The sequence below is a fragment of the Haliotis cracherodii genome, unplaced genomic scaffold, assembly GCF_022045235.1.
Source record: "Haliotis cracherodii isolate W230 unplaced genomic scaffold, xgHalCrac1.p SCAF_3, whole genome shotgun sequence".
Lineage (NCBI taxonomy): Eukaryota > Metazoa > Mollusca > Gastropoda > Lepetellida > Haliotidae > Haliotis > Haliotis cracherodii.
Genome location: NW_027266286.1, coordinates 73,355,229 through 73,616,812, shown reverse-complemented (window position 1 = coordinate 73,616,812; position 261,584 = coordinate 73,355,229). Strand labels below are relative to the sequence as shown.

The following is a 261,584-nucleotide window of genomic DNA, read 5'->3' as shown; positions in this document are numbered from 1 at the left end:
TGAAATTCACAAGAACGGGCCGGGTGCTGACAAGCCTAGAAACATAATCACAGCAAATCTGGGATTCGGGCCCACGAGCATAGGTTCCTGTCACATCTAAGGGACGCAACTCTACACATCTAGTTTAGCCTCTTATTCACTTATGTAAATGACCTCACGTCTGATTATTTCTCTTATGTACGAACATCCACGCGCACAGATGTCTCAATAAAACACCTTTACCGTTTTGTTTAACACCTGTCAGCGTTGTCTTCCCTCAAAGAAAGTATTATTTGCTAATTCTCGGAAAGTGAGTCCAGCTTCTTTCACATAAACTACATTTGTTATGGCACTGGTAGTTGAACTGTTAAGAATATCCGCGACCAACGTTCACTTGCTTAACGGTGTGTTTCATGATTTATTACACTTCCAGGTAACAACCTTTGCAGCTTGGGCAAATTGTGTTTGTCGAGTGTACACTGTAACTGTAAAATATGATATAATATATTCTGACGAAAAAGATAAGGGTGCTTCATATAAAGTTCAATAAAAATAAATTCATTCTAAAATTAAATAATGCATCTTTCAATACATATTCATGAAGACATCTCCTCGACTTGACGGTCTTGATTCACAGTTTGCCCGTGCATGTTCAATCACAGCGTGTTTGTTGAATACCTGTTTTGTGAATGTGAACAGCATACAGTGACTGTTCAGCTATAATGTTAGCTCAGTTTCAGTTTTCAGTTTCAGTTTATTCTCAGAAACCACAAAAGGTGGTACAAGAGCATATTACAATAAATAATTATGCATATGTACAAAAAGCAGACAAGATGGCAATTAATAACAACATGTGATTACCTAGAATTTTTAATACTAATGGACATTTTTACAATAAATCTCGATAAATCTTTTAGATCCTGTGTGTTTGTTGTTGATAAGAGTTTAACAAATGTTATAATATTAGGGCATTCAGTATAATATGATGAGAGAAATGTTCGCCTCTTTCTTTTAAAATAATTACATCTGTATAAGAAGTGAAATTCATCAGCAATAGATGGGGAATTACATAATTTACATGTTCTATTTTCCTTTGGAATATTTTTCTATCGGCCAGTCTCATTAGGTAAATTATGATTAGAGGTTCGAAATCGTAGTATTGGAATTGCTATTCGTTTTGGCAATAGAAGATATTTATCGAGAACTGGAGTGTCCTTTAAATGTTTATAGTATAAGCCTTTAGAACTAGAATTAACGTCACTTCTCCATTTCTGGAAAAAATGATCTTTAAGTATTTGCTCTACTTCTGACACTAGCCACTTTGTTGTGCAAATTGACGGATTGCTAAATACATAAGATAATCCAACACTGTCTCACATATCCATAACACATCTAACCCAGGGATTTGTTGATGCAATAGTCTTGTTCCCATTAAATGAAAGATATTGATATACCAGCTGTGAAAGTTTATACACACCAGTTTGATATGTTAATTTGTGCCAGAAAGATATCATTCGTTTACAAATTATTATTCTTAATGGTAGCCTACCTAGTTCGCCATATATCATATAACGAGGAGTTGAATTTCTTAATCCTGTGATAAGTCTGAGGAATTTGAGGTGTATTCTTTCTATAGTTTCTAATTTTTCAAAGCCCCAGATTTCTGAACCATAAGTTAATATTGGTAATACCATCGTATCAAAAGCTGATAATACACAGTCCAAATGTAAATTTAAACTTCTTGATTTTTTAATCAGGCAAAACATTGCTTTCAAAGCATTATCACTGAGGGACTTAAGACTTGATACTAGTTTTCTATTCCTGTGAAGTTGAATTCCTAAATACGTATAAGTGTCGACAATATCTAGAGTTTTAGCAGAATAGTGAAATTTATGTTTCGAATTTTTCGATGGGCCACCCCCGGAAATCACAATTTTTGTTTTATTTATATTTACATGTAATATCCACTCTTCACAATATTCATTAAAAGTGTCCAAGGCTTTCTGTAAACCTTCTGGTGATTCATCAAATAATACAGCATCATCTGCATACAACAGAATTATGAATTGGATCCATACAATTAAGTCTTTATCTTCATCATAGTTGAGATTAACTCCTCCACACCCAGATGAAAGCAAAAAGATTTCCACGTCATTTATGAAAATTGAGAATAATAGAGGGGATAGGTTTTCTCCCTGTCTGACACCTATATTACAAGGAAAGTAACCTGACATTTTATCATCATACTGTATCAACGATTTAATATTTTTATACATATTTTGAATTAACGTAAGAAATCTACCTTTGATGCCAATAGTCTGCATTTTCCTCCACAATCCCACTCGCCAAACAGTGTCAAAAGCTTTAGTAAAGTCTATGAAAGCGCAGTATAATTTTTGTTTATTATTTCTTAAAATTTGCATAAGCATATAAATTACAAATATATTGTCAGCAGTTGAGAAAGATTTCCTGAATCCTGCTTGAGCAGGTGTTAGAATATTATTTTTATCTAGGAATTTAGTTAAACGGTTGTTCAAAATTCTGGTGAATAGTTTTCCAAAGCAACTAAGGATAGTGATTGGCCTATACGAGTTAGGGTCAAGTGGGTCACCTTTTTTCTTGTAAATCGGTTTAATTATACCCACTAACCAAGATTCTGGAAGTATACCCTTTTCAAATATCAGGTTAAATAGTTCAACTAACAAAGGGGTTAATAAATCAATACTATCAATAAAATAATCATTTTCTATCAAATCAATACCGGATGCTTTATTTCTCTTAAGTTCTCTTACTGCTCTCATAACTTCATCAGGTGTGATATCTCCATTTAAAGTTTCACAGTCATATTGAGTATCCATAGTACATTCCTTCATTTCCGGGTCTTCTGAAGTTGTCTAATTGAGTGACTTAAAAAACTGGTAAAATTCTTCAATTTCAGGACCAATATTGTCATCTTTTTTATCTCCTTTTAACATTTTCCAAAACTCTTTTGGAGAGTGTTTGTGTTTTTCTCTTAACATTTTACCTAAGTTATCTTTATATTGTTTTATATGCGTATCCATACATTTCTTATAAGCCTTAGATTCATATTTAACAGGCGTTTGTTATAAATAAAATTAAATCTTTTCAAGCGGCGTTTTGCTTTGTAAAAACTTTTTCTAGCATTTATACATTCCTTTCCAAACGATGGTTTGTTCTTCTTATATTTCTTACCGACACCCTGCCTCCGGGTCCCGAAGGCAGCGCGTGTAGCATCTATCAGCACGTGCCCGGCCTCTTCAATTATGTCATTGATCAGATGTGGGTCAGCTTGGCCTTGTCTAGCCACATGTGCTTTCCGAGTGAGAATGTTTACCTTTTCAGCATTTACATGTTGTAGAAACCTGTTAGTTCTATCTATATTATAACGTTTTGGTCTGGGATGAGTATTGCGTACTGTATTTACTTCGGACTGGATACCTACAGTTTGTTCTTGGAGTACAGTGGTGGCTAAAGAAAAAGACTAAAGACTAAGTCTAAAATGGCTAAGTCAGTAAACAGAGGTAAGCACAAGGGGGAGGCTATAACATAGTGAACTACACTAACATCATTACATGTTGTTTTACACATATTTTTATCCTGTCCCAGGCTACCATTACAGATGAATAAGTTAAGATTTTTACATATCTCTATTATTTTATTACCTGAATTATTAACCCTTGCATTATCTTGATTAGCCCTGAACTGTGGTATATTAAGTTTATCTAATAATTTATCAGGCTCAAGTTCATTACCCATATCATTTATATCAATATCAAATTCTTTGAGTACTTGCTTATTGAATATGGTATAATCACACAGCTGTTTAGTTCTTGCATTGAAGTAACCCATCAAGATAACATACTCACTCAAAGAGAGAAAATAAAGTAAATTCTTTTCAATTTCATTGAATGTCTCACTTGTAAAGTAATTTGAATTTTCCGGAGGTATATATACTGTTCCTAAAAACAGATCTTGTTTGGTGTTACATAGTGTCTTTGATATTTTTATCCACAGTACATATTCACATTCGTCTTCTGTTATAACTGATATGTAATTTTCCAAATCACATCTTATTGCTACCCCCAAGCCACCTGAACGTCTAATTGCTCCATTCCTATGCTGAAAGTACAGTTTATAACCTGGTAATTGAAGATCATCTAGAGAATCAGTTTTGGTTTCCTGAAATCCTATGATATCCTTGTTTTTAATCAAATTGGTAAATTCTTGGTATTCTAACCGCTTTCTAAGGCCACATACATTTAATGAAAGAAGTCTTAGATGATTGTGGTTACTTGCATCATAAACATTATATTATCACTTTCATCGTCATCGTCATCATCACCATCACCATCATCTTCATCAACAATTTCACTGTTATCATCTATACATTCATTTAAAACATCAACATTATCAGCATCGACAGTCATGCCCTCATTTCCTTGAACATTATCAGCATCAACAGTCATGCCCTCATATATATTTTCTTGTACATTATCAGCATCGACAGTCATGCCCTCATTTTCTTGTACATTATCAGCATCGACAGTCATGCCCTCATTTTCTAATACATTATCAGCATCGACAGTCATGCCCTCATTTTCTTGTACATTATCAGCATCGACAGTCATGCCCTCATTTTCTTGTACAATATCAGCATCAACAGTCATGGACTCATTTTCTTGTACATTATCAGCATCAACAGTCATGCCCTCATTTTCTTGTACACTGGTGACAGTATGAACATTGTCACCAGTGGAGTGGATATCACTTAATTTACAAGCAAACTTATGTTTACTATCACTGATTGGGTAATAATTATAAGCGCGGTTATCAGGGCTGACATGGCTATCATGATCAGTGGCCACAACCTCAATGTTATTATTTGTAAGAGTATTGAGGTCATCCTTTTGGAATATAAAACTATTGTCATATATACAGACATAATCGCTAACTAAACAATGACTATTGTCTGATGAAGTATTAAATGAATTGTTTACACGGTCTTCCATGCTGGCACTATAAGAAATATTACATGCTTCATCTGTGGTAGTGTTCTTAGAAGAGAAATTACAGTTAGTATCACATTTCTCATGTATTACATCAGTCATTTAGCAATGCTGACAGTCGACGTCTACGCGTCGTTGGTATGCTTCAAACAGGGATGGCGCAAAGCAAAGTTGTCAGACATTTTAATGTTCACCGAAAGTCAATATCACCTCTTAAAAGGGCGACACCCGTGATCATGATTTGCCACGGGCCCGTCATCCACGTGTGACGTCACGTCAACAAGACAACCAAACTAGCATGTCCAAAGCTAGGGCAATTCCTAGGTTGAGAGCAATTAGTAGCAGAGCCGTACGCAACAGGTTGAGGGGTCACAACATCCGGCCCCGACGTCCAGTGATACGCCCAGGTTTTCTCCCAAGCGTGAGCCTAGCTGGGTGTACACGGCATCTGAGGCTTAGACACCAAGACTGGGACTGTATTGTATTATTGCTGCCAGGTTTCATCTGGACTGCTCTGATGGTTGTGCAAGAGTATACAGGCATACCGGAGAATGTTGTAGCGACGCTTCCTTACTCAAAGTGATCAGTTTGGGGGTGGAAGTGTAATGGCATGGGGTTACATCACAACACAACACAACACAACACAACAATACACAACAATACACAACACAACAATACACAACACAACACAACAATACACGACACAACACAACTCAACACAACACAACACAGCTCACATCAGCTCAGCTCAGCTCAGCTCAGCTCAACACAACACAACACAACACAACACAACTCAACTCAACTCAACTCAGCACAACACAACCTTGTTAATGACAATTTGAAAGGCTCACGCTGTGTGTCCGTTTCTATTATCGGACGAAGTTAGAGTCGATACTTGGCTCAGCAAATTACAGATGTTTCATCCTTCACCTTCCACTTACAAATAGTGGTCTGAACAGCGACACTGTACCCGACTCGTTAACATAGGAGGAGAAATAGAAAAGACCCAGGTCCAGTTTACCGTCTGGTGCTGCCTGCAATGATATTGCTGTAATATAGCTAAAACGGCGTACATCATACTCACTCACACACTCTGCAGCGTGAAGATACAGAGAAGGAGTAGTGAGGGGAGGTGAGGTGAGGTGAGGTGAGGTGAGGTGAGATTGGGTTCAACGTTGCAGTCAAAATTATTGCACTTCTTAACCCTCATGGTGCCTGGACGTCAGTCAGCCTGCAAACCGCTCAGTGCCGCACTGTGCTGACGTCGCGGTTACAAAAACGTATACATTGTATCAAAAGTGTTGCAACGTCTTTATTTCTTCACACAATGTAACCAAATTGTATAACATGCAACTCGAGTTGATTGTCTTTCCAACAGTATCTAAAGTCACCAAATCCAAAAGATCTATGCACTGCCCAGCCATCGTTAAAAGTGCTGGTATTATAAGTTTCCTACTTTTTCACATTAATCGTAATATGGACGCACCCGAATATGGCAAGCAAAGTCAAGTAAGCGCCCTTGTTTGAAATCTAAATGACCAATAATTCATAACATTGGCAAGTACATGTCCTAACAGTGATAGACATATGATATTTATGTTGAAGTACACATTCACTGCAAATTTTCCGTGAGTTATATTTACCGATAAAAAATCCCGATGAAATTGTGCGTGTTTTTTGACGTCACAACAAAATTGACGGAAGTAATCGTGATTAATTCATACGCAGACTGTTTCAAAGATTATGTCACAAAACGAATGACAGTTTGGAATGTATATCTTGAAGAAATCCCGGTTACGTCAATGTATGTTTCAATGACCGTGCTCTTTTATTAGTGATAAAAACAACTTCGGGGTAATTGACATCGTACATTTTCAAAGGACAAAATGTGAAAGATCGCTAAACAGCCCTAACAATACTCAAATTGACATCGCTCTATATCGGGCATCATTATTATTTCTTAATACTTAACAAGATTATACTAACGTAATACCACCCAAAAGTAAGTACACTGTCATGTAGATTCAATCAAAATTGTTGAAACGTTTTCATGGGCAGCAAATCTATTCAACAAACCTATTTTCGATCACTCGCAACTCGGGCGCCGTATGTCATTGTTTCACTATGACCACCAAAAAACATACATCCTCATATCAGCTCGTATTTCGCACTTGGCTGCCTAACTTTGACCTTTGCTCAAAATATACTTGTATGGCCAGTCCATGAAATACCACTTTTTCTTTCATTTATTCATTTGATTTAAAAATACGACTTTAGAAGTGTATTTACACCTAGCTAGGTATATACATGTGCATTTAAGGACAGACGTGATAGTTTATTTCCACTAGTTTCCCATTCCATCCCATTCTACTAAAAGAAAAGTTTGAAATAGATAATGATTGTAGGCCAATGAAAGTAATGGAATTATTTGTCATAAAAGGAAAAATATATTCTTGGTATTGAACTTCGAAAATTTAACCAGCAAAATCTTTAATAAAAATGGTTTATTATGTCTTTCCTTTTTTCTTAATTTTGGCCTAGCTAAACAACAGCTTGGAGGGAAGATATACAAATTAAAATGGTGAAAAAAAACCCACAAGAATGCATTGATTTTGCTCTTAGACAAATGTTTATTTAAAAAGAAAATCTATTTCATACCTAGGATACAAAACAAAGTAAAATCTAATTACTACTATGTCACTGGTCGAAGTATTTGGTAATTTAGATAATGCAGAGTGAAAAAAGACAAGAAAAAAGATAAATATAACTATATAAAACATCAAAACGAAGTCACATTTACACTAAAAACTTTTTGTCTTTCAGAAATTCATTATCTATAAATTGTGAGAAGATCTAATTACTTTTACTGTTTTATTTTATAAATTGAACCATTCGAGATTCCAATAGATGAAGCTAAAATATTATAAATCTAGGTGGTTTAATATCAGATCGATTTTGACAGCTTTCTCACTGTACTCAACTAAATGCATATTATTTTTTTTGAATATCAAGCCTTCAAACAGATATGAAAAGCACATGTCAACATACCAAAATTAGAAAACTGCGCCAAATATTCTAACACTGTTAGTCAAATGATAAGCGGTCTCATTCACTCGTAGGTCGCCGTAGACATTTTCCAATCGTGATGTACTAGATATGCTTTCTAGTTTAGTCAAAGAGAATATTGTTATTTGGAAAATGAAACCACGTGTATCCATTACACTACCACAACATTAAGTCAGCTGTTTCATGTGACGTCATCCAGGTCACAACACGCGAGGTCAAATCACGCGCACCTGTCCAGACGACAAATTCACAGCGGCGGGAAATCACCGACCGTCTATTAGCCTATTTGAATAAAATTGCAGATTGTAACGAAATAAAATTAATTGTTCTCATTGCTGTCATATCAAATAAGAGTTGAAGACCTGCAATAGAGTATCATACGTTAATCGAGAGTACAGTGTACATAAATAATTTGTAAATCTAATATTAATTTTTGATCTAATACATGGCAGAATGTTTGAAAACGAGCTATAATATATTCCATTTTCTGAAGAGATTAGTCATGTGTATTTGATGATATAAATGCATACACAATTGGTTATCAATTATCACAGCATGTACCATGTACATTAGACTCATGGAAAATACTATTTCAGCAAACCAATCACAGCGCCATTATCACAGTTTCAATGAAAGGAAAAACAAATCCAAATCGAACTTAACAGCACAGCGTATCCATAAGCGGTTAATCCAAATACAAAAAGGTATTGATGTCATCATTGTAGAAATATGTTGATGTTTTCAGTAGTTGCATTATGTTTGTATCGCGTGTACCATCGATAGAAACGTGGGCCGAGCTACCACATGTGGAATCGACCTTGACACAATTTGTTTACAATATGGCGTCAACTCACGTTAGATGTCGTGGCCACACTTTTGAAATCTCCATTTGCGACAAAATGTGAAACAGTTAGGGCAAGTCACTCACACGGTCAGGTAGTTTGAGCAATCACACATGACTCTTAGTCATTTCATATTAAAAAAAGTAGCAGTTACTTGTCTGAACGGGCGAGTATGTAGGACAACCGGTAAACAAGAAATCGCGGCACAGATATGATGCGAACGTGCCCTGTCGATCACTTCGGGCTTGGCCATTAAATGTTTAGGTTTTGATCATGAACCTCCTGCCCATAAATATACACTATACCAACTTAATAATAACGATTATAGCTATCTTTCCATATCTTTGATTTGAATATTTTCTGTTAATCAGCATCATAAACAAAAAGACAATCTGCACTGTCGGTTGGTATGTAGCGCCGTGATAAATCGCCATGACACAGTCGATTAACATATGCAATACTTGAACAAAAAACTTCCGTGGCCGACTAAACGTTAGTACTCTTACGCCAATAACGGTACAGTGGGGACTAGTAAATCTTTCTGACCAGTTCGATCAGATTTCTTTTTCAAATTGGCTGTCTGATATAATAATAGTTACGTGTATGTGACATGGGTGCATAATAAAAAAATGCCTTCATTCAACATGGCAGAAAAAGATCGAGAAGCGCGGTAACCACATTACTAATCTCGCCATATTTCGCAATCCGTAGCACTGCATAAAATATGAGTTACACGATATTAATGTTGCAATGATTAGGGTGATGATGGTCATAAATTCATTCAATGAACGTCATAAATGTAATGGAAATATACACTGTCGTTTTCTCATGTGTACCGACCATTCCGCCATTACCGATAGTCGATAAAAATATACAAAACGTGTAAATAAACTTGTTCATAAAGGAGTGAACAGAATTGTATGTACGTGAATAAGTATACAGTTGCGAAAAATATGTCTTTCTGACCACTCAGGTCATATTTTTTCTTATGAACAAGGATTTTGTCTGAAAATATTTACGTGTTTGTGACATGGGTGCATGATCAAAATTCGCCGCCATTCGCTTGGTGTTCAAACATGGCTGAAAAAGGCCGAGAAGACCGGTAGCCACTTTACTAATCTCGCCATATTTCGCAATCCGTAGCATTGTATAAAGTATGAGTTACACGATGTTAAAGCTAAGATGATTGGGGTGATGATGGTTATAGTTTTCACAGTTTAAAAAGGGCATTTTCTCGGGACCATATATGGTCCCCTGGCACTATGCGGGTGTGAAAAGTGAGGGACCATATATGGTCCCGTGGCACCAAGAGGGTTAAGCAACCGTTCATGCATGCGTGCGTGCGTGCGTGCGTGCTTGCGTTCGTGCGTGCGTGCGTGCGTTTGTTGCTGCTTGTTATTGTCCAGACTCATGCTGGTTTTATAGTACCATACCATAGTATAGATACCATACCTACCATACCACCTCTCTCTCTCTCTCTCTCTCTCTCTCTCTCTCTCTCTCTCTCTCTCTCTCTCTCTCTCTCTCTCTCACACACACACACACACATCTATCTTCCATCTTTTACATGTTTTAATGGGTCATACGTGTAGATACATGATGGGCAATTGAGAAAATATTTTACTGAAATAAGCAACACCAGTTCACCAGGATAAATCTATCACTTTGATAAGAGACCGCCATGCTTGAAGTTGACGGACAGAATGTCGGAATCCGTATCACATCGGACTTGCTGTTTAGTTGGTCACGTGAATTGATTTGCAGGTGGGCAAAGGTTAATTATCTCAATTCGGGGCCACACTATATATTATAATAAATATGATGGTGAAAAAAACAAAAACGAAAAGAGGTGTTTAATGTTGGATATCATAACTTAAACTATGGGCCTAGATAAAAACAAAATAAAAAATATAATTTGTTTCCATATAATCCTATCCAACAAAATCTACGTAGTTGTGAGACTAATATATATATCTTAACAAACCAATGTTCTCAACATGTGCGCAAGTTGGTGGGAAGGCAAGGTCACCGACCCATCACCGTTTTCACCAGTTCACTTTCCAAATAGGAATTATACATAGTACATGTATTTGAGGTAAATATCTCATCGAAAGACAAAGGACGTTACGACAAAGGTGTGGTATGTTGATGGCATAGATTGGGATAGATTCATACAATAAGTGCTTGTACTTTGATACATGCAGATAGCGCCATCACGAAATCACGTTGTCGAAGCAACGTCACGTGACACACACGAGGAAAGCAACCAGACGCGGGCAGAAAGACGATTCACAGCGGAGCAGGTATTGAGGTATGTGACGCATTTTATACAGCAGTGTACAGATGACTTTTTGTAATAGTACCTTGTTGTGGTGTAGCATATATTTCGTTTGTTTATGTAAAGGGGTTTGTTTCTTTTATTTACTAACAAATGTATGTGAGGTGAGGTGAAATGGGGTTTAACGTCGCGTCCAAGATTATTGCACTTATATAGCGACGTGCATGTACGTGTGTGTGTTTGTGTGGCTGATTGTACTAGTCCGGACCGATACCGATTTATAGTGCTAGCACACTGAGATACCATGCCGCAGTTTAACATGAATACCCCACTCAGACACAGTATACTGACTCCGAGCCGACCAGTCCTTGTTTTAGCCCCTTAATGCCGCGCGCCAGACAGGGTAACAACAAGTACCATCTTTTAAGGTCTTTTGGTATGACACGGCCGGGGATCGAACCCCAGACCTTCCGCTCTCCGGGCGGACGCTCCACCACGAGACCACGGAGGCGGTCTCATATGTATGTATAATGTGTACATGTAGTTATACAACGACTGCCGTTTCACTTTAATATTAATACAGAAAATAGAGTTGGTATTCCCTGTCTGATTCAAATGGGATGGCATCTGGATATTTCTGTGTAAGGCGGTTAGCAGCTGAAATCTCATCGCTAGGAAAAGACTACCCACTCTCGGTGTGATGCTACTAAGTATTAGTGTTATCAACATTAATTAACATGGAGCTAGACAGACTGGGACGGTCGATCAAGGCTTCGTGACGATAAACAGAGATTTTCCCCTTTGAACTACGAGCGATATCGGCTTGTGTCGCCCACTTGACCTGGGGGCGTGGGGAGCGTGGTGGTGGTGTCTGTGTGTGTGTGATTGCATGAGTGTGGGTGCGCGTGTGCGTGTGTGTGATTTAGTAGGAAGTTAGCTAGCGTGAATTTCCCTTTATGAATATATTATATATCACATACATGTACTTGTATACACACGTTTGGCGCTTAATATTCAATACTTGCATTTACCACCATTCAAGAGGTAACACTAAAGGTGGGAATGATATACTATATTACCATCATGAACCTGTATGTAACAATAGTCCATATGCATATGGAGGCTAAACAGAAGCGACGCGATTAACAGAATTAAGTTAAAAGTGAATATAGCAGAACTGTTTCCACACAGCTCCGATGCTGCAGGCTGTTTTCAAGTAGAACAGGCCTTTTGTTAAAATGTATATCATGAAAAGTGAACCAAATACCGCAAAACAGACCAGTGTGTTCATATATACATTTCAGCATTAACCTGAGTATAGTATGTCGAATCAGTGAGAGAGTGAGTGAGTGAGTGAGTGAGTGAGTGAGCTGTGGTACGGCACTGTTAGCAACATTCAAGTATATACAAAACTTCCCAAGGAACTGCCTTAGTCTCGTGGTGTATTCGCCAATTCAGCTTGTAAAATCCAATAGACCTCGCTAGAAACATATGTTATTCAGAGTACTATAAGAAACCCAAACAGGCTTTTAAATGGCTTATTTTACACAAGAACATTATGCAAACTGAAAAATACCCACAACGGAAACGACACTCCGTCACACGTATGTTCTATGAACGCGCTTTATGATTAACATGATTGTTTTTAAAGCAATATCTATGTACATATTCTGGTAGCAGCATCAACAACAGCATGTATTTCATTTATAATTATATGCAGTCATTACGTTTTATTATATGTACATTTACATTGTATGTCAGATAAATGCAGGAAACTACTGATGCAAGAGTTATCTCCCTTCCCACTGACCCTCACAGAAGACTTTGCCCTAGTCCTGAGTGTGGCGAGGTGTCTTCTGTTGTCTGTAATATTAATTCTAAATACGCATGTCCTATTAAGATGTTACGTAATTGGATATCGGGGTGGATACATGCTCTTACATGTTCTATGAAGGCAAATCAGTGTTGTTTGTTTCAGACCCTATCCTTTCTTCAGATACAATATACGCATCTATATTTCTTTAAGCCAGATGTTATACTTCAGATGGCGACCGCCAAGAAACTAACAGACAATCACCTGACCTGTGTCATCTGTACTGAGGTGTTCACAGACCCAGCCACACTTCAGTGCCATCACACATTCTGTAAGTCCTGTCTGCTGAAGTACACCAAGACACAGCCTGAAGCAGTACAAGCTAAGTCCATCCCATGTCCCTCCTGTAGACAACTAACGAAGGTGACCACCCCTGACAGTCCAGTAGAGGAGTGGGTCAGTCAGCTGAAACCAAGCCACGTCATACAGGGACTGATGGACGACTTTAAACCAGGGGCAGAAGGTAACTTAGTGAAAGTATATGTTCAATAAGTATAACCACATATTTAACGAGAGATTACGAGGTTTAATCCAATTGCAAAACTGAATTTCATTCCGTTGCATATTTAAGAAATAAACGACTCGTGGTCCTTGTTAATCTTACAATAAAATACTGAAGGGAGAATAAACCATGAGTCGCTTATTTTTTATTTCGTATATGAGATACCATTTTGTACATCCTTTGATGTCAATAAATTGTTCAAGTTTTAAAAACATTTACCCGTATGTAAAGAATCATGACTCCCTGAATTCAATCCGACCTCTTAAATGTCGGACAACTACAGTTTATGTCGAGGGAAGTTAAGTTTGGTATTCCCACAATACTGACGTCGATTTTCTGCTCCTTCCCTCCAAGTACTGATTGTCATATCTCGCCTACTTTTGGGTGCGATCGGTCGGCCATTGCGTTCATCTGCGCTCTCCAGCTACATCTATGGGGAACGACTTCCATCTAAAAAATAATGTTGTCCAAGTTACGACGTGATCAAGTTTCGAGCGCCTGTTTAATGTTTGATCATCGTTCTCTACGATTTATCGCGTAGCTATCTTATATTTAACACTAATGAATTGATAAATAGAGGTTATCACGCGAGTGTGTTTGGGGATGGTAAATATCCTGCATTAGGAATAAACATTGTATTCAGCGAGCCTTGGCGAGCTAAATACATAGTGTTTATTCCTAATACAGGATATTTACCATCCCCAAACACACAAGCGTGATAACCTATTTATCATATAATGTCATTCTTTAATTCTGTGCTTCAAAATCGCTGTCCCTCTCTCATAAACATTACCGAAACATTGCGAGTTTTCCTGGAATGCGCGCATTAATATTTATTACGTCACAGGGTAAGTGATGTGTCAGTCGGACAGTGACAGTAGCCAATATAGTTCCAACTGAAATCCGTTTCTTATACAGTGGCGAAGCAACATAGCGACAAAACGAAACAAGGTAACAATTCAAACATATTTCGGCCAAATCCAACTATTTTAATTTGTGGAGAAGGTTTCAAGCACAGATATGGGTACTGGTCCCGCTTGGCTAGGCCTCTTGCCCTCGCAAAATTGTTTCTCCAAAGTTGCCAAAACTTATAAAATGCCTTCGCTACGTCACAGTTAGACACTGATTTTCAGTATATTAGACTGTTCTTTTGATAATGATAGCAATTATCTCTGTAGTTTATCCAGATTCCCGATGGTTAATTCTGACTCGATCGCCGAATGACAAGGGCGACGCCATATTTGTTTATATACAATGAAAGTAGTCCTTACTTGACCTTTGATATTTGCATCTCTATCCGCATATGACCCCAACGGATATCGATTTTATCCGTTGGCTTTATCCTGCCGAAAAAACCTACCCATTATATGATAAACATGAATATTTAATAATTAGATGTGATATTTTTATTCGGATAACCTTATAGTTTTCCTTTGAATATAATGATATATATGTACCTTTATCCAGAAAACACAGGTTGATATTTGTCATTACAGCTGCCGATGCAAATGTCTGCAGTGTTTGCAAAACACAAGGGAAGACAACTCCTGCAACATCATGGTGCTCCGTCTGTGACGAGGTCTTCTGTGATGGATGTCTGAAGATGCACAACATCATGCCAATGTCACGTGACCATAAAGTTGTGGATGTGTCTGATGCTACCAAGAGAAAAACTAGGCATCGCTTTATGTGTAAAACACACAAAGACAAACAGATAGAGTTGTTCTGTAAAGATTGTAGGATGGCCATTTGTCATACATGCTGCAGTATTGAACACAGAAAATGTGACGATGTTGATATCTTAGATAATATGACTCCTCTTGTTAGAGAACACCTGTCAAATCAAAACCAAGAACTGAAAATCAAAATGACAACTTCAGAAAATATAACCATCTTAAGGAAATCTCAAATCAAAGAAATACAGACAAATGCGCAAAATATTAAAGATGAAATCAGAAATATACGTCAGAAAGTAGTAGAAGTGATTTTAAGCAAGGAAAAACAACTCCTTGATAAAGTCGACCGATCATCCGATGAACAATTACATGAATTACACGCAGAAATAAAATCCCAGGAGATTGAGCTACAGATGTACCAGCAGCAGTATGAGTTCACAGCCAATGCTGTGACGTCCAACTGCGAGAGGGACATGTATGCTGTCTACAAGTCGGTGGGTGAGGCGTCTACAGACAACAGAGACACGGGCAACAGACCAGCGCCAGGAAGGGTTGTATTCACACACGACATGGACAAGCTGAGTAAAGCAGTGGATGACTTACAGCTGGGGGAGGTTGCAGCTGTCCGTTGTGTGAGTGACCGCCAGTCTACCCCTGTTTTACATCACAATATTGACTGTAAGGGGGACGGGGATAAGAAGGATACTCATTTGAATGACGTCACAGTGTTGACTGTTGATGGTTTAACTGTAACAGTAGTTGCAGATTACTATAACAAGAACCTCAAAACATATCACACATCAGACCCAAACACGCTTGGTAATCTACTGCTTTCTGGTTGGCCTTGGCAAATAGCAAAGTTAAGTGAGAGTCAGATAGCTGTCAGTGTTCCAAACAATAAGGAAATAGTTACAGTGAATGTTACCCCAGATCCTGTATTACTGTCAACTATCAAAACAAGCAAGGAGTACTACGCTCTGTCCTCTCTGAGTCCTTCACAGCTGGCGGCGGGTACATGTAGACAGTCTCACTCTGTGGACATACTGGACATGACAGGGAGGATACTGAAGTCTATCAACACAGGTATCATAAGGAGTCCAGACTATATCCATGTCACCAGTAATGGTGACTTGAAAGTCAGTGGAGTTAACTCCCTTGTATGTGTGACCAGTGAAGGAGTCGCTGTTTTCACCTACACTCCCGCGGGAGTCAGAGCTTTGACATTTCCTCGGGGTATCACAACAACCAGCACAGGAGATATCCTGCTTGCAGACAAAGACTCCCACAAGGTGATTCAGCTGACAGAGTCGGGGCAGTTTGTCAGAGATGTCCTCACACATCAGGATGGTCTGGAATATCCACGTGGTATCTGTCTTGATGGGGACAGGTTTCTGTATGTTACATGTGGCCGATTTGTCCGCATATTCAAATTTAAAAAAACCCTGTGAAGTGAGACATGTCTACATATGTACATAGTTAAGAACGTGAGACAATTCCTCCTTTACGGCAATTTCCGATCTTGTTCATTGCTTTCAACATTAATTCACATAGTTAAGATATTACATCCTCACAGAGAGAAGGCCTATCTCATGGCAGTACCTGAGATCACGTGACCTGAGTCCGCTCACCTTGAACAGTGATGTCATTTTCTGTTGTATAATATATGTTTGAGGAGTGGAGTTGGTGAATCCCCATGCCTCTTAAAAATATTTAATTTTGATTGAATCATGTGTTAGTCGTTGCTCGAAAGTTTTATTTGACCTTCCCGACAGACATGTCCAGCAATTCATAACTTAATCGTAGTACCAAGAAATAGTAATATGAAAGAATCGGGTGATCCTTAACTTCTTTTGAGTAGTATAATATGACGGACGCGCTAGTGATTGAAGTTGCCGTAAAAGATCACAATACCAACACTGATCAACCATTAAAAAAACTCCAGCAGGGAAAACATATTGTATTACTTTTCTAAAAGTTTCAGCACCGTTTCAGTTTGATTTATGTTCAAGGTAGACGGAGCTTTAACACACATTTAGAAACCCCCTCACCAGTTCTGAGCATTATAGGCAATACACGTAGTGAAACCATATCTTGATAAGGGGTTGCCGAGGTATGTATTGCCGATATAATCAAACAATTCATTTGCAAAATTAGTGATTAGAATACATCACTGAACATCAGTTAATAGCTTATTATTGCACTTTTGTGTCAAGGAACGTTACTGAGGAATTTCACATTGTGACACTTGGTCTGTGAGTTCTCTATCGCAGTCATTAAAGTCGACTTCTTGTCCCACTTTGGGCTTTCTTCCCATAAAGCTGACACATGGTGACAACCGAAATACTCTTCAAAGTAGCGTTAATACTCAACCTAGTATGCAATTTATTAACATTGCTAAGTGTTTACATTGTTTCGACAGAATTTTATCCAGAAAATGAGTTAAATGGTGATCATTTAAAGTTTTCTAATTTTGTAATTGTAATCACGTGTAGTTTTGTCCCGCGTGTGCATGCCCATGTGTATTGTAGGATGTATTGTAGTATATATTGTAGTATATATTGTAGTATTTATTGTGGGGTTTGTATCATGACTGTTAGGATGCATAAAAATAAAAGTTTCTCAACATATTTGTTTCTAAAGTGAGGAGGGAGATAGGATTTTTTTCATATTGAAAAATGTCATCATGAAGGCTTCTTAGTTCCTGCGCATCAAGCATACCACATGGGCAAAAGAAATTGATTTGAGCTTGGCTCTTTAATGCAACGTCAAATGCCAATATGCAGAACATGATCTGCTTCATATCACGAGACATTTGACAAAAATATGTTTTCTGGCAAACTAAACACAAGGCCAAAATCGTTTCTCTCTCTTTTTACCTCCCAGGGGTGGCCCAGTGGGATAACTGCGTCTCTTCGCAATTGCCTGTCGTGGGACGTTGCTCATGTTATCAACCATGGGTTTCTATTATCCTTAATCTTTTATTTACGATCGGTCGTTATGCAACTGACATATTGCTGATTGGGTATTAAACAGTCAATCGTTCTTTGCAATTGAGGCGTTTTCATTACTTTCCCATACCCATAAAAACTGATGCCACTTTGCAGAATGAAGCGATTGAACGACAATTATTAAAAGTTGTAAAAGTCTTTATCGTTACCTTGATGTTTTCTGCGAAGCAAGACTTGTCAGTATTTAACCCACGGGTTACGTTATTGCCGGTAATAGGGCACTGATGGCCGAGTCGTGAAGAGAATGTCATGGTTCCTCACATTGGAGAAACAGACAGGATATTGCTGAACAATTGCTGAAATTGCCCTAAACCCCAACTCACTCACCCACTAACTCGTCATAAAGTGTACATGGTACATGCTTATTTGATCATATAATGAATGTACCGTCGGGATTCATTTCGTAAGGAGTATGTTGGTTTTGGTTTTCAATTCGAAATAATTCAGCTATGTCAGCAAGACCAAGAATCTTGTTGTCATATCACAACATTGAATACATGTTGGGATTCGAACCCGGGTCTTCTGTGTGACTAGAGACGCTTTGGCCATTATAATCTTCCAAATAGGCTTTGACTTTTTAGCTGTGGATAAGAGGAAATGTTTCATAGTGGAACAAGACTATTTAATACAGTTTTTAAATGCATTTAAACAAGCAACAAGTTGCATAGCAACACACGCAAGGAATGGATGGTATGTCTCTGGTATATGAAATATTCCACACAAAACCCTCCTTAGTAAGTATCACTTCATTTAAACCTTGTAAAGAGGAATATTGGAAATGATTCAGAACGTTTCATCTCGAGTGAGAGAGGTCTGTTTGAGGGCGCTTTTAACAGAATGTGAGTTATATCACGGCGTGTCAGCTGCATGTGGGTGGTTTCGATGTTTAACACATGAGGTGAAACTCATAAGAACGGGCCGGGTGCTGACAAGCCTAGAAATGTAATCACAGCAAATCTGGGATTCGAGCCCATGACCATAGGTTCCTGTCACACCTAAGGGACGCAACTCTACACATCGAGATGCAACCTCTCATTCACTTATGTCTACGAACATCAACGCTGCACAGATGACTCAATAAACCATCATTACCCTTTTGTGTTTAACACCTGTCAGCGTTGTCTTCCCTCAAAGAACGTATTATTTGCTAATTCTCGGAAAGAGTCCAGCTTCTCTCATATAAACTACATTTGTTATGGCACTGGTTGTTGAACTGTTAAGAATATCCCACTCTCGTATATGGATCTCACAACACACTCAAAACCAATCTGCCCTATGAGCTGCACAGCCACATACCCCTGCAGGTAGCTCGACATACTGCATAATATAGATACAACCAATCCATGGGCTCCCCAAACCTCCACACCTATCTGGACTTAATCTCTAATATAGAAATAATCCATGGATTGCACAATCCCTTACCACTGGGTTGCACAATCCCTTACCACTACACCTGTCTCCACACTCTCAAATATGAGGATCACCCACACGATACAGAACACTATACCACTTGACCTGTGTTGAAATACTATCCAGTATGAACATATTCCATAAGTAGCACAACCCTATACACTTACACGTATCTCAAAATACATGGGTCTTCCTTCAGTCGCATACCTCTACGCCCACCTCGAAATACTATCTGGTGTAAAACAATCCAAAGGTTGCGCAACCCTTTCCCTCTACATGTATTTCAAAATACTCTCCGACCCAAGCTGCCATGTAGCCCACGGTCAACCACACACCTGTCCGTGTATCTCTCTGTCCAATACTCTCTAACCAACAGCGGCCTAGAAGTTGGTTGTGCAGCCTTATGTAGCTTACAATTGGTTACAAGTTTAGATAAATGATTGGCAGTAGGGAACATATATTACTTAAAGGAACACCTACAATGCCCCGAAGTTGACCTAGAAAGTATCTATCACTTTGATTAGAGACGATCATGTTTGATGTCGTACAAATTGTCAGTATCCGTATTCGATGGCATTGTTTGTTTAGTTATGTGAACTTATTGACCAGTGGGGAGAGGTTTATTTGTTTGTTACTGGACGCACGAAGCAATATCCAGCTACGTGATACCTGCCTTTAAGTAAGGTGTCTAGACAAGACTGATATTGTGAACAACGATTCAGCCGTCGTGGTAAGCTGACACTATCAACCCATTATTGAGTCTGACGACACGATCCATCTGGTCGCCTCTTACGACCAACCGTTAGATCGCTGGGACCTGTTCTACTCCGCAATCCCCATGGGACAGAGGTTAATTAGCTCAATGCGGGGTAACATAGTTCAGGAGAATAAACACGATGTTGAACCAAAGCTTTAATCGTGATCAATGTAACAGACGTATTCCCGTAACGATGGCCAACGATGGGAAACAACTGACTGTCATTTATGGACCTACTCTTTAACCGGACTAATACATCACATGAATTCATCCGGGGTAGAATAGGTCCTCAGCAACCCTTTCGCTTGCCGTAAAAAGCGACTATGCGTGTCGTAAGAGGCGGTTGATGCATGCCATTGATCCAATTTGCGTGGATCGATGCTCATGATATTAATCACTGGATCGTCTGGTCCAGCCTCGATTATTTACAGATCGCCGTCATATAGCTGGAATATTGCTGAATGCGGCGTTAAACATCAAACCAACCAAGGAACTAGAGGAATTCAGCTTACGAAATACACACTATTCCTATTTTTCTTCAAGACGGTTGCAGAAGAATACAAAACAAGTTTGCAATGTGACGCTGATGAAAGATATGACACAGCAGGGCTCCTGCACACAGGGTGTACATGTAGACTATAAGCTGATACAGATGCATGTCTATGCGCGTCACTCTGTACCTGTTACAATATGTTTTAGTTTCAGAAACTATTCTCCTTTTCGGTCCTGTGGAATATTATTTATAATAGTGATCTAGTCCAGGCGAGGGGTTACATTCTCATATATGTTACAAGGTGACCCTTAAGGACATACGTAAGTGTGTTTTACTCACTGCCCGTATCTTTTCAGATTATAACAAGTTTTCAGCTACATGTTTCAGCCAAAACACTATTATGATGATGATATATAACATGTATAATTCCCAACTATATAGAATAACTGCAAATCACATTTCTCCAAATCTATCTGATATCCTACGTGGTCTCGTAGATAGAGCGTCTGTCCAACGTTTGTATAACGTGATGTTTTTAGCTGTGTATAACAGGAAATGTTTCCTATTGCAACAAGACTAATACATTTTTTTAAATGCGTTTAAAAAAAGCAACAAGTTCAATAGCCACACACGTAAGGAATGGATGGTATGTCTTTGGTATATGAAATATTCCACACAAAACCCTTCTTAGTAAGTATCACTTCATTTAAACCTTGTAAAGAGGAAAATAGGAAATGATTCAGAACGTTTCATTTCGAGTGAGTGAGTGAAGTTTGAGGGCGCTCAGAACAGACTGTGAGTTATATCACGGCGTGTCAGCTGCATGTGGGTGGTTTTCGATGTTTAACACATGAGGTGAAATTCACAAGAACGGACCGGGTGCTGACAAACCTAGAAACGTAATCACAGCAAATCTGTGATTCGAGCCCACGATCATAGGTTCCTGTCACACCTAAGGGACGCAACTCTACACATCTAGTTTAGCCTCTTATTCACTTATGTAAATGACCTCACGTCTGATTATTTCTCTTATGTACGAACATCCACGCGCACAGATGACTCAGTAAACCACCATTACCGTTTTGTGTTTAATACCTGTCAGCGTTGTCTTCCCTCAAAGAACGTATTATGTGCTAATTCTCGGAAAGTGAGTCCAGCTTCTTTCACATTAACTACATTTGTTATGGCACTGGTAGTTGAACTGTTCAGAATGTCCGCGACCAACGTTCACTCGCTTAATGGTGTGTTTCATGATTTATTACACTTCCAGGTAACAACCTTTGCAGCTTTGGCGAATTGTGTTTGTCGAGTGTACACTGTAACTGTAAAATATGATATAATATATCCTGCCGAAAAAGATAAAGGTGCTTGTTTAAAGTTCAAAAAAATTAAATTCATTCTGAAATTAAATAACGCATCTTTCAATACATATTTATGGAGACATCTCCTCGACTTTACGGTCTTGATTCACAATTTGCACGTGCATGTTCAATCACAGCACACATGTTTGAGTGTTTGTTGAACACGTGGTTTGTGAATGTGAACAGCATACAATGACTTTCAGCTATCAGATTCCCTTAAAACACTGTAGTTTAACCCCCAAAACGGTTAGCAATGCTGAAAGTCGACGTCTATGCGACGTTGGTATGCTTCAAACAGGGATGGCGCAAAGCAAAGTTGTCAGACATTTTAATGTTCACCAAAAGACAATATTATCTCTTAAAAGGGTGACACTCGTGATCATGATTTGCCACGGGCCGGTCATCCACGTTTGACGTCACGTCAACAAGACAACCAAACTAGCATGTCCAAAGCTTGAGCAATTCCTAGGTTGAGAGCAATTAGTAACAGAGACGTACGCAACAGGTTGAGGGATCACAGTTTTCTCCCAAGCTTGAGCCTAGCTGGGTGTACACGGCATCTGAGGCTTCGACACCAAGACTGGGACTATATAGTATTATTGTTACCAGGTTTCATCTGGACTGCTCTGATGGTCGTGCAAGAGTATACAGGCATACAGGAGAATGTTGTATCGACGCTTGCTTTACTCAAAGTCGTCAGTTTTGGGGTGGAAGTGTAAGGGTATTGGGTTCCATGAGAACACAACACAACACAACACAACACAACACAACACAACACAACTCAACACAACACAGCACAACTCAGCACAACACAACCTTGTTAATGACACTTTGAAGGGCTCACGCTGTGTGTCCGTTTCTATTATCGGACGAAGTTAGAGTCGATACTTGGCCCAGCAAATTACAAATGTTTCATTCTTCACCTTCCACTTACAAATAGTGGGCTGAACAGCGACACTGTACCCGACTCGTTAACATAGGGGCAGAAAGAGAAAAGACCCAGGTCCAGTTTACAGTCTGGTGCTGCCTGCAATGATATTGCTGTAATATAGCTGAACCGGCGTACATCATACTCACTCACACACTCTGTAGCGTGAAGAGTTAATGCTTGTAATAACCATCCGATACAGACAAGGAGTAGTGAAGTGAGGTGAGGTGAGGTGTGTGTGTGTGTTTTGCTCCTTGTCGAAGCAGCGTCACGTGACACACACAGGGAAAGCAACCAGGAAGTGAGACGCGTGCAGACAGACGATTCACAGAGGAGCAGTTATTGAGGTATGTGACGCATTTTATACAGCAGTGTACATACATACAGATGACTTTTTGTAATAGTACCTTGTTGTGGTGTAGCAGATATGTCGTTTGTTTATGTAAAGGGGTTTGTTTCTTTTATTTACCAACATATGTATGTATAGTGTGTGCATGTAGTCAAACAACGACTGCCGTTTTACTTTAATACAGAAAGTAGACTAGGTATTCCCTGTCTGATTCAAATAGGATTGCATCTGGATATTTCTGTATAAGGCAGCTAGCAGCTGAAATCTCATCGCCGGAAAAGGCTACCCACTCTCGGTACCTTGCTACTAAGTATTAGTGGAATCAGCATTAATTAACATGGAGCTTGGCAGACAAGGACACTCGATCAAGTCTTCATGAAGATAAACAGAGATTTCACCAGGGTTATGTCCCTTTGAACAACGAGCGTGATCGGCTTGTGTCGCCGACTTGACCTGGGCTCGTGGCGAGCGTGGTGGTGGTGTCTGTGTGTGTGTGATTGCATGAGTGTTGGTTTGCGTGTGCGTGTGCGTGTGCGTGATTTAGCAGGAAGATAGCTATCGTGAATTTCACTTTCTGAATAAGTTATATATCACATACTTGTAAGCACACGTTTGGCGCTCAATATTCACTACTTGCATTGTAAACGCCAGGAACTTTTCTGTTATGGTTTTAGGAGCAGCTGCCACCATTTAAGAGGTAACAATAAAGGTGCGAATGATACACTATATAGCCATCAGGAAACTGTATGTAATAATAGTCCATATACATATGGAGGCTGAACGGAAGTGACACGATTAACAGAATTAAGTTCAAAGTAAATATAGCAGATATGTTTCCATACAGCCCCGATGATGCTGGCTGTTTTCAAGTAGAACAGGCCTTTTGTTACAATGTATATGATGAAAAGGTGAACCGAATACCGCAAAACAGACCAGTGTGTTCATATATACATTTCATTAACCTGTGTATAGTTTGCCGAATCAAAATTCTAGAACATCCCAGTGAGTGAGTGAGTGAGTGAGTGAGTGAATGAGTGAGTGAGTGAGTGGGTGGGTGGGTGGGTGGGTGAGTGAGTGAGTGAGTGAGTGAGTGAGTGAGTGAGTGAGTGAGTGCGTTGTGGTACGGCACTTTTAGCAACATTCAAGTACAATACAAAACTTCACAAGGAACCAGCTATTTTCAAATCGTACAAAACTAAACACACACACTGAATGCTTTAGTCTCATGATGTATTCCAGTACCATTTTGTACAGTCTTTGATAATTATATGCAGTCATTACGTTTTTATTATATGGGCATTTACATTGTATCTCAGCTAAATGCAGGAAACTACAGATACAAGAGTGATCTCCCTTCCCACTGACCTTCACTGAAGACTTTGCCCCAGTCCTGAGTGTGGCGAGGTGTCTTCTGTTGTCTGTAATATTAATTCTAAATACGCATGTCGTATTAAGATGTTACGTCATTGGATGTCGGTGTGGATACATTCTCTCACATGTTCTATGAAGGCAAATCAGTGTTTGTTTCAGACCCTATCTTTTCTTCAGATACAATATATGCATCTATATTTCTTTCAGCCATTTGTTATTCTTCAGATGGCGACCGCCAAGAAACTAACAGACAATCACCTCACCTGTGCCATCTGTACTGAGGTGTTCACAGACCCAGCCACACTTCAGTGTAATCATACATTCTGTAAGTCCTGTCTGCTGAACTACACCAAGACACAGCCGGAAGCAGTCCAAGCTAAGTCCATCCCATGTCCCTCCTGTAGACAACTGACGAAGGTGAGTCGTGGTCCTTGTTAATCGTACAATAAAAAACTGAAGGGAGAATAAACCATGAGTCGCTTATTTTTTATTTCGTATATGAAATACCATTTTGTACATCCTTTGATGTCAATAAATTGTTCAAGTTTAAAAAACATTTACCCGTATTTAAATAATCATGACTCCCTGAATTCAATCCGACCTCTTAAATGTCGGACAACTACAGTTTATGTCGAGGGAAGTTAAGTTTGGTATTCCCACAATACTGACGTCGATTATCTGCTCCTTTCCTCCAAGTACTGATTGTCATATCTCGCCTACTTTTGGGTGCGATCGGTCGGCCATTGCGTTCATCTGCGCTCTCCAGCTACATCTATGGGGAACAACTTCCATCTAAAAAATATCGTTGTCCAAGTGACGACGTCATCAAGTTTCGAGCGCCTGTTTCATGTTTTATCATTGTTCTCTACGATTTATCGCGTAGCTATCTTATATTTAACACTAATGAATTGATTAACATGAATATTTAATAATTAGATGTGATATTTTTATTCGGATAACCTTATAGTTTTCCTTTGAATATAATGATATATATGTACCTTTATCCAGAAAACACAGGTTGATATTTGTCATTACAGCTGCCGATGCAAATGTCTGCAGTGTTTGCAAAACACAAGGGAAGACAACTCCTGCCACATCATGGTGCTCCGTCTGTGACGAGGTCTTCTGTGATGGATGTCTGAAGATGCACAACATCATGCCAATGTCACGTGACCATGAAGTTGTGGATGTGTCTGATGCTACCAAGAAAAGAGCTAGGCATCGTTTTATGTGTAAAACACACAAAGACAAACAGATAGAGTTGTTCTGTAAAGATTGTAGGATGGCCATTTGTCATACATGCTGCAGTATAAAACACAGAAAATGTGACGATGTTGATACCTTAGATAATATGACTCCTCTTGTTAGAGAACACCTGTCAAATCAAAACCAAGAACTGAAAACCAAAATGACAACTTCAGAAAATATAACCATCTTAAGGAAATCTCAAATCAAAGATATTCAGACAAATGCGCAAAATATTAAAGATGAAATCAGAAATATACGTCAGAGAGTAGTAGAAGTGATTTTAAGCAAGGAAAAACAACTCCTTGATAAAGTCGACCGATCATCCGATGAACAAGTACATGAATTACAAGCAGAAATAAAATCCCAGGAGATTGAGCTACAGATGTACCAGCAGCAGTATGAGTTCACAGCCAATGCTGTGACGTCCAACTGCGAGAGGGACATGTATGCTGTCTACAAGTCGGTGGGTGAGGCGTCTACATACAACAGAGACACGGGCAAAAGACCAGCGCAAGAAAGGGTTGTATTCACACACGACATGGACAAGCTGAGTAAAGCAGTGGATGACTTACAGCTAGGGGAGGTAGCAGCTGTCCGTTGTGTGAGTGACCGCCAGTCTACCCCTGTTTTACATCACAATATTGACTGTGTGGCGGACGGGGATAAGAAGGATATTCATTTGTATGACGTCACAGTGTTGACTGTTGATGGTTTAACTGTAACAGTAGTTGCAGATTACTATAACAAGAGCCTCAAAACATATCACACATCAGACCCAAACACTCTTGGCAATCTACTGCTTTCTAATGGGCCTTGTCAAATAGCAAAGTTAAGTGAGAGTCAGATAGCTGTCAGTGTTCCATGGAGTAAGGAAATAGTTACAGTGAATGTTACCCCAGATCCCGTATTGCTGTCAACAATCAAGACAAGCAAGGAGTACTACGCTCTGTCCTCTCTGAGTCCTTCACAGCTTGCGGCGGGTGCATGGAAACAGCCTCACTCTGTGGACATACTGGACATGGCAGGGGGGATACTGAAGTCTATCAACACCGGTGTCATAAGGAGTCCAGACTATATCCATGTCACCAGTAATAACAACTTGATAGTCAGTAAAGGACGAGTTAATTCCCTTGTATGTGTGACCAGTGAAGGAGAAGCTGTTTTCACCTACACTCCCACAGCAGACAGAGCTTTGACATGGCCTTGGGGTATCACAACAACCAGCACTGGAGATATCCTGCTAGTAGACGGAGACTCCCACAAGGTGATTCAGCTGACAGAGTCGGGGCAGTTTGTCAGAGATGTCCTCACACAACAGGATGGTCTGAAATATCACTATGGTATCTCTCTTGATGGGGACGGGTTTCTGTATGTTACATGTGGCCGATTTGTCCGCGTATTCAAATTTAAAAAAACTGTGAAGTGAGACATGTTTACATATGTACATAGTTAAGAACATGAGATAATTCCTAATTTTCGGCAATTTCCGATCTTGTTGATTGCTTTCAACAGTAATTCACATAGTTAAGACGTTACATCAACTATTGGAACGGAATGTCACAGAGAGAAGGCCTATCTCATGGCAGTACCTGAGATCACGTGACATGAGTCCGCTCACCTAGAACAGGTGATGTTATTTCTTGTTGTATAATATATGTTTGAGGTGTGTAGTTGGTCAGTCCCCAGGCCTCTTAAAATATTTAATCTTGATTTAATCCCTTCGTGTGTGCTGATACATGAGTTAGTCGTTGCTCTAATGTTTTATTTGACCCTCTTGCAAAAATGTTTTGCAATTCATAACGTAAGCGTAATACCAGGAAACTGTGATGTTTATGTTTGATCACATGAAATATATAATACTATGTCTACTACAACAACTTGTCACGGTTCCTTGAGAGTTTGACATTATTTTCTTACCGCTTTCGGTTCGTCATAGGGTGGATAATAGGTAGCGGATGCCTTCAGAACTGTTGAAGTGCTATAAAGTACGATCACTATTATCGACAGATTCTAAATAATATGACGCTAGTGATTGAAGATGCCGTAAAAGATCACAATACCAACACTGATCAACCATTAAAAAACTCCAGCAGGGTAAACATATTGTATTACTTTTCTAAATGTTTCAGCACCGTTTCAGTTTGATTTATGTTCAAGGTAGACGGAGCTTTAACACCTTTTCAGAAACCTACTCACCAGTTATAAGCACTATAGGCAATACACGTAGTGAAACCATATCTTGATAAGGGGTTGCCGAGATATGTATTGCCGATATATTCAAACAATTCAGTTGCAAAATTAGTTAATAGAATACATCACTGAACATCAGTAAATAACTTATTATTGCACTTTTGAGTTAAGGAACGTTACTGAGGAATTTCACATTGTGACACTTGGTCTGTGAGTTCTCTATCGCAGTCATTAAAGTCCACGTCGTGTCCCACTTTGGGCTTTCTTCCAATAAAGATGACACATGGTGACATAACCGAAGTACTCTTCAAAGTAGCGTTCTACTCTTCAAAGTAGCGTTAACACTCAACCTAGTATGCAATTTATTAACACTGCAAAGTTTTTACAATGTTTCGACATGTTGGTAAACAGTTGTCAGGATTCCTATTTGTCTAGATCCTTGTCTCAAACAGGTACAACTCCTAATACTACAGCAACTAAACATATATCTTCTTAACTTGTTCGTTCTCCTCCATTTAGTACTAAGACCCCATTGGGATTCAGGTTACAGAGGTCCCAAGCAATCTGTGTATGTAGTAAGAGACGATTTAATGGATCGTGTGGTCGGGCTCGATGACTTGGATCATTGTGTATCACCGTGCTCGTCGATAGTTGTGATCATTGAAGTTTTCTAATGTTGTAATTAGTTACACTCACATCTAGTTTTGTCATGCGTCTGCATGTTCTTGTGTATTGTAGGATGTATTGTTGGATGTATTGTAGGGTGTATTGGAGGGTTTGTATCATGACTGTTAGGATGCATAAAAATAAACGTTTCCCGTCCTATTTGCTTCTAAAGTGAGGAGGGAGAGTGTACTGACTTCGAGCCGACCAGTCCTTGTTTAGCCCCATTATTCCGAGCGCTTGGCAGGGTAACAAGTACAGTCTTTTCACGTCTGTCAGTAAGATGCGGCCGGTATCTCTCTCTCTCTCTCTCTCTCTCTTATTTATCTTCCATCTTTTGTTCTAATGGGTCATACGTTTAGATAAATGATGGGCAATTGAGGATATATTTTACTGAAATAAGCAACACCAGTTCACCAGGATATATCTATCACTTTGATGAGAGACCGCCATGCTTGAAGTTGACGGACACAATGTCACATCGAACTCTCTCTCTCTCTCTCATATGAGTTGAGTTGAGTTGGGTTTAGTTGAGTTGAGTTGAGTTGAGTTGAGTTGAGTTGAATTGAGTTGAATTGAGTTGAGTTGAGTTGAGTTGAGTTGAGTTGAGTTGAGTTGAGTTGAGGCGAGGCGAGGCGAGGCGAGGCGAGGCGAGGTGAGGTGAGGTGAGGTGAGGTGAAATTGGGTTTTGCAGCTTGTTCTTGTCCACTCATGCTGGTTTTATAGTGCTAGCCCAATGACATACCATACCACCGACCTTCCGCTCTCTCTCTCTCTCTCTCTCTCTCTCTCTCTCTCTCTCTCTCTCTCTCTCTCTCTCTCTCTCTCTTATTTATCTTCCATCTTTTGTTCTAATGGGTCATACGTTTAGATAAATGATGGGCAATTGAGGATATATTTTACTGAAATAAGCAACACCAGTTCACCAGGATATATCTATCACTTTGATGAGAGACCGCCATGCTTGAAGTTGACGGACACAATGTCACATCGAACTCTCTCTCTCTCTCATATGTATTTTCCATCGTTCACATGTCCTTTTTGGTCACAATTTTAGATAATTGATGGGCAACTGAGAACATGTATTACTTAAACAATATTAAACAACAGCAATGTCCGGAAGTTGACCTTCATAAGAGACCATGATTTGGAAAGATGTCGGATTCCGTATCATGTCGGACATTCTAGTCAGTTAGTCATTGATTGGCAGGTGGCGAAAGTCTGATTATCTCAATTCGGTGAAAAATAATATCTGAAAATACACATGATGTTGAGGGCTGGTCGGGTAGCCAAGTGGTTATAGCGTTCGCTCGTCACGCCAAAGACCAGGGTTCGAATCCCGACATGGGTACAATGTGTGAAGCCCATTTCTGGTGTCCCCCTCCGTGATATTGCTGGAATATTCCTAAAAGCGGAGTAAAACCAAACTTACTCACATGATGTTGAAAACAAAATGAAAGTTTGGATTTAATGTCAAATTGTCGGTCCTCAACCAAAGTTAGTGTCATTGCAGTATTATCTTCAATTAAGCATGAACTTACTGACTTTCAACAAATAGCTGTCATTTCTTGACCTCAACAGGTACGTTTGTTCTAACTGCCGTCAACATAAATCCTCAATACACTGCCACCTGGGTCCTTTCAGTGCAGTACTGTTACAGTAGTATCTACCCATATATGTCCGTAAATGACTCCAACAGATGCCGTTTTTATTCATTTGCTTTCTCTGCCCAGAAACCTACCCATTTTACAATTATTGCAAAATCCCGTTTATAACATGAACTACAGAAACTGCCAAAAAAAACATGTCATGTGCAACATCTACGATAGTTGTGGTAATATAGATCCACACAAACAAATGTTTACAACATTAACTTACCTAACAAATGTTATATTTGGGATAACACTTTCTAGATAAAGTACAGATTCTTGTACTTGTTGGGTTGAGTCCCGTCCGGGATTCGAACCCACACCTGCCGGGGTGAGGCACCTAATCGCCAGCACGCAAAGTCAGCGATCTAACCCACTCAGCCACCGAGGCTTCCACAAAAACGACTACCCCCCTGACAAGTGTCAATTGACAATTGTGTATTCATAACATTAACTTCAGTGGGTGATACTAGATTGATCATTATAATCCCTTGCAAAGGCTTGGTGACCGACCCATTAACAATGACATCGCCTACCTACTACAAATTCAATTTTGATAAAACCATTAATGGGAATTACATAAATTAGTTGTATGTCAGATATAAATACCTAATCGAGAGACTGATGGCATGTTTAAAAAAGTGTGATATGGTGAATGTATAGATTGGAATAAATTCCTTCAATATTTTCATATACTTTGATGCATGTACACGCGACTGTCAAGAAATCAGGTGAGCGAGGCAACGTCACGTGACACACCCGAACACAACAACCAGGAAGTGAGACGCGGGCAGACAGCCGATTCACAGTGGTCTGGTTATTGAGGTATGTGACGCATTTATGCAGCGTTGTACAAACATGTGTAGATTACATTTTGTAATAGTACCTTTTTGTGGTTCAGAAGAGATTTTATTTTTATCATGGGAAGGGGTTTGTCGCTTTCATTTTCCTACATATCTATGTTAGTATGTGTATATGAAAGGACAGGGGTTTCACTTTTGTACTGAATGCAGACTTGGTATCGACATCTCCTAGCCTAACAAGTCAAATAGGATTGCACCTGTATATTTCTGTATCATGTCAGTTAGCAGCTGAAGTCTCATCGCTGGAAAAGGCTTCCCAGTCTCTGCGTGTTGCTGTATTAGTGTGATCAACATTATTAAACGTGGAGCTAGGCAGACTGGGACAGTCGATCAAGGCTTCGTGACGATATGCAAAGTTTGTACCGGGGTTATGTCCCTTTGAACAACGAGCCACAAATATAGTTATTCGCTTGTGTCGGTTATGGGCGAGGGTTGTGAGCTGTTTGTAGCATGCTTGTTTGTGCATGCGTGTGCCTGTGTGCGTGTGTGCCAGTGTGCGTGCGTGATTAAGTAAGTTAGCTATAGTGAATTTCACTTTGTGATTATGTTATATTTAACATTCATGTATGCACATGTTTCGCGCTCAGTATTCACTACTTGCATTGAATACACCCGGAACTTGTCTATGATTACTTTATGAGTAGCTGCCACCAGAGGTAACAATATGGGTGGGAATGATATACTATATATCCATAATGAAACTGTATGTGCTATATTATATATACATATATACGTTAAACGGAAGTGACACGATCAACGATCAAGTGAAAGGTGAATAAAACATAAATATTTTCAAACTACCCTGATGCTGGTTGATGTTTTCAAGTAGAAGTTTTTACAATAAAAAGGTGACATGGTAAACACATTTTTATGGATAACAACTTTAATACTGTAAAAAGCGACGTTTTGGTATAGATCCTTATACCGTTGTCAAGCAAGACTGAATGAGGACTGACTGACTGATATAGAAGATTTAACGTGCGCTTTCGGACTGTAGCGTATTTCGCACACGGGCCTGGCCAGACCATTTAGTGTATTCCGAAAAGGGTGAAAGTGGTGTGTGCAACCCAAGAGGGGGTTGCTTATATTGAATTTTTGGAATTTTTAAATTTGGAATAATGGCCAAGGTGGGTGGAGGAGGGAACTAAGGGAGCCGGGTGAGGTGGGTGTTTGTATGATTATTGGATTTGGGATTGGTAGATTAATTAGTTTTTAGATGCGCTTAATTAGGTCTGAATGAGGGACATAGTACAGAATATATATAGTAGGTGGAGGATTAACAGTAGAGGATTAACAGTAACAACAATTGCATACATGAGTGGGATAACATAGGTAGGCGTTGACAACGAAGGGATAATACTGTCACAACACGATGGACAGAGAACACATAGGTGGAAGCCAATAGGGACACGAAGCTAATAAACAGGATAGGTGATTATTGCTTGATGAGTTCATAGTGGGCGGATGGGATGAAATAGCCTTGATCTCTCTTGATTGAGGGCCTGTGGCGGCGAATTTGGACCCCTTCTGAATTTCATATACATGTATATACCTTATTTACCTTCACTGAAGGCTTGACCCCATGATATCAATCACTGGATTGTCTTTTCCAGACTCGCTTATTCACAAACCGCCGTCATATAGATGGAATATTATTGAGTGTGGCGTTTAAAAACACACAGACAAACAAACAGAGAGCGGTATGTCATTTGAATGCATGAATCTAAACTTACAAGAGTTATCTCCCTTTCAACTTATATACCTTCACTGAAAGACTTTACCCCTAGTCCTTCGTGTGACGAGGTGTCTTAGTTGTCAGTGATATTAACTCTAACTGTTCATGTCGTATTAAGGTGTTACATCATTGGATGTCGGGGTGGATACATTCATTTACATGTTCTATGAAGGAAAAGCAGTGTTTGTTTCAGACCCTTTCCTTTCTTCAGATACAATATACGCATCTATATTTCTTTAAGCCATATGTTATACTTCAGATGGCGACCGCCAAGAAACTGACAGACCACCACCTGACCTGTGTCATCTGTACTGAGGTGTTCACAGACCCAGCCACACTTCAGTGTCATCATACATTCTGTAAGTCCTGTCTGCTGAAATACACCAAGACACAGCCGGAAGCAGTACAAGCCAAGTCCATCCCATGTCCCTCCTGTAGACAACTGACGAAGGTGACCACCCCTGACAGTCGAGTAGAGGAGTGGGTCAGTCAGTCTGGCGTTGTGTGGCCACAGTCGTTGACGAGATAGAGCCACGTTATTGATCACGCGATGGACTACGGCCAGAAACAGTCCAACCTATAATAGTGGCAGATGGTTCAGGCACCAGCAGTTCCGACGACGAGATCTATGGCATGAGCGAATCAGATTGCGACTGAAATTATCATGAGACGGCCCCTCTAACGCTCTGTCATTTCCCCTACCACAGAACGTGCAGTGCATGCGTGCTTGCGCTGTTCCTTCCACGGTTTGTCCCCCTACGTGTCATGTACACATTTCTATACAAAATTGCATGATAGTTTCTTAAAGAACTTCATCTGTCATAGGTCTTAAAACAAACAAAATTCAGATTTCGTTGGGTACAGGGTATTCATGGTCAAGTACCGTATTGATGTTTCATACACTTTTCTGGATTTCGAGTTATTTGGCAATTCATCGTTCTCATTTGGAGTCAAACAGATTGTAAGTGAAAGTATATGTTCAATAAGTATAACCAAATAGAGATAAATAGATCCAATTGCAAAACTGAATTTCATTCCGTTGCATATTTAAGAAATAAACGACTCGTGGTCCTTGTTAATTGTATAATAAAACAGTGCAGGGAGAATAAACCATGAGTTGCTTATTTCTTATTTCGTATATGAGATACCATTTTGTACATCCTTTGATGACAAAGAATTTTTCAAGTTTTAAAAACATTTACCCGTATTCAAATAATCATGACTCCCTGAATTAAATCCGACCTCTTAAATGTCGGACAACTACATTTTATGTCGAGGGAAGTTAAGTTTGGTATTCCCACAATACTGGGGTCGATTTTCTGCTCCTTTCCTCCAAGTACTGATTGTCATATCTCGCCTACTTTTGGGTGCGATCGGTCGGCCATTGCGTTCATCTGCGCTCTCCAGCTACATCTATCCTTTGAATATAATGATATATATGTACCTTTATCCAGAAAACACAGGTTGATATGTGTCATTACAGCTGCCGATGCACATGTCTGCAGTGTTTGCAAAACACAAGGGAAGACAACTCCTGCCACATCATGGTGCTTCGTCTGTGACGAGGTCTTCTGTGATGGATGTCTGAAGATGCAAAACATCATGCCAATGTCACGTGACCATGAAGTTGTGGATGTGTCTGATGCTACCAAGAAAAGAGCTAGGCATCGTTTTATGTGTAAAACACACAAAGACAAACAGATAGAGTTGTTCTGTAAAGATTGTAGGATGGCCATTTGTCATACATGCTGCAGTATAAAACACAGGAAATGTGACGATGTTGATACCTTAGATAATATGACTCCTCTTGTTAGAGAACACCTGTCAAATTAAAACCAAGAACTGAAAACCAAAATGACAACTTCAGAAAATATAACCATCTTAAGAAAATCTCAAATCAAAGATATTCAGACAAATGCGCAAAATATTAAAGATGAAATCAGAAATATACGTCAGAGAGTAGTAGAAGTGATTTTAAGCAAGGAAAAACAACTCCTTGATAAAGTCGACCGATCATCCGATGAACAATTACGTGAATTACATGCAGAAATAAAATCCCAGGAGATTGAGCTACAGATGTACCAGCAGCAGTATGAGTTCACAGCCAATGCTGTGACGTCCAACTGCGAGAGGGACATGTATGCTGTCTACGAGCCGTGGGGTGATGCGTCTACATACAACAGAGACACGGGCAACAGACCAGCGCAAGGAAGGGTTGTATTCACACACGACATGGACAAGCTGAGTAAAGCAGTGGATGACTTACAGCTGGGGGAGGTAGCAGTTGTCCGTTGTGTGAGTGACCGCCAGTCTACCCCTGTTTTACATCACAATATTGACTGTAAGGGGGACGGGGATAAGAAGGATACTCATTTGAATGACGTCACAGTGTTGACTGTTGATGGTTTAACTGTAACAGTAGTTGCAGATTACTATAACAAGAGCCTCAAAACATATCACACATCAGACCCAAACAAGCTTGGTAATCTACTGCTTTCTGGTTGGCCTTGGCAAATAGCAAAGTTAAGTGAGAGTCAGATAGCTGTCAGTGTTCCATGGAGTAAGGAAATAGTTACAGTGAATGTTACCCCAGATCCCGTATTGCTGTCAACAATCAAGACAAGCAAGGAGTACTACGCTCTGTCCTCTCTGAGTCCTTCACAGCTTGCGGCGGGTACATGGAACACAGCCTCACTCTGTGGACATACTGGACATGACAGGGAAGATACTGAAGTCTATCAACACCGGTGTCATAAGGAGTCCAGACTATATCCATGTCACCAGTAATAACAACTTGATAGTCAGTAAAGGACGAGTTAATTCCCTTGTATGTGTGACCAGTGAAGGAGAAGCTGTTTTCACCTACACTCCCACATCAGACAGAGCTTTGACATGGCCTTGGGGTATCACAACAACCAGCACAGGAGATATCCTGCTTGCAGACAATAGCTCCCACAATGTGATCCAGCTGACAGAGTCGGGGCAGTTTGTCAGAGATGTCCTCACACAACAGGATGGTGTGGAATATCCCCGTGGTATCTGTCTTGATGGAGACGGGTTTCTGTATGTTACATGTGGCCGATTTGTCCGCGTATTCAAATTTTAAAAAACTGTGAAGTGAGACCTGTCTACATATGTACATAGTTAAGAACATGAGACAATTCCTCCTTTACGGCAATTTCCGTCTTGTTCATTGCATTCAAAAGTTATTCACATAGTTAAGATATTACATCCACTATTGGAACGGAATGTCACAGAGAGAAGGCCTATCTCATGGCAGTACCTGAGTCCGCTCACCTAAAACAGGTGATGTTATTTACTGTTGTATGATATATGTTTGAGGTGTGTAGCTGGTCAGTCCCCAGGCCTCTTAAAATATTTAATCTTGATTGAATCCCTTCGTGTGTGCTGATACATGAGTTAGTCGTTGCTCTAATGTTTTATTTGACCTTCTCGTCAGAAATGTCCAGCAATTCATAACGTAAGCGTAATACCAGGAAACTGTGATGTTTATGTTTGATCACATGAAATATATAATACTTAACACTACTATGTCTACTACAGAAACTTGTCTAGGTTCCTTGAGAGTTTGACATTAATTTCTAACCGCGTTCGGTTCGTAACAGGGGAGATAATAAGTAGCGGATGCCTTCAGAACTGTTGAAGTTCTATTAAGAACGATCACTATCATCGACAGATTCTAAATAGTATGACGGACGCGCTAGCGGTTGAAGTTGCCGTAAATGATCACAATACCAACACTGATCAACCATAAAACAAACTCCAGCAGGGAAAACATATTACATTACTTTTCTAAAAGTTTCAGCACCGTTTCAGTTTGATTTATGTTCAAGGCAGACGGAGCTTTCACACACATTTAGAAACATTCTCGTATAATCCCTTTACCTCCTCACTATTTCTGAGCATTATAGGCAACACACGTAGTGAAACCATGTATTGATGAGGGTTGCCGAGATATGTATTGCTGATATATTCAAACAATTCAGTTGCAAAATTAGTGATTAGAATACGTCACTGAACATCAGTAAATAACTTATTACTGCACTTTTGAATTAAGGAACGTTACTGAGGAATTTCCTATTACGACACTTTGTCAGTTTTCTATCGCAGTCATTAAAGTCGACGCTTTGTTCCACTTTGGGCTTTCTTCCCATTAAGCTGACACATGGTGACATAACCGAAGTACTCTTCAAAGTAGCGTTAACACTCAACCCAGTATGCAATTTATTAACATTGCAAAGTGTTTACAATGCTTCCACATTTGGTGGGTAAACAGTTGTCAGGATTCCTATTTGTCTAGATCCTTGCCTCAGTAACAGGTACAACTCCTAATACTACAGCAACTAAACATATATCTTCTTAACTTGTTTGTTCTCCTCCATTTAGTACTAAGACCCCATTGGGATTCAGGTTACAGAGGTCCCCAGCAATCTGTGTATGTAGTAAGAGACGATTTAATGGATCGTGTGGTCGGGCTCGTTGACTTGGATCATTGTGTATCACCGTGCTCGTCGATAGTTGTTATAATATCAATCACCAGATAGTCTGGTTCCGACTCGTACAGTTCGACTCTATATAGCCGGAATATTGCTTGATATGGCGTTGAACGGAATAAAACAAGCATAGAGGTATTTTATCTAGAAAATGAGTCAAATGGTGATCATTTGAAGTTTCCTAATGCTGTAATTAGTTACACTCACGTGTAGTTGTGTGCATGTCCATGTTTATTGTAGGATGTATTGTAGTATTCATTGTGGGGTTTGTATCATGACTGTTAGGATGCATGAAAATAAACGTTTCTCATCATATTTGTTTCTAAAGTGAGGAGGGAGATAGGACTATTTTTAATATGTCATCGTGAAGGATTCTTAGTTCCTGCGCATCAAGCCTACCACATGTGCATAGGACTTGATTTGAGCTTGGCTCTTTAATGCAACGTCAAATGCCAATATGCAGAACATGATCTGCTTCATATCAAGAGACATTTGACAAAAATATGTTTTCTAGCAAACCAGGCAAAAAGCGTTTCTCTCTTACCTCCCAGGGGTGGCCCAGTGGGATAACTGCGTCTCTTCGCAATTGCCTGTCGTGGGACGTTGCTCATGTTATCAACCATGGGTTTCTATTATCCTTAATCTATTATTTACGAGCGGTCGTTATGCAACTGACATATTGCTGATTGGGTATTAAACAGTCAATCGTTCTTTGCAATCGCGGCGATTTCATGACTTTCCCATACCCATAAAAATGACAGATTAAACTGATGGCTCTTTGCGGAATAAAGCTGAGGGACTTAACGACAATTATTAAAAGTTGTAAAAGTCTTTATCGTTACCTTGATGTTTTCTGCGAAGCAAGACTTGTCAGTATTTAACCCACGGGTTACGTTATTGCCGGTATTAGGGCACTGATGGCCGAGTCGTGAAGAGAATGTCACGGTTCCTCACATGGGAGAAACAGACAGGACATTGCTGAACAATTGCTGAAACTGCCCTAAACCCCAACTCACTCACCCACTAACTCGTCATAAAGTGTACATGGTACATGCTTATTTGATCATATAATGAATGTACCGTCGGTATTCATGTTGTTAAGGAGTATGTGGGTTTTGGTTTTCATTTCGAAATAACCACACCATGTCAGCACTGAGACCAAGAATATTGCTGTCATATCACGACATTGAATACATGTTGGGATTCGAAACCAGGTCTTCTGTGTGACTTAAGACGCTTTGGCCATTATACTCTTCCTCGGCTTTGAATTTTTAGCTGTGGATAAGAGGAAATGTTTCATATTGGAACAAGACTATTTAATACATTTTTAAATGCGTTTAAACAAGCAACAAGTTGCATGGCCACACACGCAAGGAATGGATGGTATGTCTCTGGTAAGTGAAATATTCCACACAAAACCCTCCTTAGTAGGTATCACTTCATTTAAACCTTGTAAAGAGGAATATTGGAAATGATTCAGAACGTTTCATCTCGAGTGAGTGAGTGAAGTTTGTTTGAGGGCGCTTTGAACAGAATGTGAGTTATATCACGGCGTGTCAGCTGCATGTGGGTGGTTTCGATGTTTAACACATGAGGTGAAATTCACAAATCGGGCCGGGTGCTGACAAACCTAGAAACATAATCACAGCAAATCTGGGATTCCAGCTTATGAGCATAGGTTCCTGTCACACCTAAGGGACGCAACTCTACACATCGAGATGCAGCCTCATATTCACTTATGTAAATGACCTCACGTCTGATTATTTCTCTTATGTACGAACATCCACGCGCACAGATGACTCAATAAACCACCATTACCGTTTTGTGTTTAATACCTGTCAGCGTTGTCTTCCCTCAAAGAACGAATTATTTGCTAATTCTCGGAAAGTGAGTCCAGCTTCTTTCACATAAACTACATTTGTTATGGCACTGGTAGTTGAGCTGTTACGAATATCCGCGACCAACGTTCACTTGCTTAACAGTGTGTTTCATGATTTATTACACTTCCAGGTAACAACCTTTGCTGCTTTGGCGAATTGTGTTTGTCGAGTGTGACACTGTAACTGTAAAATATGATATAATATATTCTGACGAAAAAGATAACTGTGCTTCATATAAAGTCCAATAAAAATAAATTCATTCTGAAATTAAATAATGCATCTTTCAATACATATTCATGAAGACATTTCCTCGTTTTTACGGTCTTGATTCACAATTTGCACGTGCATGTTCAATCACAGCACACATGCTTGCGTGTTTGTTCAACACTTGGTTTGTGAATGTGAACAGCATACAGTGACTGTTCAGCTATCAGGTTAGCAATGCTGACAGTCGACGTCTACGCGTCGATGGTATGCTTCAAACAGGGATAACGCAAAACAAAGTTGCCAGACATTTTAATGTTCACCAAAAGACAATATTATCTCTTAAAAGAACGACACTCGTGATCATGATTTGCCACGGGCCCGTCATCCACGTGTGACGTCACGTCAACAAGACAACCAAACTAGCATGTCCAAAGCTTGAGCAATTCCTAGGTTGAGAGCAATTAGTAACAGAGCCGTACGCAACAGGTTGAGGGATCACAACATCCGGCCCCGACGTCCAGTGATACGCCCAGGTTTTCTCCCAAGCGTGAGCTTAGCTGGGGATGTACACGGTATCTGAGGCTTAGACACCAAGACTGGGACTATATAGTATTATTGTTACCAGGTTTCATCTGGACTGCTCTGATGGTCGTGCAAGAGTATACAGGCATACAGGAGCATGTTGTAGCGACGCTTGCTTTACTCAAAGTGATCAGTTTGGGGGTGGAAGTGTAATGGCATGTGGTTAAATCACAACACAACTCAACACAACACAACACAACACAACACAACACAACTCAAGACATCACAACAAAACACAACACAACTCAAGACAACACAACACAACACAACTCAGCACAACACAGCCTTGTTAATGACAATTTGAAAGGCTCACGCTGTGTGTTCGTTTCTATTATCGGACGAAGTTAGATTGGTTCTTGGCTCAGCAAATTACAGATGTTTCATCCTTCACCTTCCACTTACAAATAGTGGTCTGAACAGCGACACTGTACCCGACTCGTTAACATAGGGAGAGAAATAGAAAAGATTCAGGTCCAGTTTACAGTCTGGTGCTGCCTGCAATGATATTGCTGTAATATAGCTGAACCGGCGTACATCATACTCACTCACTACACTCTGTAGCGTGAAGAGTTAATGCTTGTAATAACCATATCCGATACAGACAAGGAGTAGTGAGTAGTGAGTTCAATTACTCCTTGAATTCAATCCGACCTCTTAAATGTCGGACAACTACATTTTATGTCGAGGAAAGTTAAGTTTGGTATTCTAGAAATACTGAGGTCGATTATCTGCTCCTTTCCTCGAAGTACTGATTGTCATATCTCGACTACTGTTGTGTGTGATCTGTTGGCCATTGCGTTCATCTGCGCTGTCCAGCTACATCTATAGGGAACAACTTCCATCTAAAAATAACGTCATCCAAGTTATGACGTCATCAAGTTTCCAGAGCCTCTTCAATGTTTTATCATTGTTCTTTCCGATTTATCGCGTAGCTATCTTATATTTAACAATAATTAATTGAGTAACATAAATATTTAATAATTAGGTTGTGATATTTTTGTTTGAAAAACGAGAGTATTGTATTTCTTTGATAACCTGATAGTTTTCCTTTGAATATAATGATATATATGTACCTTTATCCAGAAAACACAGATTGATGTTTGTCATTACAGCTGCCGATGCAAATGTCTGCAGTGTTTGCAAAACACAAGGGAAGACAACTCCTGCCACATCATGGTGCTCCGTCTGCGACGAGGTCTTCTGTGATGGATGTCTGAAGATGCACAACATCATGCCAATGTCACGTGACCATGAAGTTGTGGATGTGTCTGATGCTACCAAGAGAAAAGCTAGGCATCACTTTATGTGTAAAACACACAAAGACAAACAAATAGAGTTGTTCTGTAAAGATTGTAGGATGGCCATTTGTCATACATGCTGCAGTATAAAACACAGGAAATGTGACGATGTTGATACCTTAGATAATATGACTCCTCTTGTTAGAGAACACCTGTCAAATTAAAACCAAGAACTGAAAATCAAAATGACAACTTCAGAAAATATAACCATCTTAAGGAAATCTCAAATAAAAAAAATACAGACAAATGCGCAAAATATTAAAGATGAAATCAGAAATATACGTCAGAGAGTAGTAGAAGTGATTTTAAGCAAGGAAAAACAACTCTTTGATAAAGTCGACCGATCATCCGAGGAACAATTACGTGAATTACAAGCAGAAATGAAATCCCAGGAGATCGATCTACAGATGTACCAGCAGCAGTATGAGTTCACAGCCAATGCTGTGACGTCCAACTGCGAGAGGGACATGTATGCTGTCTATGAGTCGGTGGGTGAGACGTCTCCAGACAACAGAGACACGGGCAACAGGCCAGCAGCAGGAAGGGTTGTATTCACACACGACACGGACAACAGACCAGCGCGAGGAAGGGTTGTATTCACACACGACATGGACAAGCTGAGTAAAGCAGTGGATGACCTACAGCTGAATGACGTCACATTGTTGACTGTTGTTGATATTACAGTAAAAGTAGTTGCAGATTACCATAACAAGAGTCTCAAAACTTATCACACATCAGACCCAAACACGCTAGGTAATCTACTGCTTTCTAACGGGCCTTGTCAAATAGCAAAGTTAAGTGAGAGTCAGATAGCTGTCAGTGTTCCATGAAGTAAGGAAATAGTTACAGTGAATGTTACCCCAGATCCCGTATTGCTGTGAACAATCAAGACAAGCAAGATGTACTTCGCTCTGTCCTCTCTGAGTCCTTCACAGCTGGCGGCGGGTACATTTAACCAGCCTTACTCTGTGGACATACTGGACATGACAGGGAAGATACTGAAGTCTATCAACACGGGTGTCATAAGGAATCCAGACTATATCCTTGTCACCAGTAATAGCAACTTAATAGTCAGTAAAGGACGAGTTAACTCCCTTGTGTGTGTGACCAGTGAAGGAGAAGCTGTTTTCACCTACACTCCCACAGGAGTCAGAGATCTGACATGGCCTTGGGGTATCACAACAACCAGCACGGGAGTTATCCTGCTTGCAGACAAAAACTCCCACAAGGTGATTCAGCTGACAGAGTCGGGGCAGTTTGTCAGAGATGTCCTCACACAACAGGATGGTGTGGAATATCCACGTGGTATCTGTCTTGATGGAGACGGGTTTCTGTATGTTACATGTGGCCGATGTGTCAGCGTATTCAAATTTAATAACACTGTGAAGTGAGACATGTCTACATATGTACATAGTTAAGAACATGAGACAATTTCTCCTTTACGGCAATTTCCGATCTTGATCATTGCTTTCAACAGTAATTCACATAGTTAAGATATTATCTCCACTATTGGAACGGAATGTCACAGAGAGAAGGTCTATCTCATGGCAGTACCTGAGATCACGTGACCTGAGTCCGCTCACCTAGAACAGTGATATCATTTACTGTTGTATAATATTTGTTTGAGGTGTCCAGTTGGTGAGTCCCCGGACCTGTAAACATATCTAAATTCGATTGAATCCCTTCTGAAATTTCGTGTATGCTCAAAAGTTTTATTTGACCTTCCCGACAGAAATGTCAAGCAATTCATAACTTAATGGTACTACCAGGATGTTTATGTTTGATCACATGAAATATATAATACTTAACACTACCATGTATACTACAGCAACTTGTCATGATTCCCTGAGAGTTTGAAATTAATTTCTTACCGCTTTCGATTCGTAATAGGGGGGGGGGGGGGGGGATAACAAGTAGCGGATGCCTTCAGAACTGTTGAAGTTCTATTAAGTTCGATCACTATCATTGACAGATTCTAAATAATATGACGGACGCGCTAGTGATTGAAGATGCCGTAAAAGATCACAATACCAACACTGATCAACCATAAAAAAAACTCTAGCAGGGAAAACATATTACATTACTTTTCTAAAAGTTTCCGCACCGTTTCAGTTGAATTTATGTTCAAGGTAGATGGAGCTTTAACACACATTTAGAAACCTCCTCACCAGTTCTGAGCATTATAGGCAATACCCGTAGTGAAACCATGTATTGATAAGGGGCTGCCGAGATATGAATTGCCGATATATTCAAACAATTCCGTTGCAAAATTATGATTAGAATTCATCACTGAACATCAGTTAATAACTGATTATTGCACTTATTATCTTGTCCCACTTTGGGCTTTCTTCCCATAAAGCTGACACATGGTGACATAACCGACAATACTCTTCAAAGTAGCGTTAACACTCAACCTAGTATGCAATTTATTAGCATTGCAAAGTTTTTTTCGACATTTTGGTTAACAGTTGTCAGGATTTCTATTTGTCTAGATCCTTGCCTCAGTAACAGGTACAACTCCCGATCCTTGCCTCAGTAACAGGTACAACTTCTAATACTTTAGCAACTAAACATATATCTTCTTAACTTGTTTGTTCTCCTTCATTTAGCACTAAGACCCCATTGGGATTCAGGTTACAGAGGTCCCCAGCAATCTGTGTATGTAATAAGAGACGATTTAATGGATCGTGTGGTCAGGCTCGATGACTTGGATCATTGTGTATCACCGTGCTCGTCGATAGTTGTGATCATTGAAGTTTTCTAATGTTGTAATGAGTTACACTCAAATGTAGTTTTGTCCCGCGTGTGCATGTTCTTGTGTATTGTAGGATGTATTGTTGGATGTATTGTAGGGTGTATTGGAGGGTTTGTATCATGACTGTTAGGATGCATAATGATAAACGTTTCTCGTCCTATTTGTTTCTAAAGTGAGGAGGGAGAGTGTACTGACTTCGAGCCGACCAGTCCTTGTTTAGCCCCCTTATTCCGAGCGCTTGGCAGGGTAACAAGTACAGTCTTTTCACGTCTTTTAGTAAGATGCGGCCGGTATCGACAACCCCCCCCCCCCCCCCCCCCCTCTCTCTCTCTCTCTCTCTCTCTGTCTCTCTCTCTCTCTCACTCTCTCTTAAGGTGACGGACACAATGTCGGAATCCGTATCACATCGGACTCTCTCTCTCTCATATCGTTCCATCGTTCACATGTCCTTTTTGGTCACAATTTTAGATAATTGATGGGCAACTGAGAACATGTATTACTTAAACAATATTAAACAACAGCAATGTCCGGAAGTTGACCTTGATAAGAGACCGTCATTTGGAAAGATGTTGGATTCCGTATCATGTCGGACATTCTAGTCAGTTAGTCATTGATTGGCAGGTGGCGAAAGTCTGATTATCTCAATTCGGTGAAAAATAATATCTGAAAATACACATGGTGTTGAGGGGCGGTCGGGTAGCCAAGTGGTTAAAGCGTTCGCTCGTCACGCCAAAGACCAGGGTTCGAATCCCGACATGGGTACAATGTGTGAAGCCCATTTCTGGTGTCCCCCTCCGTGATATTGCTGGAATATTCCTAAAAGCGGAGTAAAACCAAACTTACTCACATGATGTTGAAAACAAAATGAAAGTTTGGGTTTAATGTCAAATTGACGGTCCTAAACCAAAGTTAGTGTCATTGCAGTATTATCTTCAATTAAGCATGAACTTACTGACTGTCAGCAAATAGCTGTCATTTCTTGACCTCAACAGGGACGTTTGTTCTAACTGCCGTCAACATAAATCCTCAATACACTGCCACCTGGGTCCTTTCAGTGCAGTACTGTTACAGTAGTATCTACCCATATATGTCCGTAAATGACTCCAACAGATGCCGTTTTTATTCATTGGCTTTCTCTGCCCAGAAACCTACCCATTATACAATTATTGCAAAATTCCGTTTATAACATGAACTACAGAAACTGCCAAAAAAAACATGTCATGTGCAACATCTACGATAGTTGTGGTAATATAGATCCACACAAACAAATGTTTACAACATTAACTTACCTAACAAATATTATATTTGGGATAACACTTTCTAGATAAAGTACAGATTCTTGTACTTGTTGGGTTGAGTCCCGTCCGGGATTCGAACCCACACCTGCCAGGGTGAGGCACCTAATCGCCAGCACGCAAAGTCAGCGATCTAACCCACTCAGCCACCGAGTCTTCCAGAAAAATGAAAGTCCTTAACTGGTAGTCTAGATCACGTACTTTGAGTACCCCCCTGACAAGTGTCAATTGACAATTGTGTATTCATAACATTAACTTCAGTGGGTGATACTAGATTGATCATTATGATCCCTTGCAAAGGCTTGGTGACCGACCCATTAACAATGACATCGCCTACCTACTACAAATTCAATTTTGATAAAACTATTAATGGGAATTACATACATTAGTTGTATGTCAGATATAAATACCTAATCGAGAGACTGATGGCATGTTTAAAAATGTGTGATATGGTGAATGTATAGATTGGAATAAATTCGTTCAATATTTTCATATACTTTGATGCATGTACACGCGACTGTCAAGAAATCAGGTGAGCGAGGCAACGTCACGTGACACACCCGAACACAACAACCAGGAAGTGAGACGCGGGCAGACAGCCGATTCACAGCGGTCTGGTTATTGAGGTATGTGACGCATTTATGCAGCGTTGTACTAACATGTGTAGATTACATTTTGTAATAGTACCTTTTTGTGGTTCAGAAGAGATTTTATTTTTATCATGGAAAGGGGTTTGTCGCTTTCATTTTGCTACATATCTATGTTAGTATGTGTATATGAAAGGACAGGGGTTTCACTTTTGTACTGAATGCAGACTTGGTATCGACATCTCCTAACCTAACACATTCAAGTAGGATTGCACCTGTATATTTCTGTATCATGTCAATTAGCAGCTGAAGTCTCATCGCTGGAAAAGGCTACCCACTCTCTGCGTGTTGCTGTATTAGTGTTATCAACATTATTAAACGTGGAGCTAGGCAGACTGGGACAGTCGATCAAGGCTTCGTGACGATATGCAAAGTTTGTAAAGGGGTTATGTCACATTGAACAACGAGCCACAGATATGGTTATTCGCTTGTGTCGGTTAGGGGCGAGGGTTGTGAGCTGCGTGTAGCATGCTTGTTTGTGCATGCGTGTGCCTTTGTGCCTGTGTGCCGGTGTGCGTGCGTGATTAAGTAAGTTAGCTATCGTGAATTTCACTTTGTGATTATGTTATATTTAACATACATGTATGCGCATTTTTCGCGCTCAGTATTCACTACTTGCATTGAAACACCCGGAACTTGTCTATGATTACTTTACACCAGAGGTAACAATATGGGTGGGAATGATATACTATATATCCATAATGAAACTGTATGTGCTATATTATACATACATATATACGTTAAACGGAAGTGACACGATCAACGATCAAGTGAAAAGTGAATAAAACATAAATATTTTCAAACTACCCTGATGCTGGTTGATGTTTTCAAGTAGAAGTTTTTACAATAAAAAGGTGACAAGGTAAACAAATTTTTATGGATAACAACTTCTTTAATACTGTAAAAAGCGACGTTTTGGTATAGATCCTTATACCGTTGTCAAGCAAGACTGAATTAGGGACTGACTGACTGATATAGACGATTTAACGTGCGCTTACCGACTGTAGCGTATTTCGCACACGGGCCTGGCCAGACCATTTAGTGTATTCCGAAAAGGGTGAAAGTTGTGTGTGCAACCCAAGAGGGGGCTTTTAGGGGTTGCTTATATTGAATTTTTGGAATTTTTAAATTTGGAATAAATGCTGAGGTGGGTGTTTGTATGTTTATTGGAATTTGGATTGGTAGATTAATTAGTTTTTAGATGCGCTTAATTAGGTCTGTTTTGATTAGGAATACGCCTAGGGCCTTGAAGTTTTCTAGTTTATTTTGAGGGTTTAGTATTTCATCTAGAGTAGGAACCTTATTTAGTCTGAGGGTGGTTTGTAGTGTGGTTCTGTGTGTTTGGTAGTGGGTGCAGTGGATGAGTGCGTGTTCTGTGGTTTCGGGTTGTTTGCAGTGGGGGCAGTTGTCTGTGGTGTGCCTTTTAAGTTTTTTTAGGTGGTTATTTAGGTTAGTGTGTCCTGTTTGGAGTTTTGTAATTAATCTGTCAATTCGTTTTGAGGGGTGTAGGATTTTAGGTTTGGCCAGTGGTTTTCTGAGCACTTTTTTGATTTGGCTATTTGAGTTTTGATATTGATTATGCCATTTTTTGGTTATTTTTTGTTTGTTTACACTTTTAATTTCTGATTTTGAGATGGGTAGGTTTAGGCTTATTTCTGGTATTTTGAGAGATAATTTAGCTGCTTTATCGGCGCTTTCGTTGCCGTAAATTCCAACGTGGGCGAGGATCCACAAAAAGGTTATTTGTTTGCCTGCTTTTGTTAGGTCGTTGGAGCTTTTAAGTATTTGGTTTATTAATTTAGGTCGTTTTTTGGTATTTTTGTTTTGGAGTGCTTGTAGTCCACTAAGGGAGTCGGTGAGAATTAGGATTGTATTGTTGTTTTTAGATTGTTGGTTATGCAGGGCTGAGGCCATGCCCATAAGTTCGGCCGTGAATATAGATTGGTTGATAGGGAGTCGGTAAGATTGTGTGGATATAACTGGTTGTGTGGTAAGGACTCCGAAACCTGTGTGGTTGGAGATCGGGTCTGAAGATCCGTCAGTGTATAGTGTATATGTGACACCAATTTGGCCAATTTTCGTGTATGTATGCAAGTGTGGTTGTTTTAGCTATGTTTGGGTCGGTTTGGTTATTTTTTTTTTGTTTGCTAGCGTTGTGTCTATTTTGGGTATTTTGAGTTTAGGGGTGAAGATATTTGATTTTTTGCAGTTTTGTTTAAGATTTTGAGTTTGGTGTTCATTGAGGTAGTTAGTTATTCTTTTGGATATTGGGGTGAGTAAGGGTGTGTTTGCGAGCTAGAGCTTGGTTTCTTGGGCTAATGTTTTGGTTAATTAAGTTTTGGATGAAAGGGTTTGTTTGGGACGCGGCCCAGAAATTAAGACTTAGATGTTCCCTGCGTAGATTTAGTGGCATTTCCCCTGTAAGTGCCTGAAGTGAGGTGTAGGAGGTGCCATGTTGGGTGCGTGTAATTAGTTTAAGGGCTTGGTATTGTATTGAGTCAAGTTTTTTTAGATAGAGAGTTGTTTAGGGTATTGTATATGGCGCAGCCGTAGTCTAGTTTTGATCTAATTAGTGCTGTATAAAGTGAGAGGAGGGTATCTTTGGAGGCTCCCCAGTTAGAGCCGGTGAGACATCTTAGTGTGTTGAGGTCTTTGCAGCATCTAGTTTTTAGGTTTTGGACGTGAGCCTCCCAGGTGAGGTGTTGATCGAATATGAGTCCTAAGAATTTGGTTTGTTTTGGAATTTGATTGTTTGGTTGTTTAGCTGGAGGATTGGGAAGGCAGGTTTCATGTTTTTATGTTTGAATACTACTCCTGTTGTTTTATCTGAGTTCAGAGAGAAGCCCCATTTGTCTGCCCATGGTTGTATTTTATTTAGAGATTTTTTAATTAAGTTTTCTGCCATTTTAATGCTTTTAGTGCGGATCCATAGGGCTCCGTCATCCGCAAATTTTAGTTTAGGGGATAAGCCCTCGAATAGATCGTTTATCATTATATTGAAGAGGGTTGGGCTGAGGATGCTGCCCTGGGGAGTGCCATTTTCTATGGGACACTGGTCCGATAGCATATAGTCTATACCCACGGTTATTTTGCGATTGTTTAGGAAATCTTGGATGAAGTTTTTATTATTTGGCCTTTTAGTCCTATTTTTTTTAGTTTTCGTATTCGCCCGTGGTGCCATACCATATCGAAAGCTTTAGAGAAGTCGAGGAATATGCCTATGGTATATTGCTTGTTTAGCTGGCCTGTTTTTATATCCTGTTCTAGTCGGGCGAGGTTATCGAGAGTTGATCGGCCAGGAGTGAAGCCGCTTTGGTCGGGGTTTGTGATGTTGTTTTGGTCTAGATAGTGCTGTAGCCTATTTTTAGTAATAAGTTCCATTATTTTGCAGAGATTTGAGGTTAGGGAGATGGGCCTATAGGAGTTAGCCTGATCTGCTGGTTTATTTGGTTTAGGTATTGGGATTACTAAGCTTCCTTCCATGAGGATGGGACCTGTCCGTTTAGGTAGACTAGGTTGTATAGTTTAAGTAAAGTTTGGAGTAGTTTGGTAGGTAAGTGTTTGATTATTTGGTAAGAGGTGAGGTCTAGACCAGGGTCTGTTCCTTTTTTTCTATTGTTTAGTACGTGATTTAGTTCTTCTATGGTGTAAGGTTGATTTATTTCTAGGTTGTCTTGTCTGTTTTCTTTGGAGAATTTGGTTTCTTTTTTAGTTTATCTTGGAATTTCTTACTGAAGTTACTGTTGCTACTAACTTTAGAGAAGTGATTGGCTAGGTTGTTGGCCTTTTGAGTGGGGTGAGTTGAGTGGTTTATATTGGGGCTTTTTTTGTGCCGTTTGATGCCTCTGATGGCATGAATTTTGCGCCACACCTTCCTAGCGTTAGGGACATAGTAATGAGAATATATAGTAGGTGGAGGATTAACAGTAGAGGATTAACAGTAACAACAATTGCATACATGAGTGGGATAACATAGGTAAGTGTAGACAACAAAGGAATGACACTGTCACAACACGATGGACAGAAAACACATAGGTGGAAGCCAACGGGACACGAAGCCAATAAACAGGAGAAGTGATTGTTGCTTGTGGGCGGATGGGATGAAATAGCCTTGATCTTTCTTGATTGATGGCTTGTGGCGGCGAATGTGGATCGGACTAGTACTGCTTCTGAATTTCATTTACATGTAGATACCTTATTTACCCCATGATATCAATCACTGAATTGTCTGTTCCAGACTCGCTTATTCACAGACCGCCGTCATATAGATGGAATATTATTGAGTGTGGCGTTTAAAAACACACAGACAAACAAACAGAGAGCGGTATTTGAATGCATGAATCTAAACTTACAAGAGTTATCTCCCTTTCAACTTATATACCTTCACTGAAGACTTTACCCCAGTCCTTCGTGTGACGAGGTGTCTTAGTTGTCAGAAATATAAACTCTTAACTGTTCATGTCGTATTAAGAAGTTACATCATTGGATGTCGGGGTGGATACATTCTCTTACATGTTCTATTAAGGAAAATCAGTGTTTGTTTCAGGCCCTATCCTTTCTTCAGATACAATATACGCATCTATATTTCTTTAAGCCATATGTTATACTTCAGATGGCGACCGCCAAGAAACTGACAGACAATCACCTGACCTGTGTCATCTGTACTGAGGAGTTCACAGGACCTGCCACACTTCAGTGTCATCATACATTCTGTAAGTCCTGTCTGCTGAAATACACCAAGACACAGCCGGAAGCAGTACAAGCTAAGTCCATCCCATGTCCCTCCTGTAGACAATTGACGAAGGTGACCACCCCTGACAGTCCAGTAGAGGAGTGGGTCAGTCAGCTGAAACCAAGCCACGTCATACAGGGGCAGATGGACGACTTTGGACCAGGGGCAGAAGGTAACTACAGTCCGTTTGACTCAAAATGAGAACGATGAATTGCAAAATAACTCGAAATCCAGAAAAGTGTATGAAACATCAATACGGTACTTGACCATGAATACCCTGTACCCAACAAAATCTGAATTTTGTTTATTTTATGACCCATGACGAATGAAGTTCTTTAAGAAACTATCATGTAATTTTGTATAGAAATGTGTACATGACACGTAGGGGGGACAGCACGTATGCAGTGCACGCTCTTTGGTAAGGGAAATGACAGAGCGTTAGAGGGGCCGGCTCATGATAATTTCAGTCGCAATCTGACTCGCTCATGCCATAGATATCGTCATCGGAACTGCTGGTGCCTGAACCGACTGCCACTATTATAGGTTGGACTGTTGCTGGCCGTAGTCCATCTCGTGACCAATAACGTGGCTCTATCTTACCAACGGCTGTGGCCACACAACGTCTCCATGTTTCTACTGTTACTCGACCAAGGGATTCCTTTACGAGTTGTTCCACTTCCCGTAATTTGAACATTGTGTTCGATCGTCCAACGTCACCCTTGACGATGCCCCATACCAACTCGATTGTATTCAGGTCGCAGTGATAAGGTGGCAGTCGTAAGACAGCGTGACCCTGACCCTTGATGAAACTGTCAACTTTATACACGGGGACCGGTTTCATAGTTTTGATGATTTCATAGAGCTGTGGTTTCGTCGCTCGAGAAGGAAAGGTAATGTTCCTCCGTTGCAGCCAGTAACCATGTCTCCTTTACGGTTATTAGAGGTTGGAGTCTTGCTTTCTGGATCCTGCACACTATGATACGGTGCATTGTCCATGACAATGAGAGACTTGGTAGGCAAAGCAGGGACTAATGTATCTTTCACCCACTCCAGAAATACATTGCAGTTCATTTCTGTGTGGTAGTCTCTGTTGTCTTTGGCCTTGGCTCTAAAGACGAGGTCACAGTCTGGGAGAAAACCCTGACTAGCAGAACCAGCATGGAGAACTATGAGTCTTTCACCCTTTCCCATTGGTAACTTTCTACCAGACCCCTTACAGTCACCACTGGGTACCCACTGACTGCTGGCTGTATGTGACGCATTTACCCATGTCTCATCTAAGAAGACGGGCTCATATCCTTCTTCACGTTTCTGCTTGATGGTACGAAGGTAATGATTTCGGAGACGAACAATGTCAGAGTTATTTTGCAATTCATCGTTCTGATTTGGAGTCAAACGGACTGTAAGTGAAAATATGTTCAATAAGTATAATAGAGATAATGAGGTTTAATCCAATTGCAAAATTGAATTGCATTCCGTTGCATATTTAAGAAATAAACGACTCGTGGTCCTTGTTAATCGTATAATAACACACTGCAGGGAGAATGATAAACCATGAGTCGCTTATTTCTTATTTCGTATATGAGATACCATTTTGTGCATCCTTTGATGTCAATGAATTGTTCAAGCTTTAAAAACATTTACCCGTATTCAAATAATCATGACTCCCTGAATTCAATCCGACCTTTTAAATGTCGGACAACTACATTTTATGTCGAGGGAAGTTAAGTTTGGTATTCTCACAATACTGAGGTCCATTATCTGCTCCTCTCCTCATTGTCATATCTCGCCTACTTTTGGGTGCGATCGATCGGCCATTGCGTTCATCTGCGCTCTCCAGCTACATCTATCCTTTGAATATAATGATATATATGTACCTTTATCCAGAAAACACAGGTTGATATTTGTCATTACAGCTGCCGATGCAAATGTCTGCAATGTTTGCAAAATACAAGGGAAGACAACTCCTGCCACATCATGGTGCTCCGTCTGTGACGAGGTCTTCTGTGATGGATGTCTGAAGATGCACAACATCATGCCAATGTCACGTGACCATAAGGTTGTGGATGTGTCTGATGCTACCAAGAGAAAAGCTAGGCATCGCTTTATGTGTAAAACACACAAAGACAAACAGATAGAGTTGTTCTGTAAAGATTGTAGGATGGCCATTTGCCATACATGCTGCAGTATAAAACACAGAAAATGTGACGATGTTGATACCTTAGATAATATGACTCCTCTTGTTAGAGAACACCTGTCAAATCAAAACCAAGAACTGAAAATCAAAATGACAACTTCAGAAAATATAACCATCTTAAGGAAATCTCAAATCAAAGAAATACAGACAAATGCGCAAAATATTAAAGATGAAATCAGAAATATACGTCAGAGAGTGGTAGAAGTCATTATAAGCAAGGAAAAACAACTCTTTGATAAAGTCGACCGATCATCCGAGGAACAATTACGTGAATTACAAGCAGAAATAAAATCCCAGGAGATTGATCAACAGATGTACCAGCAGCAGTATGAGTTCACAGCCAGTGCTGTGACATCCAACTGTGAGAGGGACATGTATGCTGTCTACGAGTCGGTGGGTGAGACGTCTACAGACAACAGAGACACGGGCAACAGACTAGCAGCAGGAAGGGTTGTATTCACACACGACATGGACAACAGACCAGCGCCAGGAAGGGTTGTATTCACACACGACATGGACAAGCTGAGTAAAGCAGTCGATGACCTACAGCTGGGGGAGGTTGCAGTTGTCCGTGGTGTGAGTGACCGCCAGTCTACCCCTGTTCTACATCACACTATTGACTGTAAGGCGGACGGGGATAAGGAGGGTACTCATTTGAATGACGTCACAGTGTTGACTGTTGATGGTTTAACTGTAACAGTAGTTGCAGATTACTATAATAAGAGCCTCAAAACTTATCACACATCAGACCCAAACACGCTAGGTAATCTACTGCTTTCTGGTTGTCCTTGGCAAATAGCAAAGTTAATTGAGAGTCAGATAGCTGTCAGTGTTCCAAACAATAAGGAAATAGTTACAGTGAATGTTACCCCAGATCCTGTATTGCTGTCAACTATCAAAACAAGCAAGATGTACTTCGCTCTGTCCTCTCTGAGTCCTTCACAGCTGGCGGCGGGTACATTTAACCAGCCTCACTCTGTGGACATACTTGACATGACAGGGAAGATACTGAAGTCTATCAACACGGGTGTCATAAGGAATCCAGACCATATCCTTGTCACCAGTAATAACAACTTGATAGTCAGTGAAGGACAAGTTCTCTCCCTTGTATGTGTGACCAGTGAAGGAGAAGCTGTTTTCACCTACACTCCCGCGGGAGTCAGAGCTCTAAGATGGCCTTGGCGTATCACAACAACCAGCACTGGAGATATCCTGCTTGTAGACTATAAGTCCCACAAGGTGATTCAGCTGACAGAGTCGGGGCAATATGTCAGAGATGTCCTCACACAACAGGATGGTCTGAAATATCCCCGTGGTATCTGTCTTGATGGGGACGGGTTTCTGTATGTTACATGTGGCCGATGTGTCAGCGTATTCAAATTTCAAAAAACTGTGAAGTGAGACATGTTTACATATGTACATAGTTAAGAACACGAGACAATTCCTCCTTTACGGCAATTTCCGATCTTGTTCATTGCTTTCAACAGTAATTCACATAGTTAAGATGTTACATCCACTATTGGAACGGAATGTCACAGAGAGAAGGCCTATCTCATGGCAGTACCTGAAATCACGTGACCTGAGTCCGCTCAGCTAAAACAGGTGATGTTATTTACTGTTGTATAATATGTTTGAGGTGTGTAGTCCCCAGGCCTCTTAAAATATTTAATCTTGATTTAATCCCTTCGTGTGTGCTGATACATGTGTTAGTCGTTGCTCTAATGTTTTATTTGACCTTCTCGTCAGAAATGTTTAGCAATTCATAACGTAAGCGTAGTACCAGGAAACTGTGATGTTTATGTTTGATCACATGAAATATATAATACTTAACAATACTATGTCTACTACAGCAACTTGTCACGGTTCCTTGAGAGTTTGAAATTAATTTCTTGCCGCTTTCGATTCGTTATAGGGGGGATAATAAGTAGCGGATGCCTTCAGAACTGTTGAAGTACTATTAAGGTCGATCACTATCATCGACAGATTCTGAATAATGTGACGGACGCGCTAGTGATTGAAGATGCCGTAAAAGATCACAATACCAACACTGATCAACCATAAAAAACTCCAGCAGGGAAAACATATTACATTACTTTTCTAAAAGTTTCAGCACCGTTTCAGTTTGATTTATGTTCAACGTAGACGGAGCTTTAACACACATTTAGAAACATTCTCATATAATCCCTTTACCGCCTCACCAGCTCTGAGCATTATAGACAATACACGTAGTGAAACGATATCTTGATAAGGGGTTGCCGATATATGTATTGCCGATATATTCAAACAATTCCGTTGCAAAATTAGTGATTAGAATACATCACAGAACATCAGTAAAAAACTGATTATTTTGAGTTAAGGAACGTTACAGAGGAATTTCACATTGTGACACTTGGTCTGTGAGTTTTCTATCGTGGTGACAACCGAAATACTCTTCAAAGTAGCGTTAATACTCAACCTACTAAGCAATTTATTAACATTGCAAAGTGTTTACAATGTTTCGACATTTTGGTAAACAGTTGTCAGGATTCCTATTTGTCTAGATCCTTGTCTCAAACAGGTACAACTCCTAATACTACAGCAACTAAACATATATCTTCTCAACTTGTTTGTTCTCCTTCATTTAGCACTAAGACCCCATTGGGATTCAGGTTACAGAGGCCCCCAGCAATCTGTGTATGTAGTAAGAGACGAATTAATGGATCGTGTGGTCGGGCTCGATGACTTGGATCATTGTCTATCACCGTGCTCGTCGATAGTTGTATCCAAGGTACTTTTAACACCTTAATTACAGGTGTTAATTGGTGTTAATTAACCGGATTGTAACGGTCGTTACCTCCTCACCTGAACCACGGCAATCCCCTCGTTTTTGGTGCTGACTGTCTGGGATGAGCGAGAGGTACAATGTCAGTACCCGAGGGCCTTGGATGAATTACCGTGGTTCTCCCAATGAGCACAAAGAGTTTTCTTTCGTCGATGACTGTTTATTCAATCACATAAACGATGGTTTATGGACTTTAGCCCCGAAGCTCCAGCCCTGGCCGAAATACTGGAGGTGTAAACTGGTGTTTTTTTCAGAGTAAGGTCGAGATCGTGGTGCTCAAATGGGATCCTCCAGTCTCCCCGAACCTTGGGTCTCCCCGTCTTTTTACCCCCCAGCTTACGTCAAGGTTTTACCCATTTTTTCCTATTCCATTGGACAAACACCTTTCCCCCCTTATCCTAGGTCGTTCTTCCCCACTCTTCTCTAATAACCAGAACCTTATTCGGACTTGCCATAATGTAGCTCCTCACCCTTCAGAATTCGGACTTTTACCCCCCCCCCCCCCCCCCCCCATACCGTATACGTCCCAAGTCCCTGACGTTCCCGTACCTCTCAACTCTATTCTACCCCTTTATCTATTTCCTCATCTGGCTAATCATTTTTCGTTAATGTATAGCCCTCGACCTACTGCCCTCACCCTTGGATGCTCGTGGCCAGGCATGTTCCTGTAGTCTTCAACTAACCAGAGCTGCCTGTATTATACATATATATATTCCCGACTTACCGACCCCAACTCTCCCTCTTGATCTTTTATATAATCAGTATGTATCTTAATGCTTTATTAATTACTTTAATTATTTGTTAATTATCTAAATATATATTACACTTTTATGCCTATGATAGTTGTTATAATATCAATCAGCAGATAGTCTGGTTCCGACTCGTACATGTCGACTCTATATAACCGGAATATTGCGTGATACAGCATAGAACGGAATAAAACAAGCATAGAGGAATTTTATCCAGAAAAAGAGTTAAATGCTGATCATTTGAAGTTTCCGTTTTGTTGTAATTAGTTACACTCATGTGGAGTTTTGTCACGCGTGTGCATGTCCATGTGTACTGTTGGATGCACTGTAGGATGTATTGTAGGGTTTTTTGTGTGATGTATTGTAGGATGTACTGTAGGATGTACTGTAGGATGTACTGTAGGATGTACTGTAGGATGTATTGTAGGGTTTATTGTGGGATGTATTGAAGGATGTATTGTAGGATGTATTGTAGGATGTATTGTAGGGTTTATTGTGGGATGTATTGTGGGATGTATTGTAGGATGTATTGTAGGATGTTTTGCAGGATGTATTGTAGGATGTATTGTAGGGTTTATTGTAGCATGTATTGTAGAATGTATTTTAGGGTTAATAGTGGGGTTTGTATCATGACTGTTAGGATGCATAAAAATAAACGTTTCTCGTCATATTTGTTTCTAAAGTGAGGAGGGATATAGGACTTTTTTCATACTGAAAAATGTCATCATGAAGGCTTCTTAGTTCCTGCGCATCAATCATACCACATTGGCAAAGGAATTGATTTGAGCTTGGCTCTTTAATGCAACGTCAAATGCCAATATGCAGAACATGATCTGCTTCATATCACGAGACATTTGACAAAAATATGTTTTCTGGCAAACTCAACACCAGGCCAAAAGCGTTTCTCTTTAACCTCCTAGGGGTGGCCCAGTGGGATAACTGCGTCTCTTCGCAATTGGCTGTCGTGGGACGTTGTTCATGTTATCAACCATGGGTTTCTATTATCCTTAATCTATTATTTACGAGAGGTCGTTATGCAACTGACATATTACTGATTGGGTATGAAACAGTCAATCGTACTTGCAATTGAGGCGTTTTCTTGACTTTCCCATACCCATAGAAATGACATTAAACTGATGCCTCTTTGCGGAATAAAGCTGAGGGACTTTAACGACAATTATTAAAAGTTGTAAAAGTCTTTATCGTTACCTTGAAGCAGGACTTGTCAGTATTTAACCCACGGGTTACGTTATTGCCGGTATTAGGGCACTGATGGCCGAGTCGTGAAGAGAATGTCATGGTTCCTCACATGGGAGAAACAGACAGGATATTGCTGAACAATTACTAAAATTGCCCTAAACCCCAACTCACTCACCCACTAACTCGTCATAAAGTGTACCTGGTACATGCTTATTTGATCATATAATGAATGTACCGTCGGTATTCATGTTGTTAAGGAGTGTGTGGGTTTCGGTTTTCATTTCGAAATAACCCAGCCACGTCAGCACAGAGACAAAGAATATTGCTTCTTACATTGTGTCATATCACGACATTGAATACATGTTGGGATTCGAACCCGGGTCTTCTGTAAGACTAAAGATGCTTTGGCCATTATACTTTTCCTCGGCTTTGAATTTTTAGCAGTGGATAAGAGAAAATGTTTCATAGTGGAACAAGGCTATTTAATACTGTTTTTAAATGCGTTTAAACAAGCAGCAAGTTGCATGGTCACACACGTAAGGATTGGATGGTATGTCTCTGGTATGTGAAATATTCCACACAAAACCCTCCTTAGTAAGTATCACTTCATTTAAAAACATTGTAAAGAGGAATATTGGAAACAATTCAGAACGTTTCATCTCGAGTGAGTGAGGTTTGTTTGAGGGCGCTTTGAACAGAATGTGAGTTATACCACGGCGTGTCAGCTGCATGTGGGTGGTTTCGATGTTTAACACATGAGGTGAAATTCACAAGAACGGGCTTACTAAACTAGAAACGTAATCACATCAAATTAGGGATTCGAGCCCACGATCATTGGTTCCTGTCACACCTAAGGGACGCAACTCTACACATCGAGATGCAGCCTCTTAATCACTTATGTAAATGACCTCACGTCTGATTATTTTTGTTATGTACGAACATCCACGCGCACAGATGACTCAATAAAACACCATTACCGTTTTGTGTTTAATACCTGTCAGCGTTGTCTTCCCCCAAAGAACGAATTATTTGCTAATTCTCGGAAAGTGAGTCCAGCTTCTTTCACATAAACTACATTTGTTATGGCAGTATTAGTTGAGCTGTTCAGAATATCCGCGACCAACGTTCACTTGCTTAACGGTGTGTTTCATGATTTATTACACTTCCAGGTAACAACCTTTGCAGCTTTGGCGAATTGTGTTTGTCGAGTGTAACTGTAAAATATGATATAATATATTTTGACGAAAAAGATAACTGTGCGTCATATCAAGTTCAATAAAAATAAATTCATTCTGAAATTAAATAATGCATCGTTCAATACATATTCATGAAGACATCTCCTCGACTTGACGGTCTTGATTCACAATTTGCCCGTGCATGTTCAATCACTGCGCACATGTTTGCGTGTTTGTTGAACACGTGGTTTGTGAATGTGAACAGCATACAATGACTGTTCAGCTATCAGGTTCTCATAAAACACTTTAGTTTAACCCCCAAAACGGTTAGCAGTGCTGAAAGTCGACGTCTACGCGTCGTTGGTATGCTTCAAACAGGGATGGCACAAAGCAAAGTTGTCATCTCTTAAAAGGGCAACACACGTGATCATGATATGCCACGGGCCGGTCATCCACGTGTGAAGTCACGTCAACAGGACAGCCAAACTAGCATGTCCGAAGTTTGGCAATTCCTAGGTTGAGAGCCATTAGTAGCAGAGCCGTACGCAACAGGTTGAGGGATCACAACTTCCGGCCCCGACGTCCAGTGATACGCCCAGGTTTTCTCCCAAGCGTGAGCTTAGATGGGTGTACACGGCATCTGAGGCTTAGACACCAAGACTGGGACTATATAGTATTATTGTTACCAGGTTTCATCTGGACTGCTCTGCATGGCCGTGCAAGAGTATACAGGCATACAGGAGCATGTTGTAGCGACGCTTGCTTTACTCAAAGTGATCAGTTTGGGGGTGGAAGTGTAATGGCATGTGGTTAAATCACAACACAACTCAACACAACACAACACAAGTCTACACAACACAACACAACCTTGTTAATGACACTTTGAAAGGCCCACGCTGTGTGTTCCTTTCTATTATTGGACGAAGTTAGAGTCGCTACTTGGCTCAACAAATTACAGATGTTTCATTAATTCTCTACCTTCCACTTACAAATAGTGGGCTGAACAGCGACATTGTTCCCGACTCGTTAACAGAGGGAGAGAAATAGAAACGTGAAAGGTCCAGTTTACAGTCTGGCGCTGCCTGCTGTAATATAGCTGAAACGGCGTACATCATAATGTGTGTGTGAATGTGTGTGTGTGTGTGTGTGTGTGTGTGTGTGTGTGTGTGTGTGTGTGTGTGTGTGTGTGTGTGTGTGTGTGTGTGTGTGTGTGTTTTGTTGGTTGTTCTTGTACAGAATCATATTGGTTTTATAGTGCTAGCCAAATGAGATAGCATACCACCTCTCTCTCTCTCTCTCTCTCTCTCTCTCTCTCTCTCTCTCTCTCTCTCTCTCTCTCTCTCTCTCTAATTGAAATAAGCAGCACCAGTTCACCAGGATATATCTATCACTTTGATAAGAGACTGCCATGCTTGACTGCAATGTCGGAATCCGTATCACATCGGACTTGCTGTTTAGTTGGTCACGTGAATTGATTGGCAGGTGGCCAAAGGTTAATTATCTCAATTCGGGGCCACACCATTTATTATAATACATATGATGGTGGAAAAAACAAGACGAAAAGAGGTGTTTAATGTTGGATATCATAACTTAAACTATGGACCTTGATAAAAACATTAAAAAAATATAATTTGTTTCCATAAAATCCTACCAAAATCTACGTAGTTGTGAGACTAATATATATATCTTAACAAACCAATGTTCTCAACATGTGCGCAAGTTGGTGGGAAGGCAAGGTCACCGACCCATCACCGTTTTCACCAGTTCACTTTCCAAATAGGAATTATACATAGTACATGAAGTGAGACGCGGGCAGACAGACGATTCACAGCGGAGCAGTTATTGAGGTATATGACGCATTTTATACAGCAGTGTACAGATGACTTTTTGTAATAGTACCTTGTTGTGGTGTAGCATATATTTCGTTTGTTTATGTAAAGGGGTCTGTTTCTTTTATTTACCAACAAAGGTGAGGTGAAATGGGGTTTAACGTCGCGTCCAAGATTATTGCACTTATATAGCGACGTGCATGTACGTGTGTGTGTTTGTGTGGCTGCTTGTACTAGTCCGGAGCGATGCCGATTTATAGTGCTAGCACACTGAGATACCATGCCGCAGTTTTACATGAATACCCCACTCAGACACAGTATACTGACTCCGAGCCGACCAGTCCTTGTTTTAGCCCCTTAATGCTCAATACTTGCATTTAACACCATTCAAGAGGTAACACTAAAGGTGGGAATGATATACTCTATTACCATCATGAACCTGTATGTAACAATAGTCCATATGCATATGGAGGCTAAACAGAAGCGACGCGATTAACAGAATTAAGTTCAAAGTGAATATAGCAGAACTGTTTCCATACAGCCCCGATGCTGCTGGCTGTTTTCAAGTAGAACAGGCCTTTTGTTAAATGTATATCATGAAAAGGAGAACCAAATACCGCGAAACAGACCAGTGTGTTCATATATACATCTCATTAACCTGTGTACAGTTTGCCGAGATCTGGGACATCCGAGTGAGTGAGTGAGTGAGTGAGTGAGTGAGTGAGTGAGTGAGCTGTGGTACGGAACTCTCAGCAACATTCAAGTAATACAAAACTTTCCAAGGAAATGGTTATTTTGAAACAGTACAAAACTATACACACAATGCCTTAGTCTGGTGGTGTATTCGCCAATTCAGCTTGTAAAGTCCCATAGACCCCGCTAGTAACACATGTTATTCAGAGTACTATAAGAAACCCAAACAGGCTTTTAAATGGCTTATTTTACACAAGAACATTATGCAAATTGAAAAATACTCACAACGGAAACGACTTTGATGTTCTAGTTTTGGTTTGAACTCCGTCACACGTATTTTCTATGCACACGCTTTATGATTAACATGATTGTTTTTAAAGCAATATCTATGTACATATTCTTTTGGCAGCTTCAACAACAGTATGTATTTCATTTATAATTATATGCAGTCATTACTTTTTATTATGCATACATTTACATTGTATGTCAGATAAATGCAGGAAACTCAAGGTACAAGAGTTAACTCCCTTCCCACTGACCTTCACCGAAGACTTTGTCCCAGTCCTGAGTGTGGCGAGGTGTCTTCTGTTGTCTGTAATATTAATTCTAAATATGCATGTCGTATTAAGATGTTACGTCATTGGATGTCGGTGTGGATACATTCTCTTACATGTTCTATGAAGGCAAATCAGGGTTGTTTGTTTCAGACCCTATCCTTTCTTCAGATACAATATACGCATCTATATTTCGTTAAGTCATATGTTATACTTCAGATGGCGACCGCCAAGAAACTGACAGACAATCACCTCACCTATGTCATCTGTACTGAGGTGTTCACAGGACCTGCCACACTTCAGTGTCATCATACATTCTGTAAGTCCTGTCTGCTGAAATACACCAAGACACAGCCGGAAGCAGTACAAGCTAAGTCCATCCCATGTCCCTCCTGTAGACAATTGACGAAGGTGACCACCCCTGACAGTCCAGTAGAGGTGTGGGTCAGTCAGCTGAAACCAAGCCACGTCATACAGGGGCTGATGGACGACTTTGGACCAGGGGCAGAAGGTAACTGATTGAAAGTATCTGTTCAATAAGTATAACCACATATTAAACGAGAGATTTTGAGGTTTAATCCAATTGCAAAACTGAATTGTATTCTGTTGCATATTTCAGAAATAAACGACTCGTGGTACTTGTTAATCTTACAGTAAAATACTTCAGGGAGAATAAACCATGAGTCGCTTATTTCTTATTTTGTATATGAGATACCATTTTGTACATCCTTTGATGTCAATGAATTGTTCAAGTTTTAAAAACATTTACCCGTATTTAAATAATCATGACTCCCTGAATTCAACCCGACCTCTTAAATGTCGGACAACTACATTTTATGTCGAGGGAAGTTAAGTTTGGTATTCTCAAAATACTGAGGTCTATTATCTGCTCCTCTCCTCCAAGTACTCATTGTCATATCTGACCTACTTTTGGGTGCGATCGATCGGCCATTGCGTTCATCTGCGCTCTCCAGTTACATCTATGGGGAACAAATTCCATCTAAATAAAACGTTGTCCAAGTTACGACGTCATCAAGTTTAATGATTAATGTTTTGTCCTTGTTCTCTACGATTTATTGCGTAGCTATCTTATATTTAACACTAATGAATTGATTAACATGAATATTTAATAATTAGATGTGATATTTTTATTCCGATAACCTTATAGTTTCCCTTTGAATATAATGATATATATGTACCTTTATCCAGAAAACACAGGTTGATATTTGTCATTACAGCTGCCGATGTAAATGTCTGCAATGTTTGCAAAACACAAGGGAAGACAACTCTTGCCACATCATGGTGCTCCGTCTGCGACGAGGTCTTCTGTGATGGATGTCTGAAGATGCACAACATCATGCCAATGTCACGTGACCATAAAGTTGTGGATGTGTCTGATGCTACCAAGAGAAAAGCTAGGCATCGCTTTATGTGTAAAACACACAAAGACAGAGTTGTTCTGTAAAGATTGTAGGATGGCCATTTGCCATACATGCTGCAGTATAAAACACAGGAAATGTAACGATGTCGATACCTTAGATAATATGACTCCTCTTGTTAGAGAACACCTGTCAAATCAAAACCAAGAACTGAAAATCAAAATGACAACTTCAGAAAATATAACCATCTTAAGGAAATCTCAAATCAAAGAATTTCAGACAAGTGCGCAAAATATTAATGATGAAATCAGAAATATACGTCAGAGAGTAGTAGAAGTGATTTTAAGCAAGGAAAAACAACTCCTTGGTAAAGTCGACCGATCATCCGATGAACAATTACATGAATTACACGCAGAAATAAAATCCCAGGAGATTGAGCTACAGATGTACCAGCAACAGTATGAGTTCACAGCCAATGCTGTGACGTCCAACTGTGAGAGGGACATGTATGCTGTCTACGAATCGGTGGGTGAGGCGTCTCCAGACAACAGAGACACGGGCAACAGACCAGCGCAAGGAAGGGTTGTATTCACACACGACACGGACAAGCTGAGTAAAGCAGTGGATGACCTACAGCTAGGGGAGGTTGCAGTTGTCTGTTGTGTGAGTGACCGCCAGTCTACCCCTGTTCTACATCACACTATTGACTGTAAGGCGGACGGGGATAAGGAGGATACTCATTTGTGTGACTGTTGATGGTATAACAGTAACAGTAGTTGCAGATTACCATAACAAGAGCCTCAAAACATATCACACATCAGACCCAAACACGCTTGGTAATCTACTGCTTTCTGGTAGGCTTTTGCAAATAGCAAAGTTAAGTGAGAGTCAGATAGCTGTCAGTGTTCCAAACAATAAGGAAATAGTTACAGTGAATATTACCCCAGATCCTGTATTACTGTCAACTATCAAAACAAGCAAGAAGTACTACGCTCTGTCCTCTGTGAGTCCTTCACAGCTAGCGGCGGGTACATATAAACAGCCTCACTCTGTGGACATACTTGACATGACAGAGAAGATACTGAAGTCTATCAACACAGGTGTCATAAGGAGTTCAGACCATATCCATGTCACCAGTAATAACAACTTGATAGTCAGTGAAGGACAAGTTCTCTCCCTTGTATGTGTGACCAGTGAAGGGGAAGCTGTTTTCACCTACACTCCCGCGGGAGTCAGAGCTCTGACATGGCCTCGGGGTATCACAACAACCAGCACAGGAGATATCCTGCTTGTAGACTGTAAGTCCCACAAGGTGATTCAGCTGACAGAGTCGGGGCAGTTTGTCAGAGATGTCCTCACACAACAGGATGGTCTGAAATATCCTCGGGGTATCTGTCTTGATGGGGAAGGGTTTCTGTATGTTACATGTGGCCGATTTGTCCGCGTATTCAAATTTTTAAAAACTGTTAAGTGAGACATGTTTACATATGTACATAGTTAAGAACATGAGACAATTCCTCCTGTACGGCGATTTCCTTCTTGTTCATTGCTTTCAACAGTAATTCACATAGTTAAGATGTTACATCCACTATTGGAACGGAATGTCACAGAGAGAAGGCCTATCTCATGGCAGTACCTGAGATCACGTGACCTGAGTCCGCTCAGCTAAAACAGGTGATGTTATTTACTGTTGTATAATATATGTTTGAGGTGTGTAGTTGGTCAGTCCCCAGGCCTCTTAAAATATTTAATCTTGATTTAATCCCTTCGTGTGTGCTGATACATGTGTTAGTCGTTGCTCTAATGTTTTATTTGACCTTCTCGTCAGAAATGTTTTGCAATTCATAACGTAAGCGTAGTACCAGGAAACTGTGATGTTTATGTTTGATCACATGAAATATATAATACTATGTCTACTACAGCAACTTGTCACGGTTCCTTGAGAGTTTGACATTATTTTTTTACCGTTTTCGGTTCGTCATAGGGTGGATAATAGGTAGCGGATGCCTTCAGAACTGTTGAAGTGCTGTAAAGTACGATCACTATTATCGATTCTAAATTATATGACGCTAGTGATTGAAGTTGTCGTAAAAGATCACAATACCAAAACTGATCAACCATAAAAAACTCCAGCAGGGAAAACGTATTGTATTACTTTTCTAAAAGTTTCAGCACCGTTTCAGTTTGATTTATGTTCAACGTAGACGGAGCTTTAACACACATTTAGAAACATTCTCGTATAATCCCTTTACCTCCTCACCAGTTCTGAGCATTGTAGGCAATACACGTAGTAAAACCATATATTATTAAGGGGTTGCCGAGATATGTATTGCCGATATATTCAAACAATTCCGTTGCAAAATTAGTTATTAGAATTCATTAGAACATCAGTAAATAACTTATTATTGCACTTTTGAGTTAAGGAACGTTACAGAGGAATTTCACATTGTGACACTTGGTCTGTGAGTTCTCTGCCGCAGTTATTTAAGTCCACGTCGTTTCCCACTTTGGGCTTTCTTCCCATTAAGCTGACACATGGTGACATAACTGAAATACTCTTCAAAGTAGCGTTAACACTCAACCTACTATGCAATGTATTAACATTGCAAAGCGTTTACAATGTTTTCACATTTGGGTAAACAGTTGTCAGGATTCCTATTTGTCTAGGTCCTTGCCTCAGTAACAGGTACAACTCCTAATACTACAGCAACTAAACATATATCTTCTCAACTTGTTTGTTCTCCTTCATTTAGCACTAAGACCCCATTGGGATTCAGATTACTGAGGCCCCCAGCAATCTGTGTATGTAATAAGAGACGATTTAATGGATCGTGTGGTCGGGCTCGATGACTTGGATCATTGTGTATCACCGTGCTCGTCGATAGTTGTTAAAATATCAATCACCTGATAGTCTGGTTCCGACTCGTAAAGGACGACCTTATGTAGCCGGAATATTGCTTGATACGGCGTTGAACAGCAAAAAACAAACATGGAAGAAGTTTATCCAGAAAATGAGTTAAATGGTGATCATTTGAAGTTTTCTGATGTTGTAATTAGTTACACTCAAATGTAGTTTTGTGCCGCGTGTGCATGTTCATGTGTACTTTTGGATGTATTGTAGGGTTTATGGTGGGGTTTGTATGATGACTGTTAGGATACATAAAAATAAGCGTTTCTCGTCATATTTGTTTCTAAAGTGAGGAGGGAGATAGGACTTTTTTAATATTGAAAAATGTCATCATGAAGGATTCTTAGTTCCTGCGAATCAAGCCTACCACGTGGGCAAAGGAAGCAGGACTTGTCAGTATTTAACCCACGGGTTACGTTATTGCCGGTATTAGGGCAATGATGACCGAGTCGTCAAGAGAATGTCATGGTTCCTCACATGGGAGAAACAGACAGGATATTGCTGAACAATTACTAAAATTACCCAAAACCCCAACTCACTCACCCACTAACTCGTCATAAAGTGTACCTGGTACATGCTTATTTGATCATATAATGAATGTACCGTCGGGGTTCATGTTGTTAAGGAGTGTGTGGGCTTCCGTTTTCATTTCGAAATAACCCAGCCACGTCAGCACAGAGACAAAGAATATTGCTTCTCACATTCTGTCATATCACGACATTGACAACATGTTTGGATTGGAACCCGTGTCTTCTGTGTGACTAGAGACGGTTTGGACATTATAGTCTTCCAAATCGGCTTTGAAGTTTTTAGTGTGTATAAGAGGAAATGTTTCATAGTGGAACAAGACTATTTAATACTGTTTTTAAATGCGTTTAAACAAGCAGCAAGTTGCATGACCACACACGTAATGATTGGATGGTATGTCTCTGGTATGTGAAATATTCCACACAAAACCCTCCTTAGTAAGTATCACTTCATTTAAACATTGTAAAGAGGAATATTGGAAATGATTCAGAACGTTTCATCTCGAGTGAGTGAGGTTTGTTTGAGGGCGCTTTGAACAGAATGTGAGTTATATCATGGCGTGTCAGCTGCATGTGGGTGGTTTCGATGTGTAACACATGAGGTGAAATTCACAAGAACGGGCTTACTAAACTAGAAACGTAATCACATCAAATTAGGGATTCGAGCCCACGATCATTGGTTCCTGTCACAACTAAGGGACGCAACTCTACACATCGAGATGCAGCCTCTTATTCACGTATGTAAATGACCTCACGTCTGATTATTTTTGTTATGCGCACAGATGACTCAATAAAACACCATTACCGTTTTGTGTTTAATACCTGTCAGCGTTGTCTTCCCTCAAAGAACAAATTATGTGCTAATTCTCGGAAAGTGAGTCCAGCTTCTTTCACATAAACTACATTTGTTATGGCAGTATTAGTTGAGCTGTTAAGAATATCCGCGACCAACGTTCACTTGCTTAACGGTGTGTTTCATGATTTATTACACTTCCAGGTAACAACCTTTGCAGCTTTGGCGAATTGTGTTTGTCGAGTGTACAATGTAACTGTAAAATATGATATAATATATTCTGACGAAAAAGATAACTGTGCGTCATATCAAGTTCAATAAAAATAAATTCATTCTGAAATTAAATAATGCATCGTTCAATACATATTCATGAAGACATCTCCTCGACTTGACGGTCTTGATTCACAATTTGCCCGTGCATGTTCAATCACTGCGCACATGTTTGCGTGTTTGTTGAACACGTGGTTTGTGAATGTGAACAGCATACAATGACTGTTCAGCTATCAGGTTCTCATAAAACACTTTAGTTTAACCCCCAAAACGGTTAGCAATGCTGAAAGTCGACGTCTACGCGTCGTTGGTATGCTTCAAACAGGGATGGCATAAAGCAAAGTTGTCATCTCTTAAAAGGGCAACACACGTGATCATGATATGCCACGGGCCGGTCATCCACGTGTGAAGTCACGTCAACAGGACAGCCAAACTAGCATGTCCGAAGTTTGGCAATTCCTAGGTTGAGAGCCATTAGTAGCAGAGCCGTACGCAACAGGTTGAGGGATCACAACTTCCGGCCCCGACGTCCAGTGATACGCCCAGGTTTTCTCCCAAGCGTGAGCTTAGCTGGGTGTACACGGCATCTGAGGTTTAGACACCAAGACTGGGACTATATAGTATTATTGTTACCAGGTTTCATCTGGACTGCTCTGCATGGCCGTGCAAGAGTATACAGGCATACAGGAGCATGTTGTAGCGACGCTTGCTTTACTCAAAGTGATCAGTTTGGGGGTGGAAGTGTAATGGCATGTGGTTAAATCACAACACAACTCAACACAACACAACACAAGTCAACACAACACAACACAACCTTGTTAATGACACTTTGAAAGGCCAACGCTGTGTGTTCCTTTCTATTATTGGACGAAGTTAGAGTCGCTACTTGGCTCAACAAATTACAGATGTTTCATTAATTCTCTACCTTCCACTTACAAATAGTGGGCTGAACAGCGACATTGTACCCGACTCGTTAACAGAGGGAGAGAAATAGAAACGTGAAAGGTCCAGTTTACAGTCTGGTGCTGCCTGCTGTAATATAGCTGAAACGGCGTACATCATACTCACTCACACACACTGTAGCTTGAAGAGTTAATGCTTGTAATAACCATCCGTGTGTGTGTGAATGTGTGTGTGTGTGTGTGTGTGTGTGTGTGTGTTTTGTTGGTTGTTCTTGTACAGAATCATATTGGTTTTATAGTGCTAGCCAAATGAGATAGCATACCACTTCTCTCTCTCTCTAATTGAAATAAGCAACACCAGTTCACCAGGATATATCTATCACTTTGATAAGAGTCCGCCACGCTTGAAGTTGACGGACACAATGTCGGAATCCGTATCACATCGGACTTGCTGTTTAGTTGGTCACGTGAATTGATTGGCAGGTGGCCAAAGGTTAATTATCTCAATTCGGGGCCACACCATTTATTATAATACATATGATGGTGAAAAAAACAAGACGAAAAGAGGTGTTTAATGTTGGACATCATAACTTAAACTATGGACCTTGATAAAAACATTAAAAAAATATAATTTGTTTCCATAAAATCCTACCAAAATCTACGTAGTTGTGAGACTAATATATATATCTTAACAAACCAATGTTCTCAACATGTGCGCAAGTTGGTGGGAAGGCAAGGTCACCGACCCATCACCGTTTTCACCAGTTCACTTTCCAAATAGGAATTATACATAGTACATGTATTTGAGGTAAATATCTCATCGAAAGACAAAGGACGTTCCGACAAAGGTGTGATATTTTGATCGCATAGATTGGGATAGATTCATACAATAAGTGCTTGTACTTTGATACATGCAGATAGCGCCATCACGAAATCACGTTGTCGAAGCAACGTCACGTGACACACACGAGGAAAGCAACCAGGAAGTGAGACGCGTGCAGACAGACGATTCACAGAGGAGCAGTTATTGAGGTATGTGACGCATTTTATACAGCAGTGTACATACATACAGATGACTTTTTGTAATAGTACCTTGTTGTGGTGTAGCATATATTTCGTTTGTTTATGTAAAGGGGTTTGTTTCTTTTATTTACCAACAAATGTATGTGAGGTGAGGTGAGGTGAGGTGAAATGGGGTTTAACGTCGCGTCCAAGATTATTGCACTTATATAGCGACGTGCATGTACGTGTGTGTGTTTGTGTGGCTGATTGTACTAGTCCGGACCGATACCGATTTATAGTGCTAGCACACTGAGATACCATGCCGCAGTTTTACATGAATACCCCACTCAGACACAGTATACTGACTCCGAGCCGACCAGTCCTTGTTTTAGCCCCTTAATGCTCAATACTTGCATTTAACACCATTCAAGAGGTAACACTAAAGGTGGGAATGATATACTCTATTACCATCATGAACCTGTATGTAACAATAGTCCATATGCATATGGAGGCTAAACAGAAGCGACACGATTAACAGAATTAAGTTCAAAGTGATTATAGCAGAACTGTTTCCATACAGCCCCGATGCTGCTGGCTGTTTTCAAGTAGAACAGGCCTTTTGTTAAATGTATATCATGAAAAGGAGAACCGAATACCGCAAAACAGACCAGTGTGTTCATATACATCTCATTAACCTGTGTACAGTTTGCCGAGATCTGCGACATCCGAGTGAGTGAGTGAGTGAGTGAGTGAGTGAGTGAGTGAGTGAGTGAGTGAGCTGTGGTACGGCACTCTCAGCAACATTCAAGTTTATACAAAACTTCCCAAGGAACTGGTTATTTTGAAACAGTACAAAACTATACACACAATGCCTTAGTCTGGTGGTGTATTCGCCAATTCAGCTTGTAAAGTCCCATAGACCCCGCTAGTAACACATGTTATTCAGAGTACTATAAGAAACCCAAACAGGCTTTTAAATGGCTTATTTTACACAAGAACATTATTCAAATTGAAAAATACCCACAACGGAAACGACACTCTGTCACACGTATTTTCTATGCACGCGCTTTATGATTAACATGATTGTTTTTAAAGCAATATCTATGTACATATTCTGGTAGCAGCTTTAACAACAGCATGTATTTCATTTATAATTATATGCAGTCATTACTTTTTATTATGCATACATTTACATTGTATGTCAGATAAATGCAGGAAACTCAAGGTACAAGAGTTATCTCCCTTCCCACTAACCTTCACCGAAGACTTTGTCCCAGTCCTGAGTGTGGCGAGGTGTCTTCTGTTGTCTGTAATATTAATTCTAAATATGCATGTTGTATTAAGATGTTACGTTATTGGATGTCGGTGTGGATACATTCTCTCACATGTTCTATGAAGGCAAATCAGTGTTTGTTTCAGACCCTATCCTTTCTTCAGATACAATATACGCATCTATATTTCTTTAAGCCATATGTTATACTTCAGATGGCGACCGCCAAGAAACTGACAGACAATCACCTCACCTGTGTCATCTGTACTGAGGTGTTCACAGGACCTGCCACACTTCAGTGTCATCATACATTCTGTAAGTCCTGTCTGCTGAAATACACCAAGACACAGCCGGAAGCAGTACAAGCCAAGTCCATCCGATGTCCCTCCTGTAGACAACTGACGAAGGTGACCACCCCTGACAGTCCAGTAGAGGAGTGGGTCAGTCAGCTGAAACCAAGCCACGTCATACAGGGGCTGATGGACGACTTTAGACCAGGCGCAGAAGGTAACTAAGTGAAAGTATATGTTCAATAAGTATAACCAAATAGAGATAATGATGTTTAATCCAACTGCAAAACTGAATTGCATTCCGTTGCATATTTAAGAAATAAACGACTCATGGTCCTTGTTTTTCGTACAATAAAACATTGCAGGGAGAATAAACCACGAGTCGTTGATTTCGTAAATGAGATATCAACATTTTGTACATCCTCTGATGTCAATAATTCAATCCGACCCTTCAATTTCGGACAAGTCCATTTTATGTAGAAGGGAGTTAAGTTTGGAATTATCACATTTTTGACGTTGATTATCTGCACCTTTCCAGCAAGTACTGATTGTCATATCTCTCCTTCTTTTGGGTACGATCGGTCGGTCATTGTGTTCATCTGCGCAGTCCAGCTTGATCTATGGGGAACAACTTCCATCTAGTTACGACGTCATCAAATTTCGAGCGCCTGTTCAATGTTTTATTATCGTTCTTTACGATTTATCGCGTAGCTATCTGACATTTAACAATAATGAATTGAGTAACATGAATATTTAATAGTTAGATGTGATATTTTTGTTAGAAAAACAAGGGTGTTGTCTTTTTTCGATAACCTTATAGTTGTCCTGTAAACATGATGATGAATGTGTATCTTTATCCAAAACACACAGGTTGATATTTCTCATTATAGCTGCCGATGCAAATGTCTGCAATGTTTGCAAAACACAAGGGAAGACAACTCCTGCCACATCATGGTGCTCCGTCTGCGACGAGGTCTTCTGTGATGGATGTCTGAAGATGCACAACATCATGCCAAAGTCACGTGACCATGAAGTTGTGGATGTGTCTGATGCTACCAAGAGAAAAGCTAAGCATCGCTTTATGTGTAAAACACACAAAGACAAACAGATAGAGTTGTTCTGTAAAGACTGTAAGATGGCCATTTGCCATACATGCTGCAGTATAAAACACAGGAAATGTGACGATGTTGATACCTTAGATAATATGACTCCTCTTGTTAGAGAACACCTGTCGAATCAAAACCAAGAACTGAAAATCAAAATGACAACTTCAGAAAATATAACCATCTTAAGAAAATCTCAAATCAAAGAAATTCAGACAAATGCGCAAAATATTAAAGATGAAATCAGAAATATACGTCAGAGAGTAGTAGAAGTGATTTTAAGCAAGGAAAAACAACTCTTTGATAAAGTCGACCGATCATCCGATGAACAATTACATGAATTACAAGCAGAAATAAAATCCCAGGAGATTGAGCTACAGATGTACCAGCAGCAGTATGAGTTCACAGCCAATGCTGTGACGTCCAACTGTGAGAGGGATATGTATGCTGTCTACGAGTTGGTGGGTGGGGCGTCTACAGACAACAGAGACACGGGCAACAGACCAGCAGCAGGAAGGGTTGTATTCACACACGACACGGACAACAGACCAGCACAAGGAAGGGTCGTATTCACACACGACATGGACAAGCTGAGTAAAGCAGTGGATGACCTACAGCTGGGGGAGGTTGCAGTTGTCCGCGGTGTGAGTGACCGCCAGTCTACCCTTGTTCTACATGACACCATTGACTGTAAGGCGGACGGGGATGAGGAGGATATTCATTTGGTTGACGTCACAGTGTTGACTGTTGATGGTATAACAGTAACAGTAGTTGCAGATTACTATAACAATAGCCTCAAAACATATCACACATCAGACCCAAACACGCTTGGTTATCTACTGCTTTCTCATGGGCCTCGGCAAATAGCAAAGTTAAGTGAGAGTCAGATAGCTGTCAGTGTTCCAGGCAGGAATGAAATAGTTACAGTGAATGTTACCCCAGATCCTGTATTGCTGTCGACAATCAAGACAAGCAAGACGTACTACGCTCTGTCCTCTCTGAGTCCTTCACAGCTGGCGGCGGGTACATATAACCAGCCTCACTCAGTGGACATACTGGACATGACTGGGAAGATACTGAAGTCTGTCAACACGGATGTCATAAGGAGTTCAGACCATATCCATGTCACCAGTAATAACAACTTGATAGTCAGTGAAGGACAAGTTCTCTCCCTTGTATGTGTGACCAGTGAAGGGGAAGCTGTTTTCACCTACACTCCCGCGGGAGTCAGAGCTCTGACATGGCCTCGGGGTATCACAACAACCAGCACAGGAGATATCCTGCTTGTAGACTATAAATCCCACAAGGTGATTCAGCTGACAGAGTCGGGGCAGTTTGTCAGAGAGGTCCTCACACAACAGGATGGTCTGAAATATCCACGTGGTATCTGTCTTGATGGGGACGGGTTTCTGTATGTTACATGTGGTCGATTTCTCAGCGTATACAAATTTTAAAACACTGTTAAGTGAGACATGTCTACATATGTACATAGTTAAGAACAATTGCAAAGTGTTTACAATGTTTCGACATTTTGGTAAACAGTTGTCAGGATTCCTATTTGTCTAGATCCTTGTCTCAGTAACAGGTACAACTCCGAATACTACAGCAATTAAACATATATCTTCTCAACTTGTTTGTTCTCCTTCATTTAGCACTAAGACCCCATTTGGATCCAGGTTAGTGAGGCCCCCAGCAATCTGTGTATGTAGTAAGAGACGATTTAATGGATCGCGTGGTCGGGCTCGATGACTTGGATCATTGTGTATAACCGTGCTTGTCAATAGTTGTTATAATATCAATCACCAGAAAGTCTGGTTCCGACTCGTACAGGTCGACTCTATATAACTGGAATACTGCTTGATACGGCGTTGAACAGCAAAAAACAACCATGGAGAAATTTTATCCAGAAAATGAGTTAAATGGTGATGATTTGAAGTTTTCTGATGTTGTAATTAGTTACACTCACATGTAGTTTTGTTCCGCGTGTGCATGTCCATGTGTCTTGTAGGGTTTATTGTAGGATGTATTGTAGGGTTTATTGTGGGATTTGTATCATGACTGTTGGGTTACATAAAAATAAGCGTTTCTCGTCCCATTTGTTTCTAAAGTGAGGAGGGAGCTTGGACTTTTTTAACATTGAAAAATGTCATCATGAAGGATTCTTATTTTCTGTCCATCAAGCATACCCACGTGGGTGTATAAATTGATTTGAGCTTGGCACAGAGACCAGGAATGTGCTTCCTCCATTGTGTCACATCACGACAATGAATCCATGTCGGGATTCGAACCCGGGTCTTCTGTGAGACTTGTGATGCTTTGGCCATTATAATCCTCCAAATCGGGGTAGAGATTTTAGCTGTGGATAAGAGGAAATGTTTCCTATTGCAACAAGACCAATAAAAAAAATTAAATGCGTTTAAAAAAAGCAACAAGTTACATAGCCACACACGTAAGGAATGGGTGGTGTGTCTCTGGTATATGAAATATTCCACACAAAATCACCTTAGTAAGTATCACTTCCTTTACACCTTGTAAAGAGGAAAATTGGAAATGATTCAGAACGTTTCATCTCGAGTGAGCGAGGTTTGTTTGAGGGCGCTTTGAACAGAATGTGAGTTATATCATGGCGTGTCAGCTGCATGTGGGTGGTTTCGATGTGTAACACATGAGGTGAAATTCACAAGAACGGGCCGGGTGCTGACAAACCTTAAAACATAATCACAGCAAATCTGGGATTCGAGCCCACGATCATAGGTTCCTGTCACGCCTAAGGGACGCAACTCTACACATCGAGATGCAGCCTCTTATTCACTTATGTAAATGACCTCACGTCTGATCATTTCTCTTATGTACGAAAATCCATGCGCACAGATGACTCAATAAACCACCATTACCGTTTTGTGGTTAACACCTGTCAGCGTTGTCCTCCTTCAAAGAACGTATTATTTGCTAATTCTCAGAAAGTGAGTCCAAAGTACATTTGTAATGGCACTGGTAGTTGAGCTGTTGAGAATATCCTACTCTCGTATATGGATCTCACAACACTCTCGGAACCAATCTGCCCTATGAGCTGCACAGCCACATAACACCGCAGCTAGCTCGACATACTGTATAATATCGACAAAACCAATTTTCACATCCCAAAACCTCTACACCTATCAGGACTTGATCACTAATATAGAAATAATCCATGGATTGCACAATCTCTTACCACTAGGTTGCACGATCCCTTACCCACTAGGTTGCACAGTCCCTTACCACTGGGTTGCACAATCCCTTACCACTAGGTTGCACAATCCCTTACCACTAGGTTGCACAATCCCTTACCACTGTGTTGCACAATCCCTTACCACTGGGTTGCACAATCCCTTACCACTGGGTTGCACAATCCCTTACCACTAGGTTGCACAATCCCTTACCACTGGGTTGCACAATCCCTTACCACTGGGTTGCACAATCCCTTACCACTGGGTTGCACAATCCCTTACTACTAGGTTGCACAATCCCTTCCCACTGGGTTGCACAATCCCTTACCACTGGGTTGCACAATCCCTTACTACTAGGTTGCACGATCCCTTACCACTGGGTTGCACAATCCCTTACCACTGTGTTGCACAATCCCTTACCACTGGGTTGCACAATCCCTTACCACTGGGTTGCACAATCCCTTACCACTGGGTTGCACAATCCCTTACCACTAGGTTGCACGATCCCTTACCACTGGGTTGCACAATCCCTTACCACTGTGTTGCACGATCCCTTACCACTGGGTTGCACAATCCCTTACCACTGGGTTGCACAATCCCTTACTACTAAGTTGCACGATCCCTTACCACTGGGTTGCACAATCCCTTACTACTAGGTTGCACGATCCCTTACCACTGGGTTGCACAATCCCTTACTACTAGGTTGCACGATCCCTTACCACTGGGTTGCACAATCCCTTACCACTGGGTTGCACAATCCCTAACCACTGGGTTGCACAATCTCTTACCACTGGGTTGCACAATCCCTTAAAACTGTGTTGCACAATCCCTTACCACTGGGTTGCACAATCCCTTAAAACTGTGTTGCACAATCCTTTACCACTGGGTTGCACAATCCCTTACCACTGGGTTGCACAATCCCTAACCACTGGGTTGCACAATCTCTTACCACTGGGTTGCACAATCCCTTAAAACTGGGTTGCACAATCCCTTACCACTGGGTTGCACAATCCCTAACCACTGGGTTGCACAGTCCCTTACCACTGGGTTGCACAATCCCTTAAAACTGGGTTGCACGATCCCTTACCACTGGGTTGCACGATCCCTTACCACTGGGTTGCACAACCCCTGGCTGGGGACCTGTTCTACTCCGGAATCCCAATGGGACAAAGGTTAATTAACTCAATGCGGGGTAACATAGTTCAGGAGAATAAACACGATGTTGAACCAAAGCTTTAACCGTGATCAGTGTAACAGACGTATTCCCGTAAGCATAAAATGACCAACGATGGGAAACAATTGACTGTCATTTATGGACCTACTCTTTAACCGGACTAATACATCAGATAAATTCATCCGGGGCAGAATAGGTCTTCAGCAACCCATGCTTGCCGTAAAAGGCGTCTATGCTTGTGACACTAAATCAATAAATTTTAAAGTCACCGAGAGTAACAACCCGAACCATTAAATTTGCACGTACGACTACCATAGGTGCTTCGGGTGTATTTGAACCTGGTATCCCAAAGAGGATGGCATGGGATGAGTGTGGAAATGCAATTAACGTCACCTATCCTTGATGAAGTCAACTGTCAAAGTGTACTTTTCCGGATCTGTAAGGGCACAATATGTTTTAACTTGTGTATTGCATTGGTCGTCTGTGTTAAACCTGGGTCTGGACTGGAGGTTCCAGTGATGTTACTCATTACACATCAGCAAATATGAGATAGCTACACGACAAATCGCAAAGAACAATGTATTTTGAAAATAACATTCAAGGATCCTATATACACACAACCACATCCATTCCCACATCCAGTCAAACACTCACAGCAGCTTACTCAAACCATTAAAACACACCCGCTCATTCAAACACATCCAAACCCTCGTTGCCAACCGCTCAATCACATGCGAACCCTCACCCACACCGCCACATAGTACCCTCACCCACACCCTATTTCTCAAACATACCCTCACCTGTACCCATTCCCACACCCATACAAACTACAGTATCTACATTATCAACCACGCCCTCATTCGCAACCGGATCCTTTCCCACTTCCACAAAAAGAAGCATCAACCACGAATAAAGATACTAACAAACTAAAATGCCACTGTCACAAATACACATTCCTAACTAAACAACACAGACCCGTGAGGATCCGGGGTAGAATAGGTCTTCAGCAACCCATGCTTGCCATAAAAGGCGACTCTGCTTGTCGGAAGTGGCGACTAACGGGTTTGGGTAGTCAGGCTCGCTGACTTGGGTGATGCATGTTATCGTATCCCAATTGGATCGATGCTCATGATATGAATCACTGGATTGTCTGGTCCAGACTCGATTATTTACAGATCGCCATCATATAGCTGAAATATTGCTGAATGCGGCGTTAAACAACAAACCAACCAACGAACTAGAGGAATTCAGCTTACGAAATACACACTATTTCTAATTTTCTTCAAGACGGTTGCGGTAGAATACAAAACAAGTTTGCAATGTAACGCTGATGAATGATATGACACAGCAGGGCACCGTGCACACAGGATGTTCATGTAGACTATAAGCTGATACACATGCATGGCTATGTGCGTCACTCTGTACCTGTTACAAATGTTTTAGTTTCAGAAACTATACTCCTTTTCGGTCCTGTGAAATATTATTTATAATAGTGATCTAGTCCAGGCGAGGGGTTACATTCTTATATATGTTACAAGGTGACCCTTAAGGACATACGTAAGTGTGTTTTACTCGCTGCCCGTATCTTTAGACGTATTTCAGATTACATGTTTTAGCCAAAAAACGATGATAATGATGATGATATATAACATGTATTATTCTATATCGAATAAATGCAAATAACATTTCTCAAAATCTATCTGATCTCCTACGTGGTCTAGTAGATAGAGCGTCTGTACAACGTAAAGTCGGTGGTTCGATCCCGGACGCGTTATTTGTTGTTTCCTTGCCTGGCAGTGGTTCTGGGTAACTTAATGATACAAATGACAATGCCGCCATCTTTGGACTAGTTGCGTCAGAACAATTCCTTGACTTGAACGGTCTTTAAGTTATCTTTTCATGATCCAGATTTTCAATGACGGACTTGTACTTCCGGTACGACAGGACAGGCTCTCTCGAACAGTGTGTAGTTTATGAAACTCAGGTTCTGTCGCTTAAAGTTTAATTGAATCTTGCATGACCATCATTTGTAACCCCGAAGTACACGTTACTTTCTCCACGATTCTTTGTCATACCGCGATGAGGCTGACGTATTGCCCAAAGCGGCTTGAGACCGATCCACGGCTGTAGGGGCGGGCGGGTAGCCTAGTGGTTAAAGCATTCGCTCGTCACGCCGAAGACCCGGGTTCGATTCCCGACATGGGTGCAATGTGTGAAGCCCATTTCTGGTGTCCCACGCCTTGATATTGCTGGAATATTGCTAAAAGCGGCGTAAAATCCAACTCACTCATTCCACGGCTGTGTCAAACCAAAAGAAATTAAGAGAAGGTGCTTGCCTGGCGTTCGCCAGTAAGAGTATAAAACAATGACCGTTCGATTCGGAGTCAGTACACTCAGGAAACTGAGTAGTATGTCCATGGTAAACTGTGGTATGGTATCTCAGTGGACAAGCACTATTCAACCGGCATTAGTCATTACAAATGCATTTATTAACATTCGAAATATGCTGACAGACAACTGTTCTGTAACTGATACTGACTAGCTTTCATCTAATCCACCTTTTCCTCACACCTGTAAACATGACGAAATGAGAGTATCTTATTCGGCAGCAGGTGACCTGTTGGCTCATGTGAGTGGTATTATGCGGGTATTGTGAAACCAGTAGCGGGCGTTTATGATGAAGTGTCACAGCAACCAATGTCCTATTCAGTAGTATAGTAGACTTGACAGGGGACGTACAGAACGCTCCAACCGCCAGCATGACTGAACAAAGCCGAATGAACATTATCAATGGAGTTGCATCCCTTCTGGTCGTGACGTGTGGTAAGTAGTATTAAAATCAATTTGAAAAGGAGATTATCAGATTTGGGCCGATTTGTCACTATGTTCAACTTTCTGTCTTGGTCATACTTTCAGTGACCTATGACAAGTGTGATGAAGTTGGCGTGAGCATATTTGACAGATCCATATTGGAATATACAGAGCTGCAAGAGTGAAGATGTGCTCATATAATATCTAAACATTTTAACAGGTTCAAAGTTAGTTATGGGGCGTCACCTGTTGCATCGTCCTCTGTGTAGCGTGTATGTCTCATGTGAGCAGAATTCCAAGTTAAAGTCATATCGGGATTATATTATATTATTGTTATGGTTATAATGATGATTTATTGCCCGAGCTTTGACTAAATAAGAAACATACACAATTTTTACGTTATTTACATTGTACATGTATGTACAGCTTACGACAACTATATTCAAACATGTCTTTGAAGGGCATTTAGAAGTGATGCACATAAGGAAGAGAATTTATGGAGTATATTCTTACTCACCTGACGAAGGAGGAAGTATATACTCCTTAACGTTGTGTTCCTCATAATAAAGAAGTTGACATTCATAAATTCTCTTCCTTATGTATTCTGTCATAATAGAACATTGTCTCTCACACAAATGTTTTGTTCACCACATAAATGTTTGTACAAGTACATCAGCATCAGTGGATTCACCATACATGTATACGAGTTAAGAAATAAATATTTCATCCAATACACCTGCCTAATAAAATTATATCGCATTCGTTTTCCATAAACAGTAGTGAGTGAGTATGGTTTTACGCCGCTTTTAGCAATATTCCAGCAATATCACGGCGGGGGACACCAGAAATGGGCTTCACACATTGTACCCATGTCGGGAATCGAACCCGGGTCTTCGGCGTGACGAGCGAACGCTTTAACCACTAGGCTACCCGACCGCCATCAATAAACAGTAAATAAAATTCTGCGAAAACATGAAAGAACGAATAAATTCTTTTACATAAACTATCACTATTGAGGTTCAAGTGTTATAAAGCATAGAAAAGACAACATGTTTGACAGGTAAATCATTTTGTTGGTTGTGAACATGAGTAAATAAGTGAAGTAAATGTTCAGGTTCTAATTAAATCGGCATGTCTACTCTGCAAAGAGAGAAAAGCAAAAGTGATTTTAGATGAATATTTTATCTATCATATAGATAATCCACAGATGGTAATCGATTGTTCAAATATTGGCACATGTCATTGGCCCACGGTCCATATGACAATAGATTGTCAAGGTGGGGGTTATCTGTCCATTAGAGTCCAAAACTGACTGGCATCGGTGTCCCATGGAAGCAGTCAGATCCCGAATTGTGGCATGGGGAATGTTCACCCACTCTGCCTGCAGTGCTCGTGCTAACTGTGGGAGGTTTTGTGGTTGTTGCTGACGTGCTCGCAGTCGTTGATCCAGTGCAAAACACTACTCACTCACTTCTTCCATGTACACAGGCCCTTTATCCTACTTGTCAGTGTACAGTAGGCACCACTTGTAATCCCTTGTCATGGGATTGTGTGAGTCTGATAAACTCCATTTACCCAAGCACAATGACATAAACAATTATTTGACAGTGAGTTGTAGTATAGATGCAACCGCCGCGTAGAACTATACTAGAATCATCCTTGCCAGATGAAATGTTGTCGTTCTTGGAGTCTACAATCATATTCTGACTGACCTTAGTTATAACATGGCAATTTCATTTCAATATACAATGACTAACGTGACAGAAACTGTACACTGGAGCAGAAACTGTACACTGGAGCTTGTTTAGTATTAGAAACAAGATTGCACAATTATTTTAATTTATTTTTTTATCGTGTCTGCTACCGGTAGAGCAGGACGACTTTGTCATGCTTACCCTTTTCGCGAACGCATGGCGTCATCACGGATTTTCAGTGATCGATTTATATAATTTTCACCATTTTGCCTTTTATGAAAAATTGAATCTGTTTCGGCAGATAATCGAGACTGGTTCTTTTTCTGTCGTTCACGTTTTCAAAAGAAGGCAAAGAGCATATTATTTACATATTATTTATATGACAGATTAACTACAGTCGAACCTCATTGTGTCAAACTCGTTGGGACCTGAAAAAGAGTTTGAGTTATTCGGGCTTCAAGACATCAGGAAACCTTTCTGCTTAAATTGGATACTCTGGACCCCAAAATGAGAATTCGATACATCAAAGTTCGACACAACGAGGTTCGACTGTATTGTTATAATAAAGAATCGGATGTTCTTTACCTTCTTTTGGTTGGATATCATACAAATGGAACATGTTCTTGGTGTTATGCTCATTAGAAACTATAAGATGAGTCGAAGACAGAGCCGATATTTTATAATGAGGAGCTTTGTCCTCTGAAACGATGTTATGTACATAGAGGAAAGATTTGGGCTTCGTACAACGCCCACCGCTGAAATCTAGATGCCATGTTATTAGCTTTAAGCAGTATGTCCCCTATTTGTCAGACAGAGAGTATTAGTAATTTGAAACAAAATAAATACCCTGCAATATAATGTCCTATCAAGTAATTACTCACAGGCAATAGCCCTGGTGCATATACATGCATACCCGTGAAGATCCGGGTTAAAATAGGTCTTCAGCAACCCATGCTTGCCGTAGAAAGCGACTATGCTTGTCGTAGTGCGGCGTTAAACAACAAACAAACAAACAAACAGCAGAATCAAAATTGCAAAATGTGTTGTGTTTTTTTCCTTTCCGCTACCGGTAGAGCAGGACATGCTTTTCCTTTTCGCAAACACCTGGTTTCATCACTGATTTTAAGTGATCCATTCATATAATTTCCACCATTCTCTTACCTTTCATAACGGAATCTCTTTCGGGAGATAATCAAGTCTGAATATTCTCAGTTGCTGGCGTTTTCCATTTTACCAATGTTATCGACCGGATTAGTTTATTTTCGGAACGATATGGGTATGGATTCAGGGTGTACTAAAAGACGTTCCCAACAATATTCTTCTGTTTTCCTCACAATAGAGGTCGGACAAACGGGGCTACCTGTCTCCTGCTGCTAGGCTGCAGATACTAAAAATGAAATAGATTATTTTGTACAGCTGGGATTACTAAACTAACATACATCTGAACACTATCACCGCTGACAGTTAAATCGCGTTTTGTAAAGTGTAATCTTAACGTCTCTTTATCTAAAGGAAATGTGTATATGTCGCTGAAGGTACAGTGTATGTCCACATCTCATTAGCCAGCGAGTGCTCACACCCACCAACATACATGATACGTATTGCAACCATCTACTGTAACGTTATATTCAAAGGTGTGAGTCGACCTGTTGATGTATAGAGTAGATGATACTTTAACCTAATAAGAAGACTGTTTGTAGTTGACGTATACGATGCCTATACTATAACAGAAGAATGCGAACCATGGCAGTCGTCAAGTAAGAGTTCACGGTGCTAAAACCTATTTCATTCCTATGTTATTATACATAATAAGTAGGTAAAGTGTTAAAATGTACGAATGTTCGTTTTTATCGGTCATTTATGTCGAAGAAACGTTACAGTCCTGAGCAACGCGCACATTAACGTTACAGGCAATGAGTCTGACAGCAGTTCACCAGTTATGACCTGTGCTTAATATGCGCCCTGCACGGACTTCAGACATCACCAGCTGAAACAGATGACCATTGTCCCATGATTTGACCGCCTTATCATATGACAAAGTCAGTTGAGTTTAAGAGGATTACATATTTGCCTTCCTGGAATATTTTCTCTGTCAAAGGGACATACAAGCAAGATATATACCAATTATAGGTGTCTGCTAGTTTTTGTGTTCACTGAAAGAATCGAACTGTCGTGTATCAGGTGCCACAACCTACAGAATCGTAGTGTGAACATTCTTAACAATTAATACACCAAGATGTGTAAGTTGTTTTCATCAAACTTATTTATGGTGAAAATGGATCATGACGCGAAAGCCTTTTGAAATAAGCATTCCATCTTCAGTCAAAGTACGCATAAATTCATACAAACGCGATTCAGCTTATAATCGATTTCATAATTCTTTTCTTTGAATCTCAATTTCTAACTGATATTCCTTTAAAACCGTAATGTATTTTGTGCCATGCTTTGCTCTAAATGAAATAAAAATAATAAATAAGTAATATTATATAAATGATTTATTAATTATTCTGTTCCACATGTGAAACCTTTCAAGAATTTGTGTACAAAGTAAAATCGTAACATTTAGTCATTTCAAGTATAACGTCATTTCGTTACGATGGCGTCATGCCGTTATTTAAAAAATGTAGACAACGTACCTTTTTACGTTTTCCATCACAAATGATCGCTTCATTTCTGTCATATTCAACGTGGAGCGATGCATGTACTCGCTATCGAACTCAAACTGTGTATTAGATCCGTTACTTACGAATTATGAGATAAACCTACTTTATTTGAATAAATATACCTGTAATAGTTAGCCATCGGAAGCTTCTATCTAAAGCGCTTGGTTCTAAATTTAATAAGAGGTATCTAATCTACTGTTAGACTACACTACCTTAAATTTCAAAACACAGCAGGTTTACCTTCATTCTACTGTGATGACAAGAACGCTTTAAAATCTGTACTCTGTTGGAACTAAACATGGGTCAATATGTCAACTGTCTTACAACATTTCGAAATGGGTCACAGACAGTTACAAAAGTAACAAATATTACTCAAGTTTAAGTTGAAAATCATTTAAATATTAATATATATTTGGATATTAAAATGTAAATGTAAAACAAGAATACACTCCTCTCGACACTAAATAATAAAAAAATAAATATATACTTAATAGTAATAAATAAAAGCTACAAATCCCTTTCGGTGGTATGATTCCGACTACATCATCAGCATTTTTTTTTTAAATCACCATCCAACAGTGATACAGAACAGAACAGAACTTTATTACGCCCAAGGCTACAAAAAGTAGCATGTGAGATGTGACGTATAATAGTGATGACAGCTATAATAGTTATTTAAATGTAGCCATTACTATTTTACAATATTTTGACAATTGTTTGATGACACCTTGATGAAACAACTTCTCTCAGTCTCTCAAAGCTGTCTGAAGAGGATGGTTACACTGTAAGACTGCCAATACTTGTTAAGCCGCTTAAGTGCTCCGACTACGGTGTCAATATCACTCACTCACCTTTTCTTCGCAGGTGTCATCTACAGCTCTCTGATTGGTGCCCTGATACATAAGGCGAAAGAGATTGTTCAAACTCAAACCGGCTACAACATCTCCTTCACTGACCTTCCTGTGTGGGCGTTGGGTTTTGCGGTAAGAGATTTCAGTACTCCTGTTGTAATACACGCTGCCTGGTAAATCTAGACACAACATTTCATTTGTTCGTAAGCAAAACAACAATGTCGTTATGCCAACCACATTTCCTCATCTGTCCATCAAGTTATGTATCTATCGACACTCCTGTTTTCAGTACATCGTCCCTGGAATCATTGGTGTCATCGCGACAGTTGTTAGAGCGAAGGGTGGGGTAAGTTGAAACCTAATCATGACATCTGCCTTCACGTGGCTATGCAAGTTGTATTGGTGTTCGAGTGAGTGAGTGAGTGAGTTGGGTTTAACGCCGCTTTTAACAGTATTCCAGGTATCTCGCCGCGTGTCAGCTTAATGCTTGGAACTGCAAGCGTCAGCCGAATGTTTGAAATGTTGACATTTCCGGATACACAGGAGAACCTGTTAATGTGAAAATATATGATGGTTATATCCTGACATCTGTTTCCGCCGACCCGTGAAGATTCCGGGGTAGAATAGGTCTTCCGCAACCCATGCTTGCCGTAAAAGGCGACTATGCTTGTCGTAAGAGCGACTAACGGGATCGGGTAGTCAGGCTTGCGGACTTGGTTGAAGCATATCCCAATTGCGTAGATCAATGTTCATGATGTCAAACACTGGACTGTCTGGTCCAGACTCGGTCATTTACAGACCGTCATTATATAGCTGGAATATTGCTGAGTGCGGCGTTAAACAACAAATAAACAAACAAATTACAATCGACACATGTACACTCTATACCTACTTCTTCCTTTTTCAGTACATCACTCACATGGTGTTCTCCATCCTCACGCTTCTGATCATGGGGATCTTCACCATCGTTGGAATCATTGCCCTTGGTGCTCTGGCTACCGTCAATGTACCATCATGCAGGTTTGTTTCTTTGTGCGGCAATATTCCAGTTACATGACTCCCAACTGCGTGGATCGATGCCCATGATATCAATCACTAGATTGTCTGGTCAAGACTCGATCATTTACAGACCGCCGTCATATATCCAGTAATGGCATCTTGAACATCGATCTACGCAATCGGGATACAATATTAATCCCTGGATTGTCTGGTCCAGATTAATTTACAAACCGCCGTTATATAGCTGGAATATTGCTGAGTGCGGCGTTAAACAACAAACAAACAAACAAACAAAACATATTATGATTAGGATTCAACTTACCCCACCCTTGACGTTATATATTTATCATTTGCTTCCCAGGTTCGCTCCCATTGTGAGACCGCCTCCATGGTCTAGCGGTAGAGCGTCCGCCCGGAGAGCGGAAGGTCCGGGGTTCGATCCCCGGGCGCGACATAAAAGACGTTAAAGATGGTACTTGTTGTTACCCTGTCTGGCGCTCGGCGTTAAGGGACTAAAACAAGGACTGGTCAGCACTTTAAATCGCCATCAGTCCGGACTAGTACAAGCAGCCACACACACACGTGCATTTACGTCGCTATATAAGTGCAATAATCTTGAACGTGACGTTAAACCCAATTTCACCTCACCTCAGCTCACCTCACCTCTCATTGTGATTCTTGGTCACATACATGTAGGTCTACATTTAGCTAGCATTCACTGAAATACCAGGAATGCTGCCAAACGAGGCATGATATCAAACCATTCAGTCCTTCAAGTGATGTTTGTTGTCGGTTTCAGTTCATTGGGTGACAAAAGTGCTGCATGCGCTGAAGCCGAGTCCATCTATGGAATGGGAGTAGGGGCAATCATCATGATCGTGTTCGGCTGGATCTTCGCCCTGGTATCGACAATCCTCTCTGGTATTATGGCTTGCAAGCCAGAGGTACGTTGATGGGAGTAGATAAAAGTCAGTGAAAGTGTTCGTTTTTAAAATTGTGTATTTATAACGAGTGAGTGAGTGAGTGAGTGAGTGAGTGAGTTAGTGAGTGAGTGAGTGAGTGGGTGGGTGGGTGGGTGGGTGAGTGAGTGAGTGAGTGAGTGAGTGAGTCAGTGAGTGAGTGAGTGGGTGGGTGAGTGAGTGGGTGAAACATAATTATGAACACCTCCTCAGGTATGGCTGCCAGACATATTCATATTATTTGTTTCAGCATTGTGTAGGTCGTAACATACCAATATTCTAACAGCAATATGAATCTTATTTTACCCCATCTTCACTTTCAGCACGTGAGCAACCCAGTGCAGTTTGGCTCTAAGCCTTATTAGTCAACAGGCGAAGATTTAAGCTACTCTAAGATCATGAGGTCAGAAGACTGTTGCCATTACCAGACACTGGATGTATTATATTAAGTTACGCTGTTTCAGTTATCAAGTACTTAAGACCACAGGCCTAAAACAAGATGTTACCCACATGTTATCAGTTCGTCTTCATTTGAACATCAATATTTATGTGGGCATACATATTTGGTAATTGTGTTGTTTAATTTTGAATAACATGTCGTGGTGCAAACATATATAGAATACCAAACGAGCTCCCGTGTAATACCAATTTTATGAAACGAGTGAATAGTTCTGCTATCTGACGAGCGAAAACATTAAATTGGTACTACACGGGAGCGAGTTTTGTATTTTAGTTCTGGTATCTGACGAGCAAAAGCATTAAATTGGTACTACACGGGAGCGAGTTTAGTATTATATTCATTACTTGCCGTTGAAAACCTTTTTTTAGAATTTCATTGTCGTGTGTGAATATAGGCAGACATCTTCGCGATCCACAGCACAATCCAATTGTGTTTAACAAACAATACTTCAAACACGTCAAACGTAAACATGCATTATTTTAATAACATGTAATGGCCCATCTTAAGAATTCAGGGTTTCTTTCCAGAAAGTTATCGTAGTGCTGAGGTTATCAATAACTCCCATATACCTAGACGTACAAGTGTCGTGGCGCTACGATCGCCTTTTGGAACGGGGTCCTGCATCGCAGAGTTTACAATCACGTCACAATCCCCTTTGACGTAATTTGTGAAATTTTGTTGCAATATCCACCAGCGAAACAATGCCATGTGGCGTCAGCCTAGCAACAGGGTTGCTGGTGTCATCAAGTGTGCATAACTCCCTTCAGTAATCTATCATCTCTATACGCAATGTCGTTGAATAAGCCCAGGGGTGTTGAGAGTTTTCAATATTTGTTCGTGAAACTTGTTCCTGCAGTACATTAACACGCGCTCTGGTATTACACAATGTGTAATGCAGCTGTATTTTTATTAAACGTGTGATCGATAGCATTTGTGTATTTAAGATCAGTCAGGCTCCAGTAAATAGCAAACTCAAAATTCACATTTAGAAAATGGTATTCATCTATCCATCGTTCAATATGCACTTTATTGGATGGAGAAGTAACAGAATTATTGCATGTGATCCAGATGATGAAGGGCTATTTAGGTTCTGTCTTTTTATATAATGTTTTATGATCATGTGTTTCGTTTAAAAATTGTATAGGCAGACCGACATTGAATGCTCACTGTGTAGTCTGTGGCGATAAATCGATGTGTGAATTCTTATATGTATATTAAGTTTATTAAATGTATCTAATGCTTCGCACTCAACGAAAGTATTTTGATGTGTCGTAAATATGTATTTCTCTTTTCCCTGTCAATATGTCAGACACAGTTATCACATTGTCCATCATAAAAAAGCTCTCGCAATCGCACTGATTATTTGACCACATCTTTCCCCGTCTAAAAGCTTAGGAAATATTATAATATACAGTGACTTAAAAATAATAAACACTACTTTATTGGCTTGAAATGAAACATTTACAATATGGTTCGACCATGTCAATGTCTTCGAGAAGGGAACTCGAATATCTTTTTAAGTATGGAACATTTTCAATTTTCGAAACTCGGTAATACCATTTTTAATGTTTAGATAAAACACTCCTATTGTTAGAAGTCATGGTGTTTGTGGTTTTTTTCAACTTAAGTGATAACCAATACAATACTGTTAACTAAAAGTTAAACTGTTAAACTATACACGGAGTCAGACATAAGTACAAGGCCGTGAGCAAAGAGTAAAAAACACTTGGGCTAAGTCGGGATAAAACTGTTTAGTATGGCATTGAACTAATTCATTAATATACATTGAAAACAAGAATGGGCTCAATACACAGCCTTGTCTGAGACCATTCAAAAACATCTGAATCATCTGACCCTACATGTATGAACATCTTAGAGGAAACACTTCTACTTTTCAGAACTAACCATAATTTGGACCTGTTTACTAAATCAAAGGCTTTTGAAAATTTATTACACTCACATAAAATTTACCCTCTTTTTAGACAAATACTGTTGGATAATTGCTTGCTGAATGTTAACATGTATCAACGAGTTATATATATATAACACCTTTGAAGAAACAATTCTACTTTACAGAACAAACCATTATTTGGACATATTTACTGAAACAAAGGCTTTTCACAAATCATCAAGCGCACATAAAATTCCCCCTTCTTCTTAGACAAGTACCGTTGGGTAATTGCTCGTAAAATATATCTAAACGGTGCTATAACGTTTTCGAAAATCAGCCTGGGATTTTTCAAGTTTGTCTTATGCATTAAACCATAACACAATTCTTTTAATGAGAATAGTTGTGTATTTTAAACTAAGTACTCTTAACAGCGTTTTGCCTCTGTAGTTATTTGGCTCTACCCTGTTGTGTCAGCGGAATCGAAACCTGATGTCTACCACATTGGTGAAACCCGCGAACACCTTTTGGGGGCTGGCACCAAAGAATGCCAATCGTGAGATTTGAAACGATCATAGGATGCATAGGGAACTGCGAAGTCTGAGATGACCACAACAGATCGTATGCTCAAATGCAAATCGTGTAAGTAAAATAATATTAATGAAAGCACACAACTCAAAACGATTTCTGTAACCCGTGAAGATCTGAGCTAAAAATGGACTTCAGCAACCCATGCGTTTCGTAAGAGGCGACAAACGAGATCGGGTGGTCAGGCTCGGGTGGTGAATTCACCTGTTGAAGGAGTAAGGATATCAAGCTAATTCAACCTTAGACTTTTGTATTCAATTACTTCTTAAGTGAGAACACTGTAATCTGGATAACCTGGTCGATCTCACGTGTCCCTACTCGTGTTTCGTTTAGAAGTCAAATGTACCACAGCGGGCCGCGCTGTGCTATGACTTGATGTGATTCTGACGTATCAAATTGCGAAATGATGAAATTCAACATAAACATAGTCAGGTACATTATGGACACGCAAGGTATAATAATCCTACTGGTGTTATTCTTCTTTGATATTTCTATGGGAAATGACCGACTTGCTCAAAACAATGGTGTGAAAACAATGTCAGCATAATTTTATTAAGCAAGCTCAGGGGCTCTGAAACTGGTTGTCATATTGAATCCGTCTTACAACGTTGATAGGACTGGATAATAAAGCGACTTTAGAGTTGAACACGTATGATTTTGCTTTTAAACCTTGCAGAGATCTGTTCTGTCTCTGTACCTTTGCCCAGTGAGTGTTAACTTCATAGTATACTTTGATCTACATTGCGTTTACTGGGACGTGTGCGTCCGAGTGTGCTTATTATATGACGTCTTCACTTCGGACTGTCATTTGCCTACTTGTCTGAACTGTTATCTATCATCGTGAACACCCATGTAATGTATATATCATGTTTTATGTTTGGCGATGTTAGAACGGATTTATCCGACAAAGTGTAGAGTGTTTTTAACTTTGCACATTCAACCACATAAGATGTCATATTTCTGTCATGATATTTTCTTGTAACTTATCAATCAAAAAATGCCTAATTTGAAATATTGCGTAGCGACACAACACACAGTTATATGGATGTCTGTGTCTCCCACACTTTAGCTTTGACTTACGACCGACCCAGAGCTAAGGTCGCATTGTAGGACGGAGTCCACAGCACTGACTTATGGCATTGCAGATATACACTTTTATCATATATTGGGCAGGTTTCTCGGCAGGATAAAGCCAACAGATAAAAACGATATCCGTTGGTGTCGTATGCGGATAGAGATGCAAATATCAAAGGTCAAGTATTATTTGTTTCTTTCAGTCTTTATAAACAAACATGGCATCGCACTTGTCATTCGGCGATCGAATTAACCATCGGGAATCTAGATAAACTACCGGGATAATTGCTATCATTATCAAAAGAACAGTCTAATATACTGAAAATCAGTGTCTAACTGCGACGTAGCTAAGGCATTTTATAAGTTTTGGCAACTTTGGAGATATAAAATTCGAAACAATCCCTAGCCAAGCGGGATCAGTAGCCATATCTGTGCTTGTAGACCTCTGCGTCTTGAAACCTTTTCCACAAATTAAAATAGTTGGATTTAGCCGAACTGTTACCTTGTTTCGTTTTGGCGCTGTGTGTACATCTGATTGCATTTCTTAACGTTATGACAGGACAGACCGACTGTCAACAACGTCTGACCGTGGCCGTGACGTCTCATAGACTAGGGTTAGAGTAGCTTTCCTTTGACAAAGGACAGTTACTCTAGCGGACCGACCGATGGATTGCCGCGAAAGACAAGTAAAAACACAATTGTTGTTTTGTGTATATGTTGCTTCGACACTGTATAAGAAACAGATTTCAATTGGAACTATATTGGCTACTGTCACTGTCCGACTGACACATCACTTACCCTGTGACCTTATAAATATTAATGCGCGCATTCAAGGAAAACTCGCAATGTTTTGGTAATGTTTATGAGAGAGGGAAAGCGATTTTCAAGCACAGAATTATAGAATGACATTATATGATAAAGAGGTTATCACGCTTGTGTGTTTGAGGATGGTAAATATCCTGTATTAGGAATAAACACTAGCCAAGGCTCGCTAAATACAATGTTTATTCCTAATACAGGATATTTACCATCCCCAAACACACTTGCGTGATAGCCTCTATAGGCGTATATTAACATGCAGTCGTTGATGTGAAACACACGCCAACGCCCCGTGATATAGCCGGAATCGTACAATCGACTCTTCTTTCAGCGGTGATTTCTAATTGAATATGGAAAGGGTTTTGTCTTTGGGCTTTTATTTACATATTTGTCAATTAAATGAAAGATATCACGTTAACGCCAGAGAATAATCAGTCTCAATTATCTGACGCAACAGATTCCATTGAGCGTAAAATGCAAAATACTTTTAAAATTGATGAATGGATCACTGTGAATCAGTGATGACACTCGGTGTTCGCGAATAGGGAACATGTTTTATTTTCTTGTTTGTTTAACGCCGCACTCAGCAAAATTCCAGCTATATAACGGCGGTCTGTAAATAATCGAGTCTGGACCAAGCAATCCAGTGATTGACATCAAGAGCATCGATTCACGCTAATGGGATACGATTACATGCATCAACCAAGTCAGTGAGCCAGACCACCCGATCCCGTTAGTCGCCTCTAACAACAGACACGATTGCCTGCATTTTATTTTACATTACTGAGGTCCTTTGATCCAGAAATATTTACAGACGAGTTGTGTAATATGGTAATCATTTTGACAAGTGAAACTAGCTAGTAAAACTTGTTCCAATATGGATAGCCGAGATAAACCATGAATTATCTCCTGTGTTGAGTGATTGTTCATATTGGAGTGAAGCGGTCATACAAGCACTGTTCTAACACTTCACCTCGTGTTCATATCGTACATATTAGCATGGGAAGAAAGTGTATTACGAAATGAAATATGTATTAGCATATGTATTGTATTGTGTGTTGTGTCACACCGCATTCAGCAATATCCCAGCTACATGACGGAAGCCTATGTCATCGAGTCTGAACCAAACAAACCAGTGATTGATATGATAAGCAACGTACACACGGTCAGGACACAGTGACACTAAATCAATAAATTTTAAAGTCACCGAGAGTAACAACCCGAACCATTAAATTTGCACGTACGACTACCATAGGTGCTTCGGGTGTATTTGAACCTGGTATCCCAAAGAGGATGGCATGGGATGAGTGTGGAAATGCAATTAACGTCACCTACTCTCGATGAAGTCAACTGTCAAAGTGTACTTTTCCGGATCCTTAAGGGCAAAACTTGTGTATTGCATTGGTCGTCTGTTTTAAACCTGGGTCTGGACTGGAGGTTCCAGTGATGTTACTCATTACACATCAGCAAATATGAGATAGCTACACGACAAATCGCAAAGAACAATGTATTTTGAAAATAACATTCAAGGATCCTATATACACACAACCACATCCATTCCCACATCCAGTCCTACACTCACAGCAGCTTACTCAAACCATTAAAACACACCCGCTCATTCAAACACATCCAAACCCTCGTTGCCAACCGCTCAATCACATGCGAACCCTCACCCACACCGCCACATAGTACCCTCACCCACACCCTATTTCTCAAACATACCCTCACCTGTACCCATTCCCACACCCATACAAACTACATTATCTACATTATCAACCACGCCCTCATTCGCAACCGGATCCTTTCCCACTTCCACAAAAAGAAGCATCAACCACGAATAAAGATACTAACAAACTAAAATGCCACTGTTACATATACACATTCCTAACTAAACAACACAGACCCATGAGGATCCGGGGTAGAATAGGTCTTCAGCAACCCATGCTTGCCATAAAAGGCGACGACTCTGCTTGTCGGAAGAGGCGACTAACGGGTTTGGGTAGTCAGGCTCGCTGACTTGGGTGATGCATGTCATCGTATCCTAATTGGATCGATGCTCATGATATGAATCACTGGATTGTCTGGTCCAGACTCGATTATTTACAAATCGCCATCATATAGCTGGAATACTGCTGAATGTGGCGTTAAACAACAAACTAACCAACTAGAGGAATTCAGCTTACGAAATACACACTATTCCTATTTTTCTTCAAGACGGTTGCAGTAGAATACAAAACAAGTTTGCAATGTAACGCTGATGAATGATATGACACAGCAGAGCACCACAGGATGTACATGTAGACAATAAGATGACACAGATACATGTCTATGCGCGTCACTCTGTACCTGTTTTAGTTTCAGAAACTATACTCCTTTTCGGTCCTGTGAATATTATTTATAACACTGGTCTAGTCCAGCCGAGGGGTTAGATTCTTTTATATGTTACAAGGTGACCCTTAAGGACCCTTAGTGTTTTACTCGCTGCCCGTATCTTTAGACGTATTTCAGATCAAAACAAGTTTTCAGCTACATGTTTCAGGCAAAAGACTATGATGATGATGATATATAACATGTATAATTCCCAACTATATAGAATAAATGCAAATCACATTTCTCAAAATCTATCTGATCTCCTATGTGGCCTAGTAGATAGAGCGTCTGTACAACGGAAAGTCGGTGGTTCGATCCCGGACGTGTTATTTGTTGTTTCTTTGCCTGGCAGTGGTTCTGGGTAACTTTGTGATACAAATGACAATGCCGCCATCTTTGGACTAGTTGGGTCAGAACAATTCCTTGACTTGAACGGTCTTTAAGTTATCTTTTCATGATCTAGATTTTCAATGACGGACTTGTACTTCCGGTACGGCAGGACAGGCTCTCTCGAACAGTGTGTAGTTTATGACTGCAGATTCTGAAACTCAGGTTCTGTCTCTTAAAGTTTGCTAAAATAATATTTAAATGGATCATGGTTCGAATCCTGCACGACCATAATTTGTAATTCCAAAGTACACGTTACTTTCTCTCTTCTCATACACAGAAACACAGGAGGAAAATATCTAGGAGTATACATTCATGACATTGTACAATAGGCGATGATGTTCACTCTATATATGTAGGAGGGTATGTACAGTAATATAATTATACTATTATTTTGAATATCACTGAGTGTGTCATTAAACATCAAACAGAGAATATGATACACAACAGAGTTAAAAGGGTTACAATTACATTTGTACTATTCAAGGGATTTCTAAGCCCCGATACCTCACAGCCCTCTGGCAACTGATGCGTGTATTTTGTTTGTATTCTCAAGTCCAAAAGTCATTTTTTTGTAAATATTACTATCACTATAATGCAAGAATTTTGTGGTAACAATAATTCAAAATCACTCCATTTGATTATTGTGTACTTGATTATAAAAGCAACTATTATTTTATTAATGTCGGAGGTGCATGTAACTGCTTCAAGGCATAGCAGATGCGGAATGTGAGAGAGTTAACTGTGAAACTCATTGAACCATTCCTGGTAGCTTATTGACATATATACATTGCAGCTTTCATAACTGCTGGCAAAATGTCATCATATATAATGAGAGACCATAAAATATTCTATGGTCTCTGATACATATGGAATCTAAATAATATCATTTAATATGATTGAAATAATTAGAAAGGCTTCAAAATTACCAACTTAAGACAAATAACATATATTTCATAAACCCATTACTAATAGAGAATTGAACTTGTTATCTCATGCTCTGTCATCATTGACATTAAAATTTGCAAGACAAAGCAACAGTAAGAGTTATCCTCCCTTCACAACTTGACCAAAATGACAAGATAGACACAATTTTTATGGATAACAACTTCTTTAATACTGTAAAAAGCGACGTTTCGGTATAGATCCTTATACTGTTGTAAGGTTGCTTGACAACGGTATAAGGATCTATACCGAAACGTCGCTTTTTACAGTATTAAAGAAGTTGTTATCCATAAAAATTGTGTCTATCTTGTCATCCGCCAACTTCTAAGTAATGCCTATCAAACAAGTTGATCAAAATGGTCGTCTGGTCCTTGCAGTCGAAGGACAAGTGGCTGAAGCTTTTAAAGCGAGAACGTCAAGGTAAGTGATTATACCTTTACTTTTTACTTTTATTCTGTGGTTTCAATCAAGGCAGATACAACTCTAGCACAATATCATACATTATGCAGTCAGTCCATCCATGTTGTTTCATATGCAAAGCTTATTATCAAAGTACATGTTTCTCAAAGGTTGGAAATGTGAATGACAATCATCAGAAAACAAAATTCTTAAGATTCCTTTCATTCTTGAAAGTATTACATTTATGCCACTTCTGGTCGAGGGGATGTGAGTAATAATATAGTCAACAATCTCTTAAAATTAGAAATAGTGACTCATTGCATTCAGATTCTGCTCACAAGTTTGAAATGGGATTTACCATCAGCAGCCAAAAGAAAATCTTAAGATTCCATAAACTGTAGATTTTACAGGCATTATCCCACTTCTGGTCGAGGAGATATGAGTAATAATATAGTCAACAATCTCTTAAAATTAGGATTATTGACCATAGCATTTAGATCTCTGCTCACAGGTTTGAAATGTTATTTACTATCATCAGCCAAGAAGAAATCTTAAGATTCCATTAAGGGTAGATTTCATGGGTGATATCCCATTTCTGGTCAAGTTGATGTGAATAATAATATAGTCAAAATTCTCTTAAAATTATAAATATTTTCTCATAGCGTTCAGATTCTGTTCACAAGTTTGAAATGTTATTTACTATCAGCAGCCAAAAGAAAATCTTAAGATTCCATTAATTGTAGATTTTATAGGTGATATCCCATTTCTGGTCGAGGCGATATGAGTAATAATATAGTAAAAAATCTTGTAAAATTAGAAATATTGACCCATAGCATTTAGATCTCTGCTCACAGGTTTGAAATTTACTACCGTATTCGACGTAATAAGCGCCCCGCTCTAATAAGCGCCCACGGCGATAATTGCTAACATATTGGCAAGTGAACAATCCCAATTAGCACCCCTTCCGATTGATCGATGTACATAAGACTTATTTATTCGCGTATAATAAACACCCTTAATTATGGGCAATTATATTCTGGAAAAATATATCTGTCGTACATAAACATTTCAAGCTGTCAGCATTAACCATGAAATTTATCTTTCAACTCTGTTTTTTCCACCAAATTATTATTTTAATAAGAGCCCCCTGTTTCTAATTTTGAGAGCACCTTGGGCGCTTATTACTTCGAATACGGTAACTAGCATCAGCCAAGAAGAAAGTCTTAAGATTCCATTAAGTGTAGATTTTATGGGTGATATCCCATTTCTGGTCAAGGTGATATGAATAATAATATAGTCAAAATTCTCTTAAAATTATAAATATTGTCTCGTAGCGTTCAGGCTTTGAAATTAGAAATATTGACCCATAGGATTCAGATTCTGTTCACAAGTTTGAAATGTTATTTACTGTCTGCATCCAAAAGAAAAACTTAAGATTCCATTAATTGTAGATTTTAAGGCATTATCCCACTTCTGGTCGAGGCGATATGAGTATAATAATATAGTAAAAAATCTTGTAAAATTAAAAATATTGACCCATAGCATTTAGATCTCTGCTCACAGGTTTGAAATGTTATTTACTATCATCAGCCAAGAAGAAATCTTAAGATTCCATTAAGGGTAGATTTTATGGGTGATATCCCATTTCTGGTCAAGGTGATATGAATAATAATATAGTCAAAATTCTCTTAAAATTATAAATATTGTCTCATAGCGTTCAGGCTTTGCTCACAGGTTTTAAATGTTGTTTACTATCATCAGCCAGGAAGAAATCTTAAGATTCCATTGATTGTAGATTTTAAAGGCATTATCCCACTTCTGGTTGAGGCGATATGCGTGATAATATAAAGTACTGTCGGGAGAATGATACTAAATAATAAAGTGTATTCTAAATAATTGTGTTCTTGTATTAATTATACAAAATAACATATAGCTGAAAAAAACATTACATACAACCCTATTCTTATTAAATGGTGAATCTGCAAAGCAAATACGATTTGATTTTATTCGAACTGACGAGGTATTCGTAACGTGGGCTTTGAAGGATACAATCTAAATTTGCTTATGGAACAAAAATAATGTTCTTTTATAGTGTCATATTCTGTATACTATTCCATAACTAATATTGAAACACAGACGTTTTCAAAAGTTCATGCGTGGCCCCAGATGGCTCACTGAGTGTAAAACGTCCGGTACTATAGCTTCCGGGCAACGTCGGCGAGCATCTGGTGAGAGCGTCCGGGAGAATGATACTAAATAATAAAGTTTAAAATTGTGTCCTTGTATCAATTATGATAAAGTGTCATTAATGAGGGTGCCCACCTCCTCCTCCCTTGAATCACGAATACCGTCTAATTTTTCTCCTTCCTCACCTCTGAATCCTGAATACTATGAGTATCTAATACTACTTAAACAAATATCTAAAAAATAACATATAGCAAGAGAATAATTACATACACCACTATTCTTTTTAAATGGTGAATCAGCGTACCAAATGCGATTTTAGGAATTGTTGTAATAACAATATTTAGAGGGTCGATTCTCACATCTCATGTCATCTCCACGTTTCTCTAGGAACTGTTATAATAACATTAAGAGGGTCGATTCTCACATCTCAACGCCGTGAGAAACACGTACAACATAAATACTTCTATTCTAAACTTACTGTATAGACTTTTATAGACTTCAGCAAAGCTTTCGACATGGTTTGGCATGACGGCCTAATTCAAAAACTTCAAAATATCAATGGTAGAATGTTAAATTTCATACACTCTTTCCTAAAAGACAGAAAAATCACAGTCAAATCCCACCAAACACTATCTGAATCATACACCATTGAAAACGGAACCCCCCAAGGCAGCATACTATCGCCCACTCTTTTCAATTTCATGTCATCGTATCCCAATTGCGTGGATCGATGCTCATGATGTCAATCACTGGATTGTCTGGCCTAGACTCGATTATTTACAGACCGCCGTCATATAGCTGGAATATTGCTGAGTGTGGTGTTAAACAACAAACAAACAAACATTTTTTACATTGTCTGTTTTTACTTTTACGTCCGCCTTGTTGGATAAAGAACAAAACCTTTACGGCCTATTAAATATTTTTTACCCTGTTACTTGTACTCATTTTTGTTTGTTTTTATTGTTTTATTCTATTTATTTGCACGCCAGTTGATAATCTCACGATCTTACCAAACTGAGAAAGACATATTTTATTGACTGCACTGTGTTTTAAAATTCCTGGACGTCTGATGAAACCTCCTGGACGCCCCCGGACGTTCCCGGGCGTCCCCATACGTTAAATAGTAGGACCCAACGATTACCTTTACCTGATGGTCTGTGGGTGCTTTTTGTCCATCTGCCGATAGCCACATGTAGTCAGTGGAATGATTCATCAAGGTAAATTATCTGGACGCCCTGACTGTGATAGTTATGAATGGTTCGGAGATAATGTGACCTCATAGACCGGATGGAATATTTACCCCTGAAAAGTGCTCGGTCATCGCCACGCGCAGTGTATCGAAATCCCATCTCTTGGAGAGCAATGGTTAGTGCAGTTAACATTAATTGTATCTTTAATTCCTCCCAAATTCTACTACAAGTCAGGGTTACCTTCTGCTCATAAAGTTTGTTCACTATACGCCTAATCGCCCTGTATCAAAGCTGTCTAATGTACTTTTACGTCCCAGTTTCCTTTTTGAGACCACCCCTATACCTGTTTGGTTTTATTTATCATACCGTAGACTTGATGGTATGAATTGAAACCCGATAGCTTGGGCAGTTCGGTAATTCACCCAATCTAAATTAATAAATCGTTTCCCTCTATCTCTCTAAAGTGTAAAGAGCTTGTATACATTTCCCAGTACAGACTCCATATCGTGTACCATGGTTATGGCTATGCAAGTGTAATGTAACATGCATCATGGGAGCAATGTTAACACAAAAAAACGCAGCGTCATTTTGTCATTTTAGAAGAGGCACATCTAGAATTTTCTCAAAATGATTTGTGTGTGTGGATTAGATGTTTTATGAAGACTACATTATTATCATTATAACGGAGTCACGTACGCATATTTCTATAGTCCGTTTCAGACTGCCATCATAAGATTTCATTAATTGTAGATTTGATAGGTGATATCCCATTTCTGGTCAAGGTGATATGAATAATATATAACCATAAATCTCTTAAAATTAGAAATATTGACCCATTGCATTCAGATTCTGCTCACAGGTTTGAAATGTTATTTACTATCATCATCATTTTCAGAGAATTTTTACTATATTATCACTCATGTCACCTTGAACATAAGTGGGATAATGCCTTTAAAATATACAATTAATGGAATCTTAAGATTTCTTCTTTGCTACTGATAGTAAATAGCAATACAAACTTGTGAGCAGAATCTGAATGCAATGGGTCAATACTGTTAATTTTAAGAGATTTTTTACAGTATTATCACTAATATCGCCTCGACCAGAAGTGAGGTAATGCCTTTAAAATCTACAATTAATGCAATCTTGATATTTGTTCCTGGCTAATGATAGTAAATAACATTTCAAACTTGTGAGCAGAATCTGAATGCAATGGGTCATTGCTGTTAATTTTAAGAGATTTTTTTACAATATTATCATTCATATCGCCTCGACCAGAAGTGGCATAAATGCCTTTAAAATCTACAATCAATGGCATCTTAAGATTTCTTCTTGGCTGTTGATAGTAATTACAATTCACACTTGTGAGCAGAATCTGAATGCAATGGGTCAATACTGGTAATCCTAAGAGATTTTTTACTATTTTATCACTCATATTGCCTTGACCAGAAGTGGGATAATGCCTTAAAAATCTACAATTAATCGAATCTTAAGATTTCTTCTTTGCTGAAGATAGTAAATAACATTTAGCATTCGGGGACAGAATCTTTATGTAATGGGTCAATATATATTTTTATAATTTTTAAGAGATTTTCTTACTTTAATATCACCCATGTTCTTTGACCAGAAATGGGATAAGGCCTATAAAATCTACAATTAATAGAATCTTAAGATTTCTTCTTGGCTGATGATAGTAAATAACATTTCAAACTTGTGAGCAGAATCTGAATGCATATGGTCAATACTGTTAATTTTAAGAGATGTTTTACCATATTATCACTAATATCGCCTCGACCAGAAGTGGGATAATGCCTTTAAAAACTACAATCAATGGAATCTTAAGATTTCACTTTGGCTGATGATTGTAAATAACATTTCAAACTTGTGAGCAGAATCTGAATGCAATGGGTCAATACTGTTAATTGTAAGAGTTTTTTACTATATTATCATTCATATCACCTGGACCAGAAATGGGATAAGGCCTATAAAATCTACAATTGATAGAATCTTAAAATTTCTTCTTGGCTGAAGATAGTAAATAACATTTCTCACTTGTGAGCAGAATCTGAATGCATATGGTCAATACTACTAATTTTAAGAGATCTTTCACTATATTATCACCCATGTCCCCTTGACCAGAAATGGGATAGCCCTTTCACACGTTCAGTTAATGGAATTCTTTTAGCTGTTAACAATACAACTTATGAGCACATATTGAGGGGTCATAGTCCAAGATTGGTATTGATTTTTATTAATTATTGATTATATATTTACCTTTGTATTACCGTAATCAAACTGTTCAGAAGCGGCACAACACCTTGAATATCTACCAACTGTTGAATATTTATAATTAGTTTTAGCTTTTGATAGTGATTAGGACTACAGACTTAGCAAATATTGAGACAGGTCATGACTGGTACTTTTATAGCGATATTTATACCAGTTTGTGTGTCACACAAGGAGTATCAGAATTCAGCAATTCTCGTATTTACCGTGGGAGTGTGAGGGTAATAAATGAATTCTTACATGAGTTTGGTAAAACAGAATATGTACTGTGTACAGTTCTTTTATCAACTTCATGCCAATCGCCAGGCATGGGTACTATCTTTTCCCGTTTATTTTAACTTCCGCTCTCAGGGGTGCGATGGGTTAGCGTAGTGGTCAAAGCGTTCGCTCGTCACGTCGAAGGCCCGGGCTCTATTCCCATCATGTGTTCAGTGTGTAAAGTCTATTTCTGGTGTTCCGCGCCATGATATTCCAGGAATGCTGCTAAAAGCAGTGTAAATACATATTCACCCACTTACTCCTTCTGTCCCGTGAAGACCCGGGGTAGAATAGATCTTCACCAACCCATGCTTGCCGTAAAAGGCGACTTATGGGATCGGGTGGTCAGGATCGCTGACTTGGTTGATACCTGTCATCGTATCTCAGTTGCGTGGATCGATGCTCATGATGTCAGTCACTGGATTGTCTGGTCCAGACTCGATTATTAACAGACCGCCTTCATATAGCTTGAATATTGCTGAGTGCGGCGTTAAAAAACAAACAAACAAACAAACTTACTCCTTCTGCAGACGTCTATCCACTATAGGCCACTGAGGCAGTTGATTCCGTATAGAAGTGGTCCCCCAGCAACACATGCTTAGAACTCTGTCTTACTAGGTGACTTTATGGATCGTAGGTTCAACGTCCTCCGACCTCCTGGATGTTTGCTTATAATATCAATCACTATTTTGCTATCTGCCCATGTGGACCAACATTTTACTGCAAGTACCAGTAACATCAAAGATGAGCACGCAGGTAATATTCCCTTGATCCTACGGGAAGTCCGGCTTAGAATCGTGTCAGAGAGGCAGCTAAAGAGCCTCGGGGAGTCAGGTTCGTTTTTCGGTTGATTGCGAGTCATCGTACATGTCGGCGTGGGACGTTGTTCATACTTAAACCACTAGTTTGTCTGGACCAGTCTCGACTACATGTATTTATATCGGGTCACATGACACACAATCAATGAAGTCACTATACAAGCATGACCACCCCGTCCATCGATTGTCGCCTCCCACGACAAGCGTAGCTGTGGGTATATTTTAAGCCATATCCAACATAGACATACGAACTGCACTGTCCATCGATCATCGTGATTTTAGGCTAAATATATTATTTCGACTTGCTTCAATATATCTGTCCTGTCATTTGGAGATCTTCCAAACAAGACAAACTGCAATTTCACATTGAAGCTGTCTGGTTCCTAAAAACACTGAAGTAACTATACTCACTTCTGGTTTACTGGTGCATGCATGTATGAGCAGTCATATCCTTCTTACCGCTTATATCTATTCGTTTTATTTTTGCATACCAAACTTCTGAGCTTGCATTACCCGTATCATGTATATGTGATAGGGTTAAGTTAAGGAGGCATTTGAGGTTACCAGTAACTTGTATATGTGGATAGATTGCCAATCTGAATTGGAATGTTTCAAAGCTTGCATTAGTCTGCATCTACAGCATTCTGAAATATGTATAATATAATACATCCGATACAAACCCTCTATCGTTATAAATCGTTCTGAGTGGTGTATATTTTATATCCGATATACATATTCCCCTGCGCCTTTCATTTTTAATGATAAAGTAGACACAACTTCTTTAATACTGTAAAGGTGATGTAATTTTCGTCTAAACCTCGTGGCATACCATTCACAATTAATCAATAAAACTAATTTAAAGAATACACAATGCCATTTAGAAAGTGGGCAAATGTAACAAATGTTATATTTGGGATAACACTTTCTTAGTAAAGTACAGATTCTCGTACTTTTTTGGGTTGAGTCCCGTCCGGGATTCGAACCCACACGTGCCAGAGTGAGGCACCTAATCGCCAGCACACAAAGTCAGCGATCTAACCCACTCAGCCACCGAGGCTTCCACAAAAAATTAAAGTCCGACAACTGGTAGCCTAGATCACGTACTTTGAGTACCCCTCTGACAAGTGTAAATTGGCACGGCTATTTGGGATACCACTTTCTTAGTAAAGTACAGATTCTCGGAGCATGTTTCGAAGTTCCTGGAGTGTCTGTGGAACACGTGGTTGACGTCGAAGGCGCCGATCCATCTCATCCCACATGTGCTCGATTGGTGAGAGATCGGGGGAGCGAGCCGGCCAAGGGATGACATTCACGTTGTTTTGTTGAAGAGAATCATGAACAAGTCGAGCAATATGAGGCCGGGTGTTGTCATGTTGAAAGGTAATGCCTGGGCCATGACGACGCAAAAAACGGTAGAACAAAAGGGGCGATGATCTTGTCGCGGTAGCGCTGTCCATTGAGATTTCCCTCTACCACTATCAAACGGGTCCTCTGTCTTGCTGTAATCCCACCCCATACTATAACGCTGCCGCCCCCGAATCGATCTTCTTCCATGACACAATGATTGACGTAATGTTCACCTCGACGTCGGTACACTGGAATCCGTCCATCGCTGTGGCTGAGGTGAAAAGGAGACTCGTCAGTGAATAGAGCTTGTCCCCACTGCATTGCAGTCCAGCGTAGACGCTGTATGCACCATTGTAGACGTGCTTGAAGGTGGTTTCCTGTCAAAAAGGGACGTCTGGCGGGTCTTCTGGCAACAATCCCTGCACATCTGAGGCGGCGAAGTACGGTTTGTGAAGATATTCGTCGAAGGCCACGGATGCTTCTTGCAGTCACTGTTGCTGGCTGGAATCGATTTCGTAGGTGTGTTGTTCGAATCCAGTTGTCTTGTCGATTATTGGTTACGCGTGGCCTGCCACTCAAGAGGATGGTATCTGACTGCATTCGTCTGTTGCCAACGTTGCCATAAACACCAAATGGTGTTTCTGTGGACGTGAAATTGTCTTGCAACATGCACGTTGACTCGATCCTGCTTCAAGCATACCAATGGCTCGCAGACGCTCATTTTCGGACAGGCGTGGCATTTCGTAATGTTGACATAATTGCGTAATTTTGTTGTTTTTCTGAGTGGTTGTTGTCAGCACGATGATAAACAATACATATGGAATCCCGTTAATACCCATTCTTGGGTAGTGAACTGCATGGGGCTTGCATAAAAGTAATCTTTTGCATGGAATGCATGCTTTTCTGTAGCAGTTGCGTTTTTGTGACTTGAATCCATACATCAAATACTTTAAAATACTGGGGTCACAGGAACTTTTGTTGTTGAGTATATAATGAAATTCACAAATTAATCATACGACTCGATATAATCTGTAACTGTATTGCATTGTGACGTCATGACATAGTGAAATCATAATATAATCTCAGTCTGTAACTGTAATCACTTCTCACTGAATACAAGTAGAGATTGCTGCAGAGCATCAATAGCTCCCCGCCATATAATGTTATGTGCAGAGGAAGGAAGTGTAACCTATGGGAGGAGAGAATTTGTGTTAAGTACAAATTGGTTGTTATTAATGTACTTATCTTTGGAAAGCACAATAAAAGAAACAGTGTCTTTAATTGGTCAGCACAAAGAAAACCCAGGCAAGAAAACTGGGCCTGTCAGGCAAAACTTGATATATACCCACTATTAGTACCAATAAAAAAATCCGATATAGATAACACAACAAATGTCACTCTAAAGCATGCTTTTGCAGCAAATATCAATATTTCTGGTCAAAATGTTGGTTGGTTTAAATAAAGCAAACTTTGAAAATAGTAAACACAAAAAATGTAATGAATCCACTCTAAATATACTTCAGTTCAAATGTAAAAATTCACGCAATCATTAATGGATTCCCATTTATCTAGCAGCAAGTTAGGAACATACAGTTTGGTCACGTTATCTATAAATATTGAGAATTATCTTACATATTGTAAAAACAAAGGCCATAGGTCACTTTTCTCAAAACTTCGTTTAAGTAATCAAAAACTAGAAATTGAAAATATTGTAGATATACAAAAACACCAACCCCATTTGAACAACGTCTCTGTGAAACATGTGATGTCTCAGAAGATGAACAACATTACGCACTGTCTTACATAATACAACCAAGAAAGAGAATCACAAATAATTCCCAATCATGATAAAGAATTTGGTACACTCTGTTAAAAGGTGTAGATTCTTAATAAGTTTACCAACAGTTATCCAGAAACAACTTCCAAGATCTGTTAACATATCAACAATTACAAACAAATTCCTTGTACATGTATGTACAACATTACCATAGTTTTGCTCAATTCTCATATTGTTTCCATATCATTATAATACACTTGTTTCAGAAATTAAATTGTACCTCTTTTGAATGTTGAATGTTCCTGGGGTTTTTTAATTGTCGTTTAATGTGCATGTATTTTGTAGTTTGTGATTGTGTAATATTGCCACTGTTTCTTCATGGAATGTTCCGCAATACATATCTCATCTAAAACATCTTTGTTGTATAATAGTTTCTTACAGTTGTTTACGGGGGCATGGTTGGCCCAGTGGCCGAAGGCGCTGCAATTCACTATGCAGAGTTGTGTCCCTTGGGCACGCCAGAAACCTATGACAGTGTGTTTGAATCTCGGTTCGCCCCGATTTTGTTGTCAGCACAAAACCCTTGCTCGTTGGTTTCACCAAAGTGGTGAACGTCTAAGACCTGCATCACTTCAGACTTTCCTCCCACTTCAAGCTGACACGGAATACTATTCAAGACGGCGTTAAACCCAACTACCTCGCTCACTCTTGTGTATGGTTCCGTTTGGTTAACTGGGTTTGTGTTGTGATTGCTTCCGGCTTAGATTGGAAATTTGTGTAAAAGAATGTTACCATGTTCAACCCAAACATCGTGAAGATATCATGCAACCGTATTATCTTCTTGGAAAATAATTGCAAACTACAGACCAACCTGTTGATATCCTATGTATCAAGAAGCAAAGAACATATACGGGTGTATGATCTCTGCTGGAAGTTAAATTTTTTTTGTCAAAGCAATAAACCATGCAGAAACGTAAACCGCCGCATGAAACGGTATGTACCATACATTACATACAGTGAAATATTTAAACCAATGCTGTGCTCAACTATGCACAGCAAGCGCCATACATGTGATTATGAAGACAACTAATAAAAATATTCTCATTTCAAACCCGTTGTTTTACATGTGTTGTTTATTGAACAAAGTCATACTTTATAGAAGCCTGTTATTTAATCGTGTTGAACAATATGTTGCAATAGCAGTGTGAAAATTGAGTGTGCGGGACAGGCTTGGCCTAAATTCCTTCATGGAACGTTTCTCGATGGCTGCCTGATTAACATACGATACATTGCAAAGGTAGTGCGCAATGAGCTGTTCGGGTAAGCTCAGTGATGCAGCTTGAATAAGATACGATGTACAGCAATGCAAGGTCAGGGCGTGAATTTATCACTTCTATACTACGCGTATAGCTAAAGGAGATAATCGCTCAATGCGCAATAGTTTATTCTTACAAAATATAGACCGTTTAACTTTAGCGAAATGGGATCATTTTTAGCTCTTTTAAAAACAAAATGAACAAATGTCATGGGTTATCAGCATTACGAAAAGTGACTAAGTCTCAGAATAGCAAGACGATTTTGAAGTATCTCTTATTGCTGAAAGATAAACATCAACATTTCACGCACATTTCACATGATTTGTGTTTCGTTTCGGTAACTGTGTGGCTTGAAATTTCAAAGAAACCAACATGTCGACTTACATGCTCTAAAATTAAGAAGAATAAAGCTGAAAAATATAGCAGAACAATTCGTTAATATTTGCGTTAGGTTACCGCTCTCCCAGAGCAAAGGCATGACTGTTGTGTATAGCTACTGCATAAGGTACCGTTTCGGGACGGTGTCTCCTGTGTGGGACAAATATCGCGACGGACGCGCGGGAATTTTTTCTCCTTATATAACACTATGACTATACGGAATATAATCAATAATTAATCACTGTAAGGTTTTAACGTGTGTGGCATATATTAATGTATTAGGCGACAGACGTACAGGGCCACATGTTCTTATGATGCAGCATAACAAGTATAGGCAATGTAAATTCATGTGCAGAAACTTGGAAAATTACACTCAATAGGTTTTTAGAACGAATATAACACACCTTATGTTATGTTGGTAATGACTAATGCTCCATACTGAGTTTAAATAACCAATGCACCTGTACAAATTAAAACACGTTCCATACCGACTCAGTAGAATAAATTCATCTGTGCCAGTTCGGAATATAACACACCTTATGTTATGTTGGTAATGACTAATGCTCCATACTGAGTTTAAGTAGCCAACGCACCTGTACAAATAACGCTCCATGCCGACTTTGAGTGACAAATTTAAACTTTAAATATCACAACCTATATTTCTTGATATAACGGTCAGTACTAACTGAGAATATAATTATGTCACATACATTGACACGAATTAATTATTGAGTGGATGTGGATGTATTTGTCATTGAGAAGAGGTCTTAATGAATTCCCCAGTAGAATGTCACGTACGCTACAATGCACAGATCTAGTCAGGGTGGTTTTTCACAAGGCAACATTCCCATTGTGAGTCTTTCATGATTCACTAAGACACTGAGCTCTGTATCAAGACAGACACTGCTGTAGTTGAATGGGAAAAAATGTATTCAGCTCCTATGAGCTATGTGTTTTGTTTTAGTTGGAGCCTAGAGATTATGACACATAGATTATGTTTTAATTGCCATGTCTAAAGTTCTTGCTTAACTAAGTATAAGTATAAGACCATTCTTCCTATGCTCCATCACATACATATCATGTGTTGGAACAACAAGTGACAAAGTTCCCGTGTCCATGAAATATTGCAGAAACAGATACCTACTGAGATTTAACATAAGAGGAGACTGAGAGTGTAAGGACGCGTAGCAAAAACAAAAACCTCATTCAACATATAAAGGCTCATTCACAAAAATCTAATATCCCTGTGAGTCTAGACGCTGTTGCCGTGGATCGGTTGCTGTCGGCGTGGCATGTATCCGTGTAGTTGACGACAGTCGCTTTGAAAGCATTTCAAAACTCTTTGTAATATACCAAATAGCACTTTAAAGTCAAATGATCTCAAAGGCACATTCACTGAAGGATCCGGTTACATGATCTGGTGTCAAAGCTTTAGATACAAACGAATTTTATTTTTTATTGGGACTGTCACATGCCAATGACTAATATAAAGACGTCACTTTGTCCAGAGAATAATGTCTTTTTAAGAAGATGTGGTTTCTCTTGTTAAATTAATTGCCATTTCCATACCACACCCAGCCTTTTCTTCTCTGCCCACTTGTAAATGCAAAATATATACAAATCTTAATGGTAGTCCTACTGACAGATTCCATTGTCGTAAAGGGTTAGAATAGGTCTTTAGCAAGCCATGTTTGTCGTAAAAGGCGACTATGCTTGTCGTTAGATGCGACCGACGGGATCAGGTGGTAAGGCTGACTTGGTTCATGCATGTCCTCGTATCCTAATTGAGGGATCGATGCGCTATATATCAATCACTGGATTGTCTGGTCCAGACTTGATTATTTGATCATATAGCTGGGGTATTGCTGAGTGCGGCGTTAAACAACAAACAAACAAAATATTTGGCGTAAAAAGCAATAAAGCGGTGAATTATATGTGAAAAATATATGAATGGCACTAAGAGTTTAGCGAAAAAGGATGAGCATGTACTGTCCTTCCGGTAGCACCCAACACTCACTCAATTTGCATGAAATAGTGAGAGTTTGTTTGTTGACTACAACCCTGAATTGTGAATGATAACCAATTATTGAGAAAGTGATTTGGTTCAACGCTTTAAGGCAAAGATGTAATATATCCCTGTTTTTGTTATGCTAAAGTATATTTTAACGTCTTTCCAAGAGAATACTAGTATTTAAAATTCTACAGTATAACCCGATGGTCCGTGACATTTTCATTTCCTTTATGTTTTAGGGCGTTTGGTACTTCATTATGGCTGAATTCACCCTCTATGCTATTATGTTAATCAGTTTAAGGCTTAGGTGTACCAAATGTTCGAAAACCTCGTGATATTGGTAATATCTTAATACATTTGTACTTGGTTCATGAATTATTTAGTTTTTGATACAGTTGTCCCGTTTTTGGTTTCAAGTTTCATCCGTGCTTTGTTTAAAAACGTCTTTCTCTCAATGGCAAAAATATGGTTAGTTGGTTTCTCCAATTTTCAGTCCATTGCCTTTTGATCTAATGATAAAACCTTCGATATTTGTATTAGTGACTTCATCTTATTTAGTTTTTGTTATATCTATGTTTGGTATTATTTGCGTCTAAATTAGCAATTAGCATGTAGTTCGGGTTCATTTAGCAAAATTTGTGCTAAAATTTGTTGATTTCTTTCCTTTTCATTTTGTGATATTACGATTTAATACTTTTTTTTTAACATCGGTTAAAGTGTTGCCCAAGACAGTTTTCCATTTAAGTTAAATACGTTTATGCTATCATTGCCCATGTATTTGGTATATTGCAATTCAGCTTCCTTACTTTTTCAGCAGATTGGTGTATTCAGTATCAGTCAATTGTAGTGTAATTCGATATCGTGAATGATCTAATCTATAGCTTGGGTTGGACTTTCGACAAGACAATTTCCTGACGTCCTCGAATAGAAAATAGAAAACAGTAAATAGGCAGATTCATGGTTTGGACCGTACTACATGGATAAGGTGGTGTGTTAGCGTAGGTGTTTTGTAAAAATTTAAGCTTAGCGTGCGTGATAATCTTCCTTACCAACGTACTTTTTTCTCTGACAAGATCAAAGTCAAATTATTCTTTGAATATAAACTAATTCTGCACTCATTTTAGTGTCATAAATATATTTATGTCTCCATATCACCTGTAAAGTGTGCATCCTGTAAACAATAGATGTGTGGCTTTCTGGTCTTAAGAGGTCTTAACACAATCTACTTTTAAAGCTCTTGTTCTATTCCTGGCTACATTAAATGTTTCCATGGTTATATAACGACATTCTTTTCCCTTCCAAGAAATCACTTTGTTTTAAATACTGATACTCATCATCAAAGTCATGTTGGTTGCATAAATTACACATCCTTTCACCATCTTTTATTGTGTTACATCTGTGTGTTTCAACTTGTAAATAAAAGCGACAAAACACTTTCCCTATTTCTTAGAAATGTCCTTGTTAAATACTTTTCAGCCACAACCCCTTTCCCCTAAAAAGATAAGTATCAAAACATATATGAAGTTTCCATTCTGGAAGGTTGGTGATTCGAAATGCTAAATGTACACCCCAACAGATGATAATACTCACAACCTCACAGAGATTCCATTCATTCTGCACGTCGATGCCTTCAGAGCGAGATTATACGTCAAAACTGAAACAACGCACATTCCTGGGATATGCGAAGATGAATTTGCAAACATACCGTTGACAACTATCTGATTTACACAACATACGTTTGCTACGAAATAGTTTTGTTACTTCAATACTCTTCAATATTTTGATCAAGTGTAAATGTGAAGCTATACAATGTTTTCAGCAAGCGTTTTTCTGATATTTAAATATAAGCAAGGCTTCGGGACCCTTTTATACTGCGATAAAGTCTAACAAAGGACAAACATATTTTGAAATATTCACAGGGCTTGGTCATGGCTATTAATTTTCTCCCGACGTTCCACCCACGGTAACCTTGTCTCTGTGCTTACTCCATGGTCTATGTGACAAACATTTAAAATATATGCATCATTTGGCTTAGAGTTGGTAAAATAAACCTGTTAACTCTAAACATAACTAAATGCATATGGTTAGATCGAATACCGTACGTAAGTTTACTTAATGGAATCTGTTTAAGAATGTTGCAGTTGCAAAACATCAACATTTAATTTTAAAAAGTCAGTTCTCATTATTTAAAGTACTGCACTGATTTAAATATTTCAATATGAGTGTAGTCACTATTGAAAATTATTTTCATATTATAACCATGGGTGTAAAAATGCATATTATTTCTGACATTTGCTTAGAATTTGAATGTAAATAGAAAATGTATAGCACCTTCAAAATGATAACAACATAAGCAGTCTTATCTCCCCCATACATGTCAGTTAGATTTATCAGCGTTTCACTCGCTACAACAGAGCCTGTGGCAACAATGAATAAGGTAACAAGACCAGTACCGAAGTTCAAGTGTGTTGTTTAAGCTAGGGAAAATGGTTGTAAATTTTCTTTGTGACCAATCGTCAATACACTTCCCGTGCATAGCGTTCCACAAACTTAAAGTATTGGGTTGAAACGGTTTGACATATCTCTGGGTCTTACAGTTGATTGTCTGGACATAAGATCTATTTCTCAGGTTAAAATTACTGTTTTGCTGAGACACGACATAGAAAAACTTCATTTGGATATTCAGGCGAAATACCTGTTATAAAATTGGTTTCATTATACTTTTTGTCATGACTGTTACAGCGACCTGCACCGCAAATAGTTCTCAGTGCGTTCAAATATATATTTTAAAATAAATAGTGACTTTTCGTGTGTGACAGTGTATCATATATGAAAACACTAGTAACTAAAAAGACACTATAAAATCAATCTCTCATACTCTTCCATATTACCTAATCTTAAATTCCTGAAGCAGTTGATTATAACATTAATCTTTTAGCAATTTCATAACTATGCGTTGTCATAGGACAATAGCTTTGAAGTGTAATAAGGCTTATTTATGTCATTCTGCTTCTTAAATGGAATGCTCTGCACTGACCGCTACCACCTGCAGAACACTGCAGTGTCCTGTGTATGTTGCGTAGTTGTTAACCCATACTTTATCGCCGCATTACATTTGTAACTTAAGCATGGCTTTGAGGGAGTTTAATGTGAAGGTTGTGAGATGTGAGACGGCAAAATGAAAGCGACAAAACCCTTTCCATATTAAAAAATTAAAATTAAATAAAGCGACAAATCTCTTTCCATATCCAATAGAAGTACAGAGGTGACTGTACGAGTCCGACTATATCATGAACATGTGTTTATGAATCTTTCACCGGAAAGAAAAACACGGGAACGTATCTCACATCATTCACATGCATCGGACATGTAAACACCAAAGGCTGGAGCTGCAGGAATATTAATCGACATAAGGGGAAAGTTGAAGTCATCCCTCTTGTCATACAGTATTGTGGATAGTGTTTTGTCACTATGAATCTTTATGCATAAATGTAATAATCTGAAACAGATGAGGCGGTCTCAACTGTCTCCTTTATTTCTAGTTCAGGTAGGTAAATCAGTGGAAGGGAATAGGCTATTTGATTGTTATTGAACGATATCTGCTCATCGATATTCCTGAAGCTTAAGTTAAACCTCTTTGCTAAATTACCTTATTTTCACTCTGCTAATCCGAGCAGAAATTCTAATTTATATGCATAAAGAAACAAGTAGAATCAGCATGAAGGGGAGCTCAGTTGGTGCCCATGAGAATGCCTACTTTTTACGAGCGACACACACACGTAATAATTTCATGCCCTAATTATTGCTGCAGACCAACAAGGAACAAAAAACGTAAGGATACATATTTCACTTCCTCATATTGTCAAACAGGCCGGAACATTTTTAAGTAAAAAATCAATCACATCTGTTTCCTTATAACGCATTGTCACTCAGTTTTTATAATCTATCCAGGAAAATTCACTAACCTGCAACATCTAACTTTCCTTACATAGAACTGATTAGTCCAGATATCCTCATCAGACTGTCACAGCAACCAAGGTCCTATTCAGTAGTATAGTGTACTTGACACAGGACGTACAGAACGCTCCAACCGCCATCATGACTGAACAAAGCCGAATTAACATTATCAATGGAGTTGCATCCCTTCTGGTTGTAACTTGTGGTAAGTAGTTTTAAAATTAATTTGAAAATGAGATTATCAGGTTTGGGCCGATTTGTCACTATTTTCAACTTTCTGTCAGTGACCTATGAAAAGTGTGATGAAGTTGGCGTGAGCGTGACAGATCCATATTGGAATATACAGAGCTGCAAGACTGAAGATGTGTCCTCAGATAATATCTAAACATTTTAACAGGTTCAAAGTTAGTTATGGGGCGTCAGTAGTTGTGGGTTGGTGTACAAGACCATTATTACCCGGTCACTAGGGAATATAGGATGTACTTTCGGTCACGTGACCTGCGTAGGGCATTGTGGGTCATGCGTGACCTAACGATGACGTCACTTAAGGTTCCGGTGGCGTGCGCATCCACGATGGCGGCACTTCTGGTTCCGGTTGCATCCAAGAGGACGTCACATCCGGTTCCGAGGAGGTGGGCATAAATGGAAAAAAAAAGATGAAAAAGAATTGAACAGAAGCGCACGCAACATCCTTTACGTCCATTTTTTTTTTTTTTTTTTAAAAAGTGGTGTTGGTTCTGGTGATGGTGTTGGTGGAGGGAGGGAGGGAGTCGGATTCTTTGTTTTTGGTTTTGTTTTGGCGGGTGGTGATGGTGAAGAGGGTAGTCAAAGCAAGGATGAAAGCGTTCTTTCGGGAGAGATGGGTGGCCCTGAAAAGGGCCGTTTGAAGAAGAAGAAGAAAATTTTTGTGCTGCTGTCCAAGAAGCAACATCATTTCCAAACTTATTGACAAGACAAGGGTCGTCGGAGCGGAAATTGCTGCCATCTGGGTGCCCTGCGTGGCACAACTTGTTGGAAACAGGAAGCGGAAACAGACTGAATCATCCACAAAACCAGCAGCAGCCGCAACAGACAGGAAAACGGAAGTGACAGAAAAACCCGGAGATGAAACCTGTAACACCTGCTACTTTGGCCGTTGGACTCAGTGGTAGCTGCATTTACTTCCTCATCCACATAGACACAGTGGTGCAAAGACACGGATGGACTGACATCTTTCGTCTCACAGGACACTTACTGGTGTGGCTTAATCGCCTCATGTAAGTGTCCTTCTGGACGGTGTTGCAATACAGGCACTGAAATGTGCCATAATGTGCCTTCGTCCCAAGAGCATACACAGGAAGACGCATTGCCATGGAGGAGCAGTCCCAATTCTCTGCGTTGTTTTGCATGATGATGATGATGATGATGATGATCTCATAGAATGGTCCGATTGGTCCGTTCTACCGTCCTGTTCTTTTGGGTAGACATGTCCACCGCCACACCGATCAGATTGCGAAACTGTCATCCAAATTCTAAAGGTGCACCGACATTGGCAGACATGAACGTGATGTAGGAATGCCTACGTGATGTACTTTATGTCTCCATGCAAACGTAATGTCACTCGTGACTACAAACAGACGTTGTTTTGTTTTTGTTTTTATAGACATACCTCCTGTTGTCACTTGCTCATCCATGCCGAGGTGTTGGCACTCGTGTATGCCTGCATGGCGGTTTTTTTACTCGTGTCTCGATGCAAACGTGGTGCCACTCGTGACTACAAACAAACGTTACTAGAGGTATAGAGGTATAGATCGATAGACATGCGTGACGTCGTCACTTGCTCATCCACGCCGAGGTGTTGGCACTCTTGTATGCCTACATGCGTTCTGTCACTCGTGTCTCCATGCAAATGTGATGTACTTCGTGTCTCCATGCAAACGTGATGAACTTCGTGTCTCCATGCAAACGTGATGAACTTCGTGTCTCCATACAAACGTGATGAACTTCGTGTCTCCATACAAACGTGATGAACTTCGTGTCTCCATGCAAACGTGATGTACTTCGTGTCTCCATGCGAACGTGATGAACTTCGTGTCTCCATGCGAACGTGATGAACTTCGTGTCTCCATGCAAACGTGATGTACTTCGTGTCTCCATGCAAACGTGATGAACTTCGTGTCTCCATGCAAATGTGATGAACTTGGTGTCTCCATGCAAACGTATTGTCACACGTGTCTCCATGTAAACGTGGTGTCATGCGTGTCTTCAAACAGACGTTTATAAATATTATTATTTATAATGGATAAGGATAGAGAGAGATCGATAGACATACGTGATGCCACTCGTGGACACATACATACATACATACATACATACATACATACATACATACATACATAAGGGTGTACCTCCAAGATCATGGGAAGCGGTAGGAAACTGGAGGAACACTGGAAAACTGGAAACTGGAAACGCTTGGAAACTGGGAAAACAGTGGAGTAGCATGTGCCATGCGTTAGTCATTTTGCTCAGATGATCTGTCTTCTTCCTTCCCCTCCTCCTCGGACTGATGACAACGTCGCCGGCGCTTTGAAGGGTGCTTTCTTGAGGGGCTTCTGTCCTGTTTTCTTTTGCCTAGGCGTGGTGTGACGTCCGCATGGAGTTGTCTGATGCATTCTTTTAGGGCACGGACATCGCTATGCATGGCTTCTATGAGATGGAGCACTTGTGTCACTTGTGTGGCCATGTACGGCGCTGCTGGAGTCTTCTTTTGACTGGGTTCTGGGCAATCTGCAGCGAAATGGCCCACGACTTGGCAGTTGTAACATGGGCCCTGGGAAGTCTTTTTCTTATCTTGATGGTTATCTTCGGACAGACATAGTTGCAGTGACCTTGAGTGTGGCACTCGCTACATGTCACTTCAGGGCAGTACAGGTAACTGTGACTGTCTGCCTGACACTTCATACAGTTGTATCGAAATGACATGGTTGATCTCTCCTTCAGTGCTAGGATTGTGACGGTGTGCGCGGCTTCGCTCTTGTTTTTTTATAGCAGAGACACTGACACCCTGCTTCCTGATTGGTCCACCACGCAGCGCACCGATTGGTCCAATCCAGCGCCTGGCCTGAATCCCAGTTTTCCAAAACGGACCGACCCTTGTGTTTCTTTTCCATAGGAAATGGATTTTACCATGGGAGAGAAAGCACATCCCCGATTCGACCAATCAGAGTCTCGAATAGGGTGAGCACGGCCTCTGATTGGTCCACAACCCAAACGTCTGATTGGTCAGATTTCGATTCTGTATTTTTCTTGGTCAGCTGTCGATCCTGTTTTTCTCTGGGGACTGTGCATGACGATTCTATCCTAAAGACAACACAACACATCTATTTTTATTCAATTTTGTAATCCCCACTCACATGAACCAACACAACAAAACAAAAAGTCACAGGATGAGGGGCGTCCATGTGATTTTTGTGAATATTTTTTCTTTTTCTTTTTTCATTCCTAAACAGGAAACTTTGTCACTAGGAGTGAACTAGAGTGAACTCTGCTCTTCTCTTCCATGCTTCTTCGGACAACAAACGTCTGTATTTTTCGTTCACTTCTCCATCAGGACAAAACCAAACAATATTCGAAGGGGACTTTGACGTGCTTCAGATGTTCTCTCACCTTTTCAGACACCCACTCAGTATCGGGGACATTTCGGGATGTTGGCATGGCATTCATAGACCGTCTTTGCCCCATATACCTCGACGGCGGTGGAGGCGACGGTGATGTCTCTGGTCTCATAGGTGATGGTTTTGGTGATAACCCATGTACGTGTTTTTTATGACGAAGTAAGACATCTCTTCTAGAAAATGTCTTCCCACAGTCTAAACACCATGTGGACTCCATGACGTCTTGAATGTTACTGACGATGTGATAAGACTCTATCCTGTGTTCTGGGTGACTGACACCAGACAACTGATCTTTCAAGCATGGCCTTTCCCTTTTATCTATTTTTCTTTAGTTTTCTTTACTTTTACAACGAGCCTGTGCACAGACATGACAGACAGACAGACAGCGTTGACGGCATCTTTGCATGTCACTGACGATGTGATAAGACTCTATCCTGTGTACTGGGATGACTGACACCAGGCAGCTGATCTTCCCAGCATGACCTTTCTCTTTTATCTATTTTTTTCTTTACTTTTACAACGAGCATGTGCACAGACATGACAGACAGACAGACAACGTAGACAACATCTCAACTCAGCCTCTACCCTCGGTTTGGCACCCTATTGGAGTTGAGATAAATCAAGACACAAAGAGTCAGTTCAATCAATCACTGTTTAATAATAACAACAACAACAACCAGATACATAGGAAATACGAAAAGACAACTGAGGAGGGAGTGCTTTGCATGTCCCTTCAACAACGCGAAAACCTTTAATCTTTCATCTTCAAGCTCTTCAAGTGAACTCCTTTTCACCTCCATTCCTGGCGTGCTGGAGGTGCAGATCGGGGTCGGTTTCCATGAGATAACTTAACCAGTTCATACAGGCCCGGGAATAGTTTCTCTTGCGTTGGTAGCTTTGAGGTGGAAGATTGGCTATGGTATCGGGTATCTGATCGTGTTTTCGGAAGGATTTCATGGTGAACGAAGGGAGCGTCATCACCTCCACAAAGGGATCCATGCGAACCGTCCTGATGGCGTTCTGTCGGAAGTCAGCACATCTACGTCTCAAAATATCGACATCGCTCTGACAGTAGGCTAAGAGTTCTTCTTGCAAGTCAAACAAGGCTCCTTGAACTTTCTTGGTATGCCACTGGAGTAAGACAGTATGCTCCGCGAGAGACATGCCATTGGGATCATACATGACGGCTGGTGGATAGGGACCTCTGTAGGTCTGGTTGGCTTCGGTATTGAAAAAATGAGGAAAATACCCTTTCTTCAGTTCATTCAGTCCAAAGGTCTTTGGAAATGCTTTCAGCGGGTAGGGTATGAAATTCAAACTGTCTTCGAAACACAATTGTCCCAGGGTCGCCTGTAAAATCTGTTGTCCATTCCGAATCTTGGTGGGGAGTTTCACAAGATGTGAATCTTGGTGGGGAGTTTCACCAGATGTGGGTACAACCCCTTCTTGTCTCCATGGACAGTGTTCACACAACTCCTTTGTCACTTGACGGATGCATCGTCCACATCCTAAGTGCACCACGCACAAATTTCGGATGTGCTTCCCCGTGTCTTGCCTACATTCAAAATCATAGAAGACGTATTTGACGTTGTCTCGTCGGTGTTGGTTGTAGCATTCCTCCCCCTCCTCTCCCTCTTGGGGTGGTTGATACCTAGACCAATACGATCCCCCTTTTGGCCTGACATCTGTTGATAGAAGTCCTCAATCACCCTGTGAAATAAAGATGGTAGTTCTATGGGAATTTTGTCCAGTGGTATGGTTTCCATGTAGTCTGGGTTGAATGTCAAATGATAAGTATGGATAGCGGTTCTTAATTTGTTTGCTTGTCATGATGGCGATGAGTGTCTGATGTAACGCCTGCTCTCCTTGATTTATAGACAACCCATCCTAAAAACAGGATCGAAACCTGACCAATCAGTGGCTTGGGTTGTCGACCAATCAGAAGACAGCACCAAACAATCAGAAGACAGCACCCGAGCCTTGTTGTGATTTCTCTTCCATGGAAAAAAACCATTTCCTATGGAAACAAAACACAAGGGTCGTGTCATTTTGGAAAACCAGGCCTCAGGTCAGGCGCCGGAATGCACCAATCAGCGCGCTGCGTTGCAAACCAATCAAAACAGGGACCATTTTGATCCTATAAAGCAAGAGAGCACACACTCGAGTGGGTCAGTGTCACTTGCGAAATAAAAAATCCTCATCACATTGAGAATGGCAGAGACGAAGAAGAGTTGTACAAATGCTTGTGAGGGAGACATAGTGACTGATAATGCAGATGCTTGTGGACCCTGGAGTAAGAGTACGGATGCTTGTGATGGAAGGTCGCCACTCAGTAACACACCATCACCATATTATCTACACTTTCAAAGAAGGCTCGCTTCGTTTGAAGCGTGGCCGACTTAAATGAACTAGACCACTGAACAGATGGCCCATGCAGGAAGCGTGTACACGCAGGGTGCTGATGGTGTGTACTGTTTCCAATGCCACGTGCGGCTGAGAAGATGGGCGTCCCACGATGATCCTTGGGTGGAACACCACAAGTGGTCCCCACACTGCGACTACCTCAAGCTGACCGGTCTGGTGAGACACAAGAAGAAGCTACAGCTACACTATCTCTGCGAAGAGAATGTGAATCAGAGCAATGCAAATGGTGTAGCATGACCGTCTGCCTAGGAGGACGATTCTCCTTCCTGGTTTCACGTTCATGTTCCGGTTCCCGTTCCCGTTCCCGTTTCCAGTTTCATCTTTCTTTCCTCCAACGGCCCTTTTCTCCAGAAAGAACGTTTTCATCCTTGCTTTGACTACCCTCTTCACCATCACCACCCGCCAAAAAAAAAAAAAAAAAAAAGAACCCGACTCCCTCCCTCCCTCCCTCCTTCCCTCCCTACCTCCTTCCCTCCCTCCACCAACACCACCACCACCAACACCACTTTTTAAAAAACAAAGAAAAAATGAACTTAAATTGTGTTACGTGCGCTTCTGTTTTTTCATATATATTTTTCATTTACGAGCGCTTCTTATGCCCTCCTCCTAGGTACCGGATGTGACGTCCTTTTGGAGGCGCACGTCTCCCCAGAACCGGAAGTGCCGCCATCTTGGAGGCGCACGCAACCGGAACCCTACGCAGGTCACGTGACCAGAAGTACCCGATCCTATGTTCCCTAGTGACCGGGTGATAATGGTCCTGTACTCCAGCCCACAACTACTGACTTCACCTGTTGCATCGTCCTCTGTGTAGTGTGTTTGTCTCATGAGAGTAGAATTCGAAGTTAAAGTCATATCGGGATTATATTATATTATTGTTATGGTTATAATGATGATTTATTGCCCGAGCTTTGACTTAAAAAGAAACATACACAATTTTTACGTTATTTACATTGTATATACAGCTTACGACAACTATATTCAAACATGTCTTTGAATGGCATTTAGAGGTGATACACATAAGGAAGAGAATTTATGGAGTATATTTTTACTCACCTGATGAAGGAGGAAGAATATACTCCTAAACGTTTTGTTCCTCTTATAAAGAAGTTGACATCCATAAATTCTCTTCCTTATAAATGTATTCTGTCATAATAGAGCATTGTCTCTCACACAAATGTTTTGTCCACCACAGAAATGTTTTGTCCACCACATAAATGTTTGTACAAGTACATCAGCATCAGTGGATTCACTGATACGTGCATACGAGTTAAGAAATAAATGTTTCATCCAATACACCTGCCTAATGAAATTATATCGCATTCGTTTTCCATAAACAGTAAATAAAAGTCTAAGAAAACATGAAAGAACGAATAAAATCGTTTACATAAACTATCACTATTGAGGTTCAAGTGTTCCAAAGCATAGAAAAGACAACATGTTTGGCAGGTAAATCATTTTGTTGGTTGTGTACATGAGTAAATAAGTGAAGTAAATGTTCAGGTTCTTCTAAAATCGGTATGTATACTCTGCAAAGAGAGAAAAGCAAATGTGATTTCAGATGGCATCGGTGTCCCATGGAAGCAGTCAGATCCCGAATTGCGGCTTGGGGAATGTTCACCCACTCTGCCTGCAGTGCTCGTGCCAACTGTAGGAGATTTTGTGGTTGTTGCTGACATGCTCGCAATCGTTGATCCGGTGCAAAACACTACTCACTCACTTCTTCCATGTACACAGGCCCTTTATCCTACTTGTCAGTGCACAGAAGGTGCCACTTGTAATCCCTTGTTATGGGATTGAGTGAGACTGATAACTCCATTTACCCCAGCACAATGACATAAACAATTATTTGACAGTGAGTTGTAGTATAGATACAACCGCTGCGTAGAACTATACTAGAATCATCCTTGCGAGATGAAATGTTGTTGTTCTTGGAGTCTACAATCATCTTCTGACTGACCTTAGTTATAACATGGCAATTTCATTTCAATATGCAATGACTAACGTGACAGAAACTGTCCACTGGAGCTTGTTTACTATTAGAAACAAGATTGCAAAATTTGTTTTGTTTTTTATCATTTCTGCTACCGGTAGAGCGGGACGAATTTGTCATGCTTACGCTTTTCGCGATCGCATGGCGTCATCACGAATTTTCAGCGATCGATTCATATAATTTTCACCACCAATTTGCCTTTTATGAAAAATTGAATCTGTTTTTTTTCTGTCGTTCATGAAGGCAAAGAGCATATCATTTACATATTATTTATATGACAGATTAACTACAGTCGAACCTCATTGTGTCAAACTCGTTGGGACCTGAAAAAGAGTTTGAGTTATTCGGGCTTCAAGACATCAGGAAACTTTTCTGCTTAATTTGGACACTCTGGACCCCAAGACGAGAATTTGACACATCAAAGTTCGACACAACGAGGTTCGACTGTATAGTTATATGAAAGAATCGGGTGTTCTTTAACTTCTCAAAATCCTATAACGACCTACAAAATCTGTATATCATACATAAAAAATGTAACATGTTCTTCTTGAGCCATTTAATTGATAGACCTGGTAATATTTTGAAGGCATCTACCAGTACATCTCCAAACAAGACTTCAATAATAAGCGTAGAAGGATTATGTATTGCACTCAAGTTACAAAATTTGTGCAACTAAACGATACAACAGACGCTTGGAATGAATTTCTTAATGATAAAACAGAAAATAATTTTACTAACCCAGGATTTGAAAGAGTTAATGAATCAATAAGAACTTATGTATGGGCAAATAATGGTGCACCATCGCAAACAGGAACGGGAATAATTGGTTCTGGGAACGCGCTTGATGCGCAAAAACAGTTTGTCGCAAACGTAGAGGATGCTATTAATTCACCAGTTGACATACCATCTTCTATTAAACATTATCAAGATGTATTACTGTACGCTCAATGCAAAGTAGACTACGTTTATGCGCCGGGACTATACATGTCTCCGAGTAATATGGAACTTAAGATCAGTCAAGTGATAGGCTATAATAATAAAATTGTTATTGCTACCAATCAACAAAAAACAGGTATAAATTAAGATATTAACACTGAATTAATAACGCAAACAAACACAGGCAAAAGGGAAAATAGTCAAGCCACACACCACATGTTTCGCAACCGCAACAACCACAAGTGCTACCACATATTACAGCTAAAAATCAACAACATATCGATGAAAAAACAGCGCTTATAGTAGGTAGAGTCACGTCTGGTTTACTCAGGATTTGGATAAATAGTTCTTAATGAACTGATTTGATTTGGATAAATAGTCTTTAACGGATAATCACAACAGCCTGGCAACTGCTAAGATCAGTGCCCACAAGTTTCTACTTAGCTAATAAATTCAAGAGCCAGGAAACAATACTTCCTATTATACTGGGAAGTGCAGATGCGGCTTTCCCAACGAGCTTTCCCAGTGCTTCTCCTAATGCTTTTAAATGCTTTTTTATCTACTCTTTTACACCATTTTTATCACTAGGCGGTGTGCCACCTCCTGTACCACCACCGGTTAATGCGAGAGTCAAAGTTGATATAATAAATCCCAATGCGGTTAAAATACTGGCAATGGTTATCCCCTGTTCTCTGAACAATGTTTTAATTTTATCGGCCAGTGTAGTATCTTTGTTGAGGACTTGATCGATAGTTTCTCAAATTCGACTTATTTGTGAAACAAAGTGCCTTTCTATTACTCAAAGCAGCTTTGAGGCGGGCCGATCTTTCTTCTTCTAAGTTACGCAATCTTTCTCCAGTGCAGCGTCCGCCTGTTCAAGTTTTGTTTTCTCATAAGCTATATGCTTGTCGAGTTCAGATAGCTTGGCTATATTATTGATGAGTTCTCCCCCCATTGTTTGCATTGCCTTGTCAATGCCTCGTAATTCCGTAATACTGAGCCCCGAGTCTGGTGATACCTGTAACATGGAATTATCATAGTAGGTATCCAAGATTTCTCCTAGTCTGTCCGAGGCCAGCTTCAAGCTTTCTTCCAATTATCTTTATCTATGGCACCGAGTTCAGTTGGCACACTCCGAAAACCTTAGTAGTCCTCGCAGAAAGTTTTTCTTGTGAGTAGGTTACAAAACCTAATTCATTACGAACAATGTTGATGCCATGTTTACTGGCTATCGTAGACAAGGCTAGGGGCTTATAAGTACGAGAATTCATAAGATCAACATCCGGAGAGCCATGCAGTTGCAATATTTCTTTACTATCTATCATAAACTTTGAATAGTCACGACCAATAGGAGTTTCTTTTAAGTCATCGTAATAATCATTAACGGCTGGTTTCAAAACTTCAACGTTAAGATTCGTAAAGCTGGTTTCATCAGTACCCTCTTCGATTGTACTCGGGTTATCTAGATTAAAATCTTCCATTTTTATATTAAGCATAAGGTTACATAATTTCAATATAACAATGTCTTCGCAATACGGATGCAAGTTAAAACCCACAACATAGACTTCGGGATCCATTAGGGATAAAAGCAATTCGCCAGTCTGTAACTATGACAAGTAACCCGAGTACCATTGATCAGAATCAAACACTTCTCGTTCACTTTCCTAATCTCGGCGCACATGATGTGTTAGTTCCAGGAACCACCCGATTATCATTTACACTAGTTTGAATTCTTCTGACGCTATCAGGGAGCTCATTCAGAACATAGGTCGTGGGATTGTTAAGAAAATACTGATTAAAATTAGCGGTAATGAAGTTTTGAGTATTTGCGACATCGATGTACACTTCTGTTACATGGATCTCTGGAGAACGGCTAAAGAATGGGAAAACTTACAGTACCAAGGTATTTGTAATCAGAACACATTGAGAATGCGTGTTGGTGCTGATAGTGGTGATAATACTGTCGTAGGAGATAAGGATGTTGCTGATGCATTAGGTAATCGATTCTATATTCCGCTAGACTTTGAATTACTAGATAGTCGCATGCCCTTTTATCAAGCATCCCTAGGCGATAGATTAGAATACGAACTCACTTTTAATGACTACAGCAGAGTACTCAAAGCTACTGAAGACCCTACTAGCTATTCTAGTGACAATATCTCAGTGGAGTATGATATGATAACAGATCCTGAATTAGCCAGACAAATTCGTAACCAGTATACGGGAAGTTTAGCCATTTTTTACGATCGCGTGGTTCGACACCAAAAGATCACCAGGACCAAAAGAGATACGACGTGGAATATCAATCTAAACGTCCCAGCGAGATCGTTGAAGGGTATTTTAATGTTGTTTGAGGGCCCCTCTGAAGCATTTGCAAGAGATACAGAGAAGTTCTACAACCCCAAGATTACATAAGTGGAATTGACTATCGAGGGTGTGCCTAATCAACTATATAGTCAAGGCATGCGAGCATATCAACAGTGGCATGAGATTAAAAAACTCTCTTCTATGAAACGAAGCCCAGAAGTTAACTCGGTTGTGAAAGATCTGTCTCTCTGGGATGCGTCGATGGCTGAATTCCTTACCACGAAGTATGCACTATGGCTCGACATGCGAACTACAGACAATGACTAACTACATGGCAGTGGGCGGAGAATAGAAAATGCCAGTGAGAGTATTACTATACAGATAACGAAGCGTCAGGAAGCGGCTGGTAAATTAAACATATATTTGTACGTGATTATGGACGTGCAACTTAATATACAGAATGGAAGATTCATGCCTGCGATCTATTAATAATCTTTTACCTAAAGAACCGCAATTCGCTATCATCTGCAGGCAAACCTTTTGTGGAAAAAGGGCTTTTCTTCTAGATATTTTACATTATCGCAACGTTTTCGACCATATTATTATTCTTTGCCAGACTATAAGCGTTAATAAAACATACCTATCGAGAGATTGGGTAATGAATGATCCCGAGGTGTACAAAGTTGATCCAGGCGATCGTTTACAAGTCTATTTACGAGTATGTTACGAAAAAGGCAAAGGAAAATCAACCCTTTTCATAATAGACAACTGCAGTGCGAGTAAAGAACTTACCAAAAAGAAAGATATGCTTTCATATTTAGCATTCTCCGGTCGGCATACCCAGCATAGCGTTTGGGTACTTACTCAAAATTACAACTCTGTCCTGAAAGATCTCAGAGAGCAGATCCAATGGGTAGCCCTGTTTCATTGCAAGACCGAGATTCATTTGAGTAATGTCTATGCGAAAATGATGTTATTTATACCAAGCTCGAGCGAGATAAAGTCAGAAAACTGTTTGCGGAAACGAAGCACTGTAAACTTGTATTAAAAAAACGGTCAACCAGCTGCTTATGCAATTGCTTAGCAAAAATAAAGCAAAAATAGCAACTGCTGAGCAAAAATATAGCAACTGCTTAGCAAAAATATAGCAAATAAAGCAACTGCTTAGCAAAAATATAGCAAAAATAGCAACTGCTGAGCAAAAATATAGCAACTGCTAAGCAAAAATATAACAAAAATAGCTAAATTTAGCAAAAATACGATAAATTGAACATAAGCGGTTATTATGTAATAATGTGGTTTGAAATCCTCATTCTTTCACAACAGTTTATTATTTCAGGCTGTATTGGATATGTTATATTTTATTATGTTAAACTTATCTCCTTAGGTATTACATTATGGAATGCAACGAACTTATCGAACAAATGCTCAAAGAACTTGATCAACATGCTGAAGTAGTTACAGATAAATCTTTAGATAAACATAGAGAAAGACTCGTGGCTTTGGTAGCCGGTGGAAAATGTTCCTAATATTTGGGGGAAAATTATACTACTGAAAAAATTGATAACATGACCGATGAAGTAATTAAAAAACTGTACGCGCATTACGAGCCTAGACTGGGAGCTACCATGACTCAATAGGTTCGGCTATGTTCCAACTATACACAGTCGTAGCTAGTACGATTCTTCCTATCCCGGCAGAACATCGCCTGTATTTATGCGAATCTCTCGAGAAAGACCCATTCATCGAACAGCTATAATCGCAGTAATTGTGAGTTTTATCATAGATACGGAATGTTCTTAGCGCCGGTGACCACCGCTTTAATAATGGCTAGGTATTGTCAATTAATAATAATGGAGACTTAAGTGACACTGATTGTGGAGACACAACAACAAGTACAAACCACGACTGCACAACAAGTGAACGAGGAAACACAAGCGATCGCACAAACACAACAAGCCCGAGTGACTAAGAATCCTCGAAAAGTCGCACCTGGTAGGAAGGCAAAACTAATACACAATTCAAATATTGAACATAGCACGATTAAAACTTGGGCTCCCTACATACTGGGGGTTGTTGCTATAGCGGTAGTATGGTTGTTTTATAAGACCGGAGAAGAGAAAACGTCACCAGCGTCACAAGTTCAATTAGAGTTGAGCCCTCATGTAGTGTTATTAAAGCATGACAACTCCAGTTACAGACGGTAAAATGTTGGTAACGCAACGTATCATTCAACGGAGGTCGGCGGCTTGGCCATTGGTTATGATATCGGTATTATGATTCTTGATATTGGATTGGCAATGGCAACAAAAGATATGCTCATCAAACAAGGGCTTATCCCAGAAGACATAATGAAGTAATTAAACATTTGAATATTTTATAAACATAGCATGGCAACAATTGCGATGATGGTCGGTGGGGCTATTGTTAATGCTCTAGCTTTTGGGGGGAGTAATTATTTATTTTGTAACCTTAGGTTCCGGGTACTTTACCCTTCTACCTTTGGTCACTTGTACTTATCAACCACTCCTTGGTTCTAGGGATGATGTAGCTCTCTCAAAATCACAAGTCAGATGGTTTGCTCCAGTCCTTTTTATTTATGGTAGAATTAATCATAAATATACACACATGGTCCTCAGATAAGTTCTTGTTGTTGCCTGAATTACTTAAGTACAACACAAACCTAGATGATGCATGAAAAGCCTGATGGTTTTTCTGATGAACGTTTAACTCTACTTCTTTTCTGACTCGGGATCCCAAAACCACAGTGAACCTTTCTGTTCAGCTACATGCTCCCGACTCCCCGCACCACTCTCGGACAACTAACAAAATACTATCGATGATAATTTTAGTTCTCCCTCCAAAATCACATTTGACATCATGAGAAATGAGTAATAATGGTCATTCCCAAATTTCCATAGTAATTAGTTTTACCATCAAGCCCTTCGGACTAACACATTAGATTACCTGCATAAGGTCATTGGTCAACTCAGACATACTCATATAATCAAGTACCCTTAAGTACTCTGCCAGAGTGGAAGACATTCCAATCAAGCAGTAGTACTCAGAAATAATTGATCACCTCAAGTCTAACCATTTTGTTCCATCCATCTATCTCCCTTCTGACATTCCCATTTCAAGACCAATTCTACTAATTCATTGTACTAATGAAAAGTTTATACTCTATCACTTAAGAGAAGCAAAACCAATAATCACTTGCCCCAGGGGTGATGCCCTCACCCTGCTCAATCACTTCTCTCATATGCGTCTATATTTTACCCAAAAGCTTAGTTTAGTAAACTACATTTTTAAGTAAATACCAAAAACCCCTTTTCTCAAATACCCTGGTTATACACTCCCTTCCTGTTGTAGAGCATGTTCCATGCGATTGACCAATGATAATAAAATATAAGATGCAAATACAATAGTACAATAACAATATGTAACAACTTGTGTGTGTATGCATCTGAGGACCAGGAAAATCAATACAATGAAATTTTACAAGGTAATGTCTCAGATAGGATCTGTCTAGGGTTGTACCCATCTGAGAATAATAACATGTGTAGGCTTACAAAGGCATAATCAAATTATTATTCTTTGTAAAATTTTCGCTTTTTCAGTAAATTCAGATTGGTAAATAAAAACATTTCTTAACGTTTTGATTTTATATATATTTAGACATCTGAGCATTTTTCTTCAGGCAAAAAAAAATCACAATAGTATCACAACACCAATAACCAACTGGTGATCAGTTTCAGAGTTCTACATATACAATATATAATCTTTCTATTCTGTATCACCGAACATGTTGCATGTCAGAATGTTCTATGACATATTCAACTTACTCTGACTCTTATGGTCTCGATCCAATGGGAAAAGTTCTCCATATCAAATGATCAAAAATGTCCTGGAAGTTTATTAAGAAATGATTCTCTCCATCATGTTATAGAATGAGGTTGCTCATTCCTACATGTATGACAGTGACAACTTTGACTCTGATGTCCAAAAGAGTTAATTGTCCAAAATTTAGTCATTTGTAAATCAAATAGGAAATCATTTTAAATTCATGCATTACACTCCATGAAGTTCTCTTCAACTGAAGATTACAACAGTTTGTTCTTATAATTTCTCAAGTAAATGTTGAAATTTAAATTCAGCATATGTACTCAGTAAACAAACAACATCTCACCTGACTCCACAATCACAATAGTTTTGGGTTTTTTTCAATATAAAAACAACATCAACTTATCGTAAAGTCAATGGACATGCACATATATAGAGTATTTTCCAATGTCTCATTGGCCAGTGATCGCACGTGCAATCTATCAACAAATATTCAAGTCATCAAACATGCAACAACATACATATTCCTAATGGTAAAACTCTTTACAAGTGTTATTGTAGAACACATCTGCATCTACCAATACAGTATATGTTTTCAAACATCAATGAACTCCTGCGATGCAATGCAATGCACCATATACAACATACTGGTAACATATAACAGATAGATTTTCTCTCATGAAATTCAACATATGTTTTTCTCATATGGTAAGTGTACCTATTCATATATGTTATAAATAAATGCATATAGGTAAGCACAAAAGCATAAAACATGTAGTAAAAGTAACATCTTGAATACAGTATAACATCAACATTTATACAAGAGGACACTAGTATGTCTGAGATCACTTAATTTTTTAAAACTGTGACATTTCTGTGACGTATGATTCACCTGAAGACTAATATTCCCTCACCTATCTCTAAGCAGAATTGTTCGAGATAGTTCGAGATCTTGGGCAATTCAGTAGTGAATATATGATACCATGTCTGTTCATACGTTAAGTCGTCCCATATATCGGAAGGTATTACACCAGAGATAGATATCCAGAATGCATGTCGTCAATGGTACTGAGTTCCACACCATTAGTAGTGTCATCACCACCTTAAGTGTGAAGCCTAAGGGTCCTTTAAAACGCAAATATCCAAGTTATCTCTCAAATTTTAAATCTGATCTCAGTTCCTACTCTGTTATCCCAATGAAGCCATATCTTCCCAAAGTGAAAAACAATAAACAACAATCCCAATTGATCGTCACCAATGTACCATACAACATATTACTCTCCCATAAATATTGCCTAGCAACATTAAGTTAACTGCAGAACACAACGCTTATGTTCATACAGTTCCAGATCATGTGTCAATAATATGCTGTACTTGTGGGTCAGTTGAATATTTTTAAGTTAAAAAGGCCTTGTTTTTAAACAACTTCTGATTTGTTACATCTTCAATCCCAGTAATAGATAACCGTATGTCCTTTTTCACTCCTATCGTTGTGTCTGTGTCAGCATCATAACTCATGAAAAAAAAACAAAAAAAAAACTCTTTAATATTCCGTCTGTACTCTCTTGAAACATTTCCTCACCTCAACAGGAGGTATACAACAGCCTTCTGACTCGGCAAAACTCTTCTGTACAAATATGATTGGCCAATCATCTACACACCATGACGGATTTATAGGTCTTCACCCAGGCTACGAGACAAATTGACCCTCTGTCCTTCGTCCCGAGTGAATTCATCGTTATTATTTGACTGTCTTCAATATACTCAGCAACTTGAGGTAGAAACACATCTACCTCACCACTAGAGACTGTCAGGCATCTAGTATGAAAAGTTCCCTCCCGTTCGACTATTTTCTGCACTGGTCAGTAAGGATACTTGTCCAACGAACTCCTCTATAACAGAAACAAGTCTGTCTTTCTCTGATTTGGCAAGTCCAAATGCAGCCTCTGCTATTCTTGCACTTTCCAGGACTTGATCCTTCATCTCATGCAATCTTGTCAAAATGAACTGTTTAATGTGAGGTTGAGAATTCCTAATGACGGCATCCATGAGAAAGTTTTTGTCCAGTCTATCAAGACGTTTTGCCTCATATTGCAATTCTTGAAAAAAGTCTTCAAAATCCTCATACTGTTTCTGTTTCCTGTTATAAGGCTTGTCTAGTCTTTCATATCTTTTTGCTGAATTTAGTTTGTACCTTGCAAGGAAAGCTGTCTTCACCTCATTCCAGGAATTTCCACTAAAGGTCTTGAGCTTCATGCCACTTTAAAGCATTTTTGTCTAACCATAAACTAAATGCTGTCTTTGTCCATTCTTCTGAATAATCATGTAAAGAATTAAATTTCTCATATCTGCTTAACCATGAACTTGCAATTTCTTGATCACTTCCATTGAATTTCTCAAGAGAAAACTGACTTAGGGAAAAAAGCTCTTGCTAAAGCAGCAAAACTCTTGTCTAATTTGTCCTTATTTCCAAGTCCTCGTGAAAATAAACTGTCATTTGTCTCTGTAATATCAGAGGCAGAACAATTTTCATTATCATGAAACATTTTGAGTCTCTTTGGTTCTTCTCTGACAATATGTGAATGTCCAACTTCAAAGTCAGGATTTCAAGACTTCTCGTTTTCAGTGTAGGTGATAAGAGATAATAACAGTAAAGTCAAGATCACCTTAAAACTTTCCATCCCAAACTGTCCTGTGTAGTAGCGAACTAAGGGAAATCAATACCACCTCCCTGCAAGTGAGGCAACTGACCAACACTTAGTAATCAACAACTGCTCCCCCTAGTGCCACTGTCCCTCTGTGAGGCCGGGCAAGCAAGTTTCTAACACTTCTTAATGAAGCCTGTATAATAAGCATGGATACATGGCTGAAGTAGAACTGCCTTCTTGTTGCATTCACACTTCCACAATCATATAAATGTAAGATATGGTTCGTCCATCAGTTCTTAAGTCTTGATTTCTGCCTCTGGTGGGTCTTCATGAAACAAATTTTCTTGAGCATTGGCACAAAAAGTCTGAAAAGCACCTTACCTTGCAGACTTTCCTCCTGTCAGGAACCACAGTCTCACTTCACTGTAAGTTTTCCCGCTCCTTGTTTTCATGAGATGAGCATGGTATGGTGATCTTAGAGCATTTCCGCCATATGTAACCTTAGGTTCCGGGTACTTTACCCTTCTACCTTTGGTCACTTGTACTTATCAACCACTCCTTGGTTCTAGGGATGATGTAGCTCTCTCAAAATCACAAGTCAGATGGTTTGCTCCAGTCCTTTTTATTTATGATAGAATCAATCATAAATATACACACATGGTCCTCAGATAAGTTCTTGTTGTTGCCTAAGTTACTTAAGTACAACACAAACCTAGATGATGGTAGAGATGGTAAATATCATTATACGCAGAAAGATAGTTTTAGCAGACTTTTTGACGATCAAACAAAACATAAGGGAAAGAAATATTTCTGTGAAAGATGCCTGCATGGGTACAGCAGACAAGATCTATTAGAAGCACATAAAGAAGACTGCAGAGGTGTTGGACAGACTGCAATCAGGATCGATGTGCCTAAAGAGGGAAAAAATATATTAAAATTTGAACATTATTGTAATCAAATGCCAGTACCATACATAATTTACGCTGATTTTGAAGCGCTTATTAAACCTATAGAAAGTACCAAACGCAATACTGAATGTAGTTTTCATACAAAACTCAAGAACATATTCCTTGTGGGTTTGGATTTATAGTAGTAAGGGAAATGGGGATTCCGTAAGAGATCATTGCCACGTCACGGGTAATTATTGGGGAGCCGCGTATAACGAGTGTAACTTGAAACTAAAAATGAATTCTCAAACAATACCCATCCCCGTTGTGTTTCATAACCTTAGAGGATATGATTCTCATCGAATCATGCAAGCTATTTCAAAGACCGACGGCAGTTTAACGTGCATTCCTAATAATATGGAAAAATATATTTCATTCTCGTCGACTAAAACTATACATTATACAGACAAGGATGTGAAAGCCAGAATAAAGCAAAGTAATAGGCTTAGATTCATAGACTCCGTACAGTTTCTCATATCTTCCCTGGACAATTTAGCTAATGCGAACAATCCTGATGACTTTGCAATAACAAATCAATATACTGATCGGTTAACACCGCATTTGTTGCAAAGAAAAGGTGTATATCCTTACAAATATATGGATGATTGGTCTAGATTCGTTGAAACTAAATTACCACCCCTTGAATCATTCTATAGTAACTTAACAGAATCTAAAATAACCGATGCCGATTATGAACACGCTCTGACGGTGTGGGATAAATTAGGTTGTAAGAATTTAGTTGATTATCACGATCTGTTCTTAAAAACCGATGTACTGTTACTCGCCGATATATTTGAGATATTTAGAAAGACATGTTTAAACCAGTACGGCTTGGACCCGGCATTGTACTATTCCAGTCCCGGGCTGTCGTGGGATGCATTGTTGAAGGAGACAGGTGTAGAGCTAAAAATACTCACCGATTACGATATGCACTTGTTTATTGAGAAAGGATTAAGAGGTGGTATATTGATGATGGCTAAAAGGTATTCTAAGGCTAATAATAAATTAGTGGAAGGATATGATCCGAGTAAACCCGATACGCACATATTATATCTCGACGTCAACAATTTGTATGGATGGGCTATGAGTCAACCTTTACCCACTGGTGGTTTTGAGTGGGTTGATGTGAATGATATCGATGTGATATCGATCCCCACATATTCCGATAAAGGGTACATACTAGAAGTTGACTTGGAATATCCAACAGAGTTACATAAAGACCATAACAGTTATCCGCTAGCTCCTGAAAGATTAATGGTTATAATGATTGGATGTTGGAATATCAACACTCATTGATGGGTAATACTAGGTTAGCTAACGTAGAAAAACTCGTACCAAATTTGATGGATAAGACAAAATATATAGTTCACTCCAGAAATCTCCAGTTATATCTACCGTTAGGTATGAAACTAAAGAAAATACACAGAGTTCTAAAGTTTGATCAAAGCCCTTTGATGGAGCCCTATATAAGACTGAATACAGATTTAAGAAAAATGGCTACCAGCGATTTCAAAAAGAACCTATATAAGCTCATGAATAACTCATGAATAACTCATTTGGAAAAACTATGGAGAATCTAAGGAAGCGTGTTGATGTTAAATTGGTCAGATCTAATGAGGAAGAAAGGAAACTTATAGCCAGTCCAGCTTTTAACAGAAGCAAGCTATTAAGATACTCGATAACGACTTAGCCGCACTACATATGCAGAAGAGTAATATAAAATTCAACAGACCGTGTATGAGTATTCTTAAATGTCAAAACACTTAATGTATGACTTTTATGACAACGAACTTAAGAAGCAGTCCGGTGATAGATGTGAGGTGTTATATACCGACAGATTCTTTGTTGATGGAAATACAAATCCGAGAATGTGTATAAAGATATGGCAGAAAAAATAGATATGTACGACACGAGTGAATACCCAAAAGGTAATCCACTGCACAGCGTAGTAAATAAAAAGGTGTTAGGTAATATGAAGGATGAATGTGCTGGGACCCCTATAGCGGAGTATGTCGGATTAAGACCTAAGATGTATTCTATAAAGAAGTCTGATAATGGGGAGATACGAAAAGCTAAGGGTGTTAAGAAGTATGTAGTAGGCATATCAAACACGAACAGTATAAAGAATCATTATTCAATGGTAGAACATTCAAACACGAGATGAACACTTTAAGAAGTGACAATCACAGGATATATGGATTAAGAATGAACAAGACATTATTATCCCCCTTAGATACAAAGAGATGGATTGATAATGATGGTGTAACTACCTACACTTATGGTTATGGCGGTAATACTGTACCGTTGGGAACTATGAGCAACTCTTCTCGTACAAATGCCCTGCCCGGTCCATCTTTAAGATAATAAAGAATAGGCTCGCCTTCTTTCGTAACCAACCGACTAATGTTATATATCTTAAGGGACCAAATCGGATGGGTTGCGGGACGTTGGCCTCCTTCGAGTTCACCGGGCTGGTATAAATATCTTACGCTAACTCTATCTGGAAGTTTTTGTTCTTTGACTCTCCTTCGGAAGTCACAGATTCGGAAGTCACAGATTTCATTTTAATCGCATCGGATGGTTTCTTCCCGATTAATCTTGTTACTTCATTATTCAGCGCTGATACAACAGCTGATAATTGTGTCACCCATTCGGTTGATCTTAATCGATCCAATTTCATTTCAATCCCATACTGATATCCAAACAAACATTCCGCTGATGTCCGGTTAAATCTTTCAATGATAGCTTGACTACGGTGGGCCTCTTTTTCACCACGCCTGATTTCGACATCGTGTTTTGTTAACAGTTTAGTTACTGATCCCATAAACCCACCAACAGGATCTACTTGAAATAGCTAAGGCCATTTTATCGGTCCGCGTTTATATATGTGACTTAGTGCATTAGCTACTTCTGTTAAATCTTTCGAGGTTAATGGCTCAGCCACTTTGTAACGACTAGCCACATCAACTACGGTTAAAGCATATTTATACGTTTTGTGCCTTACCTTATCATGGGGAAGATAAAAGAGGTCAGCCTGATGAACTTCATTCGTTGTAAAAATATCTAACTTCTTCCTCTGTATATAACGCAGTGCCGGTAAGTATATTTGCCACATCGCTTGTTTCTTTAACCAATCCTTGGCCACATCTTTGGATACCTTAGCCGCAGTTGCTAATTTTTGTATTGCTCCTATACCTTTCCAATATCCTCATTGGCTACAGTAAATTTTATTCATTATTAATTAATATTGATGATTCTTTTAATACGAATCATGGCGATCGTATTTATATCATAGAAGCATTGATAGGGTTCGAAAAAGGTTCAGGTAGTGGTGTGCTAGAGCCCTTTTCTTTACAATTTAGCTTAGTCTCATGACGATTATGTGTGTGCATCATCGTTTACACATAAACATTCCCTCTGTAGTAGCAGTATAGGTGTATAAATCTGGTTCCAGTGGAAGTGGTCCAGAACCCCCATTCCCTTTACTACTGTATTCTTTTCATATAGTATAGGCATCGTCAACTACGAACAGGCTACTTATTAGGTTAAAGTATCATCTACTCCATACATCAACAGGTTGACTCACACCCTTGAATATAACGTTACAGCAGTCTTAATGATCATATTTTGATGATCTAATGCTTCAACGTTTGAAGACTTAAAGTCTGATTTAGTAGGTAAAGTGTTAAAATGTGCGAATGTTCGTTTTTATCGGTCATTTATATCGAAGAAACGTTACAGCCCTGAGCAACGCGCACATTAACGTTACAGGCAATGAGGCTGACAGCAGTTCACCAGTTATGACCTGTGCTTAATATGCGCCCTGCACGGACTTCAGACTTCACCAGCTGAAATAGAATGCCATTATCCCATGGTTATAGACCACCTTGTTATATGCCAAAGTCAGTTCGAGTTTTAAGAGGATTACATATTTGCCTTTCTTGAATATTTTCCCTGTTAAAGGGACATACAAGCAAGACATATACCAAGTATAGGTGTCTGCTGGTTTTTGTGTTCGCTAAAAGAATCGAACTGTCGTGTATCAGGTGCCGCATCCTACAATTTTGCAACAGCGCCGTAGTGTGAACATTCTTAACAATTAATACACCAAGATGTGTAAGTTGTTTTCATGAAACTTATTTTGGTGAAAATTGATCATGACACGAAAGCCTTTTGAAATGAGCATTCAATCTTCATGTCAAAGTACGCATAAATTCATACAACCGCGATTCAGCTTATAATCGACTTCATAATTATTTTCTTTGAATCTCAATTTCAAACTGTTATTCCTTTAAAACCGTAATGTATTTTGTGTTATGCTTGCTCTAAATGAAATAAAAATAATAAATAAGTAAAATTATATAAATGATTTATTAATTATTCTGTTCCACATGTGAAACCTTTTAAGAATTTCAGTACAAAGTAAAATCGTAACATTTAGTCATTTCAAGTATAACGTCATTTCGTTACGATGGCGTCATGCCGTTATTTAAGAAATGTAGACAACGTACCTTTTCACGTTTTCCATCATGAATGATCGCTTCATTTCTGTCGTATTCAACGTGGAGCGATGCATGTACTCGCTATCGAACTCGAACTGTGTATTAGATCCGTTGCCGTTACTTACGAATTATGAGATAAACCAACTTTATTTGAATAAATATACCTGTAATAGTTAGGCATCGGAAGCTTCGATCTAAAGCGCTTAGTTCTAAATTTAAATAAGAGGTATCTAATCTACTGTTAGACTACCTCAAATTTCAAAACACAGCAGGTTTACCTTCATTCTACTGTGATGACAAGAACGCTTTAAAATCTGTAATCTGTTGGAACTAAACATGGGTCAATATGTCAGCTGTCTTACAACATTTCGAAAAGGGTCACAGACAGTCACAAAAGTAACAAATATTACTCAAGTTTAAGATGAAAATCATTTAAATATTAATATATATTTGGATATTATAATGTAAATGTAAAACAATAATTCACTCTTCTCGACACTAAATAATAAAGAAATAAATATACACTTAATAGAAATAAATAAAAGCAACAAATCCCTTTCCACATTTATAAGACTTTCGGTGGTATTATTCCGACTACATCATCAGCATGGTTTTTTTTAAATCACCATCCAACAGTGATACAGAACAGAACAGCCTACAAAAAGGCTACAAAAAGTAGCATGTGAAATGTGACGTATAATAGTGATGGCAGCTATAATAGTTATTTAAATGTAGCCATTACTATTTTACAATATTTTGACAATTGTTTGATGACACCTTGATGAAACAACTTCTCTCAGTCTCTCAAAGCTGTCTGAAGAGGATGATTACTCTGTAAGACTGCCAATACTTGTTAAGCCGCTGATGTGCTCCGACTAGGTGTCAATATTACTCACTCACCTTTTCTTCGCAGGTGTCATCTACAGCTCTCTGACTGGTGCCCTGATACATAAGGCGAAAGAGATTGTTCAAACTCTAACCGGCTTCAACATCTCCTTCTCTAACCTTCCTGTGTGGGCGTTGGGTTTTGCGGTAAGAGATTTCAGTACTCCTGTTATACATGCTGCCTGGTAAGTCTAGACACAACATTTCATTTGTTCGTAAGCAAAACAACAATGTCGTTATTCCAACCACATTTTCTCATCTGTCTATCAACTTATGTATCTATCGACACTCCTGTTTTCAGTACATCGTCCCTGGAATCATTGGTGTCATCGCCACAGTTGTTAGAGCGAAGGGTGGGGTAAGTTGAAACCTAATCATGACATCTATCTTCACGTGGCTATGCAAGTTGTATTGGTGTTCAAAGTCACAAGGAACAGATGTCTTCGAAGCCCAATTGTGCCCGTTGAGGTTGTTCCATGTCAATATGTCTCTGGAATATTGCACGGTGGCGTGTTTCTATAACCAAACACCCATTAAATGATCATTGTGGTTACATCCGATCATTTTCGCGAACACCTGTTACCGTCACTATTTGACAGTAATTCATAAATACTTGCTCAAGATACAGTTGGAATCGTAAATGTAATCATTAACTCAGCTTTTCGCAGAGATTTGTTATTATTGTGGAAAGGGTTTTGTCGCTCTTATCTATATGTAATTGTAAAATGTTTGGGAGTTTGCGCTTTCATCGCATATGGATACTTTTATTCGATACATATCTTTTCTGTTCTCAGTCCCTAATTTCAACAACGTGCTTCTCGGCAAGGTCAATGCCAAATTAATGAAATACTATATTAAGTAGAATTAAGTTTTTATAACCACCAGAACAACTTACTTGTCTGTTTCCACATTCTGCAAAGGATTCTGGTTCAGTTATCACGACAGCTTGTGACGTTACCATTGTCATGACGTCATCTCAATAATGTTTAATACTGATGACCTTTTATTTCACAATGTCGACAAACGTTATGTGTTTCTGTTTGGGAATGTCCGGAATGGTCAATTGGAACTGCAAGCGTCAGCCAAATGTTTGAATTGTTGACATTTCCGGATACACACGAGAACCTGTTAATGTGAAAATATATAATGGTTATCTCCTGACATCTGTTTCCGCCGACTTGTGAAGATCCGGGGTAGAATAGGTCTTCCGCAACCCGTGCTTGCCGTAAGGGGCGACTATGCTTGTCGTAAGAGCGACTAACGGGATCGGGTGGTCAGGCTTGATGACTTGGTTGATGCATATCCCAATTGCGTAGATCAATGTTCATGATGTCAATCACTAGACTGTCTGGTCCAGAATCGATCATTTACAGACCGTCATTATATAGCTGGAATATTGCTGAGTGCGGCGTTAAACAAAAAAACAAAAACAAATTACAATCGACACATGTACACTCTATACCTACTTCTTCCTTTTTCAGTACATCACTCACATGGTGTTCTCCATCCTCACGCTTCTGATCATGGGGATCTTCGCCATGGTTGGAATCGTTGCCCTTCGTGCTCTGGCTACCGTCAGTGTACCATCATGCAGGTTTGTTTCTTTGTGCGGCAATATTCCAGTTACATGACTCCAAACTGCGTGGATCGATGCCCATGATATCAATCACTAGATTGTCTGGTCCAGACTCGATTATTTACAGACCGCCGTCAAATAGCTGGAATATTGCTGAGTGTGGTGTTAAACAACAAACCAACCAACCAACCAACCAGTTATATGACAGCGATCTGTAAATAATCGAGTCTGGACCGCACAATCCAGTTATGGTATCTTGAACACCGATCTACGCAATTGGGATACAATGACATGCATTAACCGTTAGTCGCCTCTTCCGACAAACAAGGGTTCCTGAAAACCAATTCCAAACCGGCCTTGACGTTATATCAACACACAATCATCATATTATAATTAGGATTCAACTTACCCCACCCTTGACGTTATATATTTAACATTTGCTTCCCAGGTTCGCTCCCATTGTGAGACCGCCTCCATGGTCTAGTGGTAGAGCGTCCGCCCGGAGAGCGGAAGGTCCGGGGTTCGATGGTACTTGTTGTTACCCTGTCTGGCGCTCGGCGTTTAGGGACTAAAGCAAGGACTGGTCAGGACTATAAATCGGCATCATTCCGGACTAGTACAAGCAGCCACACACACACGTGCATTCACGTCGCTATATAAGTGCAATAATCTTGGACGCGACGTTAAACCCAATTTCACCTCACCTCACCTCTAATTGTGATTCTTGGTCACATATATGTAGGTCTACATTTGGCTAGCATTCACTGAAATACCAGGAATGCTGCCAAACGAGGCATAATATCACACCATTCAGTCCTTCAAGTGATGTTTGTTGTCGGTTCAGTCTATTCAGTTCATTGGGTGTCAAAAGTGCTGCATGCGCTCAAGCCGAGTCCATCTATGGAATGGGAGTAGGGGCAATCATCATGATCGTGTTCGGCTGGATCTTCGCCCTGGTATCGACAATCCTCTCTGGTATTATGGCTTGCAAGCGAGAGGTACGTTGATGTGAGAACATAAAAGTCAGTGAAAGTGTTCATTTTTAAAATTGTGTATTTATAACGAGTGAGTGAGTGAGTGAGTGAGTGAGTGAGTGAGTGAGTGAGTGAGTGAGTGGGTGGGTGGGTGGGTGGGTGGGTGGGTGGATGGGTGAGTGAGTGAGTGAGTTAGTGAGTGAGCATGGTTTTAAGCTGCAACATTAGCAACATCCCTTCACACTTTGTACACATGTGGGCAATTGAACCCGGGCCTTGGACGTGACAAGCGAACGCTTTAACCAATAGGCCCCGCCCCGTCTTCTGTGTGAAGTCTTACCGTATGAATAATACATGCATGGTTCTAAATTTAATACGTTCAAGTTGTAACGGTATTAATTTTCAAAGCTCTATGTTGAAAGGACATTCCATACACACCAACATATTCAGGAAACAACACCCACAAATCAACAATATGATAACATATACATGTCTATAGATCAACATTGTGTGAGACATAATTGAACACTTCCTCAGGTATGGCTGCCTGACATATTCATATTATTTGTTTCAGCATTGTGTAGGTCGTAACATACCAATATTCTAACAGCAATAATCATCTTATTTTACCCCGTCTTCACTTTCAGGACGTGAGCAACCCAGTGTAGTTTGGCTCTAAGCCTTATTAGTCAACAGGCGAAGATTTAAGCTACTCTAAGATCATGAGGTCAGAAGACTGTTGCCATTACCAGACACTGGATGTATTATATTAAGTTACGCTGTTTCAGTTATCAAGTACTTAAGACCACAGGTCTAAAACAAGATGTTACCCACATGTTAACAGTTCGTCTTCATTTGAACATCAATATTTATGTGGGCATACATAATTGGTAATTGTGTTGTTTAATTTTGAATAACATGTCGTGGTGCAAACATATATAGAATACCAAACGAGCTCCCGTGTAATACCAATTTTATGAAACGAGTGAATAGTTCCACCTTAAGAATTCAGGGTTCCTTTCCAGAAAGTTGTCGTTGTGCTAAGGTTATCAATAACTCCCATATACCTAGACGTACAAGTGTCGTGGCGCTACGATCGCCTTTTGGCATGGGGTCCTGCATCACAAAGTTTACAATCAAGTCACAATACCCGATGACGTAATTTGTGAATTTTTGTTGCAATATCCACTCTTCTACCTAGGCATTTGTGTATTTAAGATCAGTCAGGCTCCAGTAAATAGTAAACTGAAAATTCACATTTAGAAAATGGTATTCATCTGTCCATCGTTCAATATGCACTTTATTGGATGTGGAAGTAACAGAATTACTGCATGTGATCCAGATGATGAAGGGCTATTTAGGTTCTGCAACATGTCTTTTTATATAATGTTTTATGATTATTTGTTTCGTTTAAAAATTGTATAGGCACAGCTACATTGAATGCTCGCTGTGTAGTCTGTGGCGTTAAATCGATGTGTGAATTCTTATATGTATACATACATGTTAAGTTTATTAAATGTATCTAATGCTTTGCACTCAACGAAAGTATTTGGGTGTGTCGTAAATATGTATTTCTCTTTTCCCTGTCAATATGTCAGACACAGTTATCACATTGTCCATTATAAAAAAAACTCTCGCAATCGCATTGATTATTTGACCACATCTATCCCCGTCTAAAAGCTTAGGAAATATCATAATATACAGTGACTTAAAAATAATAAACACTACTTTATTGGCTTGAAATGAAACATTTACAATATGGTTCGACCATGTCAATGTCTTCGAGAAGGGAACTCGAATATTTTTTAAGTATGGAACATTTTCAATTTTCGAAACTCGGTAATACTATTTTTAATGTTTAGATAAAACACTCCTATTGTTAGAAGTCATGGTGTTTGTGGTTTTTTTTCAACTTAAGTGATAACCAATACAATACTGTTAACTAAAAGTTAAACTGTTAAACTATACACGGAGTCAGACATAAGTACAAGGCCGTGAGCAAAGAGTAAAAAACACTTGGGTTAAGTCGGGATAAAACTGTTTAGTATGGCATTGAACTAATTCATTAATATACATTGAAAACAAGAATGGGCTCAATACACAGCCTTGTCTGAGACCATTCAAAAACATCTGAATCATCTGACCCTACATGTATGAACATCTTTGAGGAAACACTTCTTCTTTTCAGAACTAACCATAATTTGGACCTGTTTACTAAATCAAAGGCTTTTGAAAATTTATTACACTCACATAAAATTTACCCTCTTTTTAGACAAATACTGTTGGATAATTGCTGAATGTTAACATGTATCAACGAGTTATATATATAACACCTTTGAAGAAACAATACTACTTTACAGAACAAACCATTATTTGGACATATTTACTGAAACAAAGGCTTTTCACAAATCATCAAGCACACATAAAATTCCCCCTTCTTCTTAGACAAGTAACGTTGGGTAATTGCTCGTAAAATATATCTCAACGGTGCTATAACGTTTTCGAAAATCAGCCTGGGATTTTTCAAGTTTGTCTTATGCATTAAACCATAACACAATTCTTTTAATGAGAATAGTTGTGTATTTTAAACTAAGTACTCTTAACAGCGTTTTGCCTCTGTAGTTATTTGGCTCTACCCTGTTGTGTCAGCGGAATCGAAACCTGATGTCTACCACATTGGTGAAACCCGCGAACACCTTTTGGGGGCTGGCACCAAAGAATGCCAATCGTGGGATTTGAAACGATCATAGGATGCATAGGGAACTGCGAAGTCTGAGATGACCACAACAGATCGTATGCTCAAATGCAAATCGTGTAAGTAAAATAATATTAATGAAAGCACACAACTCAAAACGATTTCTGTAACCCGTGAAGATCTGAGCTAAAAATGGACTTCAGCAACCCATGCGTTTCGTAAGAGGCGACAAACGAAATCAGGTGGTCAGGCTCGGGTGGTGAATTCACCTGTTGAAGGAGTAAGGATATCAAGCTAATTCACCCTTAGACCTTTGTATTCAATTACTTCTTAAGTGAGAACACTGTAATCTGGATAACCTGGTCGATCTCACGTGTCCCTACTCGTGTTTCGTTAAGAAGTCAAATGTACCACAGCGGGCCGCGCTGTGCTATGACTTGATGTGATTCTGACGTATCAAATTGCGAAATGATGAAATTCAACATAAACATAGTCAGGTACATTATGGACACGCAAGGTATAATAATACTACTGGTGTTATTCTTCTTTGATATTTCTATGGGAAATAACCGAATTGCTCAAAACAATGGTGTGAAAACAGTGTCAGCATAATTTTATTAAGCAAGCTCAGGGGCTCTGAAACTGGTTGTCATATTGAATCCGTCTTACAACGTTGATAGGATTTAATAATAAAGCGACTTTAGAGTTGAACACGTATGATTTTGCTTTTAAACCTTGCAGAGATCTGTTCTGTCTCTGTACCTTTGCCCAGTGAGTGTTAACTTCATAGTATACTTTGATCTACATTGCGTTTACTGGGACATGTGCGTCCGAGTGTGCTTATTATATGACGTCTTCACTTCGGACTGCCATTTGCCTACTTGTCTGAACTGTTATCTATCACCGTGAACACCCATGTAATGTATATATCATGTTTTATGTTTGGCGATGTTAGAACGGATTTATCCGATATAACGTGTAGTGTTTTTAACTTTGCACATTCACCCACATAAGGTGTCATATTTCTGTCATGATATTTTCTTGTAACTTATCAATAAAAAAAATGCCTAATTTGAAATATTGCATTCCCTTATATCATGGTGGGAGAGACATATGCATAGCGACACAACACACGGTTATATGGATGTCTGTGGTATCACTTAGAAGCAAGGCCTCGTTCTTTAGAGCGATCTTAACTCCCACACTTTAACTTTTGCTTACGACCGACCTAGAGCTAAGGTCGCGTTGTAGAACGGAGTCCACAGCACTGACTTATGGCATTGCAGATCTACACCTAGGCATATATTAACACGCAGTCGTTGATGTGAAACACACTCAAACACATCTTGACATACTCGGAATCGTACAATCGACTCTTTCAGCGGTGATTCTTATGAATATGGAAAGGGTTTTGTCGTTGCGCTTTTATTTACATATTTGTCAATGAAATGAAATATATCATGTTAACACCAGAGAATAATCAGTCTCAATTATCTGACGCAACAGATTCCATTGAGCGTAAAATGCAAAATACTTTGAAAATTGATGAATGGATCACTGTAAATCAGTGATGACACCCGGTGTTCGCGGATAGGGAACATGTTTTCTTTTTCCTTCTTGTTGTTTAACGATGCACTCAGCAATATTCCATCTATATATCGGCGGTCGAGTCAATCCAGTGATTGACATCATGAGCACCGATCCAAATGGGAAACGATGACATGCATCAACCAAGTCACAGAGCCTGACCACCCGATCCCGTTACTCGCATTTTACGACAGACAGGATTTCGTGCATTTTATTTTACATTATTGAGGTCGTTTGATCCAGGAGTATTAATATGTGAGTTGTGTTATATGGTAATCACGTGGACAAGTGAGACTGCTAAAACTAGCTCCAATACGGATAGTCCAGATGAACCATGAATTATCTCCCGTGTTGAGTGATTGTTTATATTGGATTCACATACACATAAATGACAAGATTCGGAACAGAGTGAAGCGGTCATACAAGCACTGTTCTAAAACTTCACCTCGTGTTCATATCCTACACATTAGCATGGGAAGAAAGTGTATTACGAAATGAAATATGTATTAGCATACGTATTGTATTGTGTGTTGTGTCACACCGCATTTAGCACTATCCCAGCTACATGACGGAAGCCTATATCATCGAGTCTGAACCAAACAGACCAGTGATTGATATGATGAGCATCGTACACACAGTAAGAACACAGTGACACTAAATCAATAAATTTTAAAGTCACCGAGACTAACAACCCGATGCATCAAATTTGCACGTACGACAACCATAGGTGCTCCGGGTGTATTTGAACCTGGTATCCCAAAGAGGATGGCATGGGATGAGTGTGGAAATGCAATCAACGTCACCTATCCTCGATGAAGTCAACTGCCAGAGTGTACACTTCCGGATCTTTAAGGGCACAATATTTTTTAACTTGTGTATTGCATTGGTCATCTGTGGGTTTTTACTGGAGGTTCCAATTATGTTACTCATTACAGATCAGCAAATATAAGATAAGACACGACAAATCGCAAAGAACAATGAATTATGAAAATAACATTCAAGGATCCTATATACACACAACCACATCCATTCCCACATCCAGTCCTACACTCACAGCTGCTCACTCAAACCACTCAAACTCACCTGCTCATTCAAACACATCCAAACCCTCGTTGCCATCCGCTCAACCACATGCGAACCCTCACCCACACCGCCACATAGTACCCTCACCCACACCCTATTTCTCAAACATACGCTCACCTGTACCCATCCCCACACTCATACCCACTACAGTATCTGCATTATCAACCACGCCCTCATTCGCAATCACATCCCTTCCCACTTCCACTAAAAGAAGCATCAACCACGAATGAAGCTACCAACAAAGTAACATGCCACTGTCAAAAATACACATTCCTAACTAAACAACACAGACCCGTGCGGATCCGGGGTAGAATAGGTTTTCAGCAACCCTTGCTTGCCATAAAAGACGACTATGCTTGTCGGAAGAGGCGACTAACGGGCTCGGGTAGTCAGGCTCCTGACTTGGTTGATGCACGTCATCGGTCCCAGATATGAATCACTTGATTGTCTGGTCCAGACTTGATTATTTACAGACCGCCGTCATGTAGCTGGAATATTGCTGAGTGCGGCGTTAAACAACAAACAAACACACAAACAAAGGAGCTGAATAGGTATTAGAAAATATTCCGACCAGGGTTTAAATACTTCAGGATTGTCGTAAATGTTCAATAGTAAGAGGCGACTAATTGGATCGGGTGGTCAGGCCCACTGCGGTGCTTGATGCATGTCATCGTATCACAATTGTGTAGATCGATGCTCATGATGTCAATCACAGATTTGTTTACTCACCGCCGTCATATAGCTGGGGTATTGCTGGGTTCGGCGATCAAGTACAAACAAACGAACACACAACAGATTAAAATAGGAATCAGTTGGTCATCCATGTTAAATTAACTGCATTGCGATGATCTTTCCCTTGCTTCGTCGAGGCTAAATTATTTACAGGGCATCGTGAATAGCTGGAGATTGATGATCAAGGAGGTAAGCAACATTCACTAACACGTTACAGGAGAAAGTATATATAATCTTAGTATACATAGTTTTAGCTTACCGTCTACATTAAGCTGATAAAGTCAAACCCGAAATCAAAGGTAGCCTGAAACACGACTCCAGACATTGCTGCTTCACCAAGCGTGACAATGTCTGACATAGCGGATGGCCGACAGTTGTCAACTTTCCTCTTAGTTTATCGTAGAGACTCGAACGCTATTCTATTGCTTGTGTTTCGTGATTATGTACTACGCTGTAGATTCAGTGTTCACAGAGAAAGCTAATAAACATACTTTTAGCTAAAATCTATTGCCTGTAATCGAGCATAATCTTTCTACGAAGATTTCAAAAAGCGCCATATGACGCTTGTTCAAAAGTTGTTTGATCAGGGGTACGAGGCCTCAGTAAAGCTTTCAAATAGTTTATGGTAAGAAAAGCTACAAAACCCTTTCCATATTCATAATAGATGTCTGTTAAAAGCAGAGACGATTGTACAATTCCGACTTTATCAGGTGCAAAAAGTTGAGTGTATCCTGCCCCCGAAGGTAAGTCAATTGTCCACCTGAAAAAACACGGGTGCATCTGGTCCGAGTCAAAATTACACCAGATATCAGTTTTGTCAAAAATTTAGAAAAGTCCTCCAAGTGTCTACCATAAAAAAATGAAAAAGACTTACTGAGGCCTAAGATTTGAACCATATTTTTCCGGGTCGTTTTAATAATACATCGATCGATCGATCCCTGATTCTACAGGCTCACTCATTTAAACGCTGCACTCATATAAACAGGGAAAACTAACTGACTGTATTGGTTCGCTAGTTACAACGTCGACCTAAATAAAGAGGTCACTTTCGCCTTATCTATACATTGCGGACTATATTGACATAGTATTCGTTTAGTATATTGCACCACGCCGAGAAACCAATCCGCGTCAGGGTATTTAAAACGTTGGCTTAGAAAGTGTTACAAATGAATTGAGCTTATACTTCTAACGTCGTACATGTGATCTTGACGCTGAGTATATCATGCAGCCAAGTACAAAGGTATGGTAAAAAAAGATGGTATTGGTTTATGTAAATGTGGGTATCAAAGCGTGAAACCTGGTACACGGATGGGACAACAATAGGTGGTATTTATGTATGTTAATAAGGCTGTTCAAGCATGAGTGAGTGAGTATCGTTTCACGCCGCTTTTAGCAACATTTCCGCAATATCACGGCGTGGGACACAAAGGTAGGGTACGAATATATTGCTGTATGTTAACAGGCAAACCAGGGGGCACGGGTGGCCCTCTCAAGGGCACGCCAGAGGCGTCCCTATGATCGTGGGTTCGAATCCTTGTTCGCCCCGATTACGTTTCTAGATTTGTCAGCACCATTCCCGTGCTCGTGGGTTTCACCGAAGTGTCAAACATCTGAGACTTGCTGGCTTTCCTCCCACATTAAGCTGACACGCCGTGACATAACTGGAATACTGTTAAAAACGGCGTTAAACCCGACTCACTCACTAATATTCAAGCATAATCTCACAGTACAAGATTGTACTCACAAATACAAAGTTTGGGCAAAATATATATGGTATCGCTGCATGTTAATAGGCAAACCTTATCTCACAGTACAAGATTGTACTCATAAGTACAATGTTTGGGCAAAATATATATGGTATCGCTGCATGTTAAAAGCCTAACCTTATCATTACAGTACATTTGTTTGATTGTTGTTTAACGCCGCAATTAGCAATGTTCCAGCTATATAACGGCTTTCTGAAAATAATCGAGTCTGGACCAAAAAATCCAGTGATTGACATCATGAGCATCGATCTAATCTTGAGGTAGGGTACAAAATATATGGTAGTGTTGTTGTTAATGGGAGTATCTAATTCTAGAGCTTGGTTCAAAGGTCGGGTCCGAATATATTGCTGTATGTTGACAGGCAAACCAGGGGGCACGGGTAAAGTAAACAAAGGTAGCATTCCAGTGATAAGGAATACTACTTTCAGTGGTGAAACTTAATAGAAAATTGCGCATTCCAATAAATCACCATTTTGCTATCGACTGACATCGGCAGACATGTGACTGCAATCGATTATAATTAGCATTATCATACCTCCATGTCAGGTGATGAGATCTGATTGGTCCACGTAACCATGATAAAATACTATTTATCCCCGCCTTGGAGGGAAATAAAATAAATTTCTTAGCGAGTAAATAAATCCGATTGTTTTCCTCCGCTTCGATAGCTGTTTACTATCAATGTTGAAATTGTTTTAATTCTTTAACAATGTCATATTAAAACATGTCTGTGAGATAAATCAAGTTTCATACTATAAAAAAGCAAATAATTAACAATTTCTTGAATTTCCGAATCAATCAAAGACTATAGCATTAGGATAACTAATAGAATTAATTCAAATTGCAATTTCTGACTGTGTAGCCTTAGGCTCTGTCGCTCGATATCGTAAATATAAATAAATAAATCAAGTTTGATTACAGTATATTATCTACATTATCAGTTGGCGCCATGTCCGGAGATAGCAGCCTCGAGGCTGTCCAAGATCTTCTTCCTTTGGTCTCACGGGTAAGTATGGGCACATTACAGTACATCGCGGGCAGTTATTTACATTGTTGGGATTGTAAATGAGTACTATATAATGTTGCAGCTACAGCTTCAAACCCAGGCTTGGGTAAAGGTAAGTATTTAACATGTGCTTCAACTAGGCATTCCGCATGCCCTGATACCGTGAACGATATTGCTTGATTCACTGCTGCGTATACCAACTCAAGTTCTCAATGTTAAACTACATGGCTTCTCAGTCCTATTCTATTTGTCCACACAGTTGAGGGACTTCTGCATGTTTGTTGAGAACAAAATTATTGAGGAGGTCAACCGTTCATATTTCCATGAAATGACTGATATATTGTCGATGTGACGTCCGTTAAAAGATTGTACTTGTTGTTACCCTGTCTGGCGCTCGGCATTAAGGGGCTAAAACAAGGACTGGTCGGCTCGGAGTCAGTATACTGTGTCTGAGTGGGGTATTCATGTTAAACTGCGGCATGGTATCTCAGTGAGCTAGCACTATAAATCGGCATCAGTCCGGACTAGTACAAGCAGCCACACACACATATACACGCGCATGCACGTCGCTATATAAGTGCAATAATCTTGGACGCGACGTTAAACCCAATTTCACCTCACCTCACCTCACCTCGATGTGACGTCATATTTGAACTCACGTTGCTTTCATTTCTTGACTGAAATCGAGCATTGAAATCTGATCAACGTCTGTCGCCAGTTCCCCTCTGTTAGTTGCTCTGTAGGTGACTAAATGTCTTTAGCAATTCTTCTCTCATCTATTTAGCACGCTTAGAAGTACAAAGTCCTGGTTATTTGATGAAACAAAATCAAGCTACCGAGTTTGGAAACATACCATAAAAACAGAAATATAAAGGCCGCATCCATAGGATTTATTGATTCTCTGCTTTGACAAACCAACATTTCCCAGGTATCTTGATTACGTTTGTAATCTGACAACCAATACTCCATGCTCGTCACAAGAGCCGACTTACGATACAAGGGTGGTTACAGTGTGTGACCTGGATGATTGTGTGTCATCGTGGTTCGTTACTCATGCTATCGACCACTATCTGGAATGACCCGACTTGATTGTTTACAGACGACCATAGCATAGCTGAAATATCGCCGACTGCGGCGAACATTAACAGTCTCCAGCTAACTATTGGTTGTTATCCAGGTTAGTAAAGAAGGCTAACAAGGAAATACTAACTGAAGACAACATTTGGGACCTCAACCCCAGAGAGAAGTGTCACAATGTGTGCCCAAGCTTTGAAAGAGTGCTGGCAGCAGGCAGGTTGAACCACGACGCTCGCAGGTAATGGTAGACGTCTTCAAAATGAATCCAATTTGAACTCCATGTTAACATTTAGTAGTATGACTCGCGACAATATTTAACACTGATGTATCGCATGACAATCTACAACACCAGACCTCATGTTTTGTGTTTTCTCATTTCATGGTCGTTTCGGGGCATGGGCCGCCTTTCCGTCCGAGGTGTCGCAATTCGCTGTGCAGAGTTGCGTCGCTTAGGCATGCTAGAAACCTACGTTCGTGGGTTCGAATCCCAGATTTACTCTGATTATGTTTCTAGATTTGTCAGAACTGTAACCATGCTCGCGGGTTTCATGTCGAGATTTCCGCACACATGACACCGGCACGCCGTCATATGACTGACAAAAATTGTTCTTATCTATGTAATAAGGACGTTATATGAGGTTGGTTTATAAGCCCTAAGCCTCACATAGAACAAAATTGCGTATTACTGAAATCATTCTTGTGGACATTACATAATGTGATTGAGGTATATCCACAGAAATCTGTGTCAACATAACAAATTGTTTCGCTTTGACAAGTTAGGTCAATGAGCACGGTTCTGTGACCTCATAAACCTCATTTGAGCAAAGATGTCAGGATAAGATGCGGTATTTAAATATATATTGATAATAACAATGTAGGTTTGATGAGTACCATTTCATTTTTAGATGGAAAAATGATAAGTCGAACAACATCCTTCCACAATCATCATCATCATCATCATCATCATCATCATCTAACCGTGGCTCTAACGACACTATCAGACACAGGAAAGAGAAGAAATCATCACATGGAAATGCTAGTCACGTGACGCATTTATATGACTCATCGATGACGCCATCAGGACAGGGAGTAGATCCTGCTAACACAGGGGACAGCATCACACGCCCATCTCTCAAGGTTGCCATACTGAAGACCTTTTGGAGACAATTATTCTGCGCGATGGGACTAAAGCTCCTGCAGTATTTTACATTCTGGATCACAAACCCACATTTTATGCTGTGAGTAAATGTGGGACATACCATTTAATATTCGGGACATGCATTTGTCCGTGACAACAATTAATTTGTTTGTTTGTTTATTTATATCCCTGCCCCAAAAAATGTCAAAAAGTCCAAATGAATTTCTTATATTTCATTTTGAGATGTAACATTGCAGTGGAAATGCTCGTAATTCATACAATTAGGATTGATGATAAACATTACTAGAATAATTCCGACATGGTGCATGTAGCGTGAAAAATAGGCATCTATACTAATAATAAATGCATCTATTTTCGACAACTCACATGGGCATATATGCCCACAAAAAGATTGTGATATCAGCAATATATTAAAGCCGGAAGGTAAGTTTGGTTTAAAAGGGAAAGCAACATTTGCCTGGCCTTCTACCTGAAGTGAGTGAGTGAGTATGGTTTTAAGCCGCTTTTTGCAATATTCCATCAATATCACGGCGGGGGACACCAGAAATGAGCTTCACAATTTGTTACCCATGTCGGGAATCGAACCCGGGTCTTCGGCGTGACGAGCGAACGCTTTAACTACTGGGCTATCCGACCGCCTCGCCTTTTACCTGAAGTCTGTATCAGAAGTGTTTCAATCTTCTTTATGCTCTATCGAACAAATATGGCAAATTTAAAGCCATAAAATTGGAATAGAAATTCTGTAAAACATTCCTTGCCATGTTTATACCGATATGTATTTTCATCTGAGTCTATTCAAACTTAATGTTAAAAAAATATGTGAAATCAAATAATTATCTTCTTTATAAAAAGTCATTATTTTCACAATGTGACATTATTCATATTTCAGGGTTCTCATGGACGTGGCCGATGACACTGCCTCCAGTGTATGGACGGGCGTGCTCCTTTCCACAGCGCTTCTGGTACTTCTCGTGACAGGAGGACTTTTTTTGGAACACGCCTTCTTCAACAACCAAGCGCTAGAGTTGCACCTTCGGTCATCTCTCATGACATCGGTATTCAAGAAGGTAACGGAAATGTCCCTCGATAGCCACAACCAGTCGTCTAAGGCGCAGCGAATCGCTCTGCAGAGTTGCGTACTTTGGGCACGCCAGAAACTATGATTGTGGGTCGAATCCCGGTTCGCCCCGATTATGTTTCTAGGTTTGTCAGCACCATACCCGTACTCTTGGGTTTCACCGAAGTGGTAAACGTCTGGGACCTGCATCACTGCGGGCTTTCCTCCCACATTAAGCTGACACGCCGTGATAAACTGGAATACTGTTAAAAGCGGCGTTAAACCCAACTCACTCACTCACTCCTAGGTTTCTCAGCACCATACCATGCACGTGGTTTCACCAAAGTCCAGTGGTCCTGTGCATAGCGCAGAGATCCTAATTCAGGTGAAGTTAAGCAACGTCGGTCTCGAAGGGTAGTTGGATGGGTGACCACGTTAAGCAGCTTGACTCCTAAGAGTTTCTAGGGCTTCGGTCCTGCCCCACACTGAAGCACTTGGGTGTCTCCTTAGGCAAGTGATTTTGTTCGAAATGTGGCTCTGTTCACCCAGCAGTGAGTGGGTACCCGGTAGGATGAGATGTTAATGTGGCTGTTAACCTTCTAGCGCCTCACAGGCACCTTTGGTTGTATACTCCCTAGGGAGATGAGAATGAAATTCGAGTGCTCGCTGATCCATTAAAACGGGTAATAATAGTATAGCGCTATGAGCATCCGCTTGGTGAATGGAATCTGGCGCATTATAAATGCACTTCTTCTTCTTATTATTATTATTATTATTATTATTATTATTATTATTATCATCATTATTATTATGTACAAGTTGTTGTTCCTCTCCAGGCAATGAATCTCCACTGGAGGTCAAGGAAGAAATATTCTATGGGCGAGATGACCAACTACATGTCCAGTGATGCTGAAACCATCGCCTACCACCTCGCCCATCTCACAGAAGTCATGTTCGTTCCACTCCATTTCATTGTCGTCTTCTACCAGCTGTTCAGCATCCTTGGACCATCAGCAGGCTTTGGCCTCTTCATCATGCTGCTTATAATGCCCATCAATGTGTATATCGCAGTGAGGATGCGATCTCTGTTCGATCAGAACTCTAAAAACAAGGACGAAAAGTTGAAACTTCTCAATGAGGTCCTCACGGGGATGAAGGTATTGGATATTTACTGTTTGAATGATCAAGATATAAGCATCTTCATCTTAGGAAACGTTTGCTTGAAAGACTGGTTGCTCGATAATTTCGCTTTCTATTCCCATGGTTTGGTCAGTATCTTACGAAATCTCTTCCAAAGCCGGTATCCGTGGTATTATTCCGGCCATATTATAAGCGTGTGTTTATGAATAAATATCAAATAGTGATGATACCAGATGTTCGCGAACAGGTAGGCATATCCTGCCCCACCGGTGGCACACATCACAAACACATGCAAACTTAAGCCAATTGTTCACCTGAAAACAACACTGGAACTCAGGATTCAAATCAAAGTAGGGAATTGCAAAAGGCATCAGTTTAATCACTGATACGTCAAATTTTGAAATGTCCTCCGCATGTGCACAATAACTCCTTTGCAAGCAAGCTTTACTAAGGCCTTGAATGTTGAACCCCTGATTGACCAACATTTCAGCAAGAGTTGCATGACGCTCTTAAAAATCTTCGTAGGCAGAGCATGCTTAATTGTACCTAAAAAGTTGTGTAAACAGCAAAGCCTGGAGCTGCTGAAATGTAACTACATTCTTGAAACCCCTGCTATTTCGTGTCATATATTATTAAATTCGTCAAAACATAATTACCACTGCCTCCCAACGTGTATGTTTTACATTGTTTCATGGAATGGTCATAACTTTCCAGTACTTTGATGGCGATGGATCAGTGGTTGTATAATACATGTATATAATTGGATACACATCTCCTCGAGGCAAGGAAATTAACTGACCTTAAGAGTCCAGTTTCCACCCTTACCGAGCAAGGCTGAAATTTCGCTGTGGCTATTACGAGTTAGAGGGCACGGGTGGGCCAGTCGTCTACGGCGCCGCAATTCGTTGTGCAGAGTTGCGTCCCTTGGGCACGTCAGAAACCTATTGTCAGCACCATACCCGTGCTCGTGGGTTTCACCGAAGTGGTAAACGTCTGAGAGGTGCATCACTTCGAGCTTTCCTCCAATATTAAGCTGAAACGCCGCGATATAACTGTAATAATGTTAAAACTAACTAACTCACTATTACGAGTTATGTCCCGTCTCTGTCCCCTACCGACCAATCAGATTCCACCTCTCATATGACTTGAATTTGCCTTAAAAAAAATAGCGGCGCCTAGTCAAGAGGATCTTATCGATAATAAAGATCTTTATTGTAATAAAGTACGGGATTTTGATTGGACTGTGCATGGAGTCGTCAGTCCAGCCGAATTATAATTCCATAGTTCCATAATTCCAGCCTAGTTCGGCAAGGGGGGAAACTTGACTTTTAAAGACAGTTAACTCCCTTGCCCCGGGAAGATGTGGAGAAAGAAACGGGTAATTTGGTCATAAGAATCGACGCCTCTTATCGAAAGTTGTGTCCTGGTACTTTTGTCTGACAGAGTGTCACTGTATGAGTATTAGATGTCTGTTCTAGCTCCGGCAATAATTTGTTGAAGAATCACAAAAACTGGTATATTAATATTAATGTTTTAGACATTTTCTTACCTTCAACAAATCCGACGAACAAATAAACAACTTCATCTATTTAGATTCTAGTATGTAAATTGCAGTTATTTTGGTGAAATCGTTTAATCCTTAAAATGTATAGTATAAGTATTATAAATGTATACAATACATTCACACAATATTCACGCGATCACTCATGTGACTTATTACTGCATTTATTAGCATTTCCACACCCGTAAATGGATGTAGAAGGTCGATATATGTGTAATAGGTAGAACAGGTCGTAAGCAACCCATGTGCGCCGTAAAAGGCGACTATGTTTGTAGTAAGAGGCGACTAACGGGATCGGGTGGTAAGGCTTGCTGACATGGTTGATGCATGTCATTGTATCCCAATTGCCTGGATCGATGCTCATGATGTCAATCACTTGATTGTTCTGGTCCAGGCACATATTACCATGTGTATTCTGATCTTGTAATGACAATATCTTTGGAAACAATACTCTACAAGAACGTCATCCTTCCTAGGTACTGAAGCTTTATGCCTGGGAGAAGTGCTTTGGAGACAAGCTTGATGCAGCCAGAAATAAGGAGTTGGTGGTCCTTAAGCAGCTGTTTAATACAAGGGCATTCACCGTCTTCAGCTGGAACGCTGCGCCTTTTGTGGTATGTTAACAGAGCTACTAGACAGGTATCAGTTCATACTTCCAGTTATACAGGTAGGTAACATCAGCGACGTACCCTAGTAGACACATGCGAGTGTGTTTCTACAAATATGTCATACATATAGTTAAGAAATGAAATATACCGGGGTATCATTTTTTCGTTTAGCCCCAGAATTGTTTCTGCTGGTAAACTTAAGTAATTCTAGTTTCATCAGAATTTAAGTTGCAATTATAAATTCACACCATGAAATACATGAGTGTGGCTTAAGTGAGTGAAAGAGGCTAATTTTTCGAACTTCAAATGAAAATGTAAGCATAAATCACCCAACATGCTTTTTACCGTATATTTGTAGTTTTGTCTACATTTCCTCTGAAAATAAGCTTAGACTATTGTTGAGACTCGTGTTTAAATATTAGAACAGCGCTTCCTGAAAACCTCTAAAATCATCATTTCTGGCATATTTCCTACCTATACATTTAGTGTTGCTACAAGTCCATAACACTCAATTGTCCTCATTCATATTAACTCAATGACATCTAATAACTTTGTTTTATCAATTTCTGGACGCTGTAAAGTAAATGACACCGATCCCGTGGGCCTGAAACGGCCTTCATCGTTCCTCGTCCTTGCGCGAAATCCAAAAATGGACGTCATGTGCACCCGTTGTTTAGCCCTTCCCGTTGTGAGGTTAGAGCTACTCATGATGCCTTTTCCTTTGTCTAGATTTCCATAGTGATGTTCTGTGGCTTCTTCTACTTGAATGAAGACAGTATTTTGACCCCTAAATCAGCCTTCGCCGTTGTGTCTCTCCTAAATCTACTCCGATATGCCATCAACCAAACGCCCGAAGTTATCTTCGATCTCATTAAGGTAAGAACTGGCCCCGCACTGAGTGAGTGGGTGAGTTGGCTTTAACGCCGCTTTTAACAGTATTCCAGTTATATCACGGCGTGTCAGCTTAATGTGGGAGGAAAGCCTGAAGTGATGCAGGTCTCAGACGTCTACCACTTCGGTGAAACCCACGAGCACGGGTATGGTTCTGACATAATCGGGGCGAACCGGATTCGAACCCACAATCATAGGTTTCTGTCGTGCCCAAGGGACGCAACTCTTCACAGCGAATCGTGGCGCCTTAGACGTCTGGGCCACCCGTGCCCCCGGCCCCGCAATGAAACACAGTCATGCCACATTGTATAATTGTACTTAATACGGTAAGAGTGGTACTATGAAAACTTTACTTAAACACGTCATCTAAATGTTCGCTGGGACAAACAGGAGAGAGAGGCAGTACTCACTTGTATTTGTTCCAGACTGACGTCAGCATCCAGAGACTGCAGAAGTTTTTCAGGGAAGAAGAATTTGATACAAACCCGGATAAGTGCGGAAATACGAAAGGTACATTCATGTATGCCATGGAAACTGGAAACTGTAATCTGAAAAGAAAACAATATATGAAGACAGTAGATATTTTTTGCTTTACAATGTGAATAAATTTATGTTACATTTGGAATAACGTTGGTTTGCTATGTTCACTGATAAGAGGATATAGAATATAATATTAAACCATGACATATCTTACAATGTGCTTGATGAAGACTCTATGGAATATCGACATCAGTAGAGTTAAACGTAACGTGTATATTTGAACCAAAGAGACCCTTGAAGACCCGGATTAGAACTACTGGCCTTCCAGAGTCGATGTTCATAGTAAGGGAGTGATTGAGTATGGTTTTACGCCGCTTTTAGCAATATTCCCGCAATATCACGGCTGGGGACACCAGAAATGGGCTTCACACATTGTACCCATGTCGGGAATCGAACCCGGGTCTTCGGCGTGACATGCGAACGCTTTAACCACTAGGCTACCGCCCCTTCGATGTTCATAATGTCAGCCACTGGATTGTTTGGTCCAGACTCGATTATTTACAGACAGCCGTACCATGTTGTTGAGTCGATGTTACACAACAAACAAACACACTAAACCAAAGAATATGTCAGTGTTTAGAATGTGTATTTTGCAGGTGTAGCAATAGAGATGAGAAAAGCTTCTTTCTCATGGGATGACAACCACGAGCCAACACTAAGAAAGTGAGTCACCTGTCACCAACACACGGAATTATATAGTTTATGATATCCTACATATATGCCTCATATAACTTGAGATGTACTACATATATACCTTATATAACTTGACATGTACTACATATATGCCTTATATAACTTGAGATGTACTACATATAGATCATATATTACTTGAAATGTACTACATAAGCATTATATAACTTGAGATGTACTACATATAGACCTTATATAACGTGACATGTACTACATATATACCTTATATAACTTGAGATGAACTACATATAGACCTTATTTAACTTGAAATGTACTACATAGGCATTATATAACTTGAGATGTACTACACATATACCTTATATAACTTGACATGTACAACATATAGACCTTATATAACTTGAGATGTACTACATATAAAACTTATATAACTTGAGATGTACTACACATAGAACTTATATAACTTGAGATGTGCTACATATAGGAATTATATAGCTTGAGATGTACGCTTTATCATTTCAGGATAAACATGAGCATATACGAGAATAGTTTAGTTGGCGTGGTTGGCCACGTTGGATCTGGTAAGACGTCCCTGGTCGCTGCTGTTCTTGGTGAGATTGACAAGGTGACAGGTCATCTCGGAGTGCAGGTTAGTCTGGTTTTTGTGGTGACCACTGGATTAATAATCAAAGCCTATTCCACCCTTTAGTACATAGAGCTCTTTCCTGTCCAGGGCGATTGGAACTATAGTTGTTATTGCATTTACTTGCCATGTCGAATATCCCAATATAAATACAATGTCTGAGGTCTGTTTGTGGCAGAATATGCTTGTCGTAAGCGTCAACCAGATTGGATAATGTGGTCAAGCCATGTTAGTTTGGCTGACTAACGCTCATCGTCGACGATGTCTTTGACCGTTGTTCGTTTTTTCAGTCTCTGGTTTACCAGGTCTCAACTTCATTAGATACTTGTCGCTGTGATAAAACTTGCATAATTTGTTAACTTGGTAATATTTATTGAACCATTCACTCACTCACAGGGTCGTATAGCCTATGTCCCACAACAAGCATGGATCCAGAACGACTCCTTGAAGAACAACATCTTATTTGGGAAACCGTTGGACGAAAGGCTGTACAAGAGGGTGATCCACGCCTGTGCTTTACAGCCTGATATAGATGTCCTGTCTGATGGCGACCTGACAATGATCGGAGAGAGGGTCAGTTCAAACTGTGTATTCTGTGTGTTCCCAAGCTGGTAATCAGGGCATCAACTTGAGTGGGGGGCAGAAGTAGAGAGTGTCTCTAGCCAGAGCTGTCTACTGTGTCTTGTGTATTCTATGTGTTCCCTATCTTGTCATCAGGGCATCAACTTGAGTGGGGGACAGAAGTAGAGATGGTCTCTAGCCAGGGCTGTCTACTGTGTCTTGTGTATTCTATGTGTTCCCAATCTTATTATCAGGGCATCAACTTGAGTGGGGGACAGAAGTAGAGAGTGTCTCTAGCCAGAGCTGTCTACTGTGTCTTGTGTATTCTATGTGTTCCCTATCTTGTCATCAGGGCATCAACTTGAGTGGGGGACAGAAGTAGAGAGTGTCTAGCCAGAGCCGTCTACTGTGTCTTGTGTATTCTATGTGTTCCCAATCTTATTATCAGGGCATCAACTTGAGTGGGGGACAGAAGTAGAGAGTGTCTCTAGCCTGGGCTGTCTACTGTGTCTTGTGTATTCTATGTGTTCCCTATCTTGTCATCAGGGCATCAACTTGAGTGGGGGACAGAAGTAGAGAGTGTCTCTAGCCAGAGCCGTCTACTGTGTCTTGTGTATTCTATGTGTTCCCAATCTTATTATCAGGGCATCAACTTGAGTGGGGGACAGAAGTAGAGAGTGTCTCTAGCCTGGGCTGTCTACTGTGTCTTGTGTATTCTATGTGTTCCCAATCTTATTATCAGGGCATCAACTTGAGTGGGGGACAGAAGTAGAGAGTGTCTCTAGCCAGGGCTGTCTACTGTGTCTTGTGTATTCTATGTGTTCCCAATCTTATTATCAGGGCATCAACTTGAGTGGGGGACAGAAGCAGAGAGTGTCTCTAGCCAGAGCTGTCTACTGTGTCTTGTGTATTCTATGTGTTCCCTATCTTGTCATCAGGGCATCAACTTGAGTGGGGGACAGAAGTAGAGAGTGTCTAGCCAGAGCCGTCTACTGTGTCTTGTGTATTCTATGATTTCCCTATCTTGTCATCAGGGCATCAACTTGAGTGGGGGCAGAAGAGAGTGTCTAGCCAGAGCCGTCTACTGTGTCTTGTGTATTCTATGATTTCCCTATCTTGTCATCAGGGCATCAACTTGAGTGGGGACAGAAGAGAGTGTCTAGCCAGAGCCGTCTACTGTGTCTTGTGTATTCTATGTCTTCCCTATCTTGGCATCAGGGCATCAACTTGAGTGGGAGCAGAAGAGAGTGTCTAGCCAGAGCTGTCTACTGTGTCTAGTGTATTCTATGTCTTCCCTATCTTGTCATCAGGGCATCAACTTGAGTGAGGGCAGAAGAGAGTGTCTAGCCAGAGCCGTCTACTGTGTCTTGCGTATTCTATGTCTTCCCTATCTTGTCATCAGGGCATCAACTTGAGTGGGGGACAGAAGCAGAGAGTGTCTCTAGCCAGAGCCGTCTACTGTGTCTTGTGTATTCTATGTCTTCCCTATCTTGCCATCAGGGCATCATCTTGAGTGGGGGACAGAAGCAGAGTTTCTCAGGGCAGAGCTGTCTACTGTGTCTTGTGTATTCTATGTCTTCCCTATCTTGTCATCAGGGCATCAACTTGAGTGGGGGCAGAAGAGAGTGTCTAGCCAGAGCCGTCTACTGTGTCTTGTGTATTCTATGTCTTCCCTATCTTGTCATCAGGGCATCAACTTGAGTGGGGGACAAAAGCAGAGAGTTTCTCTAGCCAGAGCTGTCTACAACGACGCCGACATTTACCTCTTTGACGACCCCCTCAGCGCTGTGGACAGCCACGTGGGCAAACACATCTTTGACAACGTGATAGGTGCTGGCAGCATGTTACGGAACAAGGTAGTTTCCATGGAGGATCCAGTAATGTCTAATCACGTTAATTCTAATAGGGGGTATCTGTATGAAACGCCACTGGACCTCCTACAAAGACAGTTAATTCTACCAGATAATGAACTACTGATGAAAAGAAAGAATGCATCGACTTGGACCGCTTATAAAAATATCGAGTAAATGTACACATGTCATTTGGAATGTATTTTGAAGTTCAATCATTTATGGTACAGCAAGCCAAACGATAATGTTATGGCACTCGGGATGAATGAATAAGAAGCTATCAATTACATCATCGGGCTTAAATGTCGCTTCACAAAACAGATGATGAAAATTTGATAACAATTGAAAGCTTCAGTAAGGGCAATAATGTCTTGTGTATCCTCCTCGGGCGTCCAGACAGGCCTGGAAACAAACGTATGATCGATGATGTAAGCCTTCTGATGACTAATTGGGGTCCAACTCCTCCAATAAAGTAGGCTCCAGCTGTTGTACCTTGCTCGGCAGGTGTGGATGTTGTACGTTGCTCGGGAGGTTTGGATGTTGTACGTTGCTCGGCAGGTTCCAGCTGTTGCTCGGCAGGTTTGGATGTTGTACGTTGCTCGGCAGGTTCCAGCTGTTGCTCGGCAGGTGTGGATGTTGTACGTTGCTCGGCAGGTGTGGATGTTGTACGTTGCTCGGCAGGTTCGGATGTTGTACGGTGGTCGGCAGGTTCCAGCTGTTGTACGTTGCTCGGCAGGTGTGGATGTTGTACGTTGTTCGGCAGGTGTGGATGTTGTACCTTGCTCGGCAGGTTCGGATGTTGTACGTTGCTCGGCAGGTTTGGATGTTGTACGTTGCTCGGCAGGTTCGGATGTTGTACGTTGCTCGGCAGGTCCAGCTGTTGTACGTTGCTCGGCAGGTCCAGCTGTTGTACGTTGCTCGGCAGGTGTGGATGTTGTACGTTGCTCGGCAGGTGTGGATTTTGTACCTTGCTCGGCAGGTTCGGATGTTGTACGATGGTCGGCAGGTCCAGCTGTTGTACCTTGCTCGGCAGGTTTGGATGTTGTACGTTGCTCTGCAGGTGTGGATGTTGTACGGTGGTCGGCAGGTTCCAGCTGTTGTACGTTGCTCAGCAGGTCCAGCTGTTGTACGTTGCTCAGCAGGTCCAGCTGTTGTACGTTGCTCAGCAGGTCCAGCTGTTGTACGTTGCTCGGCAGGTGTGGATGCTGTGCGTTGCTCTGCAGGTGTGGATGTTGTACGTTGCTCGGCAGGTGTGGATGTTGTACGTTGCTCTGCAGGTGTGGATGTTGTACGTTGCTCGGCAGGTGTGGATGCTGTACGGTGGTCGGCAGGTTCGGATGTTGTACGGTGGTCGGCAGGTCCAGCTGTTGTACGTTGCTCGGCAGGTGTGGATGATGTACGTTGCTCGGCAGGTGTGGATGTTGTACCTTGCTCGGCAGGTTTGGATGTTGTACGTTGCTCGGCAGGTGTGGATGTTGTACCTTGCTCGGCAGGTTCGGATGTTGTACGTTGCTCAGCAGGTGTGGATGTTGTACGTTGCTCGACAGGTTACAGCTGTTGTACGTTGCTCAGCAGGTCCAGCTGTTGTACGTTGCTCGGCAGGTGTGGATGTTGTACGTTGCTCAGCAGGTCCAGCTGTTGTACGTTGCTCAGCAGGTGTGGATGTTGTACGTTGCTCGGCAGGTTACAGCTGTTGTACGTTGCTCAGCAGGTCCAGCTGTTGTACGTTGCTCGGCAGGTGTGGATGTTGTACGTTGCTCGGCAGGTGTGGATGTTGTACGTTGCTCGGCAGGTCCAGATGTTGTACGTTGCTCGGCAGGTTCGGATGTTGTACGTTGCTCGGCAGGTCCAGCTGTTGTACGTTGCTCGGCAGGTGTGGATGTTGTACGTTGCTCGGCAGGTTACAGCTGCTGTGACGAGCATTGGTATGATGCTGACAAACATAGAAACATAATTAGAGTGGAACGGGATTCGAACTCACCATCATAGGTGTCTGGAGCTCCTTAGGGACTCTACGTAGTGAATTGCGACGCCTTATACGACTGGGCCAGCCGATACCCCCTAGTGGTACCTCACAACGTGTGTTACATGACTGGAGCTCAAGTGTTAGAGCATCTGCCCGGAGAGCGGAAGGTTGGGGATTCGAACCCCGGCCGCGTCATACCAAAAGACTTCACCTCACCTCACCTCATCTCACCCCACTTCACCTCACCTCACCACACCTCACCTCATCTCACCTCACCCCACCTCACCTCACCTCACCTCTAGCTACCTTTAGCTACTAAAACCATACACCCGCATCGGACGGCGATGAAACAATGATATCGAAATGTTCTCCAAATGCGCACCTTGAACGCAAACACATGAAATGTGTGCAACATAGTGAGTTAAATCGTTGTATTCATAACTTGTTGTCTACACAGACACGAATCTTGGTGACGCACAACGTCCGATATCTACCTGGCGTTGACAACATCATCGTCCTTGAGAGGGGCACGGTGGCACAGACAGGGTCTTTCCGCGACCTTCTCAACAGCGAGGGGGCGTTTACCCAGGTTCTCAAGTCGTGTCTGGCAGAGTACGAGGACAATAGAGAGGGTATCGAAGGTAAACTACCATACGTGTATTTCTCTATGTCTTGCTCCGATAGTGAACAACTGGTTTGAGGCTGGGGAATGACAGTAAATTGTTTTCAAAGATGCCAAAGAAACGTATAAGCGTAAGTCTTTTTATGTATTTGTCTTATATTTTACAAACATGCAATGGTTGATAATGTAACACTCTTATATTGAACAACGGATGTGGTTAATATTATCACCAGAAGATTGATTAACCTTTTCGACTTCAACATGACAATCAACCTTAACGCGAATATGTCTCAATGGATACAAGCCGGTCATATCTTAGTATATATTAATCACCACATCTGTAGTTGTTTTTTGCACAATATTTACCCTAAGAGAAAGCATTCTTAGGCGTTTTTTCTGTCTTAATTAAGTCGTTTAACAGGAGAAAAGGGCTGGCCATTATAATGTTTGAGTGAATGTTGAATGTTGTTTAACACTACATATAAAAGTAATATTACGACAGGCTGTAAGTAATTGAATCTGCGCAAAACAATCCAATGACTGAAAATGTGCCGTCACACCATGACTAGAATTCTTTGAAATGTTCTGACATTTACGCAACATCGGGTTCGTGTTTTCATACATAAGTCAGGTTGATACCCATCTTGAAATAGTTACAAAACTACATACTGAACTGAAAACTGAACATTCTTTTTCAACAGATCTGGCAACTGACGATGATGATTTATCAAATCAATTGAAAAGTAAACTAAAGAGGCTGAAAAGGTTTGTAAAATTACCTCTCGTTATCTGTGGTGGTGGTAATCATACATGTTATCATAGCAAATGGTAATCAGGCAGCTTTGGGTTGTATACTCCCCAGGGAGCTGACAATGAAAATCGAGTGCTCACTGATCCATTGCCCGGGGTAATACTAGTGTAGCGCTATGAGCAAACACTTGGTGAATGGAATCTGGCGCATTATAAATGCACTTATTATTATTTTTATCTTCACTGAAAATACTCGGTGAATGTTTGATACTGTAGTTCACATAGTTTAATCTTAATAGACACCCGATCTTAGTAATTAATCTGGGGGCACGGGTGGCCCAGTCGTTGGCGCCGCGATTCGCTGTGCAGAGTTGCGTCCCTTGGGCACGCCAGAAACCTATGATTGTGGATTCGAACCCGGTTCGCCCCGATTATGTTTCTAGGTTTGTCAGCACCCAGCTCGTGGGTTTCATCGAAGTGGTAAACGTTCTGAGACCTGCATCACTTTGGGCTTTCCTCCCACATTAAGCTGACACGCCGTAATATAACTGGAATAATGTTAAAAGCGGCGTTAAACCCAACTCACCACCCACTAATTAATCTGTCATGGCATATGTTTGCCATATGAAACAATCGGTTGTTCTTTAGGTCGACAAAATAATTATCAATATATTTATTTCTGTAAAGTATTAGGTACAATAGTGTTGAAGATTACGAGTTATAGTGGGTTGAGGTATTGCAAGATATAGTAAATGTATGATGAAATCAATACCAAGGCTCATTTGGGTTATTTCATATTTTCCTTCAACTGACATAATACACATTACACATTGCAACCATACACTCGGACGTACTTTCCTAAGTGATGTAAAATTTCCCGAAGAGCTGCAAAGTGCAATATTATGCAAAAAACTGAACTGGTGTTCGCTGCCTGCTGCGCCTGCTAATTAGTATCGTCAACTATGCACAGGTCGCAGAAAGGGTATTAGTGCATATTTGGTAGTGTTGAATTGACAGTTTTCCAATTATACACACGCACACATTTTTTTAATTTTCCCTCACTGTGTGATATGTTTACCAACACCATCTATATGCAGTGAGGAGCACTCCACTGAGCCTGGATACGAACGGCAGTCATCGACGACCTCCAGACACATGCCTACGTCTGAGGAGACTGAAGATACGACTGGCGCTGTGGCTGACGAGGAGGAGACGAAAGATATTAGTGGCAACGTAGGTTACACATACATGCACATTGCAAGAATTATCGATCTATCTAAAATAATAGGGAATGGGTAGAGTAGAACAGCCGTTTGTAAAGTTTATAAAGATTAACTCTAAGCCCTATTATGTTCATTCTCCAAGTATTGATGCATTTTTTATTTTATGAGTGTGTAAATGTTTGTGCTACTTTTTTTCACGTACAGGAAAAATGGATCCTGCTTTTTGACTATATGAAAGCCTTTGGTCAATGGCATATGCTAGGACTGGTTGTGGCCTTTGCGCTCTACTATATCCTGTTTGTTTGGGCCAACATCTGGCTCGCTAACTGGACCGATGACCCTCTGTTGAAGGGGGCTAGGGTTGAGGACCTGGTGAATGTAACACGAGAGGACATATGGAGGATCAACATGAAGTACCTTGGAGTTTACAGCGGATTTGGACTGGTCATGTGTGAGCATTGATAGTTTCATTTATTATACTTTTGTCTTTGTTGTTGTATCCCGACGTGAGGCTGAGCTGTACTCGAGATATATATGAGGGTGATCTGTAAATAATGGAGTCCGGGGCAGGCAAACGAGTGACCATTCTCTATATCTTCTGGACTCGCGTTTCGGTAAACCTGCACTTACCTCTTGATTCATTCCCATCATCTCAAACACGCACGGAGATAGAGGATTACAGGTTACTGAAAATTATAGCAACTTCTCACGCTGTTGGAGTACGTATACGAGGACATGCAGGCAGCAATAACAAATAACTAGCCGACCAAAGCCCATTTAATTTCTTACCTGGTATCATCACAACCTGATAGTGATTCATAATAAATGTAAAACACTGAGTTGGTTGTACGATTCCGTTGTACGATTCCGACTATATCATGAGCATGTGTTTATAAGAATCACTATCAAAAAGTGATGATACCACGTGTTTGCCAAACACCAATGGCACCACTCACATTGTACAATGGACTCTTTTGGTAGAGAGTTATTTATGATAATGGAAAGGGTTGTATCGATTTTATTTGCGGCAAGCCATAGCTTGCTGGGGTCATATTCTAACCTTGATTCTAACCGGGCCTTCCAAAACTTGTATGCATATTTATTACGAAAAGTGTGCCACTAATTCTTGCTACAACTGTAGTCTTTCTATTGTCCATATGTGTATTTATTTAAATCAGCAATACTTGTTTCGGAAATCCTTATTTTTATATAGTATATAGGGAAAAATGAAAAACAAATTTAGTTTGCTAATTTCTTTTCAGCGCTATGCATCCTGACGTATGCTCTGTTAATGGCTCGAGGTGTTGTGAGGGCGTCTCGAGACTTGCATCACAGATTACTAACAAGTATTCTGACTTCACCAATGGAATTCTTTGAAACAACGCCAATAGGCAGGATAACCAATCGCTTCTCTCGAGACATAGAGAAGATAGATGGAGATTTGCCCTATAGCCTCGAGTATTGGTTCGACTGTGCGATGAATATAAGCGTGTCCATGTTTGCTGTTGCATACAGCACCCCCAACGTTCTGGCGTTGCTCGTTCCTCTGGCGTATTACTACCACATTATACAGGTACGTTAACCCTCCTTGAGCGTATTACAATCACAGTATACAGGTAAGTTAACCCTCCTTGAGGGTATTACAATCACAGTATACAGGTACGTTAACCCTCCTTGAGGGTATTACTACCACATTATACAGGTAAGTTAACCCTCCTTGAGGGTATTACAATCACAGTATACAGGTACGTTAACCCTCCTTGAGGGTATTACTACCACATTATACAGGTAAGTTAACCCTCCTTGAGGGTATTACAATCACAGTATACAGGTACGTTAACCCTCCTTGAGGGTATTACAATCACAGTATACAGGTAAGTTAACCCTCCTTGAGGGTATTACTACCACATTATACAGGTACGTTAACCCTCCTTGAGGGTATTACTACCACAGTATACAGGTAAGTTAACCCTCCTTGAGGGTATTACAATCACAGTATACAGGTACGTTAACCCTCCTTGAGGGTATTACAATCACAGTATACAGGTAAGTTAACCCTCCTTGAGGGTATTACTACCACAGTATACAGGTACGTTAACCCTCCTTGAGGGTATTACTACCACAGTATACAGGTAAGTTAACCCTCCTCTGGCGTATTACTACCACAGTATACAGGTAAGTTAACCCTCCTTGAGGGTATTACTACCACAGTATACAGGTAAGTTAACCCTCCTCTGGCGTATTACTACCACAGTATACAGGTAAGTTAACCCTCCTCTGGCGTATTACTACCACAGTATACAGGTAAGTTAACCCTCCTTGAGGGTATTACAATCACAGTATACAGGTACGTTAACCCTCCTTGAGGGTATTACAATCACAGTATACAGGTAAGTTAACCCTCCTTGAGGGTATTACTACCACATTATACAGGTACGTTAACCCTCCTTGAGGGTATTACTACCACATTATACAGGTAAGTTAACCCTCCTTGAGGGTATTACAATCACAGTATACAGGTACGTTAACCCTCCTTGAGGGTATTACAATCACAGTATACAGGTAAGTTAACCCTCCTTGAGAGTATTACAATCACAGTATACAGGTAAGTTAACCCTCCTTGAGGGTATTACAATCACAGTATACAGGTAAGTTAACCCTCCTTGAGGGTATTACTACCACATTATACAGGTAAGTTAACCCTCCTTGAGCGTATTACTACCACATTATACAGGTAAGTTAACCCTCCTTGAGGGTATTACTACCACATTATACAGGTAAGTTAACCCTCCTTGAGGGTATTACAATCACATTATACAGGTAAGTTAACCCTCCTTGAGGGTATTACAATCACATTATACAGGTAAGTTAACCCTCCTTGAGGGTATTACAATCACAGTATACAGGTAAGTTAACCCTCCTTGAGGGTATTACAATCACAGTATACAGGTAAGTTAACCCTCCTTGAGGGTATTACAATCACAGTATACAGGTAAGTTAACCCTCCTTGAGGGTATTACAATCACAGTATACAGGTAAGTTAACCCTCCTTGAGAGTATTACAATCACATTATACAGGTAAGTTAACCCTCCTTGAGGGTATTACAATCACATTATGCAGGTAAGTTAACCCTCCTTGAGGGTATTACTACCACATTATACAGGTACGTTAACCCTCCTTGAGGGTATTACTACCACAGTATACAGGTAAGTTAACCCTCCTTGAGGGTATTACAATCACAGTATACAGGTACGTTAACCCTCCTTGAGGGTATTACAATCACAGTATACAGGTAAGTTAACCCTCCTTGAGGGTATTACTACCACATTATACAGGTAAGTTAACCCTCCTTGAGGGTATTACAATCACAGTATACAGGTACGTTAACCCTCCTTGAGGGTATTACTACCACATTATACAGGTAAGTTAACCCTCCTTGAGGGTATTACAATCACAGTATACAGGTACGTTAACCCTCCTTGAGGGTATTACAATCACAGTATACAGGTAAGTTAACCCTCCTTGAGGGTATTACTACCACATTATACAGGTCCGTTAACCCTCCTTGAGGGTATTACTACCACAGTATACAGGTAAGTTAACCCTCCTTGAGGGTATTACAATCACAGTATACAGGTACGTTAACCCTCCTTGAGGGTATTACAATCACAGTATACAGGTAAGTTAACCCTCCTTGAGGGTATTACTACCACAGTATACAGGTACGTTAACCCTCCTTGAGGGTATTACTACCACAGTATACAGGTAAGTTAACCCTCCTCTGGCGTATTACTACCACAGTATACAGGTAAGTTAACCCTCCTTGAGGGTATTACTACCACAGTATACAGGTAAGTTAACCCTCCTCTGGCGTATTACTACCACAGTATACAGGTAAGTTAACCCTCCTCTGGCGTATTACTACCACAGTATACAGGTAAGTTAACCCTCCTTGAGGGTATTACAATCACAGTATACAGGTACGTTAACCCTCCTTGAGGGTATTACAATCACAGTATACAGGTAAGTTAACCCTCCTTGAGGGTATTACTACCACATTATACAGGTACGTTAACCCTCCTTGAGGGTATTACTACCACATTATACAGGTAAGTTAACCCTCCTTGAGGGTATTACAATCACAGTATACAGGTACGTTAACCCTCCTTGAGGGTATTACAATCACAGTATACAGGTAAGTTAACCCTCCTTGAGAGTATTACAATCACAGTATACAGGTAAGTTAACCCTCCTTGAGGGTATTACAATCACAGTATACAGGTAAGTTAACCCTCCTTGAGGGTATTACTACCACATTATACAGGTAAGTTAACCCTCCTTGAGCGTATTACTACCACATTATACAGGTAAGTTAACCCTCCTTGAGGGTATTACTACCACATTATACAGGTAAGTTAACCCTCCTTGAGGGTATTACAATCACATTATACAGGTAAGTTAACCCTCCTTGAGGGTATTACAATCACATTATACAGGTAAGTTAACCCTCCTTGAGGGTATTACAATCACAGTATACAGGTAAGTTAACCCTCCTTGAGGGTATTACAATCACAGTATACAGGTAAGTTAACCCTCCTTGAGGGTATTACAATCACAGTATACAGGTAAGTTAACCCTCCTTGAGGGTATTACAATCACAGTATACAGGTAAGTTAACCCTCCTTGAGAGTATTACAATCACATTATACAGGTAAGTTAACCCTCCTTGAGGGTATTACAATCACATTATACAGGTAAGTTAACCCTCCTTGAGGGTATTACAATCACAGTATACAGGTAAGTTAACCCTCCTTGAGGGTATTACTACCACAGTATACAGGTACGTTAACCCTCCTTGAGGGTATTACTACCACATTATACAGGTAAGTTAACCCTCCTTGAGGGTATTACAATCACAGTATACAGGTAAGTTAACCCTCCTTGAGGGTATTACAATCACAGTATACAGGTAAGTTAACCCTCCTTGAGGGTATTACAATCACATTATACAGGTAAGTTAACCCTCCTTGAGCGTATTACTACCACATTATACAGGTAAGTTAACCCTCCTTGAGGGTATTACTACCACAGTATACAGGTAAGTTAACCCTCCTTGAGGGTATTACAATCACAGTATACAGGTAAGTTAACCATCCTATAGGATATTACTACCACAGTATACAGGTAAGTTAACCCTCCTTGAGGGTATTACAATCACAGTATACAGGTAAGTTAACCCTCCTTGAGGGTATTACAATCACAGTATACAGGTAAGTTAACCCTCCTTGAGGGTATTACAATCACAGTATACAGGTAAGTTAACCCTCCTTGAGGGTATTACAATCACAGTATACAGGTAAGTTAACCCTCCTTGAGGGTATTACAATCACAGTATACAGGTAAGTTAACCCTCCTTGAGGGTATTACAATCACATTATACAGGTAAGTTAACCCTCCTTGAGCGTATTACTACCACATTATACAGGTAAGTTAACCCTCCTTGAGGGTATTACTACCACAGTATACAGGTAAGTTAACCCTCCTTGAGGGTATTACAATCACAGTATACAGGTAAGTTAACCATCCGATACGGTATTACCTCCACAGCACAAAGTATACAGGTACGTATCAGGCAGCATTCAAAGAAATACAATGTGTCTAAAATGAGGAGAATGTTGTCAACCCGTTTGTGTCGACAGAAACGTCACACCAAGACAAGCTGTCAAATGAGGAGCTTGGAGTCCAAGCTGCGGTCGCCAATAGAGAGCCACTTCACCGAATCCGTCGCAGGAGCTGACATTGTGAGGGCGTACAGAGCTCAAGGGAGATTTTCTAAAAAGTTGGAGGAAGTAATTGACAACTGGCACAGGATGGAATTTTATGGTTTGCTGTCGAACAGGTATTTGTAAACCTTTCTAACATATGTGTCACCCTCTTGCCGAGGGGGAGCACGGGTGGCCCAGTCGTCTTAGACGCCGCAAATCACTCTACGGAGTTGCGTCCCTTGGGAAAGCCAGAAACGTATGACTGTGGGTTCGAATCCCGATTCTGCCTGTTCATGTATCCAGGTTTATCAGCATCATACTCAAAGTGATAAACGTCTGAGAGCTCAGTCACTCTTGCCGAGTGCTACATTTGTTGAAACAGACAAGCCGAGGCGAAGATGATTTGAGAGAAGAATGTGTTAAATTTATTAAGTTGATCGCCTAGTTTCGGAGTCAAGTCCATCTCTGTGCCTCCAAAACGTTTATAGCCAAAGTGGAAATTGTTTTTAAAATATTTTCTTATTCAATTCCGTATATGATGTTACATACTTATACATAGAGTAGCACGGGTGATATACTTATTAGGTATAGGTTACATACCTATACTATACAGCAGACAGCACATTTTAGTTGGCTACATGTGTACAACAATGTTCATAAATGGTGAAACGAGCAGGTTACATTTGCCATACTTATTAACTAAGCTAAATCCTTACATATAATGAAATCAGGACTTTTTAAACTGACGGTTACACCAAAGAGGTTCTGGTAGTACTTCTTCAATGTTTGTGGAGTTAGTTTTGTGTCTTCTATACAATGTTCCCCAAGCAGCCAAACCATCTCGCCAGTGAAGGTAAGCTAATTGTATGCAGTTTTCAATATTGGCCCCATGTAGAAAGTTCTTGTTTTGGAGATGGGTTTTTTTTAACACTGACAGTTTTAGAGAAATTATAAAATATCTTTCCTCTATCATTTTCAGTCCGCCTTCGTCATATTTTCTAATTAAAGTTGTTCGTTTTATTTTGTCCCTTTCATCATTCCAGATGAATCTATACAATATTTTGCTTAGTTCATCAATGAATACACTTGGTTGGTTTTGAAAGAGGAAAATATATGTACTAAGGTTGACAGGGCCAAGGTTTTGACAAAAGTAATTTTACCTATCAATGTTAAATTTCTTTTCCTCCAATTCCCTAAAATTTGATTCATAATTTCAATTCTCTTTTTTGTATTGATTACCCACAGATTATTTAAGTTCGAATCACGCTTTATTCCCAATATTTCAAAGTCCCCACTGTGCCAGTCTAGTTTTAGATCCTGACATAATTTGATGTCACAGTCTGTCATTGAGCCTATCCATATTGATTTTGTTTAAGCAATATTAATTTTTAATCCTGACATTTTATAGAAAGAATTTAGAGTGTCAATCGCTGTACTTAAACTTTCGTCAATCCCATCTAGAAAATTTCAGTATCATCAGCATAGTGTCCAAGTTTATGTTCCACAATATTCAGTTTGATACCTTTTATTGCATTATTATCACGAATCATTTTCCCAAGTTTCTGCAACGAGCAGGAATAGATATAGAGACAATGTGTCTCCTTGTCTACATCCCCTTACATTATAGAAGAATGTAGATAGGAGTCCATTTTGTATGATGCAAGATGAAGCATTATTTATGAGGATGTTTATCCATTTTTTTCATATTAGGTCCAAAGCCAAACTTTTCCAGTGTCAACATGGTTATAATTGTTTTGAAACGTTACCAAACTCTTTTTCAAAGTTTATAAGTAGTAGTAAGCAAGGCTTATTGTGTAATTTTGTATCAAACAAAATATCATATAGTAGTCGTATGTTTTCGCTAATACATCTTCCAGGAGTAAAGCCAGTTTGGTTTTCATGTACAAGAGTATTAAGTGTTGTTTTAATTCTGTTTGCAGTACATGTACTCAAAAGTTGATCGCCAGTTTTTGAGTAGTTGTTTATCATTAGTGCCTTTGGGTATACAGCTAATGACACCTCTATTCATTGCTAGACTTAAAGCGGTATTTCAAAATGTTTCTGTAATATATCTGTATACCCATATTCCAAGATCTTTCCAGAAAATCTTGAAAAACTCTACAGGGAATCTATCAATACATGGGCTTTTTTTAGTTTTCATAGATTTTACGACCTTTGTTATTTCATTCATGCTAAACATGTCTAAATAATCAAACTGTGATTTACCAAGTTTTGTTATGTTAAGTTTGTGTAATTCATTAGTTATTTCTCCAAAATTGTTTTTTCGAGTAAGACGTTGCAATATCAGAGAGGAAGTAGCTAAATATGGCCAATTATTTAACATACTTAAGCCATTTCCCTTATGGTACCAATGGTCAGATCGTTCACTAAGAAGATTGTGGCGTATTGTGTCGTGAGACTGGGTCACATGGTTGATAGTTTCAACAATAATATCAACAACTGATTTTTGGTCAAGAAGGGATTATTTACAGGCCATGTAAAACAGCTGGAATATTGCTGAGTGTGGCGTTAGACATCACACAATATTATAGAGCCTTCCTGCCTTCATTGCCCCCTACCAAATAGAGTTATTAAACAAATCCTGAGTGCGTGAGTTAGGTTTAACGCCGTTTTGAACAGTTTTCTAGTTATGTCACGGCGTGTAAGCTTAATGTGGTAAAACTAACGAGCACGGGTATGGTGCTGACAAACCTAGAAACATAATCGGGGCAAGTGAACGATCAAGGTTTCTGGCTTGTCCGGCCAAGGGACGCAAACTGAAGTCTACTGTCAACTTTTGACGTGACTCTAAAACCTGAAGACGTCCATTCCTCTTTTGTAATGGATTCCAAAGCTCTGTTCAAAAAGAGATATATTCCTGGTATATTCCATCAAATCCCTATCTCAAGGACTAGCCATAGTCTTTAAAACAATCAAGGAAGGACCTGCTTTATATTCACAGAAAGTATTTGAGACAAGTGGAATTAATACCACGTGGATCTCAGAGAACTCAGAAAAGAACCAAGTTCCATTCTGTAAAAACATTTGATTTGTCAAATTTGTACACCACTATCCTACAAAACAAACTTAAGGAAAAACTTCATTCCTTGATCCATGGGGCTTTTGTTACAAAACGAGATGAACACAGATGCAGTAACGTTCTGGACAATTTGTGGAAAATGAAAGCAAATGCCATCAGAAGTTTCCTGAGAAAACAATATGTGAAATGCTGGACTTAAAAATTGACCGCCGTCATATAGCTGGAATATTGCTGAGTGCGGCGTAAAACAACAAACCAACAAACGTAAAATTTGAGAGTTAGACATGTAGGCAAGAAGTAGGCATCCCCATGGGCACCGGTTGTGCTCCCCTTTTGCGGATCTGTTTCTTTATGCATATGAATCCTAATTTCTGTTCGGATTGTCGAAGTCAAAACAAGGTAATTTGTCCAAGAAGTTTAACTTAAGTTTGAAGTATATCGATGATCTGTTCAATGACAATCAAATAGCCAATTCCCTCTCACTGATTTACCTACCTACGAGAAATAAAGGAGACCAGTGAGACCGCCACATCTGTTTCATATTTACATCTATGCATACAGATTCAGGGTGACAAAACACTCTCAACAAGACTGCACGACAAGAGGGATGACTTCAACTTTGCAAAAGTCAGCTTTACCTTCATGCCGAGCAATATTCCACCAGCTCCAGCCTTTGGTGTTTTCATTTCACAACTTTTGAGATACAATCGAGCTCTTTCCACCAAGATTTAAAAGAGCGTCATACGACTCTTGCTCAGAAGTTGTTTGCTCAAGGTTACAACATTCAAGGCCTCAGTAAAGCTTACAAAACGTTTTATGGAAAACATGTTGAGGACATTTCCAAATTTTGACTTGTACCATATGTTCCCGTGTTTTATCAGGTGAAAAAAGGACTTGCCTATGCATGTGTTTGTGACGTGTGCCACCGGTGGGGCAGGATACGTACGCTCACCTTTTCGCGATCACCTGGTATCATAACTATTTGATACTGATTCATTAACACATGCTCATGATATAGACTGAATCGTACAATCGACTCCGCTTTATGCAGAGATTTCAATTGGATTTGGAAAGGGTTTTGTCGTTTATTCATATTTCTGTGCACTTAGTCTTGCAAATGTTTTGCAGATGGTTGGGTGTACACATGCTTGGTGTGGGTAACTTGGCATGCGCGATGTCGTCATTCCTCGGTACTGTCTTCAAAGGTCCCATGTCTGGCGCTCTACTTGGGTTGGGGACGTCCTTCTCTATGGAGGTAATGACTACATATGGCAATAAAAAATAGAAACCGATTCGTGAGAGTATAGTTTTTCGCCGCTTCTATCAATATCCCATCACTTTCACGGCGTTGAATCTAACCCGACATTAGGAGTAACGGGCGAATGCCTTTAACCACAAAACTAAAAAACACATTCTCATAATATACTGTGTGTAATAGTCACGAATACATATCCTTATGAAGAACAAATGTAATGATTCCATGCGCGTTCAGCTTTTATATGTACTGGCATACTGGAACAGCTGTCTTATTATTGTTAACCTCGAACTCACATTGTTTGCTTCTTGACAGCCTTAAATGAGGATTACAGCATATGAATCATTTGGAAGTGTTTCATGTACATGTAGTCTACTGATGTGGGGAGAATCTCACGAAGATGGTTGTGTTTGCCTCGCGCGAAATTCAATTATTCAATATCGAGAAACATTGATATCAGGATCACGACTGTTGCCAGACTGTGATGTATCATGTGATAGTTACGTGAACGAATGAAACTTGTGAATCCAAGTAGTTGTCTAGCCGACCTATGGGATTTAGGTAAACTAAGTGACGCATAACAGATGGTTATGTAATAATTGATTTCAGGTACAGTCCAACCTAGTTATAAAATTAACTACACTGCCAATATTTTGCCAAAATTATTTTTTTAACCAGGCCATGGGAACGTTTGTTCTGAAAACATTGCCATTGGCATTATAATCAGGGCACTTTGCACGTTCTGGGTAAATCCGTTTTGAGTAAAACATGGCATTATAACCAGGTGCATTATAATCAGGGTGACATTATAACCAGGGGCATTATAATCAGGGTGGCATTATAACCAGGGTGGCATTATAACCAGGGGCATTATAATCAGGGTGGCATTATAACCAGGATGGCATTATAACCAGGGTGGCATTATAATCAGGGTGGCATTATAACCAGGGGCATTATAACCAGGGTGGCATTATAATCAGGGTGGCATTATAACCAGGGTGGCATTATAGCCAGGGGCATTATAATCAGGGTGGCATTATAATCAGGGTGGCATTATAACCAGGGTGGCATTATAATCAGGGTGGCATTATAACCAGGGTGGCATTAAAATCAGGGTGGCATTATAACCAGGGTGGCATTATGAACAGGGTGCCATTATAACCAGGGTGGCATTATAATCAGGGTGACATTATAACCAGGGTGGACTGGGAACAATCGGAAAGACTGGTGCATTATGGAGATTTAAACGTAATACTCAAATGCGATGTGAATTTAGAAGCGTACACATCGTTGTTTTACTTGTATACCTCAATGTACTCAAAACTATAAATGATAAAATATATCAGCCAACAATAATATTTCACAAACTGTTTATGTATTCAGCAATACAAAACAACAGTAGAAAAAAGTACGAAATCAGTGACATCGTTCAGCGCGATAATGCAACACAAGCCCCGCCCATTAACAGCAAATCAGAAAAAGTAGTCCGCTAGTGGGTGTGCCCTAATTTCTTTTCGGTTTATACAATAATAAACGTAAATTGCTTGGTTAGCCAATCACGACGGCTTGGAATCACTTGTAATTTACTTATTTTGCTCTGTTTCAGATCAATGGCTGCATGGGATGGTTTGTGATTTTACAGGGTGAAGTTGAAACTAACCTCATTTCTATGAACAGAATCAAAGAGTACATTGAAAGCCCGAATGAGGTAACTGCTCATTATTATCTGAGGAAAGTTGCGCAATTTCATTCTGATTAGCTGCGGGTGAATATTTACCTTCAGCGTGGTAAGCATGTATCAAATCAATAGTAATAACATATATGTACAGCGTTGTTACAAAGTTACACGGTCGTAATAAGTTTGCGTTCACGCCCCTGGCTGAAACCAACATCAGGGAAGTACATGCACATCGTTAAATTATACCAAGATCCATTATCTAGATTATTTCTCCATTCTATTATTAGAGATAGCCTAGCCTCGCTTTGAACCCGATTTCAAGGCACAGCGCTAAAAATATCTTCCTACGAACGAGCGACATTATGTGCTAAGTTTACGATGCGGGAGATGGGGAAGGAAATGTCACTCCCACACGAAGCTGTCGTGGCGAATCGCTCCGAGGTATTATATAGAGAATCTCACCCTCGTGTCTTTTGATATCAAATATATCAACACGAGTTGATAAAAGTGGGGAAACTACGAGGCTTGCCGGGGCTTTTTTTCACTTTTATCAACGAGTGTTGATATATTTGATATCAAAAGACACGAGGGTGAGATTTTATTTATCATCCAACATCATTCTTACAACTTTTTCAGTTTGTAGAAAGTAATAAGCGTAAAAGGTACTGCTTACAGCTTCAGTAGCAGAGCCATTAGTGATGTCATTTGATTGTGACGTCATGGTAACCAATGACGTCACAATGGTCTGCAAAGCATTGTGATGCAATTTCATTGCAGCGATATCTACAGTATCGCTTGTTATTACCCATGTGGTGAAGATACAGGTACGCGGTGAGATACTAAATCCGAACGTCACACGTTGTCGTACAAGGTTGACCTTGTTTTATTCGTTTTGTTTGGATAACCGTGACCTCTGTCACACCGGGACTACTTTTTTCATTCATAAAAAAATCGCGAGACGTCATTCATTTTGCGATTACAAGGCAGAACTGAAGAAATTCATGAGAACGAGAGATATTTACAAACACTTTATTAAACCAAACAAGATAGCCACACGCATCAAATTCGGTTTGCATTCTATATACGGTATGCATAGAGCTCCTACAGACATATAATCGAGCTAGATCTATAAATCGATTTACAATGTACCACTGCAGATCGAGCGCGTCCCTTGAGCGTGACGCACCCGACCATTTTCGCAACTTTCAATTTGATTTAACGTAAAAGGATAAGCGTGGTGAAATGAAGTCTGTTCAAACTATCTGGACAGATCTCTAGACTTACTTGGGATGATCCGGTTGTGCCATCGGTGTCCCCTTTGGAGCGTATTTTATGGCGCTGTTTCGGGAGGTGTTGTTCATGAATTTACGAACACGACAGCACGACCAGATCACTTAAAGTTCACAGTTCCGATACAAATCATTCGAAAACTCCGTGGAAGTGTGCTTGACTTCTGATTTTGTGGCCCCAAACATCCCAAATGTGAACAGTAACATTCCCTATCTCTAGCGGAAAACGCTGTGAGTGGATCGCGGTTGTCTTTTCTTATTCCGGTGGCGACCTTGCCCTTCGATCGTTCGAAGTTGTCACTGACATGCAAGCAGATTTGAGTTTCCTGATTTTCACGTCTTCAGTATAGGGTGGTACACTTAACATGAATGTCTTTGGCGAACAGTCTGATTTCCCTATTCCAAAATGGTACGGACATGATATAAATTCAGCTGATAGATCAAGGAAACCGAACCATTTTGATTGCACAGACGGGACCCCGGCAGTGTGATGCGTGTGACTGTTGGTCTGATATTCAAAGCGCGGCGCTAATGTGACGTTTCAAATTTTCTTATCGGTGTCCTGCGTACTAACAACATGGCGCTTGAATTACCATAAGTTGAAGACTTTCTTCCAAAAGGATCTTGAGCGTCGGTGCTGGTTTGTTTGCAAACAGAACAGCAGGCGCGTGTTGTTAATGCGTATGCATAAACATGTCAACAATGCCCATATTTGGTCATATATCAATATTCATCCGCAACCAGATTTTGCAACCGGTTTCAGTTTGGTCTGTCAACGAACGAAAGTTGTTATGTATTTACACTTAAATATATATTTAACGTGGGTAATAAATAAAATACCACACCCATTCTCGTTAGATACCATTTTTACGAAACTCGTGAACTTTCTGTGGTATCTGACCTCGCTTTCGCTCGGTCAGATACCATAGAAAGTCCACTCGTTTCGTAAAAACGGTATCTAACGAGAATGAGTGTAGTATTCTCTATATCTCACCCAAGTGATATCTCCTGTGGGAGCCAGTTTTGGATGATAAATAAAGGGGATATACAAATTGGATAACAGAGAATGAATAATAGCCAGCTTTCGTTATATGTTCAAGCCATGATCTCACATTGGTTATAGGCTGCACGAAGAAAGGACACGGTACGGTTGCCATCAAGCTGGCCAGAAGCAGGAACGCTTGAGTTTCAGAACTACAGTTTACGATATCGCCCAGGTCTTGACTTGGTACTGCGGGATATCTCATTTACGGTTCGCGGGGGAGAAAAGGTAAGGATGAGTATTACCAACGCTTATCAAGGTGTTTCGTCCAGTACATCCACAGCGCAAGGTTCCACTTGACTGATTCCTCCACACATGTGGTACCTTGAGTAGCACTGGGGTGTTGATAGTGCAGGGCTTGGCTATAAACCGTGTAACCTCATGTGCCGCGAAAAGTGCGCTTAAAACCCCTGCGTTGTTTTCTGTGTATAGCAGAAATTGGGCGGAGGCCCCGCAAACAGTATGAACAGTTAAATAAGATTGACAGATGTCAAGTTGGGTTAAATCATGTGATTCCAATATGGAATCCTGCCGGAGCATGTCTGTGTTTCTGTTTGTACTAGTCTGGACTAATGCTGAGTTTATAGTGCCAGGCCACTGAGATACCACGACGTAGTTTAACATGAATACCCCACTCAGACTCAGTATCCTGACTCCAAGCCGATCAATCCTTGTTTCAGTCCCCTAAAGCCGAGCGTCAGTCAGGGTAAATACAAGTACCATCTTTTAACGTCTTTTTGTACATCGCGGCCGGGGATCAAACCTCTGACCTTCCGCTCTCCGGGCAGATGCTCTGTCCAGTAGACCACGGAACTGGTATAATATCGTGAGGGAATGTAATTTATTGGGATGGAAAGCTATAACATTGAGAGGTGACACGGTCGTTTAGTGAGGGAAGAGAATGCATTATGGTACATTCTACATCATCTTCCCGAGGCAAGGAGGTTACCTGACTAAAATATTCCAGTTCCCACCCTTGCCGAACTAAGCCAGAATTTATGGGTTCGATCGTGGCGCTACCAGCGGCTATTACGAGTTATGTTCCTTCTATGACAATCCAAACGCCCAATCAGATTCCACCTCTGATATCACATGCATTTGCTCCAAACAACATGACAGCGCCCAGTGAAGAGAATTTGATCAATAATAAGGATCTATATTGTAATAAAACGGGTATTACTTCGCGAAGTGCATCAAAACATGTGAGCACCTTGATTAATAACAGGAAACGATTTGGAAAATATCTGTTGACGCCCAATTGACGGTACCCATGCTTTGCAAATCCTGCAATCGACCGAAATCAGTTTACGAACCGGATGTCGATTTCGTTACGAGATTTTGATTGGACTATTCACAGGCTCGTTAGTCCAGCCAAAATATAACTCCATAATTCCAGCCTAGTTTGGCATGGGTGAAAACTGGACTTTTATAGTCAGTTAACTCATTTTCCTCGGGAAGATGTTTCTACATTAAAACTCTGCACACTGTAACATATAATTCCGCGTATCACTATTTCAAAATCCCGACGGATAATGATTGAGAAGTTCTTTTCTTCAAACATCAGCCTCAGCGGCCTTTACATCAGCTGTTTCATTTAGTGATGTTTATTGTGATTTGAAACCTCTGATTGACTGATCAGAATCGAGTATTTTCTAAAATAATGGTACAATTAGGAATTCAAATATTATTTTTACCAATTTACCTATTTCTCCCTGCTCTAGAATAGATACCGTTTATCGTTGCCCATGCAATCAATCACTTGTTAAGTGACCAAGACTGACGTGATAACCTTGGACTGAGGCGTAACACAACACTCCCTCAACAGTAATCCGAAATATCAAGTCATTTCGCTAAATCGAATGAAGATTAGCGCACGTGTCACGCGTGAAGACCCGGGTTAGAATCGGTCTTCAGCAATCCATGCTTGCTGTAAAAGGCGACTATGCTTGTCTTAAGACTAACGGGATCGGGTGGTCACGCACGCTGACATGCATATGGTTGATGCATGTCATCGTATCCCAATTACGTGGATCGATGCCCATGATGTCAATCACTGGATTGTCTGTCTAGATTCGATTATTTACAGACAGCCGTCATGAAGCTGGAATATTACTGAGTGCGGCAATATTAAACAAACAAAACCCTAGCCAATACATATTACAAATAAACTAGAATGAGTTCGTGAACTGCTTATCTCTGTTACTGTAAATGATCAAACAGATCTTTGTGTTTAAAGGAACACAAGTGAAGTTCAAGGCGGCTTCAGAGTGTCTGCATCATCGTATAAGAGTTGAAGATTTATAGTTACTAGTGCGTCAGTTTTCTTCAGCAAATTCCATGTTGGAGCTGAACCCAGATTCCGGAAAAAAAACATTCATTGACAATAAGGAAAAACGATGTTTTCGTGTTTGCAGGGCATGGTCAATGATGTTGAGCTACTTTGATTACATGCACTCCCACTTTTGTAAATATGTCCTTCTTCATTGTAATATTACAGGTCGGTGTGGTAGGTAGAACAGGGGCGGGGAAATCATCTCTGATGCTCTCCCTTTTCCGCCTTGTTGAGCCAGCAGAGGGCGCAATTCTAATTGACGGAATTGACATATCAGAAATTGGGCTCCATGATCTGAGGGAGAAACTTGCTATCATTCCACAAGTGAGTTGTGTTAGGGGACAAGGAATATTTTTTAAAATCCACTGCAGTGCAGATACGAATTTTCGGGAACAGTGTATCAGAGAGATCTGGTGGAAAACCATACTTATAAACCTATTCATTGGGATATTGCAACACAAACATTTAGAAACCGAAGATTTCACCTTCATTTAAAAGTAAGTATTTTAGTTGTGTTTTGTTGTTGACACATCCACGTGTTCTTGAACGCCTGGCAAGTCAGCGAATTTCACGTGCAAGTTATGATATCACGTCTTGAAGGAAGCGTTATAATGAAGCGCCTCATTTATAGATGCTCGTTATAACATTTAATCAATTTAGACGGTTTATAAGTATGGAAAAACACTTCTGTATTGTTTTTTATATCGTATTGTCCATGTGCTTGGAAGTACAGGGTGTGCCAGTAACGTAACGTTGTTACATATGGACTACGTCATCTATTATTGTATGTAACAACTCAATTGTTGGAGTATTATTTCGATTCTTTATTTATTTCAGGATCCTGTTTTGTTTACGGGATCACTGAGGATGAATCTTGACCCCCAGGAATTGTACAAAGATTCTGAGATATGGACAGCTCTTGACCACACCCATCTCCGACAGTTTGTTGTGTCTCTCCCTAGCAAGCTGCAGACTGACTGTGGAGAAGGCGGGAGCAACTTCAGGTGGGTGAAAGTATAAAAAACATCAATGATATGGAGAACGACTAACTTCATTCAGTACTTCATTTAAGGTCAAGGTCACTGAAAAGTTTCTGCAGGTAGTTTAGTACCGAAGCAATTCGTCTGTTATGTGACTTGTTCGTAGGAGGCAACAATAAACAATCAAGAATTACCTCAACGGCTGAAATGTTTTCTGGCCAATGTGAATAAAACAAGTGCCTTACTAAAGTTGCTAAACCCGGAGTGACGTCATGAGACCGTAAGGGCAATAACCTTCCTTTCAGTGTGTAGTTAACGTGGTTTTTAAGTGTCATATTTTGCCTGTCGAGTTAGAGGATGGGTGTACATTAATGCATACACGTACAGTAGAGATCTCCAAAACCGTAAATACGTGATGGTATCTAATGAGTTGCCTTGTTCATATCTTCAGTGTTGGTCAGCGACAGTTACTCTGCCTAGCTAGAACACTACTGCGAAAGGCTAAAGTGTTGGTTCTAGACGAGGCTACAGCAGCTGTTGACATGGCAACGGATGATTTGATCCAGCAGACCATCAGGTCGGAGTTCACGGATTGCACGGTGCTGACTATCGCCCACAGACTCAACACGGTCATGGACTACGACAGGTGAAAGTATTCCGGCACTCAATTCACGCGCCATGATACAGTTATATCTCAAACTAAAACATATCCCATTTAAGGACCTACATTTGATTTACTCGGGGATGGGGGCTTCAGCTTCAGCTTCAAAACCAAATATATTTTTTGTTTATAAATATGTGCCTGTTTTGTTTTAAAATAACACCTTGCAACAATGTATTTTTTGTGGCAGGCAGATTCTCCTTTTTCAACAGCCTATAGCACCATTACTTATTCCAATAAAAAATCGGACCCGTGAGGATCAGGGGTAGAATAGGTCTTGCTTTCCATAAAAGGCGACTATGCTTGTCGTAAAAGGCGACTAACGGGATTGGCTGGTCATGCTCCCTGACTTGGTTGATGCATGTCATCGTATCCCAATTGCGTGGATCGATGCTCATGATGTCAATCACTGGATTGTCTGGTCCAGACTCGATTATTTACAGATCGCCGTCATAAAGCTGGAATATTGCTGGGTGCGGACAACCAGAAACATCAGAATTAAGATTAGTTTGTTTGAATATTGTGGGTTTCGAGTGAACGACTGCAACCTGCATATCATTTTTGACTTTGGATGCTTTATGTAACTAAAACAATGTTAAACAGGCGTTAACCCGACTCAATTATTCACCATATACTACATTTGAGGTATTATGATAATGCTTCCCCATTTCAGGATCCTCGTGTTGGATTACGGCTCTGTGAAGGAGCTGGACTCCCCGACACGACTCCTTGAAGAAAGGGGGATGTTCTATCAGATGGCAACGGACGCGGGACTTGCATTATCTGGCCCTTCTGGGTGACATCGTGTCATAAAAGAAAGTGTGGCAACGAAATACATTGTGTCGTTTTCGTTTTCGGTATTACATCACTGACACCCCATGGGGATTCTGGATTACAATATGGGTCTCAATGCAGAGGGGTGGGGTGGGGTGGGGTGGGGTGGGGTGGGGAGGGGTGGGGGGGAGGAGCGGTCGAGTAGCCAAGTGGTTAAAGCGTTCACTCGTCACGCCGAAGACCTGGGTACCATGTATGAAGCCCATGTATTGCTGGAATATTGTTAAAAGTGGCGTAAAACCATACTCACTCACTCACTCACTCACTCAATGCAGGGGTCATCAGGCTCGGTTAGGTGTTATGATTTGCATTGGATTGGATGAAGAGTTAAGCACTACATTTTTTAAACATCGTCTGTCGCTAAATATATACATAAATACATCAATGAATGAAAAGCATCTCTCGCCTAAACACATCCGGGTGGTCAAACGTGAAGTGAACGTACAAATATAACACTACAATATCCTTGGTGGTGTTCGGGAGACGGTTCATCATGATGTGCTGTGCCTGGCTTGTTGATCTGTTGTAGTGTATAGCGCCATGATAGAATGGTAGTTCGTGAGCATATCAGGATATTAGAAAATTATGTATCAAATCTGTGTCAGTAACAGGCACATGGGCATCTGTATGGGAAGGAAAGCGTAAAAATGAATGAAAAGCTCCTATAAACAGATTACTGTTTGAATCCCCATGAAACCAGAGCGTTCTTCCTTTCAAGCATTGACTGTAGGCATCAATGGTGCGAGGCAGTGTGTCATTACACAGTAGCGACTGCCACTTGTCGTGCTGGAAGAAACCATTCGGGGACTTCCGTTGCCATGTCATTTCCGCCGGAAGCGTATTGCAGGAAGTGGAAGGAGCCGATAGTTTTACATCTCTAGGACCTGTGAAAAGAAAAGGGTTTACGATGTATAAATCAATGTTAGATGCGTACATGTTCGTGCTTCTAGTGATGGTAATGAAAAGGCTATGTCTACTCCCAAGTAATGCGGAAATTATTACTTCAAGTTCGTGTTTATTTTCTTTGAAGAGAATTGTACATGCCCGGATCCTTTTTATATCTTAGGTGTTTATGTCCTCGGAGTCCGATGTGGATACATGTCACTATATATTGTCTTTGCAGTGTGGTACCCGATGCAAATGCAGAGTTGCCTCCCTTGGGCACGCCAGAAACCTATGATTGTGGGTTCAAATCCCGGTTCGCCCCGATTATGTTTCTAGGTTAGTCAGCATCATACCGTGCTCGTGGGTTTCACCGAAGTTGTAAACGTCAGAGACCTGCATCACTTCGGGCTTGCCTCCCACATTAAGCTGACACGCCGTGATATAACTGGAATACTGTGAAAAGCGGAGTTAAAGGACATCAATGAGCAATGCTTGCCAGGAACGGTTAGTTACAATTTGTGACCTTGCTCATTTTGTGTCATTGTGTCCCGAACTTGTGGAACGATACTCTCCTGATGGCGTTGTGTATTGAGTTAACGTAAAAACAACATTCACTCAATCATTTAAACTCCAGCCTAATTATGAAGCTATTCTATTTGGGCATTGTTGTAGCCTAGTGGTTAAAGCGCTAGGACACGATTTCGATACTTACAATCGTATGTCAACACTATGAATTAATATTTTGTCAAGAGACTGACACAATGGTATGCCTCCTGTCAACACAATGAATGGATGATTTGCCTCGTGATTGACACAATTGTATGTCTCCTGTCAACACAATGAATGGATGATTTGTCCAGTGATTGACACAATTGTATGTCTCCTGTCAACACAATGAATGGATGATTTGTCCAGTGATTGACACAATTGTATGCCTCCTGTCAACACAATGAATGGATGATTTGCCTCGTGATTGACACAATTGTATGCCTCCTGTCAACACATTGAATGAATGATTTGTCCAGTGATTGACACAATTGTATCCCTCCTATCAACACAATGAATGAATGATTTGTCCAGTGATTGACACAATTGTATCCCTCCTGTCAACACAATGAATGAATTATTTGTCCAGTGATTGACACAATTTTTCTACCCTCCTGTCAACACAATGAATGAATGATTTGTCCAGTGATTGACATAATTGTATCCCTCCTGTCAACACAATGAAAGAATGATTTGTCCAGTAATTGACACAATTGTATGTCTCCTGTCAACACAATGAATGAATTATTTGTCCAGTGATTGACACAATTTTCTACCCTCCTGTCAACACAATGAATGAATGATTTGTCCCGTGATTGACACAATTGTATGCCTCCTGTCAACACAATGAATGAATGATTTGTCCAGTAATTGACACAATTGTATGTCTCCTGTCAACACAATGAAAGAATGATTTGTCCAGTGATTGACACAACTGTATGCCTCCTGTCAACACAATGAATGGATGATTTGTCCAGTGATTGACACAATTGTATGCCTCCTGTCAACACAATGAATGAATTATTTGTCCAGTGATTGACACAACTGTATCCCTCCTGTGAACACAATGAATGGATGATTTGTCCAGTGATTGACACAACTGTATCCCTCCTGTGAACACAATGAATGAATGATTTTTCCTGTAAGTGATATACAAACGCAACATTTGCCCACCTCCTACAACAGACACCTTCACTGAACTCTGTAAAATATCTTGTTTTGCGTTTGCAATAGGCCTGTGTTGGGGAAAAGCATATTCACAAATTGGATTAAACTTGCTCGGAGCAAGGATCAGTCACAAGGCGTAAGACCTTTTTTTAATAAGGTACCAATTGAGGAAATAATTTAAAATGACACATGTCATACAAATCAGGTTTCATGTCAACGACTTCTGGGTTTTCCTCACATATCAATTGGCATAACTGACTTAAGCACAAAAAGCAGCTTTAAACCCAACAAATCTGACGGACTGAGTATGGTTTTACGCCACTCTTAGCAATTTTCCAGCAATATCACGGCGAGGGACACCAGAAATGGGCTTCACACATTGTACCCATGTCGGAATCGAACCCGGGTCTTCAGCGTGACGAGCGAACGCTTTAACTACTAGGCTACCCGACCGCTTCTTAAACCCAACTAACACACCAGTTTGACCTCGCTCTTAATGGCATTGTGTGTTCATAGCTTTCGGCCATGGGAGCCGTGCCAATTTACACTTGTCAGAGGGGTGCACAAAGAACGTGATCTAGACTACCAGTTGTCGGACTTTCATTTTTGTGGAAGCCTCGGTGGCTGAGTGGTTTAGATCGCTGACTAAGTGGGCCTTACTCTGGCAGTGTGGGTTCGAATCCCAGTCAACCCAAAAATAGACGAGAACTTTACAAAGAAAGTGTTATCCCAAATATGACATTTGTTACATTTGACCACTTTCTAAGTGACATTGTGTGTTCATAACACAACAAGGTATTTAAAGAGCAGTTTAGATAATCAACAATGGAAAGAACAAAATATACATACAAACCAATAATGCTTCTCTCGGTGGAAAGCCTATTATAAACTGACGTCCAAAAGAAACTTTACCAACTGAAAATATAAATTTCAGACAAAGTATAAATATTTTTCGATGAAGTCTTATCTAAAACACATAACCTAAATACAACAATAGTGTATGCAGAAAATGTTAATCGTCTGTTACATGTTTGCGAGATAACACGCGAAAAAGTGAAAAACACGTGCACCACGGACAACTGCTAATGCACGTGCGGGTAAGGGTATAAAACGATTGCAACGGCAAGTCAGACATACACAGTGATAAAAAAACACAAAAGAAATGCCACGACTCACAGTCGAACAACGTGAACGAGCCTTGGGTATGGTACAGATGGGAGCCACCCACGCCCATATTGCACGAACCTTCGGTTGCTCCCGTGTGGCCGTTACTTAATGCAACGTTACAGACGGACAGGGCGGACCGCTGACAGGCCAAGAACAGGCAGACCCAGGGTGACCACGCCCCATGATGACCGGTACTTGCGTACCTTGCACCTCCGAAATCGCTTCCTGGCAGTGACGTCATCGGCGACAAATGCCTTAGGTCACAGGGTTAGTCGACAGACAGTGGGCAGGAGACTCAAGGACAGCTATTGACAGCGCAACATCGTCGTCTGCGATTGTGATGGGCACGGACTGTACGACGTTGGCAACGACTGGCAGAGGGTTGTCTTCACTGACGAAAGTCGATTCTGTATGTTTAGGGCTGATGGAAGACAACGTGTTTACCGCAGAAGGGGTGAACGAACGGTGGCGTGTTGCGTGCAGGAAGTCGTACCATATGGTGGATGGGAGTGTCATGGTGTGGGGAGGGATCTGTTGGCAGGAGAGGACACCGCTGGTCATCGTTGACGGAAACTTGACAGCTCAGCGTTACATGGATAGAATTCTTCGTCCAGTTGATAGCATTCTTTCTCCAACAGCAGTCACGTGGTGTCATTTATCAGCATGACAAGGCTAGAGCCCATACAGCCAGAAGTGTCACTAACTTCCTCGCAGCCAACAACGTCAACGTCCTGCCGTGGCCTGCACGCTTACCCGACATGTCCCCCATAGAACATATCTGGGACTTGATGGATCGTCGTGTTCGACAACGACCACACTCTCCAGCCAACTGGCAAGAACTGATCTTGGCCCTCCAAGAAGAATGGCGTCAAATCCCACGTGACCTCATCAGACGACTGCCTTTTTTTGTGCGTCGAAGAGTTTTGGCGTGTATTGAGGCATTTGGTGGTCACACACGCTACTAATGACTTGTTATTTAACGTGAGCGCTTGTTTATGTACTCTGCCTATTGTCCATGATTCTGAAAGCTCGAGTTTTGTACCACACCCAACTGTGGGGGGCTCTGACGTCATTCTCGGTCGCGGTATGATTGTCATTTTCAGTGTTGATTATGTTGATATATTGATCTTCTCAATACATTTTACTTCATTCATGTATGTTTTGTTGTTTTTGAGCAAGAGTGATTTCAAACTCTGGTAAAGTTTCTTTTGGACGTCAGTTTATTTGCACTAAATGAATGCGACCATTTGTCACATGTCAGCTGGTTGATTTTGGACTTCTTACAGTACCAACTGTCGCCATTGTTCTCCTTCGTGAAATTACACCACTCGTTTGCCTTGAAGGAATCCTCTTGTCTAACTGAACATGCTGTTGCATCTGTTAGATTGTCTGCCCGGAATTCAGCCAAGGCTGTCCAGAGACTGCCATGCTGTTGGTATATCATATAGCTGAGAACTACCTCCTCCTTCCTCGTGGCAATGAATGCCTTAATTGTAGCGCCTCCTGACCATACGGCTCTCAGTAGAGTAGGGTAACTTCCATTATTGAAGTCCTTCACCTGACCGGATACGGAAGCTGCTGCCTCTGCGCTCTCCATCCAAACTCTCAAAAAATCACCTCCAGTTAACTGGCGGTTACCATTCAAATCATACAGATCTATTTGCACTTGAATTTGTTCTCCTAAATGGTAGACTTTGTGGGCGTGGTTGAGATGCACGAGGGAGGTTTTCCCATCTGCACATAATATAGGTCCATACCGTATTACCTCCTCTGTGACATATGTCTTTGTTCCTGTTGGACAGTAGTCCCTGAAACACTACCAATTATATACTATTACATCAATCATCTTGTACATACAGAGATTCGTCATGCCAATATATATATAGAAACAGAGGTGGTATATACAAAACATTAACGACATTCCCAACCAACATTCGGGCATAAATAAAATTCTTTGTATCTTCTAGAAATAAATAATACAATTACCAAGCAAGTGATTTATCAAAACCTCGTCACCATTACCGATGCTACACACAGAGATAACTACATTTCCTTATTATTACCAAAACTGTATTTCATTTTGTTGATCAATGTGACCATATGCCCTTATACTATCAATAAAAGGGACAAATGCGCCCACGAATTGCGCAACACAGGTCGCGAACTAGTCTAGGTTTCTACTATATCATCCGGGTATCCATGGGGAAAAAACAATAACAAAGGCAATAAGCAGACCCGGGGAATTGCTTTAGATCTGTGCCCCCTTATAGAAGTTTCCATAACATATTGACACTGTCCGCGGTATACCGGACCGGAGGTTTACACGCCACACTAGCATCTAAATAGAGTAACTTCCTGACGACTGATCACTGTCCAAAAACAATGCAATGAGCGTCTACTGAATCTCAACAGAAACAATGTAACACAGTTACAATCATTGTTCAACAATGAAGTACACTGCCATATAACAATATACCTCATCTTGTTAGAGTGGTATACAGATGGATAATTTCGTTGTGTGAGATCTGTTGCCCCCCTGGATTTCTTCTAGAAAACAGTTTTATTTGAATAATGAAAATACATGTCAAAAAAAGTTAACTACGGCCTTGACATTACACCAATTGCACCTGATGACCATTCCTTGCAACAAACGCTGAATGTGTTGGACACATCGTGTAGAAAGTGACGTCTACAGATTGACAGTAAGAAAACAAACGTCATGCATTTCAGGACTCAATCCAAAAGAAAGCCAGCAATGCAGTTTGTTTTTGGAGAGACCAACATCTCATATGTGGAATCCTATAGATATTTAGGAATCTGGTTAAACGAGCACATTGACATGCATAAAACATCTAAATCTGCAGGCCGTGCCTTGAAAGCGCGGTGTGCTAAATTCTGGATACGTGGTGTAATGTCTCGTGAAGATTTTACCAAATTGTATGACGCCCTGGTGAAACAAGTCCTACTGTACGGAGCCGGGTTATGAGGAATAAGGGCATACAGAGAAGTACACTCTTCAAAAAAAGAATCGCACAGGTAGATTTTTAGTAAATTTATTATACGGTAATAACCTAATAAAGTCGATATATTTGATTTAATATCATAAATTTTGGAGATCGATACTCACATGTTGTCGTTGTACAAGGGCATTTCGTGTGACCGCCCCGGGCAGCAATCACGGCTCTGCATATCCTCGGCACTGACTGGATAAGTGTAAGAATTCTGTCCTGCGGAATTCTGCGCCATTCTACTTGTAACACGCTGGCCAGTTGTGGCTGTGTCTGTGGCGTGTTCTGACGTTGACGTACACGTCGATCGAGTTCATCCCAGAGGTGTTCGATTGGGTTGAGATCTGGAGATCTGGCCATGGCAAGACTTTGATGTTGGCATTATGAAGGTAGTCTACCGTGACACGAGCTGTGAGCGATGGAGCGTTGTCGTGTTGGCGGCCAATGATGGGAAGAAGGTGAGGTTGAAGAATTTGATTCATGTAACGATTTGCTGTCAAATTTCCCTAACCACAACCAAATCAGATCTCGCAGTCGTTGGATCTGTTGCAAAACAGGGACGATAACTGGTCTTCTGGGTCGGATTCCAGCCTCGCGAAGATGGTTCCTGACAGTCTGGTCCCATATCCTCCTCAAACCAGGGATGCGTCCTGCAGTCTCCGTAGCTGTGGCATTGCGATGACGTAGTTGGAACAGAGGAATGTAGCGATCCTGTGCAGGGGTGGTAACTCTTGGTCGGCCAGTTCTTGGACGGTCTGCAGTGGAATTGTCGGCCACAAAGGCGACAAATGGTGCTGTGGTTGACGTTGAAGTTGCGTGCAACAGAAGACTGCGATTCCCGTCGTTGGATACGTCCTATGGCGATGTTCCGATCTGCAGCACTGAGTCTCGGCATTTTCGAACTTAGAAAGTGTTGAAAATTGAATGACAAATCATTGGCTTATGTTTGCCTTTTTATAGCCACTACCACTAGTTATGAATGCCATAACTTGCACGTGCATTTTGCTTTACTGTTTTCCTCCATGACATATTTTAACAAGTGTGAAAACAATGCCGTTTAAGACATTGCAAATCGACAATGGCTGCGTTTTGACATTCCGTTTGTCGAATATCAGGCCACCAACATTTTCCAATAACATATATCCAATTTATATACCGGAATGTTTTGCGTAGTCAGGTTCAGTGAGCTACATACTACCTGTGCGTTTCTTTTTTTTTGAAGAGTGTATGTTCAAAACATAGAGTGTAGGTTAATCCTTGGTGTCGGATCAAACACATCCATTCTGGCTATGAGAAGACACATGGGGTGGACTTCATCATTGGTGGATCAAAAAGTAGAACTATTTAGGCAATATTTCAGATATGAGAGTTTTCAAGAAGATAGAATTACAAGAACAATTCACGAGTGGTCACTCCTATGTTACAGATCCCGAGTATTGAACTTAATCAACCGTTTCGGAGCAAACTGGATATTAAATGAGAGTTGAAGCGTAAAACGAAAATTGTGTTTCCTAAATGATAAGTCTGTAAGTACCCATGTGCAGCGGATCGTGGGGCGTGACCTTGCAGCGAAGCTTATTATCCAAATTCAGATGTGGCTCTTCACACATAACAGGGACTGGTAGCAGGCTGAGCCTTCCCAACCAATACAAGATGGAGTCTGTAATATGGCGGAACTGAAAGTGTTCAAGTTGTGGAAGACGAAACCTGCTTTCTCATTTCCTGTGTCTTATTCAATCAGCGTTTTTATCTTCTAGAAAAAGCAAATGAATCTTAACCCTGAATTTTGTACTTATTCAATTAGCCAGAAGTTAACTTGCATTATGCAGGGAGGCCGTTTACTGGCGCTTTTATCAGTTCCTCTCGCTGACAATACTTGTACGGGTGCTTGAGGCATCCACCTAAGTACTCTATAATTAAGTATGTATTTAATGACTGTTGAAACTGTATGTATTTTACTATACGGCTATATTTCATTGTTTGGTGGCTGCCGCTAAACAAAGATCTGAAGACATCCCATTATGGGTCACGTCAGACGGGCCTTTCGCGAACTTTGGCGACTACACTTCGAAACATATTTTGACAAATTCTCGCTTAAAAATTTGAAACCTGAACAAAAGAACATTCTCGAATGGCTAATATATCGTCTAGATTGTATAGATGCAGCCCTTAAGCCCGTAACTATCGTTCGGAATAGCCCGTTTTAAAGTTTTCGAGGCTGCATGATTAGAAATCCCATTCCGACTAACACTTTCATGATCTGGTAAGCGACGCTCTGATTGGTCGGATGAAAGGTCGTTCTGACGTGACCCCTAATGGGATATCTTCAGATCTTTGTTCAGCGTTAGCGAGAACTAGGGTGTGATTTTAATGAGATTGGGCGGGTTTTAATATAATTTATAATTTTGCTCATGTTTTAAAAAGTGTCTCGTAAACCTTTATCAGGTTACATAATATATACTGAACCGCAAAAGAAACGTCACCCCAAGTAACATTGCATGATAAGTTGTCATTTAGATATCTGGGTAATTTTTGTCAAAGTCTCTCAAATTAAACATTACCTTGTCTGGAAAAAAATGAAATTTGATGATATATTAAAAAAGCAGATGACAATAAAACCGATCGCCCAAATGCATCACAGCAACGGCCATGGTAACCCGATGCACGTGAGTTCCGTGCAAACTGAAATGTACATGCTTTCCCCATTTCTTGCCCTATAAAAATCCACCCAGATCGGATAACATTCATTCGTTATTGAATTGCTACAACATGCAAAGACTGACCAGAAATCAGCGACACCAAGCCCTTGGACGATTGCAAGTTGGACAAACCGCCCGGCAAGTAGCCAATGCATTTCAAGTCCACGTAAGGACCATATACAGGCTCCAGCAACGGTACCAGTCCACCAACACTACAGATGACCGACCACGTCGTGGAAGACCAAGGGTCACCACCCGACGTCAGGTTCGTCAGATTGTGAGACAGCATCTTCAAGATCGCTTTGTTACTGCTCGACAGACCATGGGGACACACCGTTTCTCGGAAATAGCCTGTAAAAACCAAAAACAACCACGCGGAACATTGCGTAAAATAGGGTGACATTGACTAGTACATTGTGTAAAATAAGGTCACATCCCCTGGAGAAAGAAATGAAACTCGGAGTACATTGTGTAATAAAGTGTGACATCCCCTGGAGAAACAATGGAAGCTTGGGGTACATTGTGTAAAATAGTGTCACATCGCCTGGAGAAACAATGGAAGCTTGGAGTATATTGTGTAAAATAGTGTCACATCGCCTGGAGAAACAATGGCAGCTTGGTGGGGTACATTGTGTAAAATAGTGTCACATCGCCTGGAGAAACAATGGAAGCTCGGGGTACATTGTGTAAAATGGTGTCACATCGCCTGGAGAAACAATGGCAGCTTGGAGTATATTGTGTAAAATAGTGTCACATCGCCTGGAGAAACAATGGCAGCTTGGGGTACATTGTGTAAAATAGTGTCACATCTCCTGGAGAAGCAATGGCAGCTTGGGATACATTGTATAAAATGGTGTCACATCGCCTGGAGAAACAATGGAATCTCGGGGTACATTGTGTACAATGGTGTCACATCGCCTGGAGAAACAATGGTAGTTTGGGGTACATTGCGTACAATAGTGTCACATCTCCTGGAGAAACAATGACAGCTTGGGGTACATTGTGTAAAATGGTGTTACATCGCCTAGAGGAACAACACCCCCCCCCCCCCCCCCCCCCCCTTTTTATTTCGAAATAAATCTGTATTTCTGTATAAATTACCACCAAAGACAATAAATAGATTGCACATCTACTGCACACACTACCTAACACATCGAACCGCATTACAAACCACCCTCAATCTAAACCAGGCTCTCACTCTAGAAGCAATACTAAACCCACAAAATAAACTAGAAAACTTCAAGGCCTTAGGCGTATTCTTAATCAAAACGGAACTAATAAAACGCATCTAAAAACACTATAATCCACCAAATCAAAATTACATAAACACACAAAAATCCACCATACCCAGCTCCCTTAGTTCTCCTCCCTTACCCCATCGGCATCTATTCCAAATCTCAAAATTCCCAAATTCTATATAAGCAACCCCTAAAGCCCCCTCTTGGGTTGCACACACCACTTTCGCCCCTTTCGGAAACACATTAAATGGCCTGGTCGGGCCCGTGTGCGAAATACGCATCAGTCGGAAAGCGCACGTTAAATCTACAAAGTAAGTAAGTAAGTAATAAATAGATCTTAGTTGTGCGTCCCCCCTTCTCAAAAAAGCTGTATCCGCCTCTGTAATATTGTGGTTTACTGCGGCGTAAAACCATACTCACTCACTGACTCATTGTCAGTAATGCTGCGAAGTTAGCTACATGCGGCAACGCGAGCAAGTTCGTCCGTACTGCTTTACAGTGTCGCGTTTATTAGCTGTCATGTTATATGTAAATATTGTACACTGTTGGAACCCAGGATAGACTTTCCTATCTGACGCCGCTCTTCATACACGAAGATAACTTGCGCGTCTTTTTGTGTCTCTTTTCTTTCCATCTTATAACTTGCTAAGTATGATACCACACAAATATATTAATTTCTCTCTTTTTCTCTCACCGTTATTCAAGTAGTCCTGGGTCTAAATGCCGACATTGTTTCATTAAAGGGCACAATGACTTGAACCAAATTAGGTCGAAAGCAAGGTGGAAGAAGACTTAAGCAAGATCCACCTTACTGTTTCCAGGGTCTTCTTTCATGTATACAGAACAAGAAAGCTAGAGATCATGAATAATTTAGGGCTATGTTTTGTAGTAGACTGAGTTTTTTTAAATATGTTATTATTTCAAGAACTCTAACTGTTTTTGTTAAGTATACAAGAAATTGCATACATTCATTGTAACATAAAAATGACACAACGAAAGAGACTGTGTGTGTGTGTGTGTGTGTGTGTGTGTGTGTGTATGTGTGTGTGTGTGTGTGTGTGTGTGTGCGTGTTTGTCGGAGGGGGCTGGGATAACTGGACATAGTCTTAAATGTTTTGGTAAAGAATATCTTCTTTTATTTCTGATAAACATATAGGCAAAACCTAACCACTGTAATTCTAAGTTTTTAAATTTTCAAATTTGTTAAATACATTTCTGTCTGTAATTATCTTTTGAATTATCTGTAATTATATATCGAATATTATATTATAAGAGTCCAATTTAGGAAAAATCCTTCAATTGTCCATCGTCGAAATTCTTACAATATAGTCGTTGTTTACATTGTGGCCAGACTGTGACGTCACCGAGTAGACCGGCGGAGGAGCAGCTAGGTTTCCGCCGTGTATCATCTCCTGAGAAGCAGCGTTACAGTGCTGATACATACCGGCCAGGTCAGGTGCAGGGGAGAGGTATTCTCGGCATGTTGGGGCAAACACAAGCCGAAACAGTTAGCGGGTTAACAGTGTAATCACAGTCCATACTATAAACGCCCTTGTCGATTGAACACACAATAAAACAATTACACTATCCACTGTGTCCCGGACAGGAAGCCACACATCTAGCTTTGCCCACGTCCAAATCTCGGCCACACTATTGACCATCTCGGTACATAATCAAGTGTAGATTATATAAACACAGCGGATTGATGGGGAAATCAGCAAATGATGTTTAAGCGTGTGCGGCACACACACAGATTACAATAACAAATCTCACTCATGAAAAAAACTCACAAACAAACATCTCTCTTAGAAGCCTTGTATCATAGAAATTGCCTGAACTTGGCTGTTTTGCGTGGGAGGGCGTTAAACATGCAGTCATCGATACACATGTCACGTCGCCACAAGTAAACGACGTCACTATTGTCGCTTGTCAGTCCCACGTGCTGGCCATATCAGGCTCAAATAAAACGTAGTAGCTAACTAGTTGACTGCTGTGGGCGTGTACATGCGACGAGGAAGTGTAAATATTGTATTCCGTGATATTGATCAACCGGTAAAATGATGTCAGGCCCCAGGTAGTAGACTAAGTGTTAGTGTTCGGGGAAATTGTGTATGTATCAATAATCGACCTGAGCTGAAAATGTTTGAACAAATAGGAGTCAAGAAAGTTGATATGTATCGTTAATAAGTAATAGGAGCGGTCATGAGGAGAAGAGGTGAGTTTGACACCTACTGGTATTTCTTTGATGTGTTGAAATATGTTTCCTAACGTCCTGATTTATTCATTCCTTGGGGTATGTCATACGTTGACAGAATATTAAAGAGACACTAAAGTGACGACAAAAAATATATTATGAATGTAGTACTTGAACGGAGTATAAAGAAATATTACAAGAAACTTAATTATGCGGTTAAAGGAACTTATGCCCAAATGTTTTTGTTTGTTTGTGGAAATCGGATGAAAAATAAATTATACACGTATTACGATACAAAAATACATTTTAACTAAGAAACCACAACAGTCTTGTTCGAACCAACATCGATTTTGTTTTAACACGGAAGAACTGCTGGTGAAATCTGTTCAGAAAACACTTTCGCGGCCACAAACAATGAATGCTCCCACAGGGGAGAATCTAATCACGTGATCAAACGCCATTGGGCCGCGAAAGAAAATCCTACGCTAGGAGCCCTAAACAGTAATATTTCTCGACCGTGAATGTAGAAAATAGCAATCGCCTATTAATGTGAGAAATGGGTAAGTGTGCATACTGTTTGGGCTATTTGGGAGTTGCTAAAGGGCTGGAGAGTTAGAATGAGTCGCTGTCAAATCGTTGTCGTCGTGAGATGGACTTCTTGACATCTTTCCCGGTAGTGCCTACCCCGGGGCTGTCAGAACAAGCAACATACTCTCTGTGGCTTCAAATGATGTTTTCCCGACTGAGATACAGTATGAGGCGAACTAAGTGTGCCCCAGCAAGGCCTTCCTTGTCCCATCTTGTGTTGATGATGCAGGCATCACAACGGCTAGTGCGAGTCCAGTGTCCAAACACGCTTCGCTTAGCGAGGGAACAGGTTGCGGCCATTGGGCGGGGTACACATAGCCTACTGATACACGTGTGTCCTCCTTTGGTGTTTAAGATGACAAAATATTCATTTTCTTGGGCAAAACACAGTGTTGTACCACATATTCATTTTTTGTGTGTGTAAATGTGCATGTGTGTATGAATTGTCTCCCCTTATTTCCTGGTTCACCTTGGGTCAAAGAGACACTTCCTCCTGTCGTTATCAGTGAATTTGAATCATAAAGTGGCAGCGAGCGAGGAATGCACAAGTAGTTCTCATAGCTGCACTGCACTGCACATCTCACTGTAAGTAATTCATGTACCGATTACATTTTACCTGCATGGTTAAGACAGACTGTCAATGTACTTGATATGAATTCAGTGACAACATTGATTACATGTTTACCATGTTAACTAGGGCTGGGACGGGTAGGACCCGGGTACCCACAGGACTACCCGGACTCGTGGTTGGTCCATTGATATATTATTTAATGACAAAAATTATCTAGAACTCTATGTTTACACTACAAGTCACTAATGTTCGCATTTCTTTCTGACTATGCACCCATTCCTTCTGATTTTTCATATGGTTGAATAAAGATATAACTTAATTCAGCGTATGAATGACCAGATTGTTTAATACATGTATCTTACTATGTTTTGACAGGGCTATGCTAATAATGTTCCCATTCGGACATTTTGAGACATCTCCCGACACCTACTGTAGGTACGCGGGTAGGGTCGGGTAATACGGGGGTGGGTACCCAGGTAGTAAATTTGGACTCGTCCCAGCCCTAATGTCAACATTAATTATTGTTGTGATAATGAGGATTCAAGTTAATACTTTGGTCCATATTGCCATCCCCAGTCAAATAGAATTTCTTTTGGATTTGTCCCGCTTGTTGTTGTTACTGACCCATGTGTAAAATCATCTGAAAATAAATTTTGAAAGACTACTTTACCATGTTAAGACTTCCTACAGCTTTTTTCACTATCATTGCTTTTCCAAGGCATGATTCTGATAGAATTTCTTTTGATGATAAACTGATCTCTTTAATCTTGTTAGTGCCCTTATGTGAGATGTAAAGTTTTTAATCTACTGCATCTGTCTACACAAGGACCATGTGGATGATTAGATTCAAAAGTTATCTACATGGCTGCATTTGCAGAGATTGTTGTTAGACTGGTAGTAGTTGTTTGTGATATGTTAATATAATATACTGTGAACATGTAACAAGTTAGACAGATTTGAGATCATTTATGCAATGGTGGCTGAGTTGGTTAGGTCGCTGATTGTTTGTGTGCTGGCGATGGGGTGCCTCACTATGGGACTCAACCCCCCAAAGTACTAGAATCTGTACTTAACTAATAAAGTGTTATCACAAATATAACATTTGTTACATATTACCACTTTCTAAATGGCATTGTGTATTCATGTTCAATTATATGCAACAGTTTGAACAGTTTTTCAGCCAGTAATCAGTACTAAAAACAATGGCTGAAAGATACTTACTATAAAACCATGCTACTAATTATGTTGTAGGTGACTTTGTTAACGACTTAAAACAAGGAAGATTTATGTTAGCACAAGATTAGGGAAGATTTTGTTACGGAAGGTCAGTAGCCAACATGGAGGATGTATCAGTTTCATATTGGTTTGTTTGTCTGTTCATCTTCCACAAGCTATAAAAAAATATTTGATTTATTTGAGGCTGTAAACCCCATTTTGCCATTGCATATCTATGTATTGTATACCATGGACTATCAGTATGAACTGAACAAGAAGATAAAGTCATATCAACGGCCCTTATGTGCTTAATTTAAACAATGCGTGTAAGTCATAATACCATATTATACCAACAATAGGTTTGTGAATACAGCTAACATTATGACGGATGACTAAAACGCAAATGGTACCCTTTTTTGAACCATAGTTCAACTTGTCACTAACACAAAATCTGGAAAAATACACCTCAATAGCAAAACCCATCAGTTCAGCACATTTTTCAGGCAACTAATTTGTATATAATGCAACAATTTTCACTCCCTTCTTGTCATCCATCTTTCATGGTATAACCCTAAGCCTGTGTGTTTGTCGTCATTCAATTGATGCTCTGTAAATGAATTTATGACAGGTATAAGTAGTGGTAGCACTTCCCAAATGTGAAAGGTTCCCATTTGGCATTTCTTGTGTCTGGGGTACGATTTAATTGGCTTTCTAATCCAGGTCTGAAGTTGTGTAAGTATTGGTTTTATATAATATGCATGTGACTGTACAGCAAGGGAGGAATGATTAGTTGAGTTACAAAAAAAAACATGCATCAACATGATCAAGGGATTAACCCCAAATATGTTGATGATTGATCAATCACTAGTATCTTGCACAGTGTATTTGTCAAAAGTAAGTATTTTTATGTGTAGGTTACTAAAGCAGATGGATTACACCCATATCTGGGCGTGAAGTCCTGATTGTTCTAAGGATTAGCCAATAGTACATTGATTGGTCATTGTTATCTAACTCCATGGATTTTTGTAAAGAACCGTGGACATCATGAAAATAGTTGTCACGTGTGCTATCTCAGCTGACCATGCTGACCAATGAGATTTGACACCTATGTGAAAATCCTGAAACAAAGTTGCTTGATGAGTTGAGAAACGAACACGAATTAAGATATCCCGAAACGCTATATATGTTTTAAAATATAAGATTGTTATTGCTACAAAGGCACGTGACATTGAACAAGTTTCTTTGTACGACGTCAGATGTATGGGATATTTTTTCCTTATGTGGCTACCCGTGAAGATTCCGAGTTAGAATAGGTCTTCAGCAACCCATGCTTGCCATAAAAGGCGACTATGCTTGTCGTAAAAGGCCTTATGTGGCTATTGACGGATACATTCCTCGAACAGGGTTACTGCCTAATATTATACGTGTAACGGTTGGTTGTAATCATTATTACGATATTTTCGTTTTGTTTACCTTCGTTTGCTGTAGCACTGAAGGGGCAGTTGGGTAGCCTAGTGGTTAAAGCGTTCGCTCATCATGCCAGGTTCGTATCAACACATGCTCACAATGTGTGAATCCCATTTCTGGTGTCCCCCACCGTGATATTGCTGGAATATTGCTAAAAGCAGCATAAAGCCATAGTCATTCAAAATTGCATTGAACAGAATCATTCTATTTCCTCTGCGATATTGTTGGGAAGTTTTTCAACACGAGACAAACAACATTCAACCATGAATTTGGAATTTACTCAATTCTGATTGGTCAATCAGAGGCTATTAAATCACAATAAACCCCCTCTGCTTGAAACAGCTGGTTTGACGGCCGAAGCTAATATTCATAGAATAGTACTATTTTCAGTCATTGTCGGTAGTCATACTTAGATAATTATATCTACAATTACAGGTTACAAAATGCACAGATGCGGTTACTACAATATTCAAAGGATGTGTGGCAATACATTTCGTGCAAATAACATGGCAGAAATCTACAAAGGGAATGTATCTACGTTTTGGAGACAACATAGAGCTCAGAATTTTGGCGCTTTTCTATATACGACAGTGACGTCATATCTTTTGCATCACAATGAGCGATATATCATAATGGGGACGCGCAATGTAGAGCAAAATCCTTGCAAAGCTTGCTTTGGTTTCGTTAGGGATGCCCACCTCATGTTAGCTTACCAAGTTGCCGTGCTCATATGCTTTCAATGCCTGTCATATGTACGATTGAAGTATCACGGTGTAAACAAACTGCTCGAGTATGTACAGCGCCATATTTTGTTTGGTGATTCTGTAATTCAGATCGATAACCCACCCAAAACACTGAACTCAACCCATGCCACTTCTCTCAGTATATTTGCTAACACCAAAGAGTTTGCGTTTTATTTAGTCATGGTAGAATGGAGATAAACATACTGTGTTTTCAATGTAGGGCTAGGTTACCTGTAGATTTAACCCCGCTAAATTTAACACTGCGCGTTCGGTTCCAAATTAAATTTACATGATTTAGCAGCGTTAAATTAATAAAAATTTCAGTCACTTTACAAATTGACTGAAATATCTGTCCATATATTTTACAGATTGACTTAAACTTTTACAGAAGTTCAAAAGAGCTTAAATACACAACAATAGACTAATTGCTAGGATTAGAAACCAAAAGTAAGGAAATATACTTTGACTTTTGTTTTCTTTTAATCCTTTCCAGGGCTCGATTTAACTGAAAAGCATGCACCATTGCAACATTTTATTGAAAAGTGCACCCTAATATTTATGCCTATATGCACCCAGTGCATGTTAAAACATTTTAAGTTTGTGTTTGACTAGCTCTTACTTTTCGATCTTTGAACACACTCAATACCTCCAAGCTTTATGTAACATACTACATCACTAGTCCCTGTGTTGGGTGGACATGGTGTAATTTGGCATGTTTTCTTAATGTCATCAAACAGGGTACAGCGAGATTATGCACATATGTTCCGCTTCTGTTTTACAGAAATGCAGCATTAATCATGTAAAATCATGTCAAAGTCAGATTTTATTTATTTAGACTTAGTTTATGCATCTATGTTTCAACTTTGGTAAATTGATGGGTCCAGGAGCAACCTGTTTTGTCTGGTGCAGCTAGGTTTTCATGTCAATATGCACCCGGTGCATGTAAAAATCAAGTTCCTTAAATCAAATCCTGCTTTCAGTTTTCAGTCACTGGGTGATGAAATTAAACATGCAATTTGTTTGGAATTCGTTATAATGATAAAATACATGCACAGAACTTTCGGTCAATTTGTAAAGTAAATGAATAATTAGGCATTTAATAAATTGACTTAGTGAAAATTTTAGTCATTTTACACATTGACTGTAACACGATAAAATAAACACTGCTCAGGTGAAATATTTAGTTTCAAGTCAAAATAGTGTAAACAAAAATCACTCAAAACCAAGCAAGTGACTAATCAAAATTACGTCACCATTACTTATATTGCCCCCAAAGATTACCACCTTATTATTTCTAAGACAAACTGTGTTACATTTTATTGATACATCCTTATGCTATCAAGTAAAGTGACAAATGCGCTTATTGTTGGCGCAGCACAGATCACGTAATAGTTGAGATTTCTGCGATATCTTCCGGGTATCCATGGGAAAAATCAATAACAAAGGCAACAAATCCTGGTGAATTGTCAGAGATCAGTGCCCCTTTAAGGATGATTGTTGAAATTCCAGTCGCCAGGGCCTGTACATAATGCAGATGGATACCTTTAACATGTTTAACACAGGCATATGTGCCAACTATCGTCACTGCTCAAGTTGTCATATCCTTCACTTCAAACATGTCAAAGTACCATCAAGTTTTCAGATGCAGCTATTATCACTTCTCTGTAAGGAAACGGAAACTTTCTCCAATAGGAAATAAGGAGCTACTCCACTCCTGTCAAGAGTTTTGACAGACCACATACTTCTCCGTGTTCCTTATAGTATCAGTCAAGTTAGAGTTGTTATATAGCTGGACCGCCTCTGTCGTCTAGTGGTAGAGCGTCCGCCTGGAGAGCAAAAAGGTGTGGGGTTCGATCCCCAGCCACATCATACCAAAAGGTGTTAAAAGATGGTACTTATTGTCACCTTGCCTTTCACTAAGGGGCTAAAAAGAGAACTGGTTGCCTCGGAGTCAGAGGAGGGTGTTCATGTTATACCGCGGCATGGTATGTCTGTGAGCTAGCACTATAAAATCGGCATCAGTGTGGACTAGTACAGATGCAAGCATGCACGCTCACATACACGTCGCTATATAAGTGCAATAATCTTGGACGCAACATTAGACATCATTTCACCTCACCTTGTTTTATAGCTGATTGATGAATTTTTTTAAGAGTTGCAACAATGTGTTTGGGGCGAGCACATTGGGAAATAAGATGGAATTTTGTCTAAATTGTGAACTGAGAAAGTGAATATTTCCTTTATTTCAGCTTTCATTATGTTCATTTTAATATTGATTATTGTAGAATAAACTACTAAAGCCTTTTTCTCTTTGCTGGTCCTGTTCTCAGTAAGCTTCACCTTTGTAAAGCTAAAACGTTAATAATGATTATGACAACATGATTTGGGATTTATTTTACTGACACTTGCCATGTAGACATGATAGGCCTTGGGTGGCCCAGTGGTCTAAGGTGCCGCTATTCACTGTGCAGAGTTGCGTCCCTTGGGCACGCCAGAAACCTATGATTGTGGGTTCGAATCCAGGTTCGCCCTGATTATGTTTCTAGGTTTGTCAGCACCATACCCGTGCTCGTGGGTTTCACGGAAATGTCTGAGACCTGCATCACTTCGGTCTTTCCTCCCACATTAAGCTGACACGCCGCATATAACTGGAATATTGTTAAAAGCGGCGTTAAACCCAACTCACTCACTCACTCACTGATAGGCCTTGGCTGAATATTGGCCTTTGAGAGCAACTAAATAAACTCAGCTGATTGAGGCTTTAGCCTTTGCCTAGTGCACCAGTGTGATCAGGCTGATGTGGCTGATCCATCTGTAAAGTAACATTGTGATACAGCTATAATGTTGCTGACTAAGGCATCTACTTCAAGTATCACATGATATAATTTATAGCGGTAGCTGACGCAGGCTTTAAGTACTGTGGCACTCACTGATATCATTGAAACAGACTCACTCTAGAGTAGACTACTGTCATGGTGAGTACCATCAACCTCCCCGAGATAGTGCAGCATAGACTTGCTTAGCGTCTTTGTAAACTTGTACATGTTACAGGGGTCCAGTGAAGTATCCTAGTATTTGTTTGTTGCAAGCTGACATTGTTGATATTGTGCAATATTTACAAAGTTGCCTTTGTCATGTATATCACTATTTCCCCAACTTCCTCTCTCCAACTTCTTCATGGTTGAAGACATAGAGGTTATCACGAGAGTGTGTTTGGGGATGGTAAATATCCAGCATTAGGAATAAACATTGTATTTAGCGAGCCTTGGCGAGCTAAATACATAGTGTTTATTCCTAATACAGGATATTTACCATCCCCAAACACACAAGCGTGATAACCTCTTTATGATAAAATGTCATTCTTTAATTCTGTGCTTCAAAATTGCTTTCCCTCTTTCAAAAACATTACCGAAACATTGCGAGTTTTCATGGAATGCGCGCATTTATATTTTTTACGTCACAGGGTAAGTGATGTGTCAGTCGGACAGTGACAGTAGCCAATATAGTTCCAACTGAAATCTGTTTCTTATACAGTGGCGAAGCAACATATACGCAAAACAACAATTGTTTTTAATTGCCTTTCGCGGGAATCGATCGGTCTGTCTGCTAGAGTAACTGCTCTTTGTCAAAGGGAAGCTACTCTAACCCTAGTCTATGAGACATCATAAGCAGTGAAAGTAGTCCCTACTTGACCTTTCATATTTGCATCTCTATCCACATATGACCCCAACGGATATCGTTTTTATCCGTTTGCTTTATCCTCCCGAGAAACCTAGCCATTATATGATAAAACATTGTATTACGCTTTATAATAAAGATATCCTTATTGGTTTGTGTTTTATTGCCACTTGTCCTTGGCAGCTGATGGTAAATAAGCCGCTCTCAGTTACCTCCCATGAACGCACACGGGTGACTTGACTACCAATTTCAACACAATTTTCCTGCTTCTGATCTTTTTTTTCACAACCACATTACGCATGGAAGTTGGCGAAAATAGTCGAGAAAGAAAACATGTTACAGTGTTCCTTAAGCAATAGCGATTCTAATGATGTAAGTTTTATGACAAAATTCAACATACAAAGTTTGCAGTTACCAGATAAAATGACCCTTCTTTTTTTGCATGATATTTGCAAGATTACTGTTATTTATTTTTCAAAAGTACATTAATACAAACACAGTTTATAATTCTTTGATAACAAAAAGGGATAAAATGCAAAAAACAGGCCAAATTGACTTCCTACACAGAGTTATAGGAATAGAAAAGCAACGTAAACAAGACCAGGGGTCACCCTGACTGTTATTGCTATTGTTACTGAATTTATTACACTTGACACCCACAGCCATTAATTTTGTTAACATGCCTGTACCTATGCTTCATGTCTGCCACTATTCACAAGAGGCAACTAACGGGATCGGGTGGTCAGACTTGGTTGATTCATGTCATTGTATCCCAGTTGCGTGGATCGATGCTCTTGATGTCAATCACTGTAGTCTCTGGTCCAGTTATTTACAGCCTGCCGTCATATAGCCGGAATATTGCTGAGTGCGGCGTTAAACCTGAGATAGTGAGTGAGTGAGTGAGTATGGTTTAACACCGCTTTTAGCAATATTCCAGCAATATCACGGCGGGGACACCAGAAATGGGCTTCACACATTGTACCCATGTGGGAATCGAACCTGGGTCTTCGGCGTGATGAGCGAACGCTTTAACCACTAGGCTATCCGACCGCCCAAACCTGAGATAAGGTTAGCCTTTTAACATATAGCTATATCATATATATTTTGCCCAAACTTTGTACTTGTGAGTACAATCTTGTACTGTAAGATTAGGTTTTCCTTGTATCACAACAAACAAACACAAACAAACAAACACTATTTTCGTTGTCAAGAGGAACATTAGCATGTGTTTGTGCACAGTTGTTACTGTTGGCCATGCTGGTAGTTTATCTAGCAGTGGCAGTCATCATGGTCATGCTTTGTCTTAGCTGTGTACTGGCATGATAATCAGCTGATGATATAAATATATTACTATAGTGGACTATGTGACCAATGGACTCGGACTAATTGTAATCCATGTCAACACCAGATCAAAATAACGGTTCCAATTTACTAGTCTTGGACACTGGGGGCGGTCAGGTAGTCTAGTGGTTTAAACGTTCACTCGTCATGCCGTAGATCCGGGTTGAATTCCTGACTTGCGTACAATGTGTGGAGCCCATTTCTAGTGTCCCCAAGTGTGATATTGCTTGAATATTGCTAAAAGTGGCGTAAAATCATACTCAGTCATGACATGGAAGTATCCACACTTATCGACAGTCACAGGACGTGTTACCCAATGGTACAGGGAATAACAGCATATAAGGGGTTGTCTCATGATAAATTAATCGCAATCGGACTCATGTCACAGCCCTCATCGTCAGAATTGTTTGTGTCACTGCCTATGGTCACAACTATTGGTGGGACTGTTGCTTGCTGAAGTCCATCACATGACCAGTATCTAGACTCTATCTCGTTGACGACTTTGGTAACGCAACGCTGCCATGTCTCCACTGTTACCTGACCAGGGGATTCATTTACTAATTTTTGAACATCCTGCAATTGAAACATTGTGTTCAATCGTTCAACGTCACCTTTGACGATTCCCCATATCAACTCAGATCATAGTGGTAAGAGGGAAGTCGTAAAATGGCGTCACCTTGACCTTTGATGTTATTGTCAACCATAAACACGGACTCAGGTTTGTTAGATTTGATTACTTCATAAGGTGTTGTTCTTTTGTAGCCCTGGAAGGAAAGGTCATATTCATCTGTTGCAGCCATGTCACCATATCTCCTTTAAGGCAATTAGACATTGGAGCCTTTGCTGTCTGTGATATGGTGCATTGTCCATGATAATAAGTGACTTGGCATGCAAAGCAGGGACCAATTTACTTTTCATACACTGCAGAAATACCTTGACGTTCATTTCTCTGTGGTACTGGGTCATCCCTGTTGTCTTTGGTCTCAAAAGACGAGGTCACAGCCTGAGAGAAAATCCTGACTAGTACAGCCAGCATGGAGAACGATATGTCTTTCACCTTTTCCAATTGGTAACTTTCTCCCGGATTCTTTACAGTCCCCACTGAGTACCCACTGACTGCTGGCTGTGTGAGAGGCATTTACCAACGTCTCATCTAGGAAAACCGGCTCATATCCTTCCTCACATTTCTACTTGATGGTTTGAAGATATCTGTATCCAGATGTTTGCAAAAGTTGCCGCAGCTTGTATTTTTTGAAACAATCAAATCATGTTTGGTGTCAAGGTATTTCTTCAAGAGTCTTAGTGACATGTACTTATTTTCTGAATGCAGTTTAACAATTGCATGTTTGGCTTGATTTTTCTAAAAACTGTTTAATTTACCAACACTTTTGATGTTTTCCTCACCTGCTTCAGCTGATTGTTAGAGTCCTGTTGACGGACAACATCTTTCAGCTTGTTAGGAGACATACTGAGAGCTTTAGGAGCTCGTTTCAGGTATTTATTAATAGCATAGAATGGTTTTCCTCTTCGTGCTTCACATTGAAAGAAGTCCTACACCTTAAAAATCAACTGTTTCACATCAACTGTGCAGCACATCTTGTCAGTCAACAACGACATATTTTATGTAGCATGTGCAGTGCATGTTTGCGCTGTTCCTCCTACCGCTGTACCCCCTCCATTCAAGATGTCAACTTGTACACATACAAACATGGTAGTTTCTAAAACACCTTTTTCCAATGATGGGAATAAATATAACAAACATCAGATATTATTGGGTACAGGGTATTCATTCCTGTGTACCAAATTGCCATTTTATAGACTATTCCCGATTTTGAGCTGTTTTGCTATTCATCGTTCTCCTTTAGAGCCAAACGGACACTAATTCTGGTGTTTATCTTATTTTTTATGATAAGAATAAATAAACAAGATTGAATGATTAAGTGATAATAGTGTCTCCATGTCTCCAACTTGCCATATTATCTCATTGTAATCACTGTTTGCGATGTCGGTGGCCATGATGTCAGTGACATTAAATGCCATATAAGGCATATTCAAATACGACAGGTTAGATCAACCAGCTTACATTTTTACACTTATTCATGCAATACCCCATGATAAGCAGAACAGCTGAGCAGATGTTCAAGTGTGTGTGAAAATTTCATCCGGATTTGCATGATTAGAGAGCATCCATTTCATGTTTATTTGGTTCTTAATGCCACAAGTTGAGTCAGGAATCAGGAAATGAAGATGGGAAATTGAGATTTGGCTAATAGTGTATCATCTTCAATAGTTCATGCTTTCACTTTTACACTCACTCACTCACTCACTCAATTGTTCTTGTGTGGCTGAACAATATTCTCCCACATACTTTCATCATGTTCCTTGTGTTTATAAACATTGATAAGATTAACTTACGTTCCTGTATACATGGGACCCGTGCAGATGCGGGGTAGAATAGGTCTTCAGCAACCCATGCTTGCTTTAAAAGTCGACAATGCTTGTCGTAAGAGGCGACTAACGGGATTGGGTGGTCGTGCTTGCTGACTTGGTTGATGCATGTCATCGAATCCCAATTGGTAGATCAATGCACATGTCAATCACTGGATTGTCTGGTCCAGACTCGATTATTTACAGACTGCCATCATATAGCTGGAATCTGAGTGTGGCTTTCAACAACAAACAAACAAACAAACAAATCCTGTATTTATGGTATACCTGTCTTCGTACAAGGGTAAAATCAACACTTAGTACCTTAATACATGATAAAAAACTGATATTGTCTCAGGTAGGTCTACAATTTGCAACATGCTTATAGATTTACATAATGAATTAGCAAAACAATTCTTAAATATGTTATTGGTATAGTTTTGGTCTTCACATGTTAATCATTATGATCAATAACATTGTGGGATCCAAAATGGTCCCATGTCATCTTTCCTCACAAATGATGGTGGATGCAGACAGGGTGATACTATATTGCCCTGTCCCTTTTTTCATAGTGATGATGGTAACAGAAATTTATGGGGAACGTTTAGCAACACAAATATAGTGTAAGTGATATGAAAGACAAATAAGGAAATATATAACAAAATATTGATCATGCTGATAAGGAAGAGAATTTATTGATGTCAACTTCTATATCATGAGGAACACCACGTTTTGGAGTAATATATATTTACTCCTTCATCAGGTGAAGGAGTAAGTAGCCAATTATATTTGGATTGATTGGTTTTCTGGTCAAAAGAATAAAGTTTGGCCAAACAAGCACTTTGAAAAGGCTCAATCCTTGTCAATGTCAGGTAATTAAATCTGGCTATATAGAGGTCACTTTTTACATCTTTACTGGCATGTTATGATATAGATGATGTTGATTAAGAAATGACTTTGACATCCAAGTTCATTTGAGTGAGGGCCAAACTGCATGATCGTCAGAGCTAACGATGATATTCATACAATGTTGGCCCACAATCTAGGAACTTCATACCCCCCATGAACTCACACAAAGTGAAAGTCAGTTGTTTAAAGTTTAAATCCCTATTTTGTACACCGAAGGATGTATACAGAGTTTTATTTACCATATTTACTATGAGAGACTTCATGTTTACACTTGCAATAAACCATCTGTATCCAAATGACAATAGTTGTCAAAACAAGAGATGATATGAGAAAATGTATGCTAAAATTGCTCCTAAGAATGTTTTTTTGTAGTTAGTTGCAACAGATAGATTAAATAATATCAGATGTGAAATGCCTGTGTAAGTCAGTCACAGTGACTAGGTGACACTGCGTCATAATAGATCTTAATTCAAGCACAGGAAATCAGAATGTCTGACTCAGTCAACGTGACGGGAGATTTCGGAAGTTGTCAGTGAACCTGTGAAGATGTGTCATTATTGATCAGTTGGCCAATCATTCAAAGGTGATTATGAAGATGTGTCGAATAGGTACTGAAGTAAATTCATAGATTGCTGTAGAATGTTGATGGGTGTCACTGTCTGTCTAGGTACAGATCGACATAGATCAGGTATGTATTTCTATGATTTGTCCACTAGCAAGGATCTTTTATCATGTGCATGCAGTCAATTACTTTTTCCAATGTTTTCAAAAACACTAAGCTCAAGTTTAGAGTGTCTAAGTGGTCAGAAACAACACTGTACATATTTGTACTGGGGAATTTCCAAGGGTTTGCCCAGGAATGAGGCTGTGTCCATCAGTGTTAAGGACACTTGAAGAATTAACAGTCTGGTGAAAAATGCGTGAATGTCCAAATGTATCGTTCATGCGCTTTTGTATGTCAATTCTGTGGTCATGTGATCAGCCTTTTGTCCCATGTTATAGCTTTATACCTTGTAAACTTCACAAAGGTTATGAAGACTATCAATACTCTGCATACTCGCACACACATATCATGAATGCAACATTACAGTGCATTTCACACCACCCACCTCAGTTCCTTGTCCTTGAATTGAAAACATAATATTCTTTTGTGCTTATCTTTGATAATAATCCTGATAAAATTATGAGATATGCATGTAGGGAAGGCTTACTGAACTTATACAATAGTGAGATTGCCATGATTTGTCCCTTAGTTTGTTGTCAAGTGTCTGGATGATATTACTGACATATACTGAACGGCAAGTCTCAATTTGAGAAACTTTAACTTGCACCAGGTGCATGTTGTCATGAAAACCTACTTGCATCAGACATAACCAGGTTGCACTTTTGTCCCATAAATTTATCAAATTTGAAACATGCACTTAATTGTGAAGTGCCCATGGTTCGACGTCAGGCCCCCCGAAACTTGACAAATTGCACATAACACAGGGATTATTGATGTGTTATGGTATATACAGCGTTTACACATGTGTTCAAGGATTGATGTTGTGTGGACATGCTTGGGTGTATTAAGGCACAAATTTGAAAGACTTTGATATGCACATGGTGCATGTAGAGATACAAATTAGGCTGCAGTTTTCAATAAAATGTTACATTGGTCATTTGGTGCATGTTTCATATTGCTAAACAGGAACAGAAACCTGAACAGGATGAATATATTAGCCATGGTAACAACATGAACACATTTATAATGTTGATGAACTCTTAACTAAAGATTTCTTTCCGTTGAAAATTAGATTTAAGCTCATCATCGATCATCATTCTGTAAAATCTGATGTTATAAGTGATTTTAAATAATGATAATGTTTGTTAACCATGTGCTCACTATACAGATGATACATGCAAGAGTTCACCTTCACAGAGATTTCATTTTTGTCATCCTCCATTCATCCTTCCCTCCATTAATCTGCCTGCTTTCCACTAATAAGTGTCTTCAAATCGTTATATTTGGTACTTGCACAACCAAGATTGCAGTTCACCTTGGCATGATTAGCAATGATTAAACTTAAAGCAAGCATATATAGTTGGGCTCTGTTGGTCATTTGTCTGGCCACCATGTCCACAGGGCTGCAAATTAATTTTGAATTTCACCATGTTCACTGATCAGCAAAAATGTCACTTGTCCTTCTTGAACTTTGAGTCTTCGACTAGCGGCCTTATGTTAATATATGAACCCTGCATTCATCTTACCATTAGCACTGAACGTAAAAAATTGCTTATTCAGATACAACAAAATATACTTTTTAGTTTCGAAAATTTGAAATCTCTGCTGGTTTAAACATGTTAAAAATGCTAATTGTTCAATATGGCAACCACCAATTTTGTTTGAGATAGTGACTGCATCATGACTGGACATTAGGTTCTGAATAAGTTTGAGTGTGAATTACTAATACATTTACGCACCTTGTCCGTGATCGTAGTTACACTGATTCCTTGCACAGTGGACAGGGTGGTGGAGTTCAGGGTCAGATGACATCTTTACATCTGTTTTTGTGTCCTTGCAGTCGATGCTGTGGAGGAATTCGGAATCGGATTACACATCTATCCACTACTATAAATCTTTATGTTCTTGCAGTTGATGCTGTGGAGGAATTCAGAATCGGATTACACATCTATCCACTACTATAAATCTTTATGTTCTTGCAGTTGACGCTGTGGTGGACTTTGCCTATGAGGCTGAGCAGGAAGATGAACTGTCCTTGAAGATCGGAGATATCATCAAAAATGTCATACAAAGTGATGGTGGCTGGTGGGAGGGGGAGCTCAATGGCAAGAAGGGGATGTTCCCAGAGAACTTTGTGAAGGTAGGGCTAGACCATGGAAAGGATGAGAGTGAGTTGTTTGGCAAGATGGTTATGTTCTCAAAGCAGTTTGTAGCCCACCCGGCTGAAATTCAAGCCAGCTTATGTTGTGGCCAGTTTGCTAAACTTCACATGCTTATTTCCACCAATGATGACCCCTGATGACCCCTGAATCTGTTCTACAGGTGTAAATCCATTTTTCACTATGACCACCAAGGCCATATTTTTTCAAAATGGAATGAAATTTTCTACATGTGTAGTTAATACTTACCTAAAAGGGCAACATGTATGTTTCATTTTGTTTAGTGATTCTTTTTAATTTTGACTTTGTTTTGACTATGTTGGTAAATGCTCTCAAAGACGTCTGCAGAAGCTGAACTTTGACATGTTTCTCCTTAAATGACTTCACAAGTTGTTCAAATTAGTACAGAGCTACAGCATGTACAGCATCATATTTGCGTACGAGCTATTTTACTATCTTAAGCATCGTTATCACAATTACGAGATAATTTACTTTCCGAGACCATCCTATTTATTTAGAACTGTCATGTACATCTTTTCATTTTCATTTTTTGTAAATCTTAAAATGTTCACCCATTTTGGGAAAAAAACAATAGAGTGATGAATAGATGAGTGAACAAATATTGGTCACCCAATGAAAAATGTAATAACCCAATTAAAATTGAAATCCTAGAGTAAAAACTCAATTGCTCAAAAAGTTACCTTGAGGTCTGTTAGTAGATTTCAGTGTAAGTTTTCAGTCCTCAGTAATTGTGCAGAAACTATTTGAATATCATTGCTGACACAACTTTTTTTATAATTATCTCTCTTTGTTGAAATTTTAAACTGTTGACTTAGGGGAGCTGCAGCGCCTGTGGCTGTATTTATTAACTTTGGGCTCTGCAAAAAAAACTTGACATTCTATGCAAGATGGGAAGGGAATGGGGGATGGCAAAAGGTGCATCTTCTGGAGCATTTTTTCAGTGGTACTACAGTACAAGGTGATAGGGTTCCATTGTTTTAAATGTGAACACATGTAAATTTGGGGAATTTCTTTCAAATTGAACATATTGAGGAATGGTTTGTTATTTCAGGTGCTGAAACAAGACGACAAAGGAAAATCTCCAGGTATTGGGAAGAAGGAAGCTCCAGAGCGCAAGTCCGTTCGAGAATTAGCCAGCAAATTTAAAGACAACATGCCTCTTGGACCACTACCACCGAAAAAGAAAGGTTTGGAATAATCATTAATATCTTCAAAAAGAAGCTTTCAACTCATTCTCTTTAAAGTGTAGAGTGGTCTGTATGTAGGACTCTCTACTCACAGTGTACATACCTCCTTCAGACGAGGGAGGGTCGGGTAGCCTAGTGGTTAGAGCGGTCGCTCTGCATTACCAAAGACCCGTCTTCGATTCCCGACATGGGTACAATGTGTGAAGCCCCTTTCTGGTGTCCCCCGCAGTGATATTGCTGGAATATTACTAAAAGCGGTGTAAAACCATACTCACTCACTCACTCACTCAGACGATATTGCATTTTGACAGTTTCTGCATTTACGCTTCCAACTTTCTGGAAGTTTAAACAAGTACAGCAATGACGTGTCTGGGTAGCCTAGTTGGTAATGCTGGAGGCCTGGGTTTGATTCCCAACATGGGTACAATGTGAGAAGCCCACTCTTGATCTGCTGGCGTGTTGATTGTAAGCACAGTACTCACTCAATGCTTGATGCTTCAGTTACATATATGGTTTACAGAACATTGTCACATTGTTGGCAGTACTTGATGTGATATGTACAGATATAGCCTACTGCTGTCAGCTTCTACTGTTCACGACATGGAGGGGCAGTCAGGTAACCTAGTGGTTAAAGCGTTCGCTCGTGACGCCGAAGACCCGGGTTCAAATCTCGACATGGGTACAATGTGTGAAGCCCGTTTGTGCTGTCCCCCGACATGATATTGCTGTAATATTGCTAAAAGCAACGTAAAACCCTATTCACTCATGACATGGAAGTATCCACACTTATCGACAGTCACAGGACTCAATTTAGCTTTATAAGACATGCTCAAGTGCAGCCTGGTATTGAAACATGCAACCTAATATTAATGTCTACATTAAAAATACTTCAAATTTGTGTCTGACTAACCATTACTATGACTGCACATTTTTAAGCCCCAAAATGTTGCTTCAGAATTAGGCACTGGCAAGGTTTGCACAAATTTCATGCTTGGAGTAGTGCTCATTTGACTTCTCTGATTCTCATTTCAATACCTGACTGAAAATACTCATATGTCACTCTATCCTCTATATGTCTCGGGCTTACACCTACACTTACCCCTGGATCCAATCCCGTGCTTCCCTGTCCTTGAATTTTCTTAACATTTTACCAACCAGTCAAATGTACAGATAATGAAAAAGGAAATAGGTAAGGGAGGTAACTCTTAATGCCAAGAAACCCATTCCACTGCCAGTTTTAATTGACATGTAGGCCTCAAAGTTTAAATTTTCACCAAGTAGCCGTATGGCTACAAGTATTTTTTTCCGAAGTAGCCAGTGGTAAAATCAAGAAGTCAAGCCAATATTGTAGGTAGCCAAAAGGATTGAAATTATCTTTAATCAAATAACTATTATTATAAGTACAAGTCATAGCACTAGTGTTGGAATTGTTTATTAGTGGAAACTTTACTTGATTTTTGGTATTTGTGACTCAAACAATGATGCAATTTATGTTACTAGATTGAGCACTGTCAACTGAAATAAAATACCAATTACATTAATATTTATGTACAGTAAACTATGGTTATAACAAACTCAAAGGGACTACCAATTTTAGTTTGTTATAACCATAGCTTGTTGTAAGCATATATATATACAGTATAACTACAGCAAATAGTCGAGACCAAAAAAGTAAGTTCGTTATATCCGTCAGTTCGTTATAAGCGTGTTCGTTATAACCGTAGTTTACTGTATTTCTGTTCATTGATGACTATTGTTATACACGAGTACAATTATTAGCAGACATTTTTTCCACAATCAGCTGTTATTTATTTTTGTGTCTTCAAATGTGAAGCAATAGAATTTAGTCGCCACAAGATATTTTTCAAGGTAGTCATTTTGGCTAGCTCTGAATTTTAGACAATAGACAAATTGAAATTAAGGTGGACATTGGCAACCGTTTTAGTCGCAACTTTGAGGCCTGACATGAAGACATCCTTTCCATCAAAAGATTTTTTGGTGCTTTCTTTTGCATGTCAGTCTGATTCTAAATTTTGAACTTCTCTCAAAGTCTATCGAGAATCAATGGGACTGACCGTCATGGTATTGAAATGTCGCCAACTCAGCTTTACAGTTGGGTTCTAAAACACATTCTGATTCAACCGTTACACTGAGGAGTGTAACAAATCATACTGACTAATGAAAATCAAGGGCAGGTAACTTAAAATCAAAGGACCATGGGAATGGATCCAGGTGTTATTGTAGGTTTAGCCTAGTGGTTAAAGCGTTCGCTCGTAACACCCAAGACCTGGGTTCGATTCCCGACATGGGTACATTGTGTGAAGCCCATTTCTGGTGTCCCCTGCCGTGATATTGCTGGAATATTGCTAAAAGCTCACTCACTCACTCACTACTGAAAATAATGTGACAGATTCAGGCTAGTAGTAGTAGACTCAAGATTCTCTTTCAGATTAAATCCTCCTTGGGGCACTTATTGCATTTTCCTTGCTCAAGAAAATCTTGACACACTGATTTGATCAGAGCATCCATAACCTCTACAGGTTTGTACGAGTTTTTGACACATATTGCTAATATGCTTCATCTTCGGAACCTATCTGGGTCCTCTGCAATCAAGTGTTAATATTCCATCTTGGCTGAGTTCATCTGTCTTTGGCCTTGACCTGTTTGTTTTATTACCATCCATCTTGTAAATATACACAACATTGTAGTCCATGTATTCCTCTTCAGATAAGAAAAAGAAATGCAAGGTTATGTTTGACTACACACCGGAGAATGAAGATGAGCTGCAGCTCAAGGAGGGAGAAATCATTGACTTCATACGAGAGGTAAGAATTACTTACAGGAAGTAGGATTGACTTTGTATGGAAAGTAGGATTGACTTTGTACGGAAAGTAGGATTGACTTTGTACGGGAGGTAGGATTGACTTTGTACGGGAGGTAGGATTGACTTTGTACAGGAGGTAGGATTTACTTTCTACTGAGGTAGGATTGACTTTGCACGAGAGGTAGGATTGACTTTGTACGGGAAGTAAGACTGTCTTTGTATGCGAGGTAGAATTGACCTTGCTTTCTACATTGTTCTACAGGAGGTAAAAATTCTCACTCCGATTTCCCGGGAATTGGTTAGCTCTGGTTACAGGGCTTGTATAACAGAAAACCTGGGTTTTGATCTCTCACATTGGCACCACATGGAAAACTCATTCTTAGTGATTGACAAGATGATAATGCCAGATGGCTGGGTGTCATTGTACAAAGCGATCTTAGCGCTAAGATGATCATAACTCCCATACCTTAACATAGACTTATGACAGTTGTAGCGCTAAGGTAGTTTTGTACAACTGCACCCTGGTAAACAATAGTAATGGCAGACTTAAGCTGATCGATTGTGTCCCTGTAGGTTGAGGATGGATGGTGGGAGGGCAGCAACAATGGCCCCAGTGGTGTGTTCCCATCCAACTTTGTGGAGATGTGTGAGGAACAGCCAGAGGATGCAGGACAACCAGATGTCCCGGACAAACCAAGTGGGATTGGTGAGTTGATTCTTGATGTAGAACAAGATGTGGACTGAAACCTCAGGCCTGATCTGTGTAGATGATATCATGATGTTCCCCATGGGATACAACTGTGTCCCTGTTTGATACGAGGTGATGTGTGTATATTGTCTGATGCCATGTCATGTGCGTGTGGTGTAGGGCTGGGACGGGTAACTTGGGTACTTGGGTACATTTTTCCAGGGCGATGGTCAAACTATTTCCAATCGGACATTTTGTACCCTTCGCTTTAAGTGGGTACCCGGGTAGGGTCGGGTAATAGGGGTCGGGTACCCGCATAGCAGATTTGGACATGTCCCAGCCCTAGAGTGGTGATATTGTGATACTATGATGAAATATTTCGATGTTATTTGGGGGATATGATGTATAATGTTCTGTGTTAGTGATACTCTGACATGCTCTGTAGATGTTTGGATGTCCCATGGGTGATGTGATGTTCCCCATTTGCTGTTCTGTGTCAGGTTCTGGTGATGAGTCATCTGGCAGTGTGCACGAGATAAAGGGAAAGAAGGTGATCGGTATTGGCCTGGGGAACATCTTCCAAGGCGGCCCAATCAAACTCCGCTCTGCTCCCAAAAACAAAGAAGCACCTCCCGTGGAGGCGAAGAAGCACGCTGATGTAAAGGTGAAGGTCACAGAAACACAATCTGATTCTATACTTTCATTACATTATGAAACTTGTTCAGCTCATGTGTTATTAAACCCTGTCTTTTTACAAACATGACAATTCTTGTGCCTTGGTGTTTGTAACACTTTTTCATTACACCATTGGAAAGAGTGTGTCGAGTTGACAACTTAGGCATTCAAAGTTGTTATAGACATTTTAACTGTCATAAATATATATATATATATATATATATATATATATTAGGAATTCAAGGTTGTTATAGACATTTTAACATATATATATATACACCATATATATATATATATATATATATATATATATATATATATATATATATATATCATATAAACACTTTTCTAGCTTTGTAAACTATGGTTGATCACTCAATATTCATCAACATCTTCAGGAGCTACCTAAACCACCACCCCATGAGCCAGCCCGACCTCCGCCCCTGGAACCAGTCCGGCCACCCCTTCCTGAGCCCACCAAGGCCCCTGTAGCTGATCCCATACCCATCACGACTGAGGTGGTCAAGAGAGAGAAAAAAGGTAGTGTGACAGCAGGACTTGTCATTAGGATCGGACTAATATGTTGCCAAAAATGTGTTGTTGTTACCAATACGTTGTGTGTGATATGTTGCTGGTGTGATGCCCTGATATCCTTGATATGTTGCTAGTATGACGCCCTGATGTCCTTGATATGTTGCTGGTGTGACGCCCTGATGTCCTTGATATGTTGCTGGTGTGATGCCCTGATGTCCTTGATATGTTTCTGGTGTGATGCCCTGATGTCCTTGATATGTTGCTGGTGTGATGCCCTGATGTCCTTGATATGTTTCTGGTGTGATGCCCTGATGTCCTTGATATGTTGCTGGTGTGGTGCCCTGATATATTTGATATGTTGCTAGTATGACGCCCTGATGTCCTTGATATGTTGCTGGTGTGACGCCCTGATGTCCTTGATATGTTGCTGGTGTGATGCCCTGATGTCCTTGATATGTTTCTGGTGTGATGCCCTGATGTCCTTGATATGTTGTTGGTGTGACACCCGAATGTCCTTGATATGTTTCTGGTGTGATGCCCTGATGTCCTTGATATGTTGCTGGTGTGGTGCCCTGATGTCCTTGATAAGTTGCTGGTGTGATGCCCTGATGTCCTTGATATGTTGCTGTTATGATGCCCTGATGTCCTTGATATGTTGCTGGTGTGATGCCCTGATATCCTTTATATGTTGCTGGTGTGATGCCCTGATATCCTTTATATGTTTCTGGTGTGATGCCCTGATATCCTTGATATGTTTCTGATGTGATGCCCTGATGTCCTTGATAAGTTGCTTGTGTGATGCCCTGATGTCCTTGATATGTTGCTGTTATGATGCCCTGATATCCTTTATATGTTGCTGGTGTGATGGCCTGATATCCTTTATATGTTGCTGGTGTGATGCCCTGATATCTTTGATATGTTGTTGGTGTGATGCCCTGATGTCCTGGATATGTTTCTGGTGTGATGCCCTGATATCTTTGATATGTTTCTGGTGTGATGCCCTGGTATCTTTGATATGTTGTCGGTGTGATGCCCTGGTATCTTTGATATGTTGTTGGTTTGATGCCCTGATGTCCTGGATATGTTGCTGGTGTGATGCCCTGATATCTTTGATATGTTTCTGGTGTGATGCCCTGGTATCTTTGATATGTTGTCGGTGTGATGCCCTGGTATCTTTGATATGTTGTTGGTTTGATGCCCTGATATCTTTGATATGTTGCTGGTGTGATGCCCTGATGTCTTTGATATGTTGCTGGTGTGATGCCCTGATGTCCTTGATATGTTGTTGGTGTGATGCCCTGATATCTTTGATATGTTGTCGGTGTGATGCCCTGGTATCTTTGATATGTTGTCGGTGTGATGCCCTGATATCTTTGATATGTTGTTGGTGTGATGCCCTGATGTCCTGGATATGTTGTTGGTGTGATGCCCTGATATCTTTGATATGTTGTTGGTGTGATGCCCTGGTATCTTTGATATGTTGTTGGTGTGATGCCCTGATATCTTTGATATGTTGTCGGTGTGATGCCCTGATATCTTTGATATGTTGCTGGTGTGATGCCCTGATGTCTTTGATATGTTGCTGGTGTGATGCCCTGATGTCCTTGATATGTTGTTGGTGTGATGCCCTGATATCTTTGATATGTTGTCGGTGTGATGCCCTGATATCTTTGATATGTTTCTGGTGTGATGCCCTGATATCTTTGATATGTTGTCGGTGTGATGCCCTGGTATCTTTGATATGTTGTTGGTGTGATGCCCTGATATCTTTGATATGTTGTCGGTGTGATGCCCTGATATCTTTGATATGTTGTCGGTGTGATGCCCTGATATCTTTGATATGTTTCTGGTGTGATGCCCTGATATCTTTGATATGTTGTTGGTGTGATGCCCTGATATCTTTGATATGTTGTTGGTGTGATGCCCTGATATCTTTGATATGTTGTTGGTGTGATGCCCTGGTATCTTTGATATGTTGTTGGTGTGATGCCCTGGTATCTTTGATATGTTGTCGGTGTGATGCCCTGATATCTTTGATATGTTGTTGGTGTGATGCCCTGATATCTTTGATATGTTGTTGGTGTGATGCCCTGATATCTTTGATATGTTTCTGGTGTGATGCCCTGGTATCTTTGATATGTTGCTGGTGTGATGCCCTGATGTCCTTGATATGTTGCTGTTGTGATGCCCTGGTATCTTTGATATGTTTCTGGTGTGATGCCCTGGTATCTTTGATATGTTGCTGGTGTGATGCCCTGATATCTTTGATATGTTGCTGGTGTGATGCCCTGATGTCCTTGATATGTTGCTGGTGTGATGCCAATGGCAAATTGTCAATAGGTTGCCCTGATTGCTATGACCTTAAATGTTCTTATGTCTTTGCAGTGAACAGAGCCGTTGTGAGATTCTCCTATACAGCAGAGCAGCCTGATGAGTTGTCCTTGAAGGAAGGGGAGACCATCTCAGTGCTTGACACCAAACTTGAGGATGAAGGATGGTGGAAGGGAGAGGTCAATGGCAAAGTTGGTGTTTTCCCGGACAATTTTGTGGAACTCATCCCAGAAGAAGTAAGTACTAAGGCCTGTGTGCAGGGAATGGGACCAGGGCTCACTGGAGTGACTTCATTGACTATGTTTGGGCAGTCTCAGTAAGTTGTTTCTAGTAATCCAATGAGCACTGAGTTGTCTGCTAACTCATATTTTATAATGTATGTCAATGTAGAAGTCAGTTATTATTCTTCAGTGTGTAAAGTCATAAAGTTCAATCTTCGAAAAGAAACAATAAGCTGTTAATGCCTGGTATGTATTTAAGAAATAAACAATAAGTGAGAGTTGTTTATCGTACAATATAACACTGCATCGACAATATCCATGAAGGGCGCATTTATTGTTCGATAAACAACCGCCACAAGTTGTTTATGTATTTCTTATATGAGTCATCAACATTATGTACAGCCTCCTTCGGGATGTTGATAAAATGTACAAGCTTTAGAAATATTTACCAAAATTTTAACCATGATGACTCTGCAAAGAATCTGACCTGGGTAATGTCTGACAAGTACATTTTACGCGTGGGTTAGCTGCGTAGCCCAGCTACATCTATGGGGAACAACTTACTAGACACTTCCCTCTCAAAAATAATGTCGTCGAATATATGATGTCATCAAGTTGTGAGTACATATTCAGATCACCAGAAATGACATCATGACAGAACAGTGTGTTGTGAAATAAACCATGTTCTTCATTGTATATATATATAGTGTCGTTTTGGTATACGCTTGACAGATACCGTCAATACCGAAACGTTGGTATCTACTTTGTCATCCGTTACCTTCTAAGAAATGTTTACCAAACAGTACATTACGTGTTATTGTAACTGCAGGCTCCCAAACCTAAGAAGCCTCCACCCCCATCTATCTCGACCATACCCAAGGCCCCTCCAGGTGGTGGGGGCGGGGCAGGCAAGCCTGGTCTGTACCCCAAGCTACCTGACAGGGTCCCTGCTGCTGACCCCCATCTCACGGAGTCCAAGAAACATGACACGAAACATGATGGCAAACACAAGCCGGAGGCACCGAGCAACAAGATCAAAGACCACACAGGTAAATTTGTCTGTGCAGGGTGGCATGTGAAGGAAGGGTTTTGTAGGAAGGATTTTATAGACAGATGGGGATGTCTTGGAGGGGCAGGGTATTGTGCAGAGCTATAGATAAGCTGTTGGTTATTTGGGTATTTTACCCAGGGGGTTTATTTTGATTGGGTATCCACAATTTTTAGAGGGTAGTCACATTTTTTTAATCACCAATCAGCGACTGTTTAAGATAAGACATGTACATTGATGTGCTTTTCAGTTGTCATCTACCAGTATGTTTGTTGCACAAACTTTTCTAAATGTAACTGTCAGCAAGTGAATTTTGCAATCAGCTGATACACAATCATTTTATCTAACAGTTGTAGTATACGCCATTTTTTTTATCTAATAGTTGTAATATACGCATCAATTTTTGTTTCAGTAGCATTTTTATAGTTTTTATTCCTCTGCGTATTTCAGTTTATTTAATTTCAGGGATAATTCTCGGGTGGTGTGGTTTTTTCAAAAAAGGCCCACATTTTCAAATACAATGGGGTATTTTAACATTGTGCTTTTGGGGCAAGTGTGGGTGTACCTCAGGAATATTATAAATTTTCACGTAAAGGGCACGTGTCAGAAATCCATAGAGTGAACCCTGGTATTTTACGCAAATACGCAGCTTATCTCGAGCTCTGTTGTAGTTGGGTGGGGTGTCTTGGCTAGGTATGGTATTGTTATGGGTGGGGTGTCATGGGCAGTGGGGGAGACAGGGTATTGTAGGAAGGGTGTCACGGGCAGGTAGGAGTTTTAGGGAAAGGATAGTTATACTCATTGACTGGTGGTTGTATCAAGAGATGGGACTGTATTGTAGGAGGGCTGGGTTTTCATCAGTAGTCAGGGGATTTCCTGGGAAGGCCATGATGCTAGAAAAAAGGTCTGTGCAAGGTATAATTTTCAATGGTTGGCAGTGATAAAAGTCCAATTTTGAAAAATGATGACAAACTTGTGTAGTAAATGATTTCAGTGTTCCATGTACATACTCAGAAAACAACATAGACTTCAACATTTGATAATGTGGTGTTGAGAGTAGTCTGTAGGGTTGTCAGTGTACAATGTGTTCCGTTGTGTGATGTCGTGTATCTCTTGCCAGCTCATTTGAAGGGACCACCGCCTCCAAAGCCGACACGTAAGATTTCTCTGCATCCACACATGTATAGCTATTTATGTAGCCTGCTTTTTCACTGATTCATGTACAACTTATATCCAGCCTGTTTATGCAAGCTTTTCATGTGTGTGGCTAGTAGCAAGCTGAGCCTCATCATCCGAGCCGAGCTGCACACAACAGAGCTTATCACAGGGGTGCAGTCATGCTTGTCACCTGCTCTCCGAGATGAGGGCCGGCGACACATACCTACCTGCGATCGTGGAGGGTCACATTGCCACTTACCTTATGCAGTTGTTGTAGTATATATTTATATTATTGCCTCCTACACGAGCAAGGACGATGCATGTTCAACGGGGGCAATGACATCATGCAGGTGTGCAGGGATAGATTTCAAAACCTATGTGTATGTTGCCAACAGGGCTTGCTCCTTTTGCAAGTTACTGGCCCTTCTTCATACTAACTGGCCTACAACTAAATGATGAAGGTCGCGAAGTGGCCTGACCTGAGATTGTGTAGCCAGCTATCAGGACTATGAAAGTTTTGAGAACTCCTTACTCCTAATACTTTCTTTGCACTCTGAGATTAAATCTTGGCTTCCTTTTGCCTCATTTTGTGTGGTACATACAAGGAGGTTCACAATGTGCTGCCAGGAGCAGTTTGATCTGACATGTAGGTATGGTATGTTAAAGCAGGTTCATGGTACATGTTCACTGTCAGCAACAGTGAGGGCTTACTTAGAGGTGAGAGGTATTATCAGTATACAGTATGTCACGATTTGAAATACTAATTCATATGTATCTCAATGGAAAATGGTGGTATACTGGTTTTAAAATCATGCATATTTTCATCTTGTTAATGTTTGTGACAAGTCAAAATGAAACTTGAAATTCAGAAATTAGCAGCTCCTGTGATAAGGAAACTGTTTTCGGCCAGCTTCCTGTATATAATGTGTCTATTCCATATATGTTATGACCATGACGACATCCAACAAAATGGCGGACATAGTTGTCAATGTGTGACATGTGGGTCCATTTATATTCATATTTATAATGAATTAAAGATGAAAGAATGCATGCAATATGTTGTGATACATATCATAGTTCATGAATCATTATTGCAATAAGCTGCAATACGAAATTCAGCATTGCTACTAACAACATGGAGGTTTGTTATATACAAGCAGGTTCAAGGTGCACTGTCAGCAACAAGCAGGTCTAACAACATCTAGGTGTGTTACATACGAGCAGGTTCATGGTATACTGTGTTGTATGGTATAGGTCTTGTATACAACTTGCAAGCAGGTGATATTGTCACAACCTGTGGGTTGGATTGGACAGGACATTGTTTGTATGTCACCCGAATGCTGATCATTTTGTGGTCATTTCCTGCTTCTTCAGAATCCACCAACGATCGGGTGGCTCCCCCATCTACAGCTGCCAAAAAACCCTTTGTTCCCCCCCCTGTGGGCAAAAAGCCCCCTCCCCCAAAACCTGACCCCCCAAAGCCAACTGAGCCTGCCAAGCTGGAAAGTAAACCTGTGAGCGTGACGGCCACCATTGACTCTAGAACCAAGGACGCTCGGGAAGGCAATGGGCTCGCAGACGATAAGGAGCCTCCTGGCCAATCAGACCAGGGTAATATTCTTGTCGTCATTACTGTTGTCTTGGTAACTGCTTGGTAAAGGTATTTAGCGTCTTGAACTTTGAGGTACACCTTGGCACATGTTTTTAGGTTTTCACAAACATGGGTACATTTTTCGCTTGCTCTGCTCTTCATGCATCATCCCCCTCACTGACATTGATGGTCCAGTGTTTGACCAGTCACCCAGCATGCCCCACTAACACTGACCACTCCTTGTTGTGTTCATGTTGTGTTATCTCCCCTGTTCACGTGCTGATGCTACCTTATGCATTGCTGGTGCAATAAACACCTTCATATACTCGCTCCCTCCCTAGTCCCCAAGTTTTGTCCTTGTGTTGTGTTTGTTTTGTATAGTACACGCCTCGGTTGTGCATGGTTGTGTTGGGTAGATTTGTCAATGTCTAGTGTTGTACCTATTTCTGTGCTGCATGATTGCAGTGTTCGAAATTAAGTGAGTCCTGGGATCTTCTATAGTATTTGAATCTAGGGACTCTAAACCTCTGTCTTTAAACAGTAGGGTTATGGAAAGGACTCTTGACTTTCGTGCTTAATTTCTATAACTGTGATTGTATTGGGCAGTTGACCCCATTCTGTGGTATGCTTACCTCCACGTTGCTTAGTATGTCGGGTAACTCTGACGAGGGTTATGCTTATGCTGATGTAATTAGAGAAATATGCTTTGATGGAATATTAAAAGAAAGATACTGAGCATGTATCCATACAATGACACATCAGCTAGGTAACAGGTAAAGAATGGGCAGCGTTAGAAATTTCCTCTAGTCCTATAGTCCCTGCCAAACTGCCCAATAGTTAAGGTTTCCTAAAGGCTAGCAGAAATTTGTCCTTTTTAATGGTTTTGCTATATGTTATCATAATAAGGTAGACTGTTAGTTTCTCCAGCTGTTTGGCTGTGATAGTTCTGTGTGATGATGTTCAGGGTTGTGTTGTGGATGCCTGTTGAAGGGACCGTGGATCGATGTTCTAGTTCATGCTTCATCATCAGCTTGGTGTGGTACATCCAGGGCTTGTGGGACAGGCTGTCTGTATGCAGGGACAGGCCGTCTGTATGCAGGGACAGGCTGTCTGTATGCAGGGACAGGCTGTCTGTATGCAGGGACAGGCTGTCTGTATGCAGGGACAGGCTGTCTGTATGTAGGGACAGGCTGTCTGTATGCAGGGACAGGCCGTCTGTATGTAGGGAGAGGCCGTCTGTATGCAGGGACAGGCCGTCTGTATGCAGGGACAGGCCGTCTGTATGCAGGGACAGGCCGTCTGTATGCAGGGACAGGCCGTCTGTATGTAGGGACAGGCTGTGTAGGGACAGGCTGTCTGTATGCAGGGACAGGCTGTCTGTATGCAGGGACAGGCCGTCTGTATGTAGAGACAGGCCGTCTGTATGTAGGGACAGGCCGTCCGTATGCAGGGACAGGCTGTCCGTATGCAGGGACAGGCTGTCTGTATGCAGGGACAGGCCGTCTGTATGTAGGGACAGGCTGTCTGTATGCAGGGACAGGCCGTCTGTATGCAGGGACAGGCTGTCTGTATGTAGGGACATGTTGTTGAAGGGGCAGCTGGCCTACGGCATGTACAACCAGCCCTCTGCCTGTCATGCAGTGTACACCATCAGTGACCACAGAGACTCTTGTTTATCTTGTTTCAGTCCGTAGAATGAAATATTGAAAACGTATGTATTAGTATGAATATGAATAGTATTAGTGAATAAGCACAGGCTATGCAGATTCAAAAATGTCTGTGTAAGAGTATTAAGTGCCACATTGGCCTTCTTTCATGCCTACAGTGTCTAGTTTGCAATTGATAGATGCACAGAGACGAAAGTTTTCACATAATACCTTTGTGCACTTAAGCCAGACTTTTTATAAAACTGCACCAACACTAAACAATTAAAATGTAAACTTTTTATTTAAAAGCATTTTAATATTAGTGGGTCATTTTAAACTGCCAAACAGAAATAAAAACTAATGTCCCCCACCTTACTTTTTTTATTTTTGTTTCCAACCTAATTATACTTTTGAGGGAGAAAAAAAATGAAATCGGCTGCTGAGTATTTACAGTTCCTGAAAGAGTTGGCAGCTGTGGGTATCAGATCTCAGGGAGACTTGGTTGATCTGCTCTGGTTTTAGCTGAGTGCAATGTTCAGTCATTTTGCTGGAGACAAATGGCAATTGGACATTTTCATGATCTTATCAACTTTTGATGGGACATTCTTATATATCATGACCAAATTTGTTGACAACCAGTCCTAGAAAATGAACTTAATGTGACTTTGAATGTTAACCACTAAGTTGTGAGCTGAACTTACTAGACTGAACAGGATTTTACTAGACATGGGCTTCGCACACTAAGTTTGCAGACCACAATGTTAGCTTGATGACAGATCTGTTGTACTTGACTATGTTACGTCCTGATAAGTCAAATTAGTCGAAGTGCTATCACAGCTTTATGGCACCATGTCCTGGATGAATTTTTTTATGTAAAATTTGTTTTCCTTTGCATTCCGCTGTGCCCAGGAGAAGCAGGTGAGCTAGTATGTGGATGTTGTGTTAATGATGGTCTCAGGTAAACATGTGGTGTGTGTATATCTGAGGATACCATATAGCTGCATGTGTTTCATGTAGGCAAGGAGACTTGTCCTGAAGCTAAATATTGTTTCAGTGGTATGAATGGCATGCTGGAGTTGAGAATTCAATGTATTTAAAAAAGTAGGACTCCTAATTCAATGATATGTATCAGGAATGTTATACCCTGAAGCTGTGTTTAATCAATTTAAGTGAAATGGGTATTCAGGTACCCTTAATTGGTCTTCATTATCCTGTGCCTGTCATCTCAATGTCATCTCATCTGAGATGGGACCTGGCAGGTCTCGGTATTTAGTAACACAATAAGACTATCATTTATTCCCAGAAATAAAGTTTCCACATTTAAAATATATATGGTTATAAAATTGGACATCCAAATGGAGCCCAGATCAATGCTTAATTTTGGCTACGAGCTGAGGCAATCTAGACTTGCTAAATCAATCTAGACTTGAGTTGGGTTGATATTTAATTTATTCTTGGGTCTAGGAGACAGACTACATTACAATTCTCAGTGGCAAAATTGACTCAAACTGTGTGTTTTGTGAATGGTGTTTATGAGTGTGTGCATCAGCCACTGGTTTACCTTCTCAATGCGGGAGTGCAGTGTAGCCTGCTGTTATGTATTGGGGATAATTTGGAACATAGAGCCTAACAATATACTCAGTAACTAGCCAACTGTCTGTCTCTGGTTGGGGAAGTAAGGTTAAAAAAAATAATAGTCTTGGTTCTCAGGCACCTCATCATCATAAAGTCTGCCGCACGTTTCATTTTTGGTTCCATTTTCACCTCCCAAAAATAATCTTTAAATATTCCACATCCCAAACACCATGACCCCAGCAGTTAAATGCTACAATATCTGAGAACAACATGATTTCCCCGAAATTATTGTAATCAAAATTTGCTTACATACCAGCTTGAACAACAACAACAACCCCCCCCCCCCCAAAAAAAATTAATAAAATCAAACAACCACAAACAAACAAAAAGAACCGCCTGCCCACGTAGTAATTTCAAAATCCATTCCCTGAACAAATTCTATTATTCTTTTAAGCCTAAGCAAAGAAATGTAGGTTCCGCTCACTCCTGAATATGGTATTGTTTAATGTTCGAGGAGGTTCAGCTGCTTCAAGATTTACTGCACTGCAAAATTAATACATTTGTATATTTATATGAAAGCTTTTCATTCTAAAATTTAGGCTTTGTCATGTACTGATTTTAGCTATGCCATGTGAAGTATTTTCAGCAGGTGTAATACCTAGATTATGTAATGTTGAAAGCTTGATTGGCAATAACACCCTGCTTACAATACCAACCTGCTGAATAGTATAACTAGGAGTGTGGTCACTCTTGCTTCATTAAGTTTCTGGGGATGTCATTAATATCTACAAAGTATCTGCACGGTCAGTGCTAACATATGTTTAGTGGAATCAATAGCAAAAAGAACTTCTCTACAAATCAAAGTGATGCAATGCAAATACAGTCAAGAACAAGTCTGTGTGATATGAGACACTCTTGGTAGGAAAACAAGACCAAGACTTCATGATCTCATTAAGACTTAATAGAGTCATAGACCAGCCCTACTCATCCCAAATCAGTGCTCTCACCAGGCTTGCCCTTGTATTTACAGCCACTACCACAGACTTGTACACTCACCTGTATTCCATTATAATCCACATTGTAATCAAATGTGTACACACCCTTCTCAGTATATATAGCAACGAGCAAAAAAAATGAGACGCTCATAGATGTTTCAAAATTTGAATTGATCTTAGAACACTATGGTGTGATGCACTGTGGCGACCAGTTTCTTTCCTTGATTACCTCCCCTGTTACTAGCCATGTCACATGGTGACGCTGAGAAAGGTGTCCATGATGTCCGATCTAACCAGTAAATATCATTGTATTGATTTATATGAAACAGGTTGTTGATTGCTACGAAAATTATGCCAGGTAACAAGACTGTCCTGTGCGACTGTCTAGAAGACTTTGAATACATTAAGGAGGATTGGGGTTTAAGTATTAGTGAATGGAAGCAAGTGATCCATCTAACTTAGGCCGATCTTTCACAGCAGCTTGTAGACAATCTTGTCACATCCATGCCCGTGTTTAGAGCAATGTTGATGGAATTGGTGCACTGACTATTGACCATTACAAATCAGTTGACCAATGATCCCATAACATGTCAGTAAAATGTCAAATTAATATACCTGATCACAAAAGAAAATTTTAATTTGAAGTTGTCTCATTTTCTCTGCCCGTTATATCATGTATATATCTCAATATATATCATTCGCTATTTAGTTTTACCCATGTCGGTCCTTGATGAAGGTGCTTGCTCTGAAATAAGGAAGCTGCCTTTATCATGTTTATGTCACATGTACTATTGGTTTTGAGTATCTCTACCATTTCTAGAATGTCTCTTGAACACCTGCCCTGTGGGGTGCCAGGTTAGCACTGCCCCCCCCCAGGAACCTACACTGGTCGTAAGAGGTAACTCTGTGGGTCGCATGGTCAGGCTCTGTACTCAGTGGTGTGGATTGTTGCTCACAATATTGATCACTGGACTGTCTGGTCCAGACTCGATTATATACAGGCTGCCATCATACAGCTGGTATATTGTTGAGTACGGCATTAAACAAGAACCACACTATTGAAGACCTAATACAGTAAAGTACAAATTAACGAATTCAAAGGGACCACTAATTTAAGTTTGTTATAACCGTAGTTTGTTATAAACATATATACAGCATGTATACAGCAAATGGCTGGGACCAAAAAAGAAGTTCATTATATCCGCCGGTTCATCATAAACATAGTTTACTGTACTTTCCAGTCAATAAGTACAGGGATTTATCTACATTGATCTAGACTTGCTTAGAGGCAGATACAAGTATTTGGCCCCAAGTCTGCAGCAATGTCAGAAAAAATTCCCAAATTGGAATTAATCATATCCCAAGTCATGCTGTTGTAGTTATAACTAATGTTATGGCTTTATAGAGGTGATTTTTGTTTTACCAATAACAAGATCAATATAGAACAATATGGAGGTATTAATGCTTATCTCAACATTATTGCATTGAATAAAATATTATAATGTTAAAATACCTCTGAATTTAGGAAAAGAAAAACTTAAAAAAACTTAACTTCAAAATAGCAGTTCTTCCCAATTTACCTGCCAAAGGTACTTAGTTTGAGATCCTGGATAAATCCCTGAAGTATTTTTTAGTGTACGCTCAGAATATGAAAAAAGTAACCATTGTGAGATAGCAGCAGAGCAAGGATGAACATGCACCTTTAATACCATATCCATGTGATCAATAGTGTCTGTTGATTATAACATAAAGGGACATGTTGTTGATATATGTTAATAATTTGCCTTTCACATCACCACCTGTACTGTGACCTTGTTGATACAGGTAGGTTGTCACCATGTTATATAACTTGTGTATAAGTCATGTTTAAGTCTTATACATGATATAGATGCGTTTACAACATGTCTACTCATGTCTGCAACATGTCTACAACATGTCTACATGTAATCAGTTGTTTGTATTGCTGACTGCAGCCTAAGCAACATCGTCTGATCCACTGTCAACCGTTCCTGGGACATGGGCAGCTAGAATAGTGCTCTAGACATTTAGTGGGAAATTCTGCTTTTTAGTTGAGAATATACTTTCAACCAACCATCACTGGCAATATCAAGTGGCTTTGTAACTTTTGCAGCGTTTTATTCTCTGCTTGTTCTGTATGGCATGTTGTCATTCTGAAGGCATTCTTGCCAGAATTAAGAGACCAGTAATAGTAGGAATATATGGTTGCCATGGTTACTTGTAAGTTTGTAACCTTAGGGTAGCATGTAAAGATTTGACTGTCATGGTGGCTTTCAAATGCCCGTCTGTCACAGTAGCCATGTTGGCGTTTAAATACATGATAGTTATGCTATCATGGTAGCCATTGTCACACTCCTGGTTGCCATGGATGCATGTAAACTTGCCAGTCTCCCTTCAGCTACACTTGTGTAAGTAGAGTGAGAGTGTAACCTTCATCTTGACTGTTTCAGAAAACAACTTTGAGTCCTTGGAGCCCACCTCCCAGAAGCTGACACACTTGACAGCATCCCGAGCTAAAGGACCAAAGAAGAGGCCACCCTCGACAATATTCAACTTAGGGGTGAGCATCTGTTTTGATTGTGTTGAAAGTCAGTGGCCTATTTTGTTTGTGTTGTCTTGGAGAAAGAGTGAATCAGTTTGTATTATTGCTGCTTTATACAGTATTACATTAACATGTCAGCTTGATGTCAGAGGAATACTTGAATGGTCATACCAGTTGCCCACAATCACTGGTGTGGTGCTGACTGACCAAGGATCATGATCAGCTGAGATTCAAACCCCACAATCAGCGGATCCTGCATCTGCCAGAGGTCACAACTCTGCACAGTGTAGGTGCGGTCGGGTAGCCTAGTGGTTAAAGTGTTCGCTCGTCATCCCGAAGACCCAGGTTCGATTCCTGACGGGTACAATGTGTGAATCCCATTTCTGGAGTCCCCCACCGTGATATTGCTGGAATATTGCTAACAGTGTAGTAAAACCATACTCACTCACTCACTCACTGCACAGTGTGTTGCAGCCTGTTGGACAACTGGGATGACTCCTTGTGGAGATAATCAGGGTAGGCATTAGGCATAGAAACAGGGGTAGATTGAACTACAAGTTTGTATGTAGCCATCGGAGCTTGCTCCTTTTAGAAATTCCTGGCCCTTCTTAAAGATCCAGTTTAAAAACTTAAACATACAAGAAGAAGGGATGAAACGGACCATCTACTTTATGTTTCAGCAAGCATATTATTATTTTAACTGGCCACAGGCCAATGGGCCAGCTGTTTAATCGCCCCCTGTAGAAAGGAAGTCATGAACACATAACCTAATGTATGCAGAATACCACAGACTGATATGTTGAGATATATTTTCAGGAGAACCCAGACAGCCCTGACTCTGAGGAACTGCCTCCATCTTCCACCCCCCAGGCAGTTCACACACAGCACAATGACAGCAGGGCTCCGCACACATCTAAAGAGAAGCAGGTATGTCCTACCTGGGACGTTTCGGTGTTAGACATTACACTAGGTGCAGTAGGTTGTATATGGCAGTGTTTACCTCGCTTTCAATCAGTGTTAACCTTGATAGGAATTTTTGAACATTTCCATACAGCCAAGAGGGCTAGGACCTTATCTTAGAGCAATGGCAGCCGAAGTGTTTGCATCCAAGCCTGGGACTGCAGGGCAGTGTTATTGCTTGTTGTAACCAACGGCAACTTCTAGCACATCGGACCGCCTCCGTGGTAGTAGAGGGGTAGAGCGTCCTCCTGGAGAGTCGAAGGTCCAGGGTTCAATTCCCGGCATGTCATACCAAAAGACATTAAAAGATGGTACTTATTGTTCCCCAGTCTGGGACTCGGCATTGAGGGGCTAAAACAAGGACTGGTCGGCTTGAAGTCAGTATGCTGTGTCTGGGTGGGGTATTCATGTGAAACTGCGACACGGTATCTCAGTGAGCTAACACTATAAAATCGGCATTAGTCTGAACTAGTTCAAGCAGCTACATTCACACTTGTGTATGTAGTCGCTATATAAGTGCAATATTTTTGGATGCGACTTTATACCTCATTTCACCTCACCTCTAGCACATCAGTTAGATAGTCAGTCAGAGTCGTCAGATCTGTCATGTTTACCATTTCTGTTTTGTCAGTCAAGTATATCGGATGTGGAGAAGAGGTCCACCAGTCACTCACACAATCAGTCGAACCACCAACCCCACCACACAGCACCGCCACGCCCACCAGAACCCTCGGCCACATCAGGACAAGGTACAGGAATAATATGCTTACAATCTTTAAAGAATTGTTTGACAGGCATGTCTTTGAGGAAATGACGAAGTTGAGGAAATGACGAAGTAGACACACTTTATGGATAACAATGTATATCAAAGAAGTTGTTATCCTAAAATTGTGTCCACTTAATCTTTATAGATCTTGCTCTCAAATGATTTAGCCAGCACATGCCTTGGTAACACGTGGTGAACCTACAACGTGGCATGTCAATTCACTTGTTTACGCCAAAATCCTGTCAGCAACCATGGATGTTAATATCTTATTTGTTTCATTACTCCTACACCAAAAGTCAGAATGATTGAAGTTGAAGAACGTCTCTACAATGTCTACATGTCCTGTCTCATGATCTTTCCGGAGCATAACTTGAAATAAGTGAAAGATTTTTCACCTAAACTTGGTACATGTATAACCATGGTGCCTTCTGCTATTTAGTGATTTTAAAAAAAATCATTCATTGTGTTGTGTTTGTCCGGAACATATCTATAAACTAAAAGATACTGTAAATCTTGAAGTTAACGCGAGCGTGAATGAAATTCGAAAAATGTGCGTGGTCTTTGCTCGCATTAATTTAAACTTTTCATTTATATCTCCAAAATGACTATCACAGTAAGATGGCATCACTGCACAATTTGGTTAGCCGAAATATCAACTTGAATAGAGACACAAACAACTATATATTCCACATCACTGTTTATTGAGCAGCAGTTGTAACAAGTATATAACAATGTCATTTAAAAAATAGAAATTACACAATGGGGATCCGGTGAGTTATCACTGCTGGGGTCAAGAGTTCTACCCACTCGCGTCAAATTAGGCATCACTGACAGACAGACGACACCCATGCAACTGCGGGTGGGGATGTGTCATCTTTTGATGAATCTCATGATTATCATCCTGAACCCATTTTACCATGTGTACAGTGGATTATGTGATGGAGAAATCGCAAGAATCTGTTGATTCCGCTTCCTGAATCAGCAGGGTCAGGTGATTTCTCCAACTTCAACCATGTTATGGGTGGCATATAATTTCTCTATACTTTTGCAGAATGACCTCTTGTTGCATCAGGTTTAACTAGTTTACATTTTGTTCAGAATGACCAGTAAATTCATGGCTCAAAATCAACCGCAACAACTATAGCATAACTTCATCAAGGGTGTAATAAAGATGAATTACATGAAAAAATATGCCAAGTGGTAACTGAATTCTTTATGAATGAAGGCAGTAGAAATTATGGAGAACTTACAAAGATTTCCTGTTTGTCAGCAGGTGGGGCTGCCGTGTCTAAGATTCTGGAGGAGGTGCAGCGAGAACTGCGGGACCTGCGAGCAAACACAGTGAGTCGAAGCACCTACATTGAGATGCGTGCAGACTATGACCGACTCAAACAGGAAGTAGAAAGCTTCAAATCCTCTTCCACAAAGAAGATCCGAGAGCTGATGATGGAGGTGGACGAGGAAAAAAAGCTGAGGCTCAACACACAGGTGGAGATTGAGCGCATCAAAAAACTGCTGGCAGAAACAAATGTGTGAGCTTGAGGAACATCACACCTGTGTAATCCAATATGTAGGGGACAGTAGCCATCAGGCACAGTAGGAACTCCGGAGAATACACAGACCAATGTTCACAGACATAACGGACATGAGCCTGACAAAAGCATATCAGGATCTCAACACAAACAATGTATGTCTGTTATGTTCAGACGGAACTGCCTACTTACTCATTCAGTGTATACACTAATGCATATGGGGCAGAACAGCAGTGTTGAAATGTTATAGCTCAACACTGAGCCTTCTCCAGGCTAATGACGTTCTCATTTATAGCTCCACAGGAAAAGAAAGGATCACTGTAGATATTCGCCTGACATGCAGACCTTGTGTAAACAAGTATACCTTGTGCCGGTAGGGTCTGGTGTACACATGGTTGTAATGTAGCTTGTGTTGACTCTCATGAGGTCTTATCAACATGGTTGTAATTTACTTCTCCACATTTGACAACTGGTACAAGTTTTTTCTTACATTTCCAGCTATAGCCTGGGTCCTGTTGGTGTCTGATGTCCTGTGTAGTGTGAATGTTAACATGCGTGGAATGAGACAAGAGAGAGTGGCATCTGCTGCTCACAAATGTCTGTGTTGTATATTGCTGCTGGGAGACTGTGACGCAAGCACTGTGGGAACCTGGGTGTGAAGCTTGTGCTGTGATATCTCCAGCGCTTGGAGATGCTGCCTATATAGAGCTGCTTTATTGTAAGCGTGTTGGTCTGACTGACCAGCTGGACATCACATATGTCCAAGCATCATGCCGGTGGCCACTTTCAACATTCCATTGTGGGTCATATGCCTATGTGATGTGTACAATGATATTAACACTAATCCTGATATCACACAGCATTATCCTTTCTCTATGTTACATTATTAACCTGCCAAATCTGTTTGACTATTGATTGCTGTATGTGTATCCATGCTTGTCATTTAACTAAGCTGAAGGGACAACATATTCTGTACCCAGCCGGGAACTGTATGTACAGGCTCCCTTGATTCAGAGACTTCAGATTCAGATTCATAGAGAGACTTCTCTGTTGCTGGATGGAGAGGCTCCTCTGTCATTTGATAGAGACACTTCTGTCTTCCTGGATGGGGAGACTCCTTCATCATTTGATAGAGAGACTCCTCTGTTCCTGGATGGAGAGACTTCTCTGTCATTTGATAGAGAGACTTCTCTCTTCCTGGATGGAGGGACACCTCTGTCATTTGATAGAGACACTTCTCTGTTCCTGTATGGAGATACTCCTCTGTCATTTGATAGAGAGACTTCTCTGTCAATTGATAGAGAGACTTCTCTGTTTCTGAATGCAGAGACTCCTTCTCATTTGATAGAGAGACTTCTCTGTTCCTGGATGGAGAGACTCCTCTGTCATTTGATAGAGAGACTTCTCTGTTCCTGGATGGAGAGTTTCCTCTGTCAATTGAAGAAGAAACTCCTCTGTCATTTGATAGAGAGACTTCTCTGTTCCTGTATGGAGAGACTCCTTCGTCATTTGATAGAGAGGCCTCTCTGTTCCTGGATGGAGAGTTTCCTCTGTCATTTGATGAAGAAACTCCTCTCTTCCTGGATGGAGAGACTCCTCTGTCATTTGATAGAGAGACTTCTCTGTTCCTTGACACAAAGAAGTCTGTCACTGGATGGAGAGATATCTCCATCTTGATGGATTCCAGATGTCAAATCACCTAATTTCAAATCATGATGTAATTCCCATACGTGTTCTAAATAACACACCATGTATCAAAATTCACCGATACATTATGTAGTGACAGCAACTATGAAATGTATTGTTATTATTTACTGTTATATCCAAGGATGCTTTATAGTATATCGTTTTGTACATTTCTATTTTATTTTGTTGATTTTGAAAATTATTTTATGAAGTACATGCTTATTCTTCTCATAGAATACACATCAAGCTTAATTCCTCGGCTAACATTCCTGCATCCTGGATGACAGAGGCTTCATACACTGCAACACTCCTGGCATATCGGTCATTATGAGAGGATCTCCAAGGGAGATCATTCTATGTTAACTCTTTTAGCATATATTTTATCATCTCTTTTTGTATGCCAATTTATTTTAGATCCACTTTAATCATCTTTATACTATTTATAGAGCAGTACAGCTCAGCTTTGTATTTACAGTACTAGAGTTTGTTGACCTCTCAGCAAAGATCTGGTCTTTGATTTGTGCCATCTTCCCGAGGCAAGAGAGTTAACTGACTGTAAAAGTCCAGTTTCCACCTTTGACAAACTAGGCTGGTATTATGGAGTTACATTTTCGCTGGACTAACGAGTCTATGCATAGTCCATAAAAAAAATCACGCAACGAAATCGAAATCCAGATCGTAAGCTGTCGTGCAGATTTCAGGCGATTGCAGGATTTGCAAAGCATGTGCACCGCCAACTCGTTGTCAAGAGATATTTTCCAAATCTTTTCAGAGGCTTATAAGGTAATAGCCACTGGCGTCGCTACGATTGAGCCCAGGAATTCCAGCCTAGTTCAGCAAGGGTGGAAACTGGACTTTTAAAGTCAGCTAACACCCTTGCCTCGGGAAGATGGATTTGTGCAGGCACTATATGTAGCTTGTTGAATGCAAACTTTTCTACTGTAGAGTCGGCATTGATTGTAGCCCTGTATGCTGTAATACAGGTGTGATTGGAGTAGGTGATTCTCACACCTGTTGTTGTAGGCACGGTTGGTAGGATTGCTTGTAGCATGCCATTCTCTCTGGTAGGTATCAATTGTTCATAGTAGACCTGGTCATCGCTGTCATTCCCTTCAGTAGTTGGCACAACGAGTGTAGGTTTGCTTCTTGTATGTGAAAATTCCCCATTGGCATTACTTGTAGGCCTCTGCTGCCATGACTTGTTGTGTTAAAATAAAGGTCTGTGACAGTGTTCAGGGCATTATATTTTGACCTGGTATTACATTTTGAAGTGATATGAAATATAAGGAAGCATTCTGTGGGTGATGTCACCCACTATTCCATGATGTGGGCTGTTCCATTAAGTGTACGGCTGTATGCCAGCATGGCCTCCTGGGTGCTGTCATTCAACATGCTGTGCTGTGGGCAGACATTCAGCATTTATATGGGCTGTGTCACTTTGTGTAAGCTGTTGGCTGTGCTGTTTAGCTTCGCCCGTGGTGGTGTCATTCAATAATGTTGAGAGAATGGGATGTTGTTTATGTTACAGATACACTAGGTTGCTGTGCCCTTTCACAGAATGTCAGTCATCAGGGTACGATGGACTAGCCCACATCACTGCTACTTTCCTATTATCTCGCTTACAAGACCTGTTATTGACACATTTGCTCTATTTCCTTGCTCTTTTTTAAGCATGGTGGAAATTGAACTGTTATTTGAAAGATCTGAGTGACAATTGGAATGAATTTATTTACTTTCTGAAATCAGATCTGATCCTGATAGGGAAAAACATTTTCCATCTTGGGACTGTATATAGGTTAATGTAAATGATGGTAAGAAGTAGATTAGATGCTGTGTGGGTTTAATACTTTATATGACTAGCCTTCTTTGTTGCATTGTGCATCACGTGACTAGCCTTCTGTGTAGCATAGTGCATCACATGACTAGCCTTCTGTGTAGATGGTGTCTCACATGACTAGCCTTCTGTGTAGCATAGTGCATCACATGACTAGCCTGTGTAGCATTGTGCATCACGTGACTAGCCTTTGTTGCATTGTGCATCACATGACTAGCCTTCTGTGTAGCATTGTGCATCACATGACTAGCCTTCTGTGTAGCATAGAGCATCACATGACTAGCCTTCTGTGTAGATGGTGTCTCACATGACTAGCCTTCTGTGTAGCATTTTTCGTCACATGACTAGCCTTTTGTGTAGCATAGTGCGTCACATGACTAGCCTTCTGTGTAGCATAGTGCATCACATGACTAGTCTGCTGTGTCATGGTCATCACATGACTAGCCTTCTGTGTGGCATAGTGCATCACATGATTAGCCTTCTGTGTGGCATAGTGCATCACATGATTAGCCTTCTGTGTGGCATAGTGCATCACATGACTAGCCTTCTGTGTGGCATAGTGCATCACATGATTAGCCTTCTCTGGGGCATAGTGCATCACATGATTAGCCTTCTGTGTGGCATAGTGCATCACATGATTAGCCTTCTGTATAGCATAGTGCGTCACATGACAAGCCTTCTGTGTAGCATAGAGCATCACATGACTAGCCTTCTGTGTAGATGGTGTCTCACATGACTAGCCTTCTGTGTAGCATTGTGCGTCACATGACTAGCCTTTTGTGTAGCATAGTGCGTCACATGACTAGCCTTCTGTGTAGCATAGTGCATCACATGACTAGTCTGCTGTGTCATGGTCATCACATGACTAGCCTTCTGTGTGGCATAGTGCATCACATGATTAGCCTTCTGTGTGGCATAGTGCATCACATGATTAGCCTTCTGTGTGGCATAGTGCATCACATGACTAGCCTTCTGTGTGGCATAGTGCATCACATGATTAGTCTGCTGTGTCATGGTCATCACATGACTAGCCTTCTGTGTGGCATAGTGCATCACATGATTAGCCTTCTGTGTGGCATAGTGCATCACATGACTAGTCTGCTGTGTCATGGTCATCACATGACTAGCCTTCTGTGTGGCATAGTGCATAACATGATTAGCCTTCTGTGTGGCATAGTGCATCACATGACTAGCCTTCTGTGTAGCATTGTGCGTCACATGACTAGCCTTCTGTGTAGCATAGTGCATCACATGACAAGGCTTCTGTGTAGCCATGATGTATCACATGACTAGCCTTCTGTGTGGCATAGTGCATCACATGATTAGCCTTCTCTGTGGCATGGTGCATCACATGATTAGCCTTCTCTGTGGCATGGTGCATCACATGATTAGCCTTCTGTGTGGCATAGTGCATCACATGATTAGCCTTCTGTGTAGCATAGTGCATCACATGACTAGCCTTCTGTGTAGATGGTGTCTCACATGACTAGCCTTCAGTGTAGCATAGTGCATCACATGACTAGCCTTCTGTGTAGATGGTGCATCACATGACTAGCCCTCTGTGTAGCATTGTGCGTCACATGACTAGCCTTCTGTAGCATAGTGCATCGCATGACTAGGCTTCTGTGTAGCCATGATGTATCACATGACTAGGCTTCTGTGCAGCCATGGTGTCTCACATGATTAGCCTTCTGTGTGGCATAGTGCATCACATGATTAGCCTTCTGTATAGCATAGTGCGTCACATGACTAGCCTTCTGTGTAGCATAGTGCATCACATGACTAGCGTGTGTAGAAAGGTGAACCCAATGACTAGCCTTCTGTGTTTGATGGTGGATCACATTACTGGCATGCTGTGTAGTATGATGCATTCTATGACTAGCCAGTTGTGTAGCATGATAACAGCTGGCTGTGTAAAGAAGTGTCACAAGACTAGCCTGCCGTGTACTGTGGTAGGTCACACGACAAGCCTGCTGTGGACCAGCTGAAATGTTTTGTGTCAGCATTGCACTTTTGACACTGCGTAAACAGCCATGAATATCAAGTTAGTGATGAATTTTCATATCATTACATGTTACACATACCAGAAACATACCTGTGAATATATTACATTGTTTAATGGTGTATTTATTACAAATATATCTCTACTGTATGTCTTTACTTAGGTTTACAACATTTTATCATCATTAAATCATGCACATTTATTCTATTTGTGTATATATTTGTACATTGATCATATTCGCCTGTACACTTTGCTCGATACACTTTATATATCGCTAAGATGCGTGTTTGTTCTTTATTCACATGTTGGTTATGGATATATCAGCCAACCGTTAACTGAAAGTGTGCGGATTGGTAAAAGGTGTTGAAAAGATAGTTAATGAAATTGACATAATTAGAATAAGAGTACAATTTGAGAATAATCCACTTTTTCAACCTGTTAACTGACTAGAAAAGTCCAGTTTTCACCCTTGCCGAACTAGGCTGGAATTACTGGGCTCAATTGTATCGACACCAGTGGCTATTTCCAGTTATGTCCCTTCTAAGCCTCTCCTATGGACCAATCAGATTCCAACAAAATGGCGGTTCCGAGTCAGGACTATCTGATCAATAATCAAGATCTTATTGTGATAAAAAGGGTCTTACATTGGAAATACATCAAATCACTTGAGCACCTTGATTAAAAACATGGAAAGATTTGGAAAATATCTGCTGACAACGAGTTGGCAGAGCACATGCTTTGCAAATCTGCATGATCTTCAATCTGATCAAGGCCTTTGAGACACTCCTTAAAACATATAAATTATATTAAAATCCACCATACATTGAAATGTAGCTGTATAGTAAAATACATACATTTTCTACAGTCATTAAATAGAACTTAATGTTTATAGAGTACTTGACTGTGAATGCCTCAAGCACCAGTAAAAGTATTATCAGCATGTCCAAAACAGATCACAATTCCAGCAAACAGTGTTAATTGTGTTTTATCACATATCAGGCCTACTTAAAAAAAAACACTTTGTGTTCAAAAACATAGAGGTGTGTATGCTATTTTGCACAAAATATTGACAAGCTGAAATATAAGTAGACATTGCACACTAAAACCTACTTAGTTTGCAAAATAGACAAATAGCACACACACTTCTGTGTTTTTGAGCACATATTACCGGTAGTATTCTTTTGGTAGGCCTGATCTATGAAAATGTACGATAAACATGCTTTCCCCAGAATTACACCTGTCTGTCCTAAAGATACAGAGTAAAGACTGAACACTTGGAAACTACCTCACTTCCAAATATTTACAAAACAACCCTTGTCATAAGAATCCAACTTTATTCCAGCTATATACAACGTAGGTGACATCAGAGGGAGGAGGTTCTTATACCATATTCAGGCTTACTCAGTTGCCTGTTATGAGAATGGGGCACAATACATATAATCCTCCCAAGCCCATCTTCCCCAGGCACGGAGGTTTAAAAGTCAAGTTTCTACCCTGTCCAAACTAGGCTGGAATAATTTGTCTGGACGAACGAGTCTATGCATAGTCCAATCAAAATCACGTTGTGATATTGACACCAGGTTCATAAACATGGCAACTGCTATGCTGAATTCATTCAATTGCAGAATTAGCAGAGCATGTATACTGTCGGTGGGCGTCAGATCTTTTCTTGTTTTTAATCGAGGTGCGCAGGTGATGCACTTCACAAGGTAAAATCTGTTTCAATACAATACGGATATTTATTATTGATGAGATCTTCTTGACTGGGTGCATAAAGCAAATTTAAGTGATACGAGTGGCGCAATCTTTGGTCAGTATGGGGAACATAGAAGGGACACTACTCATTGATCGAGCCCAGAAGTTCCAGCCTTGTTCAGCAAGGGTGGAAACTTGACTTCAAGTCAGTTAACTCCCATGTCTCGGGAATGTCCTAAGCCTGTTCACAGAGAGTTGAGGCTCAACAGAGTCCCTGTCAGAGTCCGACATGACCTTCAGCATGTTGTCCAGAGACTAGTGACAATCTGGAATGACAACATGTTTTCTTCCAAATCGAATCTTGTCACCACCATTCTGAAATGAGCCGTGGATCAGTCACTCGTGGTGTCAACCCCTGCTTCTGTCACAGGATGCCAAAAGTGAGATTCCCGATCAGTATGGATATGGACGTAACTTGCATCCCCCTGTCACCGTGGTGATCGTACTGTCTGTGTGTATGATGTGTCACGGCCTCATGCAGACTCCACTACCCACAGATGCACCTTCTTGTCCCCCCCGACGGCGATGATAGGCAGGGTGTGGTGCCAGGTCAGGCCGTATGCCACCTGCAGGCTGGCGTTCACATGGAGCTGCAAACAGAAACATCACTCCATGAGATATCGAATAAACATTCAACATATCACAAACATAAAAACATTATCATAAACATTCAACAAAATAGGAATTGGTAAAACAGTATTCCCCAAAATTAGATGCACGATTTGTGGCATCCCCATGTCAGCTGCATCACAGAAAACTCAACAATAAGAGTGAGTGAGTGAGTTGGGTTTGACGCCGCTATTAACAGTATTACAGTTATATGTCAGCTTAATGTGGGAGGAAAGCCAGAAGTGATGCAGGTCTCCGACGTTTACCACTTCAGTGAAACCCACAAGCACAGGTATGGTGCTGACAAACCTAGAAACATGATCGGGGCGAACCGGGATTCGAACCCACAATCATAGGTTTCTGGCATGCCCAAGGGACGCAACCCCGCACAGCGAATCGCGGCGCCTTAGACGACTGGGCCACCCGTGCCACCCGTGCCCCCCTCAACAATAAGAGTGAGTAAGTGAGTTAGTATGGTTTCACGACGCTTTTAGCAATATTCCAGCAATATCACGGCGAGGGACACCAGAAATGGGCTTCAACCATTGTACCCATGTCGGAAATCGAACCCGGGTCATCGGGGTGACAAGCAAACGCTTTACCCACTAGGCTACCCAACTGCCCCTCAACAATACGAGGATTGGGTGGTCAGACGTGTTGTCTTGGCTGATGCATGTCATCTTATCTCAGTTGTGCTGACCGATGCTTCAATAGACTTGATTATGTACAGACTGTGGCATTAAACAAACAATACCCTTACTGAGATGGCTTAGGTACCAGTCAGCTAGGAGTATCTAATAATCAGTTCCTGATTCAGTGTCACTGGATCTTTAGGAAAGTCGGATGTGGCTACTGTAGTCTTGCACTCAATAGAAGATACTATTGCCAGGGAATAAGAGTATTTCTGGTTTGTTTTACATTAGCTTGACGAACCTGTTGATGTCGAGTGTTGAAGACTTTGACTTGTCGCCCAGGACGACCAATGGTTGCTAGGAGACTCTGGTGACACCGAGCAAACTTGAAGTACTTTGTTCCCTCTATGTGAGCCTGGCGCTTCTCAATGGGTTGACTGCAACAGAACTGGAACCACTTGTACAACACCCTACACCCCTAATATACCCCTAGTTAACCCAATACCCCACACATAGAGACTCAAAGATGTTCTAATGGGACAGACTTACAGAGGTTGTTTCTATCAACCAGTGTTGTGTGTGACGTGTGTGATGTTGTTTGTGATGTTGTGTGTGACATGTGTGATGTTTGTGTGATGTTGTGTGTGATTATTTTACTTGGCTGTTCAAGTTCGGCTCTTTCTAATCATATTATGTAATCACTTAGCATTTTGTTTCATGTTATATCTGACTGTAACCATGGCAACAAACTGCAGGTAGAGACAACTCACCTGGAGACTGATGTATCAAAGATGAGCCAGTCTGTCCCTGCAATGGCCCCCACCTGAAGACTGCTGTGTCTTGACCAATCGGCAGCCAGTGAGGGCACCTGACCACAACTGAGACTCATGATTGGTTGCTGGTTCGTTAGACTGAAAATCCGAATCACTCCATTCTTCTGTCCAACTAAAATCTGAAACATTCAGAACTTGATGTGGACGCAGAAAAACCTGGAAGACTCAATCGCTATGACTACACTTAGGCATCTCTGAGTTTACTCACAAGGGATCGAAAAATCTACGCATCTGTATGTATTGACGAGTGACGGCAGGTGCAGGCGAGAAAGTATTGAACAAACGCTTGTCCTATTGTGTACATATTTTAGATATATCGATTCATTTCTAATCAAATTCAACAAAAATACCATATTTGCTTGAGTATAGTGCACAAGGGCTGGGACGAGTCCAAATTTACTACCCAGGTACCCGACCCCATATTACCCAACCCTACCCGGGTACCCGCTGTTGTCTCAAAATGTGGGAACAAAATGAATGTCTGATTGGGAATTGTTTCACCACAGCCCTGGCAAAAAGTATTTAGATACATGTATCCAACGATCAGATCATACGTTCACTGAAGTTGACTGAAGCTTTATCTTTACTCAAACATATTGAAGTCAAAAGGAATGAGTGCATTGTCAGAGAGAAATGCGAACATTAGCGACTTGTAGTGTAACCACTGAGCTATAGTGAGTTTTGGTCATTAAACAATATATCACATGACTAACCACGGGTCCGGGTAGTCCCTTGGGTACCCGGGTCCTTCTTACCAAACCCCCCGACACAATATCCGAGTTGCCCATCCCAGCCCTAGTGTACACCCAAGTATAATGCACACCCCCCTCTAGGTGCTTAAGTATTTTGGAAAAAATGTTTGAGTATTATGCACAGAAAAATATCACATCGTATCCCTTCAGTGAATACAAGTAAACAAGCAGGTGATAACAAACTTGGACAATACAAATTTGAAATTTAAGATAAAAAACATATCTAGACATTATGATTTACCGTTTAAATTGTATTTCCTTTTCTGCTAGGCATTAATAATATGCAAAGATAAAGATTACTGGTTGTATTTTCTTGTAAAATTTGCTGGAAGCAGCAATCAGCTATACACACTTTTTCTCATAATCTACCAGTGATACTGTTAGAATGACCTGATAACATAACTCCAAAGAATTTTGAAGCAATGATCGGAAGAATTGTATCTGAAACTATTGTTTTCTCAGGAATAATATATTCAAGTATCATTTTATTTTAGTTACAACTTTACTATATAGATTTAAAATAAAAATAACCATAAGCGAAGCACTTTTGTACAGATGATCACTATTGCCAATTTATTTTTACATATGGAACAATCTGAGCCGTTACCGTTGAGGCTCCCACACAAGTTATGAATTAACTTCAGTCAATACAATATCACGCAAAATCCAGACTCGCTTGTTTACAGACCACCGTCATATAGCTGGAATATTGCATATATTATATTGTTATTTTTGTTCGTTTTTCCTACCTTGTGTAAAAATATCATCATCGATGATCATGTGTACATATATAACTATATGCTTGTTCAGGATTCACTTGTTGAAGGGTCAAGAAATAGCTCTGAAATGCTGTTGCACAGAATAAAACACGTCAGGTATAAAACGGTGTCATGTATTTATCATGTTCCTCCACCCAATATGCCATAGGTAAATTAGGAATCTGGAACGACAGTAGATAAGCAGAGCTCCAGATAACTTTTTATACAATTAAGTTTTTACTCTAGGGTTTCTATTTTTATTGGGTTACTACATTTTTCATTGGGTAACCAATATTTCATTCATCTATTCATCACTCAATTTGGTTTTTCCCCAAATTAGTGAACATTTTAAGATTTAAAAAAAAATGAAATAAAGAAATAAAGTTTTAGATGTATATAACTGTTCTAAATATATACATCATATAGGCTTGACTCGGAAAGTAAATTAGCTCATAATTGTGTTTCGGAAATTAGCTCCTTTGAACGCATGCTGAAATAGCTTCACTGGGTATTTACGCATGCTGTTTTAATACATTTGAGTTTTTTATTTAATGCATGTGTTTCTGTACAAAAGTTAATTGAAAGTAATTAGGTTTTGAATATTTTGGGGGGTATTTTACGCAAATACGCAGCTTAACTGTAGCTCTGAGATAAGTGCATCTGGTATGTATTAGGTGACATAGCCACGCTCTTTCTTAAGAAACACTGAAAAAAATCATTTTGCCTCTGATTTTCCTTGATGCCCTGTCTTACCTTGAGCGGCTCCTCGGAGTGCCAGCACACGCTCATGCCCGGCGACGTCAGCTGGAACACCAGCAACTGCTGACCCTCTGTTGACCATATTCGGCATGTCAGGTCATCACCGGTACTGGCAAACTTTGACCCATCCCCAGGGTCAAAGGTCACAGCATTGACAAAGTCATTATGACCACAATATGTCTGTAAATTGAAAGACATCTTGGCAACAGTTTGAAAATAAAATCACACTAAAAGAAAACTAGTCTCTAGAAGACAGGTAAATAAGACAATAACATAACAACTACCAAGAAGGATGGATTATTTCTCCTGAGGTAATAACACGAATTAAGATACTAGTGGGGTCATGATATATATATGTACCATGATACAGAGAGAATGCCAGCAAACAGGCAGATTTAACTCTGCTATCTCAAATTGACTTGTGCAGGTTCACTTGCATTCAACTGGTCCACCATCTTCCCAAGGCATGGGAGGTAGCTGACTATAAAAGTCTAGTTTCCAACCTTGCCGAACTAGGCTGGAATTTTGTGGCTCCACTGTAGCGCTAACAGTGGCTATTACGAGTTATGTCCCTTCTATGTCCCTCCTACTGACCAATTTGAACATGATAAGATTTGGAAAATATCTGTTGATGCCACAATAGTACAGATGCTATGCAAATCCTGAAATTGACAGAAATCTGCACGACAGTCGCCATGTTGTTTATGAACCGGATGTCGATTTTGTTAGCAATTTTAATCTATGATGCATAGACTCATTAGTCCAGCCAAAATACAACTCCATTATTCCAGCTTAGTTTGGCGAGGGTGGAGCCTGGCCTGGTCCACAAACAGTAACACACTGGATGATGAAAAGGTGGAACAGTTAGCTGTAACAGTTAATAATCAACCTAAGGCCCACTCTGCAGCCATTGATGCCAACCAGTGCCCTGCTTACCAGTTTATACACCCCTCCCTTATTTCACAATAACGGTAAGGAGCACTGAATGTTTCTCACCTGCTGCAATTGTGGACTCGCCTGTCTACCGGTGTCCACACCCCTACCTTATTTCACAATAAACACAACGAAGGTAAGGAGCACTGAATGTTTCTCACCTGCTGTAATTGTGGACTCGCCTGTCTACCGGTGTCCACACCCCTACCTTATTTTAGAATAAACACGAAGAAGGTAAGGAGCACTGAATGTTTCTCACCTGCTGCAATTGTGGACTCGCCTGTCTACCGGTGTCCACACCCCTACCTTATTTCACAATAAACACGACGAAGGTAAGGAGCACTGAATGTTTCTCACCTGCTGCAATTGTGGACTCCCCTGTCTACCGGTGTCCACACCCCTACCTTATTTCACAATAAACACAACGAAGGTAAGGAGCACTGAATGTTTCTCACCTGCTGCAATTGTGGACTCCCCTGACTACCGGTGTCCACACCTTCTCTTATTTCACAATAAACATGACGAAGGTAAGGAGCACTGAATGTTTCTCACCTGCTGCAATTGTGGACTCCTCTGTCTACCGGTGTCCACACCTTCTCTTATTTCACAATAAACACAACAAAGGTAAGGAGCACTGAATGTTTGTGTCCACACCGCTCCCTTATTTCACAATAAACATGACGAAGGTAAGGAGCACTGAATGTTTGTGTCCACACCGCTCCCTTATTTCACAATAAACATGACGAAGGTAAGGAGCACTGAATGTTTGTGTCCACACCGCTCCCTTATTTCACAATAAACATGACGAAGGTAAGGAGCACTGAATGTTTGTGTCCACACCGCTCCCTTATTTCACAATAAACATGACGAAGGTAAGGAGCACTGAATGTTTGTGTCCACACCGCTCCCTTATTTCACAATAAACATGACGAAGGTAAGGAGCACTGAATGTTTGTGTCCACACCGCTCCCTTATTTCACAATAAACATGACGAAGGTAAGGAGCACTGAATGTTTGTGTCCACACCGCTCCCTTATTTCACAATAAACACGACGAAGGTAAGGAGCACTGAATGTTTGTGTCCACACCCCTCTCTTATTTCACAATAAACACGACGAAGGTAAGGAGCACTGAATGTTTGTGTCCACACCCCTCTCTTATTTCACAATAAACACGACGAAGGTAAGGAGCACTGAATGTTTGTGTCCACACCCCTCTCTTATTTCACAATAAACACGACGAGGGTAAGGAGCACTGAATGTTTCCCACCTGCTGCAATTGTGGACTCCTCTGTCTACCGGTGTCCACACCTTCTCTTATTTCACAATAAACATGACAAAGGTAAGGAGCACTGAATGTTTCCCACCTGCTGCAATTGTGGACTCCTCTGTCTACCGGTGTCCACACCTTCTCTTATTTCACAATAAACAGGACGAAGGTAAGGAGCACTGAATGTTTGTGTCCACACCCCTCTCTAATTTCACAATAAACACGACAAAGGTAAGGAGCACTGAATGTTTGTCTCCACACCCCTCCCTTATTTCACAATAAACACAACAAAGGTAAGGAGCACTGAATGTTTGTCTCCACACCCCTCCCTTATTTCACAATAAACACGACAAAGGTAAGGAGCACTGAATGTTTGTGTCCACACCCCTCCCTTATTTCACAATAAACACGACGAAGGTAAGGAGCACTGAATGTTTGTGTCCACACCCCTCCCTTATTTCACAATAAACACAACAAAGGTAAGGAGCACTGAATGTTTGTGTCCACACCCCTCCCTTATTTCACAATAAACACTACAAAGGTAAGGAGCACTGAATGTTTGTGTCCACACCCCTCCCTTATTTCACAATAAACACGACAAAGGTAAGGAGCACTGAATGTTTGTGTCCACTCCCCTCTCTTATTTCACAATAAACACTACAAAGGTAAGGAGCACTGAATGTTTGTGTCCACACCCCTCCCTTATTTCACAATAAACACGACGAAGGTAAGGAGCACTGAATGTTTGTGTCCACACCCCTCCCTTATTTCACAATAAACACGACGAAGGTAAGGAGCACTGAATGTTTGTGTCCACACCCCTCCCTTATTTCACAATAAACACGACAAAGGTAAGGAGCACTGAATGTTTGTGTCCACACCCCTCCCTTATTTCACAATAAACACGACGAAGGTAAGGAGCACTGAATGTTTGTGTCCACACCCCTCCCTTATTTCACAATAAACACAACAAAGGTAAGGAGCACTGAATGTTTGTGTCCACACCCCTCCCTTATTTCACAATAAACACTACAAAGGTAAGGAGCACTGAATGTTTGTGTCCACACCCCTCCCTTATTTCACAATAAACACGACAAAGGTAAGGAGCACTGAATGTTTGTGTCCACTCCCCTCTCTTATTTCACAATAAACACTACAAAGGTAAGGAGCACTGAATGTTTGTGTCCACACCCCTCCCTTATTTCACAATAAACACGACGAAGGTAAGGAGCACTGAATGTTTGTCTCCACACCCCTCCCTTATTTCACAATAAACACAACAAAGGTAAGGAGCACTGAATGTTTGTGTCCACACCCCTCCCTTATTTCACAATAAACACAACAAAGGTAAGGAGCACTGAATGTTTGTGTCCACACCCCTCTCTTATTTCACAATAAACAGGACGAAGGTAAGGAGCACTGAATGTTTGTGTCCACACCCCTCTCTTATTTCACAATAAACATGACGAAGGTAAGGAGCACTGAATGTTTGTGTCCTCACCCCTCTCTTATTTCACAATAAACACAACAAAGGTAAGGAGCACTGAATGTTTGTGTCCACACCCCTCCCTTATTTCACAATAAACACAACAAAGGTAAGGAGCACTGAATGTTTGTCTCCACACCCCTCCCTTATTTCACAATAAACACGACGAAGGTAAGGAGCACTGAATGTTTGCGTCCACACCCCTCTCTTATTTCACAATAAACATGACGAAGGTAAGGAGCACTGAATGTTTGTGTCCACACCCCTCCCTTATTTCACAATAAACACAACAAAGGTAAGGAGCACTGAATGTTTGTGTCCACACCCCTCTCTTATTTCACAATAAACACGACGAAGGTAAGGAGCACTGAATGTTTGTGTCCACACCGCTCCCTTATTTCACAATAAACATGACGAAGGTAAGGAGCACTGAATGTTTGCGTCCACACCCCTCTCTTATTTCACAATAAACATGACGAAGGTAAGGAGCACTGAATGTTTGTGTCCACACCGCTCCCTTATTTCACAATAAACACAACAAAGGTAAGGAGCACTGAATGTTTGTGTCCTCACCCCTCTCTTATTTCACAATAAACATGACGAAGGTAAGGAGAACTGAATGTTTGTGTCCACACCCCTCCCTTATTTCACAATAAACAGGACGAAGGTAAGGAGCACTGAATGTTTGTGTCCACACCCCTCCCTTATTTCACAATAAACACGACAAAGGTAAGGAGCACTGAATGTTTGTGTCCACTCCCCTCTCTTATTTCACAATAAACAGGACGAAGGTAAGGAGCACTGAATGTTTGTGTCCACACCCCTCCCTTATTTCACAATAAACACAACAAAGGTAAGGAGCACTGAATGTTTGTCTCCACACCCCTCCCTTATTTCACAATAAACACAACAAAGGTAAGGAGCACTGAATGTTTGTGTCCTCACCCCTCTCTTATTTCACAATAAACACGACAAAGGTAAGGAGCACTGAATGTTTGTGTCCACACCCCTCTCTTATTTCACAATAAACACGACAAAGGTAAGGAGCACTGAATGTTTGTGTCCACACCCCTCTCTTATTTCACAATAAACATGACGAAGGTAAGGAGCACTGAATGTTTGTGTCCTCACCCCTCTCTTATTTCACAATAAACACAACAAAGGTAAGGAGCACTGAATGTTTGTGTCCACACCCCTCTCTTATTTCACAATAAACATGACGAAGGTAAGGAGCACTGAATGTTTGTGTCCACACCCCTCTCTTATTTCACAATAAACACAACAAAGGTAAGGAGCACTGAATGTTTGTGTCCACACCCCTCTCTTATTTCACAATAAACAGGACAAAGGTAAGGAGCACTGAATGTTTGTGTCCACACCCCTCCCTTATTTCACAATAAACACAACAAAGGTAAGGAGCACTGAATGTTTGTGTCCTCACCCCTCCCTTATTTCACAATAAACACAACAAAGGTAAGGAGCACTGAATGTTTGTGTCCACACCCCTCCCTTATTTCACAATAAACACAACAAAGGTAAGGAGCACTGAATGTTTGTGTCCTCACCCCTCCCTTATTTCACAATAAACACAACAAAGGTAAGGAGCACTGAATGTTTGTCTCCACACCCCTCCCTTATTTCACAATAAACACAACAAAGGTAAGGAGCACTGAATGTTTGTCTCCACACCCCTCCCTTATTTCACAATAAACACAACAAAGGTAAGGAGCACTGAATGTTTGTGTCCACACCCCTCTCTTATTTCACAATAAACACAACAAAGGTAAGGAGCACTGAATGTTTGTCTCCACACCCCTCCCTTATTTCACAATAAACACAACAAAGGTAAGGAGCACTGAATGTTTGTGTCCACACCCCTCCCTTATTTCACAATAAACACGACAAAGGTAAGGAGCACTGAATGTTTGTGTCCACACCCCTCCCTTATTTCACAATAAACACGACAAAGGTAAGGAGCACTGAATGTTTGTGTCCTCACCCCTCCCTTATTTCACAATAAACACAACAAAGGTAAGGAGCACTGAATGTTTGTCTCCACACCCCTCCCTTATTTCACAATAAACACAACAAAGGTAAGGAGCACTGAATGTTTGTGTCCACACCCCTCCCTTATTTCACAATAAACACTACAAAGGTAAGGAGCACTGAATGTTTGTGTCCACACCCCTCCCTTATTTCACAATAAACATGACGAAGGTAAGGAGCACTGAATGTTTGTGTCCACACCCCTCCCTTATTTCACAATAAACAGGACAAAGGTAAGGAGCACTGAATGTTTGTGTCCACACCCCTCTCTTATTTCACAATAAACACAACAAAGGTAAGGAGCACTGAATGTTTGTGTCCACACCCCTCCCTTATTTCACAATAAACACAACAAAGGTAAGGAGCACTGAATGTTTGTGTCCACACCCCTCCCTTATTTCACAATAAACACGACGAAGGTAAGGAGCACTGAATGTTTGTGTCCACACCCCTCCCTTATTTCACAATAAACACGACGAAGGTAAGGAGCACTGAATGTTTGTGTCCACACCCCTCCCTTATTTCACAATAAACAGGACAAAGGTAAGGAGCACTGAATGTTTGTCTCCACACCCCTCCCTTATTTCACAATAAACACGACGAAGGTAAGGAGCACTGAATGTTTGTGTCCTCACCCCTCTCTTATTTCACAATAAACACAACAAAGGTAAGGAGCACTGAATGTTTGTGTCCACACCCCTCTCTTATTTCACAATAAACACGACAAAGGTAAGGAGCACTGAATGTTTGTGTCCACACCCCTCTCTTATTTCACAATAAACACGACAAAGGTAAGGAGCACTGAATGTTTGTGTCCACACCCCTCTCTTATTTCACAATAAACACGACAAAGGTAAGGAGCACTGAATGTTTGTGTCCACACCCCTCTCTTATTTCACAATAAACACGACAAAGGTAAGGAGCACTGAATGTTTGTGTCCACACCCCTCTCTTATTTCACAATAAACACGACGAAGGTAAGGAGCACTGAATGTTTGTGTCCTCACCCCTCTCTTATTTCACAATAAACACAACAAAGGTAAGGAGCACTGAATGTTTGTGTCCACACCCCTCTCTTATTTCACAATAAACACGACAAAGGTAAGGAGCACTGAATGTTTGTGTCCACACCCCTCTCTTATTTCACAATAAACAGGACGAAGGTAAGGAGCACTGAATGTTTGTGTCCACACCCCTCTCTTATTTCACAATAAACACAACAAAGGTAAGGAGCACTGAATGTTTGTCTCCACACCCCTCCCTTATTTCACAATAAACACGACAAAGGTAAGGAGCACTGAATGTTTGTGTCCACACCCCTCCCTTATTTCACAATAAACACAACAAAGGTAAGGAGCACTGAATGTTTGTGTCCACACCCCTCTCTTATTTCACAATAAACACGACAAAGGTAAGGAGCACTGAATGTTTGTCTCCACACCCCTCTCTTATTTCACAATAAACATGACGAAGGTAAGGAGCACTGAATGTTTGTGTCCACACCCCTCCCTTATTTCACAATAAACACAACAAAGGTAAGGAGCACTGAATGTTTGTCTCCACACCCCTCCCTTATTTCACAATAAACACGACGAAGGTAAGGAGCACTGAATGTTTGTGTCCACACCCCTCTCTTATTTCACAATAAACATGACGAAGGTAAGGAGCACTGAATGTTTGTGTCCACACCCCTCCCTTATTTCACAATAAACACGACAAAGGTAAGGAGCACTGAATGTTTGTGTCCACACCCCTCTCTTATTTCACAATAAACACAACAAAGGTAAGGAGCACTGAATGTTTGTCTCCACACCCCTCCCTTATTTCACAATAAACACGACAAAGGTAAGGAGCACTGAATGTTTGTGTCCACACCCCTCCCTTATTTCACAATAAACACAACAAAGGTAAGGAGCACTGAATGTTTGTGTCCACACCCCTCTCTTATTTCACAATAAACACAACAAAGGTAAGGAGCACTGAATGTTTGTCTCCACACCCCTCCCTTATTTCACAATAAACACAACAAAGGTAAGGAGCACTGAATGTTTGTGTCCACACCCCTCTCTTATTTCACAATAAACACAACAAAGGTAAGGAGCACTGAATGTTTGTCTCCACACCCCTCCCTTATTTCACAATAAACATGACGAAGGTAAGGAGCACTGAATGTTTGTGTCCACACCCCTCCCTTATTTCACAATAAACACGACGAAGGTAAGGAGCACTGAATGTTTGTGTCTACACCCCTCCCTTATTCCACAATAAACACGACGAAGGTAAGGAGCACTGAATGTTTCTCACCTGCTCTGTGGTGTTATCTTTGCCATCGGAGTGGAAAAGATTCAACTTGTAGTCTTCCCCGGCACACACAAAACTGTAAATATAGGAATTACCCTGGGTGAACATGGTGAAAGACATACTGAGGCACAAAACTAAGAGTGTGTAAGTGCATGAGTAATTTTAGTCTAACGCTGCTTTGAACAGTATTCCAGTTATATCACAGAGTGTGGGCTTAATGTGGGAGGAAAGCTGAAAGTGATGCAGGTCTCAGACTTTTACCACTTTTGTGAAACATATGAGCATGGGTAATTTCAAAACATCCATCTCCTGTTTCTAACTTGGAAGCTGTACATTAGGTCTGCTAGGACCCCATACAAGAGAATATGTGAGTGAGTCAAAGAGATGGATTTAACACCACTTTGAAAAGTTCTTATATCACTTATCTGACTCATGTCAGCTACAGCCCTCAAAATTCTTCTTTTTTTTTTGAGGATTTTAAGAGCCAAACTTCGGCTTTTACTAGACAACAAATGTCCTAAACAGATATTGTAGCCAGTTATGTTTACTTTTAGGTAGTGGCAAGCAGTAGTGAGTGAGTGAGTATGGTTTTACACTGCTTTTCACAACATTCCAGCAATATCAAGGCTGGGGACTCCAGAAATGGGCTTCACATATTGTACCCATGTCAGGATTCGAACCTGAGTTTTCAGCGTGACGAGTGAACGCTTTAACCTGTAGGCTACCCGACCCCCCCGGTGAGCAGTAGACAAATTAAGGTTGCCAATCATAGGTTTAAGTCGCTTTTGGCAAACCAAAATGGTCGCTACTTAAAGGGCTGCAGCTAAAGTTGACGGACAGCTTGTGGTTCTCCCCGACCTGATGATGTGTTACCTGATGTTCTTGGGCAGGACACTGAGGGAAGTGGAAGGGCTCCAGGCGAGGGCTGTGGTGTTGGTAGATGATTGGAAGTCATGGATCTGAGAGTATTGAACTCCATCCACGGTGGCATCCTCCTCCTGCATCAAACATACACAACCGTCACATGACCCATACTCCACCTGTTGTCGCCATATACACAACCGTCACATGACCCATACTCCACCTGTTGTCGCCATATACACAACCATCACATGACCCATACTCCACCTGTTGTCGCCATATACACAACCATCATATGACTCATACTCCACCTGTTGTCGCCATATACACAACCGTCACATATACTCCACCCAATAATGGAATGTACACATCCATCACATATACCGTATTTTCTTGAGTATAGTGCGCACCCATGTATAATGCGCACCCCCCTCTAGCGGGTTCAATATTTTGGAAAAAAAGAAATTTGAATATTATGCGCAGAAATTTTTTTACACCGTACCCTTTCAGCGAATCCGGCAAATGAACGGGTGCTGAGAAACTTCCGTCTGTACAAATTCGAAATTTGAGATAAAAAATCACCAGACATGTTTATTTACCGTTTAAATAGTATTGATTGTTCTGCTAGGCATTGTTTTATATCTAGGGATTATGATTACCTTGTGTATTTTCTCGTAAACTAAGCCGGAAACAGCAATCAGCTGTACACACGTTTTCTTGGAATCGACCGGTGATTCGGTCAAGACACACCCAATGATATAACTTTACAGGATTTTTAATGCAAGGATCGGCAACAATTGTATCTGAAACTATTTTATTTATCAGGAATAATATATTCCATTATTTTCTTAATTAAATGCAGCCTTTACTAAACATATTTAAAATAATAATAACCCTAAGCGAAGCAGCTGATCGCTATTCCCGAGTATTATTTTTTACATGGAACATGTCTGACCAGTCACCGTCAAGGCTCACGCGCACGGGATCACGTGAGCGCGAGAATTTCATGTTGACATAGAATCGTCAAACAAAAACAAATATGACTTTTAACGAGTCAAAGTATGTCATTTATGATATATGTATCCATTCTCTGTCAACTAAAGTTCGTTTCAAGGCGTCAATAGCGGTATTCTGACCGTGGTTGCTGTTAATAACGGTGAGTTGTGCGATCTTCCGATCGCTTCACACACGATTTCGCCGAAATTAATAAAAACAATATTATAAGGAATTTTGAATAAAATTAATAAAGTAAGTTACAAACATAAGTCCAGAAATACAAAGAACACTTTTTATAGACAGACAGTGTAATTACATAATTATTTTGCGTACTTCAGTATGGATTTGTTGACATGGTATTTCCGGTGTTTCGTGCTCACGGTAATGTCTTTCCATGGGGGGAAAAAACATCCAAACTCATAATTCGTGTATAATGCGCACCCCCTTCTACACAGCTGTGTTTTTTGGAAAAAAAGTGCGCACTATACTCAAGAAAATACGGTACTCTCATCCTCTACATCTCCAGGGCTCAACAGTGATAAACTGACTGAAAAAACATAGCAAAAGTACTCAATGGCTGAAAATATGAGATCAACAGAACCATGGATATAGCTCCAGGGGTTAGTGTTGGTTAACCGAAGTGCTAAGCCTGGAGATGTCCAGGATGACAAACACTACCCTGACACATACACAAGCATCACATTAAAACTCAAAAAGTAATTGAAATGTTTGAAACCTATTCACAAAATATTAATACTTGTCATTTCTTTTCATTGTGACTGAGACACCACAATTCTTAATGACGGAATGTTCTGACAGATGTACAGTACTTCACATGAACCCTTGGTAGGCTGAACGTGTGTATTCTAATGTCGGCAGCTTTGATGACATAACACCTCTCGTTATAATGCAAAGATCAAAATCAAATAGGGCTGTTTGAAAATAGGGTACTCGACAATATCCGACGGGATTCACTCAACACGAAGCATTGATCTTATTTGATGTATACTTTCTCGATCGTCTGCGAGTTCTTTTGTTATTATTATTAATTCCATATGGTCCTGTGGTAATAACAATATCATCTCAATAAATTGGGATATATCTCTTCATATCTGCCCTAAACATAGAGATAGTAAAATATTTGTCTGGTTCGCGGTTTATGTTTATGGTCACGAACTTAGGATACTCAGAGATATAAATAAGCAATAATGTGATAACCTGAAATCGACAAGTGAAGATTGAAATTCGAGTTGAAGTGGCGACGGCTAGTAACTGCGAGCTCCACTCGAAGGGTGAGAATTCCACACACTGAACCACATCGTGACAGGGGATGCTGTATGCAGTACTGCGGCCGTCCTCCATAGTTTATAAACAAAATATATCACATGTGCTACTGATTTGTTTTGGCGCTCCCTACTTGACGGGAAATAGATTCAGAGTTACGTCCCCTATCATATCAAGCTCCAAGCTCCTTCCCAGCGCGTGACACCTTCGTTACACTCTCGGTAACATCGCTGCCACCAGTGTGGGCGCGGCCATTTCAAGAATCTTGAAATTTGCCCTCCAACCCCATATGTAGTAACGTTTATACTTTTGTTTATGTCTTTGGGAATGCCATCATATTTCAATTTGAAAAGGTTTACGACTGACCATGTTTTCCAGATGAATTTACTTTGTTGTTTTGATAATCAGATTGGTTCGAGATTGCAGACTAACGGAAAATCAACCAACTTCTCCCTTACATTCTTACTATATCAATAACATGATAGTTTTAATGAAATAGAAATTCAAATTGACAAATGAAGAAAGTAATTAAGCAGCGATAAGTGTATTCGGCGTCACGACAGTCGTCACTTGTTTGTAAACATAACGGTCATTCGGTTGCGAGTTCAACTCCAAGCATGGTTGTGGCCACCTTTTCACAGTGGGGAGCTTTGACTGGTGGCAGCGATAGTATAGAGAGCTCCGAGAACGTACTATCGCTGTGAGGAGCTTGATCAAGCTCCAAGCTCCTTCCCAGCGCGTGACACGTTCGTTACACTCTAAGAATAGAGAGCTCCGCCGATCGGCTATCGCTGTGAGGAGCTTGAACATTCAGAACAACTCGTCCTTATCCGGTTATCATCGGCTTCTGTCGTAACGAGGCGCGCAAAAGACGTGAACGGCACATGAACACAAGATATATGTATGCGAATGTGAGACAAGTAAGCTCAGGACCCTGGGAAGCGTTCAAACGTGAATATGGGTATTGTGATTTTGTATAAACCTGATAAAAAACAAACGTTTTCTTCGAAGAGTTAAGGTGTATTGGTGGTTAATTGGACTGAAGATAGACGCCAGATTGTCAAATAAAAAAAATAATTAAAAACACAAATTACAAACCCTGTTAAACATTTTGGGAGGTGTGTGCACCTCCCATTATTTATGACTATCATGTCTGGTTATTTTCATTCGAACGAATATTGTATATTTGTGTTATCTATCCCACGGTGGGGGACACGGAAATGAGCTTCACACATTGTACCCACGTGGGAAAGCGAACCTAAGCCTTCAGCGTGACGAGTGATCGCTTTAACAACAATCTTCCCCTCTCCCCGGCAGCTGGGTATAAAATGTCACCTGATATACGCCAAACATAGATGATATTTGCCGAAAGGAAACTCAAAATGGTCTACAGGGTCTTCATTCCCTGTGTTCTTTCTGACTGGTGGACCAAACCACCTAGTTGATATTCATGAGGTGTCTTTAAAGACCTATTCACATGTAGAACTTTACTCGTGTGAGTATTGATATAATACAAGTAAATTTACTTAAGGTCAGCAGTTTTGTCACATGAATGCATTTTCATATGTGAATAGATAACCTTTTGTAAATGTGCATGGCCGGAAGAGGTCAAACAAAGGTATATTCACTCACAGGTAAATGTACTTCTATGCAAATAGTGTCTCGTGATCAGGGTGAATATATGTTTATTCGAGCAAACAGGGAGCCGTTTTCGTGGGCTTGATCAGAGAGAATGGTCATGACCAAAAACGTGGTTTAGCGTTTTCGCGATGCGGTCATGAAAACACATAACCGCGATCACGACCCTGTTGACAGCCCAAACACAATGGTATCAAGGATACTCGATCTTGTGCCGCTTCCGGGGAAGAATCTTTCATAAAATAGAATATATTGTTGAGACAGGCAGCTGAAAAAAGAACATATCTATCCATCAAATTGATCGTGTCTATTACTGCAGTCAAACACTACTGTCAGTTCCTCATTCGGCCATGTTTTTCTTTAAGATTCCGCTACGGTCAAAGTGAATGTCAATTTCGCGCCACGTTCATGGTCGCAGCTGCCGAAACTTGGTCGCTAAACCGGAGTTGAAGACCGACAGCCTTTTGGTCAAGTCGCAGAAACGTAGCCCAGATTGCATCATGTGTCATCTATGGCACCGTTTTGAACGTGCCAGGTCTGGTCAAATCCGTCAATAACATTGCGTCAGTCTGAACTATCCGGACAACGGTGACTCCGGCAAAGCGGTGCACACTTCATGTATACTACCGCGACTCCGGCAAAGCGGTGCACACTTCATGTACACTACCGTGACTCCGGCAAAGCGGTGCACACTTCATGTATACTACCGTGACTCCGGTAAAGCGGTGCAGACTTCATGTACACTACTGTGACTCCGGCAAAGCGGTGCAGACTTCATGTATACTACCGTGACTCCGGCAAAGCGGTGCACACTTCATGTATACTACCGTGACTCCGGCAAAGCGGTGCACACTTCATGTATACTACCGCGACTCCGGCAAAGCGGTGCACATTTCATGTACACTACCGTGACTCCGGCAAAGCGGTGCACACTTCATGTATACTACCGTGACTCCGGCAAAGCGGTGCAGACTTCATGTATACTACCGTGACTCCGGCAAAGCGGTGCTCACTTCATGTATACTACGGCGACTCCGGCAAAGCGGTGCACACTTCATGTATACTACCGTGACTCCAGCAAAGCGGTGCAGACTTCATGTATACTACGGTGACTCCGGTAAAGCGGTGCACCGCTTTGACCTCAGTTCGCTATTCATAGATTAAATCAACTATTGGACAATGATTGTCACTTGGTTCTGGTGCTCGTAGAGGCATGACTTGATTGGACACAGTGGGTCAAGACTTTCGCATAGAAAAAGTTTGTAGACATTTGAACCCACTGATCGCGGTCCAAAAGATTCATATATACATCTTTGTGTGTGTGTGTGTGTGTGTGTGTGTGTGTGTGTGTGTGTGTGTGTGTGTTGTTATATGGCAGACTGTATTTATTGTTAAACGATGATTGTAATTGTATTACATTGTTTCTGTTGAGATTCGGTAGAAGCTCACTGCATTGTGTTTGGACAGTGATTAGTAGTCAGGAATGTAGTACTGTTTGGTGTAAGCAGTTTTGAGGGAGTTACTATCTTTAGATGCTAGTGTTATGTGTCAACTTCTGGAATACCGCGGATTGAGATAGAGCGTTATAGAAACATGTTGAATATTCTATATGTTGTGATTGCACTGTGTGGAAATTTCCAGTAGCCAGTTAGGCTGTATATAAGCGGAGTAGGGCGTGCCTCTCTTATCTCTCACTCATCATTCCCTGTCTGGGCCTTTCTCGTGATAAA

The 261,584-nt window shown here is 40.3% G+C and overlaps 11 protein-coding genes and 4 pseudogenes across 16 annotated transcripts; 10 read left to right on the top strand and 5 right to left on the bottom strand.

Moving 5' to 3' along the window:
* The first annotated feature begins 11,177 nt into the window (after positions 1-11,177).
* Positions 11,178-18,348, top strand: LOC139473778 (uncharacterized). Its single transcript, XM_071256533.1, has 3 exons — positions 11,178-11,225; positions 13,237-13,528; positions 15,064-18,348. Exons 2-3 carry the CDS (start codon positions 13,237-13,239, stop codon positions 16,689-16,691), a joined length of 1,920 nt encoding a protein of 639 aa, XP_071112634.1. The 5' UTR covers positions 11,178-11,225; the 3' UTR covers positions 16,692-18,348.
* A 6,797-nt stretch (positions 18,349-25,145) lies between these two features.
* Positions 25,146-27,594, top strand: LOC139475688 (tripartite motif-containing protein 2-like). Its single transcript, XM_071258875.1, has 2 exons — positions 25,146-25,353; positions 25,958-27,594. The coding sequence occupies exons 1-2, from the start codon at positions 25,146-25,148 to the stop codon at positions 27,592-27,594; spliced, it is 1,845 nt and encodes a 614-aa protein (XP_071114976.1).
* Positions 27,595-33,527: 5,933 nt separating this feature from the next.
* LOC139475687 (uncharacterized) lies at positions 33,528-36,374 on the top strand (annotated as a pseudogene).
* A 14,678-nt stretch (positions 36,375-51,052) lies between these two features.
* Positions 51,053-54,776, top strand: LOC139474201 (E3 ubiquitin-protein ligase TRIM56-like). Its single transcript, XM_071257103.1, has 2 exons — positions 51,053-51,350; positions 53,095-54,776. Exons 1-2 carry the CDS (start codon positions 51,059-51,061, stop codon positions 54,774-54,776), a joined length of 1,974 nt encoding a protein of 657 aa, XP_071113204.1. The 5' UTR covers positions 51,053-51,058.
* Positions 54,777-62,609: 7,833 nt separating this feature from the next.
* On the top strand, positions 62,610-65,277 carry LOC139474677 (E3 ubiquitin-protein ligase TRIM71-like; annotated as a pseudogene).
* A 6,374-nt stretch (positions 65,278-71,651) lies between these two features.
* LOC139474293 (tripartite motif-containing protein 2-like) lies at positions 71,652-74,328 on the top strand. The gene is made up of 2 exons (XM_071257245.1): positions 71,652-71,954; positions 72,628-74,328. Exons 1-2 carry the CDS (start codon positions 71,663-71,665, stop codon positions 74,292-74,294), a joined length of 1,959 nt encoding a protein of 652 aa, XP_071113346.1. The 5' UTR covers positions 71,652-71,662; the 3' UTR covers positions 74,295-74,328.
* Positions 74,329-79,962: 5,634 nt separating this feature from the next.
* On the top strand, positions 79,963-87,678 carry LOC139473600 (uncharacterized). Its single transcript, XM_071256273.1, has 6 exons — positions 79,963-80,043; positions 85,253-85,371; positions 85,529-85,585; positions 86,147-86,259; positions 87,038-87,182; positions 87,521-87,678. The coding sequence occupies exons 1-6, from the start codon at positions 79,980-79,982 to the stop codon at positions 87,560-87,562; spliced, it is 540 nt and encodes a 179-aa protein (XP_071112374.1). The 5' UTR covers positions 79,963-79,979; the 3' UTR covers positions 87,563-87,678.
* A 26,049-nt stretch (positions 87,679-113,727) lies between these two features.
* LOC139475858 (uncharacterized) lies at positions 113,728-141,114 on the top strand. Its single transcript, XM_071259067.1, has 6 exons — positions 113,728-113,857; positions 137,819-137,937; positions 138,092-138,148; positions 139,272-139,384; positions 140,220-140,364; positions 140,988-141,114. The coding sequence occupies exons 1-6, from the start codon at positions 113,794-113,796 to the stop codon at positions 141,006-141,008; spliced, it is 519 nt and encodes a 172-aa protein (XP_071115168.1). The 5' UTR covers positions 113,728-113,793; the 3' UTR covers positions 141,009-141,114.
* On the bottom strand, positions 130,627-131,354 carry LOC139474921 (uncharacterized; annotated as a pseudogene).
* Positions 141,115-147,659: 6,545 nt separating the features above from the next.
* On the top strand, positions 147,660-184,367 carry LOC139473795 (multidrug resistance-associated protein 1-like). The gene is made up of 26 exons (XM_071256555.1): positions 147,660-147,677; positions 149,145-149,209; positions 150,387-150,524; positions 151,192-151,524; positions 152,335-152,512; positions 153,339-153,659; positions 155,680-155,817; positions 156,541-156,687; positions 157,128-157,212; positions 157,839-157,905; positions 158,413-158,539; positions 158,930-159,106; positions 160,783-160,950; positions 163,368-163,551; positions 164,234-164,297; positions 165,380-165,515; positions 165,710-165,956; positions 166,768-167,078; positions 171,206-171,405; positions 175,440-175,566; positions 177,173-177,274; positions 179,657-179,803; positions 182,073-182,231; positions 182,745-182,911; positions 183,339-183,533; positions 184,222-184,367. Exons 1-26 carry the CDS (start codon positions 147,660-147,662, stop codon positions 184,346-184,348), a joined length of 4,128 nt encoding a protein of 1,375 aa, XP_071112656.1. The 3' UTR covers positions 184,349-184,367.
* Positions 184,368-184,763: 396 nt separating this feature from the next.
* LOC139475686 (NXPE family member 3-like) lies at positions 184,764-192,050 on the bottom strand (annotated as a pseudogene).
* Positions 192,051-197,134: 5,084 nt separating this feature from the next.
* On the top strand, positions 197,135-236,703 carry LOC139475765 (SH3 domain-containing kinase-binding protein 1-like). 6 transcript variants are annotated; one of them, XM_071258966.1, is made up of 15 exons: positions 197,135-197,307; positions 212,932-213,089; positions 214,181-214,316; positions 217,044-217,141; positions 217,714-217,846; positions 218,329-218,492; positions 218,902-219,043; positions 221,423-221,604; positions 222,419-222,638; positions 223,758-223,793; positions 225,170-225,406; positions 232,071-232,180; positions 232,979-233,089; positions 233,754-233,871; positions 235,159-236,703. In XM_071258966.1, exons 1-15 carry the CDS (start codon positions 197,295-197,297, stop codon positions 235,422-235,424), a joined length of 2,124 nt encoding a protein of 707 aa, XP_071115067.1. In that variant the 5' UTR covers positions 197,135-197,294; the 3' UTR covers positions 235,425-236,703. The 6 variants fall into 6 exon arrangements, with proteins under 6 accessions (XP_071115067.1, XP_071115068.1, XP_071115070.1 ...); XM_071258967.1 differs by having other exon boundaries at positions 235,162-236,702; XM_071258968.1 differs by lacking the exon at positions 197,135-197,307 and adding an exon at positions 197,747-197,846 and having other exon boundaries at positions 235,159-236,702.
* Positions 236,364-237,092, bottom strand: LOC139475685 (uncharacterized). The gene has a single exon (XM_071258874.1). The coding sequence runs from the start codon at positions 237,090-237,092 to the stop codon at positions 236,364-236,366; it is 729 nt and encodes a 242-aa protein (XP_071114975.1).
* A 1,328-nt stretch (positions 237,093-238,420) lies between these two features.
* On the bottom strand, positions 238,421-240,215 carry LOC139475684 (uncharacterized). The gene is made up of 3 exons (XM_071258873.1): positions 239,673-240,215; positions 239,248-239,553; positions 238,421-238,504 (listed from the first exon to the last, which is right to left on the bottom strand). Exons 1-3 carry the CDS (start codon positions 240,213-240,215, stop codon positions 238,421-238,423), a joined length of 933 nt encoding a protein of 310 aa, XP_071114974.1.
* A 1,900-nt stretch (positions 240,216-242,115) lies between these two features.
* Positions 242,116-258,842, bottom strand: LOC139475767 (nucleoporin Nup37-like). Its single transcript, XM_071258973.1, has 7 exons — positions 258,151-258,842; positions 255,949-256,073; positions 255,079-255,151; positions 247,035-247,220; positions 244,709-244,890; positions 244,240-244,375; positions 242,116-243,287 (listed from the first exon to the last, which is right to left on the bottom strand). Exons 1-7 carry the CDS (start codon positions 258,292-258,294, stop codon positions 243,171-243,173), a joined length of 963 nt encoding a protein of 320 aa, XP_071115074.1. The 5' UTR covers positions 258,295-258,842; the 3' UTR covers positions 242,116-243,170.
* Positions 258,843-261,584: the final 2,742 nt, after the last annotated feature.

Excerpts from the sequence above, each read along its gene's own strand:
- LOC139475765 (XM_071258966.1), top strand. Across the intron at positions 217,142-217,713 it reads TCATTGACTTCATACGAGAG|GTTGAGGATGGATGGTGGGA; the intron begins GTAAGAATTACT and ends GTGTCCCTGTAG. Across the intron at positions 219,044-221,422 it reads GGTCAAGAGAGAGAAAAAAG|TGAACAGAGCCGTTGTGAGA; the intron begins GTAGTGTGACAG and ends ATGTCTTTGCAG.
- LOC139473778 (XM_071256533.1), top strand. The coding sequence starts at position 13,237 with ATGGCGACCGCCAAGAAACTAACAGACAATCACCTGACCTGTGTCATC. Across the intron at positions 13,529-15,063 it reads CTTTAAACCAGGGGCAGAAG|CTGCCGATGCAAATGTCTGC; the intron begins GTAACTTAGTGA and ends TTGTCATTACAG.
- LOC139475767 (XM_071258973.1), bottom strand. The coding sequence starts at position 258,294 with ATGGAGGACGGCCGCAGTACTGCATACAGCATCCCCTGTCACGATGTG. Across the intron at positions 255,152-255,948 it reads GTCCTGCCCAAGAACATCAG|TTTTGTGTGTGCCGGGGAAG; the intron begins GTAACACATCAT and ends CTATATTTACAG. Across the intron at positions 247,221-255,078 it reads AAGATAACACCACAGAGCAG|ACATATTGTGGTCATAATGA; the intron begins GTGAGAAACATT and ends TTCAATTTACAG.
- LOC139475684 (XM_071258873.1), bottom strand. The coding sequence starts at position 240,215 with ATGGCTACACAGAAGCCTTGTCATGTGATGCACTATGCTACACAGAAG. Across the intron at positions 239,554-239,672 it reads CTACACAGAAGGCTAGTCAT|AAGGCTAATCATGTGATGCA; the intron begins GTGAGACACCAT and ends TATGCCACACAG. Across the intron at positions 238,505-239,247 it reads CTACACAGAAGGCTAGTCAT|CACAGCATGTTGAATGACAG; the intron begins GTGAGACACCAT and ends GTCTGCCCACAG.
- LOC139475688 (XM_071258875.1), top strand. The coding sequence starts at position 25,146 with ATGGCGACCGCCAAGAAACTAACAGACAATCACCTCACCTGTGCCATC. Across the intron at positions 25,354-25,957 it reads GAAGGTGAGTCGTGGTCCTT|CTGCCGATGCAAATGTCTGC; the intron begins GTTAATCGTACA and ends TTGTCATTACAG.
- LOC139474293 (XM_071257245.1), top strand. The coding sequence starts at position 71,663 with ATGGCGACCGCCAAGAAACTGACAGACAATCACCTCACCTGTGTCATC. Across the intron at positions 71,955-72,627 it reads CTTTAGACCAGGCGCAGAAG|CTGCCGATGCAAATGTCTGC; the intron begins GTAACTAAGTGA and ends TTCTCATTATAG.
- LOC139475685 (XM_071258874.1), bottom strand. The coding sequence starts at position 237,092 with ATGGAGATATCTCTCCATCCAGTGACAGACTTCTTTGTGTCAAGGAAC.
- LOC139473600 (XM_071256273.1), top strand. The coding sequence starts at position 79,980 with ATGACTGAACAAAGCCGAATGAACATTATCAATGGAGTTGCATCCCTT. Across the intron at positions 85,586-86,146 it reads TTGTTAGAGCGAAGGGTGGG|TACATCACTCACATGGTGTT; the intron begins GTAAGTTGAAAC and ends TTCCTTTTTCAG. Across the intron at positions 86,260-87,037 it reads GTCAATGTACCATCATGCAG|TTCATTGGGTGACAAAAGTG; the intron begins GTTTGTTTCTTT and ends TGTCGGTTTCAG.
- LOC139474201 (XM_071257103.1), top strand. The coding sequence starts at position 51,059 with ATGGCGACCGCCAAGAAACTGACAGACAATCACCTGACCTGTGTCATC. Across the intron at positions 51,351-53,094 it reads CTTTGGACCAGGGGCAGAAG|CTGCCGATGCAAATGTCTGC; the intron begins GTAACTACAGTC and ends TTGTCATTACAG.
- LOC139473795 (XM_071256555.1), top strand. Across the intron at positions 155,818-156,540 it reads GGAACGCTGCGCCTTTTGTG|ATTTCCATAGTGATGTTCTG; the intron begins GTATGTTAACAG and ends TCCTTTGTCTAG. Across the intron at positions 183,534-184,221 it reads ACGGTCATGGACTACGACAG|GATCCTCGTGTTGGATTACG; the intron begins GTGAAAGTATTC and ends TCCCCATTTCAG.
- LOC139475858 (XM_071259067.1), top strand. The coding sequence starts at position 113,794 with ATGACTGAACAAAGCCGAATTAACATTATCAATGGAGTTGCATCCCTT. Across the intron at positions 113,858-137,818 it reads CCTTCTGGTTGTAACTTGTG|GTGTCATCTACAGCTCTCTG; the intron begins GTAAGTAGTTTT and ends TTTTCTTCGCAG. Across the intron at positions 140,365-140,987 it reads TTATGGCTTGCAAGCGAGAG|GACGTGAGCAACCCAGTGTA; the intron begins GTACGTTGATGT and ends CTTCACTTTCAG.